This window comes from Pelophylax lessonae (genome assembly GCF_965119305.1).
Source record: "Pelophylax lessonae genome assembly, chromosome: 13".
NCBI classification, from domain to species: Eukaryota; Metazoa; Chordata; class Amphibia; order Anura; family Ranidae; genus Pelophylax; species Pelophylax lessonae.
The window spans coordinates 153,900,651-154,144,443 of NC_138780.1; the positions used below are offsets into that span (position 1 = coordinate 153,900,651).

General features: G+C 42.5%; 1 protein-coding gene across 1 annotated transcript; it reads left to right on the forward strand.

Moving 5' to 3' along the window:
- The first annotated feature begins 108,834 nt into the window (after positions 1-108,834).
- AHNAK2 (AHNAK nucleoprotein 2) lies at positions 108,835-242,850 on the forward strand. Its single transcript, XM_082275852.1, has 12 exons — positions 108,835-108,975; positions 178,721-178,779; positions 179,417-179,512; positions 185,883-185,981; positions 190,771-190,912; positions 191,001-191,179; positions 194,692-199,840; positions 216,212-220,626; positions 221,869-223,761; positions 225,619-226,285; positions 229,457-236,328; positions 236,884-242,850. The coding sequence occupies exons 1-12, from the start codon at positions 108,882-108,884 to the stop codon at positions 242,668-242,670; spliced, it is 25,452 nt and encodes an 8,483-aa protein (XP_082131978.1). The 5' UTR covers positions 108,835-108,881; the 3' UTR covers positions 242,671-242,850.
- The last annotated feature ends 943 nt before the right edge of the window (positions 242,851-243,793 follow it).

Consider the following 243,793-nt stretch of genomic DNA (forward strand, 5'->3'; position numbering starts at 1 on the left):
GAGACTGAAATTTTTGCCCATTCCTCCTTGCAAAACAGCTCGAGCTCAGTGAGGTTGGATGGAGAGCGTTTGTGAACAGCAGTTTTCAGTTCTTTCCACAGATTCTCAATTGGATTCAGGTCTGGACTTTGACTTGGCCATTCTAACACCTGGATATGTTTATTTGTGAACCATTCCATTGTAGATTTTGCTTTATGTTTTGGATCATTGTCTTGTTGGAAGACAAATCTCCGTCCCATTCTCAGGTCTTTTGCAGACTCCATCAGGTTTTCTTCCAGAATGGTCCTGTATTTGGCTCCAACCATCTTCCCAGTCCCTGCTGAAGAAAAGCAGGCTCAAACCATGATGCTGCCACCACCATGTTTGACGGTGGGGATGGTGTGTGTTCAGGGTGATGAGCTGTGTTGCTTTTACTCCAAACATAACGTTTTGCATTGTTGCCAAAAAGTTTGATTTTGGTTTCATCTGACCAGAGCACCTTCTTCCACATGTTTGGTGTGTCTCCCAGGTGACTTGTGGCAAACTTTAAACTACACTTTTTATGGATATCTTTAAGAAATGGCTTTCTTCTTGCCACTCTTCCATAAAGGCCAGATTTGTGCAGTATACGACTGATTGTTGTCCTATGGACAGAGTCTCCCACCTCAGCTGTAGATCTCTGCAGTTCATCCAGAGTGATCATGGGCCTCTTGCTACATCTCTGATCAGTCTTCTCCTTGTATGAGCTGAAAGTTTAGAGAGACGGCCAGGTCTTTGTAGATTTGCAGTGGTCTGATACTCCTTCCATTTCAATATTATCGCTTGCACAGTGCTCCTTGGGATGTTTAAAGCTTGGGAAATCTTTTTGTATCCAAATCCGGCTTTAAACTTTTCCACAACAGTATCTCGGACCTGCCTGGTGTGTTCCTTGTTCTTCATGATGCTCTCTGCGCTTTAAACTGACCTCTGAGACTATCACAGTGCAGGTGCATTTATACGGAGACTTGATTACACACAGGTGGATTCTATTTATCATCATTAGTCATTTAGGTCAACATTGGATCATTCAGAGATCCTCACTGAACTTCTGGAGAGAGTTTGCTGCACTGAAAGTAAAGGGGCTGAATAATTTTGCACGCCCAATTTTTCAGTTTTTATTTGTTAACAAAGTTTGAAATATCCAATAAATTTTGTGATTGTGTCCCACTTGTTGTTGATTCTTCACCAAAAAATTACAGTTTTATATCTTTATGTTTGAAGCCTGAAATGTGGCAAAAGTTTGAAAAGTTCAAGGGGGCCGAATACTTTCGCAAAGGCACTGTATGTATATATATTCCTTTATACACAGGTGCTAACTATTTGTGTACCACAACAGGTTTATATAAGTCAAACCACTCAGCTCTTACCTGAGCTTTATTTATGATTGTGCCCTCCCTAGTCTCTGGGGGTAGGACTCTAACCTTGATGGATGATAGCTTGTGGGTGGGAACCTCATGCACACGCCCTGGAGTGGGAGGCACTCCACCTAATTGTACTGAATCCACTGAGTCTTTGTTCATTGTTCATATATAAAGCGTGTGTCTAGACATGCTCTTCAGCCTCTGAAGAAGAGGCGCTGCCTTGAAACGCGTAAGCCTGCACAGCTTGAGGGGACGATTCAATCCCGATCTTGTTGCTGAGGATTTTATATCTATTTGATGTGCTTTTTATCATGAAACTCGTTTGTGAGTATTTTTAATCTATTATTTTAATAAACCTGTTTAAGAGATAATGCACTAAGCCGGTGCGCCCTTGTGTTTGTTGTCGTTTATAGTGTTTCCGGACCACCCTCTTCCAGCGAGGGGCTAGAAGGCTGAAGTATTATGAAGTTTCCGTGTCATCTGTTCTCATCTACAAGCCTACAGTCAGGTTGGATAGAGGATTGCACCACTCAGAGCGCAGGGAGTAGGTGCTGCATTGACAGTACATTTGCTTGTTTTTTTCCCCTGCAAATCGCCCTGTCCCAGTTGGGTCTGTTACAGAAACCAAAACTAGATTTGCCTAGCAGCCTAACTAGAGGAGGGTGCTACATCAGCATGTATACTGTGGGTTCTTGAGAGATTCCTGCAGTCCATGCTATCATAGGTAATTGGTTAAATGGTTCAGTTGTGGTTATGTTGTTTATTTAGATAAGTGCATTAAACAATTATCCAGTACTCAGCCCTGCCGGTCAGAAAATGGGACCTAATTAAATCTGCTTCTAATATTTTGATAAAAATAAAGGTCTTAGTTTCATATCCACTATATTGTCAAAAGTATTGGGATACCTGCCTTCACACGCACATGAACTTTAATGGCATCCCAGTCTTAGTCAGTAGGATCTAATATTGAGTTGGCCTACCCTTTGTAGCTATAACAGTTTCAACTCTTCTGGGAAGGCTGTGCACAATGTTTAGGAGTGTGTCTATGGGAATGTTTGACCATTCTTCCAGAAGCATATTTGTGAGGCCAGGCACTGATGTTGGAGGAGAAGGCCTGGCTCACAGTCCCCGCTTTAATTCAACCCAAAGGTGTTCTGTTGGGTTAAGGTCAGGACTCTGTGCAGGCCAGTCAAGATCCTCAACCCCAAACTCGCTCATCCATGTCTTTATGGACCTTGCTTTCTGGTGTGCAGTCATGTTGGAACAGGAAGGGGCCATCCCCAAACTGTTCCCACAAGATTGGGATCATGAAATGGTCCAAAATGTCTTGGTATGCTGACACCTTAGAAGTTCCCTTTGCTGGAACTTAGGGGCCAAACCGAACCCCTGAAAAACAACCCCACTCCATAATCCCCCCTCCACCAAATTATTTGGACCAGTGCACAAAACCAGGTCCATTAAGTCATGGATGAGCGAGTTTGGGGTGGAGGAACTTAACTGGCCTGCACAAAGCCCTGACCTCAACCCAACAGAACACCTTTGGGATGAATAAGAGCGGAGACTGCGAGTCAGGCTTTCTCGTTCTACACTACTAAACCTTTTGGACAGCCTTCCCAAAAGAGTTGAAGCTGTTATGGCTGCAAAGGGTGGGCCAACTCAATATTGAACCCTACAGACTAAGACTAGGATACCATTAAAGTTCCTGTGTGTGTGTGTGTGTGTAAAGTCAGGTGTCCCAATACTTTTGACAATATACTGCATTTGAAAGTACATGCAGTCATGAGAATACCAACACCACGGTATATAATTAAATTACATTGTTACAGCTGATCTTTATAGCATCTTTATAGGATCATTTAGTACACCAGGTCCCCGTCCAAATCATATTCTGCATCTTTACAGATAAAAAAATAAAGTCGCTAAGGAAAAAAGAATGAGATTACATTTACTTAACTTTCTCCAGATTCTGTACTGCAGGGGTGATGCCAGTGAGTTCCCAGAGATTACTGAGTACCCTAGATCTCTGAAGAAGGTGTTGTGGTGTACTATAGGGTCAGTTTTCTTGTGAGATTTGGGATACTCAGTATTTTTCTGGATTTCGCTAGAAGAAGAATGATGTCAACTTTGCCATCAGAAGTTGGGGGAAAGGTAAGTATAGTTAATACTTTTTCATTACAAGTTTTTTTTATACTTTAAAGCTACCTTTTAAAGTATAAAAGTATAAAAGGCAGCCCTAATATATTTTTACTGCAAGGCTTGCTTTAAGAGCAAAGCTTACTTATGTCTTGCCTCAGAACATATTCATCCAGAGACACATATTCAGCCAGAGAAAACAAGTAGAGAGAGGTGTAGCTGCTATAAAGTCACTAGTGGGACTTGGCCCTTGGGGTGACTTTGTAGTGGAGGTTTGAAGCAGATCATTTTCTCTGGTAAATTGGATCTAAGTACAGGGTTGCTTCTGTACAAGGTTTTAGAGATTGGGTTTGGATCTTCTTGCAGTTGTTGCGTTTGTTGGGGATTTAGGCTTCCATCTTTAAAGTAGTTCTAAAATCTAGTTTTGTTTTGTTTTTTACCTTTCTCTGCATTAAGGTAAAAAATGCCCCACTATTTGTCCTACCCACCCCCATTTCTAAACACTTACCTGACTCCACTCACCACTCCAGTGCTGTTTTGGCTCCGGCATCATTCCCTTTCAATCCTGCTTTCACAGGAGACACCAAAGGCAGTGGGAGCCATTGGCTGCTGATGCTGTCAGTCAAACTTCTGTGAGGAGAGAGCATGGCGTGGCTTACTGGCACTGTGTTGGTCTATTGTAGCTCCCTCTAGTGTGTGCTAGTGTGTAAAGTTGTAGAGCCAGGTCTGGGTTGAATCTGGGTCAGGGCTGAGTGACTCAGGGAGGCTGGATGACTCAACAAGCGGCATCTCTGGTAACTCCCCCTGCTTTTCCTGCCACCTTGGAGAAGCTTCCAGATGCAGTGGGGTGGAGTCTGAGAGGAGCTGCTTGGAGTATTAATGAGAGCCCCAGCCAATCCCCAGAAAAATTAGCTGGTAGGGGGCAGACCATCTCCTAAATCATGCCAGACATGAGTCATGCCAGCAGGGGCAGTCGGGCCAAAGATGGAGATGGAGTGCCAAGGAGGCTTGAGGGCCCCCTATAGTCTGAGGGGGTTGACTTAGGGCCTGGGGCTCGGTTGCTGGTGGAACCCTCCACAACACACAGAGGAATCCTTTCCTGGAGGCACGGGAGCAAGTGAGAGGACAGCAGGAGCAGGTCAGCATGTCCAGGAGATCTCCTGAGAAGTCAGCTGGATGGGCTGGTGAGTGTGTAGTCTGGGAGGACTGTGGAGAAGTTAGCCAGGAGGGTTAGTCAAAGGGACAGAGGCAGCCAGGTGGGCTGGTAGTGCCTGGAGAGGTGGTGCTGGATTCAATGGAAGTGCTGGAAATGTTTTAGCTGTGTCACCTTATCTCCATGTATAGGGGCTGTGAGTCCCTGCCTGTAATGGGCCATTGCTACAAATCCTTTTAAAAGCAACATAGCTGGGGTTCTGCAAGCAAGAGTGTGCTGGAGGAAGAAGAGTGAGTGTATATAGAACTGGATATAGGAAAAGCTGTCTCTGAAAAGTCGAGTGGACCGCCCACAACCTCCAATACCTATCCAAGTTACTACCCCTCAACAAACCATAAAAAAAAGCACTGGACTTTTCACTGACTCAAGTGCGCCTGTGAAATTTCAGCGTGCCTGGCTGTGCGGGGTGGGGAATCCCATTCTGCTTGCGGCTCCTTAGGGGTCACACTACACTATGTCCAAAAAACATAGTCCCAAAATGCAATATTCAGCAAGTAGCCAGTGAAAGTTGTTTGATGTGGAAACAACCCAGAAAAGTGCTCAAGTGCTGGAAATCAAATGCATGCTGCAATGGTGCGATGATATAGTGATTCACTCCTCTCCCCTAGGTAATTCCACTTACCGGACAACGTGGACCCTCAGACCATATAGCATAAGGGTCTCACAGGCAGAGTCCGGCATATAATCCGGGTGATGGTGCTATGAATTGGGATGGTGGCCAATACAGGATCCCCTATGTATTCTCAACGGATGATCACCATATGGAAAGGAAAGAAGGAATCCCAATAGAGTAATATTGCTACAGTAAATTTATTGATCTCAAAGTAAAAAACTCACATTTTATGCGATAAAAACAGGCACTGTACGAAAAGGTTCGGTAGATCCCTGGGATGACGGTGCGCAGCGGGGCTGGCTTGGCTCCGGCGTGCGTTCCACCGTTCCAGACGTATGCATACGTCTGTGAGAACGCCTAGTGGGAGGCGAAACGCGTCGACGCAATTTCCGGCTACAAGCCCTTCGCAACGTCACTTCCGGTAGCGGTGGAACGCACGCCGGAGCCAAGCCAGCCCCGCTGCGCACCGTCATCCCAGGGATCTACCGAACCTTTTTGTACAGTGCCTGTTTTTATCGCATAAAATGTGAGTTTTTTACTTTCAGATCAATAAATTTACTGTAGCAATCCAATTTTTGGACTATTTATTATATATTGTTTATTCTTTCTATTTATTAATTTCACAATATTAGGTGTTGAATTTCACTATTAGAGTATGTATATGTTTTGAGAACCGTTCCCCACAAACGCTTACTGTACAAACAAAGGAAGGTAGGTATGGACCGTAAGGTGAGTACCTGGATAGAGAACTGGCTCCAGGGGAGAGTACAGAGGGTGGTGATTAATGGGGAGTACTCGGATTGGGCGGGTGTGGAAAGTGGGGTCCCCCAGGGTTCTGTCCTGGGACCAATCCTGTTTAATTTATTCATAAATGATCTGGAGGAGGGGATATCGAGTAAAATCTCGGTATTTGCGGATGATACCAAACTAAGCATGCCAATATCTTCTATGCAGGATGTGGAAACCTTGCAAGCAGACCTGAACAAAATAACGGGGTGGGCAACTACATGGCAGATGAGGTTTAATGTTGAAAAATGTAAAGTAATGCACTTGGGGGCCAGAAACCAGAAAGCAAGCTACTCACTAGGGGGGGAACCTCTGGGTGAGTCTAGGATGGAAAAGGACTTGGGGGTACTGGTAGACAACAGGCTTGGCAGTGGCATGCAATGCCAAGTCGCCGCAAGCAAAGCCAACAGAATACTGGGATGTATAAAAAAGGGGATTCACTCCAGAAATAAAGAGATTATTCTCCCACTCTACAAGACTCTGGTCCGGTCACATCTGGAGTATGCTGTCCAGTTCTGGGCACCGGTCCTCAGGAAGGATGTGCTGGAACTGGAGAAAGTCCAGAGAAGGGCAACAAAAATAATTAGGGGAATGGAGGACATCAGCTATGAGGAAAGACTACAAGCACTGAACCTATTCTCTCTGGAGAAGAGACGATTGAGGGGGGATATGATATCAATGTACAAATACTGTACTGGCGACCCGAGCATAAGGAACAAACTATTCAGAGAAAGGAGATACATTAAGACACTTGAGGAAAGGCGGTTTAACCTTAAAGTGCGTAAGGGGTTCTTCACTGTAAGAGCGGTAAGGATGTGGAATTCTCTTCCACAAGCAGTCGTATCAGCAGGGAGCATTGATAGTTTCAAAAAACTATTAGATGGACACCTTAAAGACCACAACATACAGGGGTATACAATGTACGGTTAAAAGCAAACACACACACACATCATAGGTTGAACTGGATGGACTGATGTCTTTTTTCAACCTCACTAACTATGTAACTATGTAACTATGAGAATTTATTTATTTATATGTATATTTGATCAATTTTATATACATATACACATATCAAATGAATATTATTTTTGCATCATCGGCACACTGAGCACTTTAGAAGTATATTACACCAAATCTGCGCTGTTTTCCTTTTGCACTAACTTTTATCAAAATCATTTTGATTTTATGCACAGCAGCACTTTTGGATACACTTCACGTATCACCGTAGCACAGCATTAAATTTTTCTTTATCACACTACACTATGGACACACACATCTTAGCTCAGAGGCTCGCCTGCACAGGTGCCTCCATAGCACCCATTGCTAAGGAGGCACCTGGAGGAAAGTGAAGCTGACAGGCACCAGCAAGGAGAGTAGAAGAGTAGATAGGGGACATGTCTGAGCAATATCATTGCACAAAGCAGGTAAGTATAACATATATATATTTGTTTTAATAAAACAAAAACAAAAGCATTTAGTATAATTTTTAGCCACTTTGAGTCACTGAGCAAGAAGTTATGCAGATAAGGACTTTTCTTTCCCAATCTACATTCTTGTTGCCATGCAAAGCACAGCAAAGTTTTCGTATGGTAAAAGGCGTCTACATGTCTCACTTTCAACATGAATCCAGAAAGTAAAACCGGAGACATAGACCAATCGAAATTCGGCCAGTTCAGCAGGAATCGAACAAATTTCGATCCATCTATGACCTGGTTGTACTGAAATCGATCTATCAATCAACTTCAGTACAACCAGCCTGTCAGGTTTTTTGCCTTAGATCACTGCCAGAGGCAATAGCCGCCAGCGACGATCATTGTATTCTGAAAGCTGGGAGACCTACCACTGTCAGAATACAATAGCGCACTGGGAGGGATTCCCCCATCAACACAATGGGGGAATAGAGCAATTTTCTTTCTTTGAACCTGTGGTTGCCTAATGTGTGATGCCTTTTTTTTTACCGTGGCCAAATGTACATCCAGATCACATGGTTTGTAATACTGATGCAGCCTATAGAACATTATATTCCAAGCTGCAGACAGGTTGGCCATGATCAGTGCAGTGTATGACTTCTATAGATCAACCACTCAGTACATCTGGACGGGTTATGGTAAGTTGGGCCAAAATGAAGCAAAAAGCCCTTCATGTTAGTAACTCTGAGAGCCCCTTCGCTCCTCTCCAGTGCAGTACATTGTGGAAATGCATGTTTTTGCAATGCTTGTTAACAGGGCTGATGTTTGAAATCACGGACCCCCGTACAGCCCACCAGCAGGGCTCTCCCCCAGAATATATCAAGACAACTGGCTTTCAGCTGCTGCAGAGAGCCACACAGGGCTTCCTTCTGTAATTGCCCCCCGCCCGACCGCACTGATTCCCCATGCTGTTGAGGCCCCTCCCTACAGGAGGACTGGTGCCCCCCCTCCCCCATCAGTGGCCCTGCTTGTTAATGAAGGGAAAAAAAAGAATTTGTTGGGCGCATGTGCTGGTAGGTGGGTTCCCTATTCGGGAGTCTTGATGGGAGAAGGCAATCAGGGCATAGTTGGACTTCTGTGGTGCACAAGAACACTATGCTGATACCCAGGGCAGCTCTACACAGGCGAAGCTTCCATTGGTTTCTCCCTGCCGCATAATCCCTTAGCTGCGGGCCAGCCAGAAGACAGAGGCGTTATACACCAGGAAGTGCTCGGAGGACACGCACCAGCGTTCAAGTGATTACATGTGAGTTTATATTTAAGCAATCACATTCAAACTCACACTCACGTTAAATAGGAGTCAGTACACACCTGCCATCATTTAAAGTGCCTCTGATTAACCCCAAATAAAGTTCAGTGTTTCTAGTAGGTCTTTCCTGACATTTTATTTTTTGCATCCTACAACAAAAGCCATGATCTGCAGAGAGCTTCCAAAGCATCACAGGGATCTCATTGTTAAAAGGTATCAGTCAGGAGATGGGTACAAAATAATTTACAAGGCATTAGATATATCATGGAACACAGTGAAGAAGAAAATATGGCACAAAAGTGACATTACCAAGAACTGGACGTCCCTCCAAAATTAATAAAACGACGGGAAGAAACTGGTCACGGAGGTTCCCTAGAGGCCTACACCAACAATAAAGGAGCTGAAGGAATATCTGGCAAGTACTGGCTGTGTGGTACATGTAACAACAAACTCCCATTTTCTTCATATGTCTGGGCTATGGGGTAGAGTGGCAAGACGGAAGCCTTTTCTTATGAATAAAAACATCCAAGCCTAGCAAAATTTTGCAAAAACACATCTGAAGTCTCCCAAAAGCATTTGGGAAAATGTGTTAGGGTCTGATGAAACCAAAGTTGAACTTTTTAGCCAAAAGATTCCAAAAGATATGTTTGGTGCAAAAAAAACCCTGCACATCACCAAAAGAACACCATACCCACAGTGAAGCATGGTGGTGGCAGCATCATGCTTTGGGGCTGTTTTTCTCTAGCTGGAACAGGTGCCTTAGTCAAGGTACAAAACCTTCAGGCATAAGAGGAACCTTCAAGCAAACGAGGAACTTCATCTTTCAGCATGACAAACACCCAAAGCATACATCTGTAGCACCCTCCTAGGTAGGTGCTAGTGAGAGAGTATTGTTTTTGGCTCTGTCTGCCTATCAGAGGAGCAGCAGGCAAATCTATATTGCTTTCTGCCTACCAGAGAGCAGGATCTGTGAGTTAGGTCTGCTCAGTGTGCTCAGTATGTGATTCATTGGGTCTAGAGAGTGTTTCACACTGGTCCAATAGGGAGGCATATTGGACAGTGGGAGGAAACCTGACCAATGGATATATAGGTTTTGATACAGTCCTGGTGATTGATGGAGACAGGCTGTCTCGGTGCATTCTGGGATACTGTATAAAAGCCAGGAGCACAAGTGCTGTGGGGTCTTTGGCTGGTGAGCAGAGTCCCAAGGTGAGGGTGGTGGCTGCCTCCTCGTCTGTAGTGAAGGCACGTGGTCGAAGGCGGTCGGCCTGGGGACCAGAGGTATGGAACTGAACCCAGAGGTCCAGGAGAGCTGACTAAAGGGGGAGATACACTGGAGACCCTAGAAAAACAGTATAGTGAGTACAGCGGATTGTGTCTAGGGGCCTGACCTGAGGGGGGCCACCCTGGTATAGGATAGTCAGAGGACGGGTGTCAGTGTGTCAAGTGAAAGTGTGTCAAGTGAAAGATAATCTAGTCCATCGAGTCATCTGGATAGAGACTTAATCCAAATTCACCTTGTGGCAAGGTGAAACAGCAGCCTGGCTGCATCGTCAGAAGTAGGAGTCCTCAGCATTGTAGTCCTCAGCATTGTGAATAGTTAATTAGGAGTATCCTACTTTTCCCTTCTCCCATCCCTAATTTCAATAAAACACCAAAAACAACTACATACCCCTGGACTGATCTTTGACTGAGCCAAGAAGTAAAGTGTTAATCTGTGCATGCTGAAATTGCTAATGGTAACCCAGGGGGACCCGAAGGTGTGGAAACCAGCAGTCCTCAAGAGGGCAGTGCTACACATCCAAATCAACATCCAAATCAACAAAGTAATGGCTTCACTAGAAGAAGATTAAAGTTTTAGAATGGCCTAGCCAGAGCCCAGACCTGAACCTGAAAATCTGTTGGGTGATCTGTAGAGGGCTGTGCATAGGAGATGCCCTCGCAATCTGACAGATTTGGAATGTTTTTGCAAAGAAGAGTGGACAAATATTGTCAAGTCAAGATGTGCCATGTACCCAAAAAGACTGAGTGCTGTAAAAAAAATCAAAAGGTGCTTCAACAAAGTATTAGTTTTGGGTTTGCACACGTATGCAACCACATTGTACAGTTTATAGGTCACATTAAAGGTGGATAAAAATGATTTATCTTTGTCTCATTTTTTTACATCACAGAAACCTGACATTTTAACAGGGGTGTGTAGACCAGAAACTTGACATTTTTACAGGGGTGTGTAGACTTTTTTTTATATCTACTGTGTTAAAGCAACAGTGTAAAAATAAAAATAAATAATAATGAGAAAAAAAAAAATGAAAGTGCCCCCGTCCTTCCATGCTTGCACGCAATGGCAAACACGCGTGTCGGTCCTGCATGCACACAAACAGCAATTGTAGCACACATGTGAGGTATAACCGCGAACGCCAGAACATGGGCAGGAATCCTAGCACCAGACCTCCTCTGTACATCTAAAGTGGTAACCTATAAAGGCTTTTAAAGCTTTGCCTATGAATAGTAAAATTTATGTTGTTTGTCACCGTTCTGCAATTTAAAAGTGTCTGGGGTGGGACAAATCTAGATGGGGGGGGGGGGTGCCTGATTTTAGCCTTGCCTAGGGCAACAGAAAAACAAATTACACCACTGTTTATATCTACTTTAAGCTAGGTCGAATGTAGTGTTTCCTAGATGGTATTATTAGCCATTAACTAACTGACATTTTTTAATGCCTAGAGACACTTTTTTCAGCAGGATAGAGTGATAACATTTACTTGTCAAAAACAGCATTCTGCTCTCTACAAAGTAATGCACAGAGGACCACAGGATGAGTAAAGCTCTGGGGTCTTCCCCATTGAAATGTTAACGTTTTTCCATCATAATGCACCTATCACTTTTTTTTCCCCCTGAAATCATCGTCTAATTTTGTTTGCTCATTTTCAGATGTCATGAAAGGTGTATGCTATCTGCTCTTAAAAGCTTTTAATGTAGCTGACTAAACCATCCAGATCTCCTTGGGGAGAGATGATTGGTTGCTCTGGCAGGCCTTTCATGTTTGTCTAAACAGACTCTTGGCTGGGTTCTGCCACTGGCTCTGAGCCACGAGAGGGGTGTAGCCGAATCTTCCCTTTCAGGAAATCATGCACTGCAGTATCCAAGCAAACGGTTCAATTTAGCAACTGATACAATGCAAGGGCACGGCACTTACAGCAATATTAAGTGACCACTGCAGAACCTGTCTATGTAAATGTATTTCACCTTCCATAAAAGAGTTTAATGGAATAAAAAAAAAAAAAAAGAAAAATAAAACCTTTTACGGAGTGTAATGATCACAAAATGTGCCAGTTCTGACAGGTCCACATAAAAGATGGATAAATATTTGAAGCCAAATGGAAAGTGACTTAGTGTTTATCTTTTTAAAGGGGATTCACTTTTATTGCAGCCAAAATTTAGAAATAGCCTTCAAGCTTAAGTTTTCTGTGCAATTTAAAATGATTGGCCTTTTTCTAAGGTGGCTGATTGACACTTCATCCCTGCACGGATGAGTCAATAAAGTCTTAGCCAATTGTTCTTAGAGGAAGAGTTGATTTGCTGTGTTGATGGGTGATTGCCCATACCTATGCATCTGCCCAGCACAAAATGATAGTTTGGAGGTTGGATATTGTATGAAAGATTGCCAAGATGGTTTTATGATTATGGATGGCCAAAACAAGTTTGCCTAGGGTATTTGCAGACTTAGAAATGCATGCACTCCTTCAACACATCTAAAGAGGAACGGAATACATAATATGATGCAGCTACCATGGCTACTATCTTCCTGTAAAGTCATTTTTTTCCTCTGCAGACAATCCTTGGTTCTGATACTGTGTTTCCCCGAAAATAAGACCGGACTTATAATCATTTTGGCTACAAAAAAACACACTAGGGCTTATTTTCAGGGGATGTATTATTTATTTATGGTATGTACAATATTCTACATTTATTTAAATAGTTATGTCATCATGACGATCTTAAATTGGTTGTAACCCTAAAAAAGATATCCTGATCCTTTAAACCATGATAGACTGCACAGTGCTTGTGCTGTGTCATTTACCCCCCTATATGCTCTAAAAAACATGGAATAAAACAATAAAATGTTTTTAAAAAAGTTTCTGTGCACCCTGTCTTCTCTCCCTCTATCAGCTCAGGAGTTAGCATCATAACATTCTGTAATACCAAAAATAAATCTTGGTTAACGTATCGTAAAATGATGTAACCGGTTTTGTAAAAAGATTATATAATGTGCAGTGTGTCTCCTTTTGAAAAAGACCTTATTTACAGCGCTGCAGGGCGCTCACATGACCCGCCAGAGCTCTTCTTCCCCACTCCAAGCACTGAAGAGGGAGAGGCCGTTGACCTTGGCCGGGAGGAGAGGAGAAGATCTCCCGTGGGTCACGTGAGCGCCCAGTGGCGTGGTAAGACACAGGGGGAGACACACTGCACATTATATAATCTTTTTACAAAATAGATTACATGTTTTTACAACAACTTTAACTAGGGCTTATTTTCAGGGTAGGGCTTATATTGCAGCCATTCCCGAAAATGACACTAGGTCTTATTTTCGGGGTAGGGCTTCTTTTGAGGGAAACAGGGTAGTATTTTTCATGATATACAGTATAACTGCTATAGCCTGAAGGATGCCAATACCTTTTCTCTATGTGCAGTTTTTCATTGTGGCCATTGGTCCACCTTCTGAGTTAAGAAAAAGACAAAAAGAGGGGCACACCGACCTAGTGCATTACCACTAAAACCATTTATTAAAATAGTAAAACGTATAAAATATACTCCCAAAACAGGTGTGAATATTACACACATCGACATACTCAATTTGAAATCTCCAAGGTAGCCAAGGCACTGTGTGATGCTGGATGGCATGCAGTGAACCGCATGAGGCTGCTATGGTTGGGCTGATGCATTTCGAGGGCGAACCCCCTTCCTCAGAGCCAAGAAATGCTGCATTTCCAGCATTACGCAGTGCCTTGGCTACCTTGGAGATTTCATATTGATTATGTCGATGTGTGTAATATTCACACCTGTTTTGTGAGTATATTTTAAAAGTTTTACTATTTTAATAAATGGTTTTAGTGGTAATGCACTAGGTCAGTGCGCCCCTCTTTTTGTCTTTTTCTTCCAGTTTGTATCGGATGCCCTTGGTCCTGAGGTGGCAGCAAGACCACAAGTCATACCCATCTAAGCCCGATGGAAACATTCCTCTTTCTTCCATTATACTGCACTTGAGCGCAGGAGAATTGGACTTCACCTTCTGAGTTAAGGCTGAACATTCAAATGCATGTGCTCCCATTGTGGAGACTCAGAAGTTAGAGCTAGGGACTACAGAAAATGGGGTGCCTTGACAGGGCCTGTAGCTTCCGCATTTATTTGCAAATGCATGGAGACTAAATTCCTGTTCTTAACGCATATTGTTAGACAGGTCATCTTAGTTGCTCACTGGCTGGTTGGTAAGTTTGAGCTTGAAAATCTCTTTGTACTTGTTTGACATATGTCGCCCTTCCAGTGCTCCTTGCTGCAAACACCAGTTAAAGGTGGGGGCAGTGGCCACTTGTTTGAACATTCAAGGGTCCAAGGCTGTGTGAGTAGGAGATAGATGGCAGATTGAAAAAGATGCAATTATTTCTCTAAGTGGTCAATTCCCACCCTTGACATTATTATTATTATGATTATACAGGACTTTTTTATAGTACGAACAGTTTGACATAGATTCTACCTGAGCTGTCTGCACCTTTCTACCCTTCTCCATTCCACGGGCACAGTGGTGAGGTGGTTAGCACTTTCACCTAGCAGCAAGAGGGTCGCTGGTTTGAATCCCAACCACGACACTACCTGCCTGGAGTTTGCATGTTCTACCTGCCTGCGTGGGTTTCCTCCAGGTACTCTGGTTTCCTCCCAGACTCCAAAGACATGCTGCTAGGTTAATTGGATCCTGTATAAAAAAAATTGGCCCTACTGTGTCTGTATGTGAGTTAGGGACCTTAGATTGTAAGCTCCTTGAGGGCAGTGACTGATGTGAATGTACAATGTATATGTAAAGCGCTGCGTAAATGGACAGCGCTATATAAGTACCTGAAATAAATAAATAAAAAATAAATAAAATGGAACAGACTTGTATCAGAACATCAGAATATGAAAAATCCAGATACAATGAATTTGTGCCCCATACTTTGCCTCTTCTCATTTAAAGGGAAACTAAACACTGGAAGCTGTCCTAAATAAAGGGCAAAGGACTAGTCACCAGTATTGCCTGTAGTCTCCCTGCAGCTGATCTTTCCCATTACGAACTTATATTCCTGGTTCTGCACTGTATCTCTGTGTGGAGGTGGCAGTCTTGGCAGAGGCAGGGGTTTGCTTCTTGGTATCAACTTCCGCAAGGGTAACAGTGAGCTGCACATTATTGACATCACCATACCTCACACAAAATCTCCTGAGACTAGCAGTCAGAGGCAGCAGTGCCTTAGATTTCAAACAGCAGATATAAAAGAATGAGTCTACAGAACAGGAAAACCCAGGCACCCTCACATACCAAGAAGTTCAATGCTATTTTTCAGGGGGAATATAATTTAAATGGTAGAGTCTTTGGGGTACTGTTCCCTATATTTTACCAAATGTTTACTTGTTGAGTTCATGTCCACTTTAATCAAACATCACATGCATGCCCCTCCCTAAGACGTGTCTCCTGTGCTTGATCTTGATCATGTGACACCACAAACCATATGTCCAAGGGCAGGGAATGCACGGAAAGCATCACTACCTTCTGCATAGGCCCAAAGATGTTTTTTCATACAGCTATGTTCTGGAGAATGTGACAGAACAGCTCTCTCTGCTTTGCATGCTGTGCAAGTGATGGTGAGGGTTCAAAGACTTTTGAAAAAGGGGCCCAGTCACAGTTGCCCCTGCTATAACCCCTGACCCCAAGAGCCTGTCTATGCTCCATACCCCTAACGTTCTGCTGCTACCTGCCAGCAAAGGAACCTAAAGAATAAAAGTAAAAAATAAAAATAAGACATTTTGGCACAGACTCCTGTTACTCTGCTACCTTAACAAAGGTGCAATGCTGGTTTATCGACAATACAGCCCCACTGTTATGACAGCAAGTCGGTCATTTTCAATGTAAACTAGTTTATAACCCGTACAGTGGCAAATATGCTCTAAAAAATGTGCCAAGCAAAAAGGGTCAATCGAAGATGGTTGCTGATTGGTTGCCTTGGATTTCTGAACTTTTGCTTTGATACAAAAACCTCTACAGCTACTTTAAAACTGAGACCAGCACATAATTTAACGTCATGAAGGGTGCAGTAATATTACAGCTAGCAGAGAAAAATAAATTCAATCCAGTCTTTGCCTCAGATCACATAATAACCCCAACCCTGAGGTGTGTACCTTATGCATTCTACAGTGAAAATGTTCACTCTTGGCTATGGATGTATGATTGATCTATGTAAGGCAAGTTAAAACTAGCTACGTACACTATACATCTTCCATACTGCAACTATGTGACTTGTGCAACGCTTAAAAGGGAAAAAAAAGGATCTTTAAAGGTTTAAAGTAACAGATAGTTGTGATAAAAAAAGTATTATTATAGACCAGGCAAATAATTCCATAAAGCAGTCAGAAAACACTGCAACTACAATAGATTCAGAAAGTCTTCTTTTGCATTAATTGAAGCAGAATTGGCACTTCTGTCAAAATTTTAATTCTAATGAAAGGGGATAGCTGATGGAACTGGGTCCCAAGTTTAAAAATATTTCTGAATATTTCCATAGGTTTTATGTTTAAAAATGCTTTGGGGATTAGGAAGGTTCTACAGGAACACTTCAAATAGCAACCACAGAAGCAAGTATGGAGACCCAAACCAATAGTAAGTTTTATTAAAACAGATTCCTTCCAAACAAATAGTCAATGCATTTTTGGAGATCAAATCTCCTTCATCAAACCTTGACATTTGGTAAAAAAAAATAGAGTTGGACTCTCGGGACAAGTGGTGGAGTGAACATATTTTACAGTGTGCATAGGCAAACTCCAGGACAAATGGTTGCAGCACTTACAGTAGGCTGTCCAACTCCAGCACTTATTAATAAATGTTAAGCCCTTGAGCATATAAAGAAGAACATGGATAGAGCAAAGGAAAAACTGTATATGGACTTTACGGTGCTGATTATAGTCCCAGAAAAAGTAGGGAGGTAAACAGTTATTTAAAAGCACACAATTGTATTACATCAAATTTATAAAAAAAAGTTATAAAACATAATGTCCAAATACAAGCAAAAATAATTCCCTAATATGGCACTAGTCACACCTGGCCCAAAGTATCACATAAATATAGATCATGGCACCATAGATATTGAAGTGTAACAAACAGGGCCAGTTGTGCAGGAAGAGGTGTAGTGGTCACGACGCATTTCACAACTTGATTGCTTCATCAGGAAACTCTAATGTGCCAGGAGGAAAATCACAAATTATTCATTACAATGTGTTACATACATGTGGAAACACCTACGAGCCACTTATTGATAGCTCTGTGTCCAATGGGAAAATACCTCGAACAGGACAGGCAGAAGGGCAAGAAAAGATTATAAAGTGGTAAATATAATGTAATAAAGCCACCATACAATAAAATGTGTGACAGGCAAACCACTGCTGGGCCAGTGGGAAGTGCAGAACTTACATACAATGAATCCAGAAGACCCAAAGAATTGGAAAAAAAATACAGAACCACCTTTCTAAAAAAACACGCCTCAAAAATGCCCAACTGTAAAGAGAACAAACAGTAGTCAAAAAAGATTTTAGGTAAAGGGAGGGCAAAACATCCCCAATATATACCTATTGTCCAAAATAGCAAACATGGCTTGCACGCTGATAAGGAAAGGGACTCCCCACCCCTTCTTTTTTGCCCTATTCTTTCATTTCTTTTCTTTTCCCCTCATATTTCTATCCAAATGTGAAGCCCTGATAAGGGGGATGGTCTGGCCCCTGAATTGCATTGAAAGTGTATTTGAATGGATCTAAATGTTTTAATAAACCTTACATTTGGATCCTTAACCACTTGCCGACTTACGTCATCAGACATTCCCCTCTCTCGGCGGTGAGCGGGCTGCCGGGAGGCTCGCTCCCGCTGTATTCAGTTACAGCGGGAGTCGGGCCAGGGGAGGAGCGGCGGTGATCACCGCTCTTCCCGATCGTCGGGGATCTTGTGTGGAAATCCGCCCGCTTGTGTAAACAAAGCGGGCGGATCTCCTAAGTGACAGGCAGGGTCAGATTGCAGGGTTAGCATAGCTGAACCTGCGATCTGTCCCTGTGTCACTCAATCACCTCCCCCCACACACGTCAGTAAGCACCAGGCATACATTAACCCCTCCCTCTCCAATAAAAATTAACCCCTTCCCTGCCAGTGTCATTTTTACAGTAACAGTATATGTTACTGTTATAAATATATAAATGTATATATAAATGTATAGCACTGATTACTGTAGTAATGTCACTGGTAACCCCAAAAGTGTCAAAAATGTCAGTCAAGGGTCCGATCTGTCCGCCGCAATGTCGCTGTCCCGCAAAAAAAAAATCGCAGATCGTCACCATTACTCGTTAAAAAAAAAAACACCAAAAATGACAGAAATCTTTCCCTTAGTTAGTAAATGCAATAACTTTTGCGCAAACCAATCAAAATACGCTTATTGCGATTTTTTTTACCAAAAATATGTAGCAGAAAACAAATTGGCCTAAAATGATAAAAAATTTTGATTTTTACATTTTTTTGGGGGGGAATTCCATATAAAAAAATGTGAAAAATATTTTTTTGTTTATAGCGCAAAAAGTAAAAGTCGCACAGGTGATCAAATACCACCAAAAGAAAGCTCTGTTTGTGGGGAAAAAAAGTTTATAAATTTAATTTGGGTACAGTGTTGCACGACCACGCAATTGTCCGTTAAAGTAACGCAGTGCCGAATCGCAAAATATGGCCTGGTCAGGAATGGGGTAAAACCTTCAGGTCATAATGCGGTTAAAAATACGCTCATTGAGAAATTTTTTGTCAAAGACATGTAGCTAAAATTGATATTTTTTAACTGTCAAAGTAGAAAAATATTGTTATTTTTTCAAAATTGTCGCTTTTTTTAATTAATATCGCAAAAAATGAAAATCGCACAGGTGATCAAATACCACCAAAAAAAAGCTCTGTTTGTGGGAAAAAAAGGACGTATATTTCGTTTGGGTACGGCATTGCATGACCGCGCAATTGTCAGTTAAATTTGCACAGTGCCGAATCGCAAAAAGTGGCCTGGATGTAAGACAGCAAAATCCTCCGGTGGTAAAGTGGTTAAATTGACTTTTGAGCTCCATTCTTTCTTCTGGGATTTTATTTGCATTTTTTTCCCTGTTGAGAGGACTCCTTACTTCCCTCTATACCACCATGAAAAATAGGAAATCCCACTTATGAGGTGAAAGACAGTTAAAAAATCGACCCTACTTCTAAAACTAAAAATGAAAATTGATAAAAAATCGATTATTAAAATTGATAGTTTGGGAGTTCTTCTTTAACTTAAGCTCTTTAAAATGAATGCAGATTCAGCAACATAGTACGTTTCTACAATGCATACAAATAATAAAACCTTACATGCTGGCTATGGCAGAAATCTGTAATGAATCCTGGTCATTATACTGTACACAATATACACAATTTAAAGTGGAGTTCCACCCTATTTTTATACTTACCTCCATCTTCTCGCTCCGGGTCACCTGAAAAAGAAATGGATAATCGCATATTTTTTTTTTTTTTACTTACCTCGTAGCGAAGAAAAAATACCTTACTTCCTTCTTCCTCCTTCCTCGGCCGTGGCCCGTCGTCACTTCCTGGCTCTGCAATGATTCCTGGGAGCTGGACGTCATAGCTCCCAGGAATCATTGCGCCTGCACCGGCCCCGACGTCAGTTCTGGGTCGCGCGCGTCATCCCCTTCTAAACAGCTTCTGGGCATGCCCAGAAGCTGTGGAGGGATGACGCGCGCGACCCGGAAGTGACGTCGGGGCCGGCGCAGAGCATCGTGGGACCAAAAAAGGCGGAAGAAGACGACGAAGAGGACGCGCTGGCTTCAAGCTGCCCACATCTGAGATGGCAGCGCTGGACAAGACGTTTGCAAGGTAAGTATTTGTCCTAACAGGTAAGTGCAACCCGGGACAGATCAGAGGCTAGCCATTGTGGAATGCACTAGCCCTGACTGTCCCGGGGGTATTAAAAAAAAAAAAATCCAGGGTGGAACTCCGCTTTAAGAGCAAAACAAAATACAAATTAACAAATTACAGATTAGACCCTGTAACGTCCTTTATTAGTCACCCTAGGTCTAGTCAACCAACAAACAAATCAATACAATGTCCATCACAACATCAAAGAAGCCTGCAAGCAGAGGACTCCTTCATATATACATGAATTACCAGCTATGTGACTATGTGAAATAATGACTGTTCTCCTTACTTTGCTGTACTGCAGCGCACATCAGATAATCCTCACATGTCACCGCTGAAAATGTATTTTAAATTGTATTTACATGTTGAAATGTCTTCAAGCAACATACCTGTTCAGTTACTTTAAACATTTAGTACAGCCTTTTAAATTCACCTTGCCTCTGGCACATACCATTTACCAAGGTTAGGATATGAAAGACAACAGCCTGCGGGCCCACAGCATAAACACTGACCCTTTTCATGGTAGCATCATGAGAACTGTACTGCAGTAACCTGCCCGATCAGTGTTTGAGTGGATGACAACGCTTATATTCTGTCAGGAAAGTAGGTCAGTGAGCTATGGGTCCCCGGCCCATAGCCACAATTGTTTGTCCTATGGAATGTCAAACTTGGGCAAGAAACTGCAGTCCTGACACGTAACACAGCGACTCGAGTCTATGCAAGCCAACTGTACTAACACGAACCTGTGTTTTTTCTATGCAACCCCTGATTCCCCCTCCTTTTAGATTTTATATGTATCCATCTTTCCATTGCACCCTTGATACCCCATTTATTGCTGCAGCAAAGAGAAAAAGTAAGTTCCAAGTTCATTTTTCTAAGCTTTTTGGGTACTAGAAAAATAGAAGATGGCCCGTACCTTTTCCATACCCAGAAGTACTGTGTATTTAATTTTCCTTAGTGTAATATTGGGGTATTTCTAGCTCAGTGGTAGATGCGTTTTTTTAGTGAGTCCACACCAGTCAACTATTAGGCTTAAGAGCATAGCTGCCCATTTTTATTAAAAGGAACAAAAATAAAAGTTCATACACAGGATTGCCCACACAGGGGTCCTTCTCCAATTATTGCAACCAATGAAAAAAATACAGAGCCACCTGTCTCTTAGGCTCACTCTGCCTTGACCTGCAGTTCCTTGCTGCACAGGCCCACCCCTGGCCTTAACAGGATTCTCCAGCCCCCCTGGTTTTGCTTACTCTCCCCGAGACTTCAGGACTTCCTCCAGGCTCCTTGGACTTGCTAGATGCCTCGACTTTCCTCCCAGACCCTCTTTTGGTCTCCCAGGCCCGTGCACCCATCCCAACCTACCCCGTCCTGAGGCCAAGGAGTCCCTCTCACCAGGGATGCAGTCACAGACAGATACAACTAGGTCCCCTAAAAGGGCACAAAGAAGAAAGTTGGACAGCACTCGGAAAAATGTGAAATGAAAGACGTCTTTTATTCCTCATAAACTAATCCATACAGACAGTGCATAGAGAGACGTGCCAGGTTGACGCATTTCACGATATAGATAATCGCTTACTCACGAGTAAGCGATTATCTATATCGTGAAACGCGTCAACCTGGCATGTCTCTCAATGCACTGTCTGTATGGATTTGTTTATGAGGAATAAAAGACGTCTTTGATTTCACATTTTTCCGAGTGCGGTCCAACTTTTTTCATTTGTACTAGTTCTGGATGGCAGATCTGACCAGCACCGGTCTACTTAGCCTCACCTGAGTGGCTTTCCTCTCCTATCCCCCCCTAAAAGGGCCCTGAAAACAAATGGCAAATGGCAGCAACTGCCTTGAGCTGTGCTCAGACCTGTCTTATAACAAGTGCACCTGGGCACACACACAACTTGCAGAATTTCAGGAAGACTGAAGACTCCGTCCCACCCAATACTCTTTGGAGACCTCAAGGTTCCAGCACGGGTCTGGACCAACTCTAGAGAAGACTTAAAATACAGTTTTCTCTGTCTTGCAAGATGGGCTGTCAATACAGAGTTCCTTCCGACACAAAAAAAATGAAATGTTGCAGTTTATTCATATCTGCCACTGCACAGTTCCTCCTAAGTAGCCAAGAACTGCCATACTGGACCCAATGTTAAATGAGTATGTCAGGAAGCAGGGAGGGAGGAGGAATATCCAGTTCCTCTAGATCATTGGTGTCCAACCTGCGGCCCTCCAGCTGTTGCAAAACTACAAGTCCCATGAGGCATTGCATGGCTAACAGGTGCAAATATGGCTCCCAAAGGCATGATGGGACTTGTAGTTTTGCAACATCTGGAGGGCAGCAGGTTGGACACCCATGCTTTAGATCAGGGTTTCTCAATTCCGGTCCTCAGGGCACACTAACAGGCCAGATTTTAAGTATTACCTTGGGGAGATGCAGACTAGAATACTGCAATCACTGAGCAGCAAATTATATCACCTGTAATGTATTTCAGTTTTCCTGCAAACCTGGCCTGTTAGTGTGCCCTGAGGATCAGAGTTGAGAAACACTGCTCTAGATATTCAAAGCATGTGGCTTAAAGTGACTGTAAATTCAGAAGGTTTTTTATCTTAAAGTATAACTTAAGGCAAACATTTTTTTATAGTTTTGGATTGAGTGGAGAAGGATTAAAACTGATCTCAGTTTTTATTGCTGTCTGTGCCCCCATTAAGGAGATTCACCCTGTCTATTTGTCCTGTTTACTGGAATCATTCAAGTGAAAGTAAAGAAAATACCACATTTTGTCCCCAGAAAAGTAATATAGGGGAAATCTTCCAATGTGTACACTACTTCTGGTGACCTGGGGATTCCCAAGGAATCCCTGCATTTTCAGGGATTTTCTCTCACTTCTTGTTTAGCTATGGGACAGGAAGTAAAGGGAAATTGATGGCAAAAAAAATCTGACAGGGGTTATAACCCCCTCTTGCTCCATCCAAGATGAAAATAAAAGTTTTGCCTGTAGTTCTACTTTAAAGCTTTCTATGCATTAGGATAAAAAGCCTTCTGTGTGCCGCAGCCCCTTCTCAACCCCCCATTTTCTCCTCATTCCCATGGCTGAATGGAGTGGCAGGGGAGAACATGTAACATTAGTTTATTCTCCTGTGGGTCTGGTATGGACATACTACAGGTTGAAGAAACATGCAATAGATGTTAATAATTGAACAGCTTATGCTTTCTGGAAAAAATTGCAATTCTGCTAAAGTCAGAAAATTGATCCAATTAAACTTAGTGTTCTACAGAAAGCAAAGTAGCCAAACGCTTGAGCAACCTGCACAGTACACTGACCATTGATGCAATAATTATTTTACAAAGTGACCTCCCTTCTCCGCCTCGCAAACAAAGACTTTAATACGTTTTTATAAACTGTCCACAAAGAAGTTTCTTTACCTCTGGCTCCCCAAATCATCACTGACTGTGAAAATTTCACACTGGACGTCATGAAACATGGATTCTGTGCTTCACATCTCTTCCTCCGAACTCTGGGAGTTTGATTTCCAAATGAAATGCAAAATTTTCCACAGTCTGTGATGATTTGGGGAGTCATGTCATCTGCTGGTGTTGGTCCACTGTGTTAAGTTCAAAGTCAGTGCAGGCCTCTACCAGGAAATTCTAGAGCACTTCATGCTTCCCTCTGCTGACCAGCTTTATGGAGATGCTGACTTCATTTTCCAGCAGAACTTTTCACCTGCCCACACTGCCAAGAGTACTAATACCTGGTTTAATAATCATGGTATCACTGTGCTTGATTGGCCAGCAAATTTGTCAGACCTAAACCCCATAGAGAATCTGTGGGGTATTGTCAAAAAGAACATGAGAGACACCAATTGAACAATATAATAGCGCACACATACACAGAAAAAAATTGGTTTTCAAATCTTGCAAGGCTATTTAAAAACACCTGCTCTTATGAAGTAAATATGGGGATTTAGTCCCACCATATGGCCATACTGTGCTTAAGTCCACCACTACGTCAAAGTACCCCATTTTCAGTGGGTCCTATACTATTCATAGAGAAGATAATCTCACTTCTCAAAACCATAGGGCAATACTCACTCCTGTCATTGGGAAAAGTTTGCAGGCTGCAGATTCCTCTGCTAGAACTGCAATGAAGGGACACCTCCTGGAACTACTCACAGGTGGACAATGCTAATGAGGCTTTGATGTGGGAGAGTGGGGTGCTCCGCCCATAAGTCTGGTCAGGAAATTCTTGAGCACTTCATGCTTCCCTCTGCTGACCAGCTTTCTGGAGATGCGGATTTCATTTTCCAGCAGTACTTGGCACCTGCCCACACTGCCAAAAGTACCAATTCCAGGTTTAATGATAATTGTATCACTGTGCTTGATTGGCCAGCAAATTCGTCTGACCTAAACCCCATAGAGAATCTGTGTGGTATTGTCAAAAAGAACATGAGAGACACGAGACCCAGCATTACAGATGAGCTGAAGGTCACTATCAAAGCAACCTGGGCTTCTATAACACCTCAGCTGTGCCACAGGCTGATCGCCTCCATGCCACGCCACATTGATGCAGTAATTCATGCAAAAGGAGCCCCAACTAAGTATTGAGTGCATACTGTGCTGTGACATACTTTTCAGTAATCCAACATTTCTGTATTAAAAATCCTTTTTTTATTGGTCTTATGTAATATTCTAATTTTCTGAGATACTGAATTTCGGGGTTTCACCAGCTGTAAGCCATAATCATCAAAATTAAAAGAAAGAAAGAAATGCTTGTAATATATCACTCAGTGAGTAACGCATCTATATAAAATATATGAGTTTCACTTTTTAAATTAAATTTATGAAATAAATGAACATTTTGATGATATTCTAATTTTATGAGATGCAGCTGTATTTGTCAGTGTACGAAACTGTGATAAGCCGTGATAGTGACTATTGGTGCTTTTCTCCACAATGTAGTGATTAATTAGCTGCAATGAAAAGTGGAGATGCTATTTTCCCCTTCTCATCGCAAGTTCAACAACAAAAGGAAAACGCAACAAAATAGTACCACATCCTTAGAATCGCTACAAAAAAGGGGGGGATACAGTGTATGTATGTATGTATGCCCATTGGCATGATGGTTGCATATGGCTCCATTTGTTAAAATTGGCCTTGGGTATAATCGCCATGTTATCCCTCCTACGCCATTCTATGGTTAAGTAAGTATTGGTATTGTGTGGGGAACTTACTATACAGTACCTAAACCAAGACCTTGCAACTATTATATTGTTTCTGGTTCTATAGAAGCCCGTCTGGTCTACGCCAAGTCATACTACATTTTGCACCTCTTATTGACTGTTTATCGCAAGTCATTCGACCATCACTACTGGGGCTCTCGAGTGGATATGTAAAGTCACGTTATGGGCATAGCATACAGTGGTTTGAAATGTATAAAAGCCTCGCACATTGCATTCTCAAGTTTTCCATTTTTTTGAATAGGACATATCTCTTTGCTTCCAAGGTTGGTACAAGGTCCTGAGGAATCGATTCAATGTGAAGCGCATCAACCTCTTGGATGATTAGCAGAGATGATTTAAATGCCATATCACTTATGTATTTTATGTAATTTTTCTTGTTTTTATGTATTTTTTAAGAATTTGTAATAATTATTGATGTTTTATACCAATGACATACGGCCATCCCCTTTTCTTTTTGGTACCAGTACAGTCCTACACTGTAAGCCCTTCTTATCACAGTACAATGAGAAGTGGACAGTGATTGCAATACAAAAGGCCAGTTGAACCAATTCAAAGAGAGAAGAGAAGACCAAGCGCCAATCTAAGTGTAGCAATGCAGTAAATTTAATAGCAATTAAAAGAGTGTTACTCACAAACGTGCGTAAAAAACAGGCATCTCAAGATGTATAGGGCATCTGGGCAATGTTCATCCAGGGTGTCATTCCGAATCCCTTGTAGAGCTGGCGCTGTAGGGGATGAGCGGCGATCTCCTGTTATGAGGCAGGGGACGTGCAGATCCTTCGGCGGTGGTATAGCAGCGTGGGTCCTTGGGTCGGAGGGCTATGACATCACTTCCTGGAGATGCTGGTGTGTAGAACGGCGACGCGTTGAGGAGCATGCGCTCCTTCTTCAGGCCGTGCAGGGGCCATTTTGGATGTGGGTATTTATGCCCATAGATCGTGGGATGAGTTACAGAGGCTCAGCAGGGACAATATTAGGAAAAAAGCAAAGCGGCAGAAAGACATGGGGAACACGAAAAACAGAAAAGTGATGCAAAGCTGGAGATGGAATGATACTTCTATCGGGAATGTATGAGGGGGGGGGGGGGAAGAGAGGAGAAGGGGGGGGGGGAGAAAAAAGGGGGGAACCAGGAGGGGGAGGGGGAGAGTAACCTAAGACAATATATTGGGAATATATACTGAAGTGTTTATTATATCTAGAGGCCAATCTAGAGGCCGCTCATCCCCTACAGCGCCAGCTCCAAAAGGGATTCGGAATGACACCCTGGATAAACATTGCCCAGATGCCCTATACATCTTGAGATGCCTGTTTTTTACGCACGTTTGTGAGTAACACTCTTTTAATTGCTATTAAATTTACTGCATTGCTACACTTAGATTGGCGCTTGGTCTTCTCTTCTCTCTTTGTCTTGGATCCATACAGGGTTACTTCACCCTTCAAAGCCTGCAGCCATCAAAGTGATTTAGCAATCCCACTGGACTTTATCATCTGCATTTTGCCCATATCTAGATTATTGCAGCAGCTCGTGCATTCCGATTGCGCCAATCTCCCCTCTTTTCCAGTTGAACCAATTGACTTCTGGAAGATTTACCCCCTTAATGACCAGGCCATTTTTTGCTATACGGCACTGCATTACTTTAACTGAAAATTGCACGGTAATGCAACACTGTATATAAATAAAATTTTGGTCATTTTTTCCCCACAAATAGAGCTTTCTTTTGGTGGTATTTGATCACCACTGGGTTTTTATTCTTTTGCGCTTTAAACTATTTTTGAAAAAAAAACAATAGTTTTTACTTTCTGCTATAAAACATATCCAATAAAAAAATTAAAAAATGTAATTTATTCATTAATTTAGGCCAATATGCATTCTGCTACATATTTTTGATAAAAAAAATCCCAATAAGCATAGATTGATTGGTTTGCGCAAAAGTTATCGCGTCTACAAACTATGGTACAGTATATATACTGGACAGTTGTTTTTTTTTTTAATACTAGTAATTTCGGTGATCAGTGACTTATAGCAGGACTGTGATATTGAGGCAGACAATCTGACACTAAGTGACACTTTGTGGGAACCAGTGACACCAATACAGTGAACAGTGCTAAAAATATACACTGTCACTGTACTAATGACACTGGCTGGAAGGTGGTAAATATCTAGGGTGATAAAAGGGTTAAATATGTGCCTAACCAATGTTTTTGTGTTTACCATGTGTTAATTTTCGTAAGGGATGTGCTGGATTTTATGCCCTGCTTTGCAGGGAAACAAAGTCCAGCACATTCCCACTGACAGGACAGATCTCTGCCTTGTACATAGGACAGAGCTCTGTTCTGTCTTTCTCCTTGCCAATCAGCAGATTTGGGCAGTCATCTATTTGCCGGAACTTGCTGATTGGCTTGTGCTGTAACTAATCATAGTGCCTGTGGCGAGCGCATGCGCCCCCCTTTTTGGAAGTGCCAGATCACGTACTAGGTACTGGCCTGGACAGGGTTAACACACTCCCCGGAGATGTGTGGGCGGGAAGTTTAAAGAAAAAAAGAAAGCTGCAGACAGTGTAAGCCTCCATAGTGAGGTAAGTAAGCTCTCTCTCCTGCAACAAATGTAAGGGGGGCTCTCTGTGGGGGGTCCCTGATGTAAGGGGGGCTTTGTGTGGGGGGTCTCTGATGTGAGGGGGGCTCTGTGTGAGGGGCTCTGGTGTAAGGGGGGCTTTGTGTGGGGGGTCTCTGATGTAAGGGGGGCTCTGTGTGGGGGGGTCTGTGATGTAAGGGGGGCTCCGTGTGGGGGGTCTCTGATGTAAGGGGAGCTCTGTGTGGGGGTCTCTGATGTAAGGGGGTCTCTGTGTGGGGGGGTCTCTGATGTAAGGGGTGCTCTGTGTGGGGGTCTCTAATGTAAGGGAGGCTCTGTGGGGGGACTCTGATGTAAGGGGAGCTCTGTGTGGGGGGTCTCTAACGTAAGGGGGCTCTGTGTGGGGGGATCTCTGATGTAAGGGGGGCTCTGTGTGGGGGGTCTCTGATGTAAGGGGGGCTCTGTAGGGGGTCTCTGATGTAAGGGGGCTCTGTGGGGGGTCTCTGATGTAAGGGGGGCTCTGTGAGGGTCTCTAATGTAAGGGGGTCTCTGATGTAAGGGGGGCTCTGGGAGGGTCTCTGATGTAAAGGGGGCTCTGTGAGGGTCTCTGATGTAAGGGGGGCCTCTGTGAGGGTCTCTGATGTAAGGGGGGCTCTGTGAGGGTCTCTGGTGTAAGGGGGGCTCTGTGAGGGTCTCTGATGTAAGGGGGCTCTGTGGGGGGTCTCTGATGTAAGGGGGCTCTTTGGGGGGGTCTCTGATGTAAGGGGGCTCTCTAATGTAAGGGGGGCTAAGTTATTAGTGATCATAAAAAAGAAAAGTCAAATAAAGTGCCAAAAAGGTGCAAGAAAATGTGCAGGGGGGGGCACAGGATTAGCTTGCACAGGGCGCTTGAACACCTAAGGCTGGCCCTGCGTCCATGGACCCCTGATTTCAACATCATGGAGTCTGTCTGGGATTACATGAAGAGACAGAAGGATTTGAGGCAGCCTACATCCACAGAAGATCTGTGGGAGTTTCTCCAACATGTTTGGAACAACCTACCTGCTGAGTTCCTTCAAAACCTGTGTGTAAGTGTACCTAGAACAATTGATGCTGTTTTAATGACAAAGGGTGGTCACATCAAATATTGATTTGATTTGAATTTCTCTTCTGTTCATGTGCTTTTAAAAAATAAACTATTAACACTTCTATTTCTGAAAGCATTCTTAATTTACAGCATTACAGCATTTTTTTACACCTGCCTAAAACTTTTGCACAGTAGTGTATATATGGGGCCACCCTCAAAAATCACCATGCCCCACATGGCATCTAAACATAAGGGACTTTTACTCCCCCTAAAAAAATACCCTAATACTTAGACCCCTCACTTATGCTACACAATGGGGTTTATTTACTAAAAGCAAAGCCACTGTGCACTACAAGTGCACTTGGAAGTGCAGTCGCTGTAGATCTGAAGGGGACATGCAAGGAAAATAAAAAACAGCATTTTTGCTCACACATGATTGGATGATAGAGATCAGCAGAGCTTCCCTTAATTTCAGATCTTACCAGCGACTGCTCTTGCATAGGGCACAGTGGATTTGCCTTTAGTAAATAAACCCCATTGGGTCCATTCACAGTGTGTACCATTTACTCCAGATCACTGCTTCATAAACAGATATTATAGTGTGAATCCCAGTTCAGGCAAACTGATCCACTCATTCCTGGTCTGTATGATGGAGATAAAGGGGTGAGCACAAACACAACGTTTTTCTAGGTGTAGCAAGGTTTCCTGGCCTGTGGCCTGATGTGGGTCTGCCATTAGTACCGGTACTCCCTCCAGCCCATGTGAGCTGTGACCCTGGGTGTGATAACTGAAGCAGCGACAACTCCGGCATCTTTGTTTGTGGTTTTTATTTGATTTAAAGGGGATGGGAGAAGGGAATGAGTGGGATACTCCTTGAGGCTTGAACTAATTACATGTGGGACTTTACTCCTGAAAAATGCCCATTGGCGCTTCCTTGACGCCAGCCGGTGCCAGCCAACGCTCACTAATGCTGTGAATATCCTGTGCTGAATCCTCGACTATTAGTCCAGAAGATCCAGGACTGAGAACTGTACAACTCCTGACACTGTTGTGCTGTAGAAGTCACTGAATACTGTCCCCCGCTTTGACCAGCTTGAGGTAGTATGAAGTAGAACTCTGTATAGCTGTACTTGCAACTGGCACGCTCTATACAATTCAGGGCCCAACTGCAGGTGCCCCCTTTAACTGGAACCCTTCAGGGTCCACTGACTATGTACCCCCTCTACAACTAACTGGCACTGGATCCTTGAACCTCTTCCGGAGCAGTCCCCTCTAACTTCAGGCAGACCCCCAGGGGCAAGCCTCAGTACTCAATACCTGTATAGGCTTTCCTGGGACTGGACCCCTCTCTGTCTCCGCAGGTTCTCGGAACACCGGATCCCCTCAGCTTACTCAGCACTCTCTGGACACTTAGACGACACCCCGAGACATCCACCTTCCTCAGACAGGAGGAGAGACAGCTGCACTCTCCTTCCTGGGACTCTGCTCCCGCCAAAGACATTGTGTCATGTGCCACCCCCAAACTTATACCCACTCCCAGAATCCTTTGCAGCACAATCTGCCTCCTGGGGTAGTTACAAGCCTGGATGTGTCCCCTGATTGGGTTTCCTCCACCGCCCTATGAGAGGCCTCTTACAGGAACCAGTGGGGAGATTGCCCTTTCAGCAGGCACATCTGGAAACCATGACACCCTGACTATTAAATCACAGCCCTGCTGTTAGGCAGACAAGGCCCACTATATCTTTACCTAGCACCTACCTGTAGGGTGCTACATAGGTCTCAGATTACCAGAGCAAGGTATAGGCTAAAATGTTAATTGCATGAACTTAGTGATGACAATCCATGACAATCCTTCTTTCCATTAGAATCATGATTTTTAAACTTATTTTCATCATTATTTTCTCTGAACTGATTTGGAAATGAAAGTGGCAGATCATTGGGCACACAAATCTTCTGCAGAGTCGGATCAGTGGGTATGGCTCCTATCCATAAAGCTGCAGATGGATATGCTCAGTTGCTCATATTACAATACACTTTGTTCAACAATCTTTCTCTTGTCAGTGAAGTGATAGCTTGGCCTGTGTTGTGCTATGCTGTATTGTGTCTCTGCCATCATTGTTCCCTCACCTGTTACAAAAAATGTTCAGGATGCATGTGCTTTCTAGGTTTAATTGCTCTGCTTTTTGGTCACAATGAAAACATAGTACACAAAGCAAATCCTGACTTTGTCACTGTAAAGATAAGTAAAATGCGGGTGTTTATGCCCTCTGGACCCTTTTAGGATACCGATCTGCATTTTGGTCTTAAGGGTACAATCTGTTTTTGGTGGACTGACCCTTTAAATAAATCCAGTGTACATATATTGTGGTAGATGCTTCTGTCTCTCAAGGACTCTACTGGTGAGATCTCTGTGTTGAGTTCCTGGGTCTGTACAACTTCTGTGGCCATTTAACCACTTGATGACCAGCAACTTACTGGTTTGGCCCCCAGTACCAGGATATGGGCTGGGTCTGCTGGCCCCTGAGATTTGGGTCAAATCCTGGGACAGTCCCTCAGAAATCAAGACAGATAGGGGTATGCCAACATATCCCTGAAAGAGGAGTCATTCATGTAGCACCCTCCTAGGTAGGTGCTAGAGAGTGAGTATGGTTTTTGGCTCTGTCTGCCTATCAGAGGAGCAGCTGGTAAATTCTATATTCTCTCTGCTCACACCTGGGCGTTTTCAGCTCCAAAAACGTTAAAAAGAAACGTTTCCAAAACACCCAACAAGTAAAACCCAATTCATTTAAATGGCCCCTGTTCACATCTGAGCGTTTTAACACCTGAAGCAAAATGCCCAACACTCAAAAAAGTACATGAGCTTCTTTTTGGGCAGGCGTTTTCCATTGGTCTCTAGTCAATCTAAAAACGCCTGCACAAAAAACGCCTGTAAAACGCCTGCAAAAACGCCCATAAAAACGCCTGAAAAAAACGCCTGAAAAAACGCCTGAAACAAAAACGCCCAGGTGTGAATGGAGCCTAAAGGAGCAGGATCTGTGAGTTAGGTCTGCTTGATGTGCCCAGTGTGTGATTCATATGGTCTGAGGGAGTGTCCCCACTGGTCCAATGGGGAAGCACATTGCACAGTGGAGGAAACCTGACAAATGGATACACAGGCTTTGATACAGCCCCAGTGATTGGCACAAGACTGCTGTCTCGATGCATTGTGGGGTGCAGTATAAAAAGCCAGAGGCACGTGTGCTCAAGGTCTTTGGCTGGTGAGAAGAGTCCCGGAAGGAGGGTGGCGGCTGCCTCCTCTTCTGCAGTGGTTGGTGTGTGGTCACAGACAGTCGGTCTGGTGAGCCAGAAGTGTGGAGCTAAACCCAGGGGTCCAGGGAAGCTGACTGAAGGAGTTGAGGCAGTGGAGAACCTGGAAAGCCGTGTCGTGAGTACAGAGGATAATGCCTATGGGGCCTGACCAGGAAAGGGGCCACTCTGGAGTAGAGCAGTCAGTGGACGGGTGTCAGCTGGTGGATAGAAAGGGGGTGCTAGGTGAGTGCCCTGAAGATAAGTACTAAAGAACATTATTCAGATTCATCTAGTGGCAGGATGAAGCTGCGGCCTTGCCGCATTCTCAGACAGAAGTCCTCGGCATTGTGAATAGTTCAAGTGTTGGAGTATGCCACTCATCCCTTCTCCCATCCCAATATTAAATAAAACAACAAACCCCTAGACTGTTCATTGACTGAGCCAAGAAAGTAAAGTGTTAAGATTCTGCATGCAGTTGCTACAGGTAACCCAGGGGAATCCAGAAGTATGAAAAACCAGCAGCTCTTAAGAGGGCAGCGCTACATTAATATTAGACACTGACCCTCAACAACCACAAGGTCTAATATCCTTATCTATGAACTATGACCAATATTTCCAACCTGTTCGGTAAAAATTGCACTTGTTTTTAAAGTTCTAATTAGGAAAGAGTTCATAAGGCCAGTATTTTTTGTGGAGGAAAGGTGGCAATTTTGGGTACAGTTGACCTTTAAAGAGAACTGTAAAAAACCTAAGTACTGTATATTAGCTGAACTCTAGCCTTACTGTCAGTCTTGCACAGTTGTACATCAATCTCTTCTACTGTACATCCATATCCCAGCAATAGGAGTCATTCATATCAGACACTGACCCTCAACAACCACAAGGTCTAATATCCTTACGGATGAACTATGACCATTTTGGGGGAAAGCCAATTAACCTAAAAGAAGGTGAAAACTCCCACAAAACCATAGTGTATTCGGGCATGAATGCTAAAAAAAAAAAAAATGGTTTTGATTTACTAAAACTGGAGTGCAAAATCTGGTGCAGCTGTGTATAGTAGCCAATCAGCTTCTAACCTCAGCTTGTTCATTTAGGCCCCTTTCACACAGGCGGACCGTTCATATCCCCCTGTCTAATTTTTTTGCGGATCTGAACGGTCCCCCCATGCATCTCTATGGGGCATCGGATGTCAGCGGAGACATGTCCGCTGACATCCGATCCGATCCGTCAAATCTGAACGGAAGGAAACCCTATTTTCCATCCGTCCAGCGGATCGGATGGTATCGGATGAGAACGGACCGACGGTCCATTCCCATCCGATTCCCCCATAGAGATGTATGGGGAACTGACAGCTGTGTCTCCGCACACAGTGCAGAGAACAGCTGTCATTCTCCTGCTCGGCGGATCGATCCCCCGCTGAGAAAAGCGGAGTCCGTCCGACGGACGGACAGTGTGAAAGGGGCCTTAAGTGTTGACAAAAAACCTGAAAACTGATCGGTTTCTATGGACAACTGCACCAGATTTTGCACTCTCCCATTTTAGTAAATCAACCCCACTGTGTTATGAAATATGAAGTGGTAAAGTAGAAGTCCAGTCGAATACTAATTTACTTAAAGCGGTTGTAAACCGCTGCACTTTTTTTTTCCTTACCTGCAAGACAAAGGCATAATGTGCTAGTATGCATCGTCCATCTCTACCAGGTCTTCCTTCCTGGTTCACGGCTCCGGCTCTGTGAGTCACAAAGCCAGAGCCGTGGGAGCCGCCAGTCAGTTTACTTAAAGCGGTTGTAAACCGCTGCACTTTTTTTTTCCTTACCTGCAAGACAAAGGCATAATGTGCTAGTATGCATCACATACTAGCACATTATGTTAAACTTACCTGAAAACTGAGCGTTCCAGCGATGCGATGCCATCGTCCATCTCTACCAGGTCTTCCTTCCTGGTTCACGGCTCCGGCTCTGTGAGTCACAAAGCCAGAGCCGTGGGAGCCGCCAGTCACGGCACACTGCTGTGAAGAAATGGCACAGGTGGGCGTTCCTTCAGAGCGAATGCACCAACGACGTACCTGGCGACTAGCTCAGTTAATATCTCCTAAACGGTGCATGTTTAGGGGTCTTACACTCCCTATAGGTAAGCCTTATTAAAGGCTTGCTACGGTCTGATCACATACAGTGCCTTGAAAAAGTATTCACATTTTGTAATTTGTACAATAAATTATTTTGTTTTATGCAAATACCTTGCCTACACAATCCCATCTCTTTTGGTCTGACGAACCAACATGTTTGCTCTGAAAAAGTATTCATACCCCTTGAAATTTTCCACGTTTTGTCATGTTACAACCAAAAACGTAATTTCATTTTATTGGGATTTTATGTGTTAGACCAACACAAAGTGGCACATAAATGTGATGTAAAAGGAAAATGATAAACGGTTTTCAACATTTTTTACAAATAAATATGTGAAAAGTGTGGTGAGCATTTGTATTCACCCCCCTGATACTTTGTAGAACCACCTTTATCTGCAATTACAGCTGCAAGTCTTTTTGGGAATGTGCCTACCAGCTTTGCTCATCTAGAGAGTGACATTTTCGTCCATTCTTCTTTGCAAAATAGCTCAAGCTTTGTCAGATTGGATGGAGCACATCTGTGAACAGCAATTTTCATGTCTTGCCACAGATTCTCAATTGGATTTAGGTCTGGACTTTGACTGGGTCATTCTATCACATGAAATATGCTTTGATCTAAACCAGTGTTTCTCAACCTTTTTTCAGTCAAGGCACCCTTTAAAATTCTGCACAATGTCAAGGCACCCTATTCTAAAATGTGAAAAACAACACTAATGGTTTTACATATTGCATCAAATTCCACATACATAGGACACCCAATCCTAAGGGTGATTTATTCTTCCAAAGCAAAACACAGGTACTGACTAGTATTCCATTTCTTTTCCTTGCTCAGCTAATGTGACCTCAGTGCTGACAGAAAGGGGCAGGGGAGGGCCAAACACGGATGCTATGCAGGCACCTGTTGTCCTCCTTATCAACTGATGGTGCCATTGGTTGTTAGGAGGCCAGTGAATAGAAGGTTCTAATGGTGCACAATGAAAACCTGTGACTTTCTGTAACCTAAAGGCAATCTTGAGCCACCCTTTGGTTTGTATACAATTTTTAGGAATTTTCCCAAGGCACCTCTGAAGAAACCTGAAGGCACCCCTGGGTGCCTGGGCACCCTGGTTGAAAAAGGCTGATCTAAACTATTCCATTGTCGCTCTGGCTGTATGTTTAGGGTCGTTGTCCTGCTGGAAGGTAAACCTCCCTCCCCAGTCTCAAGTCTTTTGAAGACTCTAACAGGTTTTCCTATAAAATTGCCCTGTATTTGGTTCCATCCATCTTCCCATAAACTCTGACCAGCTTCCCTGTCCCTGCTGAAGAAACGCATACCCACAACATGATGCTGCCACCACCATGTTTCACAGTGGGGATGGTGTGTTCAGGGTGATGTGCAGTGTTAGTTTTCAGCCACACATAGCGTTTTGCTTTTAGGCCAAAAAGTTTATTTTGATCTCATCTGACCAGATCACCTTCTTCACATGTTTGCTGTGTCCCCCACATGGCTTCTCGCAAACTGCAAACGGGACTTCATATGGCTTTCTTTCAACAATGGCTTTCTTCTTGCCCCTCTTCCATAAAGGCCAGATTTGTGGAGTGCACAACTAATAGTTGTCCTGTGGACAGATTCTCCCACCTGAGCCGTGGATCTCTGCTACTCCTCCAGACCTACCATGGGCCTCTTGGCTGCTTCTCTGATTAATGCTCTCCTTGCCCCAGCCTGTCAGTTTAGGTGGACGGCCATGTCTTGGTAGGTTTCAGTTGTGCCATACTTCTTCCATTTTTCGGATGATGGATTGAACAGTCCTCCATGAGATGTTCAAAGTTTGGGATAATTTTTTTTTTTTATATACCCTAACCCGTCTTTAAACATCTCCATAACTTTATTCCTGACCTGTCTGGTGTGTTCCTTGGCCTTCATGATTTTGTTTGTTCACTAAGACTCTCTAACAAACCTCTAGGGGGTTCACAGAACAGTTTATTTATACTGAGAATAAATTACACACAGGGGGACTCTATTTACTAATTTGGTGACTTCTGAAGGCAATTGGTTCCACTACTAGATTCTAGTAAGGAGTATCAGAGCCTGGGTAATGATGTCACCCATAGGCTTACTAAGGAGCATCTCTTGTCGGCTGTCCTTTCTCTACACTAAAGTCGCCACTGGAAGCCGATCATGTGCCCGGAGAGCCCTCAGAATAGGTAGTAATATAAACACCTTTCCTTACAGGGTAGATAGGATAAGCTCAGAATGGGTGTGGGAACAGGTTTAGCTATGGTTAGTATTTGACTGGACTTCCACTGTAACACCAAGTAGGTATATTTTCAACCTGTTTGGTAAAAATTGCACTTGTTTTTAAAGTTTTTAGTTAGGAAAGAGTTCTAAGGCCAGTATGAAGGTGGCAATTTTGGGTGCACTTGACCTTTAATGAGAACTGTAAAAAAACCTAAGTATATTAGCTGAACTTTAGCTTTACCGTCAGTCTTGCACAGTTGTACATCCTATTCTGCACTGTAAATGTTTACTCTGATTTTACTGTACACTGAACTTCTCTCACCAACCATGATCTGCCCGTATAGCATAGGGAAGCACAGAAACCCAGTGACATCACTGTGTCTAAAATAAGGTATGTAAAGAAAAAGAGGTTTAGGTTAAAAATGTTATTAACATGTTACTGAGAGGTTAAGTGATGGACCAGTGAAGGCAAAATTTAAGTGGAACTTTAGGCCCCTTTCACACAAATGGTCTGTTTGTCCCTTTTCCATCCATCCGTTGACGGATGAAAAACGGACATCAATGTATCTCTATGTAAAAACGGATGACAACGGATGATCATCCGTTTTCATCCGCTTCCGTCAATGTCCGTTTTTTGGAACAGATTAATGCCCTATTTTTCATCTGTCAAAAAAACAGATCGGATGAAAAACGGATGTAAACGGACATTGGTAGTGGATGTAAAAAAAAACGGATGAAAAATGGATGAAAAATGGATGAAAACGGACGAAAAACGGATGAAAAATGGATGAAAAACAGATGAGAAACAGATGAAAAACTGATACATTTTGACGTGACTGAACTGGTGAACTGAACCGACCGTATGTGTGAAAGGGGCCTAAGTCAGAAGAGGAAGTCCTGCTAGATCACTTCAGGCCTTAAATAGTGTCTATACTGTTTAAAATCCAGTAATACAGACTGTCTCATCCTGCTCTGCACATGCTCAGTTGCTCTCCATTTTAGGCATTTTTAGGCACTGCTGAGTTTGTAGAGGCCGATCTGCCGACAGCCTTAAAGCGGAGTTAAACCCTCCTATCCTTTACAGCCAAGGAAGCTGCTTCTGTTTGATCTGCAACTGCCATGTTGCTGCACATGTGATTAGTTATGACACCAGTCATTGGATGGTTTGACAGTTTGGTAGAGAACACAGGCATATGTGACAGTTAGCAATCCCAGCATTCCAGGAAAGTAACTGGTTTTTTAAACCATTAAATCAGGGATCCTCAAACTACGGCCCTCCAGCTTCTGCGGAACTACACATCCCATGAGGCATTGTAAAACTCTGACATTCACAGACATGACTAGGCATGATGGGAATTGTAGTTCCTGAACAACTGGAGGGCCATAGTTTGAAGACCCCTGCATTAAATCAATGGCTTTAGTTCCACTTTTTGATTTACTGCTGTTCAGGGGCTCTGGACTTCAGCACAATGGTGACCTCCAGCAAGACTGAACAGGAGCAATGCTGGAGGCAATTTACAGCAAGCACAAATTTTGGTAGCATAATTATTAATGTGGAATGTATAATACGTTCCTTGCTAAAGAACATTATTTATTATCAAGTTGTTATGGGTAAAGTTCCGCTTTAAGCAGTTTAAAGTGATTCTAAAGGTATTTTTTAAAATAATAAACGTGTTATAGTTACCGGAAATGTAATGTGGGAATTCTGCGCTGTGTGTGTGATTGATATCTAAAATCAAGGCAACTGACGCATAAGAAGTATACTTATGAAGTGTTATACTTATCTACTCTGTGCAAGGTTTTACACTGAGCAGCCCGATCCTCCTCTTCTAAGATACCCCGCCGGCACTTTTGGCTCCTCCTCTCTGAGTGCCCCCATAGAAATTAGCTTCCTATGGGGGCACTCATGCAGGCTCACTCTCGAGCCACCCTGTCTGCTCGACTCCGCCCCCTCCAGCCTCCTCACTGGCTGTGACTGACAGCAGCAGCAACCAATCCCTCGAAAGAAACACCATACAATTCTCCTGCACTTGAAAGTAGGCCCCAAAAAAGCTTTGCTCTAAGATCTCTGTCCAGGCTGATTCGGATAGATGCCGCCTTGCTGCCCTCACAAGACTGGGGAAGTCTGAATTACTGGAATCAAGAAAAAGACAGAGGGCTTAGTGCATTATCCTTGATAAAAACATTTTTAATTAGATAAAAGAAAGGTACTCATAAACTATTGCTTGATACAGGCATATAACATAAAATGGCTGTGGTGTCCACAGTATCACATCATGGATAAATGGCTGTGGTGTCCACAGTATCACATCATGGACAAAAACGTCCACAGAAAATGTCTAACGCGTTTCAAGGTCCTGCCTCTTCTTCTGAGCCAAACGTTGGCTCAGAAGAAGAGGCAGGACCTCGAAACATATCAGCAATTTTCTGTGGATGTTTTTTACCCATGATGTGATACTGTGGACACCACAGCCATTTTATGTGATATGCCTGTGTAGCACTGCCCCCTAGGGAACTGCTGAGAATTACACTTCTTGGGTTCCCCTGGGTTACCATTAGCAACTGGCAGCAGATACACGGTATTAAAAGTTCTTGGCTCAGACAATGAACAGTCCAGGGGATTTGTTTTTTTGTGTTTTTATTGGAACTTGAATGGGAGAAGGGATGAGTGGGATACTCCAAGTTGAACTATGCACAATTCCTGAGGACAACTGACTGTAGAATGCGGCAAGGCCGCTGCTTCACCTTGCCACTGAATTGAAGATAAAGAATATGTACTCTTGTTTAGGTTCCTCTTCAGGGTCTAACTTGGCACCCCCTTTCTCGCTGACTGTGTGCGCTGACCTCCTGTCCCCTTCCTGGGCAGACCCCTGGCAAGCTTCCCGGTACTCACGGACACTGTTTTTCCCTGGGTCGCTCTGCCTCTTCTGGTCCACAAGGTCGACCGCCTGTGACCACCTTCCATAGCAACAGGAGGAGAGACAGCGGTCACCTCCTCCTGGGACCTGGCTTCCCGCCCAAAGACACCCTGTCACATGTGCCTGTAGCTTTTATAACATATCCCAGGATGCACCACTGTTGCACCAACCCACTGGGGTAGTCATAAAAGCCTGTGTGTCACTGGCTGGGTTTCCTTCACTGTCCAACAGGCTCCCATATTGGATACAGTGGGGACACTCCCTCAGACCAGGTGAATCACACATGGACACATGCAACAGGCTTAACTACTGATCAGGCTCCCCTGTGAAGCAGGCAGAGCAAACTATTATTTTTCCTAGCACCTACCTAGGAGAGTGCAACACCTGTATCAAGCACCCGTTTGTGAGTACCTTTCTTTTATCTAATTAAAAATCTTTTTATCAAGGATAATGTACTAGGCCGGTGTGCCCTCCGTCTGTTTCTTGTTACCAATGGCTCCCCTGATGTCTCTTGGCCAATTAGGAGGGAGAGAGCCTCTACTCTCGTTCACATTGCTGAATCAAGATCAGGTTCTTTTAGAAATTTGGGGGGGGGCTGGGTTAGATGCATCCAAAAGAATGCTTTAAAGCGGAGTACCGGCCACAGAATCTTTTTTTTTTTTTTGTCCCCCAGACAGTGACCCTCCGACCTCTATATATCCGCTAATCCTGTTTTATACAGTGGAATAATAGTTTTCCAAGCATAAAATCTCACTTTATAAAATTTCTGCAGAGCGCCGCCATCTTTGTGCTGGTTCGCCGAGTCCGCTGTGGGGAAATGTCTGCCCTGCTTCCTGGTTGTAGTGGGCGGAGGCCGATGAATCCAGCGCGAAATCTCGCGCATGCCCAGTACTATGCGATCGGCATAGTATAGGGATGCCTATTATCGCTTTATTTCCTGTTTGCAAATAACGCGATGAGAGGAGCGGCCGGCCGCCTACGTCACTGCCCATTGCATCCTGGGAGCGACAAGTAAGAGCTCCCAGGACGCATTGCGGGACAGGAAGTGACGGCGCGGGCCGCGGCCGAGGAAGGAGGAAGTGGATGTAAAGGTGAGTATATTATCTTCTGTAAAAAGGTAAGTACAAAAAAAAAACGCTGGGAATATCCAATTCTGGCCCATGGAAGGATAAGGAAGCGGATGCCATAAAATGTAAAGGCATGATTTTCTGGCCGGAACTCCGCTTTAAGGTAAAAAAAAACTTCAACCTTTGGGAGCAGATTAAATGTCAGTTTTGACTAGCATATGAAGCAGATAACTGGCAGGCTAAGATATCAGCAGTTATCTTGAGTTTTATGATCTACCCCAATTAATGCCCGGAGCCCTCCTAAACTCCTGTGCAGACAGTGGCTTTCCTAAAGTGGCTTTTTACATATGCATAGGAATTTCCTCCTTTCTGTTAATACCTGGGACAGCTTACAGGTCATATGGCATCGGGGTATTGCAATATGGGATTTCAGCAGGGGTATGCCTAGTTTCCATTGTGATGTGAGGGCTTGGGGTAGAGAAAAAAATTGCAGATTATAAAAGGAAAGGTGTTTGTTGACTGCCTAAGCTGTAAACTCTTGCATGTGATGGTGCGCAAAATTTAAAAAGGTTTGACTTTATCTGCAATGGCATATTTTTGCACTTGCTACACTTATGCAAACCCTTGGAAAAGTATAGCTGATTCAAGACTTTATGACCACTTTACTCACTTAATAGCATTTTGCTAGTTTGCTAACAATCAATATTCTAACCATCCCTCCCTTTAAGGCCAGAATATCTTCCCTGCCTGGCTGGGAAACAAAAAACCTCAGCTCTTCCATCTGACTGTTCTAGTATCAGTTCTGTAAGAGCATTTCTGATGGATCCTCTGCAGTGACATGTGACTTCTTCCTCCACAAGAGATGGGAATCAATTGAATGCAATGTATTTATGGACAGCCTTGAATAATTTGGGTACCATCCAGGGGCTGTTTCATTCGCTGGTTTAGTCCAGAAGCAGGAATGTGTCAGCATTTGCAATCAGACTCCCTGCACTTTCCTGTACAGCAGCATCAGAGCTGGGCTGGCTAGATGATTACACTCCAGACTCCAGCTAAGGAACAAGTCCAGAATCTCACAGCCTGTCAAGATGTGTGACTGCTTCCATCTCTTTCTGCCTAACTGGCAGGGATCTCCAGCCAGTGGTGGGATATTTATTTTACTCTACTAATACAATACTGTCTATTGCACTGTGCTGCTGTATCATCTTGGCTTCTGCTTAGGGTGTGGCATCTGCCCATCCCCATTGTGCTTAATTCCCAAAATTCAACTCCTTTAGCAGTTAGATTACATTGTTATCATCTCCCTTTGAAATACTTTTTTTTTTTTTTTTTTAGCTGAGTCATACTTTAAATGACATGCGTTGCTTTTGCTATTTAAGGGTTTGCAGGAACCATCAGCAAATTACTCTATAGGAACTATTTTATTCTAGTCTGTAGGCATCTAAGAAGCTTTGTAACGTAGACCAGCAAACAGTTAAAATTTGCATTTTGTAGTTTGGCTATTACTGTTTGCCTAGTATTTTCAAAATATATTTTATTAGACAGTTTTTTTCTTTTCTTTTTTTCGTTTTTTGGGGGTTTTTTTTAAACTAATCCACTGGAACCTTTTTTTATGGGATGCTCAAAGAGCAAAAAAATCTTACTTTGGCTGTTCCAAAGTTATGGAAGGACAAATCTGTCTGAATTGCTTTATGATCTAGTATTTTCAAAATATATTTTATTAGACAGTTTTTTCTTTTATTTTTCGTTGTTTGGGGGTTTTTTTTAAACTAATCCGCTGGAACCTTTTTTTATGGGGTGCTCAAAGAGCAAAAAAATATTATTTTGACTGTTCCAAAGTCATGGAAGGACAAATCTGTTTGAATTGCTTTATGATCTTTTTGATGAAATGTGTCTTTTTGTATGTTAAGATGTTGTTAGGAAAACTTAAATGAGTTTATTGCTAAAACTAGGGGTGAGCAGTTGGTAACCAATGTCAACCAGGCATGCCTGTTTTCCTAACTTGGCCATTTTGAGCTTTCAATTAGTCGTTTCCTGATTGGTTGATATAAGTCATGATATATGACTGAAACCAGCATTATTAAAAAAGCCAGGAAATTCAGAGAATGTCTTTGACTATATTTTTGCATTCTTTGGTAGATCACCTAAAGCATTATTTTGTCATTGAGCAATATACTTGGGCTCACAAGTACCGAAAAGGGCTAACAAAGCAAAGAAGATTTATTTGGATTTTTAAATGACACATGGACATCTAACATGGAATGCATAGGTCTTGTACGTCATTGCTAGATGTCACTTCTGACAGCTCAGTGTACCAAACAAGCTGTTCCTTTGATTTAAAAGATAAGGTGTGTTGAAAAGTTTCCTTAAAGTTCTTGTAAACCCTTACATGTACCCAGTGAAGTGACTGACCTCAGGTGATACACAGAGATTAAACAAATCATCCTACATAAGGTGTACCTGTCTATCTGCACCCCTCTCTTCTCTATACCCATTAAAAGTGCAGAATTTATAAGCTTGTAGAGTTGTCATAAAAAGGGGACAGAGAGCTGAAGATAGACGTACAGAGCTAAGTGAGGAGAGTTCTGAGAGCTGATTGGAGGGAAGCAGGGCTGCCGTTAGAAATCGCGGGGCCCCGTACAGACTACCTGGCAGGGCCCCCCCCCCCCAAGAAAATATTAAAGATATATTTAGCTAAAATTACAACAAAATCACTATTAGCAGACACAAATATAGCATAACTCGCATAATTCCTGCTAAATCTAAAAAAAAAAAAACTATGTTAAATAAAAAAGAAGATGAGATGAGAAAAATATACAGGCTGGGCAGTTGGAGCTCGGTGATCAGAGAGACCGAGAGAGAGAAACAAAGTTACAATTTACAAATAAACTCCTGAGCAGAGATAAGTGCTGGGAGGGGGCCACACAGGGAGGGGGAAGAGGGACAACTGTCTCTTTCTCAACAGATAAAAGCTGATAGCAGGGAGAGGGACAGAGATCAGATTCAGGTGCTGGAGGAAGATTTCTGTATTTGTTGTCCATCACTAATCCCCCTCTCTGTGTGGGCCCCCCTGTGTGCTGGGCCCCCTACAATAGGGCTGGTGGTCCCCCCCTATCAGCGGCCCTGGAGGGAAGGGACACCCCCAACCCTCCATACACCTCACAGGAACTGTCAATCAGCTGGAGGTTCCTCCCTGTCACAATTTTTCTCTTGGTGTCAGGAAAATTTGTTCCCCTGCTGGTAGCAGGGGAACAGAGCAGCAGACAGAAATTATACTAAGTGCTTTGGATTGAGACAAGTACACACTATAGAGGGATATGCTTTGTTCATATTTCATTTCTGAGGTTTACAACCACTTTAAGCAGATCACAAATCACACGTATCTTCAAGTGTCAAAATGTGCCTGCATGTTTAGGGAATCATTTTTTAATGGCTTGTTTTATATCAGATAAAGCTAAAATAATCTGGACTTCAATGCAATATGTTTCCACTTTATTTGTACACTGAAAATATATATAAAGGATATAAAAACTCAAGAACAAAAATGTAATATGCCAGTAGGAATGAACTTGGGTTTGGTCAGAACCCAGAAGTTAGCTGTTATTGCTTGTCCAATGAGATGCAGGAGGGAGATTCCCCATTATAGCTTCTCTTATACAAAGGGGCGGGGATAATCATGACATCATTGAACTAATATGGCCACGTGGCAAAAATAGGTCATTGACATTGACCCAATATGGCAATGTGCCAAATTAGGTCAGTGATGTCACAAGCCCCTTTGTGTATGTTGGCTGCGGAGTGGGAAATCTACCATCTACGGCTCTTTGGTCCATCAATAACAACTTACTTCCGTGTTCAGGCAAACTTGGGTTTGGACTGAACCCAAGCTCATCACTACTTACCAGTCCCTAGATGGGATGGCTGCATTCATTTTCTTTTTTTTTCCAACACTTCTTTTTTCAGGCTAATAACATTTTAGCAAGTACAGAAAATACCTGTTGATCTTACAAGAAATGCAATGTGCTTGCAATTTCCTGTGGGCTAAAAATAAAGTACAAAAAGTGTTATCACCTTTCTGTAAACAAATCCCCAACATGTATTGGAGATTAACAGTGGTAGACATGTTTGTAGTCTACCATGGCTCCCTCAATAAATACAGTGGAGATGTAAGAATAGTCACCCAGAGAAGGGAGGTGTGTTATTTGTGGGTTCATCAGGTTAAAATAAAGGAAAGTTACATTGTGCCCAGTTATCTGGGAGGTGTTCTGTAGTCCCAACACACATCCTGTCTTATGATGACAGTGCTGTTCTGAAACAGATACAGTATGGCTAGTTAGTATCATGACAGAAAGTGTGTCATTGGCATGATCAATGGGTAAAAATAAAGGAAAAAAGCCTAAAAAAAGAAAACAAATGCAGTCACCACATCTAAGAACTTGTAAGCTGAAATATTTTATATTTTGTTTTTTTTGGGTTTAGATATAATTGGTTATTTATAACATGCACAAGCTATTTTGTAATTTAAAGAGCACTTTTCATGTTGGTGAAAAAAAGCAGCAAAGCTGACATGTCAGGAAAAGTAGCATTTTTTCAATTATGACCGTTTTGAGGATACTTTGAAAGGGTTTTAATAAGCCACGCCTCCTGAACCAGGTAAATACCATTCACCTGTACTAACCAATCACCTCCCTCCACTTGTGCGCCACAGTCTAATATATATGGCGAGAGTTACAAGGTCACCACGTGGAAAAGTTTGGTGTCATTTACAGAGATGTTTTGGGACAGTTAAGCATGTTGTACCCAACAACCCCCAAGGGTGTCCTTGCTGCACTTCCATGGTTACAGTGAAACATTATGAAAGATTAAAGTATGCCGTACAAGTGATGCATTGAAAAAAGTAAAATGTCTACCTGCTCTATCCTCCTCCACAGTATTTTCTACTTAAAGTGAAATTCTATTTTTGCTCAGAAAACAATCCATGGTCTGCTTGACCTAGAAAACTCCTTTACGGAGTCATTCTTTACCTTTTTGATTTAAAGAAGTAGCCTCACCTCAATATTTATTAGTGCGTTCTGTTCCCTGGGGGATAGGCTACCTGTAATACTTTGTCCTGTCATCCTTTGTGGTGTTTAAGGGTAGCTGTGAGGTCAGACCGGGTGCCTGTCCTCCCCCATGGCTGTTCCCCAAAGCAGCTAGCAGGGAGATGGCTACTATGACAGATAACACATTTTTCCATCTCTAAAGACAAGTGCCTTGTCCTTAGAGAGTCCTTAGAGTGGAGATGGAGAAAAGTGCCATCTGTCAAAGCAGATGTCTCCTTGCTAGCTGTGTTGTCTGATGGCCATGGAAGGAAGGATGCCCTGTTCAACCTTCTGAAGTTCTACATGTACAGGTATATATTTTGTATTCATGGTCATCTTCCGAGTACAGGTGCACATTAATGTTATTAGGAATTACCTTTACAGTATATTATGTAACCAGACATTATATGTATTTGACCAAACAAAAAATGCTTCCTTGCACCTAAGGGACCAGTACTTAGTTTATAGATAGGATGTCCCAGAACCAACTCACCTTTTCATTTATTGGCTCTTAGAAATCTGCACAGAGCTCTTTGACAAATTACATGCAGCCTGTTCCTTGATGTATGGCATCCCAGGTAATGTTCCCAGGTTTACTGCACTGGGTAAGGCCTCTTATACATGGACATCTGAGCTCATGCAACCTAAATAGAACATTTTCAAATTTTTACATACGTCCATACACTATACTGGTGTTTTTATAGCACTGGTGCATACTTAAGTAAAGCCATGCGCAAACATTAATGTCTATAGGAGGCTATCTGCTGCACCTGGGCTTCAGGGGTGGGGGGAGGGACATTAGCATTTACATTGCACAGGCCAAGATGCCTCTATGCAAAGGCCTAATTCATCCTTGGTGAGATACTTAAAGCGTAACTCCACTTTTGTTGAGAAAAAAAAATTCCTCTCTGGGTGATCTCTGTACATTGCAGAAATTTTGAAAAACTTTGTTGCAGATTCCTACCTTTTGTTATTCCAAAGAAATCCCTGTTTGTTCCTCTGTGCTGAGTGGGTCAAATGGGAGTGGTTTGATAATTATCTATCAACTGTGGCAGCTGCAGGGCTCTAATGAGGAACGTTGGTGGGCCTGCATCCCTTTAGACATGTTCCTATTGAGAGTATCCTACCAAAAATGACATTTTTATTGCAGGGGATGCCAGAAATCTGACTTGTATCTTAGTGCAGACTTCTGGAAAAATTGGTGATCCAATCACACAAGCAGGAAATGATGTTTCTGGGGTGTGGTCAGAAAACATTCTATGTATAGAACAGCTCCAGGTAGCCATATTGCATTGCATTTTCAGAAAAATACAACAGCTGCAGATTAAATAGGAAAGGTAATTTTTAACAACATTAAATTACAATATGATTTGTGTCACAGTTGTATACGCTATATTATTTTTTCTTTATTTGCTATCCCCCCCCCCCCCCCCCCACGAAATTGAAGTTACCCTTTAAGCTGGCAATAGATGGTTTGAATCTGGGCTGGTTCAGCAGGAACCGATCGAGATTCAAACAATGTATGGGCAGGCTTAATGTACCTGAATTGATTGATCGATCAACTTGGGTACAACCGGCCTGTTGGATTTTACATGCAATTATTGTTAGCAGCTATTATAGACACTAGCAATAATTACTGTGTTCTCCCATTGGGGATCCCCCCCCTGGGAGAACACAACGGCCCCATGGGAGGGATTCCCCCATCAACACTGTGGTTGCAGGAAAGGAAATTGCTTTGTCTATGGCCAGCTTTACACAGAGAGCTGCAGAGGAGAACTGGTGGCACTGTTTTTCTATTTTACAACTGCAGGATTGATAACATAATTACAGTAAAAATAGACCTCCCTACGTGGCACTCATTTGTTAAAATTTCTTATAGAACAGTGAAATGGCCTTTCTTGGTGTCTACAAATCAGATGCAACAGGTTTGTTAAAATCCTTGTAATTTATTTAATTTATTTGAGTGTATTTATTCTCTTAGACTACCCTGAATCAGCTGGGGAAGTAATTCTTGGTATGTTTAAAGGGCGGCGTATTTACAAAGCAGTGATTCTGACATTTAGCAAATAATCTCTTCAGAAGAATCTTCCGGGTTCACATGACAGTGATGAATTGTGAAAGAATGTTTGATCAGAATCACATTCAGTGTTCTATAAATGGACCTCATGTGCTAATAGAAGTGAACTATCAGTTTTGGTCGGTCAAATACTTACTGCAATATATAGATGGATCATCTTGTAAGGATACAATAACTAAATCATCTCTATAATACATGACAAATAACACTAAAGGAAGAAAAGCAGCACTTTGAAAAACATGACTTGCACTATGCCTCTAATATGGATTATCTAATGCAGTAAGATGGAACATTGATCATCGTGTAATGTGGAAATCTTTACTGACTCTTGAAATATTGTATATATGGGGTCACAGCAATGACTAGCAAAAGGTCATCAGTTGATTTGCAATTAGCATTAAAATGGAATAATCAAAAAATATTTGCGGGACACTCAGTAAGGCACAGATACACAGGAGGTTTATGTGTTATTATCAGTGGGATCAGAGTAGACATAATCAAAAGGGTGCAGCTACTACTGCAACCGCAACAACAATTGCTGCTTTTCTTTATATCTGAGTTATCTGTTTTCATTGCATTATGCACTTAATAAACTGGTCTTCTTTTTTTCTTTTTTTTGCACATTTTTGTTTAATACATTGAGGTTCATTAACTAAAACTGGAAAGTGCATGATCTGGTGCAGCTGTGCATGGTAGCCAATCGGCTTCTAACTTCAGCTTGTTTAATTAACAACTTCTGGACCGGAAGGTTTTGCCCCCTTAACCACTTCTGGACTGCTCACGTTGCTGCTACTGCAGTACAGTGGCAGCCCTGGGTCCAGCAACGTAGACCTACGTCACTGGATTCCTGCCTGTCTCGGCGTGCCACCGGAGGAACACAGGAGCCCTGTGTTCATTGCTGACAGAACAGCGGTCTGCCATGTTTACAATGGCAGACCGCCGTTTTGTCTCCACGGGGAGCGATCACAAGTTCCCGGCAGCAATCGCAGCCACCGGCCCCGCAGATTAGCTTTTCCTCTGGCAAATGGTGTGCGCACGCCCCCACGAGCGATCCCGCAAACTGACATACGGGTACATCGTTTCGCGAGAACCTGCTGACCTGCCGCAGTATATGTAGGGCGGCTGGTCAGCAAGTGATTAAAGTGATTGTAAAGTCTTGTATTTTTTACTTTAAAAATAACAAACATGTTATACTTACCTGCTCTGTGCAGTGGATTTGCACAGAGCAGCCTGGCTCCTCCCCTTTTCAGGTCCCCCGCCGCCTCTCTTGGCACCTCCCACCTGTCGAGTTTCCCCACAGCAAGCAGCTTGCTATGGGGGCACCCGAGGAGAGCCGCAGCTCCCTGTGTCAAATTCATAAATGGAGCCCTGGTTTGGCCCCGCCCCATCTCTCTCTTGATTTTCTAACTGAATTTGATTGACAGCAGCAGGAGCCATTGGCACCGCTGCTGTGTCTCAGCCAATCAGGAGGGAGGGTCCCAGACGGCTGAAGCACTCGTGGAATTCACTGGAGGGATGGGGCTCAAGTAAATATTAGGGGGGCTAAGGTGGGTTGCTACACACAGAAGGTTTTTTTAACTTAATGTATTGAATGCATTAAGATAAAAAAACCTTCTGACTTTACAATCAATTTAAGCTTTGACAGAAAAAAAAAACAATGGAAGCTGATTTGTTTCTATGCAGAGCTGCAGCAGATTTTGCACTCTCCAGTTTTAGTAAATCAACCCCATAGTGTCAGAAAGAGGGGCAAGACATGGAATAAAAACGAGATGTACTGCATGTTCTTCATTGGAGTCTATATGGAGTGACATCACCCGTAATGATTCATATTCATGATTGTAATAATGATTCAGACCTTTTTTCTTATACCTGAGAAAATTCAACTAAATAATTAACTGGAAATGGAAATGGTCTGGACTTGTTCACTTGGACTTGCAGCATGTACTGGAAAGTGGAGTGTTTAAAGCATTGGTGGTGAATATACTTGATGTAATGGACCTCAAGTGCAGCCCCTGACATTACCAAATTGCCATATATAATATTCAGTGAATATAATAGTACAGAAAACTTTCAGACTGCAAACATGCAACAGGAGATGGTCAAAGACTGGAGAAACGTTACATGAGACTGCTAGAATTCACTAATATTAAAGCTTGGCAAGTTACAAAATGACTTCAATATTATAGAACAAGTCTGGTTGGTTAAATACTCCTAGCTAATATTAAAGCTTTTATATTAAAAAAGAATAGCGCAACCATGCAAAAGAAATGACTATTAAATATGGAGACAATCCATAAATAAAAATGGGGGTTTAGTCCCACCATATGGCCATATCGTGCTCAAGCCCACCACTGCGTCAAAGTACCCCATTATCAGTGGGTCCTACACTATCCATAGAAAAGGGGTGAATCCAGCCTCTCCAACCCTTGGAGACAACACTCCTTGCTGGGATGGATGTGCTAATGCACTACAAAGGACTCCTCCTGTATCTACTTGATGGTGGACTCTGATAGAGTACAGGTGTGTGTGGGGGTTGGGATGCTCAACCACAGAAGTCTGGTCAGACTGAATACATAATAAACAAGCAAAAAATTGGGGGAGCACACCCTGAACATGTATATCTAAAGCCGGTGCAGCTATGGACCAAGCAACATGTATATTAAAAAAGAATAGCGCAACCATGCAAAAGAAATGACTATTAAATATGGAGACAATCCATAAATAAAAATGCTCCCCCAATTTTTTGCTTGTTTATTATGTATTCAGTCTGACCAGACTTCTGTGGTTGAGCATCCCACCCCCCACATACACCTGTACTCTATCAGAGTCCACCATCAAGTAGATACAGGAGGAGTCCTTTGTAGTGCATTAGCACATCCATCCCAGCAAGGAGTGTTGTCTCCAAGGGTTGGAGAGGCTGGATTCACCCCTTTTCTATGGATAGTGTAGGACCCACTGATAATGGGGTACTTTGACGCAGTGGTGGGCTTGAGCATGATATGGCCATATGGTGGGACTAAACCCCCATTTTTATTTATGGATTGTCTCCATATTTAATAGTCATTTCTTTTGCATGGTTGCGCTATTCTTTTTTAATATACATGTTGCTTGGTCCATAGCTGCACCGGCTTTAGATATACATGTTCAGGGTTTGCTCCCCCAATTTTTTGCTTGTTTATTATGTATTCAGTCTGACCAGACTTCTGTGGTTGAGCATCCCACCCCCCACACACACCTGTACTCTATCAGAGTCCACCATCAAGTAGATACAGGAGGAGTCCTTTGTAGTGCATTAGCACATCCATCCCAGCAAGGAGTGTTGTCTCCAAGGGTTGGAGAGGCTGGATTCACCCCTTTTCTATGGATAGTGTAGGACCCACTGATAATGGGGTACTTTGACGCAGTGGTGGGCTTGAGCATGATATGGCCATATGGTGGGACTAAACCCCCATTTTTATTTATGGATTGTCTCCATATTTGATAGTCATTTCTTTTGCATGGTTGCGCTATTCTTTTTTAATATACATGTTGCTTGGTCCATAGCTGCACCGGCTTTAGATATACATGTTCAGGGTTTGCTCCCCCAATTTTTTGCTTGAATATTAAAGCTTTTGTTTATGCTCTCTACAGCCCCCAAAATGAATTGAACCCAGTCCAGATCCATTCTAAAAGATCAAAGGGTAAAAAAATATAAAGAAAATAGGAATGGACAGCATAGAAAAAGTAAAAATAATGTGAAAGAAATAAACCAAAGTATTTAACTACTGGAAAATATTTTCCATCACTGCTTCGAGTAAGCAAAAGGTGAGAAAAAAAACAAACCACTGACTACAAGAACTCTGAGGGCCAAAGAAGAAGTGCTAAAGGGCCACATGCAGGCCACATGGGTGCGGGTGGGCACCAGGGGTTTAGAGCATCCTTTAACTCCACTTTGGAAAGGATATTCAAAGATTTTAAAGGGAAACTGAAGCTCCACAAAAAAATATTGTAGGGAGATTTTTTTTTTGTCAAAAGAGACCCACAAAGTCTCAAAAAAAAAATGTTTTCCCCTGACTCCTTGCAGTTTTTTATGTTTTAGGAACATGTGTAGTGGAGTGAACTGTACTAGCTCATGCGTGGCATTCTTGGGACAATGAAAATGGAGCCCAGTGGTCACCCAATTGTCAAAGAAGGGTATTGTGGAACTGGAAAGCAATTGAAAAGGAGATGACGTGGAGCCTGGACCTTCCATCACCACTATGGGGCACTATAGGAAGCCAAGAACAGAGCGGGGCACCAAGACATTATATCTCCAATGCACATTCACATCAATGGCTACCAGTTGGGGAGGGAGAAAAGACACCAAATGCGTTGGAAGTCTTGGGGGAAGATAGCAGGGGTGTCAAATAGAGCAGCAAATGGAAGCCAAAAGTTTGCAATGTTGCAAGAAGGCACACTAAGCGGTTTATTTTACATAGTGAGCAAGTATACTGAGCATACCTATACATTAAGGCAAATGCTCTAGCAGGGGGGGACTGGGCCAGGGGGCAGGGGGGAAATTGCCCCCTGGGCCGCCCTGATGCCCTGTAAAAAGGCTGCACTGCTTCTGCCACAGACATGCCTAAAGGATTCCTGGTGAAGAGAAGTAAAAAGTCCCTGCCACTCACCTACTGAGTGAGGGTTAAAGACAAGCACAGATCGCAGGCCCCCCCCCCCAGCATGGATGAGTTAAACTGTGTCTGAGCAGAGGTCGGTTCCATGTCCCACTGGAGACTCTTCTGCCTCGGCAAGCCCCAACAGAGCTGTCCCAGCTCCCCCCAACCTCCCCCTGTTGGCTAGGTCGAGAACCCGGATTCAGCCAGTAAGTAGAGAGTCAACATTAAACAAATAATGATAATAAATTAAAAAAGAGACAGTCCATAACTTGAAGTGATGTAAGAGAGAAAAGTCCACATGTGGTCTGGTGAATGACAATCAATGTGACTTCAGTGCTCGCAGCTTCCCACCACCAAGCATTATCTGCCTCTCACCTTAAAAGCACGACCCTGCAGGGTCAAAACGCATAGTAATCTCACAGAATCAGGGAACACAGCTCCAAGCCCTCTGACAACAGATTATAGCTAAGCAGTCTTCACAGCAAAAAACCAATGATGCTAAGCAACTCTCCAGAATGAATCCTCCGGCAACATGAAATAAAACCAGAAAGGATCTAGTGCTCTCTGTGTAATGGTAAAGTTTATTTAGCCCAAAAGCATAAGAATCGCACTTACATTGCATCCATGGGGTACAAGCTTGTGAAGGTATGCAGGTATGCAGGTATGTGCAGCGTGCTGTGTTACTTCCTGGTTCAAAAGGCCATGGATCAAGCGACAATGTTACATGTTACGTCCGGGTGGGGAGGATTTGGAAGTCCCGCCCACCTGGACGTAACATCTTTGGGGAGATTGGATAAAAATAGACAGCCTGTCCGTTTTCATCCAATCCGACCCGCTGGACAGATGGCAAATGCATTGCCATCTGTCTGTTTTCAGCGGATCTTGTCGGATCGGATGCCAGGCTCGTGTCAACGGACACCTCCGCCTCCCCATAGAGGACAATAGGTGGCCTGATCAGGTCCATCTGCACCGTGACTTCGGCACGACTTGCACGGACTTCATATAATGAATGTCAATGCAAGTCACTCCGATGTCGCCCCGAAGTAGTACAGGAACTACTTTCTAAGTCGGAGCGACTTGAGTCGCTCCTATTAGAACGGTTCACGTAGCAGTGCATGGATCGCGACTTGTCAGGCTGACCAGTCGCCTGACAAGTCACGGTAGTGTAAATGGGCACTTAAATGTTTTTTTTGAATCACAAATTATTTCAACACTTAAGGCCATAGTATTCTGGTGTTTTGTAATATATTGGCTAATTGTATATGGTAATGCACTACTTTTAATGCATATTACTTATTAATGCACATATACTTATTGTTGAGAATGAAGAAGCGCAGCACCAGTTTTTGGTTTCATTTATCTTGTGAAGTGTAGTGAAAGCACTTTTTGCGGTGACAGCAGCAACTTGTTATTATCATTTTTTGTATTCCATCTGATTATAATTTATTTTATTTGACTTGCGCTAATTGAGGATTAATTATTAATCTTATAAGAAAACCTGTTAGAGTCTGCAAAAGACTTGAGACTGGGGCAGGGGTTCACCTTCTTGTAGGACAACGACCCTAAACATACATATTGAAAAATTAGGTGCGCTAAACAAATGGTGCTCGAGTGAATCAACACAATGAGGTATGTGCAATAATGAATCACAACAAAAATAAAGTGATACAGAATCAAATGATATCTATAGTGAAGAAAAATCAATAATAATCCAATGGATGTGAATGTGTCGAATAGGTTGAAAAAACAGATATAAGGTTCAAAAACCAATGAATGTCCACAAAGTCCAAATAATAATGTGATCTTCACCAAGTGATTCAAATCGCTGAAAAATTAGGTGTTGGAAATCAACTTATAGTGACTCCCACCACCATCAGGCTTTCCTCCTTACCAGATATGGTTATAGTAAGGTGCAAATGTAAACTCAATATAGCCAGTTGAGAGGAGGAAATCTTCCATTGCAATTCCACCCTGTGTTAGTGGCACATAAGGGCAAAACTGGGGAGGAAGGGCACTCTCCTGTCGGGTCTTCCTGATCACATCCACCCACAGCATCCATCCTGAAGGAAGAAGCTGGCTCGCGCTGTCACTTGGTCACGGAACCGTTCTGCAGGCGGTCGTGACATTCTTCAGCTATTGTCGCATCTTTATACTTGGCTTGCTGTAAGTGTATTTGCTTTTAATAAATATTGGTTTTAGAGGTAATGCACTATTAGTCCCTTTTTCTTTCTTATGGGAATTCACCTTTGGGCCATTGCACCCTGAGTTGTACCAAGTTCCTTGCCTGGATGCTGTGGGTGGATGTGATCAGGAAGACCCGACAGGAGAGTGCCCTACCTCCCCAGTTTTGCTGACACGGGATCCCTCACTTACATTTGCTTGAAGTCTTCACCTCCTTTATCTCCGGTAAGAGTCCATTTCTACCACTGGGGTGTCACCTTATCACCACGCCACTATGTGATAGTTGGAGATCACTTTTTGTTGGCTATATGGTAAGAGGCCACTCAGTACGTTGTTTTTATTCACCTTGAATATAGTCACCATCCTAGTTGTGGATTCATCACCATCAGATCACTGATCTGCACATGTTTAATTATTGATTTGCACATGTTCATACATGGACTTTGACTACATATAGTCAATCACCTTTAAAAGACATTCATCAGATTTTATTTGGACTCTGTTCACCGTTTAATGACACTCATCAGATTTTATTTTGTGTACCGAATTTGTCTAACAGCACGGAATAAAATTTGAATGTTTATACATAACCACCATTGTTGATTTATTTTTGAAGCGCATTATTCTTTTTTTCATTCTATTCATTATTTTTCTAGTGCTGCTTCTGTTTATTGATTTGTGCACCCTTCCTTTTTTCACCAATTGTGAATAATCGCCAGAATTGACTCTTTGGTATATTTTTTATCCATTTAGGATGAATATAAATTTCGAAATGCATGAATTTTTGCCTGGATAGTGGCACCCTCATGGCACAGCTCAAAAATGTTAAACTGTTCCTGTCACGGATGGATGTAAAGGATAGTCCAAATTCGTTGGCGTTGCAATGTGTAACAAAGTCATCCACCAAAGCTTCCACGTCATCTCAAATCATCAATATATCATCAATATACCGCCTGTAAAATATAACATGGGTAGCAGTAGACTTTTTACCCGAAATAGACTGAGATTCCCAGAACCCCATAGTCAAATTGGTATAACTGGGGGCAAAGTTAGCCCCCATAGATGTGCCATGAACTTGTAGAAAAAACTCTCCATCGAACTGAAAGTAGTCATGTGAGAGGCAAAATTGAGAATGAGTTTGCCCTGTCTAGGATGGAGGAGGGGATCCTCCACCAGGAAATCCTGAACCACTTCTAGCTCTTGGATAGTAGCCACAAGTTTAAAGCAGACCTTAAGAATGTTTCCTTTAGACTACATATTAGACTTTAATTTTTATTGGACTTTTAGCTATTTGTACAAAGGCTTAGTCTTATGGTTTTAACCCTTTATGCACCAAAAATACCCTTTCATTAAAGCTTGGTGAAAGCTTGCTAGCAGTAGCCGTCTGCACTCCCATTCGCATTTGTGTTTAACATCATGGAGCTGAAGGGTGCTTTAAAGGTTTCAAGAAAGCTGCTTGAAAGCTTCTGAAAGTTTTGCAAACACTTTGTAAATGTTTGTTATACTCACTTTTATTGTACAACCATACGTCTTTACATACAAGGCCTAGGTGATCTCTTCTGCCTGTCACTCTTTGTTGATGACCTTGCGCCTACCATTGAAGCCTCCTGTGAATTCCATTAATTCTGGTGGAAAACAACATACCTACACTTTAAAACCCAACTCTGCTTTTACTTTCATGGAGAGTTCACAACCCTATTCCCCTGAGTAACCCCCAGAGTGGTATACAATCCTTTTTTGTTTTTTCTTTCTTTTTTCTGAAATCTTTGGAGAAGCCAAGTGATGAACTAAGTCCTCTTTGGTCTTCTCACCACAGTGGCCAGTCCTAGCTGATGCAGAGAGCCACACTAACATAAAATCATTGGCAATCTCTGCATCAATACACTGCGAGTGGAGGATGCTGTGCTCAGGGGGTGGAGCCATGACACCCTTCACTAACAGTCTTTCTTTAGTCTTCCAGGTTTAATGATGCTGGGTGTCATTCAACCCAGAAGAGAAAGAAAAGGTACCTGTATGGGACAGCACTGGATTGAATGTAATTATTATTGCCCGAGCTGCTGCAGCTTTTTTTTTTTTTTTTAGGGGGCGTAGGTGAACAGAAAATGTAAATGGTATGGGAAATCTTCCCAGTGGGAGGCAGATGACAAAAATGTATTACTTTAATTTATTTAAATGGATTCATGTATTCATTCTTTACTTTACCCAAAACAAAAAAAGTGTTTGCTTAGGGAGGGACCCACTTACAATACCGCATTGTGTTAATGCATGTGTTACCGTGCACATTATACAATGTATGCTCACGCACCTAATATGCGCTGTTGCATTGTGCTGCCATGCATTGAAGGGAATCAAAATGCATTAAAGTGGTTCTAAAGGCAGAAGGTTTTTTTAATCTTAATGCATTCTATGCATTAAGATAAACAACCTTCTGTGTGCAGAAGCCCCCCTTATACTTACCTGAGCCCCATCTTAATCCAGTGATGTTGCACGAGAGACTCGGCTGTCCGGGACTCTCCTTCCTGATTGGCTGAGACACAGTGCCATTGGCTGCCGCTGCAGTCAAACAAAGTAAGTGAGCCAATGAGGAGAGAGAGGGGGTGGGGCAGAGCCGTGGCTCCATGTCTGATTGGACACACAGAGCCGCTGCTCGGGTGCCCCGATAGCAAGCTGCTAGCTGTGGGGGCATTCGGCAGGAGGGGGGGGTCCAGTAGTGCCAGGAGGAACCCGAGAAGAGGAGGCTCTGGACTGCTCTGTTCAAAACCAACTGAACAGAAGAGGTAAGTATAATATGTTTGTTATTTTGAAATAAAAAAAAAAAAAACAAGACTATAGTATAACTTTGATGGCTGTTTCAGACTTGCGATGCCCTCTGGAGAGAAATCTGCATTCGGATCGCTTCTCAGAGGGCATTTGACAGGTGGTAGGGAGGCACTACATTGCCTCCTTACCGGGGATTTAACCCTGTAAATGTCAAACTACTGTGTCATATGCATTGCACAAGGATGCAAGGTGGTTGTGGTGTGGCCCCACTGATCTCAATGGGTGAGTTTTACAGGTGGTGCCACCTGTCAAACTATGCATCCTGAGTTAAAATTGCCACAGCTGTGAAGCGCAGCATCCAGGCCACGGCATGTGAACAGCTCTGTCAGACTGTAATGTTAGCATTCGGACTGATGGCCAGGGGGGCTGTTTTACCACCCCTGGCAGTCTGCCTCAAAGAGCTCTAAGGTAGTACACACACACCCACAGAGGTTGAACTGGATGGACTGATGTCTTTTTTCAACCTTACTATGTAACTATGGCACTTTATGCAGTGTGCCACAGTGCATGGTAGAAAAAGGGTTCCATGCTTTTCTAAGCACCTTATTGTGCACTGGCGGCCTATTCATTTTTAATAGGATCTCCCTACACATTGCATTTTAATGCGTTACTTCATGTGCGTTGACACGTGAAAAGGAAGTAAATGAGAACTTTGATACATTTTAATTCTGTTCAGATTTGACAACTATTTTAAGTGCCAAGGAGTTTCTTGCTGTCCTTTGTACTGTGTTATTAAATGAATAAGACCGATGGTTTTCAGAAAAAAATTTCAACATATTTTATGTGCAGCTTTATGTCTGATCTTATTTATGTACCATTTCATACCAGAAAGGGGACTGCAGTGTCCTTCAGAGTGATTATTATGCAGAACGCCAGCTGTGCCAAGGACACACTGTATACCCCACATCTACATCTGAGCACCTTTTGTACTACTGAGCTCTCCGACACCTTGACATGTATAGCTGTAAAAGTTATTTTCTATAAAGCAGCTTGAATTTACATTTACTGGTCGTTTTACACCCCAGTAATCTCAGGCCTGACCTTTGTCTATCTCTCGCCCTGATTGTAGGTCAGTAAGAATAACACTATTCTTTTCCAGCCTCAGAAATCCAACTAGAATCCAGATATAATTGAATTTCAGGGATCGGTTTACCAGGGACAGTGAACAGCCTGTCTCTTCTGTAACTGATTCTGCTATATTTACTCTGCGGCATCCATGTGAAATATGAGCATGATTAAACTTCTTGTCTATCGCATTAATAATGAAAACATCTTAAAGCAGTAGTATCCTGCTTTTTGACACTTTTACCTACAGGTAAGCCTATAATAAGGCTTACCTTTAGGTACAATTAATATCTCCTAAACCGGCACGGTTTAGGAGATATTTGCAGTGCATGCAGCCGCTCACGCGAGCCGCGCATGCGCTCTGAAGGTCCGGGGGGACCTCCAGTTTTCCTTGCCGGGAGCTTGCTGGAAAATCACTCCCGCGCGCATGCCGAACCCGGAAGAGACGCCGAGGGATCATGGCGGCGCCCGCAGCGATGTCCGGGGGTCCGTGTCGGGGCTTCGTTCTAAGGTAAGTAATACATAATGAGCTAGTATGCGATGCATACTAGCTCATTATGCCTTTGTCTTGCAGGTTTTTTTTTTTTTTTTTTCGTTTTCGGGTTTACAACCGCTTTAAAGGGAACCTGTCCAAATAGAAATACGGAATCTGCTAGTGCTGACTTGTTTGTAAAAGTTCAACTTCCAGGACTGGCATCCTCATCCTTGGTTCAGAACCTAAAGCCAAAGGAACTATTTGTTTTTGCATACCTACATTGATCCAGCTTGGCACAGTATAAGTATGCATATTTCATACCTGAGAGATGAAGCTGGGGCAGCTGACAATTACTCTTGTAATTGGCCCTGATACAGTGATAGCTATGACTTTATGGGACCACTGAGGGTCACTTGTTTGGCACCTCAACCATAGAATATATATATTTTTTCATTATGTAGCCCTGCCCCCTGGGGAGTGGCCAAGTGTATTCACATCCTCCTCACTTCGGTTGCCCCAAATATTGTCCAACCCACCAGACACTATGGGTTCAGACATGTTGAATGATGAGACACTACCAGGTTTCAATAAAAGATCAGGTTTACTGTCTTTAGTTAGAATTAAAAGACTGAACAAGCAACTTCAATAGAACAAATAACATAAAAGATCAGAAATACAAGAGAGATCCTAAATCCTCAACCCAGAGTGGCAAAGGATTAAAGCAACCCAACACACATATATTATGCTATTTTAATTGAGGATTGATGTATCAATAATCTGTCAATAAATCATCCCCCAAAAGAAATGTGAGAGTGACCGCAAGAAATAGTGCTTTAAAGCGGAGTTCCGGCCACAAAATCAACATAATCGATTTTGTGGCCATCTGCTTGCTTTTCATCACCTGAAAAGGAAATGGATAGTTATGATTTTTTTAACTTACCTTGTTATTGTAGAAAAATATACTCACCTTTCTTCCACTTCCTCCCTCGGCGGCCCGGCCCGCACCGTCACTTCCAGTTTGCAATGATTCCTGGGAGCTGAACGCCATCGCTCCCAGGAATCAATGCGACGGCACCGGCCCCGCTCGTCACTTCCGTTGCGGCGCCGAATTCCCTGCTAAACAGCTTCTGGGCATGCCCAAAAGCTGTGGAGGAATGCGGCGCCGCACCGGAAGTGACGAGTGGGGTCGGTGCAGGCGCATTCTGGGAGAAGAGGACACGGAAGAGGACGCAGAAGAGAATCACGCTGGCTTCAGCTGCCCACATCCGAGATGGCAACGCTGGAGAAGAAATTTTAAAGGTAAGTATTTCTTCTTGCAGGTAAGTGCGACCCGGGACAGTACAGAGGCTATCCATTGTGGAATGTACTAGCCCTTACTGTCCCGGGGGTATTTTTATTGAAAAATTTTTCATGCCCGGAATTCCGCTTTAACTGTAATAAAGAATAACACTACAAGTTGTCTAAGTTATTTCAGTGACTCTATTAACCTGAGACTAAGCTATATGTATCAGAGTGCACTCTGTATCCTACAGGGGGCCCCCTTTACTTTAGATTCCAGGAGTCTTTTGAATGAGCAAGGCCTTGCTAGTCTTCACCGGCAAAGGGATCCTTAGCCATCCAAGAGATAGTATTTGTAATCCACTGTAAAGATAACGATTAACTGTAATCCACTGTGAAGGAAAATAGGCTTCTGTACTCAGTCAAACGGTACACAATCTAGGGGAACTGAAGATATAAAGTAAGGCCTTATAATCTGCCACAGACTAATAAGCACTACAATGTCCTGTGGCAACCGTTCTGTGACGAGTGCAGTTCTTTGTTCAAACTAAATGCATCACAGGCCTACTCTGGCTCCGTCCAGTAATTACTTTATCAACTTCAAAATGGATCTCTCTCACCCATTGTGATGAACCCCGTGTCCTGCCGCCCGTATCACCAGACTTCAACTCTCCTCAGAAGCACCCGCAGTCTCTCTGAGTGTCCTTCCTCTCGGTCCGCCACCGAGCTCCGTCCGCACACCGCTCTCTCAATCCGGTGTCTCTCCGCTAGGCCTCCGGCCTATTCTCCTCTGCACTCCACAGCAGATCTTTTCCTCCTCACAGCGCGCTGTCCTCGAAGCAAGAGAGCGAATCTTGGTCCCGCCCCCTTTTTATAAACACTCCCATCTGCCGCTGCGAGTCTCAATGCTCCCTGGGAGAATAGTCTGATCAGACAGGTGATCCACAATTTCCATTCCTTCCGGGACTACATTTCCCATAGTCCATTGTTCCATCACTTTGCAGAAGCTTTAATAATAACAACCCGAACAGATTTAGATGAATCCTGTGACCAGGCTACAATTAGATAAAAGATATTCTCTGATAAGACGAGGTGTTGATTGGAAAATCACCACCCCTCCTTTCCACCTCGTCCAATCAGTGAACACCTTGTATTTATAGAAAAAAAAATACTATTGTACAGGGCACCGGGGAAGTGTCGTGGACAGCAGGTATGTCTCCCGGTTATTTGGATTGTAGTCTCCTAACCACTTGCCACCCAAGCCAACTCTGGCATATCTCTCCTACATGTAAAAATCATAACTTTTTTGCTAGAAATTACTCAGAACCTCCAAACATTATATATCATTTTTTTTAGCAGAGACCCTATGGAATAAAGTGGTGGTTGTTTTATGTCACACGGTCTTTATTTGCGGAACAATTATTTTGGAAAAAATACATGTAGCTCCCTACAGGTAGGTACTAGGCAAATGCATAGTGGGCCTTGTCTGCCTAACAGCAGAGCCATGATTTCTTTTTGCCAGGGTGTCATGGCTTCCAGGTGTGCCTGCTGAGAGGGGAATCTCCCCACTGGTCCCAGTGAGAGGCTTCTCATAGGGCGGTGAAGGAAACCCAATCAGGGGACACATTCAGGCTTGTAACTACCACAGGAGGCAGATTATGCCGCAAGGGATTCTGGGAGTGGGTATACCTTTGTGGGAAGTGGGTGACAGGGGGTCTATGGTGGCAGCAGAGTCCCAGAAGAGAGAGAACGCCTGTCTCTCCTCCTGTTTGAGGAAGAGGATGTCTCGGGTGCTGCCTGAGAATCCAGAGAGTGCTGAGTTGAGCTGAGGGGGATCCGGTGTGCCGAGAACCAGCGGAGAGCGAGAGGGGTCCAGTCCCAGAAAAGCCTACACAGGTCGTGAGTACTGAGGATTGCCCCTGGGGGTCTGCCTGAAGTGTTAGAGGGGACCACTCCGAAGAAGGTTCTAGGATCCAGATATCAGCTAGCTGTAAAGGGGGTACCTAGGTTGAGGACCCTGAAGAGTTAAAGGGGGCACCTGCAGTTTGGGCCCTGAAGAGACAGTGTGCAGTGTCTTAGTTGAGAGTTGCAGCCATACAGGATTTCACAACAGTCTACCTCAGGCCAGTGCAAGGTTGGAGGAAGAAGTTAGTGACTGTGCAGTACAGCAGTGTTCATAGCTTATTGTTCTACAGTCCTGGATCTTCTGGACTAAAGGTCGAGGATCTAGCACTTCTTTCAAGTTACAGTGTGTTCTGGGCGTCAGTGAGTGTTGGCTGCCGTCGGCTGGCGTCAAGACAGCGTTAACAGACATTTTTCTGAAAAGGTCCCAAGTTGTACTTAATGGAGCCTAAAGGAGTATCCCACTTATTCCCTTCCCCCATTCCTTTAATTACAATAAAAATAACAAAACAAAGATGCCGGAGTTGTTCATGTCTCAGTTCTTACACCCAGGGTCGCAGCTCACATGAGCTGGAGAGGTAACCGGTAATAATGGCAGACCCACATCAGGCCCAATGCCTGGAAAACCTGCTACATACACTTTAATTTTAATGCAAGAAAACACATTAGATAACCCCAATTTTTGATAAAATAGAAAAAATTATGTTAGGCCAAGTAAATAGATATTAAACATGTCACGCTTTAAAATTGCACACACTCGTGGAATGGCGCAAACTGCAATGCTTAAAAATCTCCATAGGAAATGTTTAAATTTTTTTAAAGGATACCAGTTTACAGTTACAGAGGAGGTTTAGTTCTAGAAATATTGCTCTCGCTGTAATGATTGTAGAGATACCTGACATGTGTGGTTTAAATGCTTTTTTCATATGTGGGCGCGACCTACATATGCGTTCGCTTCTGTGTCAAGCACCAGGGAATGAGGGCACTTTAAAAAAAATATATATATATATATTATTTAGGTTTTTGTTAGGTTGTTATTTTGTTAGTTTTTGTTAGGTTAGGTTTGTTTTATCCTTTGTAATAGGTATATAGGGCATGACAGGTCCTCCCTGCAGATAGATCTGGGGTCTGTAAGTCCCCACATCTCTCCTCTGTGCTGGAAAGCCTGAGATTATAAAAAAAAAAAAAATCTCAGGCTTTCCAGCAAAAAAATGCCAGTGTTTACATCTGCCAGAGGCAGAAATGATGTCATGACATCACTTCCAGCCTCCAAGGGTCATAGAGATGGCTAGGGACCATCTGGTCCATGGCCAGCTCTATAGTAAACCCCACAAGTCCCCACATCTCTCCTCTGTGCTGGAAAGCCTGAGATAAAAAAAATAAAAATCTCAGGCTAGGCTCCCAGCAAAAAAATGCCAGTGTTATCATTTCTGTCTCTGGCAGATGTAGTCATGATGTCGCTTCCGGCCTCCTTGGGTCATAAAGATGGCCAGGGACCATCTGGTCCACGGCCAGCTCTATAGTAAACCACCGCCGCCAGCAGGTTTTTTCTCTGGCTCCCCAAATGCACGGGAGAGACCGTAGAAGAACTGTAGGGCGGCGGGAGGGGCCTTTAACCTCCCTGGCGGTATGATTATGTCAGGAATTACATACCAAAAGCGGTACAATTGTTGTCATGGAAATTTGGCGTTATGTATTATGGGCCTACAATTCTTAGTAATTACTGACTTAAACCTGACCAAAACAAGAGTCTAGTAGACATCCCAGATGTGATAAATTTGAAACACAAATGCGTGAATTATAATCGAATCAATAATATTATTTTATTATTTAATATATAATATATATAATAAAATTAAATTATTGATTAGATTATAATTCATGCATTATATGTTATATATAGATATATGTGTGTGTGTGTGTATATATATATATATATATATATATATATATATATATATATATATATATATATATATAATATATAACACATGAATTATAATTGAATCAATAATATAATTATATATATATATATATATATGTGTGTGTGTGTGTGTGTGTGTATATATATATATATATATATATATATATATATACACACACATATATATATATATATATGCATATATATATATATATATACCGGTATATATATATATATATATGCGCACATATATATATATATATATATATATATATATATATATATATATGCATATATATATATATATATATATATATATATATGCATATATATATATATATGCATATACAGTAAAACCTTGGATTGCGAGCATAATTAGTTCCGGAAACATGCTTGTAATCCAAAGCACTCTTATATCAAAGCAAATTTTCCCATAAGAAATAATGGAAACTCAGATGATCCGTTCCACAACCATTTATTCATAAGTCCTTCAGTTTATAGTCTATATACAAAGATTATAGCAATGTGATAGGCTGTGTCATCATAAAATGTCCATCCACAAATGGCAGCCTCCACAAGGGGATTAGAAGCAAAATCCAGCGCATGCGCGCGGGCACGGGAGAGGACATGTCCTAGCTGCGCTCCGCACACCACCGGTCACAGCCCAGCGATAATTAGCGGCGGGAGCCAGCGAACTCACCCCGCTAGGCTACGGTGAGTTTGCAATGAGGCGGGGGAGCACGGGTCCACCCAGGAAGAGGCAATATAAGCAGAGCAATAAGCGGGACACTCCACGGCCCGCTCCGGCCAGCAAGTCTCCTTCTCCCAAGATGGCGCCGAGCAAACAGTCCGCGCGGAGCGGCCAGGCTGCAGCCCAGGAGAAGCCTCCGGATCCGGCATCTCCACACCTGACAACCTCTTCTCCCTTCCGGGAGGATTTGGGGGACCCCTTCTCCTCGCAGCAATTGGGACAGTCGGGGCTGAGCCCGGGCATGGCAGCGGGGTATCAGGCATCATCTCCTGCAGCCTCCTTTGGCAACCCTGCGCCATCATGTTCCCCGAGCTCCTCTTTGGATAGGAACATGGCCGAGCTGGCAGACTCCCTTTTCAGCCAACCTAGCCCCCCGAATATGGATCCAACGCCACCCCAGGCCCCCTACTCGGGGGATGCAGTTTTGCTGGCTCGTTTCTCCACATTGCTACAACAGGAATTGTCCAAGGCTTGTGCTATTATTACAACCAGACTTGTATAAAGTACTCGAAATTTCTACTTGAGTAAAAGTACAAGTGCTCGATCAAAAAATTACTTGAGTAGAAGTGGAAGTGCTCGCAGAAAAAGTTACTTAAGTAGAAGTACTAAAGTATTCAACATTTTTTTTACTTAAGTATTGCAAGTATTTTTTTCAAAAAATTTGCTACTTAAGTACTAAAAGTAAAAAGTACCAGTAGTTTTGAAAAAAAATTCCTACTCAAATACTGAAAGTAGAAGTACAAGTACTGTGTTATGTAGTTATTAAAGAAATAAGTCAAAAGTTTGAACATCATATTGTTTTTATTATTTCAAATGATTTATTCAAATGATTAACCTGTGTTTGTTAGTAGTTTCTTGATGCACTTTAAGCGCTGTAGCACCATTTATTTGTTTGTTTCATATTTTCTTTTTATTGGAAAGATTTGGTATAGCAGCTTTTATTATACATAGCCTTTATTTTCGTATGCGCTGATTTACAAATGACATTATACACATTTTTTTGAGCTTTATGCAACCTGCCATCTACTGTTCTGGCAGTGGTAATTTTTTTAAAAGTAACGAGTAACTATGCAGCACAAAAAAAAAATACTTGAGTAGAAGTATGGAAATCATCGAAAAAATGTAGTGAAGTAAAAGTAGAAGTAGGAGGAAAAAATTCTACTCTAGGAAAGTACAGATACCGCATTTCGGTACTTAAGTACAGTACTTAAGTAGTTCTACTTCGTTACTATACATCTCTGATTACAACAGACATCAAGCAGGACCTGCATAGCTTTGGGGCGCGGCTGGATACTATCGAACAAAAGATGGATGGCTCTCTATAAAGGGTTAATCAGAACACTAAGATGGTAACTCAGTTACATGACAGACTGGAGGAGGCCTATTCAAAGATTGAAGATCTAGAGAACAGATCGCGCCGTTATAATGTGCGCATAAGGGGTCTTCCAGAGAAACATCAGGACCTGGAAGGAGCGGTACAGGACCTCATGAGAGACTTGATCCCCGATATTACTCCTCATCAGCTTGAGGTGGACCGGGTCCACAGGGCCCTAACTGCGCCTCGGCAGGATGGTCTTCCTCGTGATATAATCTTGAAACCGCATTACTATAAGATTAAGGAGAAGATGATGTCAGCGGCTAGAAATCGTCAGGATCTCTCCCTGTTCGGCTCTCCAATACAGCTCTTCACGGACCTAGCCCCTTCCACGGTGCAGAAGCGTCGGACCCTCAAGCCATTGTTGCAACAACTGATGAACCACCAAATCAAATATCGCTGGTCCTTTCCTTTCAGACTTTCCTTTTCCTATGGCGGCAAGAATTATTCCTTTGCTAACTTCCACGATGGGGAGACCTTGCTGTTGGATTTGGGCCTCCTGTCTAGAGAGCCTCGCTCTCCGCCTTCGGCTGCCAGATCTGAGCGCCCCATGTCTCCGGTATGGTCTCGTCAGGATTCTCAGGTGTCTCGGAAGAACAACCGCAAGACATGAAGAGACCTCGGGAACTGGTCCTACTTGCTCCCTTTTTGTCACTTAATATTTTTTTTTTGTTCAGTTTTTCAGTTTTAGTAAGTGCTTCCCAACCCTGTCAATCCCGGCCAATGCCGAAATTGCGGCGGCGGCTGGGTTAGGGGGGGGAAACCAGTTGTACACGGCTGTTTACAGCTTGTGGGGTGTTATATCCCCCTTTTTTTTTTTTTTTTGTTTTGTTTTGTTGTTTTCCCCTCTTTTTTACTTTCTTTTTTGCACCAGCAGGACTGAACTTTGTGAAATCATTTAGTTTTGGATGTTCACAATTTAAATTTTTTCGTCCTATCTGATGTTTTCATTTACCATTGATGTCATGAGTCTCACCTCTCCGGGGGTGGCTCGGAAGTTGGTTGCCGGGGGGCCTGGCCGGGATCCTGCGGCCCCCACTTTGGGGCGTGGGGTAGGCGGGGTCGCCCGGCACCTTGGCTGTCTCCGGAATGGGGGTGTCCTCGGGAAGCGGGGTCTCCCTGCTCCTCAGCTGATCCTCCCTCCTATATGTTCTTTTTTTGGGTTGTGGCCCGGGTGTTCCCGCATGTCACTTTGGTGAACTTGCCCTTATCCCTGGATGAGGGCAACCTCACGTCAACTGGGAACTGGGGGAATTCCAATCCAATGTACAGCTAGTTTTGTGTTTATTGTATGCCTGTGCGGCGAGGGGGGCAACTCCCCCTGCCGCTTCTTGTTCCTTCTCTAACTCTTTCCTTTTTCTTTTCTGTTCTTGGACCCTGACTCTGCGCGCCGGCCCTACGGTGACACCCCGGGACCTCGGGAGACTCCGGACTTCGGTTAGAGGCCGATTGAAACCTACTGGGATGCTTTCAGGTGAGTGCAGTCTGCCAGACCACCATGTCACCCTCGGGCTCTTCTAAATTCTCAATAATTACTCATAATGTGCAGGGATTCAATTCCCCGGTGAAGCGCACCAAGGCTTTTCTGGAATACAAACGCCAAAAAGCCGATATACTACTACTACAGGAAACGCACTTTTCCAAAACCTCAGCTCCGCGTTACCTCTCGTCCCACTTCCCACAGTTTTATCTGTCCTCGGGTCAGGAGAAGAAGAGGGGAGTAGCTATTTGTTTCTCACGTAGGGTTCTGTTCTCTCCGGTTACTGTGGTCAGGGACAGGGAGGGTAGATATCTTATGGTTGTTGGGCTGATTGATGACCAATTGGTCTCCCTTATCTCCTATTATACTCCTAATTCGGGTCAGTTGGCTTTTTTCCATGATATGCTGCGTACTTTACTCCCCAAGACTCAGGGTAGAGTAATCTTGGGGGGGGATGGTAATCTCCCCCTGGAGCACACCTTGGACAGGTCTATCCCGGGTAGGCCTAGATATAAGCATTTGCCCAAAAATGGACACAAACTGGCTCGCCTCCTCCACGACTGGGACCTGCTGGATCTCTGGAGGGAATATAACCCGTCCCAGAGAGACTACACATATTTTTCTCATGTACACGGTACCTACTCCAGGATAGACCATGTGTTTGCCAGTTCTGCTCTGGCTCCGCATATGTGCATGGCCAAAATTTTGTCTACTCCTTGGTCGGATCATTCGCCGGTGCTGGTGCAGCTCGAGGCCCTGTGGTCCCGGCCGGGTCCCTCCCCTTGGCGGCTGAACGCGTCTTTGCTGACTGATCCCGGGGTCGTGGAGGAGGTGGGGCAAGATATTAAATTGTTTTTTCAGGAAAATAATACAGGGGAGACTTCCTCGATAATAACTTGGGCTGCCCATAAGGCCACAATACGCGGTAAACTGATCCAAATTGCGGCGCGTTTAAAGCGTAACCGGTAGAGCACCGTCAAAACACAGGAACAGGCCCTTGCCGCTTTGCTCCAGGAGCAGAAGACGCATCCCCAGCTGGACCTCAGGGACAAGATTGATGCGGCTAGACTGGCTCTGAATCTGAGCCTCACCACACAAGCTGAGAAGTGTCTTCGATGGTCCCGCCATAGATTTTATACCATGGGTGACAAACCGACCACGCTGTTGGCGCGTAAATTGGCTCCCCGCCCTTTTATGTCGGCTCTTCCTAGGCTTCGCTTGCTGACGGGGACGCTTTCTCGTAATCCGGACCTGCTGTCGTCCGAGTTTGCGAGGTTTTATACCAAACTTTATCGTGAACCGGCAGCTTACGATCGGGGCCAGGCAGACGTTTTTTTCGCGGATCTCGCTATGCCTATGCTATCCCAATCCCATGCAGCATTGATGGACGGTGCGATCACGGAAGCGGAGGTGATCCAGGCTATTAAGGGCCTGCACCCCTCCAAGGCCCCTGGGCCAGACGGTTTTTCGGGAGTATATTATCGTAAATTTCAGGACTCCCTGACCCCTCACCTTTGTGCTCTCTTTAATGCTCTCCGGTCCGGCGAATCGCTTCCGCCTCAGGAAAATGTGGCATATATTCATGTCCTCCCTAAGCTGGGTAAGGATCATAGCATTTGCGATAATTATCGCCCGATATCATTGATCAACTCGGATCTGAAAATTTTAGCAAAGGTTCTGGCAGCTAGACTGGGTTCCTTTTTGGCCACATATATTCACCCTGACCAGGCCGGGTTTGTCCCGGGTCGCCAGACCTCGGACCAGACCAGGCGGGTCCTGGACATTATCTCTGCGATTCAATCGGACTGGGATGGGGGGGGAGTTCGTAAGGGTATGCTTCTTTCATTGGATATACACAAAGCCTTTGATTCCCTTTCGTGGGATTACTTGTTTGATGTTTTAGCTCGCTTTGGCTTTGGCTCCCCCTTTCTTACTTTACTACGGACCCTGTACAGCACGCCTAAGGCGATCCTAAGGTTGAAGGGCTACTGCTCGGGATCTATCCCGATACGAAGGGGCACCCATCAGGGTTGCCCCCTGTCACCCCTCCTTTTCGTTCTAGCGCTGGAACCTCTTGCGCTAAAAATCCGGGCCTCACAGGATGTTAAGGGGTTGGTTTGTGGGGGTTCCGAACATAAGTGCGTCCTATTTGCGGACGACTTGTTGGCGGTGGTCTCCTCTCCTCTCACGACCTTGCCTAACCTGTTTGCCCTGCTGGACTCTTTCTCACTAATGTCGGGACTGCGTGTTAACCAGGCTAAGTCGGAGGCTATGAATCTTTCTCTGGACGCTGGGACGGTGGTAACGCTACAGCACTCCTTTAAATTTTCGTGGCACTCAGATTCCCTCCCTTATTTAGGCATTAATTTGACTCCATCCCTGCACACTTTGTATGCTAAAAACTATCCACCTCTGTTTGCCCGGTTGAGGGAGGACATGGGTAGGTGGTCGCTGCATCCCCCTTCATGGTTTGGCAGACTGCATTCGATTAAAATGAACGTCCTCCCGAGGGTGCTATATTTGTTTCGCACACTGCCAGTGGCTCTGCACCGGACAGATGTGCTCAAGTTTCAGGGCCAGGTCCTTTCGTTTATCTGGGGGAACAAGAGACCTAGGGTGAACAAAAAAACGCTCTATACCCCTAAATCCAGGGGAGGTCTGGGGGTGCCAGATTTGATGAAATATTTTTATGCGGCTCAGTTGGCCCAACTGATTCAATTTCACTCTCATCAGTCCCCTACGGCGTGGATGACCTTGGAGGCCAGCTCAGTACCGGGTAGTGAGGTCTCCCAAATTATGTGGTTATTGCCAAAAGACCGCCCTCCAATTCTATGCCCGGCATTGTCCCACTCTCTAGCAGTCTGGGATCGGTTGTCCAGGACACATGCTTTCCGGTCTCCTCACACCCCCATGGCCCCCTTTTTGAATAATAGTGGGTTCCCCCCGGCTCTCTCCCCCAGATCATTTCTATGGTGGACGAACAAGGGCCTGATCCGCATAGCGGACCTCTGTGATCATAGGGGCTTTCTTAAGAGACAGCAGATGGTTGACAAATATGATTTACCTCAGTCTGAATATTTTCGGTACACTCAAATTGATCATTATGTACGAGCTCTATCTCGCCTCTCTGACCTGACGACAATGACGCCCATAGAATATCTGTGTCGCAAATATGCTAACCTACGCAGTTTTATCTCCGTGATCTATAATGTGAAACTTCCTTACATGGTCCGTTGGGAAGCCGATATCCAGGACACCTTGGAGTTAGTTGACTGGCATGTCATGGCTCAGGAGGCCTCCAGGTCTTTGATCAATACTTCCATTATAGAGGCCAACTATAAAGTTCTGCTACGCTGGTATATGGTGCCAGCTAGAATTGCCACCTTCGTACCAGGAGCATCTCCTCTGTGTTTTCGGGGCTGCGGCCAGGAGGGCTCTATGTTCCACGTCTGGTGGCTGTGCCCTAGGGTGAGACGTTTCTGGATCAGGGTGTACAATTTTGTGTACACCCTGACACAGGTGAACCTAGTTAAATCTCCGCAACAGGCCCTCCTGGGTCAGAAAGTGGAGGCGGCCACGAGGGCACAGAGGAGGCTTATTACCTTTATTTTTACAGCAGCAAAAATTACTATTGCCAGGTCCTGGAGGTCTCCTGTGATCCCGTTCGAGCAGCTGAGGCATATATTGTCCTGGATCATGGTGAATGAGCGACTGTCGGCTCAGCTGGACGACAGGATGCGTAACTTCGACAGGGTTTGGGAGCCATGGCTCAACTATCTGACGGGGCCGGCTTGAGAGAGGTCTTTGGGGTGGGGGGGCGGGGCGCGGAGCTGGGTCCACTCTTTTTCCCTTTTTCCTACTTCTTCTTTTCTTTCTTCCTCTTACCTTTTTCCTTTGTCTTTTTTGTATCTTTCTACTTATCACTGGGGGCTCCCGTACGAGGGCCTATTACTGCAAATATGTGCTCTTTTACCTGCTCAGGGAGTTACGCTTGTGTAGCATATCTTCTGTGTCTCAGTTTGTAGGTTGAGTGTGTAACCACTGTTTTCTTTTTGTTTGCCCTGGGTACTGTTACAGCTTGTTGGAGTGATGGCCTTGCCCCTACGTGACACTCTTTGTTATTGTTCTGATGTTAATGCATAAAACTCTCAATAAAAATTATTGAAATAGAAGCAAAATCCAGCAGGAGCTACAGTGTATAAAAGAGAAGAGAGCTGCCTCTAAGTGTAGCAATATGGGGACATTTATTGAAGGTACAACATTTAGCAACTCATATGGTTGATGATTAAAGAGTCACATCTAAGTATGCAGGCATCCGGGGTAAAGCTATCCACATAGACCATCTTCTGAACCATTGGCTCTCACCGATGTCAGTCTGCAATTGTGATTGGGAAGACTACCCTGCAGTAGAGTGATCTGAAAGTGAGACTTTGAATCGCTCGTGGAGCGCAGCGTGATGAAGATGGCAGTGCGGAGGATGGTCTATGTGGACAGCTTTACTCCGGATGCCTGCATACTTAGATGTGCCTGTTTTAATCATCAACCATGTGAGCTGCTAAATATTGAACCTTCATTAAATGTAACCATATTGCTACACTTAGAGGCGCCTCTCTTCTCTTTTATACCCAGTTGTGACATGACGCTACTTGTATATCAAGACATCGCTTGTATATCAAGTCAAAATTTATTTTAAAAATTTGCTTGTCTTGCAAAGCGCTCTCAAACCAAGTTACTCTCAAACCAAGGTTTTACTGTATATATATATATATATATATATATATATATATATATATATATATATATATATATATATATATATATGCATATATATATATATATGCATTAATATATGCATATATATATATATATATATATATATATATATATATATATATATATATATATATATATGCATATATATATATATATATATATATATATATATATATATATATATATATAATATAAAATGTGTTTTGTGTTTTGTGCAACGTTTTTTTTGTTTTTTTTTTAATTTCCCTCCCTAGTTCCGCTCCCATGCAGCATTGCTGCTGCAGGGAACGGAACTAGGAAGTGATCACACCGACGGTGGACGGAGGAGCGGCGGGACTCTCGGCTGGCGATCTCAGCAATGAGAGATCATCGCTGGATCGCCAGGAGAAGATAAGAGAACACCGCTGCGCTCTCTGCAATCCACCCCGAGCGTGACTCGGGGTTACCGCTCCTGCAATGAAAAATCCACCCCGAGTCACGCTCGGGATTACCGCCTAGGTGGTTAAAAACAATCTAGCAGCTAAATAGCTGCTAAAATATCTTTTACACTGTAGGAAATTGCCAGCTAAAATAAAAGATATCTAGATGATGCCTGTAGCTGCAGTCATCATCCAGATATCTCCACTCAAAATAAATGATGTAACCTGACGTCCCCCCCAGGGTAAGTGGTTAAGGAAGGATGATAAGAAACATTTTCAGTACTCAGGGGTTCTTACCCATGCAGATTAAAGGGGATTTATGGTAGTCTGGTCGGAGAGGACTGATTTACAGTATATTCTGGTTTGGTAAGTTCTCATTTATGAACCGGAATCTGGAGGCTCAGAGAGAATTTGGGTGACAAAGAGCCTTCAAAACCTGATTAGAGGGACTTAGGGACTTTGGTCCTGAAAGGTGTAACCTGCTTGCAAAGGATACTTGGAAAGGGGCAGGAAGGAGTCAGAAGCTCTCTAAGGCTCCTTTCACATGAGCTTTCCGATCCGCGCGTCAGTTTTTCAGGCAGACCAGATCAGATGCTCCATGCAGTCCTATGGAGTGACGGATGTCAGTGGAGACATCTCCGCTGACACCCGCTGCTATCCGATCAGATCCTGTCCGTGAAATCAGGATGGAAGGAAACCCTATTTTCCATCCGTCTGGAGGATCAGATCGGATAAGATTGGATGAGAACGGACAGGCGGTCCATTTTTATCCAATCTCCCATAGAGGAGAGCAGAGGTCTGACAGTTCCGTCTCTGCACACAGAGCGGAGATGGAGCTTGCTGCAGCCCCTAATTATACGTGCTGCTGTACTTACAGTCTGGAATTCATAAAGACTGACGGAGACAGATTTTGCGAAAGTGTCTCTCATGCATTCTAAAAGTGCTGCAGAATGCGTCAAATTAATGTCTAGAACTTGAACTTGAATTTAGTGCATGCTGCACCGCTTTTAGGCTCCATGTACACGGGACGTTGTTAAAAGTCCCTTTGAATGCTGGAATTTTTAGGACGTTTGAAACGTCCGTTCGGTCGCGTTTGTACCCGCGTTTAGCGGCGTTTGCGGGCGTTTGCGTTTAGAAGCGTTCCTAGAGGTAAAAAAAATGATTCCCCTTTAAAATGGAAAAACGCGAACGCTAAACGCGGGTCATCGCGTTCGGACGTGTTTGTGCGCTTGAAACGCCGGGAAACACACGTTCGAACACAAATAATTGCGTTCTAAAAACGGTCCCTGAACGCAACTGCCTGCAAATGACTGTAAACGACCTGGTGTACATGGACAGATAAGATAAAATGTAGATGGGTTCAGGGGCTTCTGAAAAAAACGCCCAACTGCTCCTAAACGGCCATTTCCAGCGTCCCGTGTACATGGAGCCTTAGAATGCATGAGAGACACTTTCGCAAAGTCTATCTGCGCCAGTTTTTCTCTGTATGCCAAAGTTGGGAGTTGGTCCTAATTAGCTCCACTTTAGTAAGACACAAACTGTTGTTATTTTATTTTGAGTTTGGAGCATTCATTGCACCACAATGTAAAAGTGGTGAATTTAAGAGCTCCCTAAATTTGATGCACAAGTCGCTGTCAGAGACAAAAGTGTCACAAATGCTTTATAAATTTGGCTCAATAAATTAACAGTAGGGATTAATGCCAGAAAGTGGTGCTGCATTTTTATCGTATCCCCCCCCCCCCCCACACCCCCACACCACCACCACAGTATTGTCTTAGTCCAGCAAATACCTGTTGATCCTGCCAGTGAAGTTTACCTAATGCAACTTCTTGCGATGGCTTGGCAACAACACTGCACTGCTCCTGAAGTCGGAGCAGAGTTGTCACTTTGCAGGGGACATGGCTATCAGCATTGTCACTGCTCATTAACAAACATGTAGCTTGTTATTTAACTCCTGACCACAGCTAGCCCAGCCAACTTTTTTTCTGGACCGGCCACCCCTCTTCTGTCGCTTAAACCCACCCACTGGGAACTGCAGTGTCTGAGGAGGGGGAGAGTGTGAGACACAAATGAAGGATTTAGCTCAGTCAGGGTTTATTTTATGAGGTTTGTGCTAGGGTGACCACATTTCAAAACTGCCATTCAAGGACAACCCCCTTCTCAAAAAAAGATGATTTTTTATACCTTTTTTTGACAATTTATGGAAAAACAAAAGCAAACAGTGGTCACCAGTTTATACAGTGTGCACCTTCTTTAACTAAGGCACCAAGTGACAGCAAAATACGTTGTACATTACCCATCTAGAACATTGTGAGAATTTGGAGCCGAATAACGAACCCCATTAAAGTCTATGGGAGCCGAACAGGAAAAATCAAAAGTGTCAGTTTTGCAAGTATGCAAAGTATGTATATGTATAATATATAAGTAATTGGCCGTAAAAGGGGTATGGGATCTGTGTACTGCCCTGGGGTGCATGTATCAATGCAAAAAAATGCATGAATAAGGGTATTCCTAAGGCTACTACCCCTGACCCCTAAACCACTTCCTTAAACTATAAAGAAACACCCGTGACACCAGTTTGGAGAAAAGTGGCCCGGTGGGCCATTTATTAACACAATTAACCAAAACACATAAATATTAACATAACCATAAATACTCCAGTATCCCCTAAATGAGTTGTTGGTCTTGGGAGGCACCAAATTCCAATTGACTGTGTATCAGTGTAACTCGTTAAACGGTCCCCAGCCGCGAAACACCAGCTCAGGGACAACCCACTTGACCACTGATACCTCGTTGTTACCACTTCCCGTTAATTCGCTATTAACCGGGATACACTAGAGGGCTCCATACCTAGATGGGTCACCCTATGAACTTTGTTACCAACAACAGATTGTACCGCCTCCAAAGACCCCCAACCGCCAACCCAAAAAAAAACCAACCCCCAGCACAAACAAACCAACCAAACCCACCAACCCAATACACCAACAAACCCAACCAGCAAAACAATCCCCCTAGAACTAACCAATCCAGGGCGGGAGGGCGGGGATCCTTTCACCTTGGCTCCCAGCGAATTGTGCTGCAACCGTAAGTAAACCCCCCCCACTTCTCTCACTAACTACCCCACCTACCTGACACTGACCAATCCCTGACCTTGACCTCCACTTGAACCAACAGCCTTAACCCTAGACTGACCGTAGCCCATTAAACCCTTCCATGAGGCCCTACGCTTATTTTTTTTTTTTTGCTGCGGGCCTTTCTTGAATAAGGGTATTCCTAAGGCTACTACCCCTGACCCCTAAACCACTTCCTTAAACTATAAAGAAACACCCGTGACACCAGTTTGGAGAAAAGTGGCCCGGTGGGCCATTTATTAACACAATTAACCAAAACACATAAATATTAACATAACCATAAATACTCCAGTATCCCCTAAATGAGTTGTTGGTCTTGGGAGGCACCAAATTCCAATTGACTGTGTATCAGTGTAACTCGTTAAACGGTCCCCAGCCGCGAAACACCAGCTCAGGGACAACCCACTTGACCACTGATACCTCGTTGTTACCACTTCCCGTTAATCCGCTATTAACCGGGATACACTAGAGGGCTCCATACCTAGATGGGTCACCCTATGAACTTTGTTACCAACAACAGATTGTACCGCCTCCAAAGACCCCCAACCGCCACAGCACGCAGACGTGAAACCTTACGCCTGCGAGCCCCTCCACACTCGCAAAGCCCTCTGCAAGCCCTCCTGAATGCCTAGGAACCACAAATCTGTCCCCACCGCATTAAGGTGGACACCATCACTGCGCAGATACCTCCAGGTGTCCACCTCCAGTTCCCGGTGTCTGACTACCAAACCCTCATTTCTGATGACAAAACGGCTGACTGCCGAATTGACCTTAATCCTGGCCTTATTCAACCTGGCGACTGACCTTGCAAAACGCCAGGAAGTGCGCCCCACAATCTCCGACCACACCACCACCGTCCCGGGAAAAGACACACGCAACCGGAGAAAATCATACTTAATATCCCGGATGAGGTGGCGCATGGACCGAACCCCCAGGTCGTTGCCCCCTGCGTGCAAGAGCAAGATGCCCGGGGCCCTGTCCAACTGAGCAAAACGAGTGACCTCCGGCAGGACCCTGCACCAAAGCAAACCCGGAATCCCAATCCACCGAACGGTGGCTTCCTCCCTGGTGAACCCCAACTGCCGCCCATCATGCCTAACTTCCGCCCTCCTGGCCCCCCAATACACATATGAGTGGCCCAAAATCCAGACGAGGCAGGCGGCTCCCCCTGTAAGGAAAAAAAATATCACGTAGCAAATCACAGAAGACAGACCACCAACCTCCCCCGAACACACGAAAAAACCCCACAAAAACAACTAAACCAAATGAGGACGTACATACAACCTAAAACGAGAAGATTCCCATCGACCAATCCGTTTCAACGTGGCTTCATCCACACCCCACCTGGCCGCCTCAGTGGCCGCCCCGATGCGGAAGGAGTGAGAAGCGTACTGGCGGGCATCGTAACCCAGCTCGGACAAGCACCGCCGGAACACCGCCACGAACTGAAACCGGGACAAAGCCGACCCGTCCCTGTGCATCAGAAAGGAACCCCCCCCAGGCGGACGCACCTGCCTGAATTCCTCCACCACCCCAACCGGGCAAAGGGGCGAACCCCGAACCCGGTACAGACGTACCTGCACACCCTTACCAACCTGATCCGTCTTGGAACGCCGGAGGAATATCACCACCGCCGAGTCCGAACAACTCACCTCACCATCCTGAAGCCCACCGTGCACAGTCCTGGAAGGGCTGACCAATTCCCCTATACGAAACGCCCCAAAGAAAGCCAAAACGAAAGCCGCTGTAAATAAAAGAGACTCGTACCCAGAGGAACAAATGCTACGCAATGTGCCCACCACCTCACCCAGCAAAACAAAGGAAACCGGCCGGCGCCCGTCCGGACGCCTGGCCCCTTTCCGGTACCCCTTCAGAGCCTGTCGCACCACGAAGTCTTTCGTGAAATCCTGTAACCCAGACATTTTGAACAAGAAAGCCAGGCCAGCCAACTTCCGATTAATGGCTGCCACTGACACCCCTTGTTCAAAATTCAAACACACAAAATACAATAACAGGGATCGGGAACCCATACTCACCCCGTCCACTCCCGTCCGCGCCAACAAAACCCGCCATTCCTGCCATACCTTGCTATATGCCGACCAAGTCCCGCCACTCAAGGACCTTCTGACCAACTCGGCGGCGATCCCAACGCAATCGCCCAGAGCTCCGATGGACAAGGCTCCCCCCGCTGCTCCGCATCCGGCGCCAACGCCCGAAACCTGTCCACCTGGAAACGAGACAAAGAATCCGCAACCGAGTTGGTCACACCAGGAACATGCACGGCATACAGAAAGACATTCAGCTGCAAACAGCGCAGAACTAGGTGACGCAACAGACGAACGACCGGTGGAGAAGAGCCCGACAGCCTGTTAATAACCTGCACCACCCCCATGTTATCACAGTGCAACCGCACCTTCCTGTCCCGAAGGGCATCCCCCCACAACTCCACCGCGACTATGACGGGGAAAAGTTCCAACAAGACCAAATTCCGCAAGAAACCCTCCCCCCGCCAAGCCTCGGGCCAACGCTCAGCGCTCCAACGACCCTGCAAGTAGGCACCATAACCCGTGGACCCAGCCGCGTCCGTAAACAATTCCAAATCCCAATTGCTGATCGGACCCCGCAGCCACAGCGAACGACCATTATATTCCGACAAGAAGACGTGCCAAACCCGCAAGTCCTCCACCAACCCTGCCGACAGCGTGACAAAATGATGCGGAGACCTGACCCCCGCCGTGGCAGCCGACAGACGGCGACTGAAAACCCGCCCCATCGGCATGATCCGGCATGCAAATGCCAACTTGCCAAGAAGCGACTGCAACCGACGAAGTTGCACTTTGCGCTTGCCCACCAACAGGCCGATTTCTGCCTGCAGATCCCTCAACTTGTCCTCGGGCAAGCGACATTCCATAGCCACAGAGTCGATGACAATGCCCAAGAAAACGATCGAGGTCGCCGGACCTTCCGTTTTGTCAGCCGCCAAGGGGATGCCGAAACGCTCAGCCACATGTTGAATGGTGGCCAGCAGAATTCCGCACAAGGGAGACAACGAGGGGCCAATGCACAAGAAGTCATCCAAGTAATGGATAACCGAATTGACCCCCGCCACCTCCCGAACCACCCACTCCACGAACGAGCTAAAGGTCTCGAAAAGCGCACAGGAAATAGAGCATCCCATCGGCAAGCAGCGATCGACATAAAACGCCTCCCGCCACCTACAGCCCAGCAGGCGGAAACTATCCGGATGCACCGGCAACAAACGAAACGCGGCCTCCACGTCCGTCTTAGCCAGCAACGCCCCTTCCCCATAACGGCGAACCCAACAAATGGCAGCGTCGAACGACGTGTACGACACCGCACAGGCCTCCGGATCTATGCCATCATTGACCGAGCCCCCTTTCGGAAATGACAGATGATGAATCAACCGAAACTTATTCGGCTCCTTCTTCGGAACCAAACCCAAGGGAGAAACCACCAAGTCAGGCAAGGGGGGGTCAACAAACGGACCCGCCATGCGACCCAATAGCACTTCCTTAGCCAACTTGTCAGACACCACCCCGGGGTTCAGTCCCGTGGAACGCAAGTTGTCCGCCATAGGGGGAACCCGGTCAAGGGAACAAGGAATCCGGAAACCAAAAGAAAAACCATCCTCCAGCAAGCGGGCCGCCGCCCTGTCCGGATACTTACTTAGGAAAGGCCGCATCCTTTCCACCATCACCGGCGTCGTCCCTTTTACCTTGAGCGTCCCCGGAACGAGACTTACCTTGCTTGAAACAACGGGATAAGGGGTGTGAGCCCCCGCAACCGGAGCACTCATGCTTAAACCTACAGGCCGTCCCGAAGCGGCACGTTCCTTCATTGAACTGCCAACAGAAACCCCTGCGTTTCGTGGCCGACTGTCCGGAGGTAGACGGACCGCCGACCCCACTCGGAAATGACGACGGCGCCGCCCGGGCCGACGTCATAAGGCGCATCCACAAACTGATGTCCTTATGGTCCCACCTCAGCGACGGGCGAACCGCCTTACGCTGGCGGAATTGCTCGTCGTAACGGAGCCACGCCACCCCCCCATAAACCCGGTGAGCCTCACCGATCGCGTCCAAATAACAAAACAACGCGGAGCAATGCTCCGGGTGTTTCTCCCCCACCACACTCGCAAAAATAGCAAAAGCCTGGAGCCAATTGCTAAACGTGCGCGGAATCAACCGATAGCGCCGCCGTTCCTCATCCTCCTTCTTCGATTCCTCCGGCTTCATCCTGTCCAGGTTGAACTTCTCCAGCGGAAGCAGCGTAAAGATCTCGACGTATTCATCCTTCCAGATCTTCTCCCGAACCTCCGCCTTGAGGTGAGCCCCCAAGGGGCCCTCAAAACATACGTATACCTCACATCTCGCCGAATCCGCAATGCGAATCCCATCATCCTTACCTGCAGCCTTGGGTACAGCCACCTTATCCACCACAGGCGGCACAGGAGACGGATCCACCGACGACACCGCCTTGTCCACAGGAGCCGCAGGGGCCCCACTAGTACCAGCCGCCGCCGATCCTGACGCTGACACGGCCGGGACCCCCCCCGTTCCCCAAGCCGTCACCGGAGCCTGGCCCACCTCACCGCCGTCAAAACGCTGTACCAGGGATCGCAGCCCCGCCAGCAAGTCCCCAAGGCCCCCCGCCGCTGCCGGCGCAGCGGGCCCAGGACCCCCCGACCCCACCACAGGCGGAGTGCCCGTCCCCGCCGGAGCCCCAATCACCACGGCCCCCCCCCCCGGTTCTGCTCCGGCCCTAACACCCCCGCTAGCGCCGCCACAGCAGACCGCAAAGACACAGTGTCAAGGGAAAAGTGCTCACCTGCCTGAGACCCCGCAGCGGCGGGTCCCGCAGCCACAGCCGAAGATGGTCCTGGAACAGCCTCCTCTTCAGAGCCCGACAGCTCCCCTTCCGACCGGACATCACGATCCTCCGTCCCCCCAACGGACATGGGGCTGGAAAGCGCAGGGGGGGCACTCCGCTCGGCCTCCTCCCCCCGCCGACGACCGGAACTGACGACCTCCGGTGACCTCCGCTGCCGCTTCCTTCCGGGTTGCCGCGTCACATCCGCTTCCCGGGGACCCGCCGCACCGGAAGTGCGCGGTGTAGCAGCGCCGGCCGTTCCCCCCGACTGGCCCGGGCGCCTGCACAGTCCTCTCCCACGCTGAGCCGGCCTGGGCAGCCGGTCTTCACCACCACAGGCCGCCGGAACAGGTCCCGAATCCTGACGTACGGGCGGGGCCGGAGGCGCAGCACGAGTGTGGCCCCGCCCGCTGGAGCTACGCCGACGTCGGGGATTCCTCCCAGGGGTTCCACCGCCCCCAGCAAGCGAGCGCTGGGACGGCGACCCTGGAGGGTCCACACAGGGGCTCCCAGTATGGCGCTGAGCTCCGGGGGACACCGTGGGGCTGTAACGCTCCGGCGGCCGGGACCGCCGAGCGCGGGAATGCCGCTCCCCCCTCACTGAGTCTTCTTCGGCCATAGCCGCCTCCAGATGCCGCTCCAGCCACTGCGTCCCACGGGTGGCCGCCGCCTCACGCAACCGCGAAATCATGGCCTCCAAATCGCCCATCACAGCACTAACCCGGACAAACTGAAGCAGGGCAGAGGATCCTTTCACCTTGGCTCCCAGCGAATTGTGCTGCAACCGTAAGTAAACCCCCCCCACTTCTCTCACTAACTACCCCACCTACCTGACACTGACCAATCCCTGACCTTGACCTCCACTTGAACCAACAGTCTTAACCCTAGACTGACCGTAGCCCATTAAACCCTTCCATGAGGCCCTACGCTTATTTTTTTTTTTTTTTTTTGCTGCGGGCCTTTCTTTTTTTTTAAATTGTATTTTTTTTTCAGGAGCAGTGATTTTAATGATGCTTAACCTCCCTGGCGGTATGATTCTGTCAGGAATTCTGTACCAAAAGCGGTACAATTTTTTTCATGGAAATTTGGCGTTATGTATTATAGGCCTACAATTCTTAGTAATTACTGACTTAAACCTGACCAAAACAAGAGTCTAGTGGACATCCCAGATGTGATAAATTTGAAACACAAACGCATGAATTATAATCGAATCAATAATATAATTTTATTATATAATATATATAATAAAATTATATTATTGATTAGATTATAATTCATGCGTTATATATTATATAAATATATATGTGTGTGTATATATATATATATATATATATATATATATATATATATATATATATATATATGTGTGTGTAACGCATGAATTATAATCGAATCAATAATATAATTTTATATATATATGTGTGTGTGTGTATATATATATATATATATATATATATATATATACACATATATACATATATATATATATATATATATATATATATATATATATACATATATATATATATATATATGCATATATATATATATATATGCATATATATATATATATATATATATATATATGCATATATATATATGCATAAATATATAATATAAAATGTGTTCGTGTTTTGTGCAACGTTTTTTTTTTTTTTTTTAATTTCCCTCCCTAGTTCCGCTCCCATGCAGCATTGCTGCTGCAGGGAACGGAACTAGGAAGTCCTCCTACCGACAGACGAGCGGCGGAGATCTCGGCTGGCGGTCACAGCAATGAGAGCTCATCGCTGGATCGCCAGGATAAGGTAAGACACTCCGCTGCGCTGTCTGCATAGCTCTGCCCATTCACCCCGAGCGTGACTCGGGGATACCGATAATAGCAGGAAATCCCTACCCCGAGTCACGCTCGGGTTTACTGCTAGCGTGGTTAAAGTGCAACAATAAAAATTAAACATTCCTTTCAATATAGTGCCTAGGGGTCCCCTTAGTCTGCCTGTAAAGTGGCACATCTGTTCCACGAATAGAATATGCTGCAGCAAAAATGACATTTCTAAAGAAAAAAAAAAAGGAAATCCCATTTGAATTAACCTGGCTATTAAATAAAAAATAAAGAAAAAATGGCATGGATTCTATACCAGACCCTTATCTAAGCAAGCAGCCAAGAGATGGGGGGGGGGGGGGGGGGACAAGCTAACGCCCCTTCTTCTGAACCATACCAGGCCACACGCCTCCAACATGAGAGAGGTGCTTTGGGGCGGCGGGGGGGGGGGGGGCAGGATCTGGGGGGCCAATCAAAGATTATGATAAGACCGCATACCCCCACAACCACCAGCCAAGGTTGTAGGGATGATGCCCTTGACCCCATCAACATGCCCCAAAGCACCCACCCCCCCATGTTGAGGGCATGTGGCCTGGTATGGTTCAGGAAGTAGGGGGGCGCTCGCTCTACCCGTTTTTCTGACCTGCCAGGCTGCATGCTCAGATAAGTGTCTGGCATGAATTGGGGGGACCACACACCTTTTTTTTTTTTTTTTTACTTTCTTCTTACTGGCAATTTTTTTTTTTTTTATTATTTAGCTGTCAGTGGGGTAGCTCATTGAAAGCTGATGAATTATCGGTTGTTAGGATGCCATGGCCAGCTTCCCAGCCTCACTCCTTAACAATCAGCTTTTACTGCGCCCCGATTGGGCAAAGCTTTGCAGAATGCACTGTGCAGCGCTCAGTGCACTGAAAGGAGGTTTTGACGGGGTGAACACCTGCCGAACATCCTGGGAAAGAAGCAACAGATTCCATCATCGGCTCATCATTAGGGTGGCTGTGTCAGTTTTATTTGAGGATATTGTATTGTCCTGAAATGAAGGTGCCCAGGACTCGGGACAGACCTGCAAAATGTGGGACTGTCACTGGCAACCTGGGGCACAGGGTCACCCTGGCTTAGCATGTGAATCACATGGTAACTAGATTTGGCCTTTGGTACACTGCTATACTGGAGCCTTTAGTTGTAACTTAGCTGATATCAATTAGTGAAAGTTGATTTGCAGTTGGTTTATATGGGTTTTTGCCTTTTTATGTATCCCATCCCTCCGTTGTATGCAGCTCTGTGTCCTTGATTTTTCATGTATAGAGAAGTTCTTTAATAACATTATTTGTTGGAACTGCTTGTTGAATACACACGCTTCTGAATTATTTTAGTTGCAAGCATGGAAAATGTAACACTATTAACGAGTCTCCTTCCGAGTTCTGGAAATTCAAGGTGATTTCAATCGTACTTTTCTGCTTAACTGGTGTGGTACACAGAGCCATTTCCAAAAAACTCTAAATAGCACTATTGTGCCTGCATCCAATTACAATCCAGGATTGGTGGGGTGGAACAGAACTCTGAATGAAATCATAATGTAATCCAAAACAATATACAGACACTCTTCTGTCCTTGTGCTTGGTAATATGACAATCAAATCATCCAAACTCATTTAGAAGGGAGCATGATACAGAGCTAATATACAGGATACCACTAATAATGCATACAGGATTTTTTTAATTTGTTATGTCACTTTTTAGGTGGGTTATGGCAGGCTGAATGACCCACTGTTGCAGGATCTTTTTAACTGACTTCCAACTTACCTTCTTGTCATGACCGTTCTAGAGAGAGATTTTTATTCAAGGTTATAAGATATATAAGTAGTAAGCAGGAGATTTGACCCACCAACATTCTCCCATTGATGAGCTATTGGCTTTGGATTGACTAACAATTTAAAGCCCGGATGCCCAACCTGCAGCCCAAGGACCTTACTTTTGGCCCTTGGGCCCCTATAAAAACTTGTAGCACCCTCCTGGGTAGGTGCTAGGAAAACACATTTGGTGGCTCTATGCTGCTTATCAGGAGAGCCAGATCTGTTAGTTTAGCCTGTCCCATGTTTCCAGGTGTGATTTATTGGGTCTAAGGGAGTCTCCCCACTGTATCCAATAAGGGAGCTTGTTGGACAGTGGAGGAAACCTAACCAGTAGCACACCAGGGTTTATGGCTGTCTCAGTGGGTGGGTATTTCTGCAGTGCATCCTGGGATTGGCTATATACCCGGGGGGAGCATGTGACAGGGCGTCTTTTGGCAGGAGCAAAGTCCCAGGAGGAGGTGGACAGCTGTCTCTCCTCCTGCAGATGTGAGGAAGGTGTTTTCAGGCAGTCGCCCTGTTGAACCAGGTGTGGAGCTGGGCTACAGAGGATCCAGTGTGCTGACCAGTGGAGCTGTTGGGTAGAAGACTATGGGAAAAACAGTATTGTGAGTACTGAGAAACCTGCTCAAGGCAGTGGCGGCCGGCCGATAGGGGCCGCAGAGGCAGACAGAGGCGCCGATTGGCGGCCTTCTGGGGGTCATCGGGGCGCAGAGCAATGTGCCCCGACACTCCCCACTTTACTGATGTCCTGGCTGTGATTGGTCCAGACTCCAGCCTGGACCAATCACAGGAGGACATCCCGGGACGGTCCTGTGCACCGCCACCACGCGTCACATCCTTCCCGCCTGCCGGCGCAGAGAGAGGAGAGCCACATGTGGAGTTGGATGGACGGGACGGACTATCGTACCGCATATCAGCAAGCTGAGCCGATTCATCATTTCGGAAGAAGAAGGTAAGATGCTGCTGCTTGTGAGACATGCTGACCTGACGTGACACTGTCCTTCTCCTCCCCCCCTCCTCCCCGGTGACCCCGGCTCTCCGGATGGGGATTTGGCACTGCAGCAGCACACACACAGCAGTACCAGCCAGAGCCAGCTGTACCCACCAGCAGTACCAGCCAGCTGTACCCACCAGTAGTACCAGCCAGCTGTACCTACCAGCAGTACCAGCCAGCTGTATCTACCAGCAGTACCAGTCAGCTGTACCTACCAGCAGTACCCACCAGCAGTTCTTTTCAAAACTTACCACCACAAAGAGTCGACTGCGCTCCAGACTGCCCGACGCAAACCTGGAAAACCAGTTGCAAGTAGCAACATCATCAATACCAGCACATCACACACCTCACCAAACAGAAGCAGTTGCAGCCATCACATTAGGGGTGAGTTAATTAAATGTTTGACCAAATATAACAGGCACATTTTAAAGTTGATAATTTTGTACGGCCCCCGAAGGATTTTATAAATACCCAAATGGCCCTTGGCAGAAAAAAGGTTCCCCACCCCTGCTTTAAATAATGTAGCCCTCTTTTGGGGGGTTATTACAAATGGCCCTCCCCAAACAGGATTTTACACTGTAGGTAAATAAGAGAATCAAAATATGCAGTAAGTGGAAGAGTGGGTGTGATAATAAATTTGGTAGTGCCTCCACCCAAGACAGGGGGGGGGGAGATTTACTAAAACTGGTGGACGCCGAATCTGGTGTAGCTGTGCATAGTAACCAATCAGCTTGTTTAATTAAGCTTTGAGCTGCACCCGATTAGGTGCGCAAACGTTTTAGTAAATCTCCCCCAGGGCCTCTGTGAACAGGGGATTCCCTTCCTGGGAAATTAATCAGTAATCTAATCCTCTGGGAGCAGAGGAACTACTGCAACAAGCATATCACATTAACCATATGTATATAGATACACACCAGTATGGGAATAATTCAAGCTTTATATAAAAAAAAAAAAAAAAGATTAATACTAGTACATACACCCAATGTACACAGCAAAGGGGCCAAAAGGAGTCCTAGTGGAATTGTGCACATATACCCAGGTATACAGTATATAGAGTGTATCCGGAAAGTATTCACATCGCTTCACTTTTTCTACATTTTGTTATGTTACAGCCTTATTCCAAAATGGATTAAATTCATTATTTTCCTCAAAATTCTACAAACAATACCCCATAATGACAACGTGAAAGAAGTTTGTTTACATTTTTTTGCAAATTTATTAAAAATAAAAAATACTATGTACATAAGTATTCACAGCCTTTGCCATAACACTCAAAATCGAGCTCAAGTGCATCCTGTTTCCATTGATCATTCTTGAGATGTTTCTACAACTTGATTGCAGTCCGCCTGTGGTAAATTCAGTTGATTGGACATGATTTGGAAAGGCACACACCTGTCTATATAAGGTCCCACAGTTAACAGTACATGTCAGAGCACAAACCAAGCCATGAAGTCCAAGGAATTGTCTGTAGACCTCAGAGACAGGATTGTATCGGGGCACAGATCTGGGGAAGGGTACAGAAAAATGTCTGCAGCATTGAAGGTCCCAATGAGCACAGTGGCCTCCATCACCTGTAAATGGAAGAAGTTTGGAACCACTAAGACTCTTCCTAGAGCCAGCCGCCCAGCCAAACTGAGCGTTTAGGGGAGAAGGGCTTTGGTCAGGGAGGTAATCAAGAACCCGATGATCACTCTGACAGAGCTCCAGTATTTCTCTGTGGAGAGAGGAGAACCTTCTAGAAGAACAACTGTCTCTGCAGCACTCCACCAATCAGGCTTGTGTGGTAGAGTGGCCAGACAGAAGCCACTCCTAAGTAAAAGGCTCATGACAGCCCGCCTTGAGTTTGCCAAAAGGCATCTGAAGGACTCTCTGACCATGAGGATCGAGAGAAAGATGAATACAGCAATGTACAGAGACATCCTTGATGAAAAACTGCTCCAGAGCGCTCTGGACCTCAGACTGGGGTCAAGGTTCTTCGTCTGATAGAACAACAACCCTAAGCACACAGCCAAGATAACAAAGGAGTGGCTATGGGACAACTCTGTTAATGTCCTTGAGTGACCCAGCCAGAGCCCAGACTTGAACCTTATTGAACATCTCTAGAGAGATCTGAAAATGGCTGTGCACCAACACTCCCCATCCAACCTGATAGAGCTTGAGAGGTCCTGCAAAGAAGAATGGGAGAAACTGACCAAAAATAGGTGTGCCAAGCTTGTAGTACCATGATTCCAAAATCATTGTATGTTCAGGTTAATACCAATCCAGGTAGACATGCCACACAAACCGTTTTTCATCCTGCATGCGCAAAATTCTATGTGAGACTATCTACCCTGCTTCTTAGTCCCTAGTGGCTTCTAATCTGCCATACAACTGGACCTCAAACTACTTATGGGACGTTGGAGGCCTAACGTGGCTTTAGCCTATGATGGTTACTGAGCCCTGAGCTAACACTAGCTATAGATTCTCAGACCAGAAGGGACATGGTTTACTAGAATAATAGGAGCTGCATGTATAGTTCATGGCAATTAACTGGTTCACCTAGTAACACAGAGCAGGGTGACCACTACACACGTACACAGACCTATCTATCTGGTATAGTGCATGTGAGATATCAACAAAGAGACATATATATCTGTCACTAGTCTTTATATATACAGCCAGAAGCTATGGGCAACAATAGTAAACTAATAAACATCAGAAAACTTGCCTAATCACTGCTTCTGGTCTGGATCAATAGCAGTACCTCCATGGCAGTACATGTGGTCCTAGACTTTCTTTCTTTCTTTCTTTCTTTCTTTCTTTCTTTCTTTCTTTCTTTCTTTCTTTCTTTCTTTCTTTCTTTCTTTCTTTCTTTCTTTCTTTCTTTCTTTCTTTCTTTCTTTCTTTCTTTCTTTCTTTCTTTCTTTCTTTCTTTCTTTCTTTCTCCTTGGGTGTGTGCCCCTGACCTTACAATTTACTGTCATATAGACATACATTAGGGCAATTTTATATGAAAAGTGCTTAAAGGAAAATATCACTGACCTGAAAGAAGCATTTAGGAAGACCGTACAGATTTTACTGAGCTGCATGCTTGTTCTCATAAGATGATAAAGCCAGGATTAAGATGACAATCCTGAATGTGCACCTCAGAAAACCAAATTAGCAATGCTCATATTTCTATCTTCACAGGTTTAAACTTTTGCCAAATTTTATTTTGTTTTGGATTGAGCAGGGAAGATGTAGTCTCCGCCAGGATTTACCGAGGTAATACAAAATTAGTACAAAGTTTTGCTTTCATTCTTTTAGATAAAAGGGTGTCATAACATTCCTTCTACTGCTGCTGGACCCACTCCTGCAGGTCCTATAGAACTAGTAAGCCATGCTTACCATAGCCACCCCTGATCAGAGCATGCAAGCCATTGCTTCTGTCCTTATTTGTGGGCTATACGCATTCTGTATAGTCAATATACAATTAGGGCAACCCTGTTGAAATTGACCAATTATATGTACATAAAATATCTCCAGTTGCAGCTAACACAGTGCTTTCACTACACTTAATACCCATGAAGTCCAAAAATGAGTACAGCGCTACTGTGAGCTACCTATGGTTACTTTTATAGTGCAAATTATACAAACTTTTACCTAGTGCAAACCTATAATCCAGCATATACAATTATATTGACTCTCTAAAGTGTATTAATACACATAAAGCATATATTCAATTAAAACTGGTATATAAATAAAGTGCTATGTGTCTTTAAATAATTGATTTCAATAAAGTGCAAAGTATCCATAAATAAATCTGCTTCAATGAGATAATTATTAAATCCAGACAAATAATATCATCAAAGTTTACCCAATTCTTAACTAAACTTCTCGATGACCCTTAGGGTGTTAGGCAGAGTATTGAGTCCCTGTATATAGATGGGTGAACCAGGTAAACAATATAAGGACTGTGAGGTTGGTGGTATATATGGGCCTTGCCCCATCTACGACCTGACGGACCCCAGATGTTGCATCTTGGTGACAAGTCCCTCAGCTGCAGAGGAAGGAGGTCATTTATACACCCCTACACCCCCCCCCCCCCCAATGCTCATGTACCACAGTAGGCTTCCTGGCACAGGGCCTTACTTAAAAACCAGCCAAGTAGGGGGTGCTACAAGGTTGTCAATCTGATCCTACATTTCCTACCTAGTTATTCACTGACCTGGCTGGAAAAGCCATTCATGGTGAGTGCTTACACTTTCAGACTTCACCTCCTGCATGCATGTTTTAGGTCACTTACCACGCAACAAAATCAAGATTAGCATGGGATGCCAGAACCTGCACCTTTGAAAACAAGTCAGCAATGGCACCTTCCAAAATTCTGATCCCTCAAGTTTACTGTAAAGTTGGCAGTGGTACCCGTGTATGGGTATTCATTTTCAAGCAAGGAGAAAAAAATACGTTTTTTATGCAGTCTGGCAAAACATTGGCTTCTCCATGTCGGTAGATGGCACCAGTCATAAGATTACATAGCAGCTGTGCACATGTAGTCATAAAGAGGACATACAGCACCACCATAGCATACACTGTATATATACAAATTTGGAAAATCTGGTAGTGACCATGTCCCAAACGGCTTATATCATGCACTTCCATTCTCTTTATAAGTGGAAAACACTCACACCTCCTTTTGTACCCAGATGAAACAATATAAGAAAGTATTTTGCAGTAGAAAGGAAATGGCAATAACAAGATTAAGCTTTAGAATAGTCTTTGTTTAATTTGGCAGGCAGTAGGCAGTTCTCTTGGTGCCAGCCTCCTTTCACAGGCACAGTTATACAGTGCATCCCGAAAGTATTCACAGCGCTTCACTTTTTCCACATTTTGGTATGTTACAGCCTTATTCCAAAATGGATTCAACTCATTATTTTCTTCAAAATTCTACAAACAATACCCCGTAATGACAACGTGAAAGGCGTTTGTTTGAAATCTTTGCAAATTTATTAAAAAAAAAAAAAACACATGTACATAAGTAATTCCAAACTTTTCTCAATACTTTGTTGAAGCACCTTTGGCACCAATTACAGTCTGAAGTATTTTTGAGTATGATGCTACAAGCTTGGCACACCTTTTTTTGGGCAGTTCTCCCGATCTTCTATGCAGGACCTCTCAAGCTCCATCAGGTTGGATGGGGAGGGTCGGTGCACAGCCATTTTCAGATCTCTCCAGAGATGTTCAATCAGGTTTAAGTCTGGGCTCTGGCTGGGCCACTAAGGGACATTCACAGAGTTGTCCTATAGCCACACCTTTGTTATCTTGGCTGTGTGCTTAGGGTCATTGTCCTGTTGGAAGATTAACCTTCATCCCAGTCTGAGGTCCAGAGCGCTCTGGAGCAGGTTTTTATCAAGGATGTCTCTGTACATGTCTGCATTCATCTTTCCCTCAATCCTGACTAGTCTCCCAGTTCCTGCTGCTGAAAAACATCCCCACAGCATAATTCTGCCACCACCTTGCTTCACTATAGGGATGGTATTGGCCAGGTGATGAGCAGTGCTTGGTTTCCTCGAGACATGAGACATGACACTTGCCATGCAGGCCAAAGAGTTCAATGTTTGTTTCATCAGACTAGAGATAAGAAGAACATAATGAAGGATAAATTAATGGTATCTTCCATAAAATGATGTTTGCTGGAATTTGCATAGCAATTTTGAACAGAAGGGAATTGGTACTTAAAAACTGCAGCAAAAGCAGAGCTGTTACCCTTCGTAATCAACAAGATTCCTCCTTAAATGTTCCCACTTAATGAAAGATGAAGCCCAACTGGTTACTCCAGCTAAAAAAAATACATATTATTTAATTTTCTTTGCACATGTTTTTATAATTAGCTCTCACTGTGGAATTCAATTATGGTAAAGAGAACCAGTGATAAAAGGGCATGTGTAAGTGTCTGAAACTTTACATTAGGCTTATAATAGTTCAACCTCAATCCTCAGGGCATAGGTTTGTGCAGCGCATTGCATTAGAGTGTGCACCCCAAATCTCAAACACACATGTATGTCTATATATATGTATATATATATATATATATATATACAGTGAGGAGTGAAAGTTTGGGCACCCCAGGTAAAAATGTGTATTAATGTGCATAAAGAAGCCAAGGAAAGATGGAAAAATCTCCAAAAGGCATCAAATTACGGATTAGACATTCTTATAATATGTCAACCACCATTTAACAGAAAACAAAAAAATGGCGTCGGCAAAAGTTTGGACAACCTGCAGAGTTAATATCTTGTACTGCCCTCTTTGGCAAGTATCACAGCTTGTAAACGCTTTTTGTAGCCAGCCAAGAGTCTTTCAATTCTTGTTTGAGGTATCTTTGCCCATTCTTCCTTACAAAAGTCTTCCAGTTCTTTGAGATTTCTGGGTTGTTTGTCACGCACTGCTCTTTTAAGGTCTATCCGTAGATTTTCAATTATGTTGAGGTCAGGAGATTGTGAAGGCCATGGCAAAACCTTCAGTTGATGTAATTCCCCGTGGATTTCGAGGTGTGTTTAGGATCATTATCCATTTCTAGAAGCCATCCTCTCTTTAACTTCAGCTTTTTCACAGATGGCATCAAGTTACCATCCAAAATTTGCTGAAATTTTATTGAATCAATTTTTCCTTCTACTCGTGAGATGTTCCCTGTGCCACTGGCTGCAATACAACCCCAAAGCATGATTGATCCACCCCCATGCTTAACAGTTGGACAGAGGTTCTTTTCATTAAATTATATGCCCCTTCTCCTCCAAACGTACCTTTGCTCATTCCGGCCAAAAATTTTAATTTTAACCTCATCGGTCCACAGAACTTGTTTCCAAAATGCATTAGGCTCATAGGCGTGCGCACGGGGTGTGCCTGGGCACACCCTAATCACCCTGTGTCTGTTAGTGTAGGGCCGGCTGCCTCCCGAGATCTCCATCTTTGGCAATTGGCACTGAGGGTAGTGAGATACTCGGTGGAGAGGCGGCTGTGCTGTTGGCTCCAGCAGACAGTGAGGCTTGCCATGTGTGTGACACTTTCAGGTAATGTTACTGCTTGCAGGGAGAAAGACAAGCTGTCAAAACTCAGCGGTGATGTCGGGGATGGGCGGAACCGAACAGCTATCAAACACCAGTCAATGGGATGGGGTCTGGGCGGCTGCTTCATTTATGTGGCTCCGCCCCTTTCTTAAGCAGCCCAATCATTGGCTGGTGTTTGACAGCTGCTTGATCCTGCCCACCCCCGACATCACCGCTAAGTTTTGACAGCTGGTCTTTCTCCCTGCAAGCAGCTACATAACAGTGACTGTGTCACACACACAGTGGGGTACCAATAGGGGGGCACACTGGGGGGTATCAGCCAGCGTCCTCTGAGAGATCCTGTATGGCAGTGTGGTGGCAGCTCCTTCAATCCGTGCTGCAAGCGGGGGGTGGAGACGCGGCGGGATGAAGGGGCGGAGCCGCGGCGGGAAGAAAGGGGTGGAGCATCGGCGGGAAGGAGGGGGCGGAGCCTCGACAGGAAGAAGGGGGCGGAGCCTCTGCGGGAAGAAGGTGAGTGCCCATTGCCCAAGTGTGTGTGCTCTGTGTTGGATAGGAGGAGGATGGGGAAGCTGCATATAGAGGAATTCATCCTTCCCTATCCTTCCTGCAGCTGCTGAATAACTGATTGTCCTCCTCTCCCTCCTACAGGAAGAATGGTGAAAGATCAATTCCTCTATATGCAGCTGCCCCATCCCCCTCCTATACAACTTCCTTTGCTGGCCCCCCAGTACTCTCTTAACCCCCCCTCCAGTGTTCTTATCCCCCCCTCAGTGCTCTTAACCCCCCCCCCCCAGTGCACTAGACCCCCTGTTCTTTAGCCCCCCCCCCCATGCTCTTCAGCTCCCCACAGTGCTTTTTATCTCCCTCCCCTCTATGCTCCCTGTCTCCCTCCCAGTGCTCTCCACCCCCCTGGTTTTCCCTGCCCCCCCCCAAGTGCTCCCTGTCCCCCCCAGTGCTCTCCACCCCCCTGGTTTTCCCTGCTCGCCCCCCCAGTGCTCTCCACCCCCTGCACCTTCCAACCCCCCTACAATGCTTTGCAAACCCCCTCTTAATTCTCTCCTGTCCCCCCGCCCACCGTGCTCTTCACCTCCTCCAGTGCTCTCTGCTTCCCCTGTGCTCTCCGGCCCCCCTAGTGCTCTTCTATTTTCTATCATGTCCTCAGTCTCTGAGCATCTTCTGTATCACGTCCATAGTCTCTGACCATCTCCTGTATCATGTCTGCAGTCTCTGACATCTCCTGTATCATGTCTGCAGTCTCTGACCATCTACTGTATCATGTCTGCAGTCTCTGACCATCTCCTGTATCATGTCTGCAGGCTATGACCGTCTCATGCCAAGGTTCGCCATCACTGCTCTATATATATATATATATACACGCATGTGTGTTTGAGCTTTGGGGTGCACACCCTAATGCAATAGGCTGCTCACGCCTATGATTAGGCTTGTCTATATGTTCATTTGCAAAGTTCAAACGCTGATTTTTGTGGTGAGGACGTAGAAGAGGTTTTCTTCTGATGACTCTTCCATGAAGACCATATTTGTACAAGTATCTCTTTATAGTGGAATAGTGTACCACAACTCCAGTGTCTGCCAGATCTTTCTGGAGGGATCGTGCAGTCAAACGTGGGTTTTGAATTGTTTTTCTCACAATCCTGCACGCTGGTCTTCCCAGGTGATGATTGAGAACAAACCATGACACTGGCAGGTCTCAGCCTTGCAAAGGGGGCAGTGCATGCAATAAATTCTGCAGGGTGCCCAAACTTTTGCAGACGCCATTTTTTTGTTTTCTGTAATTTTGAAAGTGTCAAAGATGGAAATAAAATCTAACTTTTGTTGATATATTATAAGAATGTCTAATCTGTAATTTTAATGCCTTTCCATCTTTCCTTGGCTTCTTTATGCACATTAATACACATTTTTACCTGGGGTGCCCAAACTTTGGATCCCCACTGTGTATATATATATATATATATATATATACATATACAGACACACACACTCTTATTAATAAATGTAAACAAACATTTTAAAATGTATTTACATCATGGACAGTGTCAGTAGAGCAGCAGACGTGTCAGTAAGGCAAAGGTTGGTGTCAGTAGAGCAGTAGAAGGTGTCAATCAGTAGAGCAGTAGAAGGTGTCAATCAGTAGAGCAGTAGGGCAGTAGTCAGTTTGACTAGTTTTTTTTTTTATATTTTTTTATTATTATTATTATTATTTACAATTTTACTTATTTATTTATTTTTTACAATATTATTTTTTAATGATTTATTTTAGGATATTTGGTGAAATATCAGGGATCTAAACAAACAGAGATTCCCCAGTCCCTTTCTCTTCAGCCTCAGGACACAGTGAATGATTGGGAAGTACTCTGTGCTGAGCAGCTTCCTGTTCATTCACAAACTGAAGCACAGTAAACACAGTTTACTATGCTTCAGTTATGAATGAACACAGTGAGTGATTGGTACAAATCACTCAGTGTTCATTCATAAAGGGAAGGGGTCAGTATATGACATATTTACCGGCCCCTTCCCCCACTCTACATCCTTTGCATTGCATGGGATGATTAGGATGTGTCCAGACACACCTGACACGCCCTGTGTCACGCCTATGTCTCAGGGATAGATGTTTGTGCTGTTATTCACTTATGTTCTCTACCTATCAGAGCAGAGCTTTCAGATTAGTGTTGGGCTAAAATGTCCTGTGGAGACTGATGTGTCTGCTGTTGGAAAACAAGGCTGATAACTGATAATCTGTCTATGTTGCTTAAAGCTGCACTCCAGGTATGATCTTAGTTGTAAAGTTATATTGATCCAGCCTAAAACAATGTAGGTATGCAAATTTCATACCTGATGGACTGCTGTGAAATCTGACAATCACTGTTGTAGTCAGCGCTACTATAGTGATTGCTGCTATATTTTGTTACTCTCTGTGGCCTATTCAGGGTAAAGTGGCTGGACAGCCTAGTCTCTAAAGGCTCAATAGCAACAGAGAATCAAGCTAAGAATTACTACTTCAATAAAACAGTACAGAACACAGCTACTTGTGATTATCACCAAAGGCCATGTCTCTCACAGTGAATCCAGGGTAGTGCTGGTAACACAGGGGAACAGCTGGAGGGATCCAAGGCCTGAGCATGAAACTGCACCCTTCTGTAGCTGGAATACTCTGGTTGTGTCCAGAAAACCAGGGATTTGTGGGAAAATGTGTTAAAGGGGCCTGCCCCTGCATCTGAATAGAGTAAATGGGCACTCTGCTACAGAACTAAGCTCAGGCAGGCGACAGGTTAGCCTCCTTGGGGGACATTAGAGCCTAAAGTGTTACTAAACCCACAACAAAAAAATCAGTCTCTATATGCAGTAAAGCATGCTTGTTATAAGGGGTTGATCCTGCGCATTGTGTAAAAAGGCTGTTTGATTCTGTCTTCTCTGATCCTCCCCTACTTCCATAGTCCCCAATCTATCTCCTGATAGTACAGAACCTTTGGGGGCACTCTGCACATGCTCAGTTTGGTGTGTATTGCTACCGTAGAAAGGAGTTTTTTTTTTTTCTTGGGAGGGTGCATGTGATCATCACAGAGCCAATCATCACTGTCCATACAGAGGGTCAGGGGTCCTGCAGCCTCATAGGACAATCATGGAAGAATGAAAATGCTTTTAAGCTTTAACCGGACACAGATAGAAGTTACAAGACTGCTGTAGCTGCTGATGAGAAAATGGTATTTAGCAGTTTACATTTACTAAACTAATTGGACTTCCATGTTCTGTGTACTGTGGGAGACCAGATATAGTGAATGCAGGCTCCTGGGTTTAGTAACACTTTAACACTGGGCCAACATTTCTGCTTTGACGGGGAGAGAATATAAGCAGTGCTATCTTAAGAGCATTAAAGGGCCCCGGGCAATGCAGTGCACTGGGGCCCCGCCTACACAATCACCCACTAGAATAAAAATGGAAATTATCGAGAAGGTGATATTTATTGGTACAGCAGTGCCAGGTTAATGACAGCTTCCAAGTTTGGAGGCTGGGTCTGGTGAACCCACACAGGGACAGGAGTCAGACTCAACTGTCCTGTGTGTGCCTGTTCCCGTGGGCTCTCACTCCACGGCCCAAGTGGCCTGACAGCATTGCAGGGCCGACAAGGGCTTGCCACCTGCTAAGTTCGGCGGCAGGATGCACACGGGAATTGGGACTAATGCTTGGCAGGGGCTGGGCCTGTGGGGCCTCCCGGGCAAGTGGGGCCCATGGGCAACTGCTCGGCGTGCCCATTCGGTAAGATGACACTGAATACAAGTCAACAACAGTACACACCTATTCCTGAGATGTAGTGCTACATGCCAGTTCCTGACTGTTTCTCTATAAAATAATTTAGTTCCACAACTGGAGCAAAAATTTATAAAAATTGGACCCCCCCCCCCCAAAAAAAAAAAAAAAAAATAGAATTCAAATACATAATCAAAAATAAACAAATTCCAAGAAGGTAAGGATACACTGTTACAATAAGAGTGGTGATTTGCATTCTTTCAAATGTAAACCTGTTGTATATGAAGCTATGATGATATGATATGATATAATATGATATGATATAATATAATATGATATGATATAATATGATATGATATAATATGATATGATATAATATGATATGATATGATATGATATAATATGATATGATATGATATGATATAATATGATATGATATGATATGATATGATATGATATGATATAATATGATATGATATAATATAATATGATATGATATAATATGATATGATATAATATGATATGATATAATATGATATGATATGATATAATATGATATGACATAATATAATATGATATAATATAATATGATATGATATGATATAATATGATATGATATAATATGATATGATATAATATGATATGATATGATATGATATAATATATGATATAATATGATATGATATAATATGATATGATATAATATGATATGATATGATATGATATAATATGATATAATATGATATGATATGATATGATATGATATGATATGATATAATATGATATAATATGATATGATATGATATGATATGATATGATATGATATAATATGATATGATCATGGACCAGGAAACCATTTTTATTGTTACCAGTTCACTTAAACAAGGAATGATTTTCCCAGACGATGAGAGATCCAAAGTATGCATCCATAAATCAGCCTAGTATTGATGGGATTACTATTTGGGCAAACAAATCCCTCATCTCTATTAATAAACATATTAGGAAATATGACACAAGCAGTCCATGGACTTCTGTACACAACTGGCTGAGATTCATTGGATTTCCATCCAAGCGTCTCTGGAAATTATCTAGAAATTCTGCCAAATATGAATTCATGTCACACTGATGTCACCCGTTCCTAGTTAATAGATTGGCTGCATTCTCTGAAATATTGGTTCAAACACATAAAATGAACCTTTCCACTGAGTAGGTGTGATAGTTACATTCAAGACGCTAAAAAAAAAAAAATTCTGTGTTGTTTTTTTCTGGTTCTTGTACCTATATTGAACATCATCCTAAGGGGTATAGGAAGTCAATATCCTGGCCAATGTCATATGTGTGCAGATGGAGGGAGGACGAAGCATGCAATTGTTTGATATAAGGAGAGGTTTTAGAACCAATGAACTACACCAAACTAAACATTTCATGATCCCTAGAAAATAAACACCACACCACAATAAATACCGAGCAATGATCTTTTAATCCCAATAAGACATACATTTGGCCTTGCAAAAAAAAAAAAATAATGAAAGGAATTTTTCTTTGTGTTGTCACAACAAGCAAGTAATAGGAGTTCAACTTCTGCTGTATTTCAGCTTAGAAAATGAGAAAAAATGTGGTTGGCTATGGGCAACATACACCTAGGAATGGAACTCCAGCCACAATACTACTCTCATAATAGATTTCCTGCAAATTAAAGGGCCATGTCATGACAGGGGGCTTTTATACAGTATCTCACAAAAGTGAGTACACCCCTCACATTTTTGTAAATATTTTATTCTATCTTTTCATGTGACAACACTGAAGAAATGACACTTTGCTACAATGTAAAGTAGTGAGTGTACAGCATGTATACCCACTCCTGGACCGAAAGATTTTCCCCCTTAATGACCAGGCCATATTTTGCGATTTGGCACTGCATTACTTTAATGGACAACTGCGCGGTCATGCGACGCTGTACCCAATAAAAATGGATGTCCTTTTTTCCCACAACTAGAGCTTTCTTTTGTTGGTATTTGATCACCTGTGTGATTTTTATTTTTTGCGCAATAAACAAAAAAAGAGCGACAGTTCTGAAAAAAACAATATTTTTCACTTTCTGCTATATGACATTCTCAAAGAAAAAAAAATGTAGAAATTAAAATTTCTTTAAATTTTAGGCCAATTTGTTTTCTGCTAAATATTTTTGGTAAAAAAAAATCGCAATAACTATTTGATTGGTTTGCGCAAAAGTTATCGCGTCTACTAACTACTGGAAAGATTTATGTCAGTTTTATTGTTTTTTTTTTTTTACTAGTAATGTCGGCGATCTGCGATTTTTAGCGGGACTGCGACATTGCGGCAAACAGATCGGACCCCTAACTGACATTTTTGACACTTTTGGGGGGGACCAGTGACATTACTACAGTAATCAGTGCTAAAAATATGCACTGTTACTGTAATAATGACACTGGCAGGGAAGGGGTTAACATTGTGGGTGATCAAGGGGTTAAATGTGAGCCTAGGGGAGTGATTCTAGCTGTGAGGGGGCGTGGCTTGTGAAATGATCATATAGACATGTGATCCTATATTGAAGGATCACAGGGGCTCTATGATCATTCCAGGGAGAAGAACGGTCAGCTGTGTTTACAACAGCTGACCGTTTTCATCTAATTAGACAGCACATTTACTAATGCTTTAATCTGCTATTTTCTGCATGCAGATACAGTCAAAGCATCAACCAGGGCTAGGCCAAGACATTGTGCTGCCCGGGTCCAAGAATGAAATGCTACCCCTCCCAACCCCCCCCAAAAAAATGATGCCCACCAAAAGGCACCCACATCCATTATTTTATATAAATATAAAATGTAGAAAATATTATATATACCGTTATCTTCTTCCATAACTCACCACCGGCCGGTCCACCAAACACCCACTGTCTGTCCTCACTCCTCCTGTAACTCCTGTGTCTGCCACGGCCACCGCCCAAGAATATCCAGCCTGCTGTGCATGAGATGAAGTGCGCTGATGCCTGATGTCATCGCGCACACCACGATCATGTGAGGGACGCTCCCCAGATGAGACCCCCCGCCTCCTCATACTCATTAGTTTGCGCTACGGGTGGCGGAGATGGGAAAATGCCACCTGTAATGCACTGCAAACTGATGACACAAAACTGCTGGGAAAAAATCTTCGGAGTTAATTTGCTGCCCCTCTCTAAATTCCGCCTGGATCCAATTGACCCAATGGGACCCATGGTAGGGCCGGCCCTGGCATCAACATATACAAACATTTGTTAGGTTGGATTAGGTCTGCATGTTAGTAAAAAAAATGCTATCCTGGCAACAAGTGGGCAATAATGTCAAGATTGTACATGGGTAGTCGGGACAAAATCTGGACGACCATGTTCATACAAGGCCAATAAACCCATGGGCATATGTGGGCAACAAACATGCAATCATTAGAATACACTATGTTTGTATAAATATCCAATGTGACATTCAAAGTTCATAAGGGTTATATTTCAGGCACAAGAATAGGTAAAGGTAATTGAAAGGGGATTCCCTGACTCTAATGAGCAATTTAAAACCAAATTCTACCTTAAGAAACACAAAAACATATTAATATTAATTCTTATTTATTATTTTGCTAACAAACTTTAAAAATATCCCAACCTCTCTATAATCCCCCATGTTTGATGCCAGCTTTGATAAAATATACAGTGAGGGAAAAAAGTACTTGATCCCCTGCTGATTTTGTAGGTTTGCCCACTGACAAAGAAATGACCAGTCTATAATTTCAATGGTAGGTTTATTTTAACAGTGAGAGACAGAATTACAACAAAAAAATCCAGAAAAACGCATTTCAAAAAAGTTATAAATTGAAATAAGTACTCCTTTGTTGCTTTGGCCATGTATTTTGGGTCATTGTCATGCTAGAAAACCCATCCACTACCCATTTTCAATGCCCTGGCTGAGGGAAGGAGGTTCTCACCCAAGATTTGACGGTACATGGCTCGTCCATCGTCCATTTGATGCGGTGAAGTTGCCCTGTCCCTTAGCAGAAAAACACCCCCAAAGCACAATGTTTTCACCTCCATGTTTGTCAGTAAGGATGGTGTTCTTAGGGCTCTTTCACATGGTCCGCCTCCGTAGGCGGATCCGTGTTGCTCAGCGGGGATCGATCCGCGATCCCCGCTGAGCCGGCGGATGACAGCTCCGTCTCCGCTTGCAGAGCGGAGAGGGAGGTGTCTCAGCCCCTGCTGCCCTCTATGGGGGATCGGATGAGAGCGGACCGCTTGTCCGCTCTCATCAGATCCGATCCGATCCGATTACTGAACGGATGAAAAATAGGGTTTCCATCCGTCCAGATTTCACGCACAGGATCGGATGCGGGTGGCAGCGGGTGTCAGCGGAGGTGTCTCCGCTGACACCCGCTCCCCCATAGAGCTGCATGGAGGATCCGATCAGATCCGCCTAAAAAACTGACAGGCGGATCTGATCGGATCGCCCGTGTGAAAGAGCCCATAGGGTCATAGGCAGCCTTCCTCCTCCTCCAAACACTGCAAGTTGAGTTGATGCCAAAGTGCTTGATTTTGGTCTCATCCGACCACAACACTTTCACCCAATTCTCTTCTGAATCATTTAGATGTTTATTAGCAAACTTCAGACGGGCCTGTACATGTGCTTTCTTGAGCACTGCAGGATTTCAGTCCTTCATGGCGTAGTGTGTTACCAATTGTTTTCTTGTTGACTATGGTCCCAGCTGCCTTGAGATCATTGACAAGATTCTCCCGTGTATTTCTGGGCTGATTCCTCACCATTCTCATAATCATTGGAACTCAGGATGAGATCTGGCATGGAGCCCCAGACCGTGGAAGATTGACAGTTATTTTGTGTTTCTTCCATTTGCCAATAATCGCACCAACTGTTGCCTCTCTCTCACCAACCGGCTTGGCGATGGTCTTGTAGCCCATTCCAGCCTTGTGTAGGCCTACAATCTTGTCCCTGACATCCTTGGACAGCTCTTTGGTCTAGCTCATGGTGGAGAGATTGGATTCTGTTTGATTGATTGCTTCTGTGGACAGGTGTCTTTTATACAGGTAACAAACTGAGATTAGAAGGACTTCATTTAAGAGAGTGCTCCTAATCTCAGCTCGTCACCTGTATAGAAGACTCCTGGGAGCCAGAAATCTAGTTGTTTAAGAGGGGATCAAATATTTATTTCACTCATTAACCACTTAAGCCCCGGAAGATTTTATCCCCTTCCTTACCAGGGGGTATTTTGCGATTCGGCACTGCGTGACTTTAACGGACAATTGCGCGGTCGTGCAACGCTGTACCTAAACGAATTTGACGTCCTTTTTTTCCCACAAACAGAGCTTTCTTTTGGTGGTATTTGATCACCTGTGCAATTTTTTGATCATGCGCTATAAACAAAAAAACAGCGTCAATTTTGCAAAAATAGCAATATTTTCGGCCTATTTGTTTTATGCTACATATGTTTGGTAAAAAAAAATCGCAAAAAGCGTATTTTGATTGGTTTGCACAAAAGTTATCGCGTTTACTAACAAAGGGAAAGATTTCTGTCATTTTTGTTGTTTTTGGCGGCGATCTGCGATTTTTTTTGCGGTACTGCGACATTGCGGCGGACAGATCGGACCCTTGACTGACATTTTTGACACTTTTGGGGTTACCAGTGACATTTCTACAGTAATCAGTGCTATACATATGCACTGTTACTGTAAAATTACACTGGCAGTGAAGGGGTTAACTTTTTTGAGAGGAAGGGGCTGTGTGTGTCCCTAGGGGCGTGATTCTAACTGTGATTGGCTGTGGCTTGGGCTGTAGGAACAATGATCAATGGTCCTACATAGTAGAACCGTGTGATCATTGTTTCTACACAGGGGAGAATGACAGGCGGCTTGTTTACATTAGCCGCCTGCCTTTCTCCCTCTGCACCGACGATCGCCGAGTGACCGGCGGACATCGTGTCCGCCGGTCACACGCGCGGGGGGTATCCGTGCTCGCTCCCTAGACCCTCACAGGCTAGCGACGTACATCTACGTCACTTTGCCTGTGAGGGGCTGACTGCCGACGTAAATAGTCGTGCGGCAGTCGGCAAATGGTTAAAATGCAAATAAATGTACTGTAGAATTTTTTTGAAATGCATTTTTCTGGATATTTTTGTTGTTATTCTGTCTCTCACTGTTAAAATAAACCTACCAATAAAAGTATAGACTGATCATTTCTTTGTCAGTGGGCAAACTCACCTCAATCAGCAGGGGATCAAATACTGTTTTCCCTCACTGTACAGTATTTTACTCTACATGCTAAAACCCAGTCTTGTCATTTATTAATGCTCTCAATATATTTGAATATATTTAGTAGTAGAGTACTCAAAATGGCCATTTCATAATTGCATGTAGATATACTGTAAACATCCAAATGTGTAAAATCTGTAAATCATTTAAAGAGTTTCAGCTTGGCTTAGTTACAGCTCCATGCAAACAAGTCTCAAACCGGAGCAGTTTGAACTGAATACATTATTAAATATATAGAGCAGAGGTGAATTTCAAACAAGGGGGAGTATTTTTTATCCCACTGACACCAACCAGGGGAACCATTTTTCATCACACTGGCACCAACAAGGAGGAGTATTTTTGATGACATTGACACCAATGAGCGGGAGCAATTTTCAAGCCATTGACACCAATGAGGAGGAACATTCTGTTATCCTACTGACACTAACAAAGGGTTGCATTTTCCATCTCATTGGCAGCAACAAGGGGGAGCATTCTTCATCCCATGGACACTAATGATTGGGCAGATGTCTTCTCCCAGTGATGGTGATATTACATAACCCCTTACCACTGCACTCTCAGTGTTGGGGGTAACGAGTTACTAAAGTAACAGATTACAGTAACTACATTACTTTTTTTGGTAACAAAGTAACATAACTAGTTACAATCCTAATATTGGTAATATAGGCTATAGGAGGTAACTACACTACTTTACTAGGCTGTAGGAACGCGCTTTCCTGCGTTACCCAAGCCGTGCGATACAATCGTTATTTCGAAGAATAGAGAGGGATGAAGTTTATGACTTTTTGTTGCACTTTATGTTTTATTCTGTTTTTTCAGGTTTTGTTCTCATGTTTCCTAAAGCCTGTGTTTATACAATAAACTCTATGCAGAAAGAGTGTAATGTATCTTCTTCTACACGGTCAATTAAGAAAGAGGAAAGTAAAGTAATAAGTAGTGAAGTTACTTTTCAAATGCAGTAACTAGTAAAGTAATCTCATTACAATTTACAGAAGTAACTAGTAACTAGTTACATTTTTTGAGTAACTACCCCAACACCGTAGGCTGGGCTTTGCGTTATGTACTCAACAAACAAGTCACATCCTTTTCTTAAGTTAGTCATACACCCTAATCTATTTAACCACACTTGCTTTTTATCACAGCTGTGTGCTGTTACATTATCACACCAAAAAGTTCGGCCTGGTTTAACATTATTTCTGCCAAGGGCCATTTGGATTTTTGTAACATCATTCGGGGGCCGTACAAAATGTATGCATAAATGTAATAGGCATTGCTTTGCGGCAAAAAACGCTGTAAAAAATTGCGTGACTTTGAGGTCACAAAAGTGTGAAAGGGGCCTTCAGTAATCAAGGTATAGTGTGCCCCCTTTCAATGCAGACTGACCACAGCGTGCCCCCTTTCAATGCAGAGTGACCACAGCGTGCCCCCTTTCAATGCGGAGTGACCACAGCGTGCACCCTTTCAATGCGGAGTGACCACAGCGTGCCCCCTTCCAATGCGGAGTGACCACAGCGTGCACCCTTTCAATGCGGAGTGACCACATCGTGCACCCTTTCAATGCGGAGTGACCACAGCGTGCCCCCTTTCAATGCGGAGTGACCACAGCGTGCACCCTTTCAATGCGGAGTGACCACAGCGTGCCCCCTTTCAATGCGGAGTGACCACAGCGTGCCCCCTTCCAATGCGGAGTGACCACAGCGTGCACCCTTTCAATGCGGAGTGACCACATCGTGCACCCTTTCAATGCGGAGTGACCACATCGTGCACCCTTTCAATGCGGAGTGACCACAGCGTGCCCCCTTTCAATGCGGAGTGACCACAGCGTGCCCCCTTTCAATGCGGAGTGACCACAGCGCGCCCAATTTCAATGCGGAGTGACCACAGCGTGCCCAATTTCAATGCAGACTGATTGACCACAATGCAGAGTGAACAGTGTGCCAAACCCCAGTGCACTTGACTTACCTGTTGTAGCGGCGGCCTCCTCTCTTCAGTCCCTGCGTCTCTTCGAGTCCTCCCGCGTCCGGCCTCCTCCTCGGCCAATGGCATTGGCCAAGGAGGAGGAGGAGGAGGATCCGTGAGACAGTAGCGAATTTTCATTCGCTATTGTCACACAAATGGGCGGGCTCGAGGCGCACTGCTCTGCTCCTCGGGTCCACCCTTTTCGGAGATTCACAGTGTCAGAACAGAGCCATCGGCTCCTTCTGACACAGCGGCACGGGGGGGGGGGGGGGGCGGACAGAACGATCGTGCGGGCCCGCGGGGCGGAGGTTCCCCACACCTGTCCTAAACGGTCATATAAATCCAAGCTCAATATGAGATCCAAAAATCTATGGTCAAAATTAGAGTTTTTAAAAATATATGTTCCTCTTGTGCTGTCACCACACCAAGTGAATTGTCCGTCAAAATCACTCACCAGATCAAATGGCTGGTAATGTTAAAAAACAGCGAACGGGGTTTTTCCCTTAAGGGAGTAAGCATCTGCAAGTTTCCAGGAGGATCACCTAAACAATCTTCCCTTACTCTCAATCGATGTTTCAGGTGAGGAAAAAGCCAACAAAGGAGAGAAAACTTGGAAAACCTTTTTTAAAAAAGTTCCCACTTTTTTTAAAAAGATGATGCACTCACATTTAAAAGTGTCTCCACTGACACAAGTATGACCGGCATCTAAGCATTTACAGTGTGATAGCGATACTTCCAACTCCCACCCGTGACATTCTCCTAATGGGACGACGAATGGTGCCCTGGGGTATTTCCTCCCAGATTTGGACCAGGGCATCACTGAGCTCCTGAACAGACTGAGGTGCAACCTGGCGGTGTCAAGTGGACCGAAACATTATGTCCCAGAGGTGTTCTATTGGATTTAGGTCAGGCGAGCATGGGAGCCATTCAATGGTATCAATTCCTTCATCCTCCAGGAACTGGCTGCATACTCTCTCCACATGAGGCTGGGCCTTGTCGTGCTCCAGGAGGAACCCAGGACTCACTGCACCAGTGTAGGGTCTGACAATGGATTCAAAGATGTCATTCTGATGCCCAATGGCAGTCAGGGTGCCATTGTCTAGCCTGTGGAGGTCTGTGCGTCGCTCCATGGATATGCTCCACAGTTCATCACTGACCCACCACCAAACCGGTCACGCTGAATGATGTTACAGGCAGCATAACCTTCTCCCTGGCTTCTTCAGACCCTTTCACGTCTGTCACGTGTGCTCAGGGTGAACATGCTCTCATCTGTGAAAATCACAGGGCGCCAGTGGCGGACCTGCCAATCCAGCTCCACAGTGGCAGGCAGTGAGCACAGGGCCCACTAGAAGGACGTCGGTCCCTCAGGCCACCCTCTAGGAAATCTGTTTCTGATTGTTTGGCTGGAGAAATTCACACCAGTGGCCTGCTGGAGATCATTTTGTAGGGCTCTGGCAGTGCTCATCCTGTTCCTCCCTGCACAAAGGAGCAGATACTGGTCCTGCTGATGGGTTAGGAACCTTCTACGGCCCTGTCCAGCTCTCCTAGAGTAATTGCCTGTCTCCTTGAATATCCTCCATGCTTTTAATACTGTGCTGGGAGACACAGCAAACCTTCTGGCAATGGCACATATTGATGTGCCATCCTGGAGGAGTTGGACTGCCTGTGCAATCGCTATAGGGTCCAGGTATCACCTCATGCTACGCTGCATGTGACACTGACCCTAGCCAAATGCAAAATTAGTGAAAAATAGTCAGAAAAAGATGAGTACTCTTCTGGGAAGGCTGTTCACAAGGTTTAGGAGTGTGTCTATGGGAATGTTTGACCATTCTTCCAGAAGCACATTTGTGAGGTCAGGCACTGATGTTGGAAAGGAAGGCCTGGCTCTCAGTCTGCACTCTAATTCATACCAAAGGTGCTCTATCGGGTTGAGGTCAGGACTGTGTAGGCCAGTCAGGTTCTTCCACCCCAAACCTCACTCATCCATGTCTTTATGGACCTTGCTTTGTGCACTGGTCCAAATAATTTGGTGGAGGGGGGGGATTATGGTCTGGGGATGTTTTTCAGGGGTTGGGCTTGGTCCCTTAGTTCTAGTGAAGGGAACTCTTAAGGCGTCCTCAAACCAAGACATTTTGGACAATTTCATGCTCCCAACTTTGTGGGAACAGTTTGGGGATGGCCCCTTCCTGTTCCACCATGACTGCGCACCACTGCACAAAGCAAGGTCTATAAATACATGGATGAGCGTTGGGGGTGGAGGAACTTGACTGGCCTGCACAGAGTCCTGACCTCAACCCGATAGAACATCTTTGGGAGGAATTAGAGTGGAGACTGGGAGCCAGGTCTTCTCTCTAACATCAGTGCCTGACCTCACAAATGGAAGATTGGTCAAACATTCCCATAGACACACTTCTAAACCTTGTGGACAGCCTTCCCAGAAGAGTTGAAGCTGCTATAGCTGTAAAGGGTGGGCCAACTCAATATTGAACCCAGCGGACTAAGACGGGGATGCGTTTAAAGTTTATGTGTGTGTAAAGGTCATCCAGCGCCCAGGGCAAAGATGCCAAACTGCGCCCCTCCTTCCCCTGGGTTAGGGTCAGAGCACCCACAGCCCTGCAATAAACCATTGCGCAGAGAAAGAGATGTACAGATGTACAACTTCACAGCCAACCATGGGTGCAGGACCTCGGATCGCCACCGCAAACAGGATACAAGAGAAATGGCTGCACACCAAGCGATGGCTCATGATGAAAGGCTTTATTGAACAAGGCTGCAAGGTACAGCAAAATGGATGGTAGACATGTTCCACACGACTCACAGCGTGCTTGTTCACTAGTAGTGAACAAGCATGCTGTGAGTCGTGTGAAACATGTCTACCGTCCATTTTGCTGTACCGTGCATCCTTGTTTAATAAAGCCTTTCATCGTGAGCCATCGCTTGGTGTGCGGCCATTTCTACAAGCACACTGTGAGTGGTGTGAAACATGTCTACCATCCATTTTGCTGTACCTTGCATCCTTGTTCAATAAAACCTTTCATCCTGAGCCATCGCTTGGTGTGCGGCCATTTCTACAAGCACATTGTGAGTGGTGTGAAACATGTCTACCATCCATTTTGCTGTACCTTGCATCCTTGTTCAATAAAGCCTTTCATCATGAGCCATTGCTTGGTGTGCGGCCATTTCTCTTGTATCCAATAAACCATTGCGTCCAGGGCAGCCGTCCCTCCTACCCATCCCTTCACCCGGCCCTGGTGTAAAAGCAGGTGTCCCAATACTTTTGACAATATAGTGTATGTTATTTTAATATATTAGCAACTTTGAAAGTCATCCGTCTGAAATAGTCGCAGTCATCCATGCCGAACAATCGTCGATACCTGTGCACCTTGGGTGTTTATAAGCTGCTATATTATAACATATTTCCTTTCCTGTCAGTATAATGAAACATCCTGCTAATCAGATCACTAATACAGCCTATTGTCAGTTGTTGAAGATACAGTAGATCTGTCTTGTGATTCATATCGGCCTCAGGCAAGAATGGGAGATGTTTGTTTTGTTCTGTAACTCTCTCCTTTTTTTTTTGCATTGCTTTCTCCGAAGATAAAACTTTTTCTCCACCCCTTTAAACTTATTGGTGCCTCCAGAAGAGAACAGCCCAGCCACTTATAAAGAGAAAGTAACTTTGACAGATGCAATTGACTGTGCTGCATTGGGATAGCCCACAGCAGGCAGAGTCATGCCTAGATCCTAGGATTCCATGGGTCGATTGAAAGAGATACATTGCAAAATATTGGAGGTGGATTTTTCGCATATCCTTTGGCCTGAACAGGGCCTGACAGTTCTCCAGGAGTTGTGCAATGAAGCAGCGGTGGGGCTTACATGCAACATAGTTCTATGAGCAGCCTAAACTTTTCTGTAGCCCCCCATGCTAACAGATTGGAAGTGACTCCAGCTGTACGCAGGGATTCATTAGGTGAGTTACACAATCCTTTTTTTAATGGCATGATTGTTGTAATAGTAATTTGCAAGTGTTGCTTGCTAGTGTTTCAAGAATGTTTTTTATGTCTTTTATGTTGTGTTTCAGTGCCAGTTCACATATTTTGCATGACACTGAAAATCGCATTGTTTTCAATGATTCCTTTTCACGACAATGCAGCACAGCACAACTTTGGAAAAGGGTCCTGTGCTACCTTGCTGCGATTCCAGTGCGATTTTGGCCACAGAGAACATGCAAACCAAATTCAATGCACAACCAAATCGCACTACATAATCGCAGAGCCAGTTCACACATATGCGATGACAGATATCGCATGTCAGGGGCGTAACTACAGGGGTTGCAATTGCAACCGGGCCCCATGCTCCAGGGGGCCTGTGCGGCTTCTCTGTACACCTGGATAGGAGGGGCGGCGGGGGCAGCATGTAGAGAAATCACTGTCCTCCTTTTTCCTCCTGTAGCTGCAGGAGGAAAATGGAGGAGATTGGTTCCTCTGTATGCTGCCCCCGCCGCTCCTCCTATCCAGTTCACTTGTGTTCTGCTGTCTCTGGGCCCCTGTGTGCTCCCCTGTCCCCCCCTACTGTGCTGCCCCCCCCCCTACTGTGCTCCCTCCCCTCTCCTGCCAGCTGCTGCAGGGAATGTGTCACAATTAAGAACCAGGAAGGGGTCTGTAAATATGTAATTTACCAGCTCCTTCCTTTTCTGAATGGACAGAGTCATAGTCAGTGACATTGTAAAAAATAAAATAAAGTGAAAAAAAAAATACAATTAAAATACCAAAAAATAAAAACTGCTGACACCAGTGGGTGAACTTCCAGGATCACAAAGGTCACACTTGCGACCGGGCCCTGGCATTCCACCACCATGGGGAGGCCCCAAGATGGCAGGAAGGGGGCCCACTGCAGAACTTGCGAAAGGGTCCCGCTGCGGGACCGTAATAAAGGGCCCCACAATGAGAGTAAAGGGCCCCAGGATCAGTGGGAAGAGCCCCAGGCTTGAAGGGAAGGGAGTCCGGGGGGCCCTTCATGGTTTCTTGCACCGAGGCCCTCAAGGTTCTAGTTACGCCTCTGTCGCATGTTGTTCGCAGCGCACTGCTATGAAAATCACATGCAATGTCTGTGCAATGCAAATTCAGCCATACATATTGTATGGCTTAATTTGCATCAGATTCGGACACAACTCGCTAAGGACCCTTTTTTGGATCCGCACCAGATTCGGATTGCATGGGTTGTTTACACCTATGCGATCTGATTCATGTCCGAACTGACAGTTCGCACTGCAATATGCAAACTGATCTGGGGGTGTCGTTACCTTTGCATTGACACCCCCAGCGATTCGCATATGGCAGTGTGAACTGCCTGCGTGTTGAATGCGATGCGGGAACCCGCAGTGGATTGGCAGGGTTCCCGCATCGCATATGTGTGAAGCGGGACTTATTGCATTAGGAATGTTAAAATGGAATTCAATCTCTAGCAAACTTTTTCTCACCTGGGCCCCGGGTGTTTTCAGACATAACATGTTAGTGTGCGCACACATATACCTGGAAAGCAACCCCCTCGAGCGTTGCGTTGTTGATCACAAGCACTACTAATTTCTCCAGGTTCTGACTCTTCAGACACTTCGTTGTCCAACCTGCAATGATGTCACTCTCATGCAGGGGGATGGGAGTCACGCCATCACAGTGTACACTAAACAGTGCATGCAGCATTACCTGTCAGCTTTTTATTTTTTTATTTATTTTAGGCTTAAAGTGGTATTAAAACTAAAACCAAAATTGCTTTACCACTTGCCGACCAGCCGCCTTGTATAATCTGCGGCAAAGTGACGCTATTGTGCGAAATGATGTACCTGTACATCGTTTCATTCAATAGCCACTAGATGGCACAATCCTGCTGCCGGAGGCACGATTGCGCCCTGATTGGCTAGCGGGGATGTCAGTCAACGGGTCCAGTGGACCCGATGTCCGCCAGCCATCCACGATCATCCCCAGGAGAGGCAGAACGGTGATCTGCCTATGTTAACAAGGCAAATCGCCGTTCTGCAAGGGGACAAGATGAAGATTTTGTGTTCCTGCTAAGCAGGAAACCAGATCTCTGTCTTTCCCCAATCAGTGCAACCCCCACACAGTTAGTAAGCACCCCCTAGGGACACGTTTACCCTTTGATCACCCCTGATATTAACCCCTTCCCAGCCAGTGTCATTAGTACAGTAACAGTGCATTTTTTTTAGCACTGATCATTGTATTAGTGTCGCTGGTCCCCAAAAAGTGTCAGTTAGATGTCCGATTTGTCTGCCGCAATGTCACAGACGCACTAAAAATCGCTGAACACCACCATTACTAGTAAAAAAATAAAAATAAATTAAAATTCTATAAAAATATTGCATCGTTTGTAGACGCGATAACTTGTGCAAACCAATCAATGGACGTTTATTGGAATTTTCTTTTTTTTTTTTACCAAAAATATGTAGCAGAATACATTTTGGCCTAAATTGATGAAAAAATTGGATTTTTTAAATTTTTTTATTGGCTGTGTTTTATAGCAGAAAGTAAAAAATATTGTTTTTTTTTTTTTCAAAATAGTTTTTTGTTTATAGCGCAAAAAATAAAAAGCACAGAGGTGATTAAATACTACCAAAATAAAGCTCTATTTGTGGGAAAAAAAGGACATCAATTTTATTTGGGTACAGCGTCACACAAGTGCGCAATAGTCAGTTAAAATAAGGCAGTGCCATATCACAAAAAAAATGGCCTGGTCATTAAGAGGGTAAAACCTGCGGTTCCAGAAGTGGTTAATGATCATTCGATTGAATGGCTGCATTTGTTTTATTTTTATCAGGCTTCTTTCCCTCTGTGATCCAGCCAGTAAGGCTTCATTCACACACACAATGCGTTTTTTAATGCTTTTTGTAGAACCGCAGGACATTTTTTTAACATGGGTTCCTATGGAACACGTTCACATCAATGCATTTTTGTGCCTCTGCGTTTTTGGAAAGGGTCAGGGACTTTTTTTTAAAGGCATAACTGTGCTTTTTTGTGTTTTTGGTTCAATAGACTTTAGGCTAGGTCCACAACTGTCCGGTTGCATGGGCCATGGTGTGCGCGGGCAACATTTGACTGGGCTGCTGTGCTCCGCGACAAGCAGCTAAGAAGTCCCTGCACAATTTTTGAAATCGCAGCCCGCACGAGGTTTCCAGTGCAGATGCGATTTCCAGTGCGGGCTCCGTGCCATTAGGCGACACCACCCACACAGGTGTGAACCTAGCCTCAATGGAGAAGCTGCAGAAAAGCATGTAGCGGGTTTTTACCGTGTTTTTACTGTGATTTACATTTACATTTTTTAATCTGCCTTACGAAAAATTTGCCCAAAAAAAAAAGCATTAAAAATGCAAAAATGTAAAAACGCAGCAAAATCGCGGTAAAAACGCATAAAAAACACTGCAGAAATGCTCAAAAGCAAACTGCAATGGAGCCTAACATGCCTCTTGTAATAGAGTGCCTCTACTATGGATGAAGGAGCAGCAGAGTATCTTTAGACAGCAGCATTGTTAACTGGGGGGAGAGGAGTGCAATATATACTAGCAGATTTAGACACACTAACAAATTTAAGCCAAACTTCAGGTAACATATTTTAAAGCGGTTGTAAACCTAAAAAAAAAAAAAAAAAACCCTGCAAGACAAAGGCATAATGATCTAGTATGTATCGCATACTAGCTCATTATGAATTAGGGCTCTTTCACACGGGCGTTCAGTTTTTTTTGCCCGATCAGGTCCTTTTTTTTTTTTTTTGAAACGGACATGGATGACACCTGTGTCATCCGGTCCGTCTGTCCGTTTTTCATCCCATCCGTTTGCGGACATGTATCTCTATGTAAATACGGATGTTAGCGGATGACACCACTGACATCCGTTTTTGCGTCCGTTCCGTTTTTTGAACGGAAGAAAAAATAGGTTTCTCTTCCGTTCCAAAAAACTGAACTGAACGGAAAGGACGAAAAACGGATGTCAGCGGATGATCATCCGCTGACATCCGTATTTACATAGAGATACATTATGTCCGTTTTTTATCCACAAACGGATGGGATGAAAAACGGACATACGGAACACCCGTGTGAAAGAGCCCTTACTTACCTTAGAATGAAGCCCCGACACGGACCCCCGGACACCGCTGTGGGAGCTGACATGATCCCTCGGCGTCTCTTCCGGGTTCGGGGGCTTCGGCGCTGTGATTGGCCGGAGCCGCGATGACGTCATTTTCCGGCAAGCTCCCGGCAAGGAAAGCCGAAGGTCCGCCAGACCTTCAGAGCGCATGCGCCACTTGCGTGAGCGGCTGCATGCAGTGCAAATATCTCCTAAACCGTGCCGGTTTAGGAGATATTAATTGTACCTGCAGGTAAGGCTTATTATAGGCTTACCTGTAGTTAAAAGTGGAAAAAAGCGGGATACTACCGCTTTATGCAGAGACAGCAACAGTTTTTTTTTGTTTTTCCCCTTTTGAAAAAAAGGTTTTACATAAATAAATAAAATCTAACTATTGTATTCACCCCTGTCAGTGGTAAATGGTTTGTCTTAACCCTCTAACTGCTACATCTGCAGGACAACTTCCACTATTGAAAAACAACTGCGATATAGTAAATGTTATTTTTTGGGTTTAATGCTGCTGTTAAGTAAGTGAAGCTGAAACTTTGTTAATAATTTTCAGAATTTATCAGATTAGGATGTACTGTATGCCGTATGTCTACATGCAATTATGAAATGAGCATTTTGACTACTCTACTTCATAAATATGCAAATATATTGAGAGCATACACAAATTCTATAGGTTAGGTTCCCATCCTTCTATCCTTCTTAGATCCTCCTATCCTTCATACGTTTTTATGCATTTTCATACCTTGCCATTAAACTTATGTTATTTATTTTGTGGATTTAAGTTGCGCTACACTGTATTTATTTCAGTTTACCCACTTAAAGCGGAGTTCCACCCTCTTTTTCTTCTTTCCGGATTCCTGTGGGGAAAAGCATGTTAAAAAAGAATTGGACATTTTTTTTTTTTTTGGGGGGGGTCACTTACCTTATTTTAGGGGCATCTCTGTCCGTCTTCCCCATTATGCGGGCGCGGCCCCGGACGTCACTTCCGGTTTCGCATTGCGTCCTGGGAGATGTGAGTCATCAATCCCAGGATGCAATGGGAATGGCCGGCCGCTACTCTGATTGCCGATCGCAATCTACAGTGCATGCGCGAGATTGCGATCGACATTCTGGGTAGCTGAAACCAGGAGGAGGGACACAGCGGGGGACACAGCGGCTTCAGACGCCCACACCAGAGATGGCAGGGCTCTGCAATGAATTTTAATGGTAAGATTTTATCTTAATTCAATTACTGTCCTGTACTGTAATGTGGGTTAGTGTTAGTGTAATTGGCATTAGTTTAGGATTAGGGGGGTATTTTTATCTAAAAAATGTCTTTGTGGCCGGAACTCCGCTTTAAGGACCGGGCCTATTTCTGAAACTTGTTGTTTACAAGTTAAAATCAGTATTTTTTGCTAGAAAATGACTTAGAACCCCCAAACATTATATATATTTTTTTTAGCAAAGACTCTGGAGAATAAAATGGCGGTTGTTGCAATATTTTTTGTCACACGGTATTTGCGCAGCGGTCTTTCAAACGCAATTTTTTGGGAAAAAATACATTTCACTGCATTAAAAAAAAACTAAACAGTAAAGTTACCCGTATTTTGTTTCTATAATGTGAAATATATTGTTACGCTGAGTAAATAGATACCCAACATGTCATGCTTCACAGAAATATTTAAAGTCAATAGCTACACATACTGTAGCTTCTGACTTTTAATATTAGGACACTTACCTGTCCTGGAATCCAGTGATGTCGGCACCGCAGCCGATCGTCTCTCGGGTGCTGCCGCCGCCATAGCCTGTAGGGGAAACAGCAGATTCCCTACTGCGCATGCACGAAGTGCACTGCGCTTTCTGAATGGCCTGGGAACGGGGAATGAGGAGGGGGGGGGGGGGCAAAACTTCTGATAGACCTTGCTGCGACAAGGTCTGATGGAAGTGGGGGCGGGTACCACAGGTACCCGTTTCCCCCTGAAAGGTGCCAAATGTGGCACCAGAGGGGGAGGAGGAGACAAATCGGATGTAACTCTGCTTTAAGTTAAATGAATAAAATGAAAAATGAGAAAAATACCTTACCTTGCACTTGTTGCTTCCTGTAGGCACCAGGTTGTAGACTTTCTGGTTGGATCCTGGGAAAGCAGCACTGTGCAGGAATGCATTTTTGCAGGATTTGCAATCCTTTGCTTTTCCAGGATCCCACAAGAAGGCTCAGTGATGTCACCCTCTTAATGAGCCGAGGTGTAAGGTGATTATTTTTACAGTTTTCCTCCAATTATTGTTATTTTTTTTTTTTAATTGCTTTCACTTCGTGTTTTAACCACTTTACCACCGGAGGATTTTGCTGTCTTCCGTCCAGGCCACTTTTTGCGATTCGGCGCTGTGCGACTTCAACTGACAATTGCGCGGTCGTGCGACGCCGTACCCAAACGAAATTTACGTCCTTTTTTTCCCACAAACAGAGCTTTCTTTTGGTGGTATTTGATCACCTGTGCGATTTTTACTTTTTGCGCTATAAACAAAAAAAGAGCGTTTATTTTGAAAAAATAACAATATTTTTAACATTTTTTTATATGAAATTCCCCCCAAAAAAGATGTAAAAACCAATTTTTTTAAAAATTTTTGGCCAATTTGTTTAATGCTACATATGTTTGGTAAAAAAAATCGCAATAAGCGTATTTTGATTGGTTTGCGCAAAAGTTATTGCGTTTACTAACAAAGGGAAAGATTTCTGTCATTTTTGGTGTTTTTTTTTTAACGCGTAATGGCGGCGATCTGCGATTTCTTTTGCGGGACTGCGACATTGCGGCGGACAGATCGGACCCTTGACTGACATTTTTGACACTTTTGGGGGTACCAGTGACATTACTGCAGTAATCAGTGCTATATATATGCACTGTTACTGTAAAAATGACAATGGCAGGGAAGGGGTTAATTTTATTGGAGAGGGAGGGGTTAATGTATGCCTGGTGCTTACTGACGTGTAGGGGGGGAGGTGACTGAGTGAGTCATGGACAGATCGGATGTCCAGCTATGCTGAACAGTCCGATCTGTCACTCCCTGTCACTATGGAGATCCGCCCGCTGTGTTTACACACAGCGGGCGGATCTCCAGACTCGATCCCCGACGATCGGGTAAGAGCAGCGGCGATCGCCGCTGCTCCTCCCCTGGCCCGACTCCCGCTGTGAATGAAAACAGCGGGAGCGAGCCTCCGGCGGCGCGCAAGCGCCGCCCAGAAGGGGGAGTGTCCAACGACGTTAATACTACGTCGCTGGACGATAACGAACCACTCTGCCGCAGTAGTATTACTGTGAGCGGTTCTAAAGTGGTTAAGTCAGGGGTGGGTGTCAGGAAAAGTGGGCATTGCATGAAACTGAAGTAACTGGAGTATAAATCTTTTTCATATTAAATGTTGCTCTTTACAAATCAGTAACTTAACCCCTTCATGCCTAATCCTTTTTCTGACATTTGTTGCTTACAAGTTAAAATCAGTATTTTTTGCTAGAAAATAATTACTTAGAACCCCTACATATTATATTTATATTTTTTAGCAGAGACCCTAGAGAATAAAATGCTGATCGTTGCAATATTTTATGTCACAAGGTATTTGCGAAGCAGTTTTAAATGCAATGTTTTTGAAAGACACTTTCATGAATTAAAAAAAAAAAAAAAACAGTAAAGTTAGCCCAATTTTTCCTTTAATGTGAAAGGGGATGTTACGCCAAGTAAATGAATATCTAACATGTCATGCTTTAAAATTTTGCACACTTGTGAAAAGGTGACAAACTACGGTACTTAAAAATCTCCATAGGTGACGCTTTAAAACTTTTTTTAACCAGTTACCTGTTTAGAGTTACAGAGGAGGTCTTGTGCTAGAATTATTGCTCGCGCTCTAACAAACGTGGCGATACCTCACATGTGTGATTTGAACATTGTTTACATATGCTGGTGCGATTTACGTATGTGTTCGCTTCTGCGTGCGAACACGGAGGAACAGGGAGCTTCACATTTTTTTTTCTTATTTATTTTATTTTTACACTGTCCCTTTAAATTTTATTTTTGTTTTTATCACTTTTATTGCTGTCATATGGAATGTAAACGTCCCTTGTGACAGTAATAGGCAGTGACAGGTACTCTTTATGGAGAAATCCCAGGTCTAAAAGACCACAAATCCCTCCTTTGCACTTAAAAGCATTCAAAACTCCAAGTTTGGCTGTTTTGAATACTGTCATTTTTTTTAAATCGGCACCTTTAAGGCCCCGTTCACATAGGGGCGACGCTACTTCGCACCCTCTTAATGAGCCGAGGTGTAAGGTGAATAGCGAGCAGCGCGCCGCGACCTCGGAGCGGCCGCCACGGACTTCATAACATTGAAGTCTATGGCGGTCGCCTCCTGGTCGCCCCAAAGAAGCTCCGGACCCTTTTTCTAAGTCGGAGCGACTTGTGTCGCTCCTATTAGAACCGGTCCGCAGCTTCCCTATGGGAGGCGACCTACGGCGACCTGTGAGGCGACCAGGTCGCCTCACAGGTCGCCCTAGTGTGAACGGGGACTATAGCCGGGTCTTCGGCCAGCCAGTGTACGTTCCGGCTGGCCTCTTAGGCCTTCCGGTGGGATGGGAGACCCGGGCGACCAGTGGAAGGCGGCAGGGGGGAGGTCCCCTCCTGCTGCCTGTAATAACAGTTGAGCAGGTCATTCGCTGCATCGGTTGTTATTGCAAGAAATCCGATCGCCGCCTTTAAAAAATGGTACCGTGTGATGCCTCTGGCTGAAGCCGAGACCGCATATTTGCGTTCCATTGGCAGGAAGGGGTTAAGGCCCCTTTCACACTTGTGTGATTTGTCCTGCGACTTGGGACTGCAAAGTCGCATGACAAGTCATACCCCATGATTTCCAAAGAGTACGATTCATAGCTGTGCGACTTCAAGTCAATAGAAATATTTATAACAATCTCTATTGGAAAATTGGAAATATGAATTGAAATATTTGGCAGTCTTACCCTAGCATCTGACTGTCCTGCATACATTAAGGCCTGGTTCACACTAGTGCGATTTTAGATGAGTCCCACAGAATCACATGACACTGAAAATCACATTGTTTTCAATGGTTCTTTTTCCGGACAATGCAGCACAGCACAATTTTGGAAAAGGGTCCCGTGCGATTCCAGTGCGATTTTGGCCCCAGAGAACATGCAAACCAAATCCAATACACAACCATACACCAAAAGTTGTATCAAATCACAGCTGCAGTAGTGTGAACCTGGCCTAGGTGTTCAGATGAGAGCCCTAGAGCTGTCCTTGAACCATGACCCTGATATTATGACAAGGCCATGAACCCTAATCAGGCCCCTTGTCTAGCTAGACCAGAAATCTGAGCTGGCTTCATTACTCTGACAAAATTACTAAATATTAAGCCTTCAACTTCAGAGGTAACTATCTTACAAAATGTCAATAAATCACAACTTTCATTTTAGTTTGGCCCCCAGGAGTGCCGCTGCCTGGTAAATATTTGCCTTCCCCCCCTCCCACAATAATCGCAGCGTGACCCTGCCTGGCCCTGCACAACCATCGCAAGGAAGACAGCATGGGCCTACGGAGTTGTGTTAAAAGACCAAAAACATTAACCCATTTATATATTATTATTATAGTGTTATAGTAATATTAGTATTTACATGTGGTGTCTACACTCACCCGCCACTTTATTAGGTGCACCTTGCTGGTACCGGGTTGGGCCCTCCTTTGTCTTCAGAGCTGCCTTAATTCTTCATGGCATAGATTCAACAAGGTGTTAGAAACATTCCTCAGAGATTTCATCACGCAGTTGCTGCAGATTTGTCGGCTGCACATCTATGATTCAAATCTCCCATTCCACCACATCCCAAAGGTGCTCTATTGGATGAGATCTGGTGAGTGTGGAGGCCATTGGAGTACAGTGACCTCATTGTCATGGTGAAGAAAGCAGTGGTGAGATGATTGGAGCTTTGTGACATGGTGCATTATCCTGCTGGAAGGAGCCATCAGAAGATGGGTACACTGTAGTCATAAAGGGATGGACATGGTCAGCAACAATACTCAGGTAGGCCGTGGTGTTTGAAAGATGTTCAATTGGCACTAAGGGGCCCAAAGTGTGCCAAATAAATATTCCCCACACCATTACACCATTACACCACCACCAGCCTGAAGCGTTGATACAAGGCAGGATGGATCCATGCTTTCATGTTGTTTACGCCAAATTCTGACCCTACCATCTGAATGTTGCAGCTGAAATCAAGACTCCTCAGACCAGGCAATCTTCTGTTGTCCTATTTTGGTGAGCCTGTGAGAAGTTTAGCCTCAGTCTTCTGTTCCTTCTGACAGGAGTGGCGCTCAGTGTGGTCTTTTGCTGCTGTAGCCCATCTTCTTCAAGGTTCGATGTGTTGTGCATTCAGAGAGGTTATTCTGCATACCTCGGTTGTAACGAGTGGTTATTTGAGTTACTATTGCCTTTCTATCATCTCAAATCGATCTACCCATTTTCCTCTGACATCAACAAGGCATTTTCCTCCACACAACTGCCGCTCACTGGATATTTTCTCTTTTTCGGACCATTCTCTGTAATCCCTAGAGATGGTTGTGTGTGAATATCCCAGTAGATCAGCAGTTTTTGAAATACTCAGACACGCCTACCTGGCACCAATAACCATGCCACGTTCAAAGTCATTTAAATCCCCTTTCCTCCCTATTCTGATGCTCGGTTTGAACTTCAGCATGTCATCTTCACCACATCTAGATGCCTAAATTCATTGAGTTTCTGCCTTAAGATTAGCTGATTAGCAATTGTGTTACCAAGCAATTGAACAGGTGTACCTAATAAAGTGGCCGATAAATTGGAAGGCGAAGCCTGGAATTGTGGGAGGGGAGGAGCCGCCTCTTCTGGGCTGCCCCAGGATTCGTTATCCCACCCACCTCTGCCCCTTTTCTACAATATTCCTTCTTCTTTCTCCCTTCTTGGCAGACCCTCTTTATTTTACAGGCCTACCCGAACGATGGTTTTGGCACACTACTATCGCAATTTTATTTAATATATAAAGTTTTTGGTGCGAAGCACCAGTTGCCTGCGCTCAGAGTGGTGTAGTCTCCAGTCCACCTTATGAGGGTCTTTCAACTGTTTCTGGAGCTGTGGACACGACAACCCAGGAAGAATGCTACGGCCTTGCTGCCCCTTAAGTGTCCATTCACACTACCTCGACTTGTCAGGCGACTTGTCAGCCTAACAAGTCGCGGTCCATGCAGTGCTACAGGACCCGTTCTAATAGGAGAGACACAAGTCGCTCCGACTTAGAAAAAGGGTCCTGTACTACTTTGGGGCGACCTCGGAGCAACTTGCATAGACATTCATTATATGAAGTCTGTGCAAGTCGCGGTGCATGCGACTTGACAGGTTGCCCACGAAGTCGGAGCGACCTAGTGTGAACCGGCACTTAACGACCAGGGAAGTCTGGAAACACTGTAAACAACAACAAACACAGGGCGCACAGGCCTAGTGCATTATGATTTGGATGGTTTATTTAAAAGTAAGGATTAAAAATACTCACAAACGAGTTCTTGTTAAAAGCATATAACATAAAGAACGCAGTCCTCAGTAAAGGGATCCGAGGGTGAGTTGTCCCTTGAATTCGTGAAGGCTAGCGCGTTTCGAGGCTTAGCCTCTTCCTCAGAGCCTAAAAATGCATGTCTAGGCCCTTACTTAAATACTATACAATGACATTTGAAACAAGACACAGATTGGGGTCAGGCCCTCCTCCTGTGGGGCGTGTGCAAGAGGCGCCCGCCCACATCATCAGTGGGCAATGCTGAAGTCATATGCATTGTGGAGGGAGCCTCCCCCTAAAAATATTTTGGTCAGAGGGTACAAAACAATAAAACAGTATAGTGATGTTTAACCACTTGCCGACCGCCGCAAGTACATATACTGCAGCGGTCAGCCCCTCACAGGCACAGTGACGTACCGGTACGTCACTAGCCTGTGAGGCTCTGGGGAGCGAGCGCGGGCCGCCGGAGGCGCGCTGCCGCGTGGTCACGGACCCCCCCGCGCGTGTGAGTGGCGGACCCGATGTCCGCCGCTCACTCACGATCATCCTTGACATCGGGAGAAAGGCAGGTGGCTGATGTAAACAAGCCGCCTGTCATTCTCCCCTGTGTAGGAACAGTGATCATACGGTTCTGCTATGTAGGACCGTTGATCATTGTTCTTACACCTCAAGCCACAGCCAATCACAGTTAGAATCACGCCCCTAGGGACACACACCACCCCTCCCTCGCAAAAAAAAGTTAACCCCTTCACTACCAGTGTAATTTTACAGTAACAGTGTATATGTATAGCACTGATTACTGTAGTAATGTCACTGGTAACCCCAAAAGTGTCAAAAATGTCAGTCAAGGGTCCGATCTGTCCGCCGCAATGTCGCAGTCCCGCAAAAAAAAATCACAGATCGCCACCATTACGCGTTAAAAAAAAAAACAACAAAAATGACAAAAATCTTTCCCTTTGTTAGTAAACGCAATAACTTTTGCGCAAACCAATCAAAATACGCTTTTTGCGATTTTGTTTATCAAACATATGTAGCATAAAACAAATTGGCCGAAAATGTTAAAAAATTTTGATTTTTACATTTTTTTGGGGAATTTCATATAAAAAAATGTGAAAAATATTGTTATTTTTGCAAAATTGACGCTATTTTTTTGTTTATAGTGCATGATCAAAAAATCGCACAGGTGATCAAATACCACCAAAAGAAAGCTCTGTTTGTGTAGAAAAAAAGACGTCAAATTTGTTTAGGTACAGCGTCGCACGACCGCGCAATTGTCCGTTAAATTCACGCAGTGCCGAATCGCAAAATACCCCCTGGTCAGGAAGGGGGTAAAATCTTCCGGGGCTTGAGTGGTTAAAGTGGTAGTACAAGAATTAAAAATAGAAGAGGATGCAGAGGGTACTACTAGTTTCATTGGGAGATGTAGATAGATCCAGTCATGGAATATGTGTAGCCATGGAGATTTATGATCTTAAATTTTAAATGCAAATAAATGCAGTCATGAAACGTGTGTAGCCATGGAGGTTTATGGTCTTAAATTTTAGATGCAAATACATGCAGTCATGAAAAATGTGTAGCTATGGAGATTTGTGATCAGTGTCAATACAAAATTAACGACACCCCCAGATTAGTTTGCATATCGCAGTGTGAACTGTCAGTTCGGACAGGAATCGTATTGCATAGGTGTGAACACTCATGCGATCCGATTCTGGTGCGGACCAAAAAAAGGGTCCTGTACGACTTTGGTCTAAATGTGATGCAAATTCAGCCATGCAATCTGCATGGCTGAATTCACATCGCACAGACATCGCATGTGATTTGTCATATCTGACGTATGTGTGAACCGGCACTCAAGACCAAGAACTGGGTGATCAGCGGTCTTTAATCGCTCAGTTCTTGGTCTTTGAGGCGGCGGGGGACAAATGCACCATCGGACCGATACTCCATCCACCTAGGTAGGTATGATTATTTTTTTTTTTTAGTTCCCATACTTGCATATTTCTCTCCAAGTTCTAGGGATGAGGTTTGTGTTTGCCTCTCCCATGGGTTCACGAATTCTGCAGGTTCAAGATTTGTGGTTTATTTACAGATTCATCAGAGCATTCTTTTTCCTTAAACCATAATGCATTGAAATATCTTTGAACTATAGCCAGAAGGCTTAGAAGAAAACTTAAAAGGGCCAGTTCCAGCATTTGGATAAGTCAGCCCTTATACTAAAAAAAGGGGTAGGGGGTCACAAGACAACCATAGTGAATGTGTATTGGTAGTTGCTGTAGGGAAAATGTTACAACAATATAACACTATTTAGGGGAATTTCTCTATGATAGTGTTTTTAAGTGTATTTTCCACAAGGTCTTTTTAAAAGGTGGGCTTTTGTTTGAAGGTGGTATTTGGGGTTTTCATTTGTAGCCAGGTGCTTGGCTAAGACTAGAGAGTGAGAGAAATACTGGCTGCAACAGCTCTCTGCAGCTGTGTTCTGCAGTGCTGGACTGGTTAACCGCTATATCAGTGAGAGGAACGGGCTGCTGAACAGGAAGAGTTTAATAGATTGAGTCGGGCAGCACTGCACTGTGGGAACTGTAGTCCAGAGGAGAGAGACTCGACTGTATCAAGAGCTTTTTAACTGCAATTCCCAGAAGGAAATTGGCAGGAGGAGGAGAAAGAGCTGCATTTCCTCAAGCTGTAAAGGACACAGTACCCAGTTGCCTTGAAGCAGCCCAGAGAATGCTGTCCAGTGTGCACAATCGCTGCTCCAAATCGGAGGCCTGAGCGGGATCCAGAGTGCTGAGTTTGGCGTGCCGACAGCCACAGTCACCTGGGTGCAGAGCAGAGATTGGACTTTTTGATATGTGTGACTAGATGGTAAACTGCAATATCGCTGGGACTAGTGAACTGCTGCTGTGGGAATTTACTATCTGCTGAGCCCTTTAGGAACTGACCATAGAGCCATCGATTAGCCTTTTTGCTGCCTTCATGACTAAGACTATTATCTCGTGCACCAATGGTATAACTGGGTCCAGTGGCAGCTGTTGCTTAACCCCCCTGGGGGGGGCCCACAGCCCCCCCAGCCAGCCAACCACATAACCCCCCCATCGCTCGCTCTATCGCCTGTCAGGCCCCCCGCCAGCCCCTGCACTTACCCCATGCAGGTGGAGTCTTCACCCCTGCATCTCCTCCGGAGTCCTGGCAGTCGATTCTCCTCCCGGCCAATCAGGCGTTAGGACTCACGGCCAATTGGGTCTTAGGACTCCCAGCCAATCTGGACTCAGGACCTGCTTCCTGATTGGTCGAGAGGCGAAACAGGGAGACATTAGCAAATATGAATTCGCTAATGTCACACAACTGGGTGGGCTTTGGGTGCAGCTCTCTGCCTCTGGCTCTAATCATGTGCTTCTAAAAAAAAAGACCCATTGGAATTCATGCGTCTGGCGCCCTGCATGTAGATTAGGAGCCTGGCGCATGGATTAGGGGGTGGCGCCCCTATGCCCTATATGGACAGGCTGCAAATGACTGGGTCCCAACACTAGCCGGCTGAAGAGTTAAGACTAAAGACTGTCCCTTTACAGCTGCTATACAGAGACCTCCACCTATTGCTTATGCTAAGAGATACCTTTCAGGGGACATTGCACCATGTCTTAGCCATTCTAGTAGAATCTCTGGACTAGCTATAGTATTATTTTTCACATTGCAGTTAATGCTTATATGAACTGTTTATTGATGACTTTGCTGATTCATGAGGTAATCCTAGTCTAGTGGTACATAACCTTGGCATGGTGACTATACTGTCTAGCGGACTCTGTCTGAACCTATCTTCTGTGTGTTCAATTGTGCTCAAACCACCATTTATTTTAACTCATACCAATACATTGAGTTAATTTACCACTAAATGGTCCTGTGGCTATTTTAAGTTAGACATACACCCTATGCAGTTTCCTAATTCCTAAAGCAAACCCCATTGTTTGCTCTTTGCCCTTAGTAAATTTGGGCCCAGTCTTTCTTCCTTTCTTCCTTAAATTGTCCTGCTGCTCGCCAACTTTACATTGCTGTGTAATCTGCCATCTCTTATATTCTTGTGATTCCCTATGAAGAACAATCTGTTGAGATTGCTTTTCAGAGGGCATTTGATAGGTGGTGAGGAGGTGTTATAATACTGACTAATTTAACACTATAAAGACACACTACCGCACCACAATCACATGCAAGCTCTATTATTCTCAATGGGTGAGTTTGACGGGCGGTATTGAGTTAAAAATGCTACAGGTTAGTTTTACACTGCTTTATCATCAGCAGTACCTTAATTACAGAGAGTTCAAAAGAAATTGGCCAGTGGTAAGACAGTGTTGTATCAGCATATATAAGGACAGCCTCAGCAAACTATCTGCCAGTCAAAGCGGGCCTAAAACTGTTGGATGAAAAAATATGTGACATTGCTAAAGCTACATGAACAAAAAGATTTTTTTTTTTTTTTAACTGCAGTAAAAAAGATTTGGGGCCTGCTTTGTGTAATCCAAGTAAATTGTAGGAAAATAATAATAAAATCCACAGCTAAATATTTGCTGTTAGTATACGCTTTTACAGAAGCTGTCTGTGAAATTTGTGCCGTCCCGTAACATTGTCATGAACAGCTTTAGGACATCGCCCAAGCATGTCTTTTTATAGGATTTGTGTATTTTCAATTTTGCCCTAAAGACTTTTCAAAAGATCATCATTGACTGTGAAAACTTCACAATGGACCTCATGCAACTTGGATTCTGTGCCTCTCCACTCTTCCTCCAGACTCTGGGACCTTGATTTCCAAATAAAAAAACGTTTTCCACAGTCCGTAATGATTTTGAGAGCCATGTCATCTGCTAGTGTTGGTCCACTGTGTTTTATCAAGTCCAAAGTCAGCGCAGCCCTCTACCAGGAAATTAGAGAGCATTTCATGTTTCTCTCTGCTGACCAGCTTTATGAAGATGCTGATTTCATTTTCCAACAGGACTTGGCACCTGCCCACAATGCTAAAAGTACCAATACCTGGTTTAATGATAATAGTATCACTGTGCTTGATTGGCCAGCAAACTCGCCTGACCTAAACCCCATTGAGAATCTGTGGGGAATTGTCAAGAGGAAGATGAGAGACACCAGCCCCAACAATGCAGATGAGATGAAGGCTTAAATTTTTATTGATAGTCTAATTTTCTGAGATGCACCATATATATATATATATATATGTATATATATATATATATATATATATATATATATATATATATATATATATATATATAAATAATTATTATTATTATTTTTGACATCAAGGTTTGCTGTTTCTTGAAAATGTATGGTACAATGACAGCAAGTAACAATGTGGTACAAACAGTCATAAATAAGTACAATCATGGTATCATAGGCCATAGTCAGGTCAGACTTAGACAAGCAAAAAAAGCATACAAAGTATAACAAAAAGGTAGGCAGACCCACTAATAAAGATATACAGTAGATTCTTTAGGACAGATCCTCAGATGAGAAAAGGAGAGAATCATTGGGCCGTTCAAGGCTGCCAAATATTTTCTATACTGTTTAGGACAATTTCTAATTGCGCGAGAGACAGTTGTAGAGGGGTATTAATAAGATCAAAGACATCCATCCAGAACTGTGCTACCCTGGGGCAGGTCCAGAAAAAATGTACCAACATATGATTGAAAACGTGAACATTGATATATATATATATATATATATATATATATATATATATATATATATATTTATTTATTTTTATTTTTACATTGGCGTGTGCATTGTAGTTTTCCATCATCCATGCCAATTTAGACAGCAGTTTGGCTGTTAGCCCTGAAAATGTCTAGAATTTACAAAGAGGATTCACACCTGATAGACTACAATAGGATTCACACCTAAGTTCGGGTGTGCTGAAATCCAAACAAGATTTGCCCAACCCTTGGTTATCTCACAGCTCTGCTTTAAAATCTGACTCAGCCCCCATTCACATTGACTGCGGCTTTGAAATCGTGCGACTTCATCTGAAACCAGTGTCAGTGCATGTCAGTGTGACTTCGAGTGCGACTTGAAAGACATCTGTGCTGCTTTGTGTGGCTTCACGTTCGATTTGACTGTGGCCATTGCCGGCAATAGGGTGCGACTTTTAATGCGATTTGAGCTGTGAACGGGGGCTAAATTCTAAACTCTCCCAATTCCATCCAAAGCTAAAAAATATACCGTATATGTTTTGGCTGGTGTGCTTTATTGCATACAGCATTGTGTACATAAGGGCTAAACATTGATCTAGGAAAGAATGAGGTCATTATAATTGCAGGCTTCTAGATTTAAAGGCCATAGATCGGCATGCTCCCTGACAGCTGACGGAGGAGGTGTGGTGCTCTAGGGGGGCGGCTGCAGTGGAAAATGATTGACAACCTGCAGCTCCAGTCTCTGCCAACCAAGACCTCACACCTTTACCAAATTTAGGGTGACCAGACATCCCTGGTTTCTGGGGACAGTCCCTGGACTTAGGACACTGTCCCCAGACCAAGTCTGTCCCCGGATTTGATTTGAACAGGGGACCGGGCAATTTCAAAGTCAGTGCAGAATAAAAAAAAAATTATGAATTACACACCCCCCAAACTGCCACTCCTCAGCTCCGCTCCTCAACCAGTAGTAGCCGGGGCCCGGCGAGCGAGACATAAGAAGCTGTGAGGCGGCCATCTGGGGCAGTGACAGGCAGGCAGACAGCTGAGCTTAACTAACAGTGTCCAACAGCAGGAACAGAGACAAAGTGGATCCCATCATGGGGCTCCCAGTGCCTTCAAGGCTTCAACACTGGTGTGCCTTGGGAGTGTCTGTGAATAGACTACATTGCACTGTGTCTGTCTCTCTGGCATCATGGATGGTATCATAACTCACAGGCAGGGGGCACTCTATCATGGCTCTGGCTGGCAGTGCGCTGTCACATGACATGGCTGCTTATTGGTCATAATTTAACAAAATCAGCACCCAGCAGCCATGTCATGTGACACAATATGAGAGACCAGCCAAGAGCCATGATAGAGTGCCCCCTGCCTGTGTGTTATCATAATGTTGATGATCTTAACCAGTTGCCGACCGCCCCATAGCAAATTTACTGCTACAAGGCGGTTGTGCTGCGCAGGATCATGTGTGTATATATATATATATATATATATATATATATACGTCATCCTGCATTTCCAGGTATCGAAGCCGATCAGTTGGGTCCAGCGCACTCAATGTCTGCCAGTACCCGCCAATCATTCTGTACACAGGCAGAACGGCAGGCTGTCAGTATGGAAGACATTAATCCTGTTTTCCTGCAAAGCAGGGACTGGGATCTATGCCTTCCCTTAGTATAAGCACCTCCCCCACAGTGAGAAAACACTGGCTAGGCACACATTTAACCTCTTGATTGCCCTAGATGTTAACTCCTTCCCAGCCAGTGTCATTAGTACAGTGACAGTGCATATTTTTTATCGCTGATCACTGTATTAATGTCACTGGTCCCCAAAAAAAGTGTCATGCAGTGTCCGATTTGTCCGCTGCAATATCGCAGTCCCGCTATAAGTCGCTGATTGCCGCCACTATCAGTACAAAAAAAATGATATGTCCCCTGGATTTCATTTTAAAAATCTGGTCACCTTAACCTAAATGCCTGGCAAAAGCAATGCAGCTATTTATTAACATTTAAACCTGTTCTGTCTCACGCAGCCAAGTTCAATTAAAATAAAAGAGTCGTTTTTCTTTTGTAGACAATAACACTGTTTCCAAGTTATCAACAGACTGCTGCAAAAGGTAAAGGGACTAAAGTTTACTGCACTCCTGGCTATCAAGATTATAGGGACATACCTTTTGCTTTAGGTTAAATACACTCCCTGATTGGCTGTTCAAAGATCAAATATGTTTATTGTGTATTATTCAGAACTGTGTCTATGGAGACTAAGCCATATCAAAATGCTGTTAGCATGATTGAAATGTATGTTTCAAGGAGTGCCCTGCTTTTTTTTTTACATTTTTGATACGGGATGTGTCATTACCTGCTCTGTGTATTGGGGTGATCCTATCTGCCCATAGTGACAGCCTTCCTAATTTGGCAGATTAGATGCAGCACACCTGGTAAAATCTGCAGGCTTTCTCTTTGGTAAGGGCTCATTCAGAAGGGTGATTAGCTTCTGCACCAGCTGGTAGAAAATCTTTGCCCCATGCACACACTGCATGTGAACAGCTGTGGCTAGCAGCTCTGCAGCCTGTACAAATCAATGTATGGCACCACTGCTGTTCACCTGTAACTGCTCATTCGAGCTGTTAAATGTGATTAGGGCCTCTAGGGCAAATACAAGTTTCCTCCAAGTTTCCCTAATGGGGTTGTAAACCCCATTTTTAAAATTTGATCTAAGCTCATATATCTTTAGTGTTTACTTATCTCTCTCCAAAACTGTAAGTGTTGTTTCTTTCTGGTGCTTCGTTCCTCTGTTATCAGCAGAGTCACTCCTGACAAGTTCTCCGACGCATGAGATAAAAGTAGCTGAACATTTGCATCTTGGAGGGAGCTTAGAGGGAGATGAGCAAGAAGTTTGTCTATTCAGAATACAGCTCTGCACGTTCCTTCATTCCTCTGCCTATATGGAGGGGGGGGGGGGGGGGGGGTAGACATAAACGGTGTTCAAACCACACATGTAGGGTATCGCCTCGATCGTTAGAGTGAGAGCCCTATACCTCCTCTGTAACTCTAATGTGGTAACCTGTAGAAATTTTTAAAATGTTGCCTATGGTGATTTTTAGTACCAAAGTTTGTTGCCATTTTGCGAGCGCACGCAGTTTTGAAGCATGACATGTTGGGTATCTATTTACTTGGCGTAACATTATCTTTCACATTATAAATTGTGAAATCAAAAAAAATTGCGTTTGAAAGACCGCTGCGCAAATACGGTGTGATAAAAAATATTGCAACGATCTCCATTTTATTCTCTAGGGTCTCTGCTAAAAAAAAAATCTATAATGTTTGGGGGTTCTAAGTAATTTTCTAGCAAAAAAAATTGATTTTAGCTTGTAAACACCAGGTGTCAAAAATAGGCCCAGGAGGACATCCATGGTGCTGGCGTCTGTTAGGATGACATTCGCGCTCTCCACACGCCGCCCAGTAAAGGAGGGGGATGCCGGGCACTCAGAGCCAGAGCAAATGAAGGAAGCAGCAGGCTGTGCAGGTCCGTGGAGAGCAGCGCGACCCACAGGGCCAACAGGTACTGATCTTCAACAGGAAATGATGCAACGCGTTTCAGAGCATGCACGATACACCAGGAGGTGTATTGACGTACTCCTTTGTCAAACTGATGGGGCAAAAGGAAGCTAATTTATGCAGAGGCCATTAAGGGGTTAACCCTTAAGTGGCCTAGCAAAATTACTGGAGGTTTGTATACTTAAAACAGTATAGTTTTCTTAAAGAGTAAGTAAAGTGCTGCCTTTTTTTCCTGAGCTGCAAAGTAAAGGCATAATGTGCTGGTATGCATTGCATGCTAGCACATTATGTGAAACCTACCTGCAAATAAAGCCCTCGTCACCTTCCGGATCTGGGGACTCCGACTGTGTGAGTGGCCAGAGCCGCGTGATGTCACTGGTCACAGCACAGGGCTCTGAAGAAGCAGCACGGGTGGCCGTTCCTTCAGAGCACATGCGCCAATGACGTCATTGGCTGCATATACTGTACAGTAATTATCTCCTAAACAGTGCACGTTTATGCTAAATCTCTATACCTAACAAGCGGGTTCCTGTCCCTGCTCTTCCCACTTGCAAACATGCGCCCTATCCCCACAGGGTCCCAAATTTATAAGGGCTGACCCATTCAAGATGGGAGCGTAAGGTCACTGGGGATTGCAGTGTCCAATCGTACAGCTGCTGCCTCTGTGATGCCTATGGTGGCTGCAGAAGAACATTATACCCCAAAGTCTCTGCTCCGTTCATACAGCAACCAGACACCACCTACTGGATGGAGCAAGAACTACACCTGTCTACATACATAAAGTGACTGCATTACAATGTATCCTCAATTCCTCACTAAAACTAGATTTAGATTGTGCCCAAATCTTTGATAATACACGTCTGTAACTGCCCAAACTGCATGCCTCTGACGATCTGGGAATTCCTGCTTTACTATATGTAACTGTTCCCAAACACACCCACCCAGACCGCTTACCGTCTCTTACATGATGTATCAGATTGTCAGTGCAAAGAAGTTCCTTTCTTCTATTTTTGGAAGTTTGAATTAGATTGAGGACACAGCAGGCAGAAAGAACAGTGGTTATTTTTCCACAGGTTTTAGGATGCCGACATTACCCACTGACCACATGCAGAGCTCTGTGAATTTTGACAGCAAAAGATTGCATAAAATGTAGAGAAAAGTAAACTAAGTGGACTCTCTGATGCTGCATAGAGTTGTAGTATTTTCTTGAAGGCTGTAGCTGTTTATTGATTGATTTTACATTTTGCCTGAAATTGCTTGTTAAGCAGTACCTTATATTAAAATCACATTACAGACTCTGTAAATAAAGAACCATTTCCGAGCAATCTATAGTTGCTGGTGCCACTGTCTGATCCATACATAGCTCCTATTCTCAGTGTAAGTTGTATTTTGGATGTTTGCCATGTTTGATTACTTTTGAGCACATAGAGAGAGGTTACAGCCTGCTTTCATTGCCCGCACTGCCACTAAAGTGTTGTGGGAAATTCAGTGAGCACAGGGGCATTTTCTGTGCATTTAATTATTTATTTTATAAGAGTTGTCTGTGCTTAAAGTTTGTTTTCCTACAGTTGATGTTAAAATTGACGCATTTTCAAGTGGTTGCTGGAGTTAGTGTTTGGTGCAACTGCATTAAGTGTCAGTCAGTGTAGAACACACATAGAAGCTGGATGTTGCTAAGAGACTAGGCTTAAAGGGCAACTCCACATTTACCGGGAAAAAAAGCAATCCCTTCTGGGTGATCAATGTACATTGCATGAATTTAAACTTTGTAGAGGGCTCCTACCTTTTGTTGCTCTGAAGAAATAGCTGTTTTTTTCACCTTCTGAATAGGAGATTATGGCCCATTATAATCACCTGGTGCACTCTCAGTGTTCTAGTGGGAAAAGCTGCAAGGTCTGCATCTCTTTTGAAGTAATTAACCCTTCTGGAGTATCTCACCAAAACTAAAATTCCTATTGTAGAGGATGCATAAAATTTGACTTGTATTTTAATGCAGACACTGACGGCAAGTAAGAATGCTCTAAAGAACACATTTTCAGAATCTATGCTCAAGTGAAAATCTAATAATGTATGGCCAGATTTAGTTCACTCTAATATAAAATGGGAGTATCTCGCAAACTAGCAGAAAACAGTCCAAAGTTATTATATAGGCTGCCAGTACATGGATGGGGGACCTGTGAAAAACCAAGTATTCCCAGGTGCTTGTCTCAGTGGCTGCCGCTGGTTGAAGAGCTAGAAGGAACTCTGTGTGGATAGATGAGAAGAGAAGCTGCAACTTCTAAGTGTAGCATAAACGTACTGGCTTTATCAAACAACAAAGTGGCAACTCACAATAGTAAGAAGGAAAAGCACTCATCTAAGTAACATTGATGTGTTGAGCTGGTTTGGTGTACTGTGGTGGATTTGGAGCAAAGCTCTTGGTAGGGCTGGTGGTTCCCAGCAATTCCTGATGGGTCTGGGTCTCCTGGGGAGGCAGTGGGTGATGCCACGTCCACTGCTTCCACCTTTGGTGCTGACATCACTTCTGCCTCCCCAGGGGACCCGGACCTATTAAGAAATGCTGGGAGCCACCAGCACAGCTGAGGGCTTTGCTCCAAATCCACCACAGTGGGACCAACGACACCGGACCGGCTCAACACGTGGTGTTAAGCCCCGTACACACGTACCGATCGTCGGCCGTCATTTGTCCAGGGCTGTCGTGTCTGTTGAAAACTGCAAAAGACTGCACACGAATTTTGTCGGCCAACAACAGCCGACTGCAGAAGTGATGTCATGTGATGGTTAACTTTCCTTGTCTTTTTTATTTTCTGAGCATGCCCAGTCTTTCAAATTTGCTGATTGTCGGACGAATTCTGTACTGACTGGCGAACAATCGGCCGTTCTGGTGTTGGCCAACAAAAATTTTAATGCTTGCACGACAGATTCTTTTCGGCCGAAAGTGCGCTGTCGGAAGAATCATACTAACAAGCCTACAATCGGCCGATCGGTCATCGGCCGAATCTTTACGGCCGACAATCGGTACGTGTGTACAGGCCTTTACCTAGATGAGCGCTTTTCCTTCTCACTGTTGTGAGTTGCCACTTTGTTGCTTAATAAAGCCAGTACTTGTATGCTACACTTAGAAGGCACTGCTTCTCTTCTCATAGTTCCCTTAAACAATGTTCCTTCCAAATGGAAAAATAAAACGAAAAAAATAAAACGGCAGAAAATAAAGGTAGATGGCTATCAATAGGAGTGTCAGTTCTCCTTTCAAGATAAAAACTCCATTTATCTCACAAATGTGATTTTATATATATATATATATATATATATATATATATATATATATATATATATATATATCATACATACACTATATTACCAAAAGTATTGGGACACCTTCTTTTACACGCACATGAAATTTAATGACATCCCAGTCTTAGTCCGTAGGGTTTAATATTGAGTTGACCCACGCTTTACAGCTATGTTGGGTGTCATCTGCAAAAACTGAACTGGTACTTTTATTCCCAGACCCTATATAATTTATAAAGATATTAACCGCTTTACGCCCGCCCACCACAGTTATACTGCGGCAGGCAGCCACTCCTGGGCAAACCGACGTAGCTATACGTCGGTCGCGAGCAGGAGGCTAGGGGGCGAGCATGCGCCGCCGCCGGCGCACTCCCGCCCCCACTCGGCAGCGGGGAAGCCGATGCACAGGGCAGGCGGCTCCAATTGCCGCCTGACACCCACGATCTCTCCCCGCTGAGAGAGAAGAATGGCCAGCTGTTGTAAACACAGCTGACCGTTCTTCTCCCTGGAATGACCACAGAGCCCCTGTGATCCTTCTATATAGAACCACAGGTCTCTATGATCATTTCACAAGCCACGCCCCCCCCCACAGTTAGAATCACTCCCCTAGGCTCATATTTAAACCCCTTGATCACCCACACTGTTAACCCCTTCCCTGCCAGTGTCATTATTACAGTAACAGTGCATATTTTGTAGCACTGATAACTGTAGTAATGTCACTGGTCCCCCCAAAAGTGTCAAAAATGTCAGTTAGGGGTCCGATCTGTCCGCCGCAATGTCGCAGTCCCGCTAAAAATCGCAGATCGCCGCCATTATTAGTAAAAAAAAAAAAAAGAACAAGAAAAATTACATAAATCTTTTCCGTAGTTAGTAGACGCAATAACTTTTGCGCAAACCAATTAAAATACGCTTATTTCAACTTTTTTTTACCAAAAATATGTAGCAGAAAACAAATTGGCCTAAAATGTTAAAAAATTTTGATTTTTACATATTTTTTTTGAGAATGTTATATAAGAGAATGTGAATTTTTTTTTTTTTTTCAGAATTGTTGTTTTTTTGTTTATAGCGCAAAAACCAAAAATCAAATACCACCAAAAGAAAGCTCTATTTGTGGGGAAAAAAGGACATCAATTTTATTTGGGTACAGCGTCACACGAGCATGCAATTTTCCGTTAAAGTAATGCAGTGTCGAATCGCAAAATATGGCCTGGTCATTAGGGGGAAAATCTTCCGGTCTAGAAGTAGTTAAATATGTTTTTCCAGCAAGAACTCATCTATGTGGTCTTTTATTAAACTCTCCAGTATCTTCCCAACTATAGAAGTTAAACTAACAGGTCTATAGTTACTTGGTAAAGACTTTGATTCATTTTTAAATATAGGCACCACATTTGCCCTACGCCAATCCAGTGGTACTATTCCAGTCCTTAACAAGTCCCTAAAAATTAGAAACAAAGGCTTTAAAAATGACAGAGCCCAATTTTTTTAGGATCTGTGGGTGGATGCCATCTGGTCCAGGTGCTTTATCCACCTTATCTAAATATTTCTGGACCATATCACTTTTGAGCCATAGTGGATCATTGTGGGCTGTGCCAATGCCATCCCCCATTATGGTCATGAGCTCCCCATGCTCCTTTGTATATACAGAGCTGAAGAAAGTATTTAATAAATTTGCCTTCTCCTATCCCCAGTCAACCACTCCAGATTATTTCGTAAACGGCCTACATGCTCAGACCTGACCTTTTATACTATTAATATATTTGAAGAATTTTTGGGGTTTGTCCTCCTATCTTTTGCAATCTGTCGTTCATTTTGAATTTTGCATCCTTGATTTTCTTTTTTACATATTTTGTTATATTCTTTGTAACAATTAAACAATGATAGTGTTCTCATTTTTATATTTTTTAAAAGCTCTTTTCTTATTATTTATAGCTTTTTTAATTTTGGCCGTAAGCCACATAGGTTTTTTTTTAGTCTTTTAAACTTGTTGCCCATGGGAATATACTTTGCAGTGAGTTTATATATACATATTATTATTATTATGATGATATAATATTATATAAACTTCAGCTTTAAGCTTTGTGATTAGTATTCATATGTTTTAAATTCTGTTATCACTCGGGTGCCTGAGGTAAACATTGCATATATTGAGAAATATCTGAATTATGTTATTGCCTTGGGGAACTGTAGACAAATGGAATGCTTTGTTTGTATTCATGCATTTATACCATATCCTTTGCCTCCCTAACCGCTAAGCAGCAGCTTTGGTATCATGTGACTACTGTGATTGGCTCACACAGCAGTCACATGATTGTTAGCCGGTCCTACTGGCTCCCAATCAGAAACCTTGACCAAGAGCTGTTGGGGACAGCGCAGACAATGTGCTGGGAGCGTGCAGTGAGTGCACTCTTAGAGCACAACTTTATGCCACCGTGAACTCATATGTACAGTGGCTGGGAATTTAAGCCCACCTTACAGCATATGCAGTATGTGATTGGCTGGAGGTTAAAGGTTTTGTCCAGTTGTCTTTGGGCTAATATGCATAAGACATTGCATGTGAATAAAGAAACCCCCAGCAATGAGAAATGGGTTGACCCCTCCTTTGAACCTCTCTTTTATTTTATAAGGGCAGCAGAAAAAGTCCACTTTGTGTCCACTTTGTGTAAAAAATCCATGATCTATTATGCTTGTGTAGGCTCCCAGGAGACCTTTTTAAAAAATAAAAGTTTAGCCCCACTAGGCAACGCTAGTCAACCAAGAAGTGTAGTATGTAAAAAGTTTATTTTTTATTTTATTTTGTAATCTTTATTTCATTATTCTGCTGAAAGCATACATTTTCATACAATAAGAAAAAGTAACAAAGGTAACATAGGTTACAGAGACCACAACAAGAGTGAATCACAGCATATAGCACAAAGCACCAGTGTTCAAATGCTAGCCACAAGTGCAGACTACCATTATCTGACACTGCAGACATATTCACTGTCTCTGTGCTTCCCTAGTGTTGGTCTCAGATTTCATGCATCATACTCCTGGAAGACTGGAAGAAAAGCATTGTGGGAACTGTAGTCCTCTAATAGGCTATTACTGCACTGCTGAACTGTTTATGAACTACACCTCCCAGCAGGCTATTCGCTCCAGGGGAATTATGTGGTCGAGACTTTAAAGGGATCTGCTGACCAGGCCCACGCTCTCTTGCTTCCCGGGATGCATCGTGTGGGCATTGGTCCGCCACAGAGAGAGAGGAATGCAGCCTACTTCACACCATCCAGCTGTCTGCAGACTCAGCCCAGGCAGGACAGATGACACTCGCTACATCCCTGCAGCATTGCTGATAGAGTTGGAGTTGGCGGGACTCACTGAAACTGCAGAGCACAGCCATCTCAGTATCTCACAGCGTGGAGAGTTGCCGTTGCCTGTTCTTCAAGAACTCATAAGAGGGACATCAGGGTTGGTGAGAGAGTGCCTGCTCAAAGTCCAGTTACCAAATGCTACAGTTTTGCTTAAACACTGAACACAGACACTCTACACTTGGATCAGCTAGTGGATCATAATTAATCAGAACCAGCTATCTTGCGTTGCCTGTCTCACACTGTGCTACACTGGGGAATCATTTGTTCTTTGAGCTCCAACTGCCGGTGAAGATAATAGCAAGGCCTTGCTTTCTAAACATTGCTATCTCATTGCTTTTAAAGGGGACACGTTACCGGTATCTAAATTACCTCATCTTTCATTAGGATACAGGTACTACAGACGGCCCTGGGTTCCCCTTTAGTGGGCATATTTCTTATAGCAATATATAGCTTTCTGAGAGATTCATTCACTTACTATTAACATGCTGTGTATATTGGTGTATTTACTTGTAACTATAATTGGTTATTAACTGTTCTCTAGTGTTATTTCAACTGAGCCTTGGCTGTTTATCCTAGCAAGCTGCTTGGATTAGGTGACACAGTTGTCAGAGGAGGAGCGGTGTGGCCAGCTGATAGTTGAGAAGCTGAGGCCTGGTCTGTGGACATTTGTGGTCACGGTAAATGCTGGGCTGGAATTCGCTGCTCTTGCTTGGACGGACAGGAGTTTGAGAGGCTCATTTAAAAGCGTGTGACCAGGGTTTGGGGAGGGTGAGAAAGGATTTTGAGGATTGTACCAACTAAGGCTTGTGTTGACCACCTTTTTGGGGTCATAAGCTTCCAGTAAGCCTCCTACTTGTCGCACTAGGGTGGCATGACCTTTCTCTGGGTATGTGGACAACTCTTGCATTTTCTTCTTTTGGTAATTTACGGACTGCTTCTTTACTATTGCACATCATTTCACCTGAAATCACTATTTATATTTCAATGAGATGGACTTTATTGGTATATGTATTTGATGTAATTTATTTTTGTTTTAAAGTTTATGTTGTTTCAGTTTATTCATTGTACACATAAGCACTTTAACATGTTTTACTGGTATTTTGAGCATCATAAATTATTAGCGCTGCACTCTTTAGTCCACACATTGTGATCCTTTCACCAGAGTATTATGCCAGCAACTTTTTTTCACTCAGGCCTTTCTCTTTTCTTTTAATTACGCCAAATGGCAATGTATAGCTATAACATGTTTATTATTTTAATTTTTTTTAAATTGCCTTTGGTAACTCTTTTTACCTAAATTACCCAAACTATTGCTTAGCTCTTCAAAATAGGAAACAAAGGCTGAGTATGTAACGTAATGATATATTACAAACCAGACATAGAAATAAGGTTTTAAAATATTATGGAGCACTGATAAGACTCCTTTAGATGTCTGTACACCCAAAATGAACATTTCATTTTTAGTAATTAAATCCCCTGACACCATTTCTATAGGACTCTATTAATGAGGTCTCTGCACTAAGTTCCAGGGTCTGTTGCACACCTGGGGTGCTCATTATAAGGGTTTTCCACTCTTCTTGATTGCTCCAGATGGGCAGGACTAGAGTCAGGAATTACAGCAGCAGGTTTACACCAGCAGTTTCCAAACTGTGGCCCTGGTGCCGAATGTGGCCCTTTGTTCCCCTTTTTCTGGCCCTTGAGGCAACATTCACTGACACCAAAAATAGGGCATAATTTATATCGCTGATACCAATAATGGGATACTATGTCTCCTTTTGATACCATTAAAAGGGCACAACTCCTCCCACTGACACCAGAAATGAGGCATAATTACCTCTATTAATACAAACGATATGCCACTATTCCTCCCACTGATACCAACAATGGGACACTATTCCTCACACTGACACCAACAATGAGGCACTATTCCTCCCACTGACACCAACAATGGGGCACTATTCCTCCCACTGACACCAACAATGGGGCACTATTTCTCCCACTGACACCAACAATGGGGCACTATTTCTCCCACTGACACCAACAATGGAGTACAATTCCTCTCACTGACATCAAAGATAGGGCATTGTTTACTCCCACTGGCCCTAGTCTGCCCCCCCCCCCCCCCAAAGTCAGAAGGACAGTAAACTGGCCATTTGTTTAGAAAGTTTGGAGACCCCTGGTTTACACACTGTTGGATAAACACTATATTACCAAAAGTATTGGGATGCCTTCCTTTTACACACACAATAAATTGAATGACATCCCAGTTTTAGTCTGTAGGGTTCAATTTTGAATTGACCCACCCTTTAAAGCTATAACAGCTTCAGGTCTTCTTGGAAGGCTGTCCACAAGGTTTAGGAGTGTGTCAATAGGAATGTTTGACCATTTTTCCAGAAGCGCATTTGTGAGGTCAGGCACTGATGTTGGAGCGAAGGCTTGACTTACACTTTGCTCTCTAATTCACCCCGAAAGTGTTCTATTGGGTTGAGGTCAGGACTCTGGCAGGCCAGTCAAGTTCCCCCACCCCAAACTCACTCATCCATGTTTTTTTAGACTTTGCTTTGTGCCCTGGTCCAAATCATTTAGTGGAGGGGGGATTATAATGTGGGGTTGTTTTTCAGGGGTTGGGCTTGGCCCCTTAGTTTCAGTGAAGGGAACTCTTAAGGCACCAGCATACCAAGACACTTTCTTGCTCCCAACATTGTGGGAACAGTTTGGGGATGGCCCTTCTAGTTCCAACATGACTGCACACCAGTGCATAAAGCAAGGTCCATAAAGGCATGGATGTGCGAGTTTGGGGTAAAGGAACTTGGCCAGTCCTGACCTCAACCCGAAAGAACACCTTTTAGATTAATTAGAGCGGAGACTGCGAGCCAGGGCTTGTTGTCCAACATCAGTACCTGACCTCACAAATGCGCTTCTGAAAGAATGGTCAAACATTCCAATAGACACACTCCTAAACCTCGTGAACAGCCTTCCCAGAAAGTTTGAAGCTGTTATAGCTGCAAAGGGTGGGCCAAATCAATATTGAACCCTCAGGACTAAGACCGGGATGCCATTAATTTTCATGCTCATGTAAAGGCAGGCGTCCCAATACTTTTGGTAATATGAAACCAGGGATTGCCTTAGCCCACCATTCTTCACCTATGACTAAAATATCATTTTTGGGATGACCAAACCTTCAATGAAGTATTTAGTACCAGGAACTTTGATTATAGAAAGTCTATAATCGGAGGTAGAATTTTTTTATGGGAGTTTTTGGTGCTTGTAAATTTTCTCATCCATCCATTCCTGAAGCAATTCATTGTGAATATCTCAAAAGAAGTTACCAATCCTCTACTTGCTTTATATGCTCGTAAATAAATGCTATCTTTTTTTTTTTTTTGTTCACTGACCTGTTTTTTTAATTGTAGTGCCCAGTGAAGATACTGTAGTGTTTATTACTCCTTGCCTTAATTGGTTTCAGCAATCCCTGATTAGTCAGTAGTCAAATGGAATAATTATCCACTCAATCAATTACACTAATTTCTATCTAATTGTCTTTTCTTGGCCTGCTGGGAGCACTTGAGAAGCAAATTGAGAGACACTGGCTGTACGGTTCACTACTTATAGCAGAGGATCTTTTTTTTTTAAATGCAAACACACATTTGTGAGTTAAAAATAGCACATGCTTGCATAGAGTTACGTAACAAAAGCCGTAACAGTCAACACATTGTCTATGGAGCCTGAGGTGGGGGCCATTTGAGAGGCTAGAAAAATTAAACTGTGAAATCTACAAAATAAAATAAGTAATATCAAAATGCAGGATCCTCGCTAATCCCAGATCTTTCACTGTGCAACAGGAAGCATTTGTTTAGCTGGTAGGTAGCGTAGATTGTTTCCCCTCTGAACTCCTGCTACAGACTGAAATTAATTCTGTATGCCTAATTCAGTCAAAATCCCCAGAGTGACTTCTTAGCTAAAACCCTATAAGACAGTATTATTCAATTTTGGCAAAACGTCATGATGGATATTCTTGCTACTACAGCTATACTGAACAAAATTATAAACGCAACACTTGTTTTTGCCCCCGATTTTTCATGAGCTGAACTCATAGATCTAAGAAAACCAGGATTCATCCGTGAAGAGAACACCTCTCCAAAGTGCCAGACGCCATCGAATGTGAGCATTTGCCCACTCAAGTCGATTAAGACGAAGAACTGCAGAAATTCTTTGGTTTTGCAAACTGATTGTTGCAGCAACTGTCCGGGTGGCTGGTCTCAGACCATCTTGGAGGTGAAGATGCTGGATGTGGAGGTCCTGGGCTGGAGTGGTTACACGTGGTCTGTGGTTGTGAGGCCGGTTAGGTGTATTGCCAAATTCCCTGAAACGCCTTTGGAGACGGCTGATGATAGAGAAATGAACATTCAATTCACAGGCAACAGCTCTGGTGGACATTCCTGCAGTCAGCAAGCCAATTGCACGCTCCCTCCAAACCTGCGACATCTGTGGCATTGTGCTGTGTGATAAAACTGCACATTTTAGAGTGGCCTTTTATTGTGGCCAGCCTAAGGCTCACCTGTGCAATAATCATGATGTCTAATCAGTATCTTGATATGCCACACCTGTGAGGTGGATGGATTGTCTCGGCAAAGGAAAAGTGCTCACTAACACAGGATTTAGACAGATTTGTGAACAATGTTTGAGAGACACAGGCCTTTTGTGTACTTTTGACAACCGCTGGAGCCAATGCTCAGCCAATCAGGGAGGGAGGCCGAGGGACTTGTGGACATCACTGGACAGAGATCGGGTTCAGGTAAGTAATTAAGGGGTGCTGGTTGGGCTGATACACAGAAGGCTTTTTATCTTAATGCATAGAATGCATTAAGATAAAAAACCTTCTGACTTTACAACTCCTTTAAGGCTGCATTTACACATGGGCATTTTGAATTGCAGGCAGAATCGCTTTGATTCTGCCCGTGATTTTAAAACACCCAGGTGTGAATGACAAATCACATGCACATTTTAGATGGCATTTATTTGAATGGCACCTAAAAACACGATGTGGTTTTGCGGTGATTGCAGCACCATTCGCTCCAGGTTTTTAGGTAAATGCCATCTGAAATGTGCGTTGTGCGATTTGTCATTCACACCTGGGCATTTTTGAAATTACAGGCAGAATCACGGCGGTTCAGCATGCAATTCAAAACCCCCATGCGTGAATGCAGCCTTAGGCATAATTTATGTTAAAGTGATTTTAAGCATTTAGATTTAAAAAAAAATAAAAACATGTTATACTTACCTACTTGTGCAATGGTTTTGCACAGAGCAGCATCAATCCTACTTTTCTCAGGTCCCCCACCCCTCCAAGCTAGCAGCTTGCTATGGGGGCACTTGTCTGGGCTCACTCCTGAGCTGCATTTGTGTGCCCATAAGCCATAAGACACTGAGTGGGGTTCAGCACTGCCCCTGCTCCCTCCTTACTGGCTGTCTCTAAGCCAATGAGAAATGAGAGAGTTGAAAGAGGCTTGAAATTTGTGTACATCGCAGGATTGAGAGTGGGCACAGATGATTATAAGGGGGGATTGGCAGGGGGGGTAAGCTGCATTTAGAAGATTAGAAGGTTTTTTTTTACCTTCAGACCCGCTTTACACTGCTGGGACTTTGAATCCAGCATGAACAGAAGTCAATGCCAGTCATATTGATGTCGCACCAAAAGTAGTGCAGGAACCTTTTTCTAAGTCGGAGCTGTGACAGACCCACCTGGGACAGAAGCTTTTGGATGGGACTGCAGACTAGCCTCTTGCCTATTGACTATGGGCCCTGGCTTTTAAATGAACACTACTCTTTGTGAGGTGTATGCTGGGGGGACCCTTAGCGTAATATTACTTTAAATTCAAGCCCATGTCTCCCCGAGACACACAGACTCTGGGACTCTAGGCCCGGAGTCCCTGTTTAGGGCCTAGCTTTCCCATTACCAATAAGGACTGCTCCACACAGTCAGACTCATAGCAGATGTTAATATCATCAGTTCAACCACCTGTCTTCCACACGTTGTTAATTGTGCTAATTAACTGATCTATTGTCTGCTAGAAAACTATTGGGGGATACACTTGTAATAATGTGTATTGTATTTTGTAAGCTCGATGCTGGCAAGTCTGACCTGGAATGAGATCCCTGATTGTGCAGGTGGCTAGTTGTTTAATGAACTTAATGTTTATAGTGTTAATTAGATTTCTGTATACAGTTGCGTTTGCAAATGATAAAAAGCCTGTATTTTTGTTCAATAAAGAGTTCCATTTTTGTAGCTGAGCTAGTCCTGTCTAGTTCTTAGTTGCATAATGCAGCTATAATATCTGATATCTATGTTTAGACTGGAGGAAGCGGTGTACTGACGGTACAATGGACAATACAATGTCCATGGACTCAAGTAATGAGAAGTGTACAAAGATTAACAAAAGTGGTTCTATGGGATCCAGTAAGGGGATGGAGCCTCCTGAAAACAGGAACCAGAGAAGGGAAGAGGGAAAGCGAAGCAATCACAGCCTTGGGTAAAAAAAAAGACACACGGCAAACTTGATAGTGCCAAGGTCTGCAGTAATATTTGCCTTTTACTTTTTAGGATTTAAAACCACTTTTAGTATTTTGTTATTGAAAATATAAGTTTGATAAACAGATGCACAAATATTGTGCAACACAAACAAATGCCGCTACCAACTTTTTACTCTGCAGGTCCTCTGTTTTCAGGAAATATAGCATATTTTTGGGGTTTTACTGCCAAACTCTAGGAAACTAAAAACATCCCTTGCAATGGGGCTGTGCATCTTAAAAGCTCATTTTGTTTAGGGGAGAGCAGAAATAGATTTACTTACCGGAACCTCTGCTCCCCCTGGCAGATAGCGCTTTTCTTACAATCCAACGATGGATTGTTTCTCGGGGTCATCACATCCAATGCAGGTCTACGAACCTTGCTTTGGTCTTGATGATGTCAGGATCCCAGACCGCTAGAGAGTGGGGGAGAAAAAGCTATAGGGTCTGGTCTAAGAGTGGAGAGGAGCAGAAGATCAGGTACATAAAACTTATTTCTGCTCCCATAGACCAGGGGTCTCCAAACTGCGGCCCAGGGGCCAGATGCAGCCTTTGCTTGCCTTCATCCCACCCTTGGGAAACTATTCCTCCAACTGACACAAATGATGAGGCACCATTCCTTCCACTGACACCATTAATGGGGCACTATTCCTCCTGCTAAAACCAACAATGGGGAATTATTCCTTCTGTTAAAACCAATGATGGGGCAGTGTTTACTCCCACAGATGCCGGGACATTTTCTACTCACACTGACCACAGTTCGGCCCCCCTAAAGCCTGACGGATAGTAAAGTGGGTGTTTGTTCAAAAAGTTTGGAGCCCCCTGCCCTATACCTAAACAAGCACTTAATCTTTGCAGTATAGGCACAGTCCATCATAATTTTTAGTTGCCCCGTGTTGGGCATTAAGTCATTTTCAAATCAAAATTGAATGTGAAAATTTTATAAAATATGGTCTGGTGCATAGTCTTTAAAACATACAATAACTGCAAAAGAACAACAAAATGAACCCAATCAAAGGAAATTGTACTGTAATTCGTGTTGGGTTATCATAGTTGAGAGTTAAGACTTACAGTGCCTTGAAAAAGTATTCATACCCCTTGAAATTTTCCACATGTTATCATTTTACAACTAAAAACGTAAATGTATTTTATTGAGATTTTATGTGATAGACCAACACAAAGTGGCACATAATAGTGAAGTGGAAGGAAAATGATCAATGATTTTCAAAGTTTTTTACAAATAAATATCTGAAAAGTATGGTGTGCATATGTATTCAGCCCCCTTTACTCTGATACCCCTAACTAAAATCTAGTGGAACCAATTGCCTTCAGATGTCACCTAATTAGTAAATAGAGTCCCCCTGTGTGTAATTTATTCTCAGTATAAATACAGTTATTTTGTGAAGCCCTCAGAGGATTGTTAGAGAACCTTAGTAAACAAATAGCTTCATGAAGGCCAAGGAACACAACAGACAGGTCAGGGATAAAGTTGTGCAGACGTTTAAAGCAGGGTTAGGTTATAAACAAATATCCCAAGCTTTGAACATCTCTTGGAGCGCTGTTCAATCTAACATCTGAAAAGGGAAAGAGTATGGCACAACTGCAAACCTACCAAGACATGGCCGTCCACCTAAACTTACAGGCCAGGCAAGGAGAGCATTAATCAGAGAAGCAGCCAAGAGGCCCATGGTAACTCTGAAGGAACTGCAGAGATCCATAGCTCAGGTGGTAGAATCTGTCCAAAGGACAACTATTAGTCGTGCACTCCACAAATGTAGCCTTTATGGAAAAGTGGCAAGAAGAAAGCCGTTGTTGAAAGAAAGCCATGGGAAGTCCCGTTTGCAGTTTGTGAGAAGCCATGAGCGGGACACAGCAAACATGTGGAAGAAGGTGCTTGGGTCAGATGAGACCAAAATGTTACTTTTTGGCCTAAAAGCAAAATGTTATGTGTGGCGGAAAACGAACACTGCACATCACCCTGAACACACCATCCCCACTGTGAAACATGGTGGTGGCAGCATCATGTTGTGGGGATGCTTTTCTTCAGCATGGACAAGGTAGCTGGTCAGAAATGATGGGAGGATGGATGGAGCCAAATACAGGGCAATCTTAGAAGAAAAAAACCTGTAGAGTCTGCAAAAGACTTCAGACTGGGGCGGAGGTTCACCTTCCAGCAGGACAACGACGCTAAGCATACAGGCAGAGCTACAATGGAATGGTTTATATCAGCCGTCACTAAATGGCGGCCCGCGGTCCAGGAGCGGCCCGCACGATGCTTCCGCCCGGACCCGTCAGGCCGCCACTGTAAGTAGTTATTAGTTTGCTGGGACCGCGGGTGTCCCAGCAACCAGTGACATTACGTGTGTGCGCCCCGCCCCCTGCTTCTTTCTTCGGCTCCCTCCCAGCCAGCCGCGAGTTGGGGCGTGACGTCACGAGCGGGCCCCGCCCCCTGCTTCTTTCTTCGGCTTCCTCCCAGCCAGCCGTGAGTTGGGGCGTGACGTCACGAGCGGGCCCCGCCCCCCTGCTCCTAACTGCGGCTCCTGACTCTCACACTCAGCCTAGCCGCGAGCACGCCCTGCCCCTCTGATGTTCGCTGCTCCTGGCTCCCGCATTTTCTGCTCCCAAAGGTATGTGGGGCACATTTTTATAAAATGCAGACTGATGGGCATATTTTGTTAAGGGGCACACATTTGTGTCCATTAGAGTGCCCCATAAAATATGCCTATTAGAGTCCCCCCTAGCATAAAATGTGCCCATCAGCGTGCGCCTTATTTTATGTTAAGGGTCACGCTGATGGGCAAATTTTATGTTAAGGGGCACTCTAATAGGCATATTTTATGTTAAGGGGAACTCTAATGGGCATATTTTATGTTAAGAGCAACGCTGATGGACACGTTTTGTTTTGCCCATCAGCGTGCCCCTTAACATAAAATGTTCCCATTAGAGTGCCCCTTAACATAAAATGTTCCCATTAGAGTGCCCCATATGTTAAGGGGCACTCTAATGGGAACATTTTATGTTAAGGGGCACTCTAATGGGAACATTTTATGTTAAGGGGCACTCTAATGGGAACATTTTATGTTAAGGGGCACGCTGATGGGCAAAACAAAACGTGTCCATCAGCGTTGCTCTTAACATAAAATATGCCCATTAGAGTTCCCCTTAACATAAAATATGCCCATCAGAATGCCGCCTAACATAAAATGTGCCCATCAAAGTGCCCCTAACATAAAATGTGCCCATCAGAATGCCCCCTAACATAAAATGTGCCCATCAAAGTGCCCCCTTACATAAAATGTGCCCATCAGCGTTCCCCTTATTTTATGTTAGGGTCACACTGATGGGCATATTTTATGTTAAGGGGCATGCTGATGGGCAAATTTTATGCTAAGGGTCACGCCGATGGGCACATTTTATGCTAGGGGGCACGCTGATGGGCAAATTTTATGCTAAGGGTCACGCTGATGGGCACATTTTATGTTAGGGGGCACTCTGATGGGCACATTTTATGTTAAGGGGCACTTTAATGGACATATTTTATGTTAAGAGCAACACTGATGGACACGTTTTGTTTTGCCCATCAGTGTGCCCCCTAACAAAATGTGCCCATCAGAGTGCCCCCTAACATAAAATGTGCCCATCAGTGTGCCCCCTAACATAAAATGTGCCCATCAGAGTGCCCCCTAACATAAAATGTGCCCATCAGCGTGCTCCTTATTTTATGTTAAGGGGCACGCTGATGGACACATTTTATGTTAGGGGGCACTCAAATGGGCATATTTTATGTTAAGAGCAACGCTGATGGACACGTTTTTGTTTTGCCCATCTTTCTGAGTCATAGCTCAGACTTCAGATTCGGACCTCGGCCCAAAGAAAATTTTAGCGACCGGACCTCCTTGAATTTTAATTCATTACCCCTGGTTTATATCAAAGCATATATATATGTGTTAGAATGGCCCAGGCAAAGTTCAGATCTAAATCCAATTGAGAATCTGTGGCAAGACTTGAAAATTGCTTTTCACAGGCGCTCTCCAACCAATCTAACAGAGCTTGAGCTATTTTGCAAAGAAGAATGGGAAAAAATCTCACTGTCAATGTCACAGCTGTACTTGCAGCGAAAGGTGGTTTTTACAAAGTATTGGTTTAGGGGGGATGATTACAAATACACAACACTCTTTTCAGATATTTATTTGTAAAAAATCTTGAAAACCATTTATCATTTTCCTTCCACTTCACAAATTTTGTGCCACTTTGTATTGGTCTATCACATAAAATCCCAATAAAATAAATTTACATTTTTGGTTGTAACATGACAAAAGGTGGAAAGTTTCAAGGCTTATGAATACTTTTTCAAGGCACTGTATGTAAAGTTATAGTAGCTTCAGCTCAGCTATGAGAAGAATGACGTTAGGATCTAAAATTTCAAACTGTTACCTCAATTGCTAAATCCAGTGTCATATGATTATTTCTTTTCTAAACCATGATGAGCTGTCAGTGGTACCCATGATGAAATCAAACAAAATTCAATGGACAGCATTGTGTTCTTTTTGTTAGCTCAGAAACCACAGCACGAACATATATATTTTCCCATCACCCGGATTGTCCCCATGATTTACCATGCTACTTGTGTACATTGACCCTGTATAGTCTCCCTTCCAATGCTGTACAACAGTCATAATTGTGTATATTCACTTTAATGACAGTACAATTCCACCTTCAAGGTTTTTCAACAGTTTAGAAATTGTATGCAGAACATTGAGATAATGAAAACTGTAAATATTAAAGCTGAATTCCAGCTATAGGCGGTCCCCGGGTTACAAACATCTGACTTACGAATGACTCCTACTTACAAACGAACGGAGACAACAGGAAGTGAGGGGAAATCTCCCCCTAGGAAGGGAAATTTACTCCTGTAAGAGGTCTCATGGGAAAAAAGTGTCTCTACTGAAGCTTTATCACCAATCCTTGTTTCCACAACAACCCAAAATTTTCAAAATTCAATTGTCATAGGGACAGAAATTCAGGTGAAATCTTCTGAACAGGGGTACAGACAGCAAAACAAATGTTACAGGGGTGGTAACCCTTCCCTATGCTATCCAAAAAACTTAAAAAATATTATTTTGGCTTAAAAAATTTACCTGTTCCGACTTATAAACAAATTCAACTTAAGAACAAACCTACAGACCCTATCTTGCTCGTAACCCAGGGACCGCCTGTATGTTTTTTTGCATAGTTACATTGGTACAGTGTGGACCAATGTAAGAATACCTATTCAATACCTGGCTGATCCCTGTAGAAGTGGACAATTGCAATCGCTACTAGTACAGTGATGCTCGCTGTCTTCCGGGTTCTGTGCCGAGCAACTGTCCTGTTGCATAGTGAACAAAGGGGGGTCGCCCTTTCAGCAGGGCTTCAGTCACAGAACACTTTGTATCTTTCTCAATGAATACAAGATGTTCTCTAATTGGATGAGGTGGCATGTGGGGATGGTGATGTCACAATGATTACTTTGACCCCCTGTGTTCACTATGCAGCAGGACAAGCACACAGCACAGTACCTGGAAGATAGGATCATCCTATACATTACTGTAGTAGCGGCAGACGGATCAGCCAGGTATGGAATATGAATACTTAGCGTTAGGTTTTGGGAAAGGAGGTTAAATGTTGGTGAGGAGGAACAAGGCGGAGTTCAGGCATAGGGATAGTTGAATGATAGGACCAGGCTATGTGTCAGTGGTAAAGGTGCCCCTGCAGAGCAATGCAGCAGGTTCACTTTAATGCTAGCCCCTACAGTAGCTTATATTTCCCTTGCTTTCCCAATCTTGTGTTCACTGCTAGGACAATCCAGGTATCACTCTGAACCATCCTGGAAGTGCTGCAGAAAAAAGATGGAGAAATGTGGGGCTTTCAAATCCCCAGACCCCAACACCAGCTGTGGGGGCACTGACCGCCTATCAACCACGGAGCTAAGTACAGTGAGGACTGGGAGAGGGTGTACGGTTAGTTTACCTTTTTATTGTTTTTTTTTTTTTAAAAGGTGAACTAACCCTTCAAACTGGAAACTAGGCTTTAAATATTAAAGCGGAGTTCCACCCTGGATTTTTTTTTTTTTTTTTAATACCCCCGGGACAGTCAGGGCTAGTGCATTCCACAATGGCTAGCCTCTGATCTGTCCCGGGTTGCACTTACCTGCAAGACGAAATACTTACCTTGCAAACGTCTTGTCCAGCGCTGCCATCTCAGATGTGGGCAGCTTGAAGCCAGCGCGTCCTCTTCGGCGTCTTCTTCCGCCTTCTGTGGTCCCACGATGCTCTGCGCCGGCCCCGACGTCACTTCCGGGTCGCGCGCGTCACCCCTCCACAGCTTCTGGGCATGCCCAGAAGCTGTTTAGAAGGGGATGACGCGCGCGACCCGGAACTGACGTCGGGGCCGGTGCAGGCGCAATGATTCCTGGGAGCTATGACGTCCAGCTCCCAGGAATCATTGCAGAGCCAGGAAGTGACGACGGGCCGCGGCCGAGGAAGGAGGAAGAAGGAAGTAAGGTAAGTATATTTTCTTCGCTACGAGGTAAGTAAAAAAAAAAAAAAAATATGCGATTATCCATTTCTTTTTCAGGTGACCCGGAGCGAGAAGATGGAGGTAAGTATAAAAATAGGGTGGAACTCCACTTTAAATCTTGGTAGGCAGTATGGCGCTCATAGGTAGTGCTAGGAAGTGTCAGCTGCAATACAGGGTTAGGACGTGTATCCTAGGTGAATAACCAGGATACAGGTCGGCATTATACAGTGAACTATGATGGATAAGCACAAGGGGGGGATATAGAGTCCATGTGCGAGTCCCTGAAGAAAAAGAAGGTTAAATTGACCTGGAATCCAGTGAGGGATGAACAGGTCCGGGGTGGATCCAGGAGTGGATGGATGGATCGAAGGGCACTCAGGGCTGCTGACCGAAGGAGTGAAGTCAACTCTATGCAGAAAAGTAAAAGGAGGGGAAAGCGCCTCTTGAGTGTGATAAAAGTTATTTTATTACAACAAAAATTTAGTAACTTACATATTAGTAAGGGAATTCGCGAGTCAAACGTGGCGCTCCGAGAGCGGCTGGTGGTGTGTGCAGCGTCCAGGCATCCAGGCAGTCACTGGGTTCCGGAGAACTGGAGAGGCCCGCTCTTGTCTTCCGGATCTCAAAGGACAGCGGTGAGGAGGCTGGTGCGGCGGCCGGCGGCGGCGTCTGACGTCACGGGAGTGTGGATGGAAAGTGTGGGCAGTCTGGGCTCACAACGCGTTTTGGAGCATGCGCGGAAGTCCGATCCTGGAGTCAAGTGTCCGCTCTCGGAGCGCCACGTTTGACTCGCAAATTCCCTTACTAATATGTAAGTTACTACATTTTTGTTGTAATAAAAATAACTTTTATCACACTCAAGAGGCACTTCCCCCTCCTTTTACTTTAAATATTAAATCTTGGGAGAGGAAAAAAATGAAAAACACCATGACCTCTGCAGGTTAGTTAAATGTAGCTGAATTATTACTACCGAAGACCTGCAAGTCTCTGACTGCTGAATGAGTGAAGAAAGTTGCTGCTACTTGTCTGTGTAGAGAAACTTGCCGCACGAGCCAGAAAACTTTGTATGACTAATGCTAAACCTCTGATGGCATCCTGGTAAAAACAATAGAAGTAATATTGTAGGAAACACCTCGTCCTGCACCAAACCACAAGGGTGCACAGGAGGAAAACACAGGTCCTTGGAACTGGTGCATTTTTATTCTGACTGCTAACAATAAAAACAATGAAATATATCACATAAGGCTGATGTGTTACTTCGCATTTGGAATTGCAAGTACAAGTTTTGGCAGAGTTTTCAGAGCTGGATTTAGATGTCTTCTTGCCCAAGGCACAGATTGTGCTGACTCCCTTTCTGACAGACACCACCCCTTCTTCGTATAAAAAAATGATTATGAAAAAGATTAAGAGAGAGCTGTTGATAACAACATGATTGTTGCATTTTTATGTGGAGAAATACAATTCAGCAGGTCAGACTATCAACTAGAGGAGAGGGATGCATGTTGCCATTCTCAGCCAGGGTCCTCAAGATCCCTGCCGTCGTTCCTCCAGAAGCTGCAAAGCCAGCAGCATGACACCAATATTATTTTTAGCTGTCGGTAAGGGTGGCATTTTGTGTCATCAACACTGTATGGGTGGCATTCTTCCCACTGACCACTGATGTGTGTGGCATTTCTCCCACTGTCCCCCAATTAAATGGTTTCAGCAGAGGTTCCCTGAGATGTAAAAATCATTTCAAGGGTTCACTTGGGTAAACAGGTTGAGAAAGGTTAAACTGAACCCAAACCAAAAATATGCATATACTCAGGGCTTTTTTTCTCAGAGAATAGGTTCAGGAACTCTTCTCTTTTAAGTCACCCTTCGCCTCTGCCCCTTACCCACCTCCAAGAACTGTTCCTTGGTTCCACCCCTTACCCACCTCCCAATACCGCCCCTTTTAGAGAATACAGACCCAAGTTTTATTTTGTGGTGTTAAGTATTTTGTATAGAATTTGTTAATGATAACAAGAAAGACAGTAAAATAGATCTAGCAACAATGGACACTCCAACAACAATAGATCCACCCCAGCAACAATAGACCCCCAACAGCCAGCATCAATAGACCCTCCAGCAGCCAGAAACAAAGACCCCTCCCTCAATAGTACATCCCTCCCAGCAACAATTGACCCCCTGCCACATAAGATTCACCCCCAGCAACAATAGATCCCTACCAGCAACAATAGACCCCCCCCCCTGCAAAAATAGATCCCTTCCAGCAACAAAAGGTTTCTCAGTAACCAGCATCAATAGACCCCTTCCTCTACAGTACCTCCCTCCCAGCAACAACTGATCCCCAGCAACATACATTACATACATACATTCAGTTCTGGAGGTGCCGGAACTGCGTTCCCCCCGCGTTCCCGCTGAAAAAAAGCCCCGCATATACTGCTCCTTACCATTTCTACGATCTGGTGACTGCATTAGATTTATGCAGGCCTTTTTTCCACCTGATAATTTTGCAAACAACAAAATTTGGCTCTGCTCACTCCTTTACTGTATCTGCAGAGGAAGCCATGGTTGTTACAAAGTCTGATATTTAAATATGTCTACATTTGCTCATCTGCATGATTAGTAGTTTACTAAAGACAAGGATTTTTTTTTTCTGTCTGTTCATCTCACAGAAAGTGACAAGGACACTAGAGATGTATAGAACTGTTCGCCGGCGAACAGTTCCCGGCGAACTTAGCATGTTCGCGTTCGCCGCTGCCGGCGAACATATGCGATGTTCGGTCCGCTCCCCCATAAGACATCATTGAGGCAAACTTTGACCCTGAACTTTACAGTCAGCAGACACATTTCCAGCCAATCAGCATACCTCCCTCCCACACCCTCCCACCTCCTATAAATAAGCAAGGGCAGCATCCATCTTAGATCATTCTGAAGCAGTGTGTGTAGTGAGAATAGGGAGAGAGCTGCTGCTGCTGCTGCTGCTGCTGCTGCTGCTGCTGTTAAGCTAGGGACAGTTAGTCAGTGTTCCTGGTCTTGCAGTGTTCTTGGTCCACTACTGCTGTAATATCAGCACCCCAAAAAGCCCTTCTAAGGGCTGGTATTTGTGTTTTTTTTTTTTATATATATATATATATATATATATATATATATATATATACCTAGCGTCCCCAAAAGCCCTTTTAAGGGCTGGTAATTGAGTTGTTTCTTCTTATATATATATATATATATATATCTATATCTATCTAGTGTCCCCAAAAGCCCTTTTAAGGGCTGGTAATTGAGGATTTTTTTTATTTATATATATACATATATATATATATATATAGTGTCCCCAAAAGCCCTTTTAAGGGCTGGTAAGGTAATAGAGTTTTTTCTTTATATATATATCAATATATATCTATTGTACACTGCAGTTGCCTGCCCGCTGTGTGTGAGAGGCCACAGACCTACCACAGACTGTACTGTGTGCACACCACACTCATTTCGGGTGGCACAGGCACAGTACCTTGCATTTTAAAAAATATTTTTTTTTTCCTCTGTCATAATTGCAGTGAGTGCTGTGTCAGGTCCACAGAGTGCACTGTACCCACTGCAGTGCACTGCCCACCACTGATATATATACGGTGGCACAGCATCTTGTTGCAATAAATTGAAAAAAATATATATTTTTTATTATTGCAGTTGCCTGGGCTGCCAGTTACTGTCAGGTCCACAGAGTGTACTGTGCCCACTGCAGTGCCACTGTGTGCCCACCCACCACTGATATATAAGGTGGCACAGCAGCTTGCAAAGTAAAAAAAATATATATATTTTTTAATTGCAGTTGCCTGGGTGCCAGTGACTGCTGTCAGGTCCACAGAGAGTGTACTGTGCCACTGCCCACCCACCACTGATATATAAGGTGGCACAGCAGCTTGCAAAGTAAAAAAATATATATATTTTTTTAAATTGCAGTTGCCTGGGTGCCAGTGACTGCTGTCAGGTCCACAGAGAGTGTACTGTGCCACTGCCCACCCACCACTGATATATAAAGTGGCACAGCAGCTTGCAAAGTAAAAAAAAATATATATATTTTTTAAATTGCAGTTGCCTGGGTGCCAGTGACTGCTGTCAGGTCCACAGAGAGTGTACTGTGCCACTGCCCACCCACCACTGATATATAAAGTGGCACAGCAGCTTGCAAAGTAAAAAAAAAATATATATATTTTTTAAATTGCAGTTGCCTGGGTGCCAGTGACTGCTGTCAGGTCCACAGAGAGTGTACTGTGCCACTGCCCACCCACCACTGATATATATGCCTGCAAGAGAAAAAGCCAGCCGCAGAGAAGCCGTATTCCTGAAAATATAAGAAAAATGCTGTTTTTTAGGGGTTCTGGACATGCTACAGAGCTGAAACTTGACAGGTACACTTTTTAGACCCCCCAGACACTAAATACAAAAAATGACATGCCTGCCTAAAAAAATGCCCGCTAAATGCCTGCAAGAAAAAAAGCCAGCCGCAGAGAAGCCGTATTCCTGAAAATATAAGAAAAATGCTGTTTTTTAGGGGTTCTGGACATGCTACAGAGCTGAAACTTGACAGGTACACTTTTTAGACCCCCCAGACACTAAATACAAAAAATGACATGCCTGCCTAAAAAAATGCCCGCTAAATGCCTGCAAGAAAAAAAGCCAGCCGCAGAGAAGCCGTATTCCTGAAAATATAAGAAAAATGCTGTTTTTTAGGGGTTCTGGACATGCTACAGAGCTGAAACTTGACAGGTACACTTTTTAGACCCCCCAGACACTAAATACAAAAAATGACATGCCTGCCTAAAAAAATGCCCGCTAAATGCCTGCAAGAAATAAAGCCAGCCGCAGAGAAGCCGTATTCCTGAAAATATAAGAAAAATGCTGTTTTTTAGGGGTTCTGGACATGCTACAGAGCTGAAACTTGACAGGTACACTTTTTAGACCCCCCAGACACTAAATACAAAAAATGACATGCCTGCCTAAAAAAATGCCCGCTAAATGCCTGCAAGAAAAAAAGCCAGCCGCAGAGAAGCCGTATTCCTGAAAATATAAGAAAAATGCTGTTTTTTAGGGGTTCTGGACATGCTACAGAGCTGAAACTTGACAGGTACACTTTTTAGACCCCCCAGACACTAAATACAAAAAATGACATGCCTGCCTAAAAAAATGCCCGCTAAATGCCTGCAAGAGAAAAAGCCAGCCGCAGAGAAGCCGTATTCCTGAAAATATAAGAAAAATGCTGTTTTTTAGGGGTTCTGGACATGCTACAGAGCTGAAACTTGACAGGTACACTTTTTAGACCCCCCAGACACTAAATACAAAAAATGACATGCCTGCCTAAAAAAATGCCCGATAAATGCCTGCAAGAGAAAAAGCCAGCCGCAGAGAAGCCGTATTACTGAAAATATAATAAAAATGCTGTTTTTTTAGGGGTTCTGGACATGCTACAGAGCTGAAACTTGACAGGTACACTTTTTAGACCCCCCAGACACTAAATACAAAAAATGACATGCCTGCCTAAAAAAATGCCCGCTAAATGCCTGCAAGAGAAAAAGCCAGCCGCAGAGAAGCCATATTCCTGAAAATATAAGAAAAATGCTGTTTTTTAGGGGTTCTGGACATGCTACAGAGCTGAAACTTGACAGGTACACTTTTTAGACCCCCCAGACACTAAATACAAAAAATGACATGCCTGCCTAAAAAAATGCCCGCTAAATGCCTGCAAGAGAAAAAGCCAGCCGCAGAGAAGCCATATTCCTGAAAATATAAGAAAAATGCTGTTTTTTAGGGGTTCTGGACATGCTACAGAGCTGAAACTTGACAGGTACACTTTTTAGACCCCCCAGACACTAAATACAAAAAATGACATGCCTGCCTAAAAAAATGCCCGATAAATGCCTGCAAGAGAAAAAGCCAGCCGCAGAGAAGCCATATTCCTGAAAATATAAGACAAATGCTGTTTTTTAGGGGTTCTGGACATGCTACAGAGCTGAAACTTCACAGGTACACTTTTTAGACCCCCCAGATGCTAAATCCAAAGAAATTTTTATTTTTATTTTTTTTTAATTTTTCCAATAATTGGCTCTCTATCAAAAAATTATAATTTTTAAGAACTTTTTTTTGCGTGATCCCTCTCCGGCATGCCACAGTCCAGGTGTTAGTCCCCTTGAAACAACTTTTCCATCACTATTGTGGCCAGAAAGAGTCCCTGTGTGTTTTAAAATTCGCCTGCCTATTGAAGTCTATGGCGGTTCGCCCGGTTCGCCGGTTCGCGAACATTTGCCGATGTTCGCGTTCGCCGTTCGCGAACAGCGAATTTTAGGTTCGCGACATCACTAAAGGACACAGCATTTTTGACAAGAGCAATGAATGCAGCCACCATACGTAAGGGCCGTTAAGCTGCAATATGTTAAAATGTTATTCTTGGATTAAGTTATTTTTTAAAACTCAGCTTCAGAAGATCTAAAATTTTCCCTTACAGTGGGGCTGCACATGCGCTGCAAGAGTTAACTTCTCATTTAGGTCAAGGGGAGAATAAAAGCACATGCCCAATCTTCTGCTCCCTGGCAGATAGCTCTCACCCATGTTTCCACAGTGGACTGTCTCTTGCCGTCCTTACTTCCAACGTCCAATGCAGATACTAATGAGCCATACACACTATAAGATTTTCTGAATACTTTTTCCTTTAGATTTACCAAAACCATATAATATGAGGTTAAACCTAAACACTTTCAATTTGTATGCAATCTGGCAGGCCCTTGCACTACATAGAAAAGGTAAATCTGAAGGAAAAAGTCTTCAGAAAATCTTATAGTGTGTATGGCCCTTTAGACCGCTGGAGCATGGGGCAGAAGACACTGTGGGGACCACTCTAGCAGCACAGAGGATCAGGTAAGTAAATCTACTTTTCTGTGCCCTCTAAACCTAAACAAACAGTTAAGGTAGAATTTCCACGTTTCCTGGAGCTGGAACAATTTAACTATAGAAAGTGTGGCAGGAGATGTTGAGAGGAATCAGAAGACTCACTATACTTCAAGAAATGTGAATCCATCTCTACTTTCTCTTGATTGATGGTATAGTTGAAAAGATAATCTGCATACAAAGCATACGGCTTGCTTCACATGCACTTGCACTAGTACATTCTATTATAGTTTACTAAAATAATTTCATAACTCAAAGGCGTCATCGTTTAAATGTTCCTTACGGCATCATTATGTCTTAATATACAGCCATAATGCAACCACAATCCGCAAATGTTATGCTCAGCTAGTCCGACTTCCTTAGGTATGGTTCCTCAAGACCGCTCTAAAAGCAGTTGCTTTTATACTACTCCACAGCTAATAATTGTTGTTTAAAGGGTCAGTCCATGTGGGAATGTTTTCTGTTCTGGGCTGTCCCATTCAACAAGAGGCTGTGAACTGGAACTTTTTATCTTCTAAAAACTCCATTGGAAAGGACACTATGCCAAATTGTAACTCCAGCCCCTATTTGATTCCAAATTCTGCTGCGGAAAGAGTTTTAATTTCTTATGTTGTATTCTCAAAAATCTAACCAGTTAAAAAAGTGCCCAGGCTGCACCATCGTAGTCCACAACAGATTACCTGTCAGTTCTCATTGCTGTCTGTGCCCCCGTTACGGAGATTCACTCGCTTTATATGTTCTGGTTACCAGTATACTTAAAAGTGAAAAATAAAAGAAAATAACAAATTTTGGGTTGTCCCCAGAATAGTAATAGAGGGAATTCTTCCAATGGGGTCACTAGTTCTGGTGGCCCGGGGGGAGGGGGGGGGCTCAGTGGAATCCCTCAGTTTGCAAGGATATCCTCTCTCTTCCTATTTGGCTATGGATAAGAAAGTGAAGGCAAATCTCCCCATAGTTTGCAAAAAAAAAGAAATAGGATATGGATTTGTCCATAGTTATACTTTAAGCCCCACAAAGCATATAATTTTCCATATCTGCATGATGTTGCCATTTTAAATCTTCATTTGGATTCCTACCTACAGAAGGTCCAGGCAGTTTTCAATGTCATTTGTAGGGCCAGGTTAACAGCCAACCCAAAAATTAGGGCAATAGGCCTGGAAGTAGCCCATATGTGGGCTTCGGCATTGGGCGGGGGTTTTCAAGCCTCCAATGGACAAGACTGAAGCAAATAAAAATTGGCCCCAGCATCAGAAAAACAGGTTGGAACCTTTCTAAGGATTTTAGCATACTAATGTTTGCTACTTAAGCAGCTCCAGTTACTGGTCTCACCAAAGAGAGCAAGTCAACCAGAAAGAGCTTTTCAGGAGCCGAAGGCAGTATTGTATAAGGGACTAGTGTTACGAACCCCAACTTTAGTCAAGGATTTCTTGTACAAAAAGATGCCTCTTATGTTGACGTTGGAACAGTCTTGTCCCATGAAATTATTAGGGAAGAACATCCAGAAGTATACCTCAGCTGGAAACAAATCCTTGAATGGTGGAACTCTTCTATAGTGGAAAGGCATGGTCTGGCCATGAAGTGGGCACTAGGATCATTGAGGTATTACCTTTTGGGCAGACAGTTCAGACTGATTACAGACCATTCTCTGCAGGGGTCACAAGATGGTTTCTGGTTCGGGTAAATTTTAGGTGGAACACAGGCCAGGTATCTAGCAAGGGAAAGTTGAGGAGCTGTCACACATCCACTGTATGCTGGCAAAATGTGCTCCTTAGAAGCAAAGAAACAAATCACCGCTCAAAGTGCTGACAGCTGGGCCAGTAGGATTCCCAAGTAAACTGTAGTAGTCCTGCAAGACTGGGTGCTCACCAAGGTCTGCAACCTAAGAAGTCCATATGCATGTAGAAAGAAAGTGGCACTTCCAGTCTCAGGAAAGTAGAAACTTGAGTTTTATTTCTTCAAATCAAAAAGTCCAACATCGACATGTGCAAGACAAACAGGATAGCCAAGCTATCCTGTTTGTCTTGCACATGTCGATGTTGGACTTTTTGATTTGAAGAAATAAAACTCAAGTTTCTACTTTCCTGAGACTGGAGGTGCCACTTTCTTTCTACATGCATATAAAATGTGCTCCTTTCCACAAGTCAGATCAGAGGGAGCAGCAACCTGAGCCGGAACGTGAGCCACTGGCTTGCAGCATTGTGGATGGTGTGTATGTTTCTCACATAAACATGTTTAGGATCTTCAGCTGGAGGCTTTGTAGAGCTTTGCTTGAAATGCATCTTCATTCCTTGGTCCACATCTTACTTGCCAGACTTCATTATTAGTCTCTGTTGCCAGTAGTCCTTATATGTGAGCTGACTGATGCCCAGGGCATTCTCATTCTCTCTGCTGTGAAAGCCGGCTGCTGGGGGAAATGGCTGACTACTGACAGAACACTAAATAGATATATGTACCGGTTGGCACTCTATTAGTCAAGAACTGGCATAATTTCAGACAAGCAAATGTGCTTTTTGTTTTATGCTTTGAAGTTGCTGTACAAAGCCCTCCTGCATTAAAACTGTGTACTGCCTTGCTGAATAAAAGTGCAGAACAAACCTGCGTGGACTGTTTAGCGTTATGGTGTATGAAACAGAACTGCGCTAATTATGTGTGGCTGTGAAGTAACTGTAAAAGGCAGTCCTATGTATTAGGTTATAGTATAACTACTTCTATTGACACCAGGCTATTCACATCCACTGTATGAATACATTATATTTATAGAATCATACTTTATTGAAAGACATACTGAATATGTATTCATTAGTCTGCATACTTTCCACTATAACACAGTTCCTGCAGGTTCCAGCATACTCTATAAACTCTTATAATCCTGCCTTTTATTTTATTATTTAATTTTTACAATTATGCATTTCACCTTAAAAATACAAAATATGCTCTTACAGGGAGTTTAAAAAAAATTATTACAAACCTGGGGTAAAACCTTTGCTTTAGCATGCGACATGCCATTTATGGAGCCTATATGACTCTGCTATCCACTATTTAGGAGGTTTGAAACATTGGTTCCTATGCAGATTCTGTGTGAGCCAGTTATAGTAAATCTCCCCCAAAATTTCTGTGTGTGTCACTACATCTCCTTAGAACATTATAGTTGAGCAGGTTTAAACCAGGCAGCTCCAATGATGCAACAGGAGCTCCCATAATTCTTCTTTATCTAAGCTATGCTAAATAATCAACATTTCTTCTAAAAAGTTACACTCCTCCTGTTACATTTTCTGTGACTGTGCAATATAGGTTAACCACTTCTGGACCGGAAGATTTTCCCTCTTAATGACCACTTTACGTTACTTTAACAGACAATTGCGTGGTCGTGCGACGCTGTACCCAAATAAAATTGATGTCCTTTTTTTCCCACAAATATAGCTTTCTTTTGGTGGTATTGATCATCTGTACAATTTTTTTTATTTGTGCTATAAACGAAAAATGAGCGACAATTCTAAAAAAACAAGAAATATTTTTCACATTCTGCTATATAACTTTACCAAAAAAATGTAAAAATCACATGTTCTCATCATTTTTGGCCAATTTGTATTCTGGGTACCCGGGGGCAATCGCGGCCGCCGGCCCCATGGATCGGCGCCCCCAGGATTGCTCTCACGGACCGCCATACAGGTACGGCAATTTGCGGGAACCTGACGACCTGCCGCTGTATAAAGGTGGAGGCTGCTCGGCAAGTGATTAACAAAATAAAAGTTTATATGGTTTTACCCCAGGGACCTGATTATATTTAGAACAAAATTTGCTTGCAAAGTGTGAATTTTTTTGAATTCACCTGGATGTTGAATATTGTCATTAGGCATCATATACACTATATTACCAAAATTATTGGGACGCCTGTCTTTACACACACATGAACTTTAATGGCATCCCAGTCTTAGTCCGTAGGGTTCAATATTGAGTTGGACCACCCTTTGCAGCTATAACAGCTTCAACTCTTCTGAGAAGGCTGTCCACAAGGTTTAGGAGTGTGTCTATGGGAATGTTAGACCATTTATCCAGAAGCGCATTTCTGAGGTCAGACACTGGTGTTGGACGAGAAGCCCTGGTTTGCAGTGTCCACTCTAATTCATCCCAAAGGTGTTCTATCAGCTTGAGGTCAGGACATTTTGCAGGCCAATCAAGTTCCTCCACCCCAAAGTCGCTCATCCAAGTCTTTATGGACCTTGCTTCGTGCACTGGTCCAAATCATTTGGTGGAGGGAGGATTATTGGTGTGGGGTTGTTATTCAGGGGTTGGGCTTGGCCCCTTAGTTCCAGTGAGGGGAACTCTCAAGTTGTCATGTCAGCATACCAAGACATTTGTGGGAACAGTTTGGGGGTGGCCTCTTCCTGTTCCAACATATCTGCGCACCAGTGCACAAAGCAAGGTCCATAAAGACATGGATGAGCGGGTTTGGGGTGGAGGAACTGGACTGGTTGCGCAGAGTCCTAAACTCAACCTGATAGAACACCTTTGGGATGAATTAGAGAGTAGACTGTGAGCCAGGCCTTCTTGTCCAAATCAGAGCCTGACCTCACAAATGTGCTTCTGGAAGAATGGTCAAACATTCCCATAGACACACTCCTAAACCTTGTGGACAACCTTCCCATTAGAGTTGAAGCTGTTATAGCTGCAAAGGGTGGGCCAACTCAATAATGAACCCTACAGACTAAGACTGGGATGCCATTACAGTTCATGTGCGTGTAAAGGTAGGCGTCCCAATACTTTTGATAATGTAGTGTATATGCGAATTGGATGCATTTTTAACCGCATCCAGTTCACATATAATTGTGAATGTGACCCGCTCTTAATGGAGCTGGTTCACACAGGTTTATGTGTGTGTAAAGGCAGGTGTCCCAATACTTTTGGTAAGATAGTGTACTTCACTAATTCTGATTGCTAAGCTTCCTAGACGAATCCCTGAAAATCAGATAATTTAGGGGAACAGGGAATTAGAACTGTAACACTTCTAGTTTAATCATCACTGCTTGTTCATTTTCTAAAGAATAATTTTTTAAACATATTTTTTTAAAAAAAACCTCAATACTATTTATAAGCTGGCATAATAAAGCAATCATAGCTGTGAAATATTTGAAATTTTCAGCATTCTATTTTCAATTCATATAATCATAGAACAAAAGCAGAATATTTTTATGATATCCACCATTTAAAGTAGAAATCCAAACAAAACATTGTGTTCTGGTTGGGAAAGAAAGTGATGGGAAATCCAAAATTTTACAGTGGTCACCACAACAGGAGAGGAAGGGAAAATGTAGGACACGTTATGACAACAACTAAAGCCCCGTACACACGATAAGAAAATCTGTAGGGAAATTTCATCCGACGACCGATCTGCCGATTTTCGGATTGTTAGTATGGTGCTTTCGACAGCCGACTCCGACTTTTCGGCTGACAAAATCCTGATGTGCAGGCTATAAAATTTTTGTCTTCCGTCAAAACAACGTCCGATTTTCGTCTCATTAGTACAGATTTTGACGGAAAAAAATCTTAAGAGCAAGACTAGGCATGCTCAGAGTCAAAAGAACACATACAAAGCAATCCAACACATGACATCACTTCTGAAGTAGAATTCTGTCGTACGGGAAAATTCACATCAGACTAGCATGCCACAAAAAACGGACGACAGATCTTCGATAATCTGATCGTGGCTTTAGAGAGCATTTCCCCTCACATTAAAGTGACTTTCATGCAGGGAAAAACCATTGATGGGGCTATAGAGAGCAATTAAGGCTCCATTGACACCTGAGCGTATCGTTCTCAGGCTTTTTTTTGGGGGGGGGGGGGTTTCAGGCATTTTTAGGGCATTTTTTTGTAAGTATTTGGAGGAAGGCATTGACATCTGACCAAAAAGCGCTTGTAAGCGTGAGCTCATGTACTTTTTGGAGCTTCGGGCATTTTGCTTCAGGCGACAAAACACTCATATGTGAACAGGGGCCGTTGAAATGAATGGGATTTTGCTTGTTGGGCTTTTTGGAACTTCAGAGATGAGCGTTTTATGAGCTGAAAAATTCTCAGGTATGAACAGGGCCTTAAGGAATTGACAGGGTTCTAACCCTTCCCATCAAAAATGACAAAATAATGTTGTTGAGGTTACACTGTAAGGCTAAATTAAGCTTATCATGGCTGCCTAGAGTGAATCTTATATTTATATAGAACACTATTTCCAGAGGACCAGATCTTGAAGTGCATTTAAATCTAAACAAAATTGTAATGCATTGCAGCTTACCAGTCCTTAGATGTGGTGGCTGCATTTGTCTTTTTTTTTTTATTTTTCTTTAGCCACTTGCCGACCGCCTCACGTATATATACTGCGGGGCGGCAGCTCCTGCAGGCAAAATCACATACCTGTACGTGATTGCCTTTTCTGGGTTTGCAGTGTCATTAGTACAGTGACAGTGCATATTTTTTTAGCATTGATCACTGTATTGGTGTCACTGGTCCCCAAAAAGTGTCCGATTTGTCCGCCGCAATGTCGCAGTCCCACTATAAGTTGCTGATCACTGCCATTACTAGTAAAAATAAATAAATAAAAGTTCCATAAATATATCCCATAGTTTGTAGATACTATAACTTTTGTGCAAACCTATCAATATACGCTTATTGAGATTTTTTATTTTTACCAAAAATCATGTAGCAGCATATAGTTTGGCCTTTACTGATGAAGAAATTAGATTTTTTACATCTTTTTATTAGGTGTGTTTTATAGCAGACAGTAATATATATATATATATATATATATATATATATATATATATATATATATATATAAACTGTCTGTATGTTTTTGTTTCTAGCGCAAAAAAACAACAACGCAGAGGTGATCAAATACCACCAAAGGAAAGTTCTATTTGTGGGGAATAAAAAAACATATTTTTTTTTTTTTTTTTGTGTACAGCATTACACTAGTCAGTTAAAGTAGCGCAGTGCCATATTACAAATAAATGGCCTGGTCATAAAGGAGGGTAAACCTTCCGGAGCTGAAGTGGTTAATTTCCATCTGGTGATCCTGCCAGTAAAACACTTCCCATCCCAGTTTGATAACATTTACCAGCACTTACAGAAGATAAAATGGGGACAAACAATGTAGGGGGGAAATAGTAATTGCCACTAATCCAAGTCAGAAGTCCACCAACTCATCATGAATACTTAGGTACAGTCTTCGTAACCAAGGGCATACAAAACAACCAGAACTAAGACTAGTCCCACATAGAAAGGGTTACCATAAGAGGATCAAGCAGTTTGACAAAAGATACTTTAGGTTTAATGTATCAAATGGTGTTACAGAAATAGGTGTTTCCAAAAAACATAGCTACCTCACCCTTCACCATTAAAAAATGACAACGTTGTCATATAAGCATTAGATAGCAGATGCTCACACACAACCATCCACCCTGTCCAAAGGCTTACACCAATCTAAGTGAAGCCAATGCATTGCTCCATAAAATCCCATAAGGGGGTACAGACCAAACCAATACGACTTTTGATGATTTTAAATAACAGGTCACATATAACCAATCAAGGTCAGGTTCCCCCAGCGGGATCTTTTCAAACACAACTGCCTAAAAGAATGACTTTCAGATGGGGGTCAGATATCTCTGGGCTACCCGAATACATGCTCTTCTATAGGTGCTGACTTGATGGCAATGGCAGTGACACCTACTGGAGTAATGAGCCGATGCAGCCGGTCTAATGACAACTGGAGGTGTTGGGGATGATCCATAGACTGCAACAGCCACATCTACCTTGGTAATTTATATGAGCTATCTGGTGCTTATAAGACAAGGGTGAAGGTAGCTATATAATACCTACTTCTGTAAGCCTAGGTTCCCATATGGTCTGGATCTTTCTAGAGCAGCCTTTCTCAACATTTTCAACACAGAGGAACCCTTAAAATATTTTCTGGTCTTGGGTAACCCCTGCTAAAAATAAAAAATCTACAACTCATCACACATCAGTGTGACAGTCAGTGGGAAGAATGCTCCTTACTCTTGTCATCTTTGGGAAGAATTAACCCCTTACAGATAGCTAAAAGGAACAATGGTGTCATTGGAACTTATCTGAGAAGCAGAAATTGCCCATTGCTCAAGGAACCCCTAGCAACCTCAGGAGGAACCCTGGTTGAGAAACCCTGTTCCAGAGCCTGGAGTGGCTCTGCAATGTCAGCTGACAGTGGGCTTTAGCCTGCTGTTGGCTGATTCTGGGTCACAGGACAGCAAATGTAAGTGCACTACTATGGCCCAGAAGTTTCCATCATTGAATTGTGTGCAAGGAAATGCATAAAGATGCATTTTTCTATTTTCCTTGCACCAGATTGTGTGTTCTTCACATATTCACGGATCTCTGGGAAAAAATGAGTGCAACTGCACTTGTAAAATGTACAGTTGCATTTAGTAAATCAACTCCAAAGTGTCATATGCTGTCTTCAGAGACATATTAATCTGTAAGTGGCAGAGCTGAGAGAGTTATACAAAGGCATGTATCTTACAGTATTATGCTTTAAGCTTGTTTTCTTTTTTTTCTTCACTGGACCTTTTAGACTATGGGAAATGCAAACCAAACAAAATTGAGAAATTACAAAAAAAAAAAGAAATATATTCATAAAGGTCTCACAATTAGTAGACCCATTTATGTTTTATCGTTGTGCTCTAGGAAAGAAGCATAATTGTCTTACATTGTAAATACAGTCCTGGACCAAGACTACATAGTTATGCTACAATTTGAAACAATTTGAAACTAATCAGACAATGTACAGTCTGGGAGAACGCTGTGTATGCTCCAAGTATGTTACCAAACAGTGATTGTTTTGTGTTCATGCTAGCCTTGACTTCGGGGTCAGTGTAACATTCCCTTCCTTGCCATGTATCTATCTAGGTTAGTGTAACTTATTTCTAATTCATGGTCACATACTTGGATCTCTCTCCAACAATCTGTCAAATCTTTGCTATAATAATTTTCATGTAATGGCAGCGTACCTCTGACATTTGTTAACCAAATCTGTGTGCATTCCATCACTTAGGGGTCGATTTATAAAGCATTGAATGTGACTTTCACCAAATAATCTCTAGTGAAGAATCTTCCAGGTCTATGTGCTTTAAAAGACGGTGATTGATTCTTCACCAAGGATGGTTTGGTTAAAGTCACATGTACTGATTTTTAAATAGACCTAATAATGTTATAGTGATAACAGTGGTCCATGGAATGAATGCATTTTAATTAAAACTCTGAACTGCTTATTGCTTTGGGGCAAAAAAATTGGACTCTCTCCTATGGCAGTCATGTGACCAGTGGGGAATCATTAGTCACCTGTTTTCTGCCGAAGGGTCTGCTACAAGATTATTCTCTAGGCAAATGATCATGCTGATAGACATCTTAATTTTCTTAAAGTGGAGTTCCACCCATTTTAGTCACTTTAGATGTATGTAATCCCCTTTAAAACGACTTTTACCAATGGAAAGGTTTTTTTTTGCTAGTAAATACCTTATTTTCTGCTTTATTTATCCTCTTCTCACTTCCGGGTCCGGTCGGCGATTACGTCATTCGGCGATTTGCAGTGTGTGCTGGGATTTATCTCAGGGCATGAAATCTCGCATTATTACACAGGAGATGAGCTGTACTGCGTGCTCTGCCCCGCCTCCCCCCCGCCTCCTCTCAGTGAGCTGTATGTATGTAGTGTATCGAGGCTGTGCTCCGCCCTGCCTCCTCTCAGTGAGCTCAGTGAAAGCATTATATCCTCACTGAGAGGAGGTGGGGCGGAGGCGGGGCGGAGCACGGCCTCAATACACTACATACAGTACAGCTCACAGAGAGGAGGCGGGGCGGAGGTGGGGCAGAGCACGCAGTGCAGCTCATCTCCTGTGTAATAATGCGAGATTTCATGCCCTGAAATACATCCCAGCACACACTGCGAATCGCCAAATGACGTAATCGCAGACCGGACCCAGAAGTGAGAAGAGGATAAATAAAGCAGAAAATAAGGTATTTACTAGCAAAAAAAAAAAAAAAAAACTTTCCATTGGTAAAAGTCGTTTTAAAGGGGATTACATACATCTATGTAATCCAATTTATTAAAAATGGGTGGAACTCCACTTTAAGGTGTTCAGACATTAGATGTCACTTCCTGCCCATCAGACAGCCAACAACAGCCCTGACCATTCTTGTTGGAAAGAAAAATTTAACAGGTCGGAACTGTTTTTCTATTTGATATTGCTTCTACTAAGATAACCCAGCACTGATAAGACCTGTGCCATTCCACTGCCTATGCAGGAACTTTCTCGTGACCAGATCTACTTTTTTTTAGTCAGGTTGTGCACACATACTGAATGTTCAGCTTATTGTTGGCCATTATCCATGAGATGGTTATTCCCCAACTGGTACCATGGTAAATGGACAACAAATTCATTTTTACGTTAACCCCAACTGACCATTAGCTTGGAGAGGTTCTACCGTTTACCCAAAGGTAGGAAAGCAGTATTCCAGCTGTTGTAAAACATGTTTTCTTTTTTTTTGTGTATTCAAATTTGGTTTATGTAATATTGGCTTCTAAACACATCCAGTAACTATGTTATCATCTGTTTCTTGGTAAATATGTTAGATGTTTGTGTAATTACATCAACACTTCATATTTATTCCAAAAATGGAAATAAGCCTTGTGAACAATGAAAAGGAATTTAATGAAAATCCTTAAACTGAAAAAAAACAAAGTGAAAAATGAGTGAGTGTGGATATCAATACATGGTTGTCTAGGGCTGGGTAATTCATAAAACTCAAAGCCTGGAAAGTGTAATCCAGACTATATTCAGCCCAAGTACAGTCAGAAATGAGATCCACAATAGTACAATACCAGCTACATATGCATGATACCAGGGGACAGTGATGATTTATCATGATAGTGATGAGTGGTAACATGATGGTTCAGTGGCTTCATCCATTGCATTACAGTTAAGTTTGGATTAATTACTTAAATCTGTGTTGAATTCTGAAAGATGACTACATCAACTATACAAGGCAGCAATGTCGATAACGAGATGGCATTCTTATTTTTCAGTTCCTCATTGTGTGAAACAGTTTTGAGAGGACTGATTTTATTAGTACATGGAGTCATGTGTGGTGAACTCACCAAAAAAAAAAACTCCTGTAAGGCAATTGTATAATTGTATTGTATTATGGAATACTTACCATAGAACGAAGTCCTCCCACGGCGCGCTGTCTCCACCGAGAGGGCTGACATCTTCCCCCATCTTTCTTCTGGCTTTGTGCCCTCTGGCTTTGTGATTGGCTGTAGCCACGATGACGTCGCGTGTGTGCGGGAATCCTTGGATTCGGCATGAAGCCCTGAAGTTCCGGATCTTCAGAGTGCATGCGCCAGTGATGTCACTGGCTGCATGCAGACTGAATATCTCCTAAACGGTGCACATTTAGGAGGTATTTATTTTACCTGTAGGTAAGCCTTAATATAGACTTACCTGTAGGTAAAAATGACTAAGCGGTCTTTACTACCGCTTTAAGGACGCAGACCACTTCTAACACCAGTGAGCTTAGCAAAGCAGCTAGCTCAAACCCGAATTTGTTGAGAATTGGGCTGAAAGGAAGCAATCTGTTGCACATTTTACTTCCATGTTACAGAGTGTGTGGTGCCCCCCTAGTCCCAGCCTGGAATCCTACTCTCTAGTGAATTGCAGATTCCTTCTCCTTACCAATTATTTCTAGTCAACGGTTTGTTCCATTAGGTTTCCTGTTTTTAAGTAATAGCAAAACACGGAGGGGATTATGGGGGATTCTCTGATTGCTGTAATGTTGTAGCCCTAAAATAGAAGTATTATACTTCCTTTACAGAATAGTATCTGATAACTAGAGTTCTTCCCTATATGGCTTAAAGCATAACTCCACTTTTTTTTTTTTTGAGAAAAAATCATTCCCCTCTGGGTGATCTATGTACATTGCAAGAATTTTACCAACCCTAATTGCAGATCCCTACCTTCACTGTTTGTTCCTCTGTGCTAAGTGGGTCTAATGGGAGTGGTTTCATAATTATCAGTCAGCTGTGCAGCTGCAGAACACTAATGAGGCAATCAGTGCATCACTTTAGACGTGTTCCTATTGGGACTATCTCACCAAAAATTGCATTTTTGTTGCCTGAAATTTGACTTGTATCTTAGGCAGACTGCTGGTGAGCCAATCACACAAGCAGGAAATAATGTTTCTGGGTGTGGTCAGTACACATTCTGTGTATAGAACAACTCCATGTAGCCATATTGCATTGCATTTTCAGAAAATTACAGCAGCTGCAGATTGAAGAGGAAAGGTAATTTTTAATAAAATGAAATTAAAATATGACTTGCAATTGTATGCGCTATAAAATTTTTTCTTATTTGCTATTTTTTTCCCCCCACGAAAGTGGAGTTACTCTTCAATATCACAGGAGGGGGGTAATCCCACCCTATAATTCCCTGTATCTAATACTTGTAAATAAATCCAGGAGGGGACAAGTGTTATAGTAAGGGGTCCAATGGATCTCTTTACCATATAGTAATTGATTAGACATGAGTTCAGTTCCAACTCTGGACTTGAAGACGTAGACTAGGCTAGATCAGGACATCTCTCTGGAAGAGGTGCAGGCAGCACTGGGCTGTTTGCAATCCAGGAAGGATGTGATTCCAGCTGAATTCTACTCCCTCTGTCAGGAATTGTTGGCACCTAGGCTCACATCCCTTCTTGCCGTGTCTTACTCATTGGACTTCCTACCTGATTTAATGTCTGAGGCTATAATGTCTATAGTGCTGGTTCCCAAAGCAGGCAAGGATCCAGAAGATTGTGCCTCTTACAGGCCAATTTTGCTGATTAATGCTGACGCCAAAACACTGGCTAAAATTCTCGCTGTTCGCCTTTCTAAGGTGATGGAAGACCTTATTCATGTTGATCAGACTGGATTCATGCCTGGGAAAGGTACAGACAATAATATCCACCGCCTTTACCTCAATATGGATGCTTCTTATTCTAACGGAGGTACAAGAGTCATTGCTTCGTTGGACGCTAAAAAAGCTTTTGACTCCGTGAAGTGGGGGTATCTTTGGGAGGTGTTGCGGAGGTTTGTATTTGGGCCTAGGTTCCTGCAATGGTTGAGTATGCTTTACAGATCTACTAGAGTTAGGATTCGTACTAATGATAGGCTTTTTGTTTTTTTTTTCCCCCCTACAGAGAGGGACCCGACAGGGATGCCCCCCTCTCTCCTTGCCTTTTTGCTTTGGCCTTTGAGCCTTTTGGAACTCCCGGTGCATCGAGTGAGTGCAGATCGGGTCTCTAGAGGAAAACATTTTGCTTTATGCGGATAACACCCTGCTGTACTTGCATGATGCAAACTCCTCTCTGCAGGCAGCTCTTGTGGTCTTTGATGCATTTGGACGTTTTTCCGTCTGGGGTACGCATTAATTGGTCCAAATCTGTTCTGTTTTCTCTTGACCCCCAGGCTAGGACCTCTGCAATTTCAACCCATTTGCAATGGGCAGATGAATTTAAATATTTGGATGTTCTGTATGGGCTTCTACCGATTTATCCTCCATCTGCTATGTCTGCACTTACAGGCACACTTCTAAGTGGGCAATCTACCGTTGAACCTCCTAGGCCACATAAATATCAAAATGATCTATCTCTCTAAATTTAATTATGCTTTCCGCAATTCCCTGAATTGGTTGCTTAGTTTCTTTCTTAGGGAAGTTGATATGCCTTGGTTCCTTTCTCTGGAGAGGATCCCCTTCTTGTCTGGTGAAGTCAACCTTGCAGCTTCCCTTTATCTGGCTGTTCAGACTCCCAAATCTGGGAACAATGGAGTGAGGACATCCCAGCCCTGGATAGAGAGACTTGGGAGGAGTGTTTTGAGAATATTACTAAGATGGTAATTTCCTTCCATGACAGGTTGACTCAAACAACGTTTTTGCATAGAATTTACTATACGCCTCAAAGGCTGCACAAAATTTACCCACAGTGCTCCCCAGATTGTCACCTACTACCATATGTTTTGGTCATGTCCAAGAGTAGCACGGTTTTTGGAGAAAGTATTCATGTATATTAATGCCCATCTTCATTTACCCTGCCATTGTTCCCTGAACTACCACTGTTGGGCATTCAGGACGATGAGCAGACACCTCGATGTACCAAAACATTGCTTGCACTTTTATTGTACTATGCCAAAAAAGACATTCTGAATAGATGGATTTCCCCCATCCCCCGTACGGTGGCCTACATTAGTAGGGGATGCCCAGGGAAGTATGATAAAGTATGGCAGCCCAGGACGGAGCAGTGATGGATCCCTGGAGAGGATTCTTAGCTGCTTTGCCCTGCGTTGCATCGAGTACCCTGTCGGGAGCTCCCCTCCATTGTCATGACTGCATATATTTTGCATTGTATTCGTCTCCTATATTCATGCAATTTGTATGTTGGACACAGTTTGATTCAAACATGTCTGGGACAAACACTTTCAGACAAAATACTCAGACAAAAAAGTTAACAAAAATTTAAAAAAATACATAAATTAAAAATAAGGGGCAGTCTCGATGGACCATTCGGTCTTATTTCTGCCACCACTCTTCAATGTTTCTATATTTCTATTAGGTTTAAATCATGTTCTAACTAGGAGAGCTTAGAAAAAGGCATCATGTTTATTATAAGTATTTGTATTATATCTTCATGACTACTTGTTCATTATTAGGCCAGGAGTAAAGAGACATCTGGCATAGAGTCAGTAGTTTTGCTTGAGTTATATTGCAAATTAAACAATGATATGACATTCTTTCAATATTACATAAGAAGAGCAGATAAATGCATGAAAGATTATGCAATTGTCCTATGGCCCAGTGAGGTAGGACTAGACTTGCTAGTAGTATTGTCACATCTTTATGTATGGTCATAGCTAGCTGGAAACATTGGATGAAGGAATTTTGGCTTTGTATGCTCACTGTCACGTACCTTGTGGCAGAGCCTGATGTGTAGAGGGAGGCCTCTCGTACAGCCCCAGCTCTGAGACCACTGATGTTGCAACAGTGGCCACGAGAGCGCGGTGAGGTATGAGTGCCTGTAAGATGTTCCATCAGCTGCGACAATAGGTAGCAAGTGCGTCATGAGAGACGGGGCAGATTTCTGCAACAGCAGATGGCAGCAGAGACAGCAGACCCCAGATTGGGCAGACAGCAAACAGCAGGTGCTTGATAGTCAGCTGGCAGATAGCAGGTGCAGAAAAAACAGCAGCACTTAGCAGGTGAAGCACCAGCGGGGACCAGATAGCACGCAGAGCAAAATAGGTGGATGACTGGATGCCAGGTCAGCAACAGACAGACAGATACAGGCATAAACATCAGGCAGAGAATGGTCAGGATACAAGCAGAAGTCTGCAATGTAGAATCAGGCAGATGAGCAGGAGGCATAGCAAATCCAGAGGCAAGCCAAGGTAAGGGCAAGTAGCATTCAAACCAGGTCAGGGCAAGCTGGGGGAATAACAGCAGTCAACACATATAGGTAATAGCTGTAGACGAGACAGCACTGGATAACAGAACTGTTGCAGTTGAAATAGTCCCATTGGCATTTGGCACCAACATTAATGGGCGCTCACGGGTGCGTGGGTACCCATGCGCATCTACGCACGGTTATGCACAAAAAAAGGGGTAAACCCACACATCTTCACCTTCACACCAGTGTAAATCTTGAGGCTTCATCTGTACTATGGTTAGTGCCTTCCTGACACTCACTTTTACAGAATTGTAACACAGCTGCACAAATTATTTTAGAATCTTTTTTAAAATATAGCCTGAAATCCAAATTCTACCATTGTCTTGTACCTTTTAAAATAAAAAAAAATAAAAAAAAACAGTTTTCACCACAATACTCACCACCTATTCATGCTTGGTCCTCTACCTAGCCCCCAGCCCAGCTTTATTTAACCCATTTCCGGTGAGCCCAGGCTATTATGGACACACCCCCTGGTGGTACGTCATCATACCAATACGGACTCTCAGTACTCCTGGACAAATTGGATTCATGTATCATTATATGTGTGCAATCATGTCCAGAATTAAAGATCACCTACCACTGCTCCTGGAAAAGGAACGACTTGTGATATCACTGGACTGCCCAGAAGACTGCAAGATTTAGGCTACATTCCAATGGCCACACCAGCAGTGTGTTTTAAATTCTGCCTGCACACAATGTGTGACCAGCAGCAACCGTCAATAGCAACTATCATATTTCTACTCTGTAAAGTTGCTGTATCCAGAGGCAGTGTTTTGCTGCCTATGAATGCAGAAATGATCTGCACACTAATTCTCGTGGGATTATAGCTTTAAGGTATGTAAAAGAAGAGTTTTAAAAAAGATATGCTGAGGGAGGGGTAAAAAAAAAAAAAAGGTTGGAGTTGGACTTTAAACTTACAGTATACTATTAATAGGACACTTTGAAGAGTAATAAAAAAGTGTATTTCAATAGATATGAGATAGTTTCTTTATTTGGATTCCTACATTGGCTGAAATATATTTTATTGAATATTGTATGATTGGCCAATGCACAGCCTGTTTGTCTTTGTTTTCTGTGGAGTTTTTAATTTGTAATCACAGTAGAAGTTCAATTCAATAAACATTAATGTATTTATTTTTGACGTTGATAGTCAAGATGTTAAGAAAAACAGAAAATACCATTGACTATTTAGGTATTATTGTAACTTACTATATACGCATGTTTAGGTGCACATTTCACCTATAACTTGTTTTTTAATTGTCCTACACCAGGGATCTTCAAACTATGGCCCTCCAGTTGTTCAGGAACTACAATTCCCATCATGCCTAGTCATGTCTGTGAATGTCAGAATTTTACAATGCCTCATGGGATGTGTAGTTCTGCAACAACTGGAGGGCCGTAGTTTGAGGATCCCTGTCCTACACCATGCCATACTATTAACTATATGGTACCCTGATGCATTGTGGCAACCCCCAAAGTTTCTACTTTTTGAAAGATGGCGCTTTCATAAGGCTAGACAACCCTTCTAAGGGTTGTTTGTACGTAATACAAAGACAGCTTAGTAGATAGTCAATACTTTATTGCTCCCCCACTGAATATAAGGTACCAGACATAGTATCCTTCCCTTCTCCAGTGCATGGGTTAGAACAGTGGTCCCCAAACTGCGGCCCATGGGCCAGATGCAGCCCTTTACTTGCCTTTATCTGGCCCTCGGGGCACTATTACTCCCACTGGACACCAATGATGGGGTACTATTTCTCCTACTGACACAAATAATAGGGGACTAATTCTTCTACAAACACCAATGATGGGGCGCTAATTCTCCTGCAAACACCAATGATGGGGCACTGTTCCTCTCTCTGACACCAATTATGGGGCACTATTCCTCCCACTGACACCAACGATGAGGGACTATTCCTTTAACTGACACCAATGACGAGGGGCAATTCTTCCCACTGATACCAACAATCAGGCATGATTCTTCCCACTGATACCAACAATCAGGCATGATTCTTCCCACAGACACCAAGAATGGGGCACTATTCCTTCCATTGACACCATTTTTTTACTAAATAAAATGAAAAGATGTGGTAGCGCTGCTAAAAAATAATAAATATATAAAGTAAACAGTGTGAAAAAACATAAATACCATACAATTGCTGTGCCAAATAAGGTAAGTATCTTGCTAAAGTGCAATGTGATACAGAGACACCGTCTCTAATTAAATAGGGTGCTAACAAGATGAATAAATCCAAAATAAAAAAAACAATTAAATAGGAGGACAATTGTGATACCGCTACTAAAAAATTTGTATATAAAAATACCAGTGTAAAAGGCATACATTATATACCGTACATATAATGTTGTGACAAATAGGTAAATATCTAATAAAGTGCAATTTAGTGCAGAGACCCGTCTCTGATTAATTGAAGTGCAAACAAAGCGGATAAATCCACAGTGAAAAAAATAATTAATCACTCAGACAGTGCAAATGTGCAATATATAAAGTCAGAAAAAGTCTCATAGACCCCAGCCCTATGACCATATCTCTGCCTTCTAGCTATTCGCAAAATGGAGCCTGGGGTTGTGTGTCCTCATTTGTAATGCAAGTTAACAGATTTATTTTCTGTATGCAATTTGCATAATAAAATATTAAAGCAGCCACTGAACATCTGCACGAGTTCAAAAAAAAAATGGTGTCATTGCCCTGGGTATACAGTGTGGCAGAGATTTGTAAATAACAGGAATGACAGATTTACAAATACCTTTGCAAGTAAAACAATTTCTGGATATACAGTGTATATATATATATATATATATATATATATATATATATATATATATATATATATATATGTATATATTTACCAATCAGCCATAACATTATGACCACTGACAGGTAAAAGGAATATCTTGTTACAATGGCACCTGAAAACTGGTGGGATAATTTAGGCAACAAGTGAACACGTTATCCACGAAGTCGATGAGGTGAAAGCAGAGAAAAAAATGGGCATCGCAAGTTTGTTGTATATGGGGCTGTGAAGCCCATGGTGACCTGTGTCTACAGCGGAAAGCTTCAACAATGGTCTGGCCTAGTTTGAAGAATCATATTTTCTTTTACATCATGTGGATGGCTGGGTGCGTGTGCGCAGGGGCGTCACAAGGGGTGTGTGGGGGGTGCGGACCGCACCAGGGTGTCGACCGGGGGGAGGGTGACACCGCTCTGCCTCTGCCCAAGCTCCCGATCCTTCTCTTCAGAAAAGGGTGGACCCGGGGCGCAGAGCAGTGCGCCCCGAGCCCACCCATTGTGTGACAATAGCGAATGAAAATTCGCTATTGTCCTACGGATCCTCCTCCTGGCCAATCAGGAAGTGGGACCCGCTTCCTCATTGGCCGAAAGGCAAAACCATGCCATTGGCTGAGGAGGAGGCGGGAGGACTCGAGGAGACACCGGGGGACTGAGGAGAAGACGCCGCCGCTGCAGGTAAGTGCACTGGTCTCGGGGGGGGGGGCACGGCACGCTGGTCACTCTGCATTGAAAGGGGGCACACTGATCTCTCTGCATTGGATGGGGCACACTGATCTCTCTGCATTGAAGGGGGCACACTGATCTCTCTGCATTGAAGGGGGCACACTGATCTCTCTGCATTGAATGGGGGCACGCTGATCTCTCTGCATTGAATGGGGGCACACTGATCTCTTTGCATTGAAGGGGGCACACTGGTCTCTCTGCATTGAATGGGGGCACGCTGATCTCTCTGCATTGAAAGAGGGCATGCTGGTCTCTCTGCATTGAATGGGGGCACACTGATCTCTCTGCATTGAATGGGGCATGCTGGTCTCTCTGCATTGAAGGGGGCACACTGATCATTCTGCATTGAAAGGGGGCACGCTGATCTGTCTGCATTGAAAGGGGGCATGCTGGTCTGTCTGCATTGAAAGGGGGCAAGCTGGTCATTCTGCATTGAAAGGGGGCACGCTGGTCACTCTGCATTGAAGGAGGCACACTATACATTGATTACTGAAGGCCCCTTTCACACTTTTGTGACCTCATAGTCACGCAATTTTTTACAGCGTTTTTTGCCGCAAAGCAATGCCTATTACATTTTTCTGTTTGCGCCCCCCCCAAAATTTTGAGCACCAGCCGCCACTGTGTGTACTGTCTGCTGCCGGGACTTCTCTCACTTGCTCCTCCTCCCGGGGGCCGCCCTGAGCCTCCCCTCCCTTCCCTTTGCGCTCCCTCACGTTCACGCGGGCGGGGGCAGAGCCAGTCACGGTGACGGCAACGCTAGGGTGAGGTGAGTAGTGAGGTGCGGGTGATGAATATATTGCAATTAAACATGCAGACAGATATGTGCTTCATAGTCCGTCAGTATGTTTTATTTAGCAGATGCATCATGCAGCAGTGCTTGTCTCACTCTAAGCAGTAAGTTTATTCACCCTTAGTGTCAGTGGGAATTTGCTATTCCTCCTCCTCTGTGTGCAAGGGCCACTCCCCAGACTGATTCGGGCCTGCAAGGACCCCCTGCGTTTTGAGTACAGTACAGATGTCCTTCTAGTGGGTCTCCCCTGTTTCATCTGTCATGCACTGGGGAGAGAAATATAAAAAATTGCATCCAGACCGTCTCTCTGCGTAATTCCCAGTTCCTCTTTTCGGGTATGTTTCTTTATGTCTGGATGCGATTTTTTATATTTCTCTCCCCAGTGCATGAAAGATGAAACAGGGGACACCCACTAGAAGGACATCTGTACTGTACTCAAAATGCAGGGGTCCTTGCAGGCCCAAATCTGTCTGGGGAGTGGCCCTTGCACACAGAGGAGGAGGAATAGCAAATTCACACTGACACTAAAGCCCCTTTCACACTGTCCGTCCGTGCGTCCGTCGGACGGACTCCGTTTGTCTCAGTGGGGGATCGGTCCGCCGTTCCCCCGCTGAGCAGGAGGATGACAGCTGTTCTCCCCTGTGTGTGGAGACACAGCTGTCAGGTCCCCATACATCTCTATGGGGGAATCGGATGGGAACGGACCATCGGTCCGTTCTCATCCGATCCGCTGGACGGATGGAAAATAGGTTTTCCATCCGTCCAGATTTGACGGATCGGATCATATGTCAGCGGATATGTCCCTGCTGACATCTGATGCCCCATAGGGACGCATGGGGGGGACCGTTCAGATCCGCCAAAAAAATGGACAGGCGGATCTGAACGGTCCGCATGTGTGAAAGAGCCCTAAGGGTGAATAAACTGATTGCTGAGAAGGAGACAAGCACTGCATCTGATAAATAAAACATACTGAAGTTACAGACTATTTAACAGCACAAATCAAAAAGAAGCTCCTTATATCTGTCTGGGTACCTTAATTTTAATTGCACTATTTTCTACATTGGCACTTTTTTTTATGAGTAAATGTAATTGCACTTTTTTTGAATAATACAAATATTATGTATGAATATTGCATATATGTTTTGAATAGAGTACTGTATATGAATTTGCACTTTGGTCTTTATATGTATGGACCCTTTCACACCGGCGGACCGCTCAGATCCGCCTGTCAGTTTTTTTGGCAGATCTGAACGGTCACCCCATGCATCCCTATGTCCGCTGACATCCAATCCGATCCATTAAATCTGGACGGATGGAAACCCTATTTTCCATCCGTCCACGGGATCGGATGAGAACAGACAGACAGTCCGTTCCCATCCGATTCCCCCATAGAGATGCTTGGGGACCTGACAGCTGTGTTTTATTTTTTTCATATGATATTGTAATTCAAAGGTCATTTTAATTCTCCCAGTTATCAATGTCGCTATTGCCATTACATTTAATGTTATATGGGAGCTATGATTTACAAGTTACATTAGTAAAAAAAAAAAAAAAACATTATTGAAAGGGGTTTTTTTTTTTCTATTAATGTTTTCTGCATTTCTACAACAAATGTAATTATAATATGATTTATGAGTCTATGGGGGTTTTTTACTAAGACCAGAGAGTGCAAAATTTGGTGCAGCTCTGCATAGAAACCAATCAAAGTCCAGGTTTTATTGTCAATGCCTAATTGAACAAGCTGAGGTTACAATCTGATTGGCTACCATGCACAGCTGTACCAGATTTCAGTTCAGTTAAAGTAAATCTAACCCTATGTCTAATGATGTGTCAGAAGTCAAAAGTATTACTACATCATCAAGGAAATGTACGCACGCACGGCTCTGCAATGATCTGCAATTGTTTGCTGCCATCCAGTGGTAAATTATTAGATTGAATATTTTTTACGGTGAACAGTTGGGGTTATATCAAAGCGCCAGGCACATCACTGACTGCAACTTTCCAGCAACAAGCCAAATAAAACACCTACTTTTACAGGAACAATTGCTTGCTGGCCAAAACCCGTCAGATTCAAGCTTGCCAGGAAAAGAGCCCTTGTGCCTTTCTGGTCCGGCCAGCAAGGGAGCTACACCATAGTGGAACCTAACACGTTGCAATGTATTAAGTACAAATGAGCTGTCTCTTATAAAAACAAAATATTTATAATATTCTTTTTTATATTTTAGTTTCACAAAAGCCCTTGAAGTCAGAAGAGCCAGATGGAGATCTGGAAGACGACGACACGGTATTAAAATACTTTTACCATGTTTTGTTGCATAGATGTGAACAGAAGTTATAAGTGGTTGTAAAGGCGGGAGGTTTTTATCCTAATGCATGCTATGCAATAAGATAAAAAATCTTCTGTATGTAGCAGCCCTCCTCAGCCCCCCCCCCTTTACTTTCCTGAGCCCCCTCTCTATCCAGCACGAGAGACTCTGCCTTTCCGGGACTCTCCCTCCTTATTTACTGAGACACAGCAATAGGCGCCATTGGCTCCTGCTGCTGTCAGTCAAAGTCAGTGATCCAATAAGGAGAAATAGGGGGCAGGGCGGAGCCACACTCTGTGTCTGAATAGACACACAAAGCACAAGCTTGGCTTGGGTGCCCCCATAGCAAGCAGTGTTCTGGGACCCTGTAATTAAACGATTAGAAACCTTTCCTAAAGCCAAGTTTTCTCTGGTTTATCCCTATATGCAACTTCCTCTGGCCAACATATGTGTCTGATCCAAGGGCATGGCCTGGTCTATTCTTACAGATCCATCTGTTGGACACTCAACAGTATGTTGGTGACATATTGATGTGGAATAAAAATGAATGAGCCTGATTTGCACTTAAATTTTCAGATTTTATGTTTCTTATCTTAACACTTTTCTCATTTATAGACCATTGATGTCGAGATTGAAAATGTGAGACCTAGACCTCAAGGATCATCACCTGTATATGAATATGCTGTAAACGAATGTTACATTGACCCGGAGGTAAGTGATATATTCAAAAGCCTGTTTAATAAGTAAGTCAATTAGCTCAGTGGTTAAGATCTACTGCACTTCATTCAGAATGTACAAAACATTTAGAGTTACTATAAAAGAAAGGTATATTTTGTAGTTGTTAACAAGTAGTAATAAAATCACAGTGCAGCGCTAAAATATTCTAACAAAACAGATGAATGAATAAATAAAATAAAATTTCAAGCATAAGGTCCCAAGGTGATAAGGGTGTTCATGAGGACATCAAAATTAACAAGATGTGCTCCACAGTGCGAATCCTCCACCAGCCACACTAGCTCCTCACCTCAAGATATGACCCCTGGGTTAACAGACGGGTCAAACAAGCTTATCCTGGGAAAAGGATGCAGGGATGTTCGTGGTAGGGACATTCTCATAAAGAGACCTGGATTCCTAAGTCATACAACCTGATTCGTCAGTGTAGGATGTATGAAAATAAAATGCAGCACATAGTGTGTAACGTACTAAAAGGAGCAATTTATTTTAAACAGATAAAAAATGACCAATAACGGCACTATACACCAGTGCGCGGTATCACAGCATATATAAAATGTGTAAAATCTCCGAGATTGATGGCTTCGGGTGACGTCATAGACTCCTACTCCCTCCGTACGCGTTACGTCCCCAAAGGCGGGACTTCGTCAGCAGAAGTTAACAAGTAGTAGCTTTATGTAGAGAAAAGCCACTGGCATTATTTATTTTAGTATCTGTATCAAGAAAAAAAGCCACTGTTATTATGCATGATGTTATCTGTAATCTGTATTGAGATAAATAACACTGGTAGTAGGGAAATGAGTAGATATAGGGATCGAAAAGCCATTTGTTTATGTATATTAGTAGTCATCTCGAATGTCAATTGCAATAATCAAACTGATCTAAAGTAGTTTTGTATTTAAACAACCCATAGATATGAAAATTTCATGTTTCATCCACGGATATGTACGATTTTTCAGTTTTTGATGAAGGTAAAGCCTTCTGATCTATATCAGAAACAGTGAGCTTGCTTTCCTGAAATTCCAAAAACTATAATTTTTCAGCTATTTTCATATCAGACACTGTGAGTGACTCACTTCTGCTGCTACATTCCCTATTATTCTGAATAACTAAATGAAAATCGAAACTTGAAATTTTGAGTTCTGAGTGGAGTTGGCCACTGTCACCAAAAATATCATGTTATAATACCTCTATCCAGTTATTATGTATTAGTAAATGAATTCCTTTATACATTATCTGTACAGTTTTTTATTTATATTTTTTTTTTGCCATTTATGTATCCTTTTTTTTTTTTTATTCTATATGTCTTTTTTATATTTGCCTCCATAAATTATATTGGAGAAACTATAGAACAGCCAGGGTGCTTAAGCATTAAACAGTATATACACACACCCAATCCTATAGTATTTATTCAAATTGTATCATTGTGACAAATTAAGTACTTGAAGGGTTTATAGAACTGGATGCAAGCAGCATCTTGCCTACTAGAAACTCAAACTTAAAGCGGATTTCCACCCAATTTTTTCACTTTGGCCCCAAACATTGCTTACCGCTATGCCATCAATGTTTGGGATTTTTTATTTTTTTTCAAAAGTTGAATTGCTTTTGGACTTTCCGAAGCACTGCACTTCCATATTACCGCTGCAGCGAGGTATGTCATATCCTCCCTTTCTTCACACTAGGCAGGCGCGAGATCAGGAGGTGCATGCTGGGTAGCCAGCTGCACTGTATCATGGAAGAAAATCCAACTTGACTTCAGATGCCCAGACTAATGATGAATGCTTACAAAATCGAGAGACAGTGAATCACATTGGATTTACAAGGAACATAAATGATTGGATATGCAGCATATGCCAATTTGCATTGCATACGCTGTAATTATCACAGGGGTGCTTTAAAAAAAAAAAAATTACTGGAGCTATGTTTTAACCTTTATTAAAACTTAAAAAAAGATTTGTTTAATATATATTTCTATATCTGTAAATTATTCAAACATCTGCATCTCATACACCACACTGTGCTATCTATTGATGGAAGCTGTACTAAATAATTTCACAATATATTGGTGATCTATCACGTCTGTCTTCCTTCTTTACTAACTAAAGCCCCTTTCACACTTGCAGACCGTTCAGATCCGCCTGTCAGTTTTTCAGGCGGATCTGAACGGATGCCCCATGCATCTCTATGGGGCATCGGATGTCAGCGGAGACATGTCCGCTGACATCCAATACGATCCAGTCTGTCAAATCCGGACGGATGGAAACCCTATTTTCCATCCGTCTGGCGGATCGGATCGGATGAGAACGGACAGGCGGTCCGTTCTCATCCGATTCCCCCATAGAGAAGAGCGGGGACCTGACAGCTCTGTCTACGCACACAGCGCAGAGACAGAGCTGCCATACGCCTGCTCAGCGGGGGATCGGCGGTTCCTTCCCCCGCTGAGAAAAACTGAGTCCGCCGACGGAGCGGCAATTGTGAAAGGGGCCTAAAGGTAACTTTTTTTTTCTTTTTCCTGATTCACATACACTATATTCCTAAAAGTATTGGGACACCTGCCTTTACATGCACATGAACTTTATGGCATCCCAGTCTCAGTCCGTAGGGTTCAATAGTTGGCCCACCCTTTGCAGCTATAACAGCTTCAACTCTTCTGGGAAGGCTGTCCACAAGGTTTAGGAGTGTGTCTATGGGAATGTTTGACCATTCTTCCAGAAGCGCATTTGTGAGGTCAGGCACTGATGTTGGAAAGAAGGCCTGACTCATAGTCTGCTCTCTAATTCATCCCAAAGGTGTTCTATTGGGTTGAAGTCAGGACTCTGTGCAGGCCAATCAAGTTCCTCCACCCCAAACTCGCTCATAATCAAACTGATCTAAAGTAGTTTTGTATTTAAACAACCCATAGATATGAAAATTTCATGTTTCATCCACGGATATGTACGATTTTTCAGTTTTTGATGAAGGTAAAGCCTTCTGATCTATATCAGAAACAGTGAGCTTGCTTTCCTGAAATTCCAAAAACTATAATTTTTCAGCTATTTTCATATCAGACACTGTGAGTGACTCACTTCTGCTGCTACATTCCCTATTATTCTGAATAACTAAATGAAAATCGAAACTTGAAATTTTGAGTTCTGAGTGGAGTTGGCCACTGTCACCAAAAATATCATGTTATAATACCTCTATCCAGTTATTATGTATTAGTAAATGAATTCCTTTATACATTATCTGTACAGTTTTTTATTTATATTTTTTTTTTGCCATTTATGTATCCTTTTTTTTTTTTTATTCTATATGTCTTTTTTATATTTGCCTCCATAAATTATATTGGAGAAACTATAGAACAGCCAGGGTGCTTAAGCATTAAACAGTATATACACACACCCAATCCTATAGTATTTATTCAAATTGTATCATTGTGACAAATTAAGTACTTGAAGGGTTTATAGAACTGGATGCAAGCAGCATCTTGCCTACTAGAAACTCAAACTTAAAGCGGATTTCCACCCAATTTTTTCACTTTGGCCCCAAACATTGCTTACCGCTATGCCATCAATGTTTGGGATTTTTTATTTTTTTTCAAAAGTTGAATTGCTTTTGGACTTTCCGAAGCACTGCACTTCCATATTACCGCTGCAGCGAGGTATGTCATATCCTCCCTTTCTTCACACTAGGCAGGCGCGAGATCAGGAGGTGCATGCTGGGTAGCCAGCTGCACTGTATCATGGAAGAAAATCCAACTTGACTTCAGATGCCCAGACTAATGATGAATGCTTACAAAATCGAGAGACAGTGAATCACATTGGATTTACAAGGAACATAAATGATTGGATATGCAGCATATGCCAATTTGCATTGCATACGCTGTAATTATCACAGGGGTGCTTTAAAAAAAAAAAAATTACTGGAGCTATGTTTTAACCTTTATTAAAACTTAAAAAAAGATTTGTTTAATATATATTTCTATATCTGTAAATTATTCAAACATCTGCATCTCATACACCACACTGTGCTATCTATTGATGGAAGCTGTACTAAATAATTTCACAATATATTGGTGATCTATCACGTCTGTCTTCCTTCTTTACTAACTAAAGCCCCTTTCACACTTGCAGACCGTTCAGATCCGCCTGTCAGTTTTTCAGGCGGATCTGAACGGATGCCCCATGCATCTCTATGGGGCATCGGATGTCAGCGGAGACATGTCCGCTGACATCCAATACGATCCAGTCTGTCAAATCCGGACGGATGGAAACCCTATTTTCCATCCGTCTGGCGGATCGGATCGGATGAGAACGGACAGGCGGTCCGTTCTCATCCGATTCCCCCATAGAGAAGAGCGGGGACCTGACAGCTCTGTCTACGCACACAGCGCAGAGACAGAGCTGCCATACGCCTGCTCAGCGGGGGATCGGCGGTTCCTTCCCCCGCTGAGAAAAACTGAGTCCGCCGACGGAGCGGCAATTGTGAAAGGGGCCTAAAGGTAACTTTTTTTTTCTTTTTCCTGATTCACATACACTATATTCCTAAAAGTATTGGGACACCTGCCTTTACATGCACATGAACTTTATGGCATCCCAGTCTCAGTCCGTAGGGTTCAATAGTTGGCCCACCCTTTGCAGCTATAACAGCTTCAACTCTTCTGGGAAGGCTGTCCACAAGGTTTAGGAGTGTGTCTATGGGAATGTTTGACCATTCTTCCAGAAGCGCATTTGTGAGGTCAGGCACTGATGTTGGAAAGAAGGCCTGACTCATAGTCTGCTCTCTAATTCATCCCAAAGGTGTTCTATTGGGTTGAAGTCAGGACTCTGTGCAGGCCAATCAAGTTCCTCCACCCCAAACTCGCTCATCCATGTCTTTATGGACCTTGCTTTGTGCTCTGGTGTGCAGTCATGTTGGAACAGGAAGGGTTGCAAAGGAACCGCTACCCACACTGTGTTTGTGGGCTTCCGTCAGGATGCCGCTTCCTCCAGTCTGAACATAGATATCAGGTATTACAGCCACCCCCCATACAAAACTAAACGGAACAAAGCTTGTATAGAACTGGAACCTTTTATTGAACAAACACACACTGAATATATACAGGGTGGACATCCCCTTCTTGATCAGATTACTCCACCAGGTCAGGTGCCTGATTACATTATCATATGCAGATGAAGTTGTATACAGAAATATAGTTAACCTGAACTAATTATCTAAGGAGCCACCAACACAAAAACAGTATTCTACTTTCCCACCAGTAAATAATAGATGACAGTGATTCAATCAACCTGAGCCAATTAACTAGCAGACTGCCATCACCGAGCTCCTAAAGTACAATACACATTATTATAAGTGTAAACACAAAATCCACAGTAGATAACAGGTGAGTAAATCAGCATATTCAACAATGTGTGGAAGGCAGGTGGTTGAGCTGATGATATTAGCATCTGCTATGAGTCTGCCTGTTTGAAGCAGTCTCTTATTGGCAATAGGCAGCTAGTCCTTTAACATGGATCCTAGGCCTAGAGTCCCAGAGTCTTCATATATTCCTTAAGAGATATTGTGGATAAATATTACTGTTGCATTTCCTGATAAACTGGCTGAAATTTACTAAGTGGGTGGGCTTGTCGTCATCCAACCAACATTTATCGGCTGGAAAATGGAATGTATTACCATATTCAAACAGAAGGTTCAGTTGGGCTTTAATGAATCTGTAAGATAAGGGCTGTTATTGATCTTCTTTCTAGGAGAGCTGGCATGCACTGAGAGTCCCATTCAGACTAAAACCTCATGTACATGGAGGCCTTAGCCACAGGTGCCTTATACAAGCACTTATACAAGTGAATGTAACAGTACATTTGTAAACACAGATATCTTCTGCATTGGCATTTACCTGTGTATACGGAGAACATTGCACACTGCTTTTGCATTTGGGGCAATACATTTTACATGCATGCATAGGAAAATGCGGATGCAAAAGCCATCAGCGTTTATAAGCATACAGCTGTGTACACCCATTCACTTGTATGCTTGGATGTTTACAGCACCTGTGGCTCTACAGGTGCAGGAAAGCTCTGGAAATTTTGTACTTAAAGACTTTTGAGCTTCTAAACATCCATGTGCATAAGGCCTAAGGTCCTGTGTCGATGGACTTTGATGGACAAAAGCAGCATGAGACATTCCAGGGAGCGTTCAAAATTAATTGCAGGTGCAATTGACCTGCTTTCCCATAGACTTGCATGCTAAGAGGAGCAGTTTTGAAGAGAAAACAGGCCCAAAGACACTGGCTCGTGTGTATATTTACAGTATGTGCAACAATTTTCATATTAGTGTGGAAAAAATATTTAAAGCAGTATGCTTGTTTTCACAGGGCAGTTCTATGTATGCAGACTCTGAACATTCCAGCAGTATAAGGAAGACGTCCATTATACGAACCTCACATCCTTTTGCAAAGATGATGGACTCCGATGTACGTACAATTTATAAATTCATGTTCTGAAAGATGTACCATCCGGACCATTAGAGTCACTTTACCCAGCTATAAATTTCTTCTCAATCCAATCAGGTTGTCTGTGGAAAGATGTGTGAGAGTGTTAACTTGCTTCCAAATGTTTTGTGATTAGTAGGGTTGGTGTAAGGTCTTGTATGCACAGGCTTCAGATTATATAAGAGCAATGTGTGCAGACGACTTTTGCAAGGCCTTTGCAATCTCTTTGGATAAGCTTCAAGCAGCTTTCTTGAAGCCTTTAAATGTAAAGAAATAGAGCAGGGTGCCAGATTAGTATGAGTTAAAACCAACATTTTTTATTACAGGCTCACTTACATATAGATATCTTGTGTACTGCTCATGTGGCTGGTGTATTTGTGCAAGGACAGCTTCAGCAATCTGGATGACATCTGTAGGGCACAAGCAGGGACCTGCGGCAAGATGGTCAGCGGTGTCTCAACTAAAACAAGCACTATCAGCGCTCAGTGCCACAGTGAAAAACCCAAAAACTTCACAATGGTGATGAGTGATCGTCTGGGAAGGTAGATGGAAAGGACACACTATCTCTGGCAGCTCCTCGTCAAGGATCTGGTAATCCCCCATAATCATGTAATGGAATAGAGTAGGGTGCCAGATTAGTATGAGTTTAAACCAACACTTTTTTTTACAGACATCCTGTGTACTGCTCAAGTGGCTTGTACAATCGTGCAAGGACAGCTTTAGCAATCTGGATGGACTGGATGACAGCTGTAGGGCACAGGAACGGACCCGCTGCAAGATGGAGTGTTGGCGGCATCTCAAGGCCTGACTCACACAACTGACAGGAGACCAGGAAAAGCAGGAGGGGGCAAGCTGCAATGCGTTTCTGAGGCCCCGCCTCCTTTTTCTAACTACCGCATGTCCCGGTCTCTTGTCAGTGGTGTGAGTCGGGGCTTGAGATGCCACCAACATTCCATCGTGCAGCGGGTCCATTCCTGTGCCCTACAGCTATCATCCAGTCCATCCAGATTGCTAAAGCTGTCCTTGCACGATTGTACAAGCCACTTGAGCAGTACACAGGATGTCTATATTAAGTGAACCTGTAATAAAAAGTGTTGGTTTAAACTCATACTAATCTGGCACCCTGCTCTATTCCATTACATGGTTATGGGGGATTACCAGATCCTTGATGAGGAGCTGCCAGAGATAGTGTGTGTCCTTTCCATCTACCTTCCCAGATGATCACTCATCACCATTGTGAACTTTTTGGGTTTTTCACTGTGGCACTGTGCGCTGATAGTGCTTGTTTTACAAGTTTGTACAGTATTTGGACTTGAAGCCTTTAAAGAAAAGGTTCCCAAACGTATCTGGCCTACCCCCTTTAAAAAAAAAAATAAAAATTACTAAGCGCCCCCTAAGATTCTTTTCTGTATCTACTTTTCCACCAACGACAGGGAAAGATGAAAGGAGATACAGTATCTCACAAAAGTGAGTACACCCCTCCCATTTTTGTAAATATTTTATCTTTTCATGTAACAACGCTGAAGAAATGACACTTTGCTACAATGTAAAGTAGTGAGTATACAGCTTGTATAACAGTGTAAATTTGCTGTCCCCTCAAAATAGCTCAACACACAGCCATTAATGTCTAAACCGCTGGCAACAAAAGTGAGATACCGTATACTTACCCAATCCTCTGCTGCTCTTCACACAAGATAGGTCCCTGCAGCTCCTGCATTCCCATGCTCTGGTGGTCTTGGGTCCTATGGTCATCAAGCTCAGAGCAGCATCCATAGCCCTGCTCTGGACGTGAGGATGCCAGGAACAGTCCACTACTGGATCATGGGGAGCGCCATTTTCCTGGGGAGCAGAGGTTTAGGTAAGTACTGTACAGTATAAGGATTTCTCTTTCCTTGGTCTTTTTTTTTGCCCAGTGTTGGGCTCTTAAACCTGTTGGTGGACTTGGCCCCTGATCGCATATATACCAGTAACTTTTTTTGTGTGTTTATTTGCAAAATCACTATGGCTATGCTACACAGAAGATGGGACGCGTATGAACAGTTTTTCAAAATGTTCTTCTCTTCTTTCTTTTTGCCTCCACCGATCCTCTTATTTTTTCTACAACATGCCCCAGTTGCACCCAAAACTACTACCACCCCGCTGGATCATTTAAGCTCCCCCCAGGGGGCAGTACCGCCCACTTTGGGAAGCACTGGTTTAAAGCAACCTTAGCTCCAGCTTGCAGATGTGCTGCTGGTCAAAAAAGAAAAAATGCAATATGAACTGAATTGAATCTCCTTTGAGAAGAAGCATTTAAAGGGAGAATATGATCACCTTGTGTACAGATATAAATGGTCCAATTATGGTAATTGGAAATGACAAGTGGACACTGAATTTAGGGAAAAGGAGTAGTAATACTCTTGATCCCAGGAATATGCAGTTGCTTTAGGGAAGTAGGAAGGAATTTTTCCCTTATGGAGCAAATTGAACTCTGTTTTATAAGTATTTTTTTTGCCTTCCTCTGGATGAGCTGTGCATTTAGGATTCTATGGATGCAGGTTTAGCATTTAGTTATTTTTTTTATTTGGTAAACTCGATGAAAATGTGTGTATTTTTTTACAACTTATCTATATAACTATTTTTAAGGATGCCTATAGGCCTACAGAGGCTGTTTTATTTATGAAAATACAGTGCTAGTTAAAATGAAAAATTAAAGAATTGAATAAACCCCTGGTTTATATATTACTCTGTTTCCCCCTTTAACTAAATTCATATACTGTATGTGCAATTAGAAAGTGTTTTCAGTGCTTATCCGTCATATATATATATATATATATATATACAGTACATGTGTAAAACAGCAGTTAAAAATTAACCAACTTCATAGAGGTGCTTGGTGCACAACAATTCCACAATCACAACGCTAATGTTATGAAATACAAAACCTCATTATACGTGTATATGAAATCATGAACATGTCCAGTGTTTATAGTCTCTTATTCTCTAAAATAAATGTGCCACAATTTTGAATAATATTTCAAGTGAATCCTCCACCAGCTGCTCAAAGCACTCACTAGAAACTCTGACCCTTAAATGGGTCCCTTGCCCTTTATTACCAGCCAGCTCACTTTTCAAGAGCATTCCAACCACACTAGGTGGAAGTAAAACAAAGCTAGCATATCTTAAAACCATTTATTAAAATTGCATAAAAAAACAAGCATCCATTAAAGGGTAACTCCACTTTCGTGGGGAAAAAAATTGCAAATAAAAAAAAAATAATAATATAGCGTACACAATTGCGACACAAGTCATATTGTAATTGAATGTTATATAAAAATTACCTATTCTTTTCAATCTGCAGCTGTAATTTTCTGAAAATGCAAAGCAATATGGCTACCTGGAGGTGTTCTGTACACAGACTGTGTACCTTCCACACCCCAGAAACATAATTTCCTGCTTGTGTGATTGGCTCACCGATTTTCCCAGAAGTCTGCACTAAGATACAAGTCAGATTGCTGGCATCCCCTGGAACAAAAAAGTAATTTTTGGTGAGATACTCCCAATAGGAACACATCTAAAGGGATGCAGGCCCAGTAGATGTATCATTAGTGAAACCACTCCCATTAGACCCGCTCAGCACAGAGGCACAGAGGAACAAACAATGATTTCTTCAGAATAGCAAAAGGTAGGAATCTGCAACAAAGTTTGTTAAAATCCTTGCAATGTACAGAGATCACCCAGAGGGGAATGTTTTTTTCTAAAAATGGAGTTACGCTCTAAATTCACATTGGCAGGTGCCATTCACGGCACTAAAGAATGCAGGTTTAATAATACATGCAGCGTCAGTTCTTTCTGGTTGCAAACAGGCATTCTCTGCGAGATGATGTCAAGATTGTGGCACATTTCTTTTGGAGAATAAGATTATATGAGCACTGTATATTTCTATGATTTCATATATACATGTATAGCATCAATATTGGGATTGTGGATTTCTTGTGCACAAGGCACCTTTATGAAATTGGTTGATGTTATTGTGGCTAAGTGGTTAGCACATCCACCTAGCAGCACTGGGGTCGTCGGTTTGAATACTAAACACAGCACTACCTGCCTGAAGTTTGCATGTTATCCCTGTGCCTGGGTGGGCTTTCTCCGGGTACTCTGGTTTTCTCCCACACTCCAAAGACATGCTGGTAGGTTGATTAGCTCCTGTCTAAAATGGCCGTAGTATGTATATGTATGAATGTGAGTTAGGGAACCTAGATTGTAAGCTCCTTGAGGGCAGGGACTGATGTGAATGTACGATAAACCGTATATGTACTGTATAAATTGTCTGGGTTATGGAAGTACCTGTAAAAAATAATAAATAAAAAACACTAACTTATTGGTGGTTGTAACTGTATACATGATGGATAAGCACTGATTGCATGTTTTAATTGCACATATATGATTTAGGTTGAAGGTGGAAAACAGAGTAACATATTATCCTAGTGCTTAATTAATTTTTAACTTTAACTACGACTGTACTTTCATATACAGTACATCACATTCAGAATATCAGCAGCTGGGCTGGCCTTTTTAGCATCTCCTGGCACAGACAGTTACAGTATTTGACAAACAGTATCTAAAAGACTGTTTGACTTGAATGCTCAAACAGAAAGGAGAGTAGATGTGGTTTTCCAACCTCCTTGACCAATGATCCCCAACATCAACTCACTAGCCACTCTTCCTATGTCTATGGGTGCCTTTAGAATAAAAATGATTAGATAATTCAATATTTTTTTTTATTTTTCAGGAACCAATGGAGGTGACTTTATGCACCGAAGTGGAACCTAATAGTAAAGGGTTCACTATAACTGGAGGTGGCACAGAAGGCATTACCGTCTCACAAGTCACAAAACAATCTCAACATTCAAATATCTTCTGTATTAAAGAAGGTAACACTATTATTTTTCCTCTTATAGACAAGAATTTTGTTAAAAAAGACAAAAAAAAAATAACATGGTTATTGTCATCACCCTGCAGGAGATCAGCTACTAAGTGCGACAATCTATTTTGACAACATCACATATGAAGATGCAATGAAGATCCTTCAGCATTCTGAGGCGTGCAGAGTGGAGTTCCAGCTGAAGCGTAAGCTGGGAAAAGAAGACAGAGAAAAAATGCAGTCTATTGTACAACTCAAGAAAGAGAAGACAATACAGGTATAGTCCTCTCTGTATTACTTGAGTCGTATTAAGTAAAGATGTAAACCACTACCATATATACATGCATGCATTTAAAGGGGACCTCCATATACAGTATCTCCCAAAAGTGAGTACACCCCTCACATTTTTGTAAATATTTTATTTTATCTTTTCATGTGACAACACTGAAGAAATAACACTTTGCTACAATGTAGTAGTGAGTGTACATCTTGTATAACAGTGTAAATTTGCTGTCCCCTCAAAATAACTCAACACACAGCCATTAATGTCTAAACTGCTGGCAACAAAAGTGAGTACTTCCCTAAATTAAAATGTCCAAATTGGGCCCAAAGTGTCAATATTTTGTTTGGCCACCATTATTTTCCAGCATTGCCTTGACCCTCTTTGGCATGGAGTTTACCAGAGCTTCACAGGTTGCCACTGGAGTCCTCTTCCACTCCTTCATGATGACATCACAGAGCTGGTGGATTTTAGAGACCTTGCCACCCTCCACTTTCCGTTTGAGGGTGCCCCACAGATGCTCAATAGGGTTTAGGTCTGGAGACATGCTTGGCCAATCCATCACCTTTACCTTCACCTACCTTTAGCAAGCAGTGGTTGTCTTGGAGGTGTGTTTGAGGTTGTTATCCTGTTGGAATACTGCCCTGCAGCCCAGTCTCAGAAGGGAGGAGATCATGCTCTGCTTCAGTATGTCACAGTACATGTTGGCATTCATGGTTCCCTCAATGAACTGTAGCTCCCCAGTCCCGGCAGCACTCATGCAGCCCCAGACCATGACACTCCCATCACCATCCTTGACTGTGGGCAAGACACATTTGTCTTTGTACTCCTCACCTGTTTGTCACCACACACGCTTGACGCCATTTGAACCAAAAAAGTTTGAGTAAAGAAAAAAGAACTTGTAAATACATAAAAATAGTCTATTTAAATCATAAAGTATCCAAATAAGTTGAATATGTGACTTAAAATTAAAATTTCCATCTTAAAGCAATAATCAACACATGTGCCGCCATCTCATAGAATCACACTCGCCAGATAACATGTCCTCCAAATTATACGAAGGTCTAATTGCACATTTGGTGTTATGAGGCTCCCGACGATCCCATATATCTTCCAATTTGAACAGACCAGCTGTATATGTCACACACGTATGTTACAGTACATGGACACAGCTTTTAGATACTTGTACTATAAGTCTGATGTATCTGCCTTAACTCAGAAAGTTGGAGTAAGTACCCAAAAGAGAGAAAATAGCTTCACATAGAGTAGTAATGGGAATACAAATATAAAAGCCAAACAAAAACCCACCACTCACATTTTGCAAGTGCATAATTAGCACTATCCTCTCACAAGCATCAGACTACAACTGCTCGGTAGACTCTGGATGAATAACCTTATGTGGGAGGAAGGCTAAAGATTCTCATCCACCACCGTCAATATCCACCAGTAGTGACTCCTTTGTATTTTCCAATTTGTCAAATCGACTATATAAGTCACGGCTGTTAGCTTCCTTTATCATAAGACTGATATATACAACTTTACTTAAGTGATTAAAGTGAGTACCCAAAAAAGAGAAAAAATAGCTTCCCATAGTTTAATAATGTTTTAATAATGCAACCGACAAAGGCAATATGCCAAATGGCGTTGAGCGCTGACGTCAACATATACACCCGTGGCTGTCTCTGTAGGTCTACTGGCATTTTTGGATGGTGTGAGTTCCACTGACATTTTTAAAATGTGAGTGATTTTATTTTAGGTTTTATGCTTTAAGAAAAAAACAATAATACTTTAATGTATGATATGTTGTTTTGAGTAGCTGCTTTTGGTTTACTTTACGTTTTCATCTTTTTGTTATTTAGGCTCAGTGTTTTTATTGGTTACCAACCATAAAGTTGTGGCTGCATTTGTTTTCTTTCTTTCTTTAGTCTTTTTTTCCTTTATTTTCACCTGGTGATCCAGTCATTAATGCACTTCTTATCTTAGAGTGTTTCCACTTTGGGTGAACGTGCTCTAAAACAGGATCAACAGGTGGAAATAAATGGAAGAAAATCATTAAAAAGAAAACGAATGCAGTCATCATATTTAAGAATTGGTAAGCCGCCGTATAATAATTTTTTGTTTATGGATATAATACCACTTTTAAATTGCAGACAATTATATATTTGTAAATAATATTTAGATTAGCCCAACTACAGGTCTTTGACTTTTTCACTTCTTCAGATAGATCACAGCAATAATATATTGGGGCCATTATGATTCAAGTTACCATAGCAGACTTTAAAAGACAGTAGTTGATAAAGCCATACTAAACCCATCACAAAACTACTTCTCTTCTGCCCTTTTAGGAGAGTATCTACATTGCATGCATTAGGCATGCTAAATCAAGGCCCATAAAAAGTGGTTTTACATTTGAGATAGTTCTTCCCAAATATCTATCTACTCCTTTACAAATAATCCTTAAGAATTATTAATTCTGCATAAAACTTAGGAAATGAATAAAAGTGACCATGTATGAAACAGGTGAAAAGGGTAATTGTTGACCCATTTACACCAAGCTCACACATACTGTACATGCCTTTTTATGGAAGTGGGCCTTCTTCTGAGGTGCCACAGGTTTGTGCTGGAAGCGACTGGGAACCAGAAGGACTGGCTTTCGATCGCTTGATCACTGTGATAGCCTGTGATTTGTTATCACAGTGATCACTCAGTGAAACCCGTACCTGTACAGTTTTTCCCCTCTGAATGGAGAAAAAGATACATTGGATTTTTTTTCTCCTAGTCAGAGGAGAAAAGTAGAAACATAATAAAAAGTGGGTGTAAAAATAAATACATGTAAAATAGCCAGATCAGGGCTTGATCTAAGTTAGAGTCTCGGTCAAGGTCATGGCCAAAGGTCAGGGTCAGTGTGTTTTAGGATTTAAAAAAAGTTTTGTTTTTTAGTGTTAGTATGAGTGTGTTTTGTAGGGTTAAAAAAATGTCCATTCACCATTGTTTCTAGGCTATTTGGGTACAAACAACAAAAAATACTTATGTGCTATAGTAGGAGAATTTATTTCAAGGGTATTTATGTTGGTGGGTCATTGTAACTGCAAGAAGTTTACAGCTAAATTTAGAAAAAATATTTATATATTTTTCTTTTTTTTTAATTTTGGGCCAGTTTTTATAGTTACAGTACATAGTCTGGTTAAAAAAAAAGTCCATCCAGTTCAACCAATAATGTTTCCTTTGATAATAAAAAATCAGTATATATCAATTACCATTCGTTACCAAATAAGCACCCAATTTGTCCTGAAAAAAAGGTATAATTTACCTGGATAAACTTAAGTAGTTGTGATATGCAGTTTTACTAACACATGCCAAAGTAAACCCGGTTTAGGGGTTTGAGATTTGTTTTACCTCCAGACATGAGTCCAATGGGAAGTCTTGCATGTATTGTATGTGTAATAACCACATATGCCTTTAAATTGACTGTAACCTAATAACAGCGATTCTGATCTTTTGCCTGTTAGGATAAGGATGATTCTACCATAATATCTGAAAAGTCTGAAGAACAAACAGTCCGAAAAAGAGAACATAAGAAAAAACGTTCAAAAAAAGACAGGCTTTCCTGGCCTAAATTTCAGTCCTTGACCAATACTAAGTTTTTAGGCCATCGGCGATCTCAAAGTACATCAGAGACTAATGAAGATGAAAGTCTAGACATTTCTTCAAAAGTCACAGAGGCTAACTTGTATGATGATGAAATATTTGTCACAGAAAAAGAAAAGCAATATCAACAAGAGTTGTCAGGAAACACTATTCACAGTCAGACAGCAACATTAAACAATCAGGTGATTGAAATGAAAAACAGAAAAGGACCTCCTGATAGGTCAAAAGAGAAGAGAAGCTTGGACAGCAGCATAAACGTTAGTGTAGAACATCATGATACTCCAAAAACACAGATGAAAAAAGGCTTGTCACTACACTCCACAATCTCTTCATCTAGTAGAGAGACTGCAAGTTTGGAAAGGAAAAACTTACATCCAGATGTTGAAGTAATAATTGTTAAAGAAAAAAATCTACCATCACCCTGCAAGGTGTCACCAATTCAAAGGCGATATGAAAGGGCATCAAAGGAAAACATTGCAACAGCTGCAACTGAAATACCAATAACACAATTAACCACAAAAGAAGAGTTTCTAAGACCTACTGAGACAAATAAAGGCCAGCCTGAAATTTCTGATGACGCTTCAAGCCCCACCACAGAAGAACCATCAGGATTCAAACAGAGGAAAAGCAAAAAGAAGAAGAAACAGTTGGAAAAATCCACAGAGCTTTTTCAAGCACAGAAAGGAACCCTATATGGCCCAATCAGCATGGATGCACACAAAGAACATTACACAGGTACCTATGAAACCCAGTTCAACATAGACAGACGAGAAAAAGTAAGTACTGACTTTTCTTCTTTGCAAAAACCTGACCATGGAGATGTTTTCGTTGATATAAACTCAGTTGCTTTTGGTGTCAAAGAATTGCCGTATGACTCTGACATTAAACTTCAACTGCCCATTTTCAAAGGGCCCTCATTTGGTGTCTCACAGCAGGAAGATTCTGATCTTACATTCATAGAGTCTTCTATCAAAGAAAAACCCCCTGATCAACAGTCGGAGGTGTTAGGTTGGAAACTGCAAATGCCTATTATAAAAATGCCCAAGCTACCTAAACTTTACAGAAAATCAGTTAGATCTGAAAGTGAAGATCAATTAGATGCTGCAAATTTGTACATGCTTAAAAACGACTCATCTGTAGATCTTGATGGCCATATATTGCCACAAACATATGTAAATGAAGATCAATCTGTAGACAAAATTGGAATTAAGAAACTGAGATCAAAAATGTCTGTTTCAACAGTGGAGGGACAATTTCCAGTAGATGAATCAATCCCATTTTCTGTACAAATGGGTCCAAGCAAAAGTCAGACTGTTAGAACTGATGCAGATCAAAAAGTCTTATTTACACAAGCAAATGTAAAAACTGATGATAAGGTAAACATTCCATCAGTAAATATCCAAAAAACTGATTTTTATAAAAGTAAACCTGAAGCAGATGATAATTATATACAAAATCAGACCCAAGAAATAGTTCTGACAGGTGAGACAGGAACATTTGACGCAAAGTCATTTGATGTTAAAATTAGAAAGCCAATTGCTTCTGGAAGTGCTTTTCAAAGATCTGAAGAAAAAAAATCAACCACAGATATTTCTTCAAAGCAGATTATTTCTGTAGAAGAAATCACTGAAGGTCAGGAAACGGGCGGTACCAGTGTAGCTTTAGATTATAAAATAAAATCTGCAGATGCAGAAGATGAACACAAGGAAAGTTTGTTAAGAATGCCCAGGTTTAAACTTCCTTCTTTTGGTTCACTTACAAAAAGAGCAACCTATTATACAGATGGTAAGATGGAAGTCAAAGAAGATTATGTGGACATCAGAGACGAAGATAGCAAGATAAAAAACCTAGATGACAAAGATAGTGACCTTAAAGATTTACCTACTGACAACATACAAAGTGCAGAAAATAAAACAAAAATGAAATTACCAAAAATTGGGGTTTCCCTTCCAAAATTTAAAGGGCAAAGGGGACACTATACTGTATCAACAAATGTACAATATGCAAATAATGAGCTAGAATATGAAAAATTTCAAACAATGTCAGAGGATTTTAAAAGAGAAAGTAAGATAAATGTTTTAAACACCAATAAACAAGACATATTGCCTGATATTGCTACTGATTTAACAAATGTGCAAAGAGAGAAAAGGAAGACCACCTTGCCTTATTTTCAAATGCCAAAGCTAGGGCTGGCAAAATTAGGTGGTGAAAATCTTGAAGAAACTAGTAACATAATTTCAGAGACAACAGAAAGTGCAGGTGAGGAGGACATGTCAGAAATTTCAAATTTGGATACTTTACAAGTGGAACCAAGAGGGAACACAGATTCAAAAAGCTGGAAAATGCAAAGACCTTTTACAAAAATTCCAAAGTTTAGCACATCTGAGAAAATGAAAGCAGACGTGTCAACCAGTCATCAAACTGAAGATGGCATTGATGGCAAAAAATATACAGAAGAAGAGAAATTTAATGTTCAGTTAATAACTGAAGCAGAAATTTCCAGCACAGATAAAGCAGCGTCTGAATCCCAGGAGTTTCCAGACACACAAGAAGTTAACAAGAGAACTGAATTAACATCTGAAGACAGTGATATAGAAAAGTTTGGTAGCCCATTCAAACTGCCATCTGTAAAACTACCATCATTCAGTATGAGTGGTCTAAGGGGCAGACTAAGCTGTGAAGAAACTGATATGGAAAAGTTGCATCCTGTGCTAGAACAGACTAACAATGACATCAATCTGAAAGACCTAAAAGTAATTAAAAGCAAAAAGAAAAAGAAGAAGATACTAAAAACAAAGACAGGGAAAGAGGCTTCCCATAAAGAAAATCTGGATGTTTCTGAGACTAAAATGGAGGACCGATCAACTCCTGTATCAGCAGATATAGATGACACATTGGAAAAAGAAAAATCTGGGCTTGGTGTGGTAATGAAGCAAAGTGTGAAAGTTAAGATGCCAAAGGTAGAGCTATATAGACCATTTAAAGCAGAGGTAACACCTGATATGCAAAATGTTGACGACATATCAGTTTTAAAAATAGACGGTGATTTAGAATGTGAGTTAGTCAAAGTGGCCGATAGGGAACTTATTGAAAAATCATTAACAAGAACATATATTAGTACAGGTTTACCTGAAATTCAGGATGGAAACATTTATACTGATGATAAAGATATGAAGCAAAGTAAAATTGAAGTAAAAACACAAGTTGAGGCAAAGCTTGGTGAGTCAGAGAATGAGAAAGAAAATTACATTGAACAAAAACCTAAACCAGATAAAACTAAAAAGTCTAAAAAGAAGTCTAAAAAAGTTTCTCAGTCAAAAAAATCTGACGTTCAAATGCCTAAAAAGCATGAGGAATCTGACAGTTCTGCAGAAACACAGTCTGATGATGTGACAGTGGGAGACACGCCAGACGAAGACAGAGGTGTCCCCGAAGCAGAATACAGGTTTTCAGAGGTATCAAAAAGCAAAGGTTACCTTGCCAAAATCAAAATGCCTAAACTGGAACTTTTAGGAACTTCAAGAAAATCTAAACAAGCTTTGAAACATACTGAAGACATACATGTAGAACAGACAACAATAGAGACAGAACCTGCCCACAGTCAAATTCTTGACACTGAAAAATTTGAAAATATATTCATGGAAAATATTATTGACTTAACTGGCAATGAGGAATACAGTGGAACTTGGGATAAAGATTTTTCAAATAAAATAGAATTTCCAAATTATCAAATGCAGACTATTAGTTTGAATATCACTGAAAACACAGAGGGACAATCTAGTGGAATTATTGATCAGGGAAATTCAAAAATGGACTTGTCATCATTAGATGCAAGTGGAGAAACCAGTGGTGACCAAGAAACTTTGCAGTTGAATTTAAAAAAAAATAAAACATCCACTAGTTTGAAATTTCAATTACCTTCTATTAAAATACCTAGTTTTGGGAGAAAAGGGGACAAAAACAAAATTGGTGAAACAGTAACAGACATTGAAGCAAGTAAAGAAAGCACAGCATTGCAAGACACAGCTGTTAAAACTAAAGAATTTATCCAACATATACAGGAGGAAGAAGGGACATCTAGAAGGAATATACCCACAATTAAAATTGCTGAGACAGCATTTCAGAAATCCACAAAAGATATTTCAACCATGAAAACAGAAATAACAGCATACGAAGCTGAGCAAGAAGAAACCAAAGATAATGCAGACATGGCAGATATGAAAGCAGAGAATTCAGTGTCTGGGGGAGAAGTAAAAGCTCCAAAAACAGAAACAGAATCGGACAGTTGGAAGCTTCCAACATTCAGACTGCCAACATTTTCATTATTTGACTCAACTGCGGTAAGAGCAGAAGATGTGTCCAAAGAAATCTCCCCTGAAGCTGAAAGTAAGATAACTGAGACAGAGATGATCACAGAGGCTGAAACCACTAAATCTGATGAAAGGGAAATAGATGAGTCAAAAGCAAAGTTAAAAGAAAGTTTTTCTGACACCAAAACTTTGGTTGAGGGTGCACTGCTACAGGGTCAAGAGAAAATCCTAGAGAAAATGGAAAGTGCTTGGAAAGCTTCACAACTGTCATTTGAAGTTCCAGTCCTAGGCAGAGCAGAACAAACTGACAGTATTGCTTCCAAAACGATCTATGTCACTGCTGATATTGACAGGCATGAGTTAGATGTTCTCACAGTAGAAGACAAGGAAGAGGAAGAGCCTAAGTACTTGGAATCTGCAATTGAAATGCCCAAAACCAAAGCAGCCAAAACTGGAACAACGAGAGTAGTTGTGGAGAAGGAATACACTGAAGAGGAAAAATCTGAGGCTTCTAAGCAGTTGCCAATACCTCAAGAGACTCACACAGATAAGAAACTGACAGTTGAGGAGGATGAAGTAGTAACAGAGGATGTTGATAAGGAATCAACTACAGAAGGTACAAAAGTAAAGGGCAAAGTCAAAAAGCACAGGAAAAAGATTACAAATGTTGAGAAAACCATTACAACTGTAAAGACGGCTGGTGTAGAAGCCATCTCTTCTATGCTTGAGCCTCACCTAACCACCCCTGAAACTAAGATAGTAGCCAAAGAGGGTGAAGTAAAGGAAGTTTGTCCAAAAACTCAAGTCACTGTGTCAGTTTGGGAAGAGCAGGTACAAGTCAGCACACCAACAACTGAAACCACCACTGTAGAACAAGCAGTTAAAGCTGAAGAGAGTGTTGAGAAAGTAGAGACTGTAGAAGATGTCTTCACGGCCTTTACTGAAGTGACAACTACCACAGAAGAGGAAAAAGAAAAGTCATTTGGATGGAAGTTGCCCACATTCAAAATTCCACTCTTTAGTGCTACAGATGTTACAACAGAATCTTCTGTGGATGAGCCCAGAGAAGCAGCTCCACAAATTGTTGCTGAGACAGCACTTCAGAAATCCACAGAAGAAATTTCAACAGTGAAAGCAGAAATAACAAGATACGAAGCAGAGAAAGAGAAAACCAAAGATAATGTAGACACTGCTGATACAATAGCAGACATTTCAGTGTCTGAAGGAAAAGAGAAAACTAAAGAAGCAGAAACAGAATCAGAGGGTTGGAGGCTTCCATCATTCAGGCTGCCAAAACTGTCATTATTTGGCACATCTGAAGTAAAAGCAGAAGTTTCATCCACAGAACTCTCTCCAAAAGGTGAAAGTAAAATAATTGAGACACAGGTGGTTTTAAAATCTGCATCCCCTACAAAAGAAATAGCAGAGTCAATAACTAAGTCAGAAAAAATTGTTTTCATTACCAAAACTAGCGTGGAGAGCTCACTGTTAGAGGGCCAAGAGAAAAGCCTAGAGGAAGTTCAAACAGAACAAAGTGACATTATTGTTTCCAAAACTCTCTTTGACATTGTTAATATTGAAAGGCATGAGTTAGTCACAGATGTTCTTACAGCACAGGAGAGAGAAAACGCAGAGCCTGTGCATTTGGAATCTGCAATTGAAACGCCCTCAACTGAAGCAGCCAAATCTGAGACAATGGAAGTAGTTGTGCAGAAGGAATTTACTGAAGAGGAAAAGTCTGAGGCTTCTAAGCAATTGCCAATACCTCCAGAGACTGACACAGATAAGAAACTAAAATTTGAGGTGAACGAAATAGTAACAAAGGAAATTAAGACTATAGTAAAAGAGGGTGACCTAAAGGAAGTTTCTCCACAAACTCAAGTCACTGTGTCAGTTTATGAAGAGCAGATACAAGTCAGCACACCGCCAACTAAAACCATCACGGATGAAGTAGTAGTTAAAGCTGAAGAAGGTGTCTCCACCGTCCTTACCAAAATTGCATCGATAGTAGCAGAAGAGGAAGAGAGGTCATTTGTATCTAAATTTACCACATTTAAAATTCCACTCTTTAGTGCTACAGACATTACCACAGAATCTTCTGTGGATGAGCCCAGAGAAGCAGTTCCACAAACTGTTGCTAAGACAGCATTTCAGATATCCACAGAAGACGTTTCAACAGTGAATGCAGAAATAACAGCATATGAATCAGAGAAAGAGGAAACCAAAGATATTGCAGACACATCAGATACACTATCAGAGATTTCAGTGTCTGCAGAAAAAGTGAAAACTCCAAAAGAAGTAACAGAATCAGAAGGTTGGAAGCTTCCATCATTCAGGCTGCCAAAACCTTCATTATTTGGCACATCTGAGGTGAAAGCAGAAGGTTCCCCCAAAGAAATCTCTCCAGAAGGTGAAAGAAAAATAAGTGAGAAAGACGTGGTCATAGAATATACTTCCTCTACAAGTAAAATAGCTGAGTCAATACCAAAATCAGAAGAATGTGTTTTCCTTACTGAAACGAGTGTGGAGAGCATACTGGTAGAGGGCCAAGAGAAAAGCCTAGAGGATGTGCAAAAAGAACAAAGTGACATTATTGTTTCAAAAGCAACTGCTGAAATCTTTGATATTGACATGCATGAGTTGGTCACATACATTCTTACAGCACAGGAGAGAGAAGAAGCAGAGCATGTGCATTTGAAATCTGCAATTGAAACACCCTCAATGGTAGCAACGGAATCTGAGACAAAGGAAGCATTTGCAGAAAAGGAATACATTGAAGAGGAAAAGTCTGAGGCTTCTCAGCAGTTGCCAATACCGCAAGAGACTGAAACAGATAAGAAACTGAAAGTTGAGATGGATGAAACTGTACCAGAGGATGTTGATTTTGATAAAGAATCCCCTACAGAAAGCATGAAAGTAAAGGGCAAAGCCAAAAAGCACAGGAAAAAGAGTACAAAGATTGAGAAAACCATCACAACTTTAAAGACAGCTTGTGTAGAAACCATTTCTCCTGCTCTTGAGCTTCACCTAAACACCCCTGAAATTAGGAGTGTAGCGGAAAAGGGTGAAGCAAAGGAAGTTTCTCCACAAACTCAAGTCATTGTTTCAGTTTCTGAAGAACAGGTACAAGTCAGCAAACCAACAACTGAAACCACCACGGGAGAAGTAGCAGTTAAAGCTAAAGAAGGTGTTGAGAAAGCAGAGACTGTAGAGGATGTCTCCATGGTCCTTACTGAAGTGACAACTACAGTAGTAGAGGAGGAAGAAAGGTCATTTGGATGGAAGTTGCCCACATTTAAAATTCCACTCTTTAGTGCCACAGACGTTACAACAGAATCTTCTGTGGATGCGCCCAGAGAAGCCGCTCCACGAACAGTTGCTAAGACAGCACTTCAGAAATCCACAGAAGAAATTTCAACAGTGAAAGCAGAAATAACAACATACAAAGCAGAGAAAAAGGAAACTAAAGATAATGTAGACACAGTAGATAAAATAACAGATATTTCAGTGTCTGAGGAAAAAGGGAAAACTCCAGAAAAAGAAACAGAATCAGAGGATTGGAAGCTTCCATCATTCAGTCTGCCAAAACTGTCAATATTTGGCACATCTAAAGTAAAAGCAGAAGGTTCCTCCAAAGAAATCTCTCCAGAAGGTGAAATTAAAATAACTAAGAAAGAAATGGTCATAGAATCTACATCCACTACAAGTGAAATAGCTGAGTCAATAACAAAACCCAAAGAATTTGTTTACATCACTGAAAGTAGCGTGGAGAGCATACTGGTAGAGGGCCAAAAGAAAAGCCTAGAGGAAGTGCCAACAGAACAAAGTGACATTATTGTTTTGAAAGCTACTTCTGAAATCGTTGATCTTGACAGGCATGAGTTAGTCACATATGTCTTTACAGCGCAGGAGAGAGAAGAAGCAGAGTCTATGCATTTGGAATCTACAATTGAAACACCCTCAACCAAAACAGCCAAATCTGAGACAATGGAAGTAGTTGTGGAGAAGGAATACATGGAAGAGGAAAAGTCTGAGGCTTCTGAGCAGTTGCCAATACCTCAAGAAACTGACACAGAAAAGAAACTAAAAGTTGAGGTGGATGAAATAGTAACAGAGGATGTATATGTTGATAATGAAGCATCTACTGAAGGCATTGAAGTAAAGGGCAAAGTCAAAAAGCACAGGAAAAAGATTACAAAGGTTGAGAAATCCATCACAACTGTAAAGACGGCTGGTGTGGATGCCATTTCTCCTACGCTTGAGCTTCACCTAACTACCCCTGAGATTAGGACTGTAGTGGAAGAGGGTGAAGTAAAGGAAATTTCTCCAAAAACTCAAGTCACTGTGTCAGTTTATGAAGGGCAGGTCAGCACACCCACAAGTAAAACCACCACGGTTGAAGAAGCAGTTAAAGGGGGAAAAGGTGTAGAGAAAGCAAAGACTGTAGAAGATGTCTCTATGGTCCTTACAGAAGTAACATCTACAGAAGCAGAAGAGGAAGAAAGGTCATTCGGATTTAAATTGCCCACATTCAAAATTCCACTCTTTAGTTCTACAGACGCTACAACAAAATCTTCTGTGGATGAGCCCAGAGAAGCAGCTCCACAAATTGTTGCTGAGACAGCACTTCAGAAATCCAAAGAAGAAATTTCAACAGTGAAAGCAGAAATAAAAGCATACAAAGCAGAGGAAGAGGAAACCAAAGATAATGTCGACACATCAGATACAATAACAGAGATTTCAGTGTCTGAAGAAAAAGTGGAAACTCCAGAAGAAGAAACAGAATCAGAGGGTTGGAGGCTTCCATCATTCAGGCTGCCAAAACTTTCATTATTTGGCACATCTGAGATTAAAGCAAAAGGTTCCACCAAAGAAATCTCTCCAGAAATGAAAAGTAAAATACATGAGACAGAGATGTTTATAGAATCTTCTTCTGCTACAAGTAAAATAGCTGAGTCAATAACAAAATCAGAAGAATGTGTTTTCATCACTGAAACGAGTGTGGAGAGCATACTGGTAGAGGGCCAAGAGAAAAGGCTAGAGGATGTGCCAATAGAACAAAGTGACATTATTGTGTCCAAAGCTACATCTGAAATCGTTGATATTGACATGCATGAGTTAGTCAAAGACGTTCTTACAGCACAGGAGAGAGAAGAAGCAGAGCCTGTGCATTTGGAATCTGCAATTGAAACGCCCTCAACTGAAGCAGCTGAATCTCAGACAATGGAAGTAGTTGGAGAAAAGGAATATTTTGAAGAGGAAAAATCTGAGACTTCTGAGCAGTTGCTAGTACTTCAAGAGACTGACACAAATAAGAAACTGGAAGTTGAGGTCGATGAAATTGTAACAGAGGATGTTGATGTTGATAAGGAATCACCTACAGATGGCATTAAAATAAAGGGCAAAGCCAAAAAGCAGAGGAAAAGGATTACAAAGGTTGAGAAATCCATCAGAACTGTAAAGACGGCTGGTGTAGATACCATTTCTCCTACGCTTCAGCTTCACCTAACCACCCCTGAAATTATGACTGTAGCGGAAGAGAGTGAAGTAAAGGAAATGTCTCCAAAGACTCAAGTCACTGTGTCAGTTTATGAAGAGCAGATCAGCACACCCACAACTAAAACCACCACGGTGGAAGAAGTAGTTAGAGCTGAAGAAGGTGTACAGAAAACAGAGATTGTAGAAGATGTCTTCATGGTCCTTACCAAAATGACATCTACAGCAGCAGAAGAGGAAGAAAGGTCATTTGGATTTAAATTGCCCACATTCAAAATTCCACTCTTTAGCTCTACAGACGCTACAAGAAAATCTTCTGTGGATGAGCCCAGAGAAGCAGCTCAACAAATTGTTGCTGAAATAGCACTTCAGAAATCCAAAGAAGAAATTTCAACAGTGAAAGCACAAATAACAACATACAAAACAGAGAAAGAGGAATCCAAAGATAATGTAGACACAGCAGATAAAATAACAGAGATTTCAGTGTCTGAAGAAAAGGTGAAAACTCCAGAAGAAGAAACAGAATCAGAGGGTTGGAGGCTTCCATCATCATCATTCAGGCTGCCAAAACTTTCATTATTTGGCACATCTGAGATTAAAGCAAAAGGATCCACCAAAGAAATCTCTACAGAATTGAAAAGTAAAATACATGAGACAGAGACGTTTATAGAATCTACTTCTGCTACAAGTAAAATAGCTGAGTCAATAACAATATCAGAAGAATGTGTTTTCATCACTGAAACAAGTGTGGAGAGCATACTGGTAGAGGGCCAAGAGAAAAGGCTAGAGGATGTGCCAACAGAACAAAGTGACATTATTGTTTCCAAAGCTACATCTGCAATCATTGATATTGACATGCATGAGTTAGTCACAGACGTTCTTACAGCACAGGAGAGAGAAGAAGCAGAGCATGTGCATTTGGAATCTGCAATTGAAACGCCCTCAACTGAAGCAGCTGAATCTGAGACAATGGAAGTAGTTGCAGAAAAGGAATGTATTGAAGAGGAAAAGTCTGAGGCTTCTGAGCAGTTGCTAATACCTCAAGAGACTGACACAAATAAGAAACTGGAAGTTGAGGTGGATGAAATTGTAACAGAGGATGTTGATGTTGATAAGGAATCACCTACAGATGGCATTAAAGTGAAGGGCAAAGCCAAAAAGCAGAGGAAAAAGATTACAAAGGTTGAGAAATCCATCAAAACTGTAAAGACTGCGGGTGTAGATACCATTTCTCCTACACTTGAGCTTCACCTAACCATCCCTGAGATTAGTACTGTAGTGGAAGAAAGTGAAGTAAAGGAAATTTCTCCAAAAACTCAAGTCACTGTGTCAGTTTATGAAGAGCAGATCAGCACACCCACAACTAAAACCACCATGGTGGAGGAAGCAGTTAGAGCTGAAGAAGGTGTAGAGAAAGCAGAGATTGTAGAAGATGTCTCCTTGGTCCTGACCGAAGTGACATCTACAGTAGCAAAAGAGGAAGGAAGGTCATTCGGATTTAAATTGCCCACATTCAAAATTCCACTCTTTAGTGCTACAGATGTTACAACAAAATCTTCTGTGGATGAGCCCAGAGAAGCAGCTCCACAAATTGTTGCTGAGACAGCACTTCAAAAATCCAAAGAAGAAATTTCAACAGTGAAAGCAGAAATAACAACATACAAAACAGAGAAAGAGGAAACAAAAGATAATGTCGACACATCAGATACAATAACAGAGGTTTCATTGTCTGAAGAAAAAGTGAAAACTCCAGAAGAAGAAACAGAATCAGAGGGTTGGAGGCTTCCATCATTCAAGCTGCCAAAACATTCATTATTTGGCACATCTGAGATTAAAGCAAAAGGTTCCACCAAAGAATTCTCTCCGGAAATGGAAAGTAAAATACCTGAGACAGAGATGTTTAGAGAATCTACTTCCACTACAAGTAAAATAGCTGAGTCAATAACAATATCAGAAGAATGTGTTTTCATCACTGAAACGAGTGTGGAGAGTATACTGGTAGAGGGCCAAGAGAAAAGACTAGAGGATGTGCCAACAGAGCAAAGTGACATTATTGTGTCCAAAGCTACATCTGAAATCGTTGATATTGACGTGCATGAGTTAGTCACAGACGTTCTTACAGCACAGGAGAGAGAAGAAGCAGAGCCTGTGCATTTGGAATCTGCAATTGAAATGCCCTCAACTGAAGCAGCCGAATCTGAGACAATGGAAGTAGTTGCAGAAAAGGAATGTATTGAAGAGGAAAAGTCTGAGGCTTCTGAGCAGTTGCTAATACCTCAAGAGACTGACACAAATAAGAAACTGGAAGTTGAGGTGGATGAAATTGTAACAGAGGATGTTGATGTTGATAAGGAATCACCTACAGATGGCATTAAAGTGAAGGGCAAAGCCAAAAAGCAGAGGAAAAAGATTACAAAGGTTGAGAAATCCATCAAAACTGTAAAGCCTGTGGGTGTAGATACCATTTCTCCTACACTTGAGCTTCACCTAACCACCCCTGAAATTACGACTGTAGTGGAAGAGGGTGAAGTAAAGGAAATTTTTCCAAAAACTCAAGTCACTGTGTCAGTTTATGAAGAGCAGATCAGCACACCAACAACTAAAACCACCATGGGGGAGGAAGCAGTTAGAGCTGAAGAAGGTGTAGAGAAAGCAGAGATTGTAGAAGATGTCTCCATGGTCCTGACCGAAGTGACATCTACAGTAGCAAAAGAGGAAGGAAGGTCATTCGGATTTAAATTGCCCACATTCAAAATTCCACTCTTTAGTGCTACAGATGTTACCACAAAATCTTCTGTGGATGAGCCCAGAGAAGCAGCTCCACAAATTGTTGCTGAGATAGCACTTCAGAAATCCAAAGAAGAAATTTCAACAGTGAAAGCAGAAATAACAACATACAAAACAGAGAAAGAGGAAACCAAAGATAATGTCGACACATCAGATAAAATAACAGAGATTTCAGTGTTTGAAGAAAAAGTGAAAACTCCAGAAGAAGAAACAGAATCAGAGGGTTGGAGGCTTCCATCATTCAAGCTGCCAAAACATTCATTATTTGGCAAATCTGAGATTAAAGCAAAAGGTTCCACCAAAGAATTCTCTCCCGAAATGGAAAGTAAAATACCTGAGACAGAGATGTTTATAGAATCTACTTCCACTACAAGTAAAATAGCTGAGTCAATAACAATATCAGAAGAATGTGTTTTCATCACTGAAACGAGTGTGGAGAGCATACTGGTAGAGGGCCAAGAGAAAAGGCTAGAGGATGTGCCAACAGAACAAAGTGACATTATTGTTTCCAAAGCTACATCTGAAATCGTTGATATTGACATGCATGAGTTAGTCACAGATGTTCTTACAGCAAAGGAGAGAGAAGAAGCAGAGCCTGTGCATTTGGAATCTGCAATTGAAACGCCCTCAACTGAAGCAGCTGAATCTGAGACAATGGAAGTAGTTGCAGAAAAGGAATGTATTGAAGAGGAAAAGTCTGAGGCTTCTGAGCAGTTGCTAATACCTCAAGAGACTGACACAAATAAGAAACTGGAAGTTGAGGTGGATGAAATTGTAACAGAGGATGTTAATGTTGATAAGGAATCACCTACAGATGGCATTAAAATAAAAGGCAAAGCCAAAAAGCAGAGGAAAAAGCTTACAAAGGTTGAGAAATCCATCACAACTGTAAAGACAGCTGGTGTAGATACCATTTCTCCTACGCTTGAGCTTCACCTAACCACCCCTGAAATTATGACTGTAGTGGAAGAGGGTGAAGTAAAGGAAATTTCTCCAAAAACTCAAGTCACTGTGTCAGTTTATGAAGAGCAGGTCAGCACACCCACAACTAAAACCACCACGGTTGAAGAAGCAGTTAGAGCTGAAGAAGGTGTAGAAAAAGCAGAGATTGTAGAAGATGTCTCCATGGTCCTTACCGAAGTGACATCTACAGCAGCAGAAGAGGAAGAAAGGTCATTCGGATTTAAATTGCCCACATTCAAAATTCCACTCTTTAGTTCTACAGATGTTACAACAAAATCTTCTGTGGATGATCCAAGAGAAGCAGCTCCACAAATTGTTGCCGAAATAGCACTTCAGAAATCCAAAGAAGAAATTTCAACAGTGAAAACAGAAAAAAAAGCATACAAAACAGAGAAAGAGGAAACCAAAGATAATGTAGACACATCAGATACAGTAACAGAGATTTCAGTGTCTGAAGAAAAAGTGAAAACTCCAGAAGAAGAAACAGAATCAGAGGGTTGGAGGCTGCCATCATTCAAGCTGCCAAAACTTTCATTATTTGGCACATCTGAGATTAAAGCAAAAGGTTCCACCAAAGAATTTTCTCCGGAAATGGAAAGTAAAATACCTGAGAGAGAGATGTTTATAGAATCTACTTCCGCTACAAGTAAAATAGCTGAGTCAATAACAAAATCAGAAGAATGTGTTTTCATCACTGAAACGAGTGTGGACAGCATACTGGTAGAGGGCCAGGAGAAAAGGCTAGAGGATGTGCCAACAGAAAAAAGTGACATTATTGTTTCCAAAGCTACATCTGAAATCGTTGATATTGACATGCATGAGTTAGTCACAGACGTTCTTACAGCACAGGAGAGAGAAGATGCAGAGCCTGTGCATTTGGAATCTGCAATTGAAACATCCTCAATTGAAGCAGCTGAATCTCAGACAATGGAATTAGTTGCAGAAAAGGAATATATTGAAGAGGAAAAATCTGAGACTTATGAGCAGTTGCTAATACCTCAAGAGACTGACACAAATAGGAAACTGGAAGTTGAGGTGGATAAAATTGTAACAGAGGATGTTGATGTTGATAAGGAATCACCTACAGATGGCATTAAAATAACGGGCAAAGCCAAAAAGCAGAGGAAAAAGATTAGAAAGGTTGAGAAATCCATCACAACTGTAAATACTGCGGGTGTGGATACCATTTCTCCTACGCTTGAGCTTCACCTAACCACCCCTGAAATTATGACTGTAGCGGAAGAGGGTGAAGTAAAGGAAATTTCTCCAAAAACTCAAGTCACTGTGTCAGTTTATGAAGGGCAGGTCAGCACACCCACAACTAAAACCACCACGGTAGAAGAAGCAGTTAGAGCTGAAGAAGGTGTAGAGAAAGCAGAGATTGTAGAAGATGCCTCCATTGTCCTTACCAAAGTGACATCTACAGCAGCAGAAGAGGAAGAAAGGTCATTTGGATTTAAATTGCCCACATTCAAAATTCCACTCTTTAGTTCTACAGATGTTACAACAAAATCTTCTGTGGATGAGCCCAGAGAAGCAGCTCCACAAATTGTTGCTGAAATAGCACTTCAGAAATCCAAAGACGAAATTTCAACAGTGAAAGCAGAAATAACAGCATACAAAGCAGATAAAGAGGAAACCAAAGATAATGTATACACATCAGATACAATAACAGAGATTTCAGTGTCTGAAGAAAAAGTGAAAACTCCAGAAGAAGAAACAGAATCAGAGGGTTGGAGGCTTCCATCATCATTCAGGCTGCCAAAACATTCATTATTTGTCACATCTGAGATTAAAGCAAAAGGTTTGACCAAAGGAATCTCTCCGGAAGTAGAAAGTAAAGTTTCTGAGACAGAGATGTTGATAGAATCTACTTCTACTACAAGTAAAATAGATGAGTCAAGATCAAAATCACAAGAATGTGTTTTCATCACTGAAACGAGTGTGGAGAGCATACTGGTAGAGGGCCAAGAGAAAAGGCTAGAGGATGTGCGAACAGAACAAGATGACATTATTGTTTCCAAAGCTACATCTGAAATTGTTGATATTGACATTCATGAGTTAGTCACAGACGTTCTTACAGCACAGGAGAGAGAAGAAGCAGAGCCTGTGCATTTGGAATCTGCAATTGAAACACCCTCAACTGAAGCAGCCGAATCTGAGACAATGGAAGTAGTTGCAGACAAGCAATATGTTGAAGAGGAAAAGTCTGAGGCTTCTGAGCAGTTGCTATTACCTCGAAAGACTGACACAAATAAGAAACTGGAAGTTGAGGTGGATGAAATTGTAACAGAGGATGTTGATGTTGATAAGGAATCACCTACAGATGGCATTAAAATAACGGGCAAAGCCAAAAAGCAGAGGAAAAAGATTAGAAAGGTTGAGAAATCAATCACAACTGTAAAGACAGCTGGTGTAGATGCCATTTCTTCTACGCTTGAGCTTCACCTAAACACCCCTGAAATTATAACTGTAGTGGAAGAGGGTGAAGTAAAGGAAATTTCTCCAAAAACTCAACTCACTGTGTCAGTTTATGAAGAGCAGGTCAGCACACCCACAACTAAAACCACCACGGTTGAAGAAGCAGTTACAGCTGAAGAAGGTGTAGAGAAAGCAGAGAGTCTAGAAGATGTCTCCATGGTCCTTACCGAAGTGACATCTACAGCAGCAGAAGAGGAAGAAAGGTCATTCGGATTTAAATTGCCCACATTCAAAATTCCACTCTTTAGTTCAGATGTTACAACAAAATCTTCTGTGGATGAGCCCAGAGAAGCAGCTCCACAAATTGTTGCTGAAATAGCACTTCAGAAATCCAAAGACGAAATTTCAACAGTGAAAGCAGAAATATCAGCATACAAAACAGAGAAAGAGGAAACCAAAGATAATGTAGACACACCAGATACAATAACAGAGATTTCAGTGTCTGAAGAAAAAGTGAAAACTCCAGAAAAAGAAACAGAATCAGAGGGTTGGAGGCTTTCATCATTCAGGCTGCCAAAACTTTCATTATTTGGCACATCTGAGATTAAAGCAAAAGGTTCCACCGAAGAAATCTCTCCAGAAATGGAAAGTAAAATACCTGAGACAGAGCTAACGATAGAATCTATTTCTGCTACAAGTAAAATAGCTGAGTCAAAAACAAAATCAGAAGAATGTGTTATTATCACTGAAACGAGTGTGGAGAGCATACTGGTAGAGGGCCAAGAGAAAAGGCTTGAGGATGTGCCAACAGAACAAAGTGACATTGTTTCCAAAGCTACATCTGAAATTGTTGATATTGACATGCATGAGTTAGTCACAGACGTTCTTACAGCACAGGAGAGAGAAGAAGCAGAGCCTGTGCATTTGGAATCGGCAATTGAAACGCCCTCAACTGAAGCAGCCGAATCTGAGACAATGGAAGTAGTTGCAGAAAAGCAATATGTTGAAGAGGAAAAGTCTGTGGCTTCTGAGCAGTTGCTATTACCTCAAGAGACTGACACAAATAAGAAACTGGAAGTTGAGGTGGATGAAATTGTAACAGAGGATGTTGATGTTGATAAGGAATCACCTACAGATGGCATTAAAATAATGGGCAAAGCCAAAAAGCAGAGGAAAAAGATTAGAAAGGTTGAGAAATCCATCACAACTGTAAAGACGGCTGGTGTGGATACCATTTCTCCTACGCTTGAGATTCACCAAACCCCCCCTGAAATTATGACTGTAGTGGAAGAGGGTGAAGTAAAGGAAATTTCTCCAAAAACTCAAGTCACTGTGTCAGTTTATGAAGAGCAGGTCAGCACACCCACTACTAAAACCACCACGGTTGAAGAAGCAGTTGGAGCTGAAGAAGGTGTAAAGAAAGCAGAGAGTCTAGAAGATGTCTCCATGGTCCTTACCGAAGTGATATCTACAGCAGCAGAAGAGGAAGAAAGGTCATTCGGATTTAAATTGCCCACATTCAAAATTCCACTCTTTAGTTCTACAGACGCTACAACAAAATCTTCTGTGGATGAGCCAAGAGAAGCAGCTCCACAAATTGTTCTTCAGAAATCCAAAGAAGAAATTTCAACAGTGAAAGCAGAAATATCAGCATACAAAACAGAGAAAGAGGAATCCAAAGATAATGTAGACACATCAGATACAGTAACAGAGATTTCAGTGTCTGAAGAAAAAGTGAAAACTCCAGAAGAAGAAACAGAATCAGAGGGTTGGAGGCTTCCATCATTCAGGCTACCAAAACTTTCATTATTTGGTACATCTGAGATTAAAGCAAAAGGTTCCACCGAAGAAATCTCTAAAGAAATGGAAAGTAAAATACCTGAGACAGAGATAATGATAGAATCTACTTCTGCTACAAGTAAAATAGCTGAGTCAATAATAAAATCAGAAGAATGTGTTTTCATCACTGAAACGAGTGTGGAGAGCATACTAGTAGAGGGCCAAGAGAAAAGGCTAGAGGATGTGCCAACAGAACAAAGTGACATTGTTTCCAAAGCTACATCTGAAATTGTTGATATTGACATGCATGAGTTAATCACAGACGTTCTTACAGCACAGGAGAGAGAAGAAGCAGAGCCTGTGCATTTGGAATCGGCAATTGAAACGCCCTCAACTGAAGCAGCCGAATCTGAGACAATGGAAGTAATTGCAGAAAAGCAATATGTTGAAGAGGAAAAGTCTGAGGCTTCTGAGCAGTTGCTATTACCTCAAGAGACTGACACAAATAAGAAACTGGAAGTTGAGGTGGATGAAATTGTAACAGAGGATGTTGATGTTGATGTTGATAAGGAATCACCTACAGATGGCATTAAAATAATGGGCAAAGCCAAAAAGCAGAGGAAAAAGATTAGAAAGGTTGAGAAATCCATCACAACTGTAAAGACTGCGGGTGTGGATACCATTTCTCCTACGCTTCAACTTTACCTAACCACCCCTGAAATTATGACTGTAGCGGAAGAGGGTGAAGTAAAGAAAATTTCTCCAAAAACTCAAGTCACTGTGTCTGTTTATGAAGAGCAGGTCAGCACACCCACTACTAAAACCACCACGGTTGAAGAAGCATTTAGAGTTGAAGAAGGTGTAGAGAAAGCAGAGACTGTAGAGGATGCCTCCATTGTCCTTACCGAAGTGACATCTACAGCAGCAGAAGAGGAAGAAAGGTCATTCGGATTTAAATTGCCCACATTCAAAATTCCACTGTTTAGTTCTACAGATGTTACAACAAAATCTTCTGTGGATGAGCCCAGAGAAGCAGCTCCACAAATTGTTGCTGAAATAGCACTTCAGAAATCCAAAGAAAAAATTTCAACAGTGAAAGCAGAAATATCAGCATACAAAACAGAGAAAGAGGAAACCAAAGATAATGTAGACACATCAGATACAATAACAGAGATTTCAGTGTCTGAAGAAAAAGTGAAATCTCCAGAAAAAGAAACAGAATCAGAGGGTTGGAGGCTTTCATCATTCAGGCTGCCAAAACTTTCATTATTTGGCACATCTGAGATTAAAGCAAAAGGTTCCACCGAAGAAATCTCTCCAGAAATGGAAAGTAAAATACCTGAGACAGAGATAATGATAGAATTTATTTCTGCTACAAGTAAAATAGCTGAGTCAATAATAAAATCAGAAGAATGTGTTATTATCACTGAAACGAGTGTGGAGAGCATACTGGTAGAGGGCCAAGAGAAAAGGCTAGAGGATGTGCCAACAGAACAAAGTGACATTGTTTCCAAAGCTACATCTGAAATTGTTGATATTGACATGCATGAGTTAGTCACAGACATTCTTACAGCACAGGAGAGAGAAGAAGCAGAGCCTGTGCATTTGGAATCTGCAATTGAAACACCCTCAACTGAAGCAGCCGAATCTGAGACAATGGAAGTAGTTGCAGAAAAGCAATATGTTGAAGAGGAAAAGTCTGAGGCTTCTGAGCAGTTGCTAATACCTCAAGAGACTGACACAAATAAGAAACTGGAAGTTGAGGTGGATAAAATTGTAACAGAGGATGTTGATGTTGATAAGGAATCACCTACAGATGGCATTAAAATAACGGGCAAAGCCAAAAAGCAGAGGAAAAAGATTAGAAAGGTTGAGAAATCCATTACAACTGTAAAGACTGCGGGTGTAGATACCATTTCTCCTACGCTTGAGCTTCACCTAACCACCCCTGAAATTATGACTGTAGTGGAAGAGGGTGAAGTAAAGGAAATTTCTCCAAAAACTCAAGTCACTGTGTCAGTTTATGAAGAGCAGATCAGCACACCCACAACTAAAACCACCACGGTGGAAGAAGTAGTTAGAACTGAAGAAGGTGTAGAGAAAGCAGAGAGTCTAGAAGATGTCTCCATGGTCCTTACCGAAATGACATCTACAGCAGCAGAAGAGGAAGAAAGGTCATTAGGATTTAAATTGCCCACATTCAAAATTCCACTCTTTAGTTCTACAGACGCTACAACAAAATCTTCTGTGGATGAGCCAAGAGAAGCAGCTCCACAAATTGTTGCTGAAATAGCACTTCAGAAATCCAAAGAAGAAATTTCAACAGTGAAAGCAGAAATAACAACATACAAAACAGAGGAAGAGGAAACCAAAGATAATGTAGACACATCAGATACAATAACAGAGATTTCAGTGTCTGAAGAAAAAGTGAAAACTCCAGAAGAAGAAACAGAATCAGAGGGTTGGAGGCTTCCATCATTCAGGCTGCCAAAACTTTCATTATTTGGTACATCTGAGATTAAAGCAAAAGGTTCCACCGAAGAAATCTCTCCAGAAATGGAAAGTAAAATACCTGAGACAGAGATAATGATAGAATCTACTTCTGCTACAAGTAAAATAGCTGAGTCAAGAACAAAATCAGAAGAATGTGTTTTCATCACTGAAACGAGTGAGGAGAGCATACTGGTAGAGGGCCAAGAGAAAAGGCTAGAGGATGTGCCAACAGAACAAAGTGACATTGTTTCCAAAGCTACATCTGAAATCGTTGATATTGACATGCATGAGTTAGTCACAGACGTTCTTACAGCACAGGAGAGAGAAGAAGCAGAGCCTGTGCATTTGGAAAGTGCAATTGAAACACCCTCAACTATAGCAGCCGAATCTGAGACAATGGAAGTAGTTGCAGAAAAGCAATATGTTGAAGAGGAAAAGTCTGAGGCTTCTGAGCAGTTGCTAATACCTCCAGTGACTGACACAAATAAGAAAGTGGAAGTTGAAGTGGATGAAATTGTAACTGAGGATGTTGATGTTGATAAGGAATCACCTACATATGGCATTAAAGTTAAGGGCAAAGCCAAAAAGCAGAGGAAAAAGATTACAAAGGTTGAGAAATCCTTAACAACAGTAAAGACGGCTGGTGTAGATACCATTTCTCCTACGCTTGAGCTTCACCTAGCCACCCCTGAAATTACAACTGTAGTGGAAGAGGGTGAAGTAAGAGAACTTTCTCCAAAAACTCAAGTCACTGTTTCAGTTTATGAAGAGCAGGTCAGCACACCAACAACTAAAACCACCATGGGGGAGGAAGCAGTTAGAGCTGAAGAAGGTGTAGAGAAAGCAGAGATTGTAGAAGATGTCTCCATGGTCCTGACCGAAGTGACATCTACAGTAGCAAAAGAGGAAGGAAGGTCATTCGGATTTAAATTGCCCACATTCAAAATTCCACTCTTTAGTGCTACAGATGTTACCACAAAATCTTCTGTTGATGAGCCCAGAGAAGCAGCTCCACAAATTGTTGCTGAGATAGCACTTCAGAAATCCAAAGAAGAAATTTCAACAGTGAAAGCAGAAATAACAACATACAAAACAGAGAAAGAGGAAACCAAAGATAATGTCGACACATCAGATACAATAACAGAGATTTCAGTGTTTGAAGAAAAAGTGAAAACTCCAGAAGAAGAAACAGAATCAGAGGGTTGGAGGCTTCCATCATTCAAGCTGCCAAAACATTCATTATTTGGCAAATCTGAGATTAAAGCAAAAGGTTCCACCAAAGAATTCTCTCCCGAAATGGAAAGTAAAATACCTGAGACAGAGATGTTTATAGAATCTACTTCCGCTACAAGTGAAATAGCTGAGTCAATAACAATATCAGAAGAATGTGTTTTCATCACTGAAACGAGTGTGGAGAGCATACTGGTAGAGGGCCAAGAGAAAAGGCTAGAGGATGTGCCAACAGAACAAAGTGACATTATTGTTTCCAAAGCTACATCTGAAATCGTTGATATTGACATGCATGAGTTAGTCACAGACGTTCTTACAGCAAAGGAGAGAGAAGAAGCAGAGCCTGTGCATTTGGAATCTGCAATTGAAACGCCCTCAACTGAAGCAGCTGAATCTGAGACAATGGAAGTAGTTGCAGAAAAGGAATGTATTGAAGAGGAAAAGTCTGAGGCTTCTGAGCAGTTGCTAATACCTCAAGAGACTGACACAAATAAGAAACTGGAAGTTGAGGTGGATAAAATTGTAACAGAGGATGTTGATGTTGATAAGGAATCACCTACAGATGGCATTAAAATAACGGGCAAAGCCAAAAAGCAGAGGAAAAAGATTAGAAAGGTTGAGAAATCCATTACAACTGTAAAGACTGCGGGTGTAGATACCATTTCTCCTACGCTTGAGCTTCACCTAACCACCCCTGAAATTATGACTGTAGTGGAAGAGGGTGAAGTAAAGGAAATTTCTCCAAAAACTCAAGTCACTGTGTCAGTTTATGAAGAGCAGATCAGCACACCCACAACTAAAACCACCACGGTGGAAGAAGTAGTTAGAACTGAAGAAGGTGTAGAGAAAGCAGAGAGTCTAGAAGATGTCTCCATGGTCCTTACCGAAGTGACATCTACAGCAGCAGAAGAGGAAGAAAGGTCATTAGGATTTAAATTGCCCACATTCAAAATTCCACTCTTTAGTTCTACAGACGCTACAACAAAATCTTCTGTGGATGAGCCAAGAGAAGCAGCTCCACAAATTGTTGCTGAAATAGCACTTCAGAAATCCAAAGAAGAAATTTCAACAGTGAAAGCAGAAATAACAACATACAAAACAGAGGAAGAGGAAACCAAAGATAATGTAGACACATCAGATACAATAACAGAGATTTCAGTGTCTGAAGAAAAAGTGAAAACTCCAGAAGAAGAAACAGAATCAGAGGGTTGGAGGCTTCCATCATTCAGGCTGCCAAAACTTTCATTATTTGGCACATCTGAGATTAAAGCAAAAGGTTCCACCGAAGAAATCTCTCCAGAAATGGAAAGTAAAATACCTGAGACAGAGATAATGATAGAATCTATTTCTGCTACAAGTAAAATAGCTGAGTCAATAATAAAATCAGAAGAATGTGTTATTATCACTGAAACGAGTGTGGAGAGCATACTGGTAGAGGGCCAAGAGAAAAGGCTAGAGGATGTGCCAACAGAACAAAGTGACATTGTTTCCAAAGCTACATCTGAAATTGTTGATATTGACATGCATGAGTTAGTCACAGACATTCTTACAGCACAGGAGAGAGAAGCAGCAGAGCCTGTGCATTTGGAATCTGCAATTGAAACACCCTCAACTGAAGCAGCTGAATCTCAGACAATGGAAGTAGTTGCAGAAAAGGAATGTATTGAAGAGGAAAAGTCTGAGGCTTCTGAGCAGTTGCTAATACCTCAAGAGACTGACACAAATAGGAAACTGGAAGTTGAGGTGGATAAAATTGTAACAGAGGATGTTGATGTTGATAAGGAATCACCTACAAATGGCATTAAAATAACGGGCAAAGCCAAAAAGCAGAGGAAAAAGATTAGAAAGGTTGAGAAATCCATTACAACTGTAAAGACTGCGGGTGTAGATACCATTTCTCCTACGCTTGAGCTTCACCTAACCACCCCTGAAATTATGACTGTAGTGGAAGAGGGTGAAGTAAAGGAAATTGCTCCAAAAACTCAAGTCACTGTGTCAGTTTATGAAGAGCAGGTCAGCACACCAACAACCAAAACCACCACGGTTGAAGAAGCAGTTAGAGCTGAAGAAGGTGTAGAGAAAGCAGAGAGTCTAGAAGATGTTTCCATGGTCCTTACCGAAATGACATCTACAGCAGCAGAAGAGGAAGAAAGGTCATTGGGATTTAAATTGCCCACATTCAAAATTCCACTCTTTAGTTCTACAGACGCTACAACAAAATCTTCTGTGGATGAACCAAGAGAAGCAGCTCCACAAATTGTTGCTGAAATAGCACTTCAGAAATCCAAAGAAGAAATTTCAACAGTGAAAGCAGAAATAACAACATACAAAACAGAGGAAGAGGAAACCAAAGATAATGTAGACACATCAGATACAATAACAGAGATTTCAGTGTCTGAAGAAAAAGTGAAAACTCCAGAAGAAGAAACAGAATCAGAGGGTTGGAGGCTTCCATCATTCAGGCTGCCAAAACTTTCATTATTTGGTACATCTGAGATTAAAGCAAAAGGTTCCACCGAAGAAATCTCTCCAGAAATGGAAAGTAAAATACCTGAGACAGAGATAATGATAGAATCTATTTCTGCTACAAGTAAAATAGCTGAGTCAAGAACAAAATCAGAAGAATGTGTTTTCATCACTGAAACGAGTGAGGAGAGCATACTGGTAGAGGGCCAAGAGAAAAGGCTAGAGGATGTGCCAACAGAACAAAGTGACATTGTTTCCAAAGCTACATCTGAAATCGTTGATATTGACATGCATGAGTTAGTCACAGACGTTCTTACAGCACAGGAGAGAGAAGAAGCAGAGCCTGTGCATTTGGAAAGTGCAATTGAAACACCCTCAACTATAGCAGCCGAATCTGAGACAATGGAAGTAGTTGCAGAAAAGCAATATGTTGAAGAGGAAAAGTCTGAGGCTTCTGAGCAGTTGCTAATACCTCCAGTGACTGACACAAATAAGAAAGTGGAAGTTGAAGTGGATGAAATTGTAACTGAGGATGTTGATGTTGATAAGGAATCACCTACATATGGCATTAAAGTTAAGGGCAAAGCCAAAAAGCAGAGGAAAAAGATTACAAAGGTTGAGAAATCCTTAACAACAGTAAAGACGGCTGGTGTAGATACCATTTCTCCTACGCTTGAGCTTCACCTAGCCACCCCTGAAATTACAACTGTAGTGGAAGAGGGTGAAGTAAGAGAACTTTCTCCAAAAACTCAAGTCACTGTTTCAGTTTATGAAGAGCAGGTCAGCACACCAACAACTAAAACCACCACGGTTGAAGAAGCAGTTAGAGCTGAAGAAGGTGTAGAGAAAGCGAAAACTGTAGAAGATGCCTCCATTGTCCTTACTGAAGTGACATTTACAGTAGCAGAAGAGGAAGAAAGTTCATTTGGATTTAAATTGCCCACATTCAAAATTCCACTCTTTAGTTCTACAGACGTTACAACAAAATCTTCTGTGGATGAGCCCAGAGAAGCAGCTCCACAAGCTGTTGCTGAGCTAGCACTTCAGAAATCCAAAGAAGAAATTTCAACAGTGAAAGCAGAAATAACCGCATTCAAAGCAGAGAAAGATGAAACCAAAGATAATGTAGACACATCAGATACAATAACAGAGATTTCAGTGTTTGAAGAAAAAGTGAAAACTCCAGAACAAGAAACAGAATCAGAGGGTTGGAGGCTTCCATCATTCAGGCTGCCAAAACTTTCATTTTTTGGCACATCTGAGGTAAAAGCAGACGTTTCATCTAAAGATATATCTGTAGAAGGTGAAAGTAAAATAACTGAGACACAGGTGGTTATAAAATCTGCATCTCCTACAAGTGAAATAGCTGAGCCAATAGCAAAGTCGAAAGAAATTGTTTTCATCACCGAAGCTAGGGTGGAGAACATTCTGGTAGAGGGAAAAGAGAAAAGCCTAGAGGAAGTGCAAAAAGAACAAAGTGACATCATTGTCCCGAAAACTACCTCTGAATTCATTGATATTGACGGACATGAGTTAGTCACAGATATTCTTACAGCACAGGAGAGAGAAGAAGCACAACCTACGCATTTGAAATCTGCAGTTGAAACCCCTTCAACTGAACTAGTCGAATCTGAGACAATGGAAGTAGTTGTGGAGAAGGAATTTACTGAAGAGGAGAAGTCTGAGGCTTCTGAGCAGTTGCCAATACCTGAAGAGACTGACACAAAAAAGAAACTGAAACATGAGGTGGGGGAAATAGTATCAGAGGATGTTGATGTTGATAAAGAATCACCTACAGAAGGCATGAAACTAAAGGGCAAAGTCAAAAAGCACAGGAAAAAGATTACGAAGGTTGAGAAATCCATCACAACTGTAAAGACGGCTGGTGTAAAAGTTATTTCTCCTATGCTTGAGCTTCACCCAACCACCCCTAAAATTAAGATTGTAGAGGAAGAGGGTGAAATAAAGGAAGTTTCTCCACAAATTCAAGTCACTGTGCCAGTTTATGAAGAGCAGGTACAAGTCAGCACACCAAAAACTGAAACCACCAAGGTTGAAGTAGCAGTTAAAGCTGAAGAAGGTTTCGAGAAAGCAGAGACTGTAGAAGATGTCTCCACGGACTTTACCAATGTGACATCTACAGTAGCAGAGGAGGAGGAAAGTTCATTTCAATGGAATTTGCCCACATTCAAAATTCCACTCTTTGGTGCTACAGACGTTACAACGGAATCTTCTGTGGATGGGCCCACAGAAGCAGCTCCACAATCAGTTACTGAGACAGAACTTCGGAAATCCAAAGAAGAAATTTCAACAGTGAATGCAGACATAGCAGCATATGAGGCAGAGAAACAGGAAACCAAAGATATTTTAGACACATCAGATATAATAACAGAAATTTCATTGTCTGAAGAAAAAGTAAAAACTCCAGAAGAGGAAACGGAATCCATGGTTTGGAGGCTTCCAACATTAAGTCTGCCAAGACTGTCATTATTTGGCACATCTGAGGTAAAAACAGAAATTTCATCTAAAGAAATCTCTCTAGAAGATGAAAGTGCAAAACCTGAGACACAAGTGGTTATAAAATCTGCATCCCCTACACGTGAAATAGCTGAGTCAATAACAAAGTTAGAAGAAATTGTTTTCATCACCAAAACTGGGGTTGAGAGCATTCTATTAGAGGGCCAAGAGAAAAGCAGAGAGGAAGTGCGAACAGAACAAAGTGATATTATTGTTTCGAAAGCTAGCTTTGACATTGTTGACTTTGACATAAATAAATTAGCCACAGATGTTCCTACAGCACAGGAGAGTGAAGAAGCAGAGCCTGTGCATTTGAAATCTGCAGATGAAACACCCTCAACCGAAGCAGCCAAATCTGAGACAATGGAAGTAGTTGTGGAGATTAAATGCACGGAAGAGGAAAAGTCTGAGGCTTCTCAGCAGTTGCCAATACCTCAAGAGACTGACACAGATAAAAAACTGAAAGTTGAGGTGGATGAAATTGGAACTGAGAATGTTGATGTTGACAATGAAACACCTACAGAAGACATGAATGTAAAGGGGAAATTCAAAAAGCACAGGAAAAAAATTACAAAGGTTGAGAAAACCATTACAACTGTAAAGACGGCTGGTGTAGAAGCCATCTCTCCTACGCTTGAGTCTCACCTGACCACCCCTGAAATTAGGACTTTAGTGGAAAAGGCTGAAGGAATGGATGTTTCCCCACAAACTCAAGCCACTTTGTCAGTTTATGAAGACCAGGTACAAGTCAGCACACCAACAACTGAAATCACCATGGTTCAAGTAGTAGTTAAACCTAAAGAAGTTGTTGAGAAAGTGAAAACTGTAGAAGATTTCTCCACAGTCCTTACCAAAGTAACAACTACAGTAGCAGAGGTGGAAGAAAGTTCATTTGGATTGAAACTGCCAACATTCAAAATTCCACTCTTTAGTGCTACAGATGTTACAACAGAATCTTCTGTGGATGAACCCAAAGAAGCAGTTCTACAAACAGTTGCTAAGACAGCTCTACAGAAATCAATAGAAGAAATTTCAACCGTAAAATCAGAAATAACAGCATATGAAGCAGAGGAAGAGGAAATCAAAGATGATATAGACATGGCAGATATAATAACAGAGATTTCAGTGTCTGGAAAAAAAGTGAAAACTCCAGAAGAAGAAACTGAATCAGAGGGTTGGAAGCTTCCTTCATTTAGGCTTCCAAAACTGTCTTTATTTGGCACATCTGAGGTGAAAGCAGAAGTTTCAACCAGAGAATTCTCTCCAGAAAGTGAAAGTAAAATAACTGAGTCATGGGTGGTTATAAAATCTGCATCCCCTACAAGTGAAATACCTGAGTCAATAACAAAGTCAGAAGAATTTGTTTTCATCACCAAAACTAGGATGGAGAACATACTGTTAGAGGGCCAAGAGAAAAGCCTAGAGGAAGAGCAAACAGAACAGAGTGACAATATTGTTTCGAAAGCTACCTCTGAAATCATTGATATTGACATGCATGAGTTAGTCACAGACATTCTTACAGCACAGGAGAGAGAAGAAGCAGAGCCTGTGCATTTGGAATCTGCAATTGAAACACCCTCAACTGAAGCAGCCAAATCTAAGACAATGGAAGTAGTTGCAGAAAAGGAATATATTGAAGAGGAAAAGTATGAGGCTTCTGAGCAGTTTTCAATACCTCATGATACTGACACAAATAAGGAACTGAAAGTTGAGGTGGATGAAATAGTGACTGAGGATGTTGATATTGATAAAGAATCACCTACAGAAGGCATGAAAGTAAAGGGCAAACTCAAAAAGCACAGGAAAAAGATTACAAAGGTTGGGAAATCCATCACCACTGTAAAGACGGCTGGTGTAGAAGACATTTCTCCTATGCTTGAGCTTCACCCAACCACCCCTGAAACTAAGACTGTAATGGAAGAGGTTGAAATAAAGAAAGTATCTCCACAAACTCAAGTAACAGTCTCAGTTTATGAAGAGCAGGTACAAGTCAGCACACCAACAATTGAAACCACCACGGCTAAAGTAGCAGTTAAAGCTGAAGGAGTTGTCGAGAAAGCAGAAAGTGTAGAACATGTCCCCGCCATCCTTACTGAATTGACAACTACAGTAGAAGAGGAGGAAAAAATATCATTGGGATGGAATTTGCCCACATTCAAAATTCCACGTTTTAGTTCTATAGACGTGACAGCCGAATCTTCTGTGGATGAGCCTAGAGAAGCAGCTCCACAAACTATTGCTAAGACAGCACTTCAAAAATCCACAGATGGAAAATCAACAGCGAAAGAAGAAATGACATATGAAGCAGAGAAAGAGGAAACAAAAGATAATGTAGACAAAGCAGACACAATAACAGAGATTTCAGTGACTGAAGAAAAAATTAAAACTCCAGAAGAAGAAACAGAATCAGAGGGCTGGAAGCTTCCATCATTCAGGCTACCAAAACTGACATTATTTGGCACATCTGAGGTAAATGCAGAAGGTTTATCCAAAATAATCTCTACAGAAGGTAAAGGTAAAATAACTGAGAAAGAGGTGGTCAAAGAATCTATTTCCACTACAAGTGAAATGGCTGAGTCACTACCAAACTCAAAAGAAGGTGTCTTCACCACCAAAACTAGCATGGAGGGCATACTTGTACAGAGAAAAGAAAAAAGCCTAGAGGAAGTGCGTACAGAACAAAGTGACATTATTGTTTCCAAAGCTATTTCTGAAATCGTTGATATTGACATGCATGAGTTAGTCACAGACGTTCTTAGAGCACAGGAGAGAGAAGCGGAAGAGCCTGTGCATTTGGAATCTGCAATTGAAGCACCCTCAACTGAAGCAGCCAAATATGAGACAATGGAATTAGTTGCGGAAAATAAATACACTGAAGAGGAAAAGTCTGAGGCTTCTGAGCAGTTGCCAATACCTCAAGAGACTGACACAGATAAGAAACTGAAAGTTGAGGTGGATAAAATAGTAGCAGAGGATGCTGATGTTGAGAAGGAAACACCCACCGAAAGCATGAAAGTAAAGGGCAAAGTCAAAAAGCAGAGGAAAAAGATTACAAAAGTTGAGAAAACCATCACAACTGTAAAGACGGCTGGTGTGGATGCCATTTCTCCTACGCTTGAGCTTCACCTAACTACCCCTGAGATTAGGACTGTAGCAGAAAAGGCTGAAGTAAAGGATATTTCTCCACAAACTCAAGTCATTGTCCCAGCTTTTGAAGAGCAGGTACAAGTCAGCACACTAACAACTGAAACCACCATGGTTGAAGAAGTAGTTAAAGCTGAAGAAGGTGTCGAGAAAGCAGAGACTGTAGAAGATGTCTCTAAGGTCTTTACTGAAATGACAACTACATTAGCAGAAGAGGAAGAAAGTTCAATTGGATGGAAATTGCCCACATTCAAAATTCCACTCTTTAGCGCTTCAGCCATTACAGCAGAATGTTCTGTGGATGAGCCCAGTAAAGCAGCTCCACAAACTGTTGCTGAGACAGCACTTCAAAAATCCACAGAAGAACCTTTACCATTGAAAGCAGAAATAACAACATACGAAGCAGAGAAAGAGGAAACCAAAGATAAATTAGACACAGCAGATACAATAACAGAGATTTCATTGTCTGAAGAAAAAGTGAAAACTCCAGAAGAAGAAACAGAATCAGAGGGTTGGAGGTTTCCGTCATTCAGGCTGCCAAAACTGTCATTATTTGGCACATCTGAGTTAAAAGCAGAAGTTTCATCTGAAGAAATCTCTCTAGAAGGTGAAGGTAAAATAACTGAGACACAGGTGGTTATAAAGCCTGCATCCCCTACAAGTGAAATAGCTGAGTCCATAACAAAATCAGAAGAATTTGTTTTCATCGCAGAAACTAGGGTGGAGAGCATACTGGTAGAGGGAGAAGAGAAAAGCCTAGAGGAAGTGCCAACAGAACAAAGTGACATCATTGTTTCAAAATTTACCTCTGAAATCATTGATCTTGACAGGCGTGAGTTAAGCACAGACTTTCCTACAGCACAGAAGAGAGAAAAAGCAGAACCTGTGCATCTGAGATCTGCAAATGAAACACCCACAACTGAAGCAGTCAAATCGGAGACAATGGAAGTAGTTGTGGAAAAGGAATACACTGAAAAGGAAATGTCTGAGGCTTCTGAGCAGTTACCAATACCTCAAGAGACTGACACGGATAAGAAACTAAAAGTTGAGGTGGATGACATTGTAACAGAGGATGTTGATGTTGTTAAGGAATCACCTACAGAAGGCATGAAAGTAAAGGGCAAAGTCAAAAAGCAGAGGAAAAAGATTACTAACCTTGAGAAAACAATCACAACTGTAAAGACGGCTGGTGTAGATGCCATTTCTCCTACGCTTGAGATTCACCTAACCACCCCTGAATATAGGACTGTAGTGGAAGAGGGTGAAGTAAAGGAAGTTTCTCCACAAACTCAAGTCACTGTGTCAGTTTATGAAGAGCAGGTCCAAGTCAGCACACCAACAACTGAAACCACCACGGTTGAAGTAGCATTTAAAGCTGAAGAATGTGTTGAGAAAGCAGAGACTGTAAAAGATGTCTCCATTGTCCTTACTGAAGTGACTACTACAGTAGCAGAAGAGGAGGAAAGTTCATTTGGATGGAAATTGCCCACATTCAAAATTCCAATCTTTAGTGCTACAGATGTTACAACAGAATCTTCTGTGGATGAGCCAAGAGAAACAGCTCCACAATCAGTTACTGAGACAGCACTTCAGAAATTCACAGAAGAAATTTCCACAGTGAACGCAGAAATAACACCATATAAATTAGAGAAAGAGGAAATCAAAGATACTTTCGACATAGCAGATACAATAAAAGAGATTTCAGTGTCTGAGGAAAAAGTAAAAACTCAGGAAAAAGAAACAGAATCAGAGGGTTGGAGGTTTCCATCATTCAGGCTGCCAAAATTGTCATTATTTGGCACATCTGAGGTAAAAGCAGAAGTTTCATCTAAAGGAATCTCTCTAGAAAGTGAAGGTAAAATAACTGAGACACAGGTGGTTATAAAGCCTGCATCACCTAAAACTGAAATAGTGGATTCAATTAGAAAGTCAGAAGAATTTGTTTTCATTACCGAAACTAGGGTGGAGAGCATTCTGTTGGAGGGCCAAGACAAAAGCCTAGAGACAGTGCGAACAGATCAAAGTGACATTATTGTTTCGAAAGCTACCTCTGACATTGTTGATTTGGAATCTGCAACCAAAAGACCATCAACTGAAGCAGTAAAATCTGAGACAATGGAAGTAGTTGTGGAGAAGGAATACACGGTAGAGGAAAAGTCTGAGGCTTCTGAGCAGTTGCCAATACCTCAAGAGACTGACACAGATAAGAAACTGAAAGTTGAGGTTGATGAAATTGTAACAGAGGATGTTGATCTTGATAAGGAATCACCTACAGAAGGCATGGAAGTTAAGGCCAAAGTCAAAAAGCACAGGAAACAGATTACAGAGGTTGAGAAAACCATCAGAACTGTTAAGACGGCTGGTGTAGAAGCCATCTCTCCTACGCTTGACTCTCATCTGAACACCCCTGAAATTGAGACTGTAGCAGAAAAGGCTGAAGTAAAGGATGTTTCTCCACAAACTCAAGTCACTGTGCCAGTTTATGAAGAGCAGGTACAAGTCAGCACACCAACAACTGAAACCACCACTTCTGAAGTAGTAGTTAAAATTAAAGAAGGTGTAGAGGAAGCAGAGACTGTTGAAAATGTCTCCATGGTCTTTACCGGAGTGACCACTACAGTAGCAGAAGAGGAAGAAAGTACAATTGGATGGAAATTGCCCACATTCAAAATTCCACGCTTTAGCGCTTTAGCTATTACAGCAGAATGTTCTGTGGATGAAAACTCTCTAGAAGGTGAAGGTAAAATAACTGAGACACAGGTGGTTATAAAGCCTGCATCCCCTACAAGTGAAATAGCTGAGTCTATAACAAAGTCAGAAGAATTTGTTTTCATCACCAAAACTACGGTGGAGAGCATACTGGTAGAGGGCGAAGATAAAAGCCTAGAGGATGTGCAAACAGAACAAAGTGACTTTATTGTTTCAAAAGTTACCTCTGAAATCATTGATATTGACAGGCATAAGTTAGTTACAGACATTCTTACAGCACAGGAGAGAAAAGAAGCAGAACCTGTGCATCTGAAATCTGCAAATGAAACATCCACAACTGAAGCAGTCAAATCCGAGACAATGGAAGTAGTTGTGGAAGAGGAATACGCTGAAGAGGAAAAGTCTGAGGCTACTGAACAGTCACCAATACCTCAAGAGACTGACACAGATAAGAAACTGAAAGTGGAGGTGGATGACATTGTAACAGAGGATGTTGATGTTGTTAAGGAATCACCTACAGAAGGCATTAAATTAAAGGGCAAAGTCAAAAAGCAAAGGAAAAAGATCACTAACCTTGAGAAAACCATCACAACTGTAAAGACGGCTGGTGTAGATGCCATTTCTCCTACTCTTGAGATTCACCTAACCACCCCTGAATTTCAGACTATAGCGGAAGAGGGTGATGTAAAGAAAGTTTCTCCACAAACTCAAGTCACTGTGTCAGTTTATGAAGAGCAGGTACAAGTCAGCACACCAACAACTGAATCCAACACGGTTGAAGTATCAGTTAAACCTAAAGAAGTTTTTGAGAAAGTAGAGACTGTACAACATGTCTCTATGGTCTTGACCGAAGTGACAAACACAGGGGTAAAGGAGGAAGGAAGTTCATTTGGATGGAAATTGCCAACATTCAAAATTCCACTCTTTAGTGCTACAGACGTTACAACAGAATCTTCTGTGGATGAGCCCAGAGAAGCAGCTCTACAATCAGTTGCTGAGACAGCACTTCAGAAATCCACAGAAGAAATTTCAACAGTGAAAGCAGAAATAACAGCATATGAATCAGATAAAGAGGAAACCAAAGATATTGTAGACAGAGTAGATATAATAACAGCGATTTCAGTGTCTAAAGAAAAAGTAATAACTCCGGAAGAAGAAACAGAATCAGATGGTTGGAGGCTTTCATCATTCAGTCTGCCAAAACTGTCATTATTTGGCACATCTGAGGTAAAAGCAGAAGTTTCATCTAAAGAAATCCCTCTAGAAGGGGAAAGTAAAATCACTGAGACACAGGTGGTTATAAAATCTGCATCCCCTACATGTGAAATAACCGAGTCAGTAACAAAGTTAGAAGAAATTGTTTTCATCACCGAAACTAGGGTGGGGAGCATTCTAGTAGAGGGTAAAGAGAGAAGCCTAGAGGAAGTGCGAACAGAACAAAGTGACATTATTGTTTCGAAAGCTACCTCTGACGTTGTTGATATTGACAGGAATGAGGTAGTCACAGAGGTTCCTACAGCACAGGAGAGTGAAGAAGCAGCCTCTGTGCAATTGGAATTTGCAATTGAAACACCATCAGCTGAAGCAGCCAAATCTGAGACAATAGAAGTAGTTGTGGAGAAGGAATACACTGAAGAGGAAAAGTCTGAGGCTTCTGTGCAGTTACCAATACCTCAAGAGACCGATACAAATAAGAAACTGAAAGTTGAGGTTGATGAAATTGTAACAAAGGATATTGATGTTGATAAGGAATCACCTACAGAAGGCATGAAAGTAAAGGGCAAAGTCAAAAAGCACAGGAAAAAGATTACAAAGGTTGAGAAAGCCATCACAACTGTAAAGACGGCTGGTGTAGAAGCCATCTCTCCTACGCTTGAGTCTCACCTGAACACCCCTGAAATTAAGACTGTAGCGGAAAAGGCTGAAGTAAAGGATGTTTCTCCACAAACTCAGATCACTGTGCCAGTTTATGAAGGGCAGGTACAAGTCAGCACACCAACAACTGAAACCAACACCTTTGAAGCAGTAGTTAAAGCTGAAGAAGGTGTCAAGAAAGCAGAGACTGTAGAAGATGTCTCCACGGTCTTTGCCGAAGTGACAACTGCAGTAGCAGAAGAGGAAGAAAGTGCAATTGAATGGAAATTGCCCACATTCAAAATTCCACTCTTTAGCGCTTCAGCCATTACAGCAGAACATTCTGTGGATGAGCCCAGTAAAGCAGCTGCACAAACTGTTGCTGAGACAGCACTTCAAAAATCCACAGAAGAAATTTCAACACTCAAAGTAGAAATAAAGGCATACGAAGCAGAAGAGGAAACCAAAGATAATGTAGACACAGCAGATACAGTAACAGAGATTTCAGTATCTGAGGAAAAAGTGAAAACTCCAGAAGAAGAAACAGAGTCCGAAGGCTGGAGGCCTTCATCATTCAGGCTGCCAAAACTGCCATTATTTGGCACATCTGAGGTAAAAGCAGAAGTCTCATCTAAAGAAATCTCTCTAGAAGGCGAAGGTAAAATAACTGAGACACAAGTGGTTATAAAATCGGCATTACCTACAAGTGAAATAGCGGATTCAATAACAAAGTCAGAAGAATTTGTTTTCATCACCAAAACTGGGGTGGAGAGCATTCTAGTAGAGGGCAAAGAGAAAAGACGAGAGGAAGTGCGAGCAGAACAAAGTGACATTATTGTTTCGAAAGCTAGCTTTGACATTGTTGATATTGACAAAAATAAATTTGTCACAGATGTTCCTACAGCACAGGAGAGTGAAGAAGCAGAGCCTGTGCATTTGAAATCTGCAGATGAAACACCCTCAACTGAAGCAGCCATAAATTTGGAATCTGAAACTGAAACACCGTCAACTGAAACAGTTAAATCTGAGACAATGGAACTAGTTATGGAGAAGGAATACACGGAAGAGGAAAAGTCTGAAGCTTCTGAGCAGTTGCCAATACCTCAAGAGACTGACACAGATAAGAAACTGAAAGTTGAGGTTGATGAAATTGTAACAGAGAATGTTGATAAGGAATCACCTACAGAAGGCATGAAAGTAAAGGGCAAAGTCAAAAAGCACAGGAAAAAGATTACAAAGGTTGATAAAACCATCACAACTGTTAAGATGGCTGGTGTAGAAGCCATCTCTCATACGCTTGAGTCTCACCTGACCACCCCTGAAATTAAGACTGTAGCCGAAAAGGCCAAAGTAAAGGATGTTTCTCCACAAACTCAAATCACTGTGCCAGTTTATGAAGAGCAGGTACAAGTCAGCACACCAACAACTGAAACCACCATGGTTGAAGTAATAGTAAAAGCTGAAGAAGGTTTGGAGAAAGTAGAGACTGTAGAAGATGTCTCCACAGTCTTTACTGAAGTGACCACTACAGTAGCAGAAGAGGAAGAAAGTACAATTGGACAGAAATTTCCCACATTCAAAATTCCACCCTTTAGCGCTTCTGCTACAGCAGAATGTTCTGTGGATGAGCTCAGTAAAGCAGCTCCCCAAACTGTTGCTAAAACAGCACTTCAGAAATCCACAGAAGAAATTCTTGAGACACAGGTAGTTATAAAATCTGCATCCTCTTCAACTGAAAAAGCCGATTCAATAACAAAGTCAGAAGAAATTGTTTTCATCACTGAAACTAGCGTGAAGAGCATACTGGCAGATAGCCAAGAAAAAAGCCTAGAGGAAGTTCAAACAGAACAAAGTGACAATATGGTTTCAACATTGACCTCTGACATAGTTGATATTGGCAGGCATGAGTTGGTCACAGGGGTTCTTATAGCACAAGAGAGAGAAGAAACAGAGCATGTGCATTTGGAATTTGGAATTGAAACACCCTTAACTGAAGCAGCCAAATCTGAGACAATGGAAGCAGTTTTGGAGAAGGAATACACTGAAGAGGAAAAGTCTAAGGTTTCTGAACTGCTTCCAGTACCTCAAGAGACTGACACAGATAAGGAACTGAAAGCTGAGGTTCATGAAATTGTAACAGAAAATGTTGATGTAGATAAAGTATCACCTAAAGAAGGCGTGAAAGTAAAAGGCAAAGTCAAAAAGTACAGGAAGAAGCTTATAAAAGTTGAGAAAACAGTGTCAACTGTAAAAACTGCTGGTGTAGAGACCGTTTCTCCTTTGTTGGAGCTTAATCTAACCACCTCTAAAATTAAGGATATAGTGGAAGTTAGTGAAGTAGAGGACATTTCCCCACAAACCCAAATCACAGTATCAATTACTGAAAAGCAGGTAGAAGTCAGCACACCAATAACTGAAACTACCAACGTTGAAGTAGTAGTTAAAGCGGAAGAAGGTGTCGAAAAAACAGAGGCTGTGGAAGATGTCTCCACAGTCCTTACCGGGGTGAAAACTACAGTAGTAGAGCAGGCAGAAAGGTCATTCGGAAGGAAGTTGCCCACATTCAAAACTCCACTCTTTAGCACCACTGAGGTTACAACAGAAGATTCTGTGGATGAGCCACAGAAATCCACAGAAGAAATTTCAACGGTGAAAACAGAACTAACAGCATACGAAGCAGAAAAAGAGGAAACCAAAGATAATGTAGACACAGCAGATACAATAACAGATATTTCAGGGTCTGAAGGAGAAGTGAAAACTCAGAAAGCAGAAACAGAATCAGAGGGTTGGAATCTTCAATCATTCAGGCTGCCAAAACTGTCATTATTTAGCACATCTGTGGTGAAAGCAGAAGGTTCATCCAAAGAAATCTCTCCAGAAGGTGAAAGTAAAATAACTGAGAAAGAGGTGGTCATAGAATCTGCATCCACTACAAGTAAAATAGTTGAGTCCTTAACAAAGTTAAATGAAAGCGTTTACATCACTGAAGCTATCATGGAGAGCCTGTTGGTAGGGGACCAAGAGAAAAGCCTTGAGAAAATGGCAACAGAGCAATGTGACATTATAGTTTCTAAAGCTACTTCTGACATCGTTAATATCAACAGGCATGAGTTAGTCACAGATGTTCTTAAAGCAGAGGAGAGAGAAGAAGAAAAGCCTGTGCATTTGAAATCTGCAATCAAAACACCCTCAACTGAGGCAACCGAATCTGGTACAATTGAAGTAGTTTTTGAGAAAGAATACAGTGAATCAGAAAATGTTGAGGCTTCTGAGCAGTTACCAATACCTCAAGAAACTGACACAGATAAGAAACTTAATGTTGAAGTGCATGAAATTGTAACAGAGACTGTTGATGTTGATGAAGTATCACTTACAGGAGGCACTAAGGTAAAGGGCAAAGTCAAAAAGTACAGAAAAAAGATCACAACAGTTGAGAAAACCACCCCAACTGTAAAGACTCCTGATATAGAAGCCATTTCTCCTACAATTGGGCTTCATCTAACCACCCCTGAAATTAGGACTGTAATGGTAGAGGGTGAATTAAAGGAAGATTCTCCACAAACACAAGCCCCTGAGTCGGTTTTAGAAGAACAGTTTCAAGTCAGCACACCGACAACCAAAACCATTGTGGTTGAAGTGGCAGTTGAAGCTGAAGAAGGTGTTGAAAAAGAAAAGGCTGCAGAAGATGTCTCCATAGTCCTTACCGAAGTGACAACTACAGTTGTAGAGGAGGAAGAACGGTCATTCAGATTGAAGATACCCACATTTAATATTCCACTCTTTAGTGCCACAGACGTTAGAACAGAATCCTCTATGGACGGGCAGCCCAGAGAGTCTGCTCCACAAGCTGTTGCTGAGACAGCACTTCAGAAATTCACAGAAGAATTTTCAACAATAAAAACAGAAATTACACCATATGAAGCAAAGAAAGAGAAAGCAAAAGAAAATGAAGACACTGCAGATACAGTAACAGAGATTTCAGTGTCTGAAGGAAAAGAGAAAACTACAGAAGTAGAAACAGAATCAGAGGGTTGGAAGCTTCCATCATTCAGGCTACCAAAACTGTCATTATTTGGCACATCTGAGGTAAAAGCAGAATGTTCATCTGAAGAAATCTCTCCAGAAGGTAAAAGTAAAATAACTGAGAAAGAGGTGGTCATAGAATCTGCATCCACTACAAGTAAAATAGTTGAGTCATTAACAAAGTTAGAAGAAAGCGTTTACATCACTGAAGCTATCATGAAGAGCCTGTTGGTAGGGGACCAAGAGAAAAGCCTTGAGGAAATGGAAACAGAGCAAAGTGACATTATAGTTTCTAAAGCTACTTCTGACATCATTGATATCAACAGGCATGAGTTAGTCACAGACGTTCTTAAAGCAGAGGAGAGAGAAGAAGAAAAACCTGTGCATTTGGAATCTGCAATTGAAACAGCCTCCACTGAGGCAGCCAAATCTGGTACAATTGAAGTAGTTTTAGAGAAAGAACACAGTGAAGCAGAAAAGTCTGAGGCTTCTGAGCAGTTGCCAATACCTAAAGAATCTGACACAGATAAGAAACCTAATGTTGAGGTGGATGAAATTGTAACAGAGACTATTGATGTTGATAAAGTATCACTTACAGGAGGCACTATGGTAAAGGGCAAAGTCAAAAAGTACAGAAAAAAGATCACAACAGTTGAGAAAACCACCCCAACTGTAAAGACTCCTGAGATAGAAGCCATTTCTCCTACAATTGGGCTTCATCTAACCACCCCTGAAATTAAGACTGTAGTGGTAGAGGGTGAAGTCCCGGGGTCAGTTTACAAAGAGCAGTTTCAAGTCAGCACACCGACAACCGAAACCATCATGGTTGAAGCTGAGAAAGGTGTTGAAAAAGAAGAGGCTGCAGAAGATGTCTCCATAGTCCTTACCGAAGTGACAACTACAGTTGTGGAGGAGGAAGAAAGGTCATTCGGATTGAAGATACCCACATTTAAAATTCCACTCTTTAGTGCCACGGATGTTAGAACAGAATCCTCTATGGATGAGCAGCCCAGAGAATATACTCCACAAGCTGTTGCTGAGACAGCACTTCAGAGATTCACAGAAGAAATTTCAACAATGAAAACAGAAATTAAAGTATATGAAGCAGAGAAAGAGGAAGCAAAAGAAAATGTAAACACTGCAGACACAATAGCAGAGATTTCAGTGTCTGAAGGAAAAGAGAAAACTACAGAAGTAGAATCAGAATCAGAGGGTTGGAGGCTTCCATCATTCAGGCTGCCAAAACTGTCATTATTTGGTACATCTGAGGTAAAAACAGAAGGTTCATCCAAAGAAATCTCTCCAGAAGGTGAAATAGCTGAGTCAATAACAAGGGCAGAGGAATTTGTTTTCATCCCCAAAACTAGCGTGGAGAGCATTCTGGTAAAGGGCCAAGAGAAAAACCTAGAGGAAGTGCAAACAGAACAAAGTGACATTATTTTTTTGAAAGCTACCTCTGAAATCATTGATATTGATGGGCAGGAGTTAGTCACAGACATTCTTACAGCACAGGAGAGAGAAAAAACAGAGCCTGTGCATTTGGAATCTGCAATTGAAACACCCTCAACGGAAGCAGCCAAATCTGAGACAATGGAAGTGGTTGTGCAGAAAGAATACACTGAAGAGGAAAAGCCTGAGACTTCTGAGCAGTTGCCAATACCTCAAGAGACTGACACAGATAGGGAACTGAAAGTTGAGATAGACGAAATTGTAACAGAGGATGTTGATGTAGATAAAGAATTGCCTACAGAAGGCGTAAAAGTTAAGGGCAAAGGCAAAAAGCACAGGAAAAAGATTACACAGGTTGAGAAAACTATGGCAACTGTAACGACTGGTGTAGAAGGCATTTCTCCAACGCTGGAGCTTCATCTAACCCCCCCTGAAATTAAGGCTGTAGCGGAAGAAAGTGAAGTAAAGGAAGTTTCTCCACAAACCCAAGTCATGGTGTCAGCCTTTAAAGGGCAGGTACAAGTCAGCACACCACAAACCACCACGGTTGATGTAGCAGTTAAAGCTGAAGAAGATGTAAAAAAAACAGAGGCTGAAGAAGAGGCTTTGTCACTTTTTACCGAAGAGACATTTATACTGCCTGAGGAGAAGGAAGTGTCATTTGGATGGAAGTTGCAGAAATCCGAAATTCCCATCTTTAGCGCCACAAAAATTGCAACAAAATCTTCTGTGGATGAGCCCAGAGAAGCAGCTCCAAAAACTGTTGCTGACAAAGAACTTCAGAAATCCACAGAAGAAATTTCAATGGTGATAACAGAAATAACAGCATACAAAGCAGATAAAGAAGAACCTACAGATAATGTAGACACGGCAGATGCAATAGTAGAAATTTCAGTGTCTGAAGAAAATGTGAAAACTCCAGAAACAGAATCAGATGGTTGGAAGCTTCCATCATTCAGACTGACAAAACATTCATTAATCAGCACAACCGAGGTGAAGTCAGAAGGTTCATCCCAAGAAATCTTACCAGAATCTGAAAATAAGATAATAAAGGAGCCAGAAATGGTCATTGAAACTACATCCACGAAAACTGGTATAAGTGAAACAGCCGAGTCAATACCAAAGTCAGAGGAAAGTTCTTACATTACCGAAAGCAGAGCAGAGAGTGCACTGGTAGAGGGCCAAGAGAAAAGCCTAGAGGAAATGGAAAGTTATGTGAAAGATTCACAATTGTCATTCCAAGTTCCAGTTCTAAGCAAAGCAGAACAAAGGCACACTGTTTTTTCAAAAACTGTCTCTGTCACCACTGGTATTGACAGGTATGAGTTAGTCACAGATGTTCTTACAGCACAGGAGAGAGAAGAGGTGAAGTCTATGCATTTGCAGTCTGAATTTAAAGCGCTCTCAACCAAACTAGCTGAAAATAAAACAATGGGAGTAGTTGTGGAGAATGTATACACTAAAAAGGAAAAGTCAGAGGCTTCTGAAGAATCTGAAATATCCAAAATTTCTGACACAAACAAGGAACTGAAACTTGAGGCATATGAAATTTTAGGAGAGATTGTTGATGTAGATAAAGAATCACCTACAGAACGCGTGAAAGTGAAGGAAGTTTCTCCAGAAACCCAAGTCACAACATTGATTTATGAAGAGCAGGGAAAAGTCAGCATATCGGAACCTGAAGGCATTACTGTTGAACTAGCACTTAAAACTGAAGGAGATGTCAGAAAAGCAAAGGATGTAGAAGAGGTCTCAACAGTCCTTAATGAAGTGACATCTACAGTGGTAGAAGAGGAGGAAGTGTCATCTGGATGGATGTTGCCCACAATCAAAATTCCACTCTTTGGTGCCACAGAAGATACAACCAAAACCTTTGTGGATGAGCCCAGGAAAGCAGCTCCACAAACTGCTACTGAGTCAGTGTTTGAGAAATCCACAGACGAAATCTCAACAGTGAAAACAGAAACAACCACATATGAAGCTGAAAAAGAAGAACCCAAAGATAATATTGACCCCGTAGATACAATAGCAAAGATGTCAGTGCCTGAGGAAGAAGTGGAAACTCTGAAAGCAGAAACAGAATCAGACGATTGGAAGTTTCCTTCATTCAAGCTGCCAAGATTTTCATTGCCTGCCACATCTAAGGCAAGAGCTGAAGGTTCAGCCAAAGAAATCTCTTCAGAAGCTAAAAGTGTTACAACTGAAACAGATGTGGTCATGGAGGCTACAACCACTAGAATTGATACAAATGAACTAGCCAAGTCAATAAAGTCAGAGGAATGTGATTACATTACTGAAACTAGCATGGAGAGCGTACTGATCGAAGGCCAAGAGAAAAGCCTAGAGGAAATAGAAGCAGAACATAGTTGCAGTATTTTTTCCAAAACTATTTCTGATATTCATGGGCTTGAGTTAAGCAGAGACATTATTGCAGCAAAAGAGAAGGAAGAGGTGGAGCCTATGCATTTGGACTCTGCATTTGATTCACCCTCAACTGAACTGCCTGACACAGATAAGGAACTGAAAGTTGAGCATGAAATTGTAACAGAGGTGGTTGATGTAGATAAAGAATCACCTACAGACAGTGTGAAAGTAAAGGGTAAAGTAGAAAAACATGAGAAAAAGATTACTGAGGTTGAGAAAACCATCACAACTGCTCAGACCAATGGTGTAGAATCCATTTCTCCTACAATAGAGCCCCATTTAACCACACCTGAAATTAAGACTGTAGTGGAAGAGGGTGAAGTAAAGGTAGTTTCTCCACAAGCTCAAATTACAGTGACCTTTTATGAAGAGCAAGTAAAAGTCAGCACACCAGAAAGTGGAACTATCACGACAGATGTAGCAGTTGAAACAGAAACAAGTGGCAAAAAAATAGAGAATGTAGAAGAGGTCTCATCAGTCATTACCAAAGTGACATTTATACTGCCTGAGGAGGAGGAAATGTCATTCGGATGGAAGTTGCCAATATTCAAAATTCCACTGTTTAGCGCTACAGAAGTTACACCAGAATCTTCTGCGGATGAGCCCAGAGAAGCAGCTCCACAAACTGTTGCTGAGACTGCACTTCAGAAATCCCCAGAAGAAATTTCAATGGTAAAAACACAAATAACAGCATACAAAGCAGATAAAGAAGAACATGTAGAAATGGCAGATACAACAGCAGAGATTTCAGTGTCTGAGGGAGAACTTTCATTATTTGTCACATCTGATGCAAAAGCAGGAGGCTCATCCAAAGAAATTTCTCCTGATGCTGAAAGTAAGATAACAACTGAGACAGAGGTGGTCATAGAAGCTTCATCAAGTAAAACTGATAAAAGTGAAATATCTGAGTCAATAACAAAGTCAGAAGAATGTGTTTACATCACTGAAACTGGAGTGGAGAGCATAATGGTAGAGAGCCAAGAGAAAAGAATAGAGGAAGGGGAAAGCGCTTACAAAGATTTCCAACTGTCATTTCAGGTTCCAGTCCTAAGCAAGGCAAAAGAAAGTGACAGTATTGTTTCCAAAACTATATCCGTCACAGCTGACATTGACAGGTATGAGTTAGTCACAGAGGTTCTTACAACAGAGGACAGAGAAGAGGCACAGCCCATGTTCTTGAAATCTACATTTGACACACCCTCAACTGAGGCAGACGAAACTGAGATAGCGGGAAAAGTTGTGGAAGAAGTACACATTGAAGTGGAAGAGTTAGAGGCTTCTGTAGAGTCACCAATATCCAAGGACCATGACATGGATAAGGAACTGAAAACTACAGTACATGAAATTCTAAGAGAGGCAATTGATGTAGATGATGAATCACCTAAAGAAATTGTAAAAGTAAGGGGCGAAGTCAAAAAGAAAAAGATTACAAAAGTTGAGAAAACCATCACAACTGTACAGACCACTGGTATAGAAGCCATTCCTACTTTGCTGGAGCTCCAGCCAACCACCCCTGACATTAAGACTGTAGTGGAGGAAGGTGAAGTAAAGGCACTTTCTCCCCAAACACCAGAAAGTAAAACTATCACTGTTGAAGTATTAGTTAAAACTGAAGAAAGTGTGGAAATAGCAGAAGCTGTAGAAGACATCTCGACTGTCCTTACCAAACTGACAACCACAGTGGCAGAGCATGAGGACGTGTCACCCAGATTGAAGTTGTCTACCTCTAGCCCCACAGATGTTACAACAGTATCTTCTATGGATGAGCCCAGAGAAGCAGCCTCAAAAACTGTTGCTGAGACAGCACTTCAGGTATCCACGGAGGAAATTTCAGCTGAGAAAACAGAAATAACAGCATACAAAGCAGATAAAAAAGAACCCACAGAAAATGTAGACACGGTAGATAGAAAAGTACAGATTTCAGTGTCTGAGGGACAAGTTAAATCTCCTGAAGCAGAAAAAGAAGATGCATTCAAAGAAATCTTTTCAGAAGCAAAAATTAAGATAGCTGAAACAGAGGTGATCACAGAGCCTACAACCACTAAAACTGATACAAGTGAAATAACCGAGTCAATAATGTCAGAAGATAGTGTTTACAACACTGAAACTAGAGTGAAAAGAGTACTGGTAGAGGACCAAGAGAAAAGCCTAGATCCTACACCAGTGAACATTATAATAGCAATGTCAGAAGCTAATAAAACTGTAGCAGACCCAGAACTGAAGTTTAAAACACAGGAAAGTGTATTGGATATTGATTCTACAGAGAAAATGGACAATGAAGAAGAATCAACCCTTTCTCAAGGTGAAAAAATATTTTCTAAACCAAAAACTGCAATGAGTTCACTTGACAAATTAGGTGTTAGTGTTATTTCAGAAAGTATTAATATAACCAGTGAAGATACTAAAGGTGATGAGATTCAGTTCTCTGGAAAACATCTTGCTTCATTTCCTAAGTTAAAATCCTTAAGAGAAGGAAAGGTAAAGTTTTATTCTACTGATATAACACCTAGTCATCAGGAAACAACTGCTGACCAGCAAGCTTCCGATTTGTCCATTTTAGAGAGAAGAAGAAGAAGAATCTATCCTCAGTTGTCACTTCCAGGGTTTGGGGTTACTGTTCTCCAAGAAAGTATTTCAATTACAGATGAAGATAGCCCAACTGCTGATTTCAGTTTCACAGAGAAAATACATAGGAGTTCTGGCACTGGTAATTTTTATCTGTCCAAAGAAGAAGAAAGGGCAGCTGATACCTCCACTTTGCACAAAACAATGGTGTCAGATGCCAAAGAAGCCAAACAAGATACAAACATTGAGCTCCAGCTAAACAAAGATATATTAAAAACTATAGATAGTATCAATTTTAAAGTACAGCAGCTTAAATTGAGCGATGAAGAATATGAATATTCAGAAAAAGTATCTCCAGAGTTTCAAATATCTAATTATTCCTTTGACAATTCTATCACTAAAACAAAGCTACGCACAGATAGTATTCATGAACTGTCTTCAGGTAACACTGACCAAGCTCTGTCTGCAGATAAAACTGAAGAAAATTTAGATGTTACAAGTTTGAGTGGTCTCCCTAATACAACAGCTTTGTTTGAGTGTACTGAATCAATACAGGATGATAGCATAAATGCAAATATTATAGCACAGTCTCCAGTTACTGAATCAACCAGAATACGTTTCCCTCAGTTTTCTACCCCAAAGCTCAGTGTTGCTGTTATGGGAGAAAGCATTCACATTGGAGATGATGAGGCTATACAAACTAAATTGGATTACTTCACACTTGAAGAAAATGTAAAAAGAAAGCTATCAACAGAAGAGGACGTGATGAAAACTTATGGAGACGGTTCAGAATCTTCAGGGTGGAAATTTCAAATGCCAAGTTTTAATATTTTTGGTAAAACTGAAAAAAAATCTGATACTTCTCTAGATTCTGGTAGGAGCGCATATGAGAAAGCTGATAGTGTACATCATGATGATGCTGAGAGCCATACACCAAAGGCAGATAATGCCAAACAGCCACCCCTCGAAGAAAAACCTAGAAGTCCCTTTAAGCTGCCATCTTTTAAACTTCCATCTCTTAGTTTACGAGGAAAGAAAGAAAAAACTAGTGAATCAATGAGTATAGATTTGCCAGACACTGACAAAGTAACCTCTCGAGAGCAGTTATCTTCTGAAATTGAAGAAAATAAAGATGTTGGAAAATCAGAAGACATAATTACAAGTAGAATAGAAGATACAGATGTAAAGACTGGTCTAATTAGCACAAAAGGAGAACGTGCAAAGAAAAAGCTTTCTAAATTGGAACTGTCCAAACCTATAAAAGTTTCTACAGATAGTAACTATGTGCTGGCTGAATCTTTGGATGACAATTTTTCTCAAGTTACTAGAAGCAAAGATGGTGATTATGAGGCACAGGTTGATACTATCATGGCCTCCCCTGGATCAGCTGGAGTTCAGAAAATAGAAAGAAGTGAGATACATGTGAAAATAACGCATGAATCAGCTGAACAGGTAAAAATTGAGTTTCCTTATTTTAAAACACCTGTGATTTCTGCTGTTATTCCTCAAGATGTAACTTCTGAGACAGAAGCTTTACCCCAAGGCTTTCAAGAGGAGATACACACAGAAGGAATGAAAGATGAGGATGCCATCAGCAAAACATACAAAACACCACTTAAAAAAGCCAAAGCTATAGACATGAGTGGTCACACACCTGAGGCAGCTGAGATTCCAGAATTTGTTTCTGAGGAGCTAAAAGACATTTCCATTTCCTCCCAAAAAGACATTAGCGGATCCAAAATCAAACCAACAAGAAAAGCAATTAAGTTATCTTTTTCAAAAGTTAAAATGCCCGTTTTAACGCTTTCTGCTCCCCGTGAAAAAGAATCTTTTGACATTACAAACCAGCATGATGGGTCTGGGCTGGATCTGCCAGAGTATGACCTAAGCAGTAAAGATGAATTGCCAGCTGTGGACATTATTTGTGTAGCAAATCAATCAGTCCAGGATATACTTGGAGCATTGCAGTCAAGTGATACAGCGGATGCAGAGAGGTGTCAAACAGATCAAATAAGCTCACATCAAGAAAAGTCTACAGAATGTGAAAAAGAAAAGGCCAGTGAGAATGCAGAACCTCAACATGTTAGCACATTGGAATCAGCTTCTCTTAAAGAGAAAGAGAAAGTCATCAAAAGTATAATACACACAGAACCAGCTTCTGCAGACTCCAGCGCCTCTATAAGTAAAAGTCAAACTGAAGAAAGACATGAGACAGTCAAACTCTCCCACATAAGCTACATTAGATTTGGTGCTCCCTCTCCAGAAGCAGCAATGGAAGCAGTGGGTAAGAAAGACATAGAGCTGTATTCAGATAGTAGTTCAGGAGATATTAAAAGTGAATATGACAACGTGTCCCCAGATGCTATCAAGTCAACAAGCGAAACTGTTAAGTCATCATCTTTTTCTTCAGGAATTGTTAAAGAATATGAGATTTCTACTTCTGAAATGGCAGCATATGGATTTTCACTTTTCAAAGTCAAATTACCTGAGGTCAGCACTAATATAACCACAAAAGACTTAGAACACGAGATATCTGAAGACCAATGTGAAAGTAAGCCAGGGCTTTCCGAGGAAATGAATACAGAAGCATTTAAATCCCATGAAAGCAGGTTAGAGAAATCCAAAGATGAACTCATTAAAAGTGATTTGACAGTGTCTCCTGGAGTCCATGTAGAAAAGTTGAAGACATTTACCTTTGAGGTGACGTCTCCAACACAAACAGCTGCCCTTCGTTTCCCCATACAACCTAAAGATGCAGCGACTGCACATCCTGAAAAAACTGAACATTTATCTCCAAAAAATCAGGAAGGGCAAATGAGCATAAAACAAAAACCACCAAGCAAATTTAAGTCCTGGATTCCAAGTATTGGTTTCTCTTCTTCATTAAATGAGAATGAAAGCAATAAATCTGAACAAGAAGAACAAAAACCTGAAGCTTCTCAACCTGAGAAAGAATCATCAGCAGCATTATCAAGCAAAGAGAAGGTTCCTTGGTATAAATTTCCAAAACTAGCGTTTTCTTCTACTGAGAAACAAAAACCAGAGAACAAAGAAACAGAGAAAAGACCTGAAGCTTCTTCTACCATAACTGAACCAGAAAAAATAGAAGCACAAACTTCCTCTGTAGAGCAAGATGCACAGGCATCTCTGGCAGAACCCGAAGACTTTAAGATAAGCGAAACAGACCTTGGTGGAAGTGAAACCAAATAAGTAAAATTTAACAGTCTACCAAAAGGACATTATTTTATTTACAGTGTGAGATCAAGAAGAATAACATGAACAAACTCAGGCAAGAACACTGGTTTAATCCTGAACAAGCATGTGCAAAGTCATATTAACTCTTTGAGACTGATTTTTTTTTTTATAATGAAAAATACATTGAAAATCACTCAAAACGGATGCTTCAAAAAACCCTGTAGTGAAAGAAAAATGAAGATGGAAATTGCTAACCTTTCTTTATGGAAATAACAATTGCCTCTTATACTGATCCATTGGCTTCAGTAATTTTTACCTAACTGACCTGCAACACTTGCAAGATAAGACTCCAGTGTGACTTCACTTTCTGCATGTTAATTCATGGGTCAGTTACTCAAATCATTCAAGTCAGAGACATCCAAACAGATAATATTTTTTAGGAAAAGGTTGCCAGTTGTTTCTCAAAATATAGCTTACGGGTAACACAGTGAAAGACTATAAGGCAATAGTGACAAGGAATTGTCTGACACTAGATGCAAAACACAACATTTGGCTAGAGTTGTCATTTTAAAGTATATGTAAAGCCAATACTTTAAATTTTGGAGGAGGAAACCTGTTAGGTTGAATTGTTTTTTTAACTTAAGGAAGTTAGAGGAATTTTCTCAAAATCGATGCGTAATCCCTTCTTAGACCCTTTTAACTGGAATGAATGTCCCCAACTAAGGTTTCCCCACTATTTCTGTTTCATTAACAGCTGAAAACGTTTTAGATAGCTCATCACTTTTTAACCCAATAACAATGGTTCTCAGGAATGAAATGAATAGAAATGTCCCCAATGAGGGCACAGACCACAAATCTAGTATATAGTAATCATCCCTGAACCTGTAGCTCTTTTGCCTCTTAAGTGGGTACACAGCATACAGCGGTACCATTGTCAATTTGAAATGTAGAAAATGGCCAGCATGCTGGAAGCCAATCTTTGGTCTCATTCAGTACAATTATATTACACCTATGTTTCAGGGACATGTAGGTCTCTTCTCTCAAGGTAACAGACATGGATATTAGAAAAAGAAAAGATTAAAACTTGCTCTCAGTGTATGGGACTGCACTCGTGTCTAATGTATGCCACCTTAAAAAG

Coding starts and splice junctions, on each gene's coding strand:
- AHNAK2 (XM_082275852.1), top strand. CDS start 108,882: ATGCAACATAGTTCTATGAGCAGCCTAAACTTTTCTGTAGCCCCCCAT. Junction 108,976..178,720: donor TGTACGCAGGGATTCATTAG/GTGAGTTACACA, acceptor TTTATATTTTAG/TTTCACAAAAGCCCTTGAAG. Junction 191,180..194,691: donor AGAAAGAGAAGACAATACAG/GTATAGTCCTCT, acceptor TTTGCCTGTTAG/GATAAGGATGATTCTACCAT.